This window comes from Gopherus flavomarginatus, chromosome 7, assembly GCF_025201925.1.
Source record: "Gopherus flavomarginatus isolate rGopFla2 chromosome 7, rGopFla2.mat.asm, whole genome shotgun sequence".
NCBI classification, from domain to species: Eukaryota; Metazoa; Chordata; order Testudines; family Testudinidae; genus Gopherus; species Gopherus flavomarginatus.
In genome coordinates, this window is record NC_066623.1 from 62,949,584 (window position 1) to 63,220,668 (window position 271,085).

Genomic DNA, 271,085 nt, shown 5'->3' on the forward strand with positions numbered 1-271,085 from the left:
TGTGACAGGACTGGGGCCGCAGTGGCTGTGAAAACCTGTATCTGAAGGCGTGTCTGTACTTTGCTGGTGTAGCTATACTGGCAGAACCCCATAGTAGGGAGATGTAGCATAAACTGATATGACAGGAGGAGTTCTGCTGGTACAGCTAAGCCACCAGAAAAACTCTTCTGGCTGCATACTTATATCTACATGGGGGGAGTTTCCTTTGGCACACCTACATTGGCTTTTAGGGGTTATGATTTTTCCCCCCTCAGTCTCCTAGCCGATACATAGTTATGCCACCAAAACTTTGTAGACTAAGCCTGAATCTAAAATTATTAACCTTGCTGTATGGAAGATCCTGTTTTAAACGCAGTATAAGACAGTTGTTCCTAGATCAGAACTAGTGAATGACAGAAGTTTTGGACCAAACTCTTCATTCTAACAGTTGGAAAAAGCCACACTAAAATGAACCTCATGATGTTATGGCTAAAGTAATATCATATATGTGTATTAAAAGGAATATAATATATGACTATTTATTAAATGTGTTTTTTCAACCTGTACCACAAGAGATGGTTTTATTAGTGAAAAGAACCTGTTTATGTACAAATTTAATCATTGACTTGTAAAAGGAATCTCACAGCAGGTTAAATTAGATAACTGCCAGCTAACTGACTAGAGTTCAGATGTATTGACTTAATCATCAAATAGTACCAGTGACAATTTAAATGCAGGATGAGTTAAATCCTGGTGAATTAATTCTTTGCCACTCAGTCCTCTCTCCCCAATAGCTTACCAGCTTTCTCCTTTATTACCAGCAGGTAATTGTTGTTTGTTTTGTTCAAAGTAGCTAATTCACTTGAAATATATAGCTATATAGCACTAAAGATAAAAAATCAAATAGCAAAGAGTTTAATTTAATTCCTGATCCACTTGCATTTAGGTCTTTGCTTTTAGGTAAAAGTTAAGTTTGCTACCTAAGGACATAATTGTACCTATTTAAAATATTCTGGCTTGCTTAAATTTAATACCACATTTTATAGTGCAACATTTTTGGTGTCTTACAGACTTGACCTATTGCTGAACTCTAACCAATCAAGCTGCAGCAGGCACGATGGCCCATTTCATACTTAGGTTATGCTCTAGCTACACTTACGGAAATGCTTAAGACTTCTGGCCCCATCGCTTATCCACTGTACTGGAAATTGCACTAGGAGTTTTGAATAAGGCTTTTCGAAGAGCTGGGGGTAGTCACAAAATGCCAGTGTTTAAAAGAAAGACAAGAACATAAAAGTCAATACCCTCTACAGTTTCTTTCTCCACTCTAATTGTAACTTGACCATATGTACTGTGATCAATTACAAGTTCTTCTGTGTAATTCTAAAACGTCTCCCACGCATTAAAATAACTGGCAACCCAAGCTTTCAAAACCAGTTCTGTAGATTGGTTTACATGAGTAGGGCTTAGTTGCAAATCTCAAATTAACACATTATTTACATTCAGCAGCAGTAAAGTTATCGTTGTAGCTGTCTTTCGTGAATGAGAGACTGCCTTCTGATTTATCATCTTCTGTGAACTCCATGTCTCCTGACGTGTCAGCTACAGCAGTGTGGACATTGTCTTCTGCCTGGGCATCTTCAGTGGACTGCAGAGGACCTTCTGCCTGCCCCCCAGTGTACGTGGGAGTGCTGTACTTCACAAGGATAGATTTAAACTGTGCCAAGGGTGCATTTGTGCGAACTCCCATGGGATCAAAATGGGTTCGGCTTACTCTATACCCAGCTTGGGACAGATACTGTAAGAACTTGTTTAACCTGAAAAAATTATAGACAAAGTTATTACTGGTTAGTTGGTTTCTACCCAGATTACACACTGATTTTGTTTGACGTCAGAAACTGGAACTTGATCCTTACTTTGGCATGTTCATTCCTTTGATACTGTGTCTATGGATATTATAGTAAAATGCAGGGTGCTCAGCATTGCTTTCGGACTTCTGTCTTTTTCCTATGTTTCTACTCATTTCATTACTTTTCCTTTTACCTGAAACACAGAAATGCTCATTAGGGGCAAGATCCAAAATGTAGTTCCTCAACCTCTGCCTAACTCTGTAGCCACCTAAAAAAACAATTACTGAGTTGATTCAGTCCAGGCAGCTGGGTGCCTCAAACTAAATATTCCCCTGCTTATCTGGCAGGTGCTCTCAGAAGCCAGCTACTGGATCAGGCCCCACAAAAAACATGGAAGACGATGGTGCCATCTTGGAACCACTGCTTTAACCCAATGTCTTGAGCCCTCATCTGGGATGTGGGAGACCTGGGTTTAATTCCTCCCCCCCCGTCTGATATGAAGAAGAGATTTGAACTCTGGTCTGTCTCCACCCTGGAGAGTGCCATAACCACTGTACTAGGGAGTGTTTTGCGGCAGATCTTTCTTCTGTTGAAACTGTTCCACTGTATATAATTAACAGGTATTGGGGCAGAGTAACCCACTAGGTACATGGGAGAACCATGTTACAGCGTCCTCCGGCTCCAGTACATATTTATTTATATATAGTGGAACAACTTCAGCAGGAGAAAACAGAAAGCCCGGTGGTTGGGGTACTATCCTTAGAGTGGGGAGACCACAGCTGAAGTCTCGATATCAGTGAGAGGTCTCCAGTAGGGTGGGTGAGTGCTCTTAGCACTCAGCTAATTTATATACATTTGACCAGAGCTCTTGTAGCACTTAGCAGTGATGCCACCCAGCACCCAGTGTGTGTGAGAGAAAGGTGCATAAACCCTTTCTTGCAGCCTTCAGGAGCGGGTTCATGGCTTTGAATCCCGAGTGGAAGGATGCACCTTCCAGCCCAAGAGTTAGGCACATAAGTCCCTCTGAGGAGCAGGACTCGCCCTTCTCCTGGGTATTTTGTAGTGGCTATCTTAGGCAGCTCAGTGAGCTGGATTTTGTGGATTCCTAACTCTCCCCCGCATTGTATATGGAGCCCAGCTCAGAGCTGTGGATTTCACTAAGCAGTAGAGTACCTAAGTGATAAGCGTTGCAATGCTTAATGTTTAAGACCCCTGTGTGAAACTCACCCTAGACCTCTATTGCTTTTCTGTAGGTAGCATTCCTGGCTTAGACTGATTGAACTAAAGCTACAACTATACCACTTCTGGGGGGAAAAAACCCTCATTCCTTAAAAGCTGAAGGGACCTGAAATCTTGTCTAGTTTAACAGATAATTTTAAAGGTTTCTATAACTCACTTCCATAGGAGCCAAGGGCTGCACAGATAAACTAGACTTGCAAAGGTACATAGTGCACTTCATGCAATAATGGCTTTTTGTCTTTTCCAGCAAATACTATTTTGGGTAAAGATAAAATATTTTTAAAGTTTCATTAATCTTCACTGGAGGTGAACCACTGAGCACATTTGTTTAAAACAAAAAAAAAAAACCCCAAAAAACCCACCCCACCCCTCCTTCACTGACTGGTTATCTGCTAGCACAAACCACAAGAGGTGTGATGGATGAACTACATACCTTGTACCACATAGTAGTCAGCAGCAGTATCTGGTGTTTTAATAAAGACACCACATTCTTCTAGAATACAAAAGTCAAAATTAAATCTGAAGTGTGACAAAACAATGTTTTAAATAGATTTTATTTTGCTGCCTTATAAAAGGATCCACAAAAATTTGAAAGGGGAAAACCCCAAACTTTCTAGACAAAGTAAAAGGTGTAAAAACGATAGCGGCAAAAGGATAGGTAATGGGTTATGGAAACTTTCACTAAACACTTATCAGTTTGAATCTGGCATAGGACAATATTCAAGTAAACTTACTATATGATTTATCTGAAGTGAGGTGGTAGCCTCTAGTCTGTTCTTATTAGAATAGAATCCCACTATAGACTGCCATCTCAATCACCCCTCCAATTGGCAGTCTCTGTAGAGAAGCCCAGGATTGACTGATCATGAAGAGCAGAGCCCCGTCTCACTAAGAGGGGAGGAACTTCCCCCCTTAGGGCTGTAGTACGAAGGCTAGTATATGGGAAGGTTCTGCTACTGCTGCCTGTTTTGTGAATAAATTGGACTACAGTACTGTCAGCATGGCACCTTGTATCAGCACTAGTTTCCTTAACATAGGATTTTTCCATACTGGTTGAAGTCTAGCACCCTGTCTCGAGCAGGCCTTAACAGCAGAGATTTAAAGAGTATGACAAAATCCCCATAACATGGCAAGACTATTTTCCCATGCTTTGTGAGAGGGAACATGTTCCTGACCTTCTTTTAACAGGCACTGCTACAGTTACTTTTGCTCAAGAAATTTTCAATTGGTTTTAGACATTTAAAAATCCCATGTGTTTTTTTGTAAGCAACTTGCCATTTTATCTCACCTTGTTTGTTCTGACTGGCAGGACCATGGATTGAAAACTGTTTTAGAGTTGTACACTCTGCTTCACAGATTAATGTCTTTACAAGTGGCTGAATCTCATCCAAGCCGTGCTGAACAGCTTCAAACAGCATTCTTCTGAGGAATCCAGTGTTAAAGAGGGACCCTGACCTGGACAGTGCAATAGAATACCAGTGAAAAACAAGGAGACTGGTGTATAACAAAGTATTTTGATTTACAGCAAAAGGCCTTTGCTCCTTTAGAAGTGGTTTCCACAAACTGAGTAGCTGGTGAACTATACTTATATTAACAGAGTACATAAATTGTGATACAATTAACATTATTTTTGTTTTAGGTAGTGGCAGTTCAGAGTCATGGCTTGAAAGCCAAGAGCTCATGAGTGTTAATCCCAGTTCTGCTATTGATTTAGTGTGTCAACTTGGGCAAAGTCACTTCATCTCATTTCCCCATGTGTAAAATGGGAATGATACCCATATCACAAGGATGCACTGTCAAAATCAGGGTGTGTCCTAATAGTATTTGGAAATAGTAAAAGCAGAGCTAGTGCTAAGGATTAGTTCTGTTTCTATACTCTAGTTCTGAAATGCTCACATTTTAAATTTCATTATTCTTTCAATCCAAAACTCAAGGATAAACACCACTGCTGATTACCATCAAACAGTTCAAGTTATTTAATAATACTGGAAGTGCATAGGTATTAAGATATTATGTAAGTTAGTTATCAGTTACAGTTCAATGTATACTAGTTCTCTGGTCCCAAAACATCAAGCTACTTAGCCAGATTCTCCTGTGCAGTGTAATTGTTTTAATATCTCCAAGATGTGAACTAGCTTTCAATTTCACCATTGTTTATTTAGTAAACTCACTGTTTGTTGTCTACCTGTTTGACTAGGAAAACTCATTTTCTTATTACTCAGCTCTCCATTAAATAACCAGGTGCCAAATCCATCTCAGTTGCTAGATATAAATTTACTGCTGTATGAACAAACAAGCTTTCACTTTTGTTACGCTGTGTGTTGTACATACCACAGAGGACCAAGCTCTACTGCTGTCTTCCCAGGCATACTGCCATGGCAGTCACAAGGTAGTTGCCGGTAAGGGTTTTCTGTAACAGAAAACAGAATTAAGTGATTTCAAAATACATTCTATAGAACTCACTTTAACAAACAAAATGAAAGATGTTTTAGATACTAGAAATGTTGCACCCAATAAGAAGTAATTCTGCCTAAGTAGAGGCATTTAATAGGACAAGCAACATCAGAACCCAAAATACACAAACAACTGTAAAAATGCCTGTGATGCCAACTTTTATTAATGTTGTCACAAGTTATTCCCTCTGGTGTCTGCTGGAATCTAATGAGGGGCATTGTAACTTTTTAGTTACTTTTTAATTAAAATAAAACAAAACCAGAGCTCCATATTACTTGGTATGTGTTTTAAATAACTCCTTCTAGCTACTGCATTAGAACTTTCCATTGCAAAAACAAATTTAAACTAAAAAAGCTTTTCAAGGAAAAGTGTATTATGCAAAAAATTGTTAAAAATTATGGCTGCATATGTGCACAACATTCAGTTGAATCGTAGGATTTTCATGACAGCCATAGCTCAGCTCCCTTGCACATACATAGTAGGTTGAAGGACTCTAAATGCTGTTAATTTGTGCATTTAAAATCTCAGCCATAACACTGTACCTATGCAGGTGACAATTTTATTTCTGTTAAGAAAATGTGATACTTATTGCAGTCTAATGCTCGTATAGCCAAGAAATGCATCATTGTCTTAAGGAGAAGTGTCAATACCTTAACAGCCCAAGGCATCGGGCACTTTAGTTACAATGAGAAATAAGATAGGATTAGAGATTCAAATAAGATACAGATAAACAACTCTGGAGCGTCACAAATCAATACATTCTCAAATTGCAGAATCATCTTGCATGCACTATCTGTAAACACCAAATTGTTCTTAAAAATATTTCAAATATGCTAAAGGCACTTGTCTTCATTAGGAACTAAATATTTGATTTATCTGAAGTTTGAGTAGTAAAGATCTTTGGAAAAATACTCAGTGAATTTTTTTTTTAACATGTCAAAACCATGGCAGAATTTTTGTTAACACCCATTTTTCCTAACCTTACATCTCCAACAAAACTACCAACCACCACCGGTGGGGCAGAGAAGCAGTATGAGAAATTTCAACAGAGTAATTTTCCAGAAAGTTTTAAGACAAATGCACATTTCGATTTTAGTCTAAATCATGACCGGTCTAAATGACCAAAGTACAATATTAATGTTCTATGTAGAAAAAGGATCCTTGACTAGAGGGAAGATATGAATTAGTCATTTTAGATATTTGACACAGTAGGATAGGAAAAACAAATGGCTTTGAATAGGTGGATGATATGCAAAACAACTGCTAAACATACTCTGATGGATAGACCCAATTGTTTCAAAAGACAGCAGATAGTAGGAATAGAAAACTCCAAGGGTTCAAAGTATCTCTGAATGGACTGTAATGAAAAATGCTTTCACTTCAGCTCTGTAAGTCAGTCCTGTGGAAACCTTTCTGCTCTGGATTAGAATGTCTTGTACTCCTTTGCTCCTTTCCTCAGCTTAGTCAGCTAATCTCCATGCTGTCAGAGGCAGAAACACTGGATCCAGAGACACAAGCCCCCGGGTCTGTAAAATGATGGCTTGGAAGTGGTAGAAGGGTATGGAGGGATAAGTGCATCAGAAGTTGGAGTACCAGAACTGATTTGCCCAGGCCATTATCAACTGGACCTTGTCCTTTGTCATCTTCCTGAGGACTCTGGGAAATAACAGGGATGGGGTTAAAGGAACCCTTTCTGATCAGCAATGCATCTTTCCAAGGAGCAAAAAAACAGCAGATTGTCATGAGGAGGGATGGGGTAGGCCATTGCTAAAGGAGGGGAGAACAGGGTACAGATCCTTGAAAATCAGTCCAAGACTCTTGATATCAGTATCAATCCTTCTCTCCTTAACCAGAAGAAGAATGTGCGCTTTCAGTAGATGGAGGGCATCTCTGCTTCTGGAAAGACAGACTCTTGGAAGAGTCTGGAGCCATCTGGTGGTATGAGTGAGACCAGGAAGGTCTCTGGCTCCAGAAGGGTAGAAGCCTTTCTTACTACTTGCTCAGAGCTGGGGTATAAAGTTCTAAGGATCAACTTGAAATAATTCAGAAAGGCTAATTTCTTGTTCATTGTTCAGTTTAAAACATCACGGCCCTCTTAGGTTGACCTACTGTAATCATAGCCCTGAACTCATCTCTGGAATCCAGGGGTAGCTGCTTGGCAAACTGAAAGATTGTATCCCACTGTATCACATTCTGCCAACAGAGCCTGGTAACTGACTATACAGAACTGTAGACTGGCTGAGTATATTTTTCTTCCAAAAAAGAGTTTTGATTCCTTATACCAGGGGTGGATTTCACAGTAAGATGCTGTTTAGATTTTTCATGAGCCACTGCCACTACCAATGATGCCAGGGCAGAGTGGAAAAATTAGTTGAACCCTTTAGGGGGAAAATGACTTCCTAGACGTGGCTGAAATGGAGGCTAGGGTCTACCAGAGATCCCTGATCAGTGCAAGAATGGCCTTATTAATGGGCATTGCTAAATGGCCCTAAGGGAACAGATGAAGAATATTGAATAACAGGGATGTTCCTGGGCTATTTCCAATGGAATCTCCAAAGTATTAGCCACTCTTTTAAGAGGTTCCTGCAAGTCCTTGAAGTCATCACTAGCGGAAGATGCTGATGGTGTAAAACTATTTCAGCTGGTGAAGATGAAATACACATGAAAAAAACTCATCCTCATACTTTTCCAGGAGATATGCATTATCATTCTGTGAGTCCTGGCTCAATTTGTGAAGACAACCCTTCTGTGGCAGGTATACCACCTGAGAAAGTTCTCCAAAAGAAGCCAACTTGTTCCTACATCTGGATCTCACATAAGGAAAAGAAAATGGGTTTTGAGATTTACAGGGAGCCAGTATGGCCAGGATTGCATTCCATAAGGAAAGGGTATATAATGCAACAGAGGTAGAATCCAAGAAGCTTATGGTCTTCAGAAGTACGTCTTCTGTGATTACAAGAACTTCTCCCAGTGTCCCTCTCAGGAACACATCTTGGAGAAGGAAAAGATAACCTAGGAGAAGGGCTTCTATGCCCCCAAGATGCTGATGATGATTATGCCAACAAGTAGCACTTCTCTACAGGAGGTGCAGATCTCTGGCTATGTCTACACTACGAGATAATTTTGAATTAACATAAATTGGTTTTATAAAACAGATAATATAAAGTCGATTGCACGCAGCCACACTAGGCACATTAATTTGGCGGTATGCGTCCATGGTCCGAGGCTAGCATCGATTTCCGGAGCGTTGCACTGTGGGTAGCTATTCCGTAGCTATCCCTTAGTTCCCGCAGTCTCCCCTGCCCCTTGGAATTCTGGGTTTAGATCCTAGTGCCTGATGGGGGAAAAATCATTGTCACGAGTGGTTCTGGGTACAGCCTCACCCCTCCCTTCGTGAAAGCAGCAGAAAACCATTTCGCGCCTTTTTTCCTGGGTGAACTGAGCAAACGCCTATAGCACAGCAAGCATGGACCCTGCTCAGATCAATAGCGCAATTGTGGACATTGTAAACACCTCACGCATTCTCGTGCTGTCTATGGTGAACCATGAACTGCAAAGGCAGGCAAGGAGGAGGCAGCTATGGCAGCGCGGCAACGAGAGTGATGAGGACATGGACAATAAATTCTCTCTAACCGCAGGCCCCTGCGCTTTGGAGCTCCTGCTGGTAATGGGGGAGGTTCTACCCATTGAACACCGATTTTGGGCCTGGGAAACAAGCAGAGACTGGTGGGACCGCATAGTTTTGCAGGTGTGGGACGATTCGCAGTGGCTGCGAAACTTTCGCATGCATAAGAGCACTTTCTTTGAACTTTGTGACTTGCTTTCCCCTGCCCTGAAATGCCAGAATACCAAGATGAGAGCAGCCTTCACAGTGGAGAAGCGAGTGGCAATAGCCCTCTGGAAGCTTGCAATGTCAGAGAGCTACCGGTCAGTCGGGAATCAATTTGGAGTGGGAAAATCTACTGTGGGGGTTGCTGTGATGCAAGTAGCCAAAGCAATCATTAAGCTGCTGCTATGAAAGGTTGTGACTCTGGGAAATGTGCAGGTCATAGTGGATGGCTTTGCTGCAACGGGATTCCCTAACTGTGGGGGGGCGATAGATGGAACCCATATCCCTATCTTGGCACCAGAGCACCAGGGCACCCAGTACATAAACCGCAAGGGGTACTTTTCAATGATGCTGCAAGCACTGGAGGATCACAAGGGACGTTTCACCAACATCCACGTGGGATGGCCAGGAAGGGTTCATGACACTCGCGTCTTCAGAAGCACTACTCTGTTTAAACAGCTGCAGCAAGGGACTTACTTCCCAGACCAGAAAATAACAGTTGGGGATGTTGAAATGCCTGTAGTTATCCTGGGTGACCCAGCCTGCCAGCCAGGACTGTCCACAGGGGTGGAGTGGGCGGGTGCACAAAGCCTTCCTCCACGCGTTCTTACACGTCTGGGTGAGGAAAATATGGAACATGGTGAGTACTGACGGTGGTTAAACATGGGCTGCAGCGGCACTCTGTGACCCCGCTGCTCTTCCTGAAGATCCACCAGACGTCGGAGGATATCAGTTTGATCACGCAGCAGCTCCAGCATTGCATCCCGCCACCGCTGATCTTCCTGCCTACACCTCTGACCTTCCTACCGCCACCTCTCATCTCGAGCGTCTCTCCTATCCTCACGTTCGTCCCTCCTATCCTCACGTTCACTGGCATCTTTCCTGTACTTTGCTACCACGTCCTTCCACTCCTTCAGATGAGCTCTTTCATTGCGGGTTACTTCCATGATTTCAGAGAACATTTCGTCTTGCGTCCTCTTCTTCCTCCACCTTATCTGAGCTAGCCTTTGGGATGGAGTAGGGAGGCTTGAAAAATGAGCAGCTGCATGAGGGAGGGAAAAAAGGGAGAGAACTATTTAAAAAGATACATTTTACAGAACAATGATTATACTCTTTCACAGTGAACAACACTATTCATCTTACATAGCACATGTGATTTCACTACAAGGTCGCATTTTGCATCTTTTAATATTGAGTGCCTGCGGCTCTGGTGTTACAGATCTCACAGACGCAGGTCCGGGCATCACAATTCAGCTTGCATGCGGCCATGGTAAGCCACTGTCTTTCAGCTTCTCCAGCCTTCATATACACAGTGCCCTCTGATGCTTCTTTCCTGTTAACAAGCAGCAGGAGACGCCAACCCTTCCCCTCCCCAATCCAATTCTCTAGGATTGCTTTACCCCTCCCCCCACCGCATGGCTGGTATCATGGCAGATCACTGCTAATCACCCCCCTTTTCCTCCCCCCACCGCGTGGCTACTAGCTGGGAAGATTCCTGCTGGCCAAACGCTAAAAAGCTCAGCGCTATCCTTCCTCCCCTCCCCCCACTTTGCTATGTGCAAGGAAGGATTTCTTGTAAGCAACAGCCCAGTAGGAAAATGTCCATCTCTGTCCCCTTAATTAAATTCCTTAATTTCAACCAGGTTACCATGAACGATATGCTGAGGATAACAGAGCGAGATAAAGAACGGATGTTTCTTGAATGCCAACAATCACCGGGACCATATGCAGCTATGCTTTGTCATGCAACGATACCCGATTACTTGCTACATGCATGGCGTGGTAAAGTGTCCTACCATGGTGGACGGAACAAGGCTGCCTTGCCCAGAAACCTTCTGCAAAGGCTTGTGGAGTACCTCCAGGAGCGCTTCATGGAGATGTCCCTGGAGGATTTCCACTCCATTCCCAGACATGTTAACAAACTTTTCCAGTAACTTTACTGGCTGTGAATGCATCCCAAGCCCTCATGGCAAATCAAACATTAAAAAATGCTTGCTTCTAAACCATGTTTTATATTTACAAAGGTACACTCACCAGAGGTCGCTTCCATGGCATCACTGTCTGGGCTAGTGGCTTGGGAGGGCTGGGAGGGTAATGCCGTCTGGGTCACAAAAAGTTCCTGGCTGTTGGGGCTAACGGAGTGCTGTGTGCTCGCTGCAAGGTTGTCCTCCTCTTCCTCCTCATCTTCCCCCTCTGCTGAATCCTCAGCCATGGTTGAGATTATAACCCCCACCTCAGAATTCACGGACAAGGGGGAGTAGTGGTGGCGCAGCCCCCTAAAATTGCATGCAGCTCAGCGTAGAAGTGGTATGTTTTTGGCCCTGACCCAGATCTTTCATTTGCTGCTTTGGTTTTCTGGTAGGCTTGTCTGAGCTCCTTAACTTTCACTCTGCACTGCACTGAGTCCCTGGTGTGGCCTTTGTCCATCATAGCCTTGGAAATTTTTTCAAATATTTTTTCATTTCGTCTTTTGGAATGGAGTTCTGTTAGCACTGAATCCTCTCCCTATATAGCGATAAGATCCAGTACCTCTCGTGCAGTCCATGCTGGTGCTCTTTTTCCATTCTCAGGAGACTGCATTGTTACCTGTGCTGATGAGCTCTGCGTGGTCACCTGTGCTGCTGAGAGCTCCACGCTGGCCAAACAGGAAATGCAATTCAAAAGTTCGCGGGGCTTTTCCTGTATACCTGGCCAGTGCCTCTGAGTTCTGAATCCTGTCCAGAGCGGTCACAGTGGTGCACTGTGGGATACCGCCCGGAGGCCAATAACATCGATTTGTGGCCACACTAATCCTAAACCGATATGTTAATATCGATTTTAGCGTTACTCCTCTCGTTGGAGTGGAGTACAGAAATCGATTTAAAGAGCCCTTTAAATCGATATAAAGTGCATTGTAGTGTGGACAGGTACAGCTTTAAATTGATTTAATGCTGTTAAAATCGGTTTAACTGCGTAGTGTAGACCAGGCCTCTGAGAGGTTAACACTGGCTGAGACGATCCAGCAATAACTCTGAGACCAAGATCGGTGTTGAGGAAGACAGATGAAGCAACATAGTCATAACTGATACTCTGGGTCCCGATACCTAGATAGACATAGATACTGTAGGTAACAGAGAAATATCCGGAAGTGTATGCTCTGGTTCTGGGATCATCACCAGGTCAGCAAGTGTTGTGAATGCAGCCAGAGTCAAGGACTTCTGTACTGATGAAGATGGTGCTGACCATACTGGTACCAAAAAAAATGCTTCAAGAGACTGAGGTTTTCTGCTAAGGCATGATACTAAAGAATCCAAATCTGTTGGTATCAATGACATCAGAGCTGATTTTGAGGCACTGGTTGCTGAAAACTGACTGGTGTCTTTTGCCTCTCATCTCTTGACTCTGGTAGCATATGAAGACTCCTAGTGCCAGTTGAGTTTCGCTGCAGCTGGTTTGGACAAGTCAGAAGAGTGGCTCTTAGATCTCTTCTTGGCCAGTACAGGAAATTATGATTGTTTGGTGAGCAGTGTCCAAAGATCTTTGCTGCTTCCTACCTTGGGCAGCAGAGGTAGTCACTGACTGACCTGAAAAAGACTAGTGTGAGGGTTCAGAGCAGGCAGACAAGCCCCTGGTGGTGTGGTGCGAGGGCATGCAGGGTGCCATGAGTAGCCCCAATGGGTACTGCTGGTCAAGAGATTCCAAACTTGTGCACACAAACCTACAGTGAGATCCATATAATAATTAGTCAAAGAACCCCTTTTAAACTAGAGGATTATAATGGAAATCCCTCTCCTTTATGTGCACGATCATTATCACAATTCTATATATGAAATATTTCCAGTGAAAGCAAGTATTTTTACATGTTGGAACTTACCACGTGCCTAACATAGGTACATACAATAAACATGCATGGATTATACCTTTAAAAGAAACCCAAGGAAAATCCGTTTACCTTCTACCATATTACCCTCCTGAAAAATCCTCTCCTCACACCACTGGCAGTGGATAAGATACCGAATTTTCTTGACTGAATCATCTGCAGGAGATGGTCCCCTCAAAACTCTCACCACTACTAGGACAAAGTGTTCTAGAGCTACTGCAAGCAAAACTTCAATGCCTTTATTACATCGAGCTGCAGCTCTACAAAAGCAAAAAGATAACATATTAATATAGGAATTCAGGAAAGACTAACTTTCCCAGATGTTCCGCCTTCTGCAATATATATATATTTACAATCATCCATTGTCTGAAAAAATCCTACACTGTCTATAAAGAGCCTCCACTTAGACTGTGGGCTCTGAAGGGCAGGGGTCCTCTTTTTGTTCTGTGTTTGTATAGTGCCTAGCATAATAGGGTGCTGGTCGATGACTGGGGTTCCTAGGTGTTGAGAAGACTTGGAGGGATAGACTTCAAAGGAAAGATTATAGAAAGTAAATAAATAGATCTGGATTAAATGAAAACTAAGGGCAGATAAATCATTAGCTAAGGATCTGAACTGGTACACAGAAAAGAGGAATCCTTTAGGGTACTCTGGAGGGGTGTAATTAGAAGCAAAGTGAAAATTAGCAAAGAAAATTTAACTTGACCCTCTGGAAAAGTTATTCCAATATGAGGTCTCAGCCTGTGGTGTGGTTTTACAGAGACAGATGAAACCCTTAGTGCTAGAATCATGTAAAAGTTAAATGAGATATAGCACTGGAGAACATGCCATAGAGAATAAGCTAGCATAGGCAGGGAGCTAGACAAGACAATCTAAACAGGTCCCATTTAATATAATTGACTATGGAGTCTGTAACAGGGTAGCTTGCTCTGTGGGCTGGAGAGCATGGGGCTAAACCAGTCTGATTACCAATTGAGTCCCACTTGAGGGGAATGAGGCTTAAGTGATAAAGCCCAGCTGGGGAAAGAACCAGCCAGAAAGCTCAGGCAGTAAGGAAAAGTTCTACAGGCATGAAGGCCTGGGAGAGACCCAGACCAAAAAGGGAAGAGTCTGGAAAAGCTCTCCCTGAAGAGAGGCCTGGGAGAGACCCTGCGTAAGCAGGGACAAAATGGACATACCCAAAGGAGAATTTGAGATTATGTAGGAAGTGGCCCATGGAAAACTGCAGCTCAGGTAAGGGAGAAGACCTATCTGTTCAGTACAGAACCCCTGGACCAGAACTCAGAGTAGAGGATGGGACTGGGTCCCCTACTGGTCCAAGGAAAGGGGCATATAAAGCCTTCCACAATGGTTACTGAGCCAGCAAGGGGGCTACAGGCTGTGTTGAAAACAGGGTGAGGAAGAACTCTACAGAGGGGGAAGAATTTTTGTGTCAAAAATATTTTAGGGACTCTTAGTTTGCATGACTGTGACCTAAGAAAGGATAGACTTAAGATGGTGACCCAGCAAGATGGCCAAGTTTCTGATAGAGAAACCACCACAGTTCTGGATCATGCTGGTATTCTACTCCTGGCCACCTAGCAGTGAGTGGATTCGTTTACAGAGCCTGAAGATCTTTCACGCCTAATCTCCCACTCACTCTTCCCTGAACTATTGTTCCATTGTCTTGATTTAGTGTCCAAATCCCCAACTTCCACTTCTGAAGTCACTGGGAATATCTGTAGGAGAAAGGACTAATAACGTTAACAGGGTTTGCAGGGCAAGCAGCACCATATCGTATTTGCTTTATAAGTAGATTTGCTTGTAAGTAGTAGATTTACAGCACCAGATCTTTTTTTTTTCCTTAACCATATTTAACCTGTGAAAAATTTAGCCACACTGTGTTTATTGTTTGTAAACACTTGAGGCTAGGGGGTCTAGATTTTGGGGTGAATATCTGTTTTCTCATTATGAAATATACTGTGAAAGTTGACACTAATGAGTTTATTTCCATTTAAAGCAAATCTAATTTAATGCTCTTTCCCACAGATAATTAATTGCTTTAATAGCTTCTGAAGTATTTATAAAGGCTTAGGCAGCATTAAATCACCACCAAATGAAAAAGGAACTTAAAATCTTCAGATATTCAAGTTTGCATTATATTACCTTTTCTTTCTGAAGATTAGTAATATACTCCATACCCATTTGCCATCTTGCCAGTCACTTCAGTTTAAAATACTTAAATTGTTCTATAGGAGTGAACTTGAAATCAAATACAAAATTGATATTTCAGTGCCTAACTTGTAGAGTTTAAGGAATTCTGAAAAGCAAAGACACACAACTTGCTTTAGCAATCACCAAAAGCGTGCATTAGCAATCCTCTGCTGCCAGAGCTTAGGAGCTGACTATGATTCACGTGTTGTAATAGTACCTTGCCACAGCAGCAACTACTATTCTAGCTGCCAGTTCCTTGTAGTACTCCGTTCTGACAACGTTACAGCCGTAGTGGCGCTGGGCCACATGCTGAGCTTTTGCATACAGAGAACTGATGTCTGTAGATGTCACTGATACTATTCCAAGATTTCTTACATTTCTGAATGCAGAATCCAGGTAGTTCACAGCTGTTCCAAATGGGTCCAGGTGTCTAAAACCAAAAAATACAGAGAAGCATCTCTGGTACATAACTACTTAGCTTTTAAGATATCTGAGAGAAAAAAACTGTTTAAAAAAATCCTCATCCATAACATCTGAAGTAAAATAAAAACAGAATTTGATTTTACAACACACCTTCCATACCTCCAACATGCCCAAATAATTTACAAAGCAACAAGTTAGAGGGGCAGGCAGTACATATTGAGTAACGCAATAATCATCACACACACAGCACAATCTCTCTTACATCCTAGCATGCTGGATAACTGAACTAAGAAGAATGCTGGCCAAGATACAGGTGTTTATTCTCCCATGCCTTTCAAAATATACAAATAAACTTCAATTCCCACTGAATTCAATTGGTTTGTGGATGCTCTGCAACTCTAAGAATCAGACCATTTAATTTGAGGTCTATATATAGATTTAGTGCCTGCATTAGGGCACTAAAATTTGAATATTTTGGCCTTAGATTCTAATTAGATCAGCCATGCTATTTAAGAATGGATTACAATAAGTGATCCATAAACATGCAGCCTTATTAAAAATTACATGCACAGATATGAATTTCAAATGGTCTAAAATTATAGAAAAAAGATTCTTGTATTTCATTTTTTCCCAAACAAAGTTATACCAAAAATCCATAAGTTTGGCCTAAAATGTTCATACACATTGTGAGGCAAACTTGCAGCCAAACCAGAGCCACTCACTCAGCTGCCGTGACTTCCCCCTCCAACAGAGCCTGCAGTAACTCATCACCACAGATCCTAGAGATCCCTTTGCCATGGAAAAACCCAGAATTTGTGTTTTTACAGTCTTTAGTTTTTACATTTTGTAAAAAATGAAAAACTGGGTTCTACTGTATACGTTATCTGAGCCCCCATTATCCAGCTCTTTGTATTAACTGAACCAGGGCTCACAGCCAGAGCCCTGGGTGGAGGGGCTTGCGTTGTCATCCCTAGGTGGCTGGGCTCCCTATTGTGATTAGGGAAATTAAAGTTCAGCATTTCATTATAATCATGGGAAAAACACTTGATTCTTTTTATGGTATTTATTGGAGATTTTTTTTTTTTTTTTTTTATCATGGGAAACTAGGATCCCTGCTCATTATTCAGGCATGCTGCAGCAACTCAATTGCAGGGGTTCATCCCACAATTAGAACCTCAGCACTAACGCATACTGCAGCAGCCTATTCCTGGCGAGAGGCTGGGTCAGATGATCTCCAGGCACAGGTATTTCACTAATCCTGCCTGAGCAGCAAGTTAGTCTGTACAACAGCATTACTTAGCCAGGAATCCTCCTGCTGGCTTGCAGTGTTAGTGTCATTAGGCTTCCAGCCTGCCCTTGATCTGGTCCCTGTTCCTGCCTCAGCCTTGTTCCAGCCCACTTCAGCCTTGCCCATGTCTTATTCTGACCTTGCTCCAGCCCCGCCCTTCCCTCTGGATCCTTAGACTGACTCTAACCCAGCTTCAACCTTTGGTCTGCATCCTGATTTGACTTGTCTATAGATTGACATCAGTTCTGACCCACAGCCTATCCCTGGACCCTGATTTCAGTGCTGTCCTGGTCCTGACTCTTCGGCTGGCTTCACTTTGGTACCTGTTCTCAACGATGGCTCCAACCAGGTCTGACCACAGCACCCAACACACATTACCCTGGTGCTTATTTTCCACGTTGGATGCCAGAAGGGTTTAAATGTTTTCCCAGTGATTATTTTTTAAAAAATTTAAAATTAAGTCTCTGTTTACACAGCACTTCAGATGCTACACAATTAAACTTTTTAATAAGCAAATAACCAGCCGCTGTTGGTTATCTCGTCCATTCAGACTTCTCTAAATAATCACTGGGGAAAAAATTAAATTACAGTCAAGATCAAAGCACCAAGTAAAAAGACAAACTTGTAGTAGCAAACACTCTTCACTTACATAAAATCGAAGGATCTCAAGTGCATTATGACATTGGCATCCATTTTTGTCACATCAATAATGCCTACATTTTCCTCTCCTTCTTCCATAGTTTCATCACAGTCATCCTCTTCCTTAGTGGTGTTCATCACCTTCATCTTGTTTAAATGGCAGTTCTCCTGAATCATTGTCACGGAATTTTCATTGAAATCATTAATTGTAACCTTCACAGAATTTCCAAGGTGCTTTGCCCACTGTAATCCCATTATACCTGAGGAGAAAGATAAGTGCATAATTTAAGGTTGGCTGCATGCAATAGAATAAAGGCCTGGTTTTTGATCCCCTTAACTTCAATAAATACACAATCAAACCCTAAATGTACATAATACAGAAATGTGATCCATACTCTGGCTTTCATCTGTTGGCAAACTCCAGCATTTGTGTGAAGACTCACTGAAGTCTATATGGGCACAGGGGTTTGCCTACTCAGTTCTCATTACAAGATAAGTGCCACAGATATAAAAATGCTCTGCGTACTGTGAAACAAATTGGACCTCAAATCTGTAGCAAGTCCCCTGGGCTTGTGCAACACTCTAATGCAGCAGACTGAAACTTCTGTGGCAGAGTAAGATGAAAAAAAAACCAAACCCTCAATTTAATTGAATGAAACAGGAAAACTAACATTTTAACTAATATAGCAATCCTCCTTAGTCTGATATTAAATTGTTTTTATGCTGCCCCTAAATCTTAAATTTTTGATGTGCTGCTGATATTTGTAACAACAATACGTGATTGTATTGTAAAAGTTGTTGGGGGGGAAACAGGAGGTTTTGATAGCTGGTTAGGAGGCTGTTAAGACTTCTGGTGTGGCTTGGAACTGTGCAATAAACATATTAGCAGGACATTAACTGCTGAGCATTTTAACTGTTGTCTTCAGGTTTTAGAACTAACACCTGTTTGAGATCACGGGGATAGTTCACTGTTTCACTGTCTACAGATTCAGGAAGATAACACCGCATTGGTTTACATTAATTTCATGGTCAGGATTCTTCTTTATAAATATAGAGACTGGAAACAATTTTTTAAACGAAAGTTTGGATTCAGTGGCACTGTTCTATGACTAGGGGTTGATTTTAAAACCAAACTCTACAGCTATGGAATCAGAATACATGGGATGTTGGACATAACTCATCAAGTTAAGATGCACGGTATTTCATGCGCTTTAAAATGTAAAAATTCTTCCTTTGAGCATCAATAACTTCAGCTCCAAGATAGTTATGGTCCATCTAGAGCCAAATTCTGATCTCCTTAACTTGGGGAAACACACGTGGAAGTCAAAAGGAGTCTGCCTAAGCAAGGACCCCATAATACTTAAATATACAATGTCAATTTCTCATGAGAGGGACCTGCTACAAATTGTAAAATAAAATTAGAAATTTAAAGAAAGTAAAATGAGATTCCAAAAGTTTCTTTATTTACCAGTGGCCCCAAATGCATCCAAACATTCTAACGGGTTCCGTTCTTCAGCCAAAACAGCTAATGCACAGAATATCAGTTGCCTAGAAGATTAAAAGGTGTATAATAAAGTTTAGAGTATGTATTTCACATATTTTTGTTTCTTCCATCTTAGGGTAATTTGTTCCAGTAACAAGTTTTGTAAAAACTGGGTTTAACAGCCACCAGAAGGTTTTCTAAACCTTTTGCTTCCTTAAACAGCATTTGTAGGTCTAAGAGTACCCAAATATCCTTAAGTTAATTCCAATGATAACTTTCTAGGAGTGCTGACTTTAACACTGATCCAGGGAGCACTGAGATATAAAACACCACTATATAACAGTTTCTATGATCAGTGAGTCCATGTAGCAGGACAAATTAGGTATGCAGGCAAATTGTTTGGTCATTTAAAGTACCAACTGCTGGCCTAAGGGCTTGTCTTCATGTACCACTGTAGTGCTTTAGTGAAGATACTATATGCCAACAAGAAAGTGTCTCTCGTCAACACAGCTACTGCCTCTCAGGGTGATGGATTAACTATGTCAACGTGAAAAGCTGACCCATTGACATAACAGTGTCTACATGAGAGGTTAGGTTGGTATAACTATGTCACTCAAGAGTGTGGATTTTTCACACCCCTGAGTGACGTAGTTACACCAATATAAGTTTGTAGCGTAGACCTGGACTAAGAGTTTGTAGTGGAATGGAATCCTTCACTGTATGGCAAAAAGGTAATATGAAAAATAAGGACTTGAGATTCCACTTGCCAGTTACACAACACTAACTGGGGTTCAAGAGTATATGCTGTTTGGGGTTTGCGCTGCTTTCTATAAGTAGTTAACGTCCTCTGTGAAAGAACAGACCAGAGACATTACTGGTGGTGTGTTTTTTTTTTTTTTTTAAACCATTCACTGCTAGTAATAACTGTCTGGAAATAACCAGCAATCTTCTTAGACTGTCCTGAGAAATTTTCCCTAGACTCAAAATTATCTTTGGCAGGGTTCCTTCTGGAAAAGGACCCTGGCAATGACTGAAGGGTAGTTCAACTTCCGTGTTTCAGGGAACAGGCATTGTTGTTGCAGCAATTGAGGGTATGGCTACACTTGCAGATGTACTGCGCTGTGAGTTAAACCTGCCTTCGTACAGCTAAGTAGGGAGAGCGCTGCAGTCTGTCCACACTGACAGCTACCAGCACACTGTCGTGGCCACATCTGCAGCAGCATTGGGAGCAGTGCATTATGAGCAGCTATCCCAGCATTCAAATGGCTGCAATGTACGTTTCAAATGGGGGTGGGGTGGAGTGTGACAGGGAGAGTTGGGGGTGAGAGAGTGGGTTTTTGGGATGCTGAGAGTGTGTCAGCATGCTGTCTTGTCCCCCACATCTCACTCACTCACTGAAAGCAAACAGCAGCTGTTTCCTTTTTTCTCACAGAAAAGATAAGCAGTCGCTCACCGAAATGGACCCCAACTCCGTCCTCCCCCCCGCCTCTCTTTTCAAGCAAACATTAGCTATCGGCACTAAAAACGGAGCCCCCCTGCCTGCCTCTCACTCATCCAAAGCAAATAGTAGCTGTGTTTTGTTTTTTTGACAAGCAGCCCCCAAAACGGAGCTTTGAAAGGGCACTTCTCCTCCGGAGTTCACAACAAAACAAGAGAGGATGCTTCAGTTAAAAGGATTATAGGGAGTTTCCAGAGGTCAATCAGTGCGTAATAACGTTACTCCCCATTTACACTGGAGCAGCAGTGTCTCAGCCAATATGCAACAGCTGTTATTCCTCTCAGGAAGGTGCAGTACCAGCAGCGCTGTAGCCGCGGAGACATAGCGCTGTATGTGCCTTGCCAGTGTGGACGGGGAGTGAGATACAGCACTCTGGAAGGCTTTATTGCACTGTAAGTCGCAAGTGTAACCAAGGCCTGGCTGACGTTATGACTTTTCTGAGGATGAAACAACTACACACTCCACTGACATTAAAAAGAATGATGTGAAGAGGAGCTAGAGGAAAGAATCTGCTCCAATAGAGTGGGACCTATAAAAAGGAGTTGTAGGATGTAAGACATGTATGCTCATGCTTCAGCTGTGCTGGAGGAGAGCACTTAGGTGGTGTCTAGTCCTGGGAGCTCACAAAAACTCACAGGAAAACATTTCATTGAATAGGTTTCCTCAAGTGTGGTTTGTGTGGTTTTTTGCCCCTTAAACTCCCACACTGCTGCATAAGCTAGCATCTTTATTTCCCTAGAAACTAGAACACCACATTTTCTTCTGAAGACAATTTCTGTTAATTTAGAAAAGTCTTTCCAGCAGTATATAAGGAAGATAGTTCAGTGAGCAAAATTAGAAAAGCATCAGAATGGAGCCTTCCTATATTGGGCACCTTATTTTATTGCTTGAAAAATGTTATTCCTCTAGACATTATAGTGGGCTGTTTACTGGGATAATTTTTTTAAGTGAGAGCATTTTCATTGCAACCTCTCCCCACTACCCCCCTCACCTGTTGAGTTTCATTTTGGGATTAAAATAGGAATCTGATTTCTGAGGTGTGGAGTAGTTAGGAAGAACTTGTACATCTGTGTCTGCCTCTTTCAGCACTTCATGAGAAGACTTAGGAGCAGGGGCTAAAAAATATTTTAGGGGAGGAAAGGAGACAGTTAATGATAATTTGTGAGTATATGTACATTTTATCTATAAAATTCAAAAAAGATCTCTCGGTGATTAGGGCCCCAATCCCACTGATACATAACAATGTTAACATATGGAAACCAGCCCATTACCATTTGGTGCCAGGAAAGGAGATCACAGCTAGTTAAATTCAGGACATTGGCAGACTTGGGGCCAAATTCTGCCCTGATTTACACCCTATAAAATGCCATAGTTTCATCATACCAAATTTCTTTCTTAGATTTACACCCCTTCAAGAACTCGTTCAAGTTGAATAGTATGAGATGCTGCAGGAAATACATTCGCTCATAACAAAAAATACCACTGAGCTTGTGATAGTACTCCAGTCACTTCTTGATAACTAAAAAGCCAGAAGGGCTCAAGTCAGTCCAGGATTTCAGAGACCTTCATTTTTACCTGAAAAATTCAGAATAGTTTCTGAAACTAACGATGACTCTCCTAGAGGCAGAGAATTGGTTACATACTCTGAACCTTGCAAATGTACCCTCTCTGGCAATATCACTGACGACAGGCTTTCTGTTCTGCATGCTTAAACATAGAATACTGCCATTCCACAGAATCATACTAACAGAGAATTATAGAGAGAATGTATCCATGTGCTGTATACTCCCTCTACTGCCTTGATCCAGTGGGGACAAGTGAGGCATCACACAAATAAGGTTTTTTTGTAGCTCTGTCTAGGTACTTATATATCATGGGGATGAGGACCATATAAATGCCTCCCACATATGTACTGCTTAGATATTTATATAATTCTCCCCAACCATCCATAAAATATCGGAATCAAATCTTTTATTTTTAATACAAATTGATTAGACTTTTATGGCATTTTAACCAACAGGACTACATTATAGAGAACAGAAAAGGGGAAAGGAGCAAAGAGGAAGTACTTCACAATTTATTCTGTGATTTCCATTTGTCAATGTCAAAATTACACAGATATGGAAGTATTATCTCCATTTTGTAGATGGGGAGAAAGTGATCATAAAACGATAATTAGTGAGAGGATTTGGGAATAAAACCCAGATTTCTTAATTCGCAATCCCATACTCAGTTGATTAGATCACCTTTTCCCCTAAATGAAGAAGTGTGTGTGAATGTGTGTGGTGGGGGAAATGACAGGTTCACTTTCTACAATGACCTGTTCATATGGCAGCAGTGGAATGGGAGCTACCTTTAATTTTATGTGCCCTTCACATAGCAATGGTAGAGAGGACAGAATAGAAGATGGATGAAGAGGACAGAGAGGAGCAGAACTGCATATCTAAACAATTAAAAGAGTAGTAACTGTTGTTCTTCAAGTAATGGTCCTCTATATGTATCCCAAATGCAGGTGCACATGCATGCCATGCATCGGAGCCAGAAGTTTTAGAGGAGCAGTGTCCATTGATCCACACAGCCACCTTACATCGCCACGTGCTCCATGTGAGGTTATAGGAGTTTGTGTGGGGTGACGCGCCCTCAGTTCCCTCTTACAACATGACTGGAGTCAGAATCCTCTCTTGGTGCCTGTGCACTCTTCGAGAATGACGGTCCACTGTAGGTAGGTAGTGAGTTCTGCTTCTTTCTTTCTATACTTCTGTAAATACATTAGTTTCGTTAGTTCATATAGTAGCCCCTTACAGGTCCTCTCCTGACCCATTTGGGGGAATATGCCCCATGTTCTGGGGTTCAAAAACTGCGCCTCTTGCCCTCACTCGTTCTCCGTGAGCAACAAGCACATGTGCTGCCTCTACTGCCTAGGCAAGACACACTTTGTCACCTGCTGCGATATCTGCAAATCCTTTCCATCAAGGACCTGCAACGCTTGTCTTCAGCGCCTCTGCAAGTTCTTCATGGTGGAAGCACTCCAGCCTCGTGCAGTGTCTGATTCCAGACCATTCGTGCTGGTGGTGCACTGCCTACCACTGGCGGTAAATGCCCTGCCCTCGACTTCACACCTGGATCCATCAGCACCACCGAAACACAAGAAGCCACACAAGGATAGTCACAAGTGCTGTCACAACCACTGCAGCAGGTCCCTGTCGCAGACTGCTGAGCCACACTGTTTTTCCTCCCCAAGATGGCTTTGGTCGGATGAGATGTCATGTGATGGCCCTGCAGGGCCACTCCTAAGCCGAGTGGGCAAAGAAAAGCAGAAGCGAGACCTGCCAGCTCCTGCAAGGACTAAGGTCCCACCAGCCTGCCCGTGCACGCTACTCAGCCATGGCAGCACTCTCCAGGCTGTGCTCTGCATACCCTGCTCAGCGTGGCAGAGGATGGGATGTGCCCTAGACACCAGGCCAGATGGATCCACTGGTCTCCTTGTCCCATCTTGAACTGCTGTACCTGCCCTCATTGCTTCTTTTGCCCTCCTGGCCACCTTCATCAGTGGCTGAGTCACTCCTCCTCAGCTGCGACACACCCCTGGCGATCGCGGTACCGCCCGCACTGCTGGAGGCTTCTTCGGACTCGGAGGGCTTCTCAGCGGAAGAGACGTCCTTCTTCCCAGTCTCTCGGCATAATGCGGACTCTCGGGCTCACATGCCTTTTCCAGCTCCCTATGCTCTGGGGCTCACTGGGTGGCACCGGTATCCATGGGGCCTGCAGTACCACTAAGACCTGACCTCATGGCATCACTGGCCCACATAGGATCCCTATCACTGCCTGTACTCCACCGTCGGTAGCCTCAGACCAGAAACAACTCAGCCCCTCCGCTGGCTCTAATGGTCTCAGACCCGGAAGACGACCCAATGCTTGATCCGGTACCGCCGGCCATGACAACAGCCGCCTTCTCTCCAGATGAGGCCCTGATTCCTCGACCTTCTTGCCTCCTGACGATCCCCACCAGTACCAGGAGCTGGTACAGAGCATGGCCTTTGATTTGGTATAGCGGGGCAGTAACCCCACTCCTGCCCTGAAGGGGTCAAAAGCCAGCCCTTGGAGAGGGCTGGGGCTGAGAGAGAAAACCCTAGGCTGACAGGAGAAACAGCCTCAGGTGGGCCACGCCCCAATCAGGCTGCAGCTGACCCTTATAAGAGGGCAGTGGACCGAGGAGCAGACAGTCTCTCTCTGCCTTCAGAGAGAGAGAGGCTGCTGGGAAGCTCAAGGTGCCTAGAGTGAGGCAGGACTGGGGAAAAGCCAGAGGGGCTGGGGAGTTCCAGGCTGGCAACTCCCCAGGCTGCAGGGGCTTGTCCAAGGCCCCATAGAGATATTGGGTTGCAGAGAAAGGCAGCAGGTCCAAACCCCCCTTGCCTGTGATGAATGGCTTATACTGCAGTCTGCCCCAGGGAGCAGGGGCTAGTTGGTGACTGGCAGTAGCCTACAACTGAGGTGAGGTGGGGATAGGGGGATGGGGGTTCCCTAGGAAGGGGAGACCCCAAGAGTTGGGGGGTTACTGCTGGGGGCAGCACCCCAGATAACGTAGCACCGGAGTCCAGGGAGTGACACGGGGGCCCAGAAGCAGTGGGACACCGGCCTGCAGAGGGTGCTCCAAGACTGGAAAATGAGCCAATTCCCAGGACACCAGCAGGAGGCGCCGCAGGGGTGAGTCCCACATTGCTACACTTGGGCATGGCCCTGGAAGAGGTCCAAGACCAACTGGACCAGTTGTTAGACATTCTCCAGCCCTGGGGCCTGACACACATGGCTCTGCCCATTCACAATGCTGTTCTACAACCTGCGCCCGCACACCCAAGAGGGCAGAAAGCAGATACTTCGTACCAGCTAAGGGGGGCAAAAGTTGTTTTCCCAGCCCCCTCTGGCCTCGCTGGTCATGCACATGGCCATGGAATGGGCACACCAGCACTCCAACTCTTTCTTACACACACACACACACACACACACACACACACACACACACACACACACACAGCAGTGAAACGCCCAGACCTCTTGGCTTGCAAACTCTACCCTGCAGCCCTTCAATTCCACCTTTCTAACTATCAAGCTCTGCTAGCGAAGTACACTTTCAATAATTATACTAAGCAAGTGGAGTTCTTGGAGGACATCATGGAGACCAAGGTCCAGTGATTCCAGACCTTGCTGGATGAGGGCTGCCTGGGGCCAAGTCAGCCTCCAGGCTGCGGAAGATGCGGCAGACATGTCCTCCTGCTCCCTGGCCACAGGGATGGCAATAAGGCATGCACGTGACCACCTCCTCCTCCCTGGTAGATGTATGCTAGCATGAGATCTGCCATGTGGCAACATGGTGCTCTGTCCACACCTTGACAGCCATTGACCATTGGGCGGCTGCTGACGCCACCATAGGCCGCGCCGTCCTGCAACACGCCTTACCAATCGTGTCCTTGCACCCACCTCCGGAGCTGATCACTGTTCTGTACTCACCCACATTTGGAATACATACAGGGACCATCACTCTAAGGAGAAGAGGAGGTTACTTACCTGTAACTGGAGGGTCTTTGAGATGTGCAGTTCCTATTTATATTCCAATACCTGCTCACCCTCCTCTCTGCTGCAGACTCTCTATGCTATGGTAAGAGCGAGACTGAGGGTGTGTCACCCCACAAGACCTTTTATAACCTTGCCTGGAACACGTGATAAGGCATAAGGCAGCCATATGGGTCAACAGGCATTGCTGCTGGAAAAATTTCCAGCTCTGGTGCATGGAGTGCCTGGGCACCCACATTTGGCATACAAATAGGGACCAGACATCTCAAAGAACCTCCAGTTACAGGTAAGTAACCTCTTCTTTTAATAACTTGCAAAAATAAAGTACCTGAAATCTTGTGCTAAATTATTTTTCTTTAAAATGAGTGAGTCCTTCCAATAATATAATTTGCTTTTACAGTTCAGCTCCTATCAGATCAAAAGATCAGTGCATATAATTTATGGGGATTTGCAACAGGATTCTGATTTACTGAATTAATTGAGCAACCTACCACCTACACTTTTATCAACATGCTGTAGAACTGAAGACAGTCAGCTGGTTTCAATATTCCATGTTTATGCACTTCAAACAAAAACAATTCAGCATTTTAGTATTCTATCTGAACTTGATTTATACTCAGGATTGATTTAAAAATAAATGGATGCTGTCAAAATAGGGAGGCATGAAATTTGCCATGCCAGTTTTGTTTTACAGGTACTGTCTCCCACTATCTGTGCCATTCTTTTGAAAAGATTGGGTATTGACATTTCCAAAATTATCAAGCTAATTGCAAAATAATGATGTTTTTTATTAGCAAAAAACTGCTGTTGCCTGATTTATTAATTGTATATTAATTATATCAATCACTTAAGAAGTCTTAATTAACACTGTGAGGTTTGGCAGGTTCTCGTTCCAAGATCAGGTCCAGTATTATTACAATTATTGTTTTGATGGGAACCCTGACGTGCACGGTTGCAACACTCTGAGTTAGGAAAAGATTTCTGAATTTGCAGTAGTTTTACCAACACAATTAGGGAAGTCAAACACCTCCAACTCAACAACATAGATAGAGATAATACAGAATGTGTCTGAGCAGCCATATACTCACACCATTCCTTGCAAAAGGACCTGAAGTGTTGTTGTCATCATCACCACCACCAGTGATGGTCATCCTAGTATCTCCCAAGAGTTACATTTCCCAGGGGACACAGGCCAGGATATAACTTTTATAACATGTTACATTGACACTACTATACCTAATGCATATTCAGTAAGTGCTTCTTCACTTTTGTGTTTCCTCACCCTACTAATGTTGGGTTGCCTTTCTCCCATAGGTTACTAGGCCTTTTACCTCAAGCTTATTAGCATATACATCAATTAGGTACCATGGCTCTCTTGTGTCAGATGTCTGCTGAAGTTCCTAACTTAAAATATCCCATCTAGCTGGTATAAACTAGCATCTTGTGGTTATCTGTCAGCAGCTGAGTCATTACAGTGTTCCATCTTGTGCTATCTTATGATCTAGGGCAGCAGTTCTCAGCCAGGAGTTCAGGAGGCCTTGAGCAGGTTTCATGGGGGCCTCCAAGGAGGGCCAGCATTAGACTTGCTGGGGCACAGGGCAGAAAGCCAAAGCTCCACTGCATGGGGCTGAAACCCAGGTGCCTGAGCTCCACCACCCGGGGCTGAAGCTGAAGCCTGAACAATGTAGCTTTATGGGGACCCCTGTGGCACACGGACCCCAGGCAACTGCCCTGCTTGCTATGCTCTAATACCAGCCCTAGCTTTTATAAGCAGAAAACTAGTTATTGTGGCACAGGTGAGCCATGCAGTTTTTATAGCATGTGGTGGATGGGGGATGGGGGTGGGAGAGAGACAGAAGTCTCATAAAGATTCAGAACCTCTGATCTAGGGTTACTCCTGGTTAACTGCATATGCTAAGGCTTTTGGGCCTTATGCCTTGTTCAGCTAAGCTATTATCTTTCAGGCCTGAGGCATGTAAGCTCATTGCTTTACTAGCTTTCTTATGCCTATGCCTTACCTAGCAAATACCTACATATATAGGCTACAAAGTGGGAGGGCAGAGCAGAGGGTAAACACTACAAACTCAGCACACCAGCCTTTTGGGATTATCCAAGCAAAAAGGTCAGATTAACAGTATGGCAACCTTTCTTATGAAGGACAGATTTCTCTTTTTTAAAATTTCCTCCTAACTCTTAGCAAACTTACTTTTAGCATAGGCTTACTTTTGACAGTCCCTCAAACACATAGCCCAGGTATAACACACAATGCACTGTGTAAAGGATCCATTTACAAATAAAGCAGGAACATTAAATCATTTACCTGCAATATACCTGGACTCGGTTTCTCCTTTGTTCACATGGCGCTTAATATGCCCTATCATGTCAGTTCTTCGTGTAATGGTTGCAGAACAGATGATGCAGTGATAATGGGCTCCCAGCTTCGTAGAGCTCTGTAAAAGAGTCAGTGTAGTTTTAAAATACAGTGAGACAAAGTGAGTGAAGTAACACCTGTGCAGCTTTGCTGCTGTAGTGCTTTAGTGAAGATTTTACCACATGTAAGTTTCTCCTGTGGGTGTAGTTAATCTACCTCCATGGGAAGTTGCAGCTGTCTACATTGGGGGTTAGGGCATGTCTACACTACGGGATTATTCCGATTTTACATAAACCGGTTTTGTAAAACAGATTGTATAAAGTCGAGTGCACGCGGCCACACTAAGCACATTAATTCGGCAGTGTGCGTCCATGTACTGAGGCTAGCATCGATTTCTGGAGCGTTGCACTGTGGGTAGCTATCCCATAGTTATCCCATAGTTCCTGCAGTCTCCATCGCCCATTGGAATTCTGGGTTGAGAGCCCAATGCATGATGGTGCAAAAACAGTGTCGCGGGTGATTCTGGGTAAATGTCGTCACTCAATCCTTCCTCCGTGAAAGCAATGGCAGACACTCATTTCGCGCCTTTTTTCCCCTGGATTGCCCTGGCAGACGCCAAAGCATGGCAACCATGGAGCCTGTTTTGCCTTTTGTCACTGTCACCGTATGTGTACTGGATGCTGCTGACAGAGGCAGTACTACAGTGCTACACAGCAGCATTCATTTGCCTTTGCAAGGTAGAAGAGATGGTTACCATTCCTATTGCACCGTCTGCCATTGTAAATTGGCAATGAGATGACAGTTATCAATCATTTTGTACCGTTTGCAATTGGAAATTGGCGATGACGGTTATCAATCATTTTGTACCGTCCGCTGCTGTCATGGGTGCTCCTGGCTGGCCTCGCTGAGGTTGGCCGGGGGCGCATAGACAAAAATGGGAATGACTCCCTGGGTCATTCCTATCTTTATGTTTTGTCTAAAAATAGAGTCAGTCCTGCTTAGAATATGGGGCAAGTCTACTAGAGAGCCAGAGAGCACAGCTGCTCCGGGTCAGAGCCCCCGAGATCCCGCGGAAATGATGAGCTGCATGCCATTCTAGAGGGTGACCCTGCAACAACCCCACCTGTTGCTTCCCTCCTCCTCCAACCCTCCTGGGCTACTGTTGCAATGTCCCCCCATTTGTGTGATGAAGTAATAAAGAATGCAGAAATAAGAAACACTTGACTTTTTAGCAAGATAAAATGAGGGGGAGGCAGCCTCCAGCTGCTATGATAGTCCAGGCAGGACATTAAACGGTGGGGGGGAGAGAAGCGCAGCCTCCCGCTGCTATGATAGTCCAGGGAGTACAGAATCTTTTCTTTAGACATGAAAAGGGAGGGGGGATGGGGCTGATGGAGCTCAGGCGCCAGCTGCTATGAGGAGGATGGTTACCAAGCATTTTGTGCCGTCTGCCAGGAATGACAGGGAGTCATTCCCATTTTTACCCAGGCGCCTCCAGCCAACCTCACTGAGGCCAGCCAGGAGCACTCACGGGATGATGACAGTTTTCCACCATTTTGTACCGTCTGCCATCAGGAAAGGAAGGGGAGGGGATGCTGCTGTTCAGCGCCATAGCACCGCGTCTACCAGCAGCATGCAGCAGACATACGGTGACATTGAAAAATGGCAAGAAATGATTTTTTTTCCCTTTTCTTTCATGGGGAAGTGTGGGGGGTGTGTAAATAGACAAGATATACCCTGAACCACCCCGGACAATGTTTTTGACCTACAGCCATTGGGAGCTCAGCCAAGAATGCAAATGCTTTTCAGAGACTGTGGGATAGCTGGAGTCCTCAGTCTCCCCTCCCTCCCTCCATGAGCATTCATTTGATTCTTTGGCTTTCCGTTACGCTTGTCACACAGCACTGTGCTGTGGACGCTGTATCATAGCCTGGAGATTTTTTCAAATGCTTTGTCATTTCGTCTTCTGTAATGGAGCTCTGACAGAACAGATTTATTTGTCTACCCATACAGCGATCAGATCCAGTATCTCCTGTATGGTCCATGCTGGAGCTCTTTTTGAATTTGGGACTGCATCGCCACCCATGCTGATCAGAGCTCCATGCTGGGCAAACAGGAAATGAAATTCGAAAGTTCACAGGGCTTTTCCTGTCTACCTGGCCAGTGCATCCAAGTTCAGATTGCTTTCCAGAGCGGTCACAATAGTGCACTGTGGGATACTGCCTGAAGGCCAATACCGTCGATTTGCGGCCACACTAACTCTAATCCGACATGGCAATATCGATTTCAGCGCTACTCCTCTCGTCGGGGAGGAGTACAGAAATTGGTTTAAAGAGCCCTTTATATCGATATAAAGGGCCTTGTTGTGTGGCCAGGTGCAGGGTTAAATCGTTTTAATGTTGCTAAATTCGGTTTAAACGCGTAGTGTAGACCAGGCCTTAGATTAGTATAACTATGTCACTCAGGGGTGTGGATTTTTCACACCCAAGTGATGTAATTATATCGATGTATGTTTGTAGTGTAGACCTGACCTGATGTCACAGCTAAATTCAAGGTGGAATGGATTGTTTAGCATAAATAGTTAACATACATTGTAAGACACCACTGAAGTTGAAGTGGTGAGTTAACACCTCTATAATCATAAGACAAAAAAGGGAGGTTAGGGGGTTACAGATTGTTGTAATAAACCATAAATTCAGTGTCCTTTATTCAGTCCATGATTTTTAGTGTCTAGCAAAGTTACGAATTTAAGCTTCCAGGCTCATTTTTTTGAAAGTGTTATACAAGTTTCCTTTGAGGATGAGGACTGAGAGTGACTGGATATGGAGTGATTACTTTGTGAAAAGTATTTACCCACAGTTGATAGTGTCTTTTTTCTCTTTTATCATTTTTCTGTGCTAGTTCATTGGAAGGCGTATAAATTGTCTTGCTTCACCCATATAGTTGTTGAGGCATTTAGTGTACTGGGTTTGGTACACTATGTAGTGACAGGCATGTGTAGGACCCATGGATTTTGCAGGGTATGTTGGGGGCAGGGAGTAAAGATTATCACAGCAGTGGAAATGCTTCTACAGGTTTTATATCTGTTGTTATGAAAGGGTCTTCCGATTTGAGTTGGTGTGTCCTGGTCTGTGGGGAGATTGCTTTGGATAGTGAAGTTGGGGGGTTGTTGGAAGGTCAGAAGAAGGGGTTCAGGACCTGTTTCTTTCAGGATGTGGTTCCAAATAGGTATGCATTGTAATTATTTATTGATATCCACAGGGGTTTGAGTGTGGCGTGGTATGTGACAACTAGGGGTGTGCAGTTGGAGGATTCTCCAAATCCCCCATATTGAAGCAAGATCTCTTGGGCAATTTGAGCGGCCCATTCAGTGATGTGATCTACTTCTCTAGTGGAGCATCCTTGCTTGGTGAAGGCTGTTTTAAATGTGCTAAAGTGTATATCCCAGACTTTCTCCTCCAAGCATATTCCGTGGTATCGGACGGCCTGGCTGTAGACAATAGATTTCTTGTTGTGTTTGGGGTGGTTACTGGATCTGTCAAGGCAAGTGTGATTATCCATGGGTTTCTTGTACATAGTGGTCTATAAATACTAAAAATCATGGACTTAATAGAGATGCTGGATGTATGGTTTACTACAACAATCTGTAATCCCCTGAGTCCTCTTTTTCCATCCTATGGCTGCAAAGGTGTTAATCGACCACTTTCCCTTGAATGGTCTTTTACAATATGTGTTGACTATTTAGGCTAAAGAATCTGTTCCACCTTGTATTTAGCTGTGACACTCTGAGTACGATTCTCAGACCAGAAGAAGAACTCTGAGGGCATGGCTACACTTGCAAGTTAAGAGCGCAGTAAAGGAGCCCTAGGTGTCCTAACTCCTGACCCGTCCACTCTGGCAAGGCACTCAGGGCATGGCTACACTGGCAGATGTAGAGTGCTTTGAGTTAAACCAGCCTTCGTAGAGCACAGTAGGGAAAGCGCTGCAGTATGTCCACACTGACAGCTGCCAGCGCATTGGCGTGGCCACATTAGCAGCTCTTGCAAGGGCCACAGAAAGCAGTGCATTGTGGTAGCTATCCCAGCATGCAAGTGACTGCAGCGTGCTTTTCAAATGGAGGGGTGGGATGGAATGTGACAGGGAGTGTGTTGTGTGTCTATGTGGAGGGAGAGAGAGTGGGTTTTTGGAGGCTGAGAGCATGTCAGCCGACACACTCTCAGCACCCCAAAAACCCACTCTCTCTCCCCCCACATACATAACACACTCCCTGTCACACTCCACCCCACCCCCCACATTTGAAAAGCACGTTACAGCCACTTGAACCCAGGGATAGCTACCACAATGCACTGCTCCTTGTGCCATTGCAAAAGCTGCTAATTTGGCCACGCGAGTGCACTTCCAGCTGAGAGTATTTAACTCCCAGTGCTCTACATCTGCAAGTGTAGCCATGCCCTAAGTAACCTTGAAAGATTTGTCTCTTCCACCAACAGAAACTGGTCCAATAAAAAATATTACCTCACCCACCTTGTGTCTCTAATATCCTGGGACCAACATGGCTAGAGCACTTTTAGAATACAGCAACAGACCTGAATTGGAATTGAACCTGAGATAAGATAGTCTTTAAAAAAAATAAAATAAAAAAAAAATAAGCTGCGTGTGGCCAAAGGGTTCTGGACTGGAGACTGCAGACAAAACTATGTCCACAGTAAAGGTGTAGCATGGGAAGTGACAGTACTGGCTTTCTCCATACTACTGCCCCTCTCTCAACCTGACCCAGAAAGATCACTTCTAGGGGTCAGAAAGGTACACTTATTTTGTGTGTCTACTAAGTATTCGGCCTCTCCTGTGACTGCAAACAAGGTTGCTGATTAGTCCAAAATGTGGTACTATTTTATCTGATGTGGACATCTGTTCATGGGGAACAGGCCTGAGACCACCAAATCCATTATACATACCATAGGGCATTCAACTAACATCAGAAAGGTTTAATTCTCACCACCTTAAAGGTCTTGGCTGAATTTGAATTGGGGACCATAAGGTTCTGCATCCCATTACAGAAAACAACATATGTTTGAAGACTACATTGAAACACTTTACAGAAGTTCTTCTTAGTTTCCCCTTTTTTACAGAGTAAATGAGCATATGTGATCTAGTATTTGTTACCTGATCTCCAATGAGGTTTGGCTTCACTGGGCGACAAGGTAAGTGACAGATGCACATTCTGTATCCTAGAAAACAAACTAGTTCTTGTCAACTTACAGTACTTATATATATCATAAGCAATTTGGGGGTAAGGATTATCTTATTTGTTGCTTGTCAGTACAATTGTAATGGGACCTTGATTAAGCACCTTAGGTGCTTCTACAATATAAATAAATAATAAGAGTAAATAATAGCATCTACTTATTCTGGTACATATAACCTATCAATGCAGAGAAGCTTCTGCTGTTAAACTTTAAAACAAAAAATATCACTGACAGACACTCAGGTCCCAGAACTGTACTGGGTAGTTGTTAGGACTTGAAACATCTATCTGACTAGTAACCTTTTCAAAAGTATCTAAACATCTAGGCTCCTAAGTTCTATTTTCAAAAGTGACTTTTAACCACTTAGGCTCCCAAGTCCCATAGATTTCAAATAAGACATAGGCTCCTTCATGTCTAAGGGTATGTCTATACTACCCACTGGATCAGCGGGCAGAGATTGATCCAGTGGGGGTTAATTTATCGCATCTAGTCTAGACGCGAGAAATCAACCCCCAAGTTCTCTCCTGTCGACTCCTGTACTCCACCAGGCTGAGAGGCGCAGGTGGAGTTGATGGGGGAGCGTCAGCAGTTGACTCATCACAGTGAAGACACCGCGGTGAATAGATCTAAGTATGTCAACTTCAGCTATGTTATTCATGTAGCTGAAGTTGCATAAGGGATTCTGCCCCGCAGTGTAGACCAGGCCTAAGTTATCCTTGAATCTGGGACTTAAGAGCTTTGGAAAATTTTACCCACAGCCTACTAATCAAATGAAAATACCTGTGTTGTGAACACCACAAAAGCCTTGACTGCAATTTAAACAAATAAAACACTCATGTACTGTATGCAAATATAATACTGCCAAACAACTTTCCATATAATAAACTTTAAAATGTAACCTACTGTGTATCCTTATTGGCACCTTGTTTCCACCCCTGCTGGCCCTGTCCTCTGTCGGAGCTGCTGCTGTGGCACACAGAGGGAGGACAGAGACGTAGCTCCATGGAAGGGCAGTGGTCAGGGCTGGGGGTTCTGTTCCTTTCCCCGCTGCGGTTCTCGGGACACTGCTGCCACGAAGTCTCTGGTGCAGCAGGAGGAGGACAGAGCTCCCCTTTCCTCCCCAGGTAACATGTAATGGATGTGGGGAGGGGATGGGGAGACCACGGGGGCCCTGGGCTGGACAGTGAGGAGTCACATGGAGGGCCACATGGGGTGATCACATGCTCCCCTTTGCTGGTCCTCCCCCCCCCCATAAGAAATGGATTTTTCTTGCACCACTGATTAGGTGTATAAACAAACTCACATTAAGGTGAAATATCCACAGATATTTCCAGACATTAATATTAAAAACTCATTTAACATATCCAAGTAACAATTTTAAAATTGGTTAGAAAAATAAAGAAATATGCAGACTTTGACTTTTGCTATAAACACCAAGTTTAAAGAGGAACATACCATTGGCTCTGATTTAGGGTCAGGATCTAGAAGTCTTTATGTGTGTGAAACTTCCACTGCTGTCAATAGGAATTTTAAATGCATGGGGAGACTACAGAATTGGACCCTACACTTCCACTTAATCGAATGCTGTACTTTGTTCCATAAAATATAAGCAATCTATTCAAGTATAAAAGACTTTACCTTCAAATTCAACAGAAACCTTCCAGTGCAAATTCTGAAGGTGGCGATGGAGCTTGTGACTATAGCAAGCTTTGAATTTCTCTTCAGGACACAGTGGGCAGGGTTTCCTTCCAGCTGAAAATTCATATAAGAACAAAATGAGGAGATATAAGCAGATTAGAATTGTATATGCCGCTATATATTGGTATAAATTTCCATACATATAACTAATGCATATTTGAGACAAAACATTATTTTCCTCCACATCTAGTACAGGTAGAATTGTTTTTGTTTTACAGATTCAACTCTGTAAATTCAGACATATTTAAGTTTATAATCCCAAAATGCCATTCATGCAGGTATCGTATGCTCCTTTAAAACATTTGACAACACTTTCTAATTTTTGTTTTATTCATGATGCTCTATCTACTTGTTGCCTCTTGTCTTATACGTAGATTGTTAGCTCCTTGGGGCAGGGGCCATCTTTTTGTTGTGTGTTTGCAGAGCAATTAGTACAGTGAGGATCCTGATCCATGACTGGGGCTTTCTAAGCACTACCACAATACAAATAAATAATAATTATTTCAATCCAATCCACTCTCAGTGAATTTCTCATCAAATAATATTTCAAAGTGTGGCTAATGTCATTTACGTAGTCATTTTTCCGATGTATTCTTATTCAACTGATCTTCTCTCTGTGTATTTGGACTCATATCTAGTTACTGACAAGCTAAGTTTTTGCTACTTTTTACTCCTGAGGCAGGTAAATACAGATTCAGGAGCATGAGTTAGATATTACTGGCGTAAACATCAATCAGAGAATTACACAGTTCTGACTATACAACTTTTGCTATTATTGATGCACAACGCAGAAAGAACCCAGTTTGACTTTCAGTTTCCAGGTTTAGTTTGCTGAGATGGGGGGAAATTTTACTTGTAAATTTCAACAGGAAGTCATTGCGACACAATACCTATGGAGCCTCACACAGTGCCATTTCCCTCGTTTCAGAGTAACTATACTTCAAACAAAATCTTTAAAAAAACACATTAATGACGTTTAGCGCTAGAGTCTGCTTTCTCTCTCTCTGCTGAATCTCCAAAACAAACTTTCAGACAAGATTCTTAAATCTCTTCTTTAGAATAAATCATTTTCTGTAGTCAACGTTAAAGTAACAATTCTAGAAACATCAAAGTCAGGGATGTGATAATCAATTTGTATAAGAATCCACTGGTATTGAAGGTATTCAGAATAATTCAAATGCCACCCTGAAATAAAATCCAGCTTTCAGAGTCATATTTTGCTCTGACATATGATTTATACATGCAAGTGTGCATGTCCTTGGTGCTGAGTTCTGTGACTGGATGCTGAATGATCAATCAGGCAGAATTTAGTAGCTTCCATTTCGACTTTGGACAGCACAGGATGAATAAGAAGTATCTTGTAGCATGAAAGGCTTTTAATAAAATATGTCTTATCATATTTGTTGTACATAGATGATGGAATTTAATGTTTAACATTGGTATCTGCCAAATCTAAAATAAGTGGATTTGCCACATTCCTTTTCAAAATATTATAAGTATAAAAGTCCTTAGAATTGAGAGATGCATAATCCTGCAATGAGCCCCATATGAGCGGACCTCTAGTCACCATGCAGAGCCATGCTTATTTCGGTGAGGCTTCACACAGGCCTGCAGCTCATTGCAGAGTCAGGGCCTTGTATAATAAATAAAGTTGTTATGAATCTACTATTGTCATATGCTCTGCAGTTCCTATACACCAACTATTGTGATATACAGTGTGGGCAGGGAGTTAATACAGATACAGTGTTAGGAATATTAATAGGAACACAGTAATTCTGTTCGATTAAGGATTAAATGCAACTAAGCATGCTTTTGTTTAACATCGCAGTTTATTAGACTTAAGCACACAGACATAATCACAGTTTATTAGATTTAAGCACCCACAGACAATAGGCTGAGAACATTTTAGATATTTACCTAACATTTGGAATGGTATTAGGTAATTAACAGCAGGTTCACAGTGGCTAGTTGCTTGCCCACCGTGGAGAAAAGGTATTAAGAAAAACATTTTTTAAGATGGCTTTAGAGGACTGTTTAAAAGTATATTTTATTAGCTAATTTTTTATACTTAATTTTTTTATAAAACATATAGATTATAGTGAGCCCTACTAAATTAATACTTTTAAAAATATTTAATAAACTTTTAATATTAGAAGTGACTACATTTAAGGTTTTTTTAATCCATTTTTTTGTTTTTTGTTTTTTAAATTTTGATTAGCAGAAACTGCCAAATAATTATGACCTTGCTTTTGGAAGCCTGTTTTTAAAATTAACCCTTAGCTATACAGGGTTTTGTTTTATTACTTTATAGTGGGTGAGTGTACATAATATGGTTGCAATTAGTTTGATCATATTCTGGGGTATACACAACCCTTAAATTCAGGACAATAGTTACGGTCCGGAAAAGAATACTGAGAATAACCCTCCAATGTTTTCTGGCCACGATGCTTCCTGGGGAGGAAACAGTTACAAGTAAAAATGCTTTGAGGCAAGCTGGACACTGAAATAACAGCTGCAAAGAGGTCAACTATTCAAATAATAATCCTATTCTCTTAATTTCAAACAATATATGTATTTACCAAGGAAAATATTGATCACCTCTCTGGCATGACACTAGAAAACAATGTTAGAGCATAACTTCTAGCTGTAGGCCAACAGGGTAACACAATTTCTTAGCTGTATATGTTCATTACAGTATTGATACTACTATTCTGAGAGAAAAATAAACAAAAATGGAGCCACTGGGGCCTTTCCTATTTCATTAAGAACGGGGTACATGGAGTGGAAACTGACGTTGCTAAAAGGTGAGGGGGAATAGTAAGCAATAGTTTTAAAAAAACTTCCAAACTTCGACTCAAACACTCGACTACAAAGAAAAATGACAATATTTAAAAAATACATTAAAAAGAAGAATGTAAATACCTGCAACATGTTGATCTGTGTTCTGGGATACAGCCGATGTAAACTCACCTTCACTCAGGTCAGCTAATTTCTCTAGATCAGCAAGCTGTCTTTGAATTGAAATATGTTTCTCTAAAAGTTAAAGAGATTTTTAAGTTAAACACGTCTACTTTCAAATTCCATTTTTCAGTTCATATTGTTCTTTTGTCAGCTACTTCAATTCTAATGCTAGCTGAGAGGGAGTCTTATGTCAGCTGGAATAATATTTTACATTCTTCATTTTTCAAACTTAAATCTGATGAAAGTGCTATAGACAGAATGGAATAACTTATCTGAATTCCTACAGGTTCCAGATTTATTTATTTTTGTTTTTTAAAGATATTCTAAAAGCTAAACTGAAGAATTTCATACAATGTTTACATCTTGTATTTGTGGATTCTTCACTGATGCCATTCCATAGATTGAGAGCACCATATTCACATAATGAAAAATGTGGTATGCAAATACAAAATTGTCCTATGAGGTGTTTGGCAAGACTAGCATATGACAGATATACCTTTTTATATTAGTACAATGTGCCATGGTTTATTAATACAACCATGGCACATTATACACCTCAAATCCCTCATACATTTCTGGGCTGTTTTTTGGCAGGGTTGAGATTAACTCCCTCTAAAATTGCTTTCAAATACTCACAACTTCTCTTGCTTTTACTAAATTCGGCACCATTCCTTACTGACAGATAACCAGTTTGGCTGTTGCCTTTACATACTATATTGCGCAGCTCTGACACAGGAGACGCAGATTCAGAATAATACTTGACTTTATAGTGGTTTTCCGCTTTTAAAACCTTTCAAAAACCTTAAATGTCACAGTACCTTATGAGGTAAGGAAACTGAAGCAGGGATTAAATTACGTGCCCAAGGCCAGGGAGCTCGTAAGTGTTGGAGCTGGGATTACAACCCAGAAATTTCTAGCTTCCAGTTCTATGCTCAGATACAATGCCTTTCTCTAGTCACTGTCATGTATCTGAACCAAGAGAATGAAAAAGGTGGCACTTTCAGTTACAATATGGATGCAGACCCCAGCTCTTTCAACAACATGACTTGTTTTATGCTCCTGTGTCAGTAAGCACCTTAGAAGAGATTTCTAGAAATGATACAGGGGAAAAAGCTAGCTCAGACGAAAAACATCTGAAATCCAGGTCATCAGGGGGAGTACAGCCTTTTCTGTGTATATGTATATATTTGTGGCTGAAACAGAACCTGGAGCACAACCTATACTAAGAATGACATTTGACATCCTTTCCCCCTCCCCTACTACAAAGATTCCTGAAGTTTGTTAGCAAACCTCTTGGAGAATCAGATGAGGCATCCAAAATAGTGCTATCAGTCTCCCTTATAGACTCTTGTTCACTTCTTTCCTCTTTGTTTTTCATTTCTGCTTCAGACATATACACATCTAGTTTGTTGTTATCCATTTTTCCAGACACAACCACACCATCTTTAAAAAAAAAAAAAAATCAGAAACCAATCAGTTTGTTCATATAACATTTGCATGATGTGTTAATTATGGTTTCAGTTTCCCATTCTTTCCTGCTACATATCATGCAAAAAGGATTGCAATGACTTTGGAGAGAGGAGCTGTTTAATCACCATGTCAGAGAATAATTCAGGATACCTACATCTCATTCTTGAAAAACAGCCAGGAAAATGTATTACCTCCAACAGAAAAGTCTACTCACCCACCCTAATCATGGACAGTCTGATGTTAATGAAATATTTATATTTCACTTGCTTGTCAAAAATTAAGTTACTTGTCCTGGGCAAGCAGAATTTTACAAGACTGATATAGGTTATTAAATGAAATTTGGATAATCAAAATCATTCCTTTGGACCGAGGACTCAGGGTATGTTTACACTGCAAGTAAAGATGTGATCATAGCATATGTAGGCATACCTGTGCTAGCATTTGTCTAAATAGCATGCGAAATAGCAGCAGCAATGATATAGCAGGACGGGCTTCAGCATGGTCTAGCAACCAGAGTACAAGTACCTTGGGGACCTGTGTCTGTACTCCGGTTGATAAGCTGTGCTGCTACGTCTACACTACTATTGTTACTCTCACTAGCTAGAGTCAAATAAGCATAGACATCCCTATCTGTGCTATAGTCACACCTTTATCTGCAGTGCAGACATATCCTCAAACTAGATGGTTCTAATCTAGGCAAAAATGTTGTAATGTGGTAACATAATTTCTCCTTCCTCCATTGCACTTTCTTTAAGATTGGAGCTACAAGACATTACAGAGATAGGAGAGACATCTGCCATAAATGGGGATTCCCTTTTAAACTGCTCTTTATTTTTCAAAACCATTTTTATAGTTTCTAGGATCCAAAAGAAGAAAACATTCCTTTGGAATTTAGGATCTGTGGCCAAAAGAGTACAGTGAAGCACTTGGAGAAAATACAGACGATGAAGTAAATTTTACTTTCTGGCAGATGGCAGAGCCTAAGATGTGTGCACAGGGAATGAAAACAAAGACAGAAAACCCCTGTCAGACCAGAAACACATAAAGCAGACAAAAATAAGGTATCCAAACTACAGGAATCTATTTTAAAATATAGCTAATACAAGTTTAGAACACTGGATATTTGGACAATTGGTCAGCAAAAAAAAAATCACAATTTAATTTTAGTACTTAGTACTTTAAAATAAGACGTAGAGGAATGAGAGGGGGCTGGAGATGGAGGCCAAGAAATGAATGTAGAGAGTCTGATGAGAGAGGCTCAGGGTCCAAACTCTCCGGGCTAGTCTAATAATGATAAACGATCATGAATGGCGGGTATAAAAGGCCAGAGAAGGCTATGATCACATCTTTACTTGCAGTCTAGACATGGCCCTGCCCCTTCTCCGAGCCCCCACTGTCTGCTGCTGCCTGCCTGCTGTTGCTTGCTGCATCCCTCCTCCTCAGCACCCTGGCCTGGTGTGGCTGGCACAGTGGCTTAGGGAGGGCAAGTGGCTCAGCCTGGCACTCGGTGGGCTCGGGGAACAGCTCGACCCTGCGTGGCCGTGGCTGGGGTGGGCAGACTGTGTGGCTCCTGCAGTCACAGAGGGAGCCCTCAGGGCTCCTCCTGTTATAGGGGTGGGGTCGGGGCTCTGGTCTGCGGGGGGGAAGGACCTCGAGCGTAAGGGGCGTAGCCAATAGGCTAGACTCCCTAAAGCGCCACCCATGTAAATAATAATTGTTTGCAAGCAGTAGAAGCCAGTTATTCATGAACAATTGGAATCTCTCTCAAAATCCTATTACTTAGCAGCCAGCTTTTGTAAGTGGAGAGTACGCAGGCAAAGGGAAAGATTCTAGCTACTTGTGGACAAATTCTTATATTGTTTATCAATTAAATAAACAGAGGGGCAATGGAGGAGAAATTCCATCAAATTTAAATGAGATCTGACTAAATGTGTTACGTGTGTTAAAACTGATTTAGTCTTCATGTCTAAATTGCTAAAAACCAAAATAATTAGGAACTGGTACAATTGTGTAGTCAGTTTGTGCAGCAGAAGCAGTATTTGAATGCTGGAACTGAACTGCAAAACTGAGAGGATGAATTGTTTGAGCTTTCAGGATAAAAGTACAGATTACTGCACTCAAAAAACTATACAATACGATACCCCAAAATAAATGATTAAGTAAGGCTTAATTAGCTTAGAAGTGGAGCATTTAATTTGTTGTAAACTGTTAGGAACTGTATTGTCAGACAGAGTTAAGACAACTATTGGAACTGGTGCAACTTCCTATCCAGAGTGAGGTCAAACTGGTTCAGACTGCATTGGATCTGCCAGAGTTGAGAGAAGACCATTGGTAGTCATTTACAACAACACAAAGCAAATGTAAAGTAAAGGTCTGTTCAGACTAATTTTTAGGCCTGATGTCAAGAGGGTCACAGCGTTTTTCAGACCTGTTTGTTCCCCCTGAATCTGACTCGCTGTTGCTGCTGCCGCCAGCCCATGGGCTCAGCGTGGTAGCAGTTGGTTGTGCCACTGCCAGTGGCTGCATTATCTGCTCCTGCCATCTGCTGCAGCAAAATGGTGGTAGCAGGCTGGAGTGGGGCATGCAGCTGCCACTGTGCTGATCCCTCGAGCATGAGGAGAGTCAACTAAACCCATCAGAGTCCAATTGTTTTCCCACCTGATCCGACACTTGCAGTTGGGTCCTATCCAGTTCAGGTCAAGTTGCATGGCTCTAGCATAAACCACTGACTCTGAAAAATAGGATTTTGCACTAACTTTGTGCTTATGTAAATGACTACATGCATATGTAAACTGATTTAGAGGGGAAGTGAAGGCAGATATAAATATATAAAGCAAATAGAAGAAATGGGAAGTTGATAGTAATTAATATAAATCAGAAGCTAGGAATTGTAGAAAATTAAAAAGAAAAGCGAAGGGACACATGGAGAAATCTGTGGCCCCCAGAGTTCAGGACAATAAGATGAGTTTTTGAGTTTATTAGGAACAAAAATAATCCTAAATTTTGTACTGGAAGTGTGCTCTGAGGTGGGGTGCTCTTAACTGCACAGCATTAGTGTGGAATGTAAATTCTTCAGGGAGGTGCTTCTCCCAGCTTGTGCTCCTGGGGCAGGGAGTTGGTATTTTGTTTGTGAACAGGGACAGGGTGATTAATATAAGAAAGGGCTGGTAATTAAATTAAAGATCTGGAAGTCATTAGATAAACCTGTAAAACAGGAATTCTACTGCAGGGAGTAGGGGTGCTGATGAAATCTGTTAGGGACTCAGAAGAAATACAGCCAAGCCCTCTAAGGCCATGGCTACACTGGCGCTTTACAGCGCTGCAACTTTCTCACTCAGGGGTGTGAAAAAAAACATCCCCCTGAGTGTGGCTCCTAGCGCTGCAAGCTAAACCCCATGAGGATGTGGAGTACGTGCAGCGCTGGGAGAGCTCTCTCCCAGCGCTGGCGCTGCGACAACACTCACACTTCAAAGCGCTGCCGCGGCAGCACTCCACGGCAGCGCTTTGAAGTTTGGAGTGTAGCCATACCCTAAGCCAAGTTTACATTCTTTAAAGAGAGAGATGTGAGGGATGTGGGTAAAAAGAAGGGACCAAAACCTAGGGATGGGATAGCTGTGGTATACAGAAGTTCCCACTCTACCTGTGGTACTTATGTGGCCACATCACCATAGTATCTTGAGCGTCTCACATCATAGCCCCTTGGTGAAGTAGAGCAGTGCTGTTATCCCCATTGTACAGATGGGACACTGAGGCACAGAGAGACTAAAGGCCAGATTTTCAAAGGTATTTAGGCACCTAGAGGGATTTTCAAAGCACTTAGAAGGTTAGATGCTTTGTACTCCCCACTAGATGCCTAGATGCATCTTTGGGTGCCTAAAAACCTATGAAACCCTGTCCCTAAGGTCAAACAGGAATCTATGGGTGGAGTAGAACTCAGGGCTAACTCCCTATCCACTGTACCAGTCTATCCCTCTGCTGCATGCTACAAAAAAAGAGGGCTCTGACAGATGGGAGAAAAACCAAGAAGGCCAGTTCTCGGAGACTCCAGCAGTTGGTCCCAGGTGATTGGGAAGGCTATCATGGTTGACAGTATGAAAAGCAGCATAGTGGTAAGAAAGAAAGAAAGAAAGAAAGAAAGAAGAGACTCAGATGAGAGGGATGGCAGGTTCTGCCCAAGCTGGGTTGCAGAGCAATGCCTGCTGTGCAATTTTAGATTTTAACTGAAATACCATTTTGTTTTGTCATTTTTAAATCAGTTAGAGAAATGGAAGGAATGAAAAAGTGTCGTTTGAGTATCAGATATGTTTATGCCTCAAATTCTTAGGGTTTCAGCTGTATTCAGGCGAATTGCAGAACAAATAAGAGAAACTGCATTCATAAAGTTGACGATTATTGTCATGATTTGTATAATTCACTGGGCACTATCTGTGTGTTTAGCACTGCTCAGACTATGCCAGAAAATGTAGTTCTTGAGCCAATGTGCGTAAGATGTATAACTCTGGATAAGATGGCTCAGATATTTAGGTATGAAGTGTATAGTTATTAACTAAATGTTATCACATGTTCACTGTGATTTTAATGTCTATGAATGGAGGCGCTGATGGCAATAGAAGTTTTACTTGATTAAAGGACTGGAAGATGGATCCTCCAATGTACTTTCAAGAGGAAGAGCTGCCAAGAGCTCCTGTGTCTGTTTATTTTCCTTTCCTGCCTGCAGCGGCCCTGAAATACCTTAAAAGTCTCAATTTTTTTCTCAACTTTAAAATGTGGAATTTTCTTGGTGTTTGGCCTTAAATATTCTCCTATGAAAACTACAACAGAATGACTGTAGTGTTGTGTTTAAGACCTTCTGGAAAGTAATTAGCCTTTAAACAAAAGTGAAAGCAGTGTTGCCAACTCTCATGATTTTGTCATGAGTGTCATGATAATTATTGTTTTCCTTAAAGTCCCAGCTCCTGGAGTTAAGTGAATATGTGATGATTTCAGCCTTCTTTCTTAAAGCAAAAACAAGTTTCCAGCCCTCGTGGCTGTGGAGAAAGCTTCAAAATGTTAACCTGGAGCACCCTCAAGACTCAAAAACAAAAACTAATAAAAAGAACACCAAATCTATTATTTTACATTATCTTATTATTTTAAAGCCAATCTCATGGTTTTTTGAGAACCTGACTCACGATTTTGGAACATTTGGGTTTGGCAATACTGTGAAAGTGATTTGGAGTGTGTTTAAAATCAGATTCTAGTCTATTATTTGTAGTGGGGGTAACGTCCCGAGGTGCAGTTTAAACTCAGTCTAAACTCCTTGCCCTAGTAGGATGATTCCAAAAGTTAAATGATCTATTCCAAGCTTGGTGAACTGCAAAAAGTGATAGAAGGTAATCTAGATTTTCTAGTATCAGAGGGGTAGCCGTGTTAATCTGGATCTGTAAAAAGCAACGAGTCCTGTAGCACCTTAAAGACTAACGCATGTATTGGAGCATAAGCTTTCATGGGGGAAACGTCAGATGCATGATTTTCTACAATTGTTTCAATTGTTGTATTCAAGAGTTAGTAACAAAGTAAGAATATACATTACAATTTTAAACCTAACCAGTGACCGTTAAGTGAATTGACATGAAGTTGAATCATAGAATAATTGAATATCAGGGTTGGAAGGGACCTCAGGAGGTCATCTAGTCCAACCTCCTGCTCAAAGCAGGACCAATCCCCAACTAAATCATCCCAGCTAGGATTTCGTCAAGCCTGACCTTAAAAACCTCTAAAGAAGAGATTCCACCACCTCCTTAGGTAACCCATTCCAGTGCTTCACCACCCTCCTAGTGAAAAAGTGTCGGAACATGTTAGTATTAGAGCTGATTGGATCTAATATATATATATTTTGTCTTAAGATGGGAATTAGATACAGTGCTCCTGTCAAATAATAATTTCTAAGTTATCATGTGCAAAAAAACAAGTGTTTTCAGGTGCCCAAGTAGCCTCTGGAATCACAGTTGAAGTTGACACCCCTCCAAAATCTGAAATGGTGTCCCTGTTAATTGTAAATAGTATAATTATTAATAATAACGAAGAAACAGAAGAAATGTTCAATAAATATTTCTGTTCTCTATTGGGTGGGGGAAGGGACACAAATGATCTAGTCAGATCAATTGTCATGATAACACTCTTGCCTTTCCACTAATATCTCAGGAGGATATTAAACAGCAGCAACTATAGTTAGACATTTTAAAATCATTGGGAATATGCTTATGAATGTATATATAACATGACTGAAATAAGTTTTATGCTACATATGCCATGTAACATATCTCTGTAAAGGTTATGAACTTCCGAATATATTCATCCTATTTGTATGCATGTATCATTTTTGTATTCAAAGTTATGAATATTGGCTGTGTACTTGTTTGAGTTTTGGCTCCCCACGACTGCGTTATATCGGGGTAGCAGTGTACATTGCATCCAAAAGTCTTAGAAGAGCTGGCTGAGAAGCATGCTGGATCATTAATCTGATATTCAATGGGTTCTGGAGCATTGGGGAAGTCCCAGAAGAATGGAAGAAAGCTAATGTTGTGCCAGTATTTTAAAAGGGTAAATGGGATGACCCAGGTAATGATGGGCCCGTCAGCCTGATCCCAGGCAAAATAATGGAGTGGCTGATTCAGGACATGATTACTAAAGAAATAAAAGAAGGTAATATAATTAATGCCTATCAACATGCGTTTATGGAAAATATATCCTGTCAAAATAACTTGATATCATTTTTCATGAGATTACAAGTTTGGCAGATAAAGGTAGTAATGTTGACATACTCACACTTCTGTAAAGTGTTTAACTAGGTACCACATGCCATTTTGATGAAAAAACTAGAACATAAAATTAATATGGCACATATTAAAAGGATTAAAAGCTGGCTCACTGATAAATCTAAAAATGTAACTGTTAATAAGAAGTCATCATTGAATGGGCAGTTTTCTTAGTGCAGTCCTGCAGGTATCAATTCTTGGCCTTAGACAATATAACATTTTTATTAGTGACCTGGAAGAAAATATAAAATCATAATTGATAAAGTTTGCAGTTGACACACAAATTGGGAGAGTAATAAATAATGGAGAGGATAAGTCACTGATTCACAGAGATCTGAATCACTTGGGAAACTGGGTACAAGCAAACAATATACGTTTTAATATGGCTAAATGTAAATTTATACATCTAGGAACAAAGAATCTAGGCCATGCTTACAAGATGGGGGATTATCCTGGAGAGAACTGACTCTGAATAAGATTTGGGTCATGGTGGATAATCACCTGAACATGAGCTCCTTGTATGATGCTGTGGCCAATGCAATGCAAGGATGCATAATACTGTGTCATGTTCTGGTGCCCTCAAGAAGGATGTTGATAAACTGAAGAGGGTTCAAAGAGGAGCCATGAGAACAATTAAAGATTAGAAAGTGCCTTTTAGTGAAAGATTCAAGAAACTCAACCTATTTAGCTTAACAAAGAGAAGGTTAAGAGATGAATTGATTACAGTCTATTAGTACCTACACGATGAATAAATATTTGGGCATGTCTACACTGGTAAAATTACAGCACTGGCAGTTACAGCGTTGCTCAGAGTGCGCTGAAAGGAAACTGCTGTTGTGTGTTCACATTGTCAGCTGCCTGTGCAATAGCGTGTACACACTTGCGGCACTTGCAGCAGTATTTGGAGTGGTGCACTCTAGGCAGCTATCCCACAGAGCATCTCTTTCTCTTCTGCTGCTAAGACTTGTGGGAAGGCGGAGAGAGTCATGGGGCATCCTGTGTCCTGTCCCAATGCCCTGTGATGCATTGCTTCACATCCCAGAAATCCCTGTGCTTCCATCCGCATTTGGCACCACCTTTCAACAGTTTGTGTACTGTGCGCCTCGCCTCTTCAGGCTGCAGGAATGGATCCCCAACTGTTGACCAGTATGCTGCTCGCTCTAACATGTCATGAGTGGCAGTGGAGTTATTCCTTAAACTACAAAGGCAAGAGGAGTGCAACACTGATCTCACCACGCATAGTAGCTATGACACGAGATTGCTTGTGGCATTCATGGAAGTGCTGACCACAGTGGAATGCCACTTTGGAGCTCAGGAAACAAGCACTGAGAGGTGGGATCACATTATCATGCATGTCTGGGATGATGAGCAGTGGATGCAGAACTTTTGGATGAGAAAAGCCACATTCATGGGACTGTGTGATGAGCTCGCCCCAGTCCTGCAGTGCAATGACACGAGAATGAGAGCTGCCTTGTCACTGGAGAAGCGTGTGGCAATTGCACTGTGGAAGCTGGCTACTCCAGATTGCTACTAATCGGCCGCTAACCAGTTTGAAGTGGGAAAGTTGACCATTGGACTCGTGTTGACGAGAGCGTGCCGGGCCATTAATTGAAAGACCGTGACTCTGGGCAACGTGTGTGACATTGTGGATGGCTTTGCACAAATGGGCTTCCCTAACTATGGAGAGGCGACAGATGGCATGCATATACCAATTCTGGCATCAGACAATCTAGCCACTGAGTACATTAATCACAAGGGGTATTTCTCTAGGGTTCTCCAGGTGCTTATGGATCACTGTGTTTCACAGATGTTAACGCAGACTGGTCTGGAAAGGTGCATGACACATACTTCTTTCGGAACACTGGCGTGTTCAGGAAGCTGCAAGCAAGGACTTCCTTCCTGGACCAGAAGATCACTGTAGGGGAAGTCAAAATGCCCATTGTGATCCTGGGAGACGCCGTCTACCTCTTAATGCCATGGCTTATGAAGCCGTACATAGGGCAACTTGACAGCAGCAAGGAATGGTTCAATAACAGGCTGAGCAAGTGCAGAATGACTGTTGAGTGTGCTTTTGGCCGTTTAAAAGCCTGCTGGCGCTGCCTCTATGAGAAGCTGGACCTGGCCGACGACAATATTCCTATGCTAATAGCTGGGTGCTGTACGCTCCATAATATTTGTAAAGAAAAGGGTGAAAGCTTCACTCAGGGCTGGACCGCAGAGGCACAGCGCCCGGAGGCTGAGTTTGAACAGCCAGAAACGAGGGCTATTAGAGGAGCACAGCATGGGACCATAAGGGTCAGGGATGCCTTGAGGCAGCAATTTGAAGCTGAAAGCCACTAATATTTGTTGCTGGGCTCCGGATTGCAGTGCTTGTAATGCTAGGAGGTGATTGATGCACATGATGCAATAAGGGGGTTTAACATAATTGTATGTTGCTTTGCAGTGCTCTTTTTGCTTTCAATTAATAGAATAAAGATTGCTTTCAAACCAACATTTTTTTTTATTAAAAGACAACAACTGGAGGAGAGAGTCAAACAAAAAAAACAAACAACAAAAAACATCGGCAGTGAGGGGGATGGAGGAAGGGAAGGTCACAGGAGGAGGAGGGGTCCCGGGACGGCTAAAGATTTGTGTATGTTCAGGGATCATATCCAACCTTCTCCTCTGGAGTACAATGCAGTGGGTACTGTACTGCAGGGCCAAACTGCAGAGGGATGGGTGTTGAGTGCTGTGGGTAGTGGGAGTCCACAGTGCTGGACTGTGAGGGGGGAGGAGTGGAATGCTGTGGGTATAGACTGGAGTCAGGAGGTTGATAACAGTGTGTTGGCGGTGTCTAGGGGGCACATGGGTAAATGTTTTGCGACAGCGGCTGAAGGGGGGGCAGGGGCGCAGCTGCTCGATTTGAAGTAGTAGTATCACATGGAGCTTGTCTGCTTGGCGCTCCATAACCTTTAAGAGCGGCTCCATGGCTTCATTCTGGCATGCCACGTTCTCCTTTCAGTCCCTCTTCTCACTATCCCACCACTCCTTCAATTCCTGTTTCTCAGCAACTGAGTATATTATAACATTGCGCAAAAAGTCCTCCTTAGTTCTTCTTGGCCGCTTTTTAATTCTGCACAGCTGTTCAGCCGCCGATAACAAAGAGGGAGGCTGGGCTCCCAAGGTCACCTCTATGAAGTTTAAACGCAACATTTTACAGAAGCAGTATGGTTTGCAATGCAGACAACATTGATTCAGTGATTTAAAACACAGACAGCACTCACACACCTGTCACTAACTGGATGACCCCTGGCAAGCACACATGAGCAACAAGACCCCCAAAATGGTGAGTAGCTGAACGGGCAGGGTGAATCACTCTTCCTGGACCCTGCTGGACACTGGTCACATGGCTCTTGGGTACAGCCAGCACTGTACAGGAGGCCTGATAATCATTCCTGTCCCCACATTTTCCACAGGATGTGATCATTATGGAAGATATCTTGCTGCTGAGGGTGAGCAGGAATCAAAGGAAGGTCTTCTCCAAGCCTGTGGCTTCCACCATGGCCCCTATGCGGCTTGCCTTTGTGCAGCAATGGTCCCCCCCTTGCCGTGATGGCACAGTGGGGCGGGAAAGTTACCATTAGTGGGGCAAGAAACAAAATAGCTTTGCCAAAGAACCTGCAGCAGGGGATCACCCAGTATCTCCACGAGAGTTTCGCTGAGATCTCTGAGAGAGATTCCTGTGAAGTGAGGGAGTCAATCAATAGCCTGTTCCGCTGCTCAGACTAGGCATGCGGTGGGAGACAAGCCTGCTTTCTGCAACTCTCCTGCTCCCCAACAACTCGCTTCAGAGATTCCCAAAATCAGATCCACTTACCAGGGTCCTCCTCTCCCGTTTGCACTTCTCCAATCTCCAACAGCTGTGACTGGCTAGCCTCCTCCGGGGTAGAAAAGAGTTCCTGGCTGTATGCATCTCTGGCCTCCAAGTCATCCTCTGCCTCTGGGTCTCCCTCCCGCTCCACATCCTCATCCAAGATTTCTTCCTCCTGGCTCAGTTCACTCTCAACTGGCACACGAGCCAACGAAGTATCCACAGTGGTCTTTGCAGTGAACATGAGGTTGCTGCTGAGTATCACGTCCAGCTCATTGTAGAACCGACAGCTCGTGGGTAGAGCCCTGGAGTGGCGGTTTGCCTCCTGCACCTTGTGGAAGGCGTTCTGCAGCTCCTTCACTTTGACCCTGCACTGTCATGCCTCTTGAAATCTATCTGTAGGTATCATAATTTCTACAGCTGGAGTGCAGCTGGGAAAGGACAGCCTCCTCTCCCAAGTGCAGCTTGGCATTGCTCCAAGAGGGGGATCACTTGGTGCGTGGAGCAGGCATGGCCACCTGGAAAGATGCACTGAGACCACTGCACGTATCACCAAGCAAACAGGAAGGGGACTTTCAAATTTCCAAAGGAATTTACGGGGTGGGGATGATGGTTGGTCACCTGAGGGCAGGGCAGTAGAGTTCAAACCAACGACCAGAGAGATGAGAACAGGCATTGTGGGATACCTCCCAGAGGCCAATCGCAGCGCTGTAATTGCCACAGTGTCTACACTGGCACTGCAGCACTGTAGCCTCGGCGCAGAAAGCTGTACGCCTCTCGTTGGGGTGATTTTTTTCAAGTGCTGCAACTGTGCAGTTACTGCGCACTAAGTGGCTTGACAGTATGTACACCTCAGGAGTTACAGCGCAGAAAGCTGCTTTACTGTGCAGAAACTTGCCATTGTAGACTGGGCCTTTGATAATGGGCTCTTCAGCATAGCAGAGAAAGGTGTATTATGATCCAGTGGCTGGAAGCAGAAGTTAGATAATTAAGATTGGACATAAGGTGTAAAATGTTAACGGTGAGGGCAATTAACCATTGGAACAATTTACAAAGGTCTTGGTGGATTTTCCATTACTGGCAATTTTTAAATGAAGATTGCATGATTTTCTAAGAGATCTGCTCTAGGACTTTGGGGAAGTCCAATAGCCAGTGTTGTACTGGAGGTCAGACTAGATGATCACACTGTTGGCCTTGGAACCAATGATTCAGGGCAATAGAAAGTTTGGCTTCTTGTCACACATGTTCCAACCAACTACCACCAGCAACTGGAAAGGTTAGTGCATGTAACAGCTATAAGGTAAACTGGTGTTGTAAACTCAAGGTGTTCCAGTTAGTTTCGATGCCTTTTTGAACAGTGTATAAAGATGAAGACCTCAAATACTCTGATGGATATTACCTCTCCACAAAGGACAGAGCTATTCTGAACGGCAGGGTCCATCAAACCTGTTCTCCAGAGCTTTATACTGTGTAAAACAGCAAGAGAATCCCTATCTGTTGGGAATATTCTGACACAGTATTCACAGAGGCACCATTTAAGGAGAGCAGGAGGGAGGTCTCCTGCCCCACCCCTGAGTTTTGTCTGCTCATAGTGCACATCCTAGCCCCGGGTGTAGCTCTTAACTGCAGCATAGCCTGAATGTGGAATGTGAATTCTGCAGAGGAGAGGTGCTGCTCCCAGTTTGTTCCCCTGGGGCAGGGAGTCAGTATTTTGTTTACAAACAGAGGCAGGGTAATTAAGATAAGAAAGAGGCTAGTAATTAAATTAAGGATCTGGAAGTCATTAGCTGAGCTTGTAAAACAGGACGGGGGGGCTGGAGGGGAGAAGAAGGGTGTTGAAGAAAGAACACAGGAGACTCAGAAGAAATACAGCCAAGTCCTCTGAGCCAAGGTTACATTCAGGCCACGTCCAGACTAGGGTATTAAAATCGATTTTAGATACGCAACTTCAGCTACGTGAATAACGTAGCTGAAGTCGAATTTCTAAAATCGAGGTACTCACCCGTCCAGAAGGCGCGGCATCGATGTCCGCGGCTCTCCATGTCGATTCCGGAACTCCGTTCGGGTTGATGGAGTTCCGGAATTGATGTAAGCGCGCTCGGGGATCGATACATCGCGTCCAGACTAGACGCGATATATCGATCCCCGAGCAATCGATTTTAACCCGCCGATGCCGTGGGTTAGCCTGGACGTGGGCTCAGAAAAGATGGAGATGTGAGGAAGATAGAAGAAAAGATAGGACAGAACCAAGGGAAGAGATAGCACTGATATGGAGAAGTTCCCACCCTACCTGTGATAATTATGTGGCCCCATCACCATAGGATCTGAGCATCTCGCAATGTCTAACCTATTTCTCCTCGCACACCCTCTGTGAGGTAGAGCAGTGCTGTTATCCCCATTGTATAGATGGGGCACTGAGGCACAAAGAGATTAAGGGCCAGATTTTCAAAGGTATTTAGGCACCTAGCAGTATTTTCAAAAGTGTTTAGAAGGTTAGGTGCTTTGTTAATAAGCAGTCTTGCCAACTTTTATGATTTTGTCCTTGTTTTCCGTAAAACCCCAGCTCCTGGAGTCAAGTGGATATGTGATTATTTCAGCTTTCATTCATAAAGAAAAAGTAAGTTTCCAGCCCTCATGGCTGTGGAGAAAGCTTCAAAATGTGACTTCAGTGCACCCTCAAGGGTCAAAAAGCCAAAGACTAACAATAAGAACACCAAATCTATTCTTTTTACATAATCTCAGATTTTTAAGCCAATCTCATGATTTTTGGTGAACCTGACTCATGAGTTTTGAACATTAGAGTTTGGCAATACTGTGAAAGAGACCTGAAAGTGTCAGTTTCACTCTTGTTTAAAGTAAGTTTCCAGTCTATTACTTATAGTATGGTAACACCCTTAGAGCCCTGGGGCAGTTGAAGTATAAACTCAGAGAGCCTTGCCCTAGTAGGATGTTTCCAAAAGTTAAATGACCTGTTCCAAGCTTGATGAACTGCAAAGAGTAAGAAGTGTAAATGACAGAAAAGAATTGAGATTTTTTCTACAACTCTTTCAACTGTTGTATTCAAGAGTTAGTAAAAAAGTAAGACTATTAACTAAACATTAGTATTTTAAACCTAAGCAGTGTCCCTTAAGTGACTTGGCACAAGATGTCAGAACATGTTACTATTACAGCTGAATGGATCTAATGTTTATTTAATTTTCCTTCTTTACATAGGTATTAGATACAGTGCTCCTGCCAGCTAATTTCTAAGTTATCTGCAAAACACCTATTGTTTTCAGGTGCTTAACTCACCCCTGGAATCCTGGTTAATCCCCCCGCACATCTGAAATGATGCCCCTGGACAGAACATCACACCCCTGAGATTGTGAGCAGGAAGCAGCCCCATCAATGGCCTGCACTGGTGTCCCAGAGCCAGGAGAGAACTGGCGGTGTAGGAATAACACGGCTTTTCCACCTACCGGGGCCAGTGAGGCGTTGCGTTTCCCTATCGCCATCCACTCAAGGCGTTTCACAGCCAGGAGCCGGCCCCTCTAGCAGGTGGCAGCATCCTCCCGGCAATCGAGGGAGGCAGCAAGACCCAGGAGTCCTGACTCCCATCCCCGGGCTTGGTGAGGATGCTGCTGCTACGGCACACACCGCTCCCAGCCCCCCGCAGCGGGTGAGCAGGGCCCAATCCCCCACCCGATCCCCTCAGCTCAGCCCCTATGGCCCGGGAGAGGGGGTCCCTTCTTCCACATGTCTGTCCCCAGATCGCAGGCTGCCCCCGCCACGCACCCACCCGCAGCCGCTCCCTTACTGATCTCTCCGGCCTCCTCCTGCTCCTCCTCCACCTCCCCCTGTTCGGGGGGCAGCCGCGCCAGCGCTGCCTCTACAGCCTCCTCAGCCGCCATCTTCCCCACACACAGCACGGAACTACGGGCTGGTGAGCAGCGCGGAAGTCCAAGCCGCAAACGCCTCTCCTGCCTGCGCTGGGGGTGGGGGAAGGGCGCTGTTCGCCGCTCACTTCCTCTCGCTGGGCAGACGCCGCGCCGACTCGCCGCAAGGGGGCGGGATGCAGTCGTTCGGGTCCCGCCAATAAAAACTACGGTTCCCGAGATGCGTATCTGAAAAAAACTACACTACCCAGAATACACCGGGATCACAGCACCCAACCGCTTTATACCCAAAGTAATAAAGTCTCCGGCGGCCAAAAGGCGCAATGAGAAAACTACACTACCCAGAATGCCAGTGCGATGAGGTCTCCGTTGGGCCTTGGCTAGACGGCGCCTGGGTGAGTAAGGCTGGGGGCTGTGTTTGCCGGGGTGGCTGTGTTCCCCGGTCTCTGCCCTGGGCTGGCTGGGGCCGGGCGCTGGGAGAGAGGGTCACTCACTTACTCGGGGAGCGAGTGGCTGGCTGCCCGTGGGGAGGAGGTGGGGGTCGCGGCCGTGTGGGTCTCTGGGGCTGGATGGGGCATTTCCAGGGAGGCTGCCCGCGGGGTCTGTGAGGTATCATGTCCCCGCTGCTGCTCTAAACGGGGTGCTATGGTGCTGGGGGACTGCAGGGGGAAGTCACCGCACTGTTCTCAGGGCTGGAGTTTTCTCTGCTTCCCCTTCTTTGGCGCGGGTGCCACGATCCGTGGGTGCACTAGGAACAAGGTACTGACCTGCGAGGTGCGAAGGGGCTTAGGTAAATTCGCAGTCTGCCCTCACAAGCGATTAGTGACCCTACGGAATAGCTCTTGGATAGCAGTTGCTGTCGGACCTGACCCACCCATTCCAGGTGGCGTTTCTTCTAAGGCCAGCCTCCATTGCCCATTTCTTCACTCTTAAAACAAACAGCTTTGTGCTTTATCCCGTGCTGAACTTCATGCTTGAGAGGAGCTGCCTGTAAACATCCATGTGCTCCTTCAAAGCCCTCCGTTAAACTTATTTGCTGTGATGCTTACAAAAAACCCAAACAAACACAACTTGACCAATATTGTGTCATTATTTACTTGTACTCTCCCATCTGTCTGTCTATATCAAGCTGTGACTAGAGCTCCTAGGCACTGTGGTGATAATAATAGTAAGAAGTCTGACAGGCTGGTTCTTGCCTATATGCTGGGGGTCTAACTGTGCACCATATGTGGGGCTGAGAAGGAATTTCCCCCCAGGTCAGATTAGCAGTAACTATGGGGTTGGGGTTGCCTTCTTCTGTAACATGCAGTGTAGGTTGCTTGCCAGGATTGTCTGGACTCATTACCCTGTCATCACAGGAGCCTTGGGCATTGGTGTACCTTGGTCCTCCAGTTCTTTGCTTTTGTGGCACACAGGGGCCTGGTCTGCTGAGAATTGTAATACTTTAGTGTAAATTTGGTTGCTGGGGATGTTAGTGGCCTGTGATATCCAGATGAGACTAGATGATCTAGTGATGCCTTCTGACCTTAAATTCTGTGATATGATGTTATTGGGCTTACTCACACATATTATTTCAGGCACACTTAAATCTACTCCTCTACTATAGTTACCACTCACTGTTCATAGAGTGGAAAGTGTAGCAAAGCTCATAACAAAATTGTGTGATATATCACATCTTCCGTTAATTAAAGATTTGTTTAATCCACCACATGATCATCTGCCCTCACAGCGCCAGTTGTGGATTAGTTTACTGGGTGAGGGGATTTATGGTTGAGGACACATGGCAAGCTTCATAGTCCGCAGACAGAGTGACAAATAATTATCGTGTCTCATATTCCACCAGCATCAGCCCATGTTTTATTTACCATGAAGGCAATGGAGCATTCTCAGCTATGTTTTGTACTGGACGTGGAATTTGTGCTGAAGCAGAATTTTGCTGGTGTTTTAGAGACAGTCCATTATGTCAGTGTGGGCAGCCACAAATCATGACGCACATTGTTGAGGTCTACAAAATGACTCCACTTTTTAATGGTCTTCGTGCCTTGAACATTGCTAATAAGAATGTTGTGACATGGCTTGGCTTGACCAGATTGCATATGCCAAATAAATAAATTGGATTAAACTAGGAATGGGCAAATTTTTGCCTGAAGGCCGCATCGGGTTTTGGAAACTATATCTAGGGTTGGTTAGGGGACTCCTGCCCCATCCAACACCCTCCACCCCCTGATGGTCTCCCTCCCTCCCCCCCGGAGCCGTGCCCCATCCAACTACCCCTTCTCCCTGTCCCCTAACTGCCTCTGGAGCCCCTGCCCCCTGCAGCCCCATCCAACCCCTCCTCTCATTCATGACTGTCCCTCTAGGACCCCTGCCCCCATTCAACCCACGCCCCCCATTCCCTGCCCTCTGACCACCCTGACCACCACCCCCTAACTTCCCTGCCCTCTATCCAAACCCTCCCCCCCCCGCGTTCCCTGCCCCCTTACTTTGCTGCCTGGAGCACTGGTGGCTGGCAGTGCTACAGCTGCGCTGTCCGGCTGGAGCCAGCCGCGCTGTCGCCACTGTGCAGCACAGAGCCCCAGAAGCTTGCAGCCCCGCTGCCCAGAGCATTGGGCCGCTGGTAAAGTGAGATGAGGCTATGGGGGAGGGGGAACAGCAAGGGAGGAGCTGGGGGTAGGCTCCTGGGCCAGGAGCTCAGGGGCAGGGCTGGCTTTAGGAAGTGCGGAGCCCAATTCGAACATTTTCGGCAGGGCCCCGGCAGGGAAGACTTAAAGGCTTTTTTTTAAACTTTTTTTTTTTTAATTTCTTAGCTGTGGGAGCCCTATAAAAAGTTCTGATTATAAGGAACTTGCCACAGTATGTATTTTTTTGTACCAATAGGGTTACCACTAATACATATTTTCCTCCCGGATGGCGATTTAAGAACCAAAAAGCCTGACATGTCTGGGAAAATACAGATGTATGTTAACCCTACCTAAAGTTCTTTTTTAAAAAGATGGGCCTGAACTAGAAATAAGCTCTGTTTCACATGTGTGGGTCCCCCCACACTCCCTGGGGGTGTGCTAGGGTGACCAGAAGTCCCAATTTTATAGGGACAGTCCCAATTTTTGGGTCTTTTTCTTATATAGGATCCCCGGACCCCCTGTCCCGATTTTTCACACTTGTTGCCTGGTCACCCTAGGGTGTGCACATGTGTGGTCCCAGCTGCTCCCTGCCCCCCTCACTGAAGCAGGTGTGCAGGGTTACTGCCCTGGGACATGCAGGCACCAGTGGACATGGGGATGGCTGCAGGCAGGGCAAGGGGTGTGGTCCTGGTTGGAGACAGGGGTGCGTGGGGTGGGCTGGCTGGCTTCAGGCAGGGCCGCAGGGGTGTGTGGCAGGGCTGGAGGCAGAAGAGTGCGGGACTGGCTGGCTTCAGGCATGGGGGTGTGGCAGGGGTTGGCTGGAGACAGGGCAGGGGGTGCAGGGCAGGTGCGGGCAGGGGATGCAGCAGCGGCTGGCTGCGGGCAGGGGGTGTGGGTACAGGAGGTACAGCCCACTCTGTACGATTAGTGCACCCTCCCCCCACCGGGGTAGCAGCAGCAGCAGGCCCGGGGCTCCCCTGCTTCCATTGCCCTGGCCCTGTAAATAGCCTCGGGAGCCCTGGGGAAGCATTGGGGCTCTGGTGGCTATTTAAGGGACCGGGGTAGCAGAGGCAGCTGGAGCCTCAGCACTTTAAATAGCCCTCGGAGCCCCTCACTACCCCTGGGCAATGGGGGCTATTTAAAGGGTCCCGGGCTCCCCTGCTTCTACCGCCCTGGTCTTTTAAATAGCTGTGGGAGCCCTGGGGAAGCAGCAGGGCTCCAGCGGCTATTTAAAGGGTTGGGGCAGTAGAAGCAATGGGAGCCTCAGACTTTTTAAATAGCCCCCAGAGCCATGCAGCCCTATTCCAGGGCTCCAACAGTGGGGCTCTGATGGCAATTTAAAGGGTCTGAGGCTCCAACCCCTGCTGGGAGCCCCAGGCCCTTTAAATTGCCCCCTGGAGAAGCCAGGCCACCCAGCTGCAGCGCACCGGCTCTTGACAGTACACCGAACAAGGGCTCGGGCGCGGGGTCCTCTTAGGGGTGAGGCCTGATTCAGGGGAATTGGTTGAATTGGCCTAAAGCCGGCCCTGCTCAGGGGCCAGGCAGGAGGGTCCCGCAGGCCGGATGTGGCCCACGGGCTTTAGTTTGCCCACCTCTGGGTTAGACTGTTCTTAAAAAACACATGATTATGTTTTTCTAACAATGCCTGAGCTTATCAGAATTAAAAATTGAATTTGCTTTTTCTGATTTAATTTCAGTTTGCATTTTTCTTTTAAGTTATATATGATGATGAAACTAACACAAAAATCAGTTGCATGTTTCAGTTCTTGGGCACTAAAGCTTTCTCTCATATTTGGTTCACTAATATTTTAGGGGCACTTTAAACCAGAATGTTTTATGGTCAGAAATTGTTTTAAAATTAATGAAAATGTTTTTATTAACATTTCAGACAACTGTTTCCTACCCATCCTGAAATCAAACTTTTTAGGTCTACCTTACCTGAAAATGTCCCTCTGCTTAATTTTTTTTTCTTTCAGTTGGGAGGGGTCTGAAAAATCCTTGATCTTTGAAACTAGTTCTATCACTATGCCAACTAAATGCCAGATTGTGCAGTTTGGGTTGCTGGGTGGATGGAGCTTCTACTTCCACTGTTTTTTGTTTTGTTTTTTTCATGCATTCTTCCCATACCTAGGATGGTAAACTTTTCTTCCCCCTTTCCTCCCCCTCCCCCCAATCTAACCCCCTGTATGCTTAGGGATGGGTTCCTAGTTCAAGGGTTTTTCTGGGCAACTTAGCCACCTCTCACAGCCCATGCTTCATGGTTGATCTTTTTGAATGCAGCAATCTTCTAGGATCAGTTGGTTCCTCTCTCTGTACATACTTCAGGGATGTAGCTTTAATGTAGTCCTACAAGATTCCACTGAAAGAGTGGAAAGGAGAAGAAATTAGGAGGGGAATGAAATAGTTATTTCACAGCTACCCAGCTTAACAATGATGATTTTCTTCTTTGCAATAAGTTCATAAGGCAGCAACAGATAAAAGGAGAGAGAAGAAAAGTGGAGGTCCAGCTCCGCAAACTTGTGAACAAGGTATTTCTGTAGTTGAAGACAGAGAAGCTCTTTATTACTTTTGTTATACCATGCTCATCACCATAGTAGCTGAGTGCCTTCCAATAATGCATTAATAATGTGTCTAACATCTCTCTATGGGGAGAGAGAGCAAGTGACATGAGAGAAGTATGTGCTGTGGAGTGCTTTGTTGTGGTAGGTGATTTTTTTTGTTTCTCTCTGTCCCTCCTCCCCAGCTCTGGGTTTCTCTAGTGTTTTTACAGTGAGATCTTAGTATCCAGCTACAGTAGATGTCTGCTTTTATTGTTCTGTTAAGTATAAATAGAAAAAAGAGAACTCATGAGGCTGAATTCAGGGGGAGGAAAGTTGAGTGTAAAATTATTTTTTTCCCCCAATCACATTTGATGCAGATGGTAATTAAATTACATGTATTTGGCAAGAAGTGGAAAGATAATTTTGAAATAATATTGATTTAACACTGATTTATTTAGGGATTTGAGATGTCCAAAAAGAAATCCAAGAAGTCTGTGCAAAAGGAGGGAAGTTCGGATGGCTTGGATAACAAAGTAAGAAAACTAATACTCTTTTGAAAATAACATACATTTAAAGCAGAGTTTCAGTTGCTTAGCAGATGCTTAATAGAGGAATGAATCAGTGGCTGAGAGGAAAGATAGGGTCATGAGGGCAGGAACAAGAGTGAATCAACAAGGTTCTTTTAAGTTTCACTCTGGTTTTCAGGAAGGCTGTGAGCAGTCTAGGTACAGAACTTGTCAGAAAAGCTTCATCTTGGTGTATGCATTTTCTTTCCTAAGAGAAATTGTCAGTCAGAAAGCAGTGTTGTTTATCTGCTAGATACAGCCCAAGGCAGAGTAGTGATCTTCCTCTTTGTTTTTTTTTTTGTTTTTGTTTTTTAAGATTAGGAGCCAGTGATGTGCTGCCAATATTTTAACAAGTGGCTCCCACAGAAATGTGTTTTCTTAACCTGTGAGATTTGATTTCACCAGTGACCAATATTATGAGTACAGGCATGTTACCATTACTAGGAATCTAATCAATGATTGATTTTAGATGTTTCTTTCAGCAAATCACTTAAGAAAATCCTAGTCCAACAAGCTAAATGTGGATTCTAATGGCTGCAACCCCTGTTTGGCCATGCTTGCACCTGCAGTCAGAATAATCTCCCAACCTGTGGATTTCATTTTATTTTATTGTTTCCTGGTCTTCTGGTAGCTGTGTGCTATGCTACTGACAAACCAGTAATTCAGGTTAGCAAGTTTTCTCACTGAGAATTTAGGTGGGATGAAGTGAGGGAGAGAGCCATCAAATGGTGTTATGTGTGCTCCTCAAAGTGGGAGTAGTTTGGAAAAGTGCAGAAATATGGCTGGCAGAGTTTATGGCATTCTCTGAAGGTGATTATAGGCGTGGTGGGGGAAGACTTTTGGAAAAAGTAATGTGTGTGAGGAGAAATGTACTTATATTCATCACTCTTGATTCTTGGCAAACAAGTTACTCAGACTTCAATTGCATAGCAAATATGTAATTAAAAATGAATACAGCATAAAATTATTATAATCACCTGATTTTTCCCCATTGTTTGCTTCTCAATTATATTCTTTCAGCCTTCTTGTTCTAAGACTACCAGTAATAAAACAAAGGCATCCAGCTTAGCAAGCTCAACACCTTCCTCAGAGAAAAGAAAATGGGTGAGTAGTGTCTAAAACTATTGGATATAATCATTTTATAAAATCTTTTCCCCCTTAACCCTTTGTCTATCTTTTTTCCAATATAAACTGATGCTGAGGACAGGACTGTCTCATAATCTGTTTGTATAATGACTAGCACAATGGCTCTTGGATCTAAGGAGGGTTCCCCAGGCACTACTGTAATATAATTAATAAATAATTATCTTGCATCCAGGTACAAATGAAACATAGTAGAAATGTCTCTCTAGGTGTCTTGGCTGTATTCAGCAGTACCCGTTATTGACCTCTCTTATCAGCAATAGATATTGGTTGTATGTTCTCATCACTCATGTGCAGGCATGCAACAGTAGAGCGTAGGGTTGCCAACTTTCTATTGGCGCAAAACCAAACACCCTAGCCTTGCCCCTGCCCGAGGCCTCGTTCTCCCGCTCACTACATTTTCCCCCTCATTTGGTGGCTCACTCTTCCCCCTCGCAAACCTCACTCACTTTCACTGGGCTGGGGCAGTGGGGTTGGGGTGTGGGAGAGGTTGAGGACTCTAAATGGGGGTGTGGGCTCTGGAGTGGGGCCAGAAATGAGGGGTTCAGGGTGCAGGAGGAGGCTCCAGGCTGGGCAGGGAGTTGGGGTGCAGGCAGCAGTGAGAGCTGGGGGTGGGGATGAGGGGTTTGGGGTACAAGAGGGGGCTCCAGGCTGGGTGGTGGGGCTGAGGGGTTCAGAATGTGGAAGGGGAATGCAGGTTGAGGCAGGGGGTTGGAGATGGGAGGGGTGAGGGCTCTGGGCCAGGGGTGCTGGCTCTGTGGTGGGGCCAGGGATGAGAGGTTTGGGATGCAGGAGGGGGCTCCAGGTTAGGGGGGTGGGGCTGAGGGATTTGGAATGCAGGAGGGGGATGCAGATTGAGACATGGGGTTGGGTTGCAGGAGGGGGTGAGGGCTCTGGGGTGGGGCCAGGGATGATGGGTTCAGGGTATGAGAGTGGGCTCTGGGCTGGGTCAGCGGGTTGAAGTGCAAGGAGGTGGGGGTGAGGGCTCTGGGCTGGGAGTGTGGGATCTGTGGTGCAGGAGGGGTCTCTAGGTTTTGGGGGGTTGGGGTGCAGGAGGGGGTATGGGCTCTGGGCTGGGGCTAACAGGAATGAGGGATTTGGGGTGCAGGAGGGGCCTCTGGATTTGAGTGGGGCTCAGGGCTGGGGCTTGAGGTTCGAGTGCAGACTTACCTTGGTGGCTCCCGGTCAGTGGTGCAGCGGGAGTTAAAAAGTTAGTGGTGCAGTGGGAGTGCTAAGGCTTCCTGCCTGTGCTCAGGCACCATGCTGCACCCGAAAGTGGCCAGCAGGCAGGAGGCTCCGTGGTGTGGGCTTCTCTTGCCTGCAGGCACTGCCACCCCCACCCCCCAGCTCCCATTGGCCAGGAGCCAGTGTGGGGCCGGGGCAGCACGCAGAGCCCTGTGGCCCCCCCACCTAGGAGCCGGACCTCCTGGCCGCTTCCAGGGCTCAGCATGGTGCCCCAGGATAGGTAGGAACTAGCCTGTCTTGGTGCTGCAGCACCACTCACCGGACTTTTTAATGTTTCAGTCGGACGCCTAGTTGTCCTAGTAGAGAAGTGTTGCCAACACTAGTGCAATTGTACTTGCTAGCCTTGTGCAATCTATCAGTTTTCTTAAAACTTCCCACTGTGACCCTATCACTGGTACTGACATGTTTTAACCATTGTGTTACTTAGACCTGTTCTGAAGGATATTAGAGAGCACTGTGATTAAAGCACTGCTCCACACAAATACTCCTATTGTAGAAGTGCGGGAGCTGTGCTATTTCTAGTGTAATGGTGGGAGACTTTCCAACAATTGCCAGTGTAGACACAACCTACTGTAGATAAAGAACCATGTTTTAACCAACTTAACATGACGATAGATGGTGATGGGTTGTGTTCTGTTCATACAGGCAAGGTTAAACCATGTTACACTATGATCTGATCATAATCGTATTTAAGCATGGCTGTTCTAGTGGTGCAGACAGGACCACAGGGAAAAGAATTGTAGGGAAAATTCTGCAACTTCTAGTCTTTGTTAGGTGTGAAATTGCTTGGTATACACTGCTGGTTGGAAATACGAATGAAGGGAAACTTGTTGCTGATACAAAACCAAAACAGAAAAAACAAAGCTCAAACTTGTTCCCACTTGTGCATGAAGATGTATATAGCAGCAAAGAGTCCTGTGGCACCTTATAGACTAACAGACGTTCTGGAGCATGAGCTTTCGTGGGTGAATACCCACTTCGTCAGATGCATGTATATAATTAGGGCACTTTGTTCTTTTTTTTATTTTATTTAATTTTTCCCAGGATTGTATTGGTGGTTATTACTACAACAATTAAACAGGTGAAAATCAGTGCAAAATATTTTTTCTGGGTAAATATTGTGGTTTATTTTGGTGGACGGAAGGATGGGGGTAAAAATATTCAGTAGATTGATGAACAGAATTCAAAGCATTAATGTGGTTTGCTGCAGAACTAAAACCAAACTCAATGCCATCTCCGAGTTTGAGGAAAACAATATATCTCTAATCCCTATTTTTTTTTCATTTGAATAAACAATTTACCATTGTAGACTTAGAACTACTAGCCTATAGATATTTATATTTAATAAATGGGCAATGTTAGGGGGCTTATTCCTTCACCCTCTTACTTCCCTGGTCCTTCTCGTGTGAACAGAGAGCAACAATACCCGAAGTCCAAAGGCGCAAACAATTCAATGTTGTTTATTGGCGTGAACTTCCAGCAAACACGATTCCAGTTTCCTTCCTTAGTGTCCCCCTTCCCAGCTCTGACACCACAGAGCCTTGCCTGTGTCCCTGTTCCCATCCCCTGTTCCCATTTCCCCGTTTAGCAAAACATGATCCCAATTCCCCCATCCCCAGTCCCTGTTCCCATTCCCCGCCCCCTTTCTGATTGACTGCAGACTATATAGTAAAACCTGAGTTTTTGCTTAGCTATTCCTTAACCAATCATTTTACTGAAATCTAACTAACCAATCCTACTGTATTGTAACATGGTTATTTAACCAATTATATTCCACCACCTTCATTGGTTTACACTCAGCAAAATTAATTATACAGCAGACAGAAACAATTACAGAACCAGACAGAGACCATGCAAATAAACATACAAAACAATACAGAAGTGAGGATTTCACAACTACATCTATACAGACATAAGGGTTTTCCAGCTATGTCTATTGATAAATAAGTTCTTGCCAGACAGGATGCTATCAAACTAAGTTTCCTTTTACCTCTTCTAGGCTTTTCCCTTTCTCTGGAGGTGATAGGAATATCAGGGCAGGACTGTATTCCTAATAGCCCAATAGCACTTTATTTCAATGTGACTGGTTTGGAATGTGAGGATGTGACCATACACTTCCCAACTTATGGCTGTCTAACTGCATCTTGGCTGAAGGCCTTAGCCTGTCACAGTAAGAGAAGGCCATTACACAGACAGTGATCTTTGATTTTTTTCTTTTATGCATCTATAACTAGCTAAGTGATAAATTCTTAAAGTACAGGCCTTTGCAGACAGGCCTGAATATCTATATTCTAATAGGCCACACCATTTGCAGTGCATACACTCAAATTCATCCTTTTCTCCTATTTTTGTTTTTTAAGCTTTTGAATACTTCCTTGTGTTCTGAAATGTATTCTGATACAGATTTTCGTTTTCCCATTTTTAGTGTGTCAAATCTTTAAACTGATATCTGCTAACAGCTTGAAATGTGTATTTGGGCATGAGATTTATCAATATGTTGAAATACCATGTACTTTAGAGCTTACGTGTGTGCCTGTTTTGTTGTGTGTATCTTCTAGACCAGGGTTGGGCAAACTTTTTTTTAATTTTTTTGGCCTGAGGGTCGCATCAGGTTTCAGAAACTGTATGGAGGGCCAGTTAGGGGAGACTGTGCCTCCTGAAACAGGCAGGCATGGCTTGTCTCCCCCCACCCCACTTCTCACCCCTGACAGCCCCCAGGATTCCTGCCCCATCCAACCACCCCTTCTCCCTGTCCCCTGACCACCCCTGAAACCCCCATCTCTAACTGCCCCCGGCTGCCCCATCCAGCCCCTCCTCTCCTTCCTGACTCTTTCTCTCCCCCACGCCCAAACCCGTGCCCCAATTCAACTGCTCCGACTCCTATCTACACCCCTGGCCTGTGACCACCCCCGGCCCCCGAACTCCCCTGCCCTCTAGCCAAACCCTGTTCCTTGCCCCCTTACTGTGCTGCCTGGAGCACCGGTGGCTGGCGGTGCGGCTGCACCAGGACAGGCAGCTGTGCTGCCCAGTTGGAGTCAGCCACACACTGCTCAGCACAGAGCACCGGGTCAGGCCGGGGTCTGCAGCTGTGCTGCCCCAGGAGCTTGCAGCCCCACCGCCCAGAGCACTGTGCTGGCGGCGCAGTGAGCTGAGGCTGCGGAGGAGAGAGAACAGCAGGGGAATGGCCAGGGGTAGCTTAGAGGCCGGGGAGAACGGTCCCATGGGCTGGATATGGCCACCTCTGTTCTAGACTAATACGTAGCCTTATTTCAACAGGCAGCTTCGCATACACATACAGACTAATGTATTATCAAATACATATATCTCATGCAATGTATTGTATTTTCCTAATCAAATAAGTTTGGTTTTTTTGTTTTGTTTAATACATTTGAATGACACAAAAGTAGCATAAAAATTCAGGTAAAAAACTAACACTTTTTGTAAAACTTGGGATTTTTTTCAGTTAAAACCCAATTTTTACTGAAAACAAAGGGGCTTATATATAATGTACTAAGGAAAATTGTTTAGTTTTAAGTACACTAGCTGCTTTTTTTTTTTTTTTTTTTTTTTTTTTTTTTTTTTTTTCAACCAAAGCAAACTCTTGGTCATCTTAAACTAATTTTTTTACAATTTTATTACACCAAATGCTAATTTTGCAGTTATAACTTAAAAATACACCCTGCAGAGCACTCCTTCAAAAAAAGGTGAGACTTTCTATATAATCAAAAATTAAGGGTTTGTGAGGGTAATATGGTATATTTTGTGATGCCTCTTATATTTAGAAGTAAACTTCTGCAACTTAGCAGGAAGGAGACAAATAATAACAGCCCTATGCTATGTAGGAACCCAAGACAACTGCATGCAGTTCTGGTTGCCTCATCTTAAGAGAGATGTATTAGAATTGGAAAAGGTTTAGAGAAGATCAACAAAAATAATCAGGGTAGGTTCCATACCCCTATCAGCAACCGCAGAACTTGTTGGTCTGCTGAGATTGGTAATGCTGACCACATCTTAGTCTCTGCAGACTTCCTTTTGTAGAATAAAAAGGTTACCAAAATTCTAATTATCTAACCTAAAAATCAATAGGATTTGAAACCACTGAAATCTTGAATTGGGTTGAGACCCTGCCAGAGTAGACTAACAGCAAGTCCACCTGGATGAACTTCAGAGCCCTGGTAACCTATGTCACTATGACTGTTGTTGGTCCCAAAAAAGAGCCAAGAAACTCTTGATCTCTGTTAATATCTTAACCAGCATTGAACAGTGTCATACAACTTGTCTGAGAGGTGATATGGTCACGTATCATAAGGTAAATGGTGCTTATAATAAAGTAATACACACTGATTGCAAAGTTTTTATGGAAGCCAAAGCTGGCATACTCAAGGAAGCTTCTGCCAGGAGCAATATTGCTTCCTTATATCAACACATGCATGACCTTATTGATGAGAGAGGTGGTTCACTTGGTGCAGTCTACTCCAGTTCTGGTTAGCTAATCAATACAGAAATGGAGTGCATGACATGCTGGAATGACTACTTCAGCCAGCTGTTAAATGCACCCCCCAGTTTCTTTGGACCCTGACATTAAGGCTGCTGCCAACTTGACCTATTCTGCATAAAATGATCTTTGCTAATGTACTGTTGTCAAAATCTACAGAAATAAGGCATCAGGAAACTGGAATTCCTGCAGAACTGTTTAAAAAGTGCTGGACCAGCTGTTTCCAAGAAATTAGACTCCATTCAGACGAAGCATATCTGAATGATTGAAAACCTCTGATGGTACAAATTTAAATTCAAATGAAGAGATCTGTTTTCTAACTAAACAGGTCCTGCTGTCGCAAATGGTCACCCAAAGCTCTCAAAGACGATTTGGTCATCTGCTCTGAATGCCTACCATCTTCCCTGCAAGAATCATCTTTGACTTTAAGCCAATGAAAGGAGAATGGAAAAGATGCCCAGGAAAACATAACACGATGGCTGGATGGCTTCAACAGAATCCTGTCCCTCACAGGAATCCTACTGCATATAGGGTTACCAGATGAGAGGAAGAAAATATGGGGACACATAGTGTGTGTGTGTCGGGGGGGCGGGCACCAGCAGCGCTCCCCTTCTCCCCCCCCCCCAAAAAAAAAAAAAAAAGCAGAGTGCCATGAAATATCAGGACAAATTGCATCCTGACTAAACATTGGTCGGGGTGCAGGACAAATGCCTAAATATCGGGACAGTCCCGACTTTATCGGGACGTCTGGTCACCCTAACTGCATAATATGCCAGATTTGCCACTGTTGTCCCAGTGACTGCATGAGAACTAACCTCAAAGGAGCCCTAGTCATGGGATGTTAATCAGAAAAATGTGAGTGATGATTAGGAATCATTTTAAGAACACCTTACTAAATGCCAAAAAAGCCACAATTGAGGAAGAAATCCATGCTGGTTTAAAACAACGATCTGGCTTGGAGGAGAAGTGAAGGCAGATACATAGTGCATTAAAAACAAATGGAGGAAAGAGGAAGTTGATAGTCATTAATATAAATTGCTTTCCTTATCAATTTTCTACCAAGAAACACAAGAAATCAATGGCCAGCAGAGCTAAGGAAAGAGCATGTTTAAATTAAAGAAATTAAAAATAAAAATGTAAGGACAGAAAAAGAATCCTGACAGTGGTATTGGACCATTATTAGATGGAAATGGTAGAATTATCAATAGTAAGGCAAAAGTATTCAATAAATATTTCTGTTCTGTATTTAAAGGAAAAAACTGATGTATAGTTTCAACATATAGATAACACTTTCCATTCCACTGATATCTCTGGAGGATGCTAAATAAAAGCCACTGAAGTTGGACACTTTAAAATCAGCAGGTCCAGAACCTGCATTTAAGTGAAAAGAGCTGACTGAGGAGCTTGCCAAACCATTAATTTTCATTTTTTTTCAATACATCTTGAAGCACTGGGAAAGTTCCAGAAGACTGGAAGAAAGTTAATGTTGTTCCAGTATTTAAAAAGTGTAATTGTCAGAAGCTGGGAATGGGCAACAGGGGATGGATCACTTGATGATTACCTGTTCTGTTCATTCCCTCTGGGGCACCTGGCATTGGCCACTGTCAAAAGACAGGATACTGAGCTAGATCACATTTGGTCTGATCCAGTATGACCGTTCTTAAATGGGATGACCAGGGTAATTGTAGACCTGTCAGCCTGACATTGATCCTTGGCCAGATAATAGAGCTGTTAATAGAGTGTAATATAATTAATGCCTATCAATGTGGGTTTATGGAAAATAGATAACTTGATTGTTTTTTGGATTACAAGTTTGGTTGATAATGACATACTGTTGTAATAGATTTAGGCTTCTCTAAGGCATTTGACTTGGTACTGCATGATATACATGATATTTTGATTTTTAATGTGGCACACGTTAAATGGATTAAAATCTGGCTGATAGGTTTCAAAATGTAACTATCAGTGGGGAATCCCCATCGAGTAGGTATGTTTCTAGTGGTGTACTACAGGGACTGGTTCTTGGCCCTGTACTATTTAACTTTCTGTTTTCTTCCAAGTCATTAATAATAATAAAAGTCACCACTGAAAATTTGCAGGTGACATAAATTGGTGGTAAATAACGAAGCAGACAGCTCATTGATTCAGAGCAATCTGGATTGTTTGGTAAAATAGGCGCAAGCAAACAATATCTGTTTTTTGATGCAGCTAAATGTATACATCTAGGAACAAAGAATGTACAGTAACTCCTCACTTAAAGTCGTCCCGGTTAATGTTGTTACGTTGCAGATCAGTTAGGGATCATGCTTGTTTAAAGTTGTGTAATGCTCCTTTTGTTTGGCAGCCGCCTGCTTTGTCTGCTGCTTGCAGGAAGAGCAGGCCCTTGCAGCTAGCTGGTGGGGGCTTGGAACCAGGGTGGACCGGCAGCCCTCTATCAGCTCCTTGCTCCCTTAAGTTCCCTGTGCAGCTGCTGCCTGCTGTTCAGCTGTGTCCTCCGCCCTCTGCCTTGGAGCTGCTCCCCGAGACTCCTGTTTGCTGTACTGGGGGGAATGAAGGGAGGGGGGGTCTAATGTCAGGGTGTCCCCCTCCCCCCTGATCCTGCACCCCGCTTACCCCATCTTCCATAGTGCAGGGCTCAGGACAGAGGGGGCTTGCAGCAGCTGCAGTCTCAGCAAGCTGATCTAATTAACAAGGCAGTGTACTTAAGGGAAATGCTTATATCTCCCTCCATTCCTGCTGCCTTGCAGAGTCAGAGTTAACCCTTGAGGGCTCAGCCAATTGCTAGTTCATCATCCTCTGACTCCTCCACCTCAACTAAGCTTCACAATCATCATCACTGTGTACCAGTATTAAATAGTTTGTTTAAAACTCATACTGTGTGTGTGTGTGTGTCTGTGTGTGTGTATAATATATAGTCTTTTGTCTGGTGAAACAAATTTCCCTGGAACCTAACCCCCTCATTTACCTTAATTCGTATGAGGAAATTGAATTCGCTTAACATTGTTTTGCTTAAAGTTGCATTTTTCAGGAACATAACTACAATGTTAAGTGAGGAGTTACTGTAATTGATACTTGCAGGATGGGGGACTCTATCCTGTGAAGCTGTGACTCTGAAAGAGATTTGGGGTTTTTTGATGGATAGCCCCAATGTGGTACTGTGACCAAAAGAGCTAATGTGATCCTGGGTTGCATAAACAGGAATCCTGAGTAGGAGCAGAGAGATTATTTTACCTCTATATTTGGCACTGCTGTGACCAATGCTGGAATACTTTGTCCAGTTCTGGAGCCCACAGTTTAAAAAGAATGTTGTTGGTAAATTGGAGGAGGAGGTTCAGAGAAAAGCCATGAGAATGGTTAAAGGACTAGAAAACATGCCTTTATAATGAGGAGCTCAATCTATTTAGCTTGAGAAAGATGAGGTTGAGAGGTAACTTGATTACAGCCTATAAGTATCTGCATAGGGAACAGGTACTCGATAATGGGCCCTTTGCTCTAGCAGGGAAAGGTGTAACTCAATCCAGTGGCTGAATCTAGACAAAATCAGACTGGAAATAAGATGTAAATTTTTGACAGCGAGGGTAATTATTGGAGCAGTTTGCCGTGGATCATATTGTATTCTCCATCGCAGACAATTATTTAAAATCAAGATTGCATGTTCTTCTAAAAGATATGTTCTAGGAATTATTCTAAGGACGTTCTGTGGTCTGTGTTATGCAAGAGGTCAGATGATCAAAATGGTCTCTTCTGGCATTGGAATCCTTGAATCTATGGACTAGGACTCCATTGTGCTAGGCTCTGTACAAACACAGAACAAAAAGGTGGCCCTAGCCACAAAGATCTTACTGTCTAAGCATAAAACAAGAGATGACAGCAGATGAGTATAAACCAATGATGTACAAGGACATAATGAAACAATATTGGTGAGCATGATAGTGGTCTCAGCACACCAGTGGCCTAACTATGGTCATCTTTTTGTAACTGTCATGGAAAGGAGAATTATAAGGCGGGATTTGAATGAGATAATTTTGCAACTGTTTATGGGATCCCCCTGAGCATGAGGGGCTGGATGTGAATAAACACAATGTGCTTGTTTCAAAATGTAACTAGTGGACAATGAAGGCTGGCTTCATGGTCTGATTGGAGGTAGGAGCTGACATCTTGCTAGTAAATGAAAAGTGATAAGTGGAGTAGAGAAGGACCTTTGAAAGTAAAGACAAAGAACTTTGTGTAATAGCGATGGGGAGAACCACTGAAGTGATGTGAAGAACGGTGATGTGGTCAAAGTGATGAAGAAAAGAAAATGATCTATACAGCAGCATTCTGAATGGCGCTGAGCAAGGCAGGGCCAAAGAAAAGGATGTTACAATAATCAAGATGATGAGAGCGTGGATAAGAGGTTTTTTTAAAAATCTGCATGGATGGATAGAAAAACCTGGATCTTACAGATGTTATGCAGAAAGAATTGGCAAGGTTTAGATGTAGTCTGGATATGAGGACTTAGAGACATCTCAGTCAAATATGATGTCTAAGTTACAGGCCTCGGTAAACGGCGGGATGGTTGCATTGTTCACAGAGTTTGAGAAGGGAGTTGAGGATTAAGAGCTAGCTCTATTTTAGTCATGTTGAACTTGATCTGATGACTAGATAGCTCTGTTGTAAACTTGGAGTAAATTCTAAGTGCATGTGTATCCTACGAGCATTACAGCGGCTGTTGTGCTGTACTACTGTAGTGTAGACTCTTACTACAGTGATGGAAGAGATTTTTCCATTGCTGTAGTAAATCCAAGAGGCAGTAGCTAGGTCGACAGAATATACAGTAGGATGTTAGGTTGACCTGATTGTGCACAGGGACCAGGTCTGATGCTCAGTTTGTATAAGGCCTCCACACTAGGGAAACTTTTCAGCTGTTGCTAACTTATTCAGACTCATTGAAGTTAGCAGTGTTGGAAGCCCCAGCCTGGATAGGGTGCTGTCTACCACCACAATGGTGGTGAGTTCTTGGAAAACTTCCTGCAATGTAGAGAAGACTTCAGAACTCTTACTCATTTCAGGAAACTGTTGAAACTCTGTTTTTATTAAAAAAAAAATAATAAAAAAAAAAAAAAGCAACTTTCTAATGCATCTTGGCTGGCTAATATGATTGTGACCAAACGTTGTCAAAACTCTGTTCTAGACTAGATAGAAGATTCTAGGAAACAATTTGGATAATGTGTATTCTTTATCTACTGGTTTCTTTGTAGAATATAGGATATGCATGTATTGAAAGATCTGTAATCAGTTATACTTCGTTTCTCTTTTGTAATTCAGGTCTGTTTGTATGCTGTTGCTCATTTGTTCCTTGTGTCTTCTTAAAATGTAGCAGAATACAGTGAAGCAAATACATTGTAATGGAGTAGATGGCCAATTTGTTTGAGTTTAGCTAGTCAAAATTTGAATGCATCTAGTGATAGATCATAGTAACACATTTTACTGGAATTTAGTGGTTCCTGTTAACTTTTCTTTTCTTTTCCTTTTTTCAGAAATCAGAAGAGACAGGAATCTGTAACATAAAAGGACAGCTAGAATTTCAAAGGTAAATGCTTACTTTGTCACTAAACATAACCATTTAAAAAAAAATCAACAAGATAATGCTTAGTATTTTAGCAAAATATTGGGTTTTTTACTTGTGCAGTGATGGAGAACTGGGCTGCCTTAATAGATAAAACATTTCCATTTGCGTCCATGAATGGACTCTGCCTAAGTCAGTCAGGTTGTGATGGCAATTAAGAGATGAGGTCCTTAAAATTTTATTTTTAAATTCACTATAAATTTGTGCTACTTACCATTGAACAAGAGAGGAATGGCACCCTTCCACTGCTCCCTGGAGACCAGGGACAGTGTTATCCTCCTCATTCTGAATAGTGGGCCTCGTAATAGGAATGTGTCTGTATTTGTATGTTATTCTGTAGATGTCAGCAGAAGTACTGGGCATGGAACGAAAGCAAAAAACAGTAGAGAGCCATAGTGTAATTTAGAGGAGGATTTTGCATTAAGTATAATATCTTTCATTTTCCATTTCTGTTGGCTCTAGGTAGCCCCAAATCAATCCAGTTGTCATAACGTATGGGGAGATGTTCAGCAAACAAGTAAAGTGCCTGAAGTCACTATTGCTTATTGCTAAAAGCAGCCAAGTCAGCAGGCTGTAAAGTGGCCATATAGCAAGCGCAACTTGACCAAGGCAGGAGGGGAGGGGATTTTGAGTGCTACAGAAAGGGCAGCTTTACCCCGCGTCCTTCCTGATAAGAATTGTGTTGAAGTTGCTGATACACGCATTTTTAGAAGAGAGAATGTGCCCTCAGGAATGTGTCTAACAGGGTCTCAAGGCCGCAAATTATGGGGGGGAAAAAGTCACACTTGGTTAATCAATAATAATCAGAAGAAGACCTCTTGCTTGACCATTGAAACTGCTAGCTTAACAAGTTTTCTTTAAGGGACATGTCACTGTGTTACTAATGTATAAAATAAGGGGGAAAAGTTTGAAGTAGCGGGACTCTCTGAGCCTGGACTCTCCCTCTGGATGCATCTTCTGTTCCCCACCAGCAGACGGACTGCCGCTGTGCCTCTCAAGAGCCACACTCTTACTTGTTTGAGCACTCCTTAATTGTCGAGGGTTGGGGTTTTTTTACTAACTTGTTGCAGACGTGTATAAGTGCTTGAGACTAAACTTTAGCTTTTTAAGTGAAAGCACTCTTGTGTTGTCCTGTTTGTGCCAGCCATCTATCGGTCGGATGGCCGTGTCTCCCAGATCTATTTCCTGACACCACCCAGGACCGGCTCTAGGTTTTTTGCTGCCCCAAGCAAAAAAATTTTTGGCTGCCCCCCTGTCCCAGCCCTGGGCTCCTCGCCACACCCCCCTGCTGCCCCGGTCCTGGGCGCTCTGCTTTCCCCCTCCCCCTCCCACCATTTGCCCCCACACACACATCCCCTGCCACCCCAGCCGTGGGCTCTCCCCCCTGCTGCCCCACCGTTCCCCCCCTCCCCCCCACCTCTTGCTGCCGCAGCCCTGGGTCACTTGTAACTTGCTCCCGGGGCAGGTCATTCAGCAGGAATTTTGGATGTGCACAGAACACAGACAGGATTGGTTCCCATATGGTTACAGAACTGCAGTAAAGTGGAACAATTTTCAGCTTGTATGATTGGAGGATATCTGGATGCATATTATAAGACTGTCCTCCATAAATGAGGAAAAGTTGAGGTGCTTTTCTTATTCTTTTGTTCTACTCTTTGTTTCTATGGGGAATTTGCCAGTGCAATATCACTGTCTTCCTTTTAAACTAACAAAAGGCAATGGCTGTTGAAAATAGCAATTCCAGTCCTAATAACCACTGGGAAGCATTTCTTGCCCAATTTTATCCTACTTTTCTACAGCCAGTTACAGTGGATCAGTATATTTGATTTGGGAGAAATGAAGTAACAGCTGCCCAAACTGAGTGGGGGGGCCGTGGCTCCGCAGGGGAGCATGGCAGCATGTCTGCAGCAATGTGTCTGGCGCTGCGCAGAGCCAAGCACGCTGGTCTGAGTGGCATGGTAAGGGGGCTGGGGGGTTGGAGAAGGGGTAGGGGGTTCTGAGGGGGCAGTCACGGGACAAGGAGCAGGGGTGGTAGATGGGTCAGGGGTTCGGGGGCGGCAGTCGGGGGACAAGCAGCGGTTGGATAGGCATGGGAGTCCCAGGGGTTTGTCAGGGGACAGGTAGGGGGTGGGGTTCTAGGGGGCAAGTTGGGGGGTGGTCTCAGGAGGGGGCAGTTGGAAACAAGGAAAAGGGAGGCTTAGATAGAGGGTGGGGTCCCGGGAGGGGGTGATCAGGGAGCGGGGGTTGGGTTGGATGGGTTGGGGTTTCTGTGGGAGGTAGTCAGAGGGAGTGGATGGTGACAGGGTGGGGCTACCCTCCCACCCCATGGAGTGTCCTGTTTTTTGAATGTTAAAATATGATATCCCTGCCCTTCACAGTGCTGCTCTCCATTCACAGCAAGTTGCAGCATGAGGCCTTAGCTACCTCACTCCCTCCCCCTTCCTTGCCTGTTGGTAGTGGCCAAGGAGATGCTGGGAAATGTAGTTCTTTCCCTGCTCCAGGGCTGGCTCTATAGGCAGGGAGCTAACCAAGGAACTGCAGCTCCCAGTGCCCCGTGTTGGTTCTGAGCTCCCATGCTGGATCCCTGCTGCCCCTGCAAATGGGCTGTCCCAAGCACTTGCTTGCTTTGCTGGTTCCTGGAGCTGCCCCTACATCACCTCGTACAGAGTAAAAGTTGCCAAGAGCTCTGGGTAGAAAGAACCCTGGGTAACAATAACAACTTGATGCTTCAAGTAATTTTCAAGGTTACAGGCGCTGAGAAATTATTCAAGTTGTGGAATGGCAAATGTGCTCTTTGGCTGACTTATGAATTCATATGTTAAGTGAATTTCTCAGTTATTGTTGACTAAATGTTTATACTTTTATGATATCTAATGGGCCTATTAGGATTTCTATTAGCTAGTTTTTCAGTGGTTTTTATTGGTCTCCAGTGGAACAATATTTGACTAAATTTTTGAACATGTTGAACTATAATCATTTTAGCATATCTTGGGGCTCATTTGCAAAGGGGGCATTCCCTCCCTCCCCCCATTTGTGCTAGACAGAACTCTGCTTTTGGCTACCCCTAGCATGACTGAAGCATGGTGGGTGACTGTGACTGAACACAGATGCAAAAAGTGTTATGGGCATAAATATTTGAAAACTATTACACACCCTACTGTTGCATTGTGTGGTTTTTAATAAAAATAAAAAGACTGCTATAGACATTTTGCCCTGATTAAGAATCTCTGTTCAGGGCTGAAACTGCAGTGCATGCAGTAGCTAGATTTGGGTCTCATCTATTTTATAAGTACGAACTGGTTACTACACTATTCCCCACAGTGCAGACAGATTCCCCACAGTGCAGACAGAACCTGAGTGCTATATCTTTGGATTTCAGCAAACTCAGCTCCGGAATATGAATAGCATTTTAACTAATCTTGCCTACGCTATAAGACTGAACAATGTCGTAACAATGTTGAGGTGACTGCTGTATTGTAGTAATTATACTAGGCTGGTACAATGTAGACAGTGACCTTACTGTCACCTTTTATTGTCAACATTTGGCAAATTAAGAAAATTATGCAAGATGTAAAAACAATGAGAGCAAAGCATGTCCATGAGCAGCAAAAATCTCCCCCCTCATCCCCCCCAAACTCTTTTAAAGGATCAACGTTAATGAAATTTCAAATACTTAGGATTGGTCTACATATGCATTTATACCGAATTTACCAGCTTTAAACCAAATTAACCCTGCACCCGTCCACACAACAAAGCCCTTTATTTCGGTATAAAGGGCTCTTAATATTGATATGTGTACTCCTCCCCGACGAGGGGAGTAGCGCTCAAATTGGTATTGCCATTTCGAATTAGGGTTAGTGTGGCCGCAATTCGATGTTGTTGGCCTTTGGGAGCTATCCCACAGTGCACCATTGTGACCGCTCTGGACAGCCATCTGAACTCGGATGCACTGGCTAGATAGACAGGAAAAGCCCCGCGAACTTTTGAATTTCATTTCCTGTTTGCCCAGCGTGGAGCGCTGATCAGCACAGGTGGCCATGCAGTCCCAAATCCAAAAAGAGCTCTAGCATGGACCATATGGGAGATACTGGATCTGATCGCTGTATGGGGAGACAAATCTGTTCTATCAGAGCTCCGTTCCAGAAAACGAAATGCCAAAGCATTTGAAAAAATCTCCAGGCTATGATAGACCGATGCCACAGCAGAGACTCAACACAGTACTGCATGACAAGCGTAACAGAAAGCCAAAGAATCAAATGGATGCTCATGGAGGGAGGGAGGGGGGACTGAGGACTTGAGCTATCCCACAGTTCCTGCAGTCTCTGAAAAGTATTTGCATTCTTGGCTGAGCTCCCAATGCCTGAAGGGTCAAAAACATTGTCGCCAGTGGTTCAGGGTATAGGTTGTCAATTTACCCCGTCCCCGCCCCCCTTAAAGAAAAGGGAAAAAAATCTTTTCTCTCCTCTTTTCAATGTCACCGTATGTCTACTGGATGCTGCTGGTAGATGGAGTGCTGCAGCACTAAACAGCAGCATCCCCTCCCCTCCCCGGTGGCAGATGGTACGGTATAATATGACTGATAGCCGTCCTCATCATAATCCTGTGAGTGCTCCTGGCTGGCCTTGGTGAGGTTGGCTGGCGGTGCCTGGACAAAAATGGGAATGACTCCCGGTCATTCCCTTCTTTAAGCTTTGTCTCCTGGAGATTCAGTCCTGGCAGACGGTGCAGTAGGGCTGGTAACCGTCCTCATCATAGCAGTTGGAGGCTGTGCTCTTCTTCTCACCCCCCCCCTTCACATCTAATGGAGATTCTGGACTGTCATAGCAGCGGGAGGCTGCGCTTCTCTCCCCCACACCGTTTAATGTCCTGCCTGGAATATCATAGCAGCTGGAGGCTGCCTCCCCCTCATTTTATCTCACTAAGAAGTCAGTGTTTCTTATTCCTGCATTCTTTATTACTTCATCACACAAATGAGGGGATAACTGCCATGGTAGCCCAGGAGCGGTGTGGGAGGAGGGAAGCAACGGGTGGGGTTGTTGCAGGGGCACCCTCTAGAATGGCATGCAGCTCATCACTTCTGCGGGATATCTGGGGCTCTGACTCGGAGCGGCTGTGCTCTTTGGTTCTCTAGTAGACTTGCTCCATATTTTAGGCAGGACTGACTCTATTTTTAGACAAAACATAACGAAGGGAATGACCTGGGGAGTCATTCTCATTTTTTGTCCATGCGCCCCCGGCCGACCTCAGCAAGGCCAGCCCGGAGCATCCATGACAGTAGCAGATGGTGCAATAGGGCTGGTAACCGTCTCTGCTACCTTGCAAAGGCAAATGAATGCAGTACCGCATCTGTCAGCAGCATCCAGTACACATACGGTGACAGTGAAAAAAGGCTAAACGGGCTCCATGATTGCCATGCTATGGGGTCTGCCAGGGCAATCCAGGGAAAAAGGGCGCGAAATGTTTGTCTGCTGTTGCTTTCATGGAGGAAGAATTGAGTGACATTTACCCAGATTCACCCGCGACACTGTTTTTGCCCTATCAAGCATTGTGATCTCAACCCAGAATTCCAATGGGCGGGGGAGACTGCGGGAACTATGGGATAGCTACTCACTGTGCAACGCTCCAGAAATTGATGCTAGCCTCGGTACATGGATGCACACCACTGAATTAATGTGCTTGGTGTGGCTGCGTGCACTCGACTTTATACAGTCTGTTTTAAAAAACCGGTTTCTGTAAAATTGGAATAATCCCATAGTGTAGACACCCTTAGCAGTAAGTAGCTGGGTGAAGAAGTACAGTAACAGTGTAGGGCAGGCTTCTCTTTGTTGATTTCAGTCATGTTAAGCTATATTGTGACTCTTCTTTTAATAATTTCCATTTGTGTAACATTTCTGCAGATTCAAAGTACATAAAGATGTTCAAGAGAAGAAACGAAAGCAAAGTTCCTATGTTCCACAAGGCACTATTGAAGGGTTCCAAGGAGAGTCTTCAAACGATAGCAAAACAATCAGTGCTGTTTTGATTCAAACTGAGAAGCGAAAAAGGATATCTATACAGTTTAAACATCATGATGTTAAACATGGAAGAGAGAAAAACCAAAGTGATTCTGGTGTGGTCCCTACTAGCAGGGAAATCTGTAAAAAAGACCACTATTTTGACAATGTTGGAACAGGAGGGAAAATGGTGCGGCATAGTTTTGCAATCCAGAAGGACTTGGTGAGGAAGAAGAAGAAAGAGAAAACTGAGCTCAGCAAACTAAAGGCTAGAGTTGAACAAACTATGCTGGAGAAGTTAAAGGTAGCTACCTTTCCTACAGACTTGCTGAGTAAGAAGTTGCATGGATCAAAAAAATTGAGTGATGATTTCAGAATTCTGAAAAAGTCCTCAGCCACCTTTCCAAAGACTGCAGGAGATGGCAATTTCTCCACTAATATATCACACACATCATTGAAGACTTGTAAGAATAAAGAACACCTAGAAAACTCCAAAGAACTATCTAACAAAAATCATCATGATACTAAACATATACCATTATTTTATTCAACTGCAACATCTAAGGAATGGCAGTATCTTAAAGAGAAAAAACAGCATTCTGATTCCAGCAAAACTGTTAGTTCAAGAACTGAAGGAAGGACTTTTGAAGTCATACCATTACATTTAAGACAGGTAAAGTAATAAAATGCTGAACAAATTAGTAGTGGACAAATAGGCTGTGTGGTGGATTTTTTGGTTTTGTTTTTTGTTTTGTGTTTTTGAAATGGTGGTTTCTAGATAACTGTTCATATCTTCTGCCTCTGCATATGGAGCTGTAGGCTTATGTTTGGCCACAACTAAGAAGAATTTGATCCCCACCTCATTCATACAAGACACTTGTCTACTTTTTTTTTTTTTAAGCATCTTAACATGTTTTTGTATCATTAGGGTTGTGCTAATTTAAATAGTACTCTCTGCTCTTTTCCATATGCACACTGCATTCTTAACTCTTTATAATACTACTGCAAAGGTAGTATTTGGATAGAACATTCATTTTATTGTCAGGTCACAAAGTTTGTCATGAGGTAGCAAGTGCTTGAATTCTTGTAAATGTCTTATTTCTGGCATTATTTCTCAACAGAGCTCTGAAGTCCCATGCCCTTCTGCCTCCCATCAAGCCATTCACATTACAGAGACAGACCAAGAGGTTTGTGCTATTTTAGTTTAAACAACTGTATCTTCAAACTGTGACATTCTGCACTGTTGCTATGCCACTTCCTTCCTAGTAGCCCTGGTATCTCTTAAGTACTAAAAAATCCACTTAGTTTGTTGTGCCTGTCAAGGGCTTTCTGAAACAAGTTTACGTGGTACAACCTAGTTTTAGACTTCTTGCTTCCATGTTGGAAAGTGAGGTCAGAATATTTGGTTGCAAATCCCATCAACTTTACTTTCCAGCGTCCCTTTACCTTTTTTTAGGAAAGAAATAGAGCAGTGACTCTCAACCTTTTCTGTACTACTGTTCCCCTTTGAGGAGTCTGATTTTGTCTTGAGTATCCCCAAGTTTCACCTCACTTAAAACTACTTGTTTACAAAATCAGACATACAAAGACAAGAGTGTCACAGCACACTCTTACTAAAAAATTGCTGATGTTCTCATTTTTAACATATAATTATAAAATCAATTGGGATATAAATATTATACTTACATTTCAGGGTATAGTGTATATAGAGCAAGTCATTGTCTGTCTGTATGAAATTTTAGTTTGTACTGACTTGGCTAGTGCTTTTTATGTAGCCTGTTGTAAAACTAGGGAAATATTTAGATGGGTAAATGTACCGCCCTAGAAGACCTCTGTGTACTCCCCCACGGTTTGTGTCCCCTTGGTTGAGAACCACTGATAAAGAGCAATGTTCCTAAAGAACTGTTGTTAGCAGAGCACTTTCGGCCTCTGTAGTAAGGAACAGATCAAGCCTGTTAACTATTGGTTATAAATGTGGTCACAAATGAAACTCTTAGGCCATACCTTGGACTTCCTGTATTTGGGTATAGGCTGCAGATGCTCATACTCTTAAATTTGCTGCACCAGTTAAAAATTAACTAATGCTAAGAATGGCATGAAAACATCAGCAATGATACTAAAGATGTTTGTTCCTATCAGACAACTTTTTTAAAGAGCTTACTCACCTCTTATTTTATGTATTCATATTTTGCCATAGATGCAAATAATAGAGGACTTGCATGCTGCTCGTATTGACAAAAAGATAGCTTTACCAGTCGTGCAGACTTGTGGAGAATTGACAAGTATGGAAATAGATCTTCCAGAAGAGAATGCAGATATTCCAGCTGGTATGTCATCTGTAAAGTTGTCAGGAGGTTTCTCTATCTGCTTCGACACTGACAACATTTAAAAGTAATAAGTGACCTAAGTAAGGAATGCAAAAGAATGAATTATGTGTTCTCTTCTACAGCAAGTGCTACTTCTGGTTCGAACCTCTTGATAGTGATTGACACCAACATAATGATTAGTCACCTTCAGTTTATCATGACTTTGAAAACTAGAGATATACCAGGTATGTGGATGCTTTTACAATCCCTATAGAAGAGGGGCAATCAGCAGGTTCATGTTTGTATAGTAAGCTCTTCAGGGTATGGGCTATACCATGCATGTGGACAATGCCTAACACACTGTACTGGAATGTGCATAATGGAAAAATAACTTCATACATATTGAGGCTAACTCTCAAACACTGGGCTCCTTAACGAGGTATCCAGATCCCACATTTGGACACTTAGATTTTCACATGTAAATACCTGTCCATGAGAGTCTAAATTCAGAGTGTAGGCTTCCTATTAAGGAAACTGACATCTGAAAGCAGAGCCTATTATGTACATATCTACTGTAATGAAAACTGAACTTCTTATTACAAATTTTAAACTCTTCTGCATACATAAGTTTCAGGAATCCTTGCTTTCTAAAAACCCCTAGGTCTGGTTCTACCTGATACTGGATGCTGTAAAAAGTCAGTAAGAGTTTACCTGAGGTAAGGGCAGAGTAGGGACTTAAGCGTTTGATCTATTATTAATAGTAAGTATCTTGCACTTCTATTGCACCTTAATATAAAGATCTCAAAGCACTTTGTTTAACCCTCATGACACAGCTGAGGATACAAGAACAGATTATCCTGTCTGTAAGATAAGTATTATCAAGGCAGGAAAAAAGTTGTCAGGGAAAAAAAATTGAGGTCAAAGCTGGAAATAATACACCTGGAGTTCTGACATCCAACCCCTTGCTTTCAGTACTGCCTCTAGTATGTTGCTGAATTCTAGATCTGTACTGCTAGAGGGACTAAGACTGCAGATACCAGCATGCACCCAGTGAAGTCCCTCAGGGTGCTTCTAACATTCTGAGCTAATGAACAGTGACTTATAATGCAAACCAATTGGAAACATACACCACATACATTATAGCGTAATGGGGCTATCTCTTTATAAGGTCTGATCATGTAAGTGCCAGAGATAAAGAATAGGGCCAATGTATATAGCATTGACAGAATAGTCATTCACTTTCCAATGTATTCATTGTGTGTCTGGTATATTCCAGTTTTAATACCAAAGCTTTTAGTACGTATTTTTAAAGAATTTTTTTTAACAAAGTTCATTGAAAATGTAGGCCAGTAAAACTTCTGTCCAGTGTCCATAGCGTTTATCACTGAGATGGTGTTATTGGATAATAGTCTTTGCAAACCATTGTTGCCTTTTATTAATTAGAATTTGGTTATATAATCATCATTTGTGAACATATCAGTATTCCCTTTTCCTCTACTGCTCAGTGACTTTTATTTTAGCATCAAGCATCACACAGTGTGGCATTCATTGTGTGGTAAACAGCATGACAGGATTACCACAACAATTATGTCAAAATATGGTACAGTAATGTGATAAAAATTGTTTACTCCTCAACTTTTGCATGTCGTCACTTTTAAGATAACCCACTGAATGAGTGTTTATATTGAATTTAACGTTAAGGAAGCTAACTTCTGATTTGAAATGGGTCTTGCCCAGTAATGCAGAAATCTGCTAATACACACGAACCTCGGGAACTATGTTCACGTTAAAATGGAACCTACTGTAGTTCAATTGGCAGATTTTTCTTTTTTAAATTTGTATTTTCTAGGCATTTGCAGACTTGCACTGATAATTCCCTGGGTGGTTCTACAAGAACTGGACAACTTGAAGAAAGGCAAAGTACTACAACATGTTCGGCACAAAGCTGTCCCTGCAGTTCAGTTCATCTACACTTGTCTCAAAAACCAAGATTCAAAGCTGTGGGGGCAATCCATGCAGCTTGCCTCTCAGAAAATATGTAAGCTATGTACATAGTTACATTTATTTCTTGGTTGAATGGTCCTCACAGCTTCACTAGTGTGAGCATTAGCATCTACTTCTGGGCTTAATATAATCTTCACTTTTACCTTTGCAATTTCCCTATTAAAATTGACTAACAACTTTCAGTGGCCATCAGACTATTATTCACTATGGACCTGATTCTCCACCCTGTCACACCAATTTTATACTGTTAATTAATGTCTGAGTTATGCTGGCATAAAACTGGTGTAATGGAGTGAAGAATCAGGCCCTATATATTTCTCAATCTTTTGTGATGGGTAGGTATCTTTCTGAAAAATATCACCTATATTTTTCAGCATGAACCTATCAAATACACCTTAATCAGTAGTAAAAGATTTTTTGAACAAATTTTAGTACATGCATAGTTTATAATAAAAAACTAGTACTTCACTCTCTACCATGTTACCGATAAATTTGTTTGTTACAGCGTTCTCAATTCCAGCTGTGTCTTCACTTTATAAACAGGCTGTGGGGAGTTACTTCATCCTACCAAGCTAGGTATGGATTGTGTGTTGTCTTCAGTTGCTGACTGCAACCTAGTTGATCACAGAGCTGTGTAAGCGACTTGCCTGAAGTTGCAAAGCAAGAAAGTAGTAGTTTCTAGTAGAACTCAGGAATTCCTGTATCTCAGATCTGTGCTTAGACCACACATCTCTCCATTGCTTGAACAAAGTGTTTGAATACAGTATCTTAATAAATATATTAAGATATTGCTCATGAAGCCTGATTATTTCTGAATATATTGCCATTGTGTTTGCTAAATTTGCAGATGGATTGAGTGATGAAAACAATGATGATCGTGTTTTACAATGCTGCTTGCAGTATCAGCGTCTTTTCCCTCAAGCTTTTGTCATACTGTGCACGTGAGTTACATCTGCATTTCATGTTTTTGTTTTCAAGATTGATGAATTCTGTATGTGGGGAGGAGACTACACACCATCACTTTTATATGTGATTGAAATAAGGGTTTTTTTGTTTGTTTTTGAGAAGCAAAATCACTCGATGTAACTCCTTTGTAGTATAAAGGAATAATTAAAAACACTTTTCTAACCGTAACACTTTAAGTAGAATTAATTCAAGTTCTTAATTTTCTTAAAACTGGAATTTGCTGGAAAACCGCTGCTAATATTACTGGTGCTGCATAAAGTAACTGAAGACTTAATAATCACATTTTGTGTGGGAACAGAGCAGAGATCTAGTTGTACATACATGGTGAAGGTGGTGGTAGTATGTATTACAGCGTGTGTGGATAGGGATTGACTTTGGTCTAATTCTCCTGCTGATTTTTGTGACTTGGTTCTAGCTTTGGCTACACTAGGAATTGAAATGTAATTTTCAGCAACTGATCTCCCTGAAGGGATCCTGAAAAGGTGGTTCAGATGAAGACTGGACAAAATCAATACCATTTCAGAAAGTGGAAATGAGTTCTCTAACGGGAACTAGTTTAATTTGTGCAAACTTAATGTGTGGGAGCCAGATTAGTGTTTGCAGTGGAAATCCAGACAAACATGAGTATGGGGAGACTGTCCATAATGATTCCATGTTAAGTTAGCACAATCTGAGTTAAGAGATGACTCTTACACTGTGTGGCTCTATTAAACTCAGGCTGTGATCTATACTCTAAAATTTTATCTATACTCTTTTTGACTTCTTACAGCCTCATGAGTAATAAAGATTCTCCAGCTGGAACTTGGATAATTTTTTGTTGTATTAGGCAGAACAGAATTCAGCTCAGTCCATCACATCTTCATTGGGTGCACAGCAGGGTGGATTGATCTTAAATCATTGGCTTAAGTCTTGTTTTTGCATTTGCGTTTCTTAATTCTTTTTTGGGTGCTTGCACATGTCCATTCCACTTAAGTGTGTGCCAGTGCACAGTGCACTGGAGCTAGGTAACATATTTTCCCATAGTGGTACCCAACTGGGCAACACATGTGCCCTCCATGCACCGGTGCTGCTTAGCGGGAGCATGAAAGGCAGAGATGCCCCAGTGCCCCTGTTTCTGCTTACCGCCTATGATTGGTGGTCAGAGCATGTGTGAGCTCTTCATGTTTTCTCTGTGTGTTAGTTAGTTAGTTAGTTAGCTGTACCCATTTTAGGTTTCCATTTACCTATTCTTTTGTCTTGGTGGTGGTGTTGAGCTTTGCTCTGTACTGTGAAATACTGAAGTCGGTTTTTTTTTTTTGTTTTGTTTTTCCTTTTAGAGGGCTAAATGGTCAGACTCCCTTAAGGATAAATCAAGTTCTGAGGTTAGAAGGTGAGGTTAGGAGGTGAACACTGTACAATGTTCCTGCAGTGTTGAGTGGTTGACTCCAGCATCTCAAGGGGCTCTGTCAAGACAGATTCCATTGCCTACTTCATCTGATTTCTGTTCCTTAGGCTGTTTTGTCAGTACCAACTAGGTGTTAGACATACGCAGTGACACAGGACCTCTTGTGCTTGTCAGTGCCTGCTTCACCTCTCAGGCAGGATAACTCCCAGGTACCAGATCCGACAGCTTTGGTACCAACCCATGTGATACCAACTGTGCAGGACAATGTAGAATTGCAAATTATCAGATGCTGCTTGCCAGATACGATTATTCAAATTGGAATGCAATGTCTGAGTCTCAAGACAAGTTACCAAACAATGTCAAAGAGGAATTTAAGGTGTTTATTAATTAATATAATTGTTTGGATGCCCAGTCTTCTCCACAAGCTTCAGTGGATGAAGCAGACTCAGCAGCTCCACTGATGGCAGCGGCCATTGCTATTCGTTGTGGTTTGTGGCTGCAAGCACTGGATATTCCGACTGAAGTGCAGCATACTATAGAAGGCTTGCCTTTGAGGGTTCAAGTCTGTTCTCTGGCAAAATAGCTGAGACTCTGCACTCTTTAAAAGATTCCTCGGCAATCCTGAAATCTTTGGGTATTTATACTCCTGCTATAAAAATTGAAAAAGATTGTGGCATAAGTGATCTTGCCTAGTGGTTACAGCTGGGCTGAGTTGTAAGCAGCAGCAACAGTAGTCACCAGACAGGATTTGGAGGAATTGCAAAAACCAAGTTCTGTAAGCAAGAGCCAGGGTCAGAATCAGGCTGGGATCAGAGATCAGAAGTAGTACAAGGCTGGAATCAGGAGGCAAGAGTCAGGGTCAGTCAGGCTGCAGTCAGAGGCTGGAGATCAGAGGCTGTAGCAGGCTAGAGTCAGGAATCAGGGTGAGAGTAAGGCTGGAGTTGGACACAGGAGATCAAGCAGAGTTTGGCATTGCAGCAGGCTGAAGTCTATGAGGTTGCCCAGGGCAACCCATGGGGTTAAATAGGGCACTTGGCCAATCTGAGAGGTGCAGGGTACCATCACTCTGGATCTCTTGTGCGGTATTTTCTGCAGTGTTTACTCTCCATAGTGTTCCCTGGCTGTGCCTCTGGTTGGTCTCCCAATGGCACTGTGAGACTTTATAGGCATCCCAGGCTCTGCAGACCTGGGTTTTAGTCCCTGTGTCCTTACAAAGAGAAGTTTCTGCATCAGAGCTATCCATCATATTACCTGGTGAGGGAGCCTAACACTTCTAAAAGACATACGTACATGACAAGTTCCAAAGGAGGAGACCTCCATCTCTGCCTCTACATCTGTGACAGTGAGACGGCTGTCAGTTTCCAAACAGTCTGACTCAGCCAAGAGCACCAAACCACTTAGAGAGTTCCCTTCCCTTTGGCTTCCAGCTGTACTACTTGGAATCATGTCAGACAGGTGGATTCTAAGCACGGTGCAAATGGGATATATTCTACAAATCACATCTATTCCACTCTCCCGTCCACCTTTTCTGTCTCTTTTTTCAGGGATCCCTCTCCTGAGACTGTACTAATTCAGGAAGGACAGTCTCTTCTATGGCCGCTACATCAAGAGAAGGAATTTTATTCCTGGTATTTTCTCATTCTGAAGTCCAAGGAAGGCCTCAGGCCCATTCTGGACCTGCAGAATCTCAATCAGTTCATAAAGAAAAAATTTCTAATCCTCTATTATTCCATTCCTATCTCTCAACGACTGGCTTGCTACCCTTGACTTAAAGGAGGTATGGTCCTTCACCAGAGTCACAGGAAGTTCCTAAGATTTGTTCTGGCAGATATCCATTATTAGTTCACATTTCTTCCATTTGGCTTGTCCTCTGCCCCTGTCCTGAGTTTTCACAATGTGCATGGTGGTGGTGGCAGCACATGTTCAAAGGGTGGGCATTTAGGTGTATCTGTACTTGAATAACTGGTTGCTCCCTGGACAGTCCAAGAACCAGGTGGAAGAAGGGGTGCAGAAGGTCTTGTCTCTTTCAAGTTTTAGGCCTGCTAATCAACAAAGACCAACTAGGTCTCACCCCTGCAAAGAAGATAAAATTTGCAGGGGCAGTTCTCGATTCAACCACAGTGAGGCATATTTGTTTCAAGCAGAATTCCGGGCACATCTCTGTGTAACAGTGAGGAATTGTAAGAGACTTTTAGGACACATGGCAGCTTGCACGTATGTGACCCAGCATGCCAGACTTCAACCACCTCTGCATGACCCTAAGGTGAAGTCAATTCACCATTGCTCCCGACATCCGCTGGGCATGCTGACTCATATGCCTGCAACTGTTCTCTTCTCCCTGAATTGGTGGATGGACTCAATCAATGTAAGCACCAGGGTTCCCTTTACTCCTGCTTGACCATCAGTGACTCTAGTCACAGATGCTTCATTCTTGGCTGGGGAGCACATCCTGTGAGCTTACAAACTCAGTGTCAGGGAGCTTTGGGCTGTATACTAGCCTATCAGATATTTCTCTCTCATATAGCTGGCTGCTCCTTGCAGGTTCTCAAAACAGTGCTGTGGTGATGTTTTACTTTTACAAATAGGGAGGGGCCACATCTGATGTCCAGTGCTTCTTGGTGAAGGGTCTTTGGAATTTCTGCATCAAGAATGGAAAATACCTGCAAGTATTTCATCTCCTGGGCTCTCAATTCACTAGTGGACTGACTCAGCCAGTCATTCAGCAGAGGCCATGACTGGCCCCACATACCTCATGTTGCAAAGTTAATTTTTCTGAATTGGAATTACCAGACTTCGACTTGTTTACCACCCATCAGAACAAGAAGTGTCACTAATTCTGTTCCAGGGGAGGCCTCTGCCCAGGGTCATTAACGGTTGCCTTTCTGATGTCGAAACAGAAGACTTCTTTATGCTTTTTCCCCCCCCATCCCAACAGTGCTGAAGGTAGTGCCAAACTCAGACAGGACCATGCCATCCTAATTTTGATAGTGCCTGCCTGGTCTGGTCAATGTTTGTTCTCAAACCTATTGAACATCTATTTTTTGGGATCCAATTCCCTCCATACATAATCTGATAGGATCATAGCCAGAATATGAATCCCCTTTGAGCCTGCATCTCACTGCCTGGATGCGCTCAGTGGTTAGATCATCAAAGGTTTCCCTGTTTTGGTGGCAGTTCAGACTGTGTGCATTTTGCATAATGGAAAGTCGTCTTCTACCAGATGTACATATTTCATGAAATAGAACAACTTTCTTTGGTCCTGGCACCTGATACAGAGGCGGATTAAGGTTTCGAGAGTCCTGGGCCAGAGCAAGTGTGTGGCGGGGGCGGGGGAGAGACACACCCCACCCTGTTTTGCCCATTCTTTCCCCCTTCCTCGCTGCAGTCCTGCAACCTATTTGCTCCTTTCTTTCCCCTCCCCCCCAAGACTGGAGAAGCTCTGTGTCTTCCCCTCCTCACACCCAGCCCCAGGGCTGCAGTGGGGAGAGCGAGAGCTCCCCCAGCCCTTGGTCCACGGCAGGGAACAAGAGCTTCTCCAGTCCTGGGGCCACAGCCAGGGTTTGGGCACAGGGGCTTCCCCTGCCCTGGCTGCCCGGCACTTCTGCCAGGGTGCGGGGGGGTCCCTCGCCCCACCTGGTGGCCAGAGCTCCACCACTGTCGACCCAGTAGCTAATCCGCCACTGAGAGTACCTCATGGTCCAGTACTCTTATTTAGGTGAATCTGGATTACCTCCTTCACCTAAAACAAATGAACCTGACAGCAGCAAAGTGTACTCTTAATTATCTCAATGACTAGCCCACCTTTAGGTGGCAGGTCTGTATTCTCCAACCCTATGATTTTATCAGTTTTTTTGAAAGGTTTGGGCAGACTGTCTTCCCTCCTGTGTAAGATCCAGTCCCTTCCCGGCATTTGAACTCAGTTCTTTCAGGTTTGATGGGACCTCCTTTTGAGCCCATGGCCACGTGATCATTGTCTCATCTCTTAATTAAAGTTGTGGGGTTTTTTTTTTGTTTTTGTTTTTATGAGCTCGACTGAGAGTTGCTGAGCTGTGAGCACTGATGACCGACCCTTCCCATTCGACTTTTTACAACAGAGTGGCCTTACATCATCGCCCCAAATTTCTTGCCAAGGTGGTTTTGGACTTTCATTTGAACCAGACTTTTTTTTGCTGACATTCTTTCCCATTCTCGTAAAGATGAAGAGCAGCTACAGACCTTGAAAGAACTTTTAGCTTTTTACTTTGTCAGAATTAAGGAGTTTTGGGCATCTCCTCAGCTGTTTGTTTCATTTACTATTATATGAAAGGGAAATCAATAACGTCCCAGACAATCTGCTCCTGGATTTCCACTTGCATTTGCTTATTACAATATTGCCCATGTATCTCTTCCTCACAAAATGTTAGCCCATTCTGCAAGGACTAAGGTGGCTTCAGCAGCTTTCCTGGGTCATGTTCCTATTACTGACACTTGCTAGGCTGCCATGTGGTCTTTGGTTTATATGATGACCCTTATGCCATCTCCCCTCCAGAGATGATACTAAGTTTGGGAGAATAGTGGTGCAGTCTGTGTTGAGGTAGACAGTGATACCCTCCTTCATCAGGATCTGCTTGAGAGTTACCCAATTAAAATGGACAAGTGCAAGCACTTGAAGGGAAAAAGATATATGCTTGTTCAGTAATTGTTGTTCAACATGTGTTACATGTGTCCATTTCATAACCTGCTCTTCTCCCCTTTACACTGGAGCCATTATGTATGGTGGCTTCTAGTATGAGAAGGAACTGAGGGGAGGAGGTTGTGATGGCTCTGCTCTTTAACCTGTCACCAAGCAGTACAAGTACCCAATGGGTACTGCTATGGGGGGAAAAAGTACTCTGGTGTACAGACAATGAAGTGAAGTGGACATGTGCAACTCATCTTGAACAACAGTTGCAGAGCAGGCATGTAACTATTTTTTATTCTTCCTAAGAGAGATTGATTCTCATTAACCTTAAAACACGTTGATTTGTAACTACATAGAGCCATCACACTAAATTTGGTGCTTCTTTTTGCCACTCTGGATGATACACTGAATCAATACACATTTAAGCAATTATATAGTTCAATATATATGTATTCAGATTTGTAGTTTTTTACATTTTTATGATCTTAGAAAATGGTGAATGATGCATTTCTTATTTGCTAGAGCATTAATTTTTTTTACTTGTGACTTATGTCAAGCTGCATTTGAATGGAAATTGAAATTCAATTAATGCACAAACAGCATTTTAAAATTGGTTTTATTTAATTAATAAAAATATATCTTTTACATGTGCTGGATGAATAAATATCAAATGTATTGCATTTAAAACAGATTTATTAAAGAAAGCATTATCTATAGTTACTGACTAGAAACAATCAGTGCCATTATGTCCTTCAGGTAGACTTGTTATCCTCTTCCAATCTGTGAATAAAAAACAAGCTTTCTTGCCTTTCTTTTTTTCTTTTTTTTTCTCCGATTCCCAAATGGTTTATCACCTTTTTGAATGAATTAGTCATTGACCTGAAATATTCTCTCAGAAGAGGCTTTTACTGTCAAAAGCTGATTTAGCATTTCAGCTTACTCTGGTTCCAGGTGCTTTAGCCAGTGACTTCTACCAGTTCAGTAGTTTGACTTTCATTAAAATTTTAGTAGCAAACATATCCTGCTTGAATATTTTTAATTGTAAATTATTTTAATAGATTAGAGTAAGTGTAGGTCTTAAAATAAATTATCAATTAAAATTTATTTTTAGTTTTTATTTTAAAAAGAAAAATTGTTTAATTTAAATTAAACTGATTTAAATTTTAAAAAATCCAATTTAATGTTAAGAGGTGTGGGCCTGGGTGGGGGGGAAAGTGTTTTTATTTTTGGCAGTAAGTAAGCAAATATGGTTTGATTTGTTGAGTTAGAAGATGGCAGTGTTTGCAGTTGCTTTTCCGGTGAAGTCTGGCCTAAAGTGTGGCTATAAAGTGTGTGGTGTGGTGGGTTGTTTTGTTTTTTGTGGTTTTTAATATATTTTGTGTTGCTTTTCAGAATACCTACGTCTTGATTTAGCTATCTCATCTGCTTTCTTACATGGGTACCTTTTTTTCTTTCGCAGGCAATATGTTGTTTATAGTGAAGCCTTTCAAGATTTATATGGGCTTACTGAAGACAAGTCTGTCAATGGGTTAGCTTTACGCTTTAGAATTGTAACTGTTGTTGAAAACTAATACAGTCAAAACAAAAGTAAATCTCTTTTCATAGGGATGATAAAAATTTATGCAGCAAAGCCCTAGTGAGTGATGTAAAGGCCCTATCCAAAGCAGATTTGGTTACTTCACTCCAGAACCTGAATGTAAACAGCCATCAGAACTGTGTTGGCCTACAACAATCAAAAACAGGTTAGTTTGTGTGTGCGCACATATTTATAGTGGCCGTGTGAGTCATGCGGAGCATAATTAAATTGGCAGAAAATTAAGTTTCTGTCTTCATTCACTCAGAACTTCTAGAACATTCACCTTGAGGGCTGACATTTTCCACCTTTGGTTTCTACCCAAAGATGACTTTTTTTGTGCGTGTGTGTGAAAGTTTTTGAGATCTTGAGTAAAACTGTTTCAGTTAATCAAATAATGAAAGTATTAAGTATGTTTCCCAGCTCTGTGTATGTGTGCATTAAAACAAAACTTCTAGCCACCTTTTAAAAAATACATTTTGAAATAGAGGTTAGCCCCAACACAACTCTCTAAGTCAAAAAGGTTTCATACTAAGTCATGAATCCACTATTAGTTGGATTCCTGAACTAACTTATAAATCTAAGGTCACTCAATAATACTGCTTAATATGAACAGCTATACTTGTAACCTGGGCAATGGGTTATAATAGTGTAACTTAGCCTTGAGTGGGCCAATTCTTACTGTTCAGGATTCAAGATAGCTGTTCGTATTAAACAGTATTATGGAGTTATCTTGTAATATAGCAGGTATAATTGTATTGAAGTCAGGGGAATTGTACTTACTTAGACCCTGGCTGTATTTGGCCCTTGGTATTCTATAGACAGCTGTTTCTTCGACACACAAGTAAGTTCATTTCTAAGTCACTTAAAAAATCAGGAATGTGGAGTAGAATCATGAATAAATATATTCTGAGAAATTAGGTCATCTTGGTTAGTGGTCTGTCACTTAAGACAAAGCATAATAAGTAGTACTGAGGAAAACCTAAGAAAAAGAAATTTAGGGCAAATATCCTGCTAGGAAGGGACTTAGTCTGATCTAGAAGACTGAAATACCCCATGTGCTTAGTAACAGCTTACTGTGGACACATCTTAGTGCTCTTTACACTTGCTGCCCTTTTAAATACAGAGTCCAGATCAAGGTTTCTGCCTAATATTAAGAGCCCTCTGCAGGACAGGCTCTAGGTACCAAAGAGATCACCTCTCCCTGTGTGATTGGACTTCCCATATTTGGTATGTTCCGAACAAAGAAACTTGGCTAGTAGGAGGAAATTCATGAAATGTGCGAGACTAAACTTTCAGAGGACCTGAACTGTCTGCTACGAGAAAAGAATGATGATGGATGTGCGTAATTCCAGAACTAATTCATTTATTTGCTAATCTTTCTCTCCAGGATCTTGATGGGACCAGTGCTGTTCAACATATACATTAATGATCTGGAAAAGGGAGTGAACAGTGATTAAAAAAATTATTCAAGATAAGAATGGCCATACTGGGTCAGACCAAAGGTCCCTCTAGCCTACTTTCCTGTCTTCCGACAGTGGCCAATGCCAGGTGCCCCAGCGAGAATGAACAGAATAGGTCACCTATTCCCAGCTTCCGCCAAACAGAGGCTAGGGACACCATCCCTGCCTGTCCTGGCTAATAGCCATTGATGGACCTATCCTCCATGAATTTATCTAGTTCTTTTTTGAACCCTGTTATAGTCTTGGCCTTCACAATATCCTCTGGCAAAGAGTTCCACAGGTTGACTGTGCATTCTGTGAAGAAATACTTCCTTAATCCTGCTTCCTATTAATTTAACTTGGTGACCTCTAATTCTTGCGTTATGAGAAGTAGTAAATAATACTTCCTTATTTACCTTCTCTACACCAGTCATGTTTTTATAGACCTCTGTCATATCCCCCTTAGTTGTCTCTTTTCCAAGCTGAAAAGTTCCAATTTCAATAATCTCTCCTCATCCCATACCCCAATCATTTTTGTTGCCCTTTCCTGAGCCTTTTCCAATTCCAATATATCTTTTTTTTTTTTTTTTTTTTTTTTAGATGAGGCGACCATTTTTGCACTAAGTATTCAAGATATTGGTGTATCATGGATTTATATAGAAGCAATATGACTTTTTCTGTCTGATCTATCCCTTTCTTAATGATTACCAACCTTGTTAGCTTTTTTGACTGTCACTGCACATTGAGTACATGTTTTCAGAGAACTATCCACAATGATGCCAAGATCTTTCTTGAGTGGTAACAGCTAATTTAGACCCCATCATTTTATATGTATAGTTGAGATTGTTTTCCAGTGTGCATTACTTTGTATTTATCAAGATCCCTTTGCAGCTCTTTGCAGTCTGCTTTGCACTGAGCTGTCTTGAGCAGTTTTGTATCATCTGCAAATTTTGCCACCTCAGTTTACACCTTTTTCCGCATCATTTATGAATTTGTTGAATAGTACTGGTCCCAGTACAGTCCCCTGAGGAACACCAATATTTACCTCTTTCTTTGAAAACTGTCCATTTATTCCTACCCTTTGTTTCCTGTCTTTTAACCAGATACTAGTCCATGAGAGGACTTAACCTCTTATCCCATAACTGCTTACTTTGCTTAAGAGCCTTTGGTGAGGACCTTGTCAAAGGCATTCTGAAAATCTCCATACACTATATCCACTGGATCCCCCTTGTCCACATGCTTGTTGACACCCCCCCCCCAAAAGAATTCTAGTAGATTGTCGAGGTATGATTTTCCCTTTACAGAAACCATATTGACTCTCTTTCCCAAAAATTGTTAAATCCCAAATTGATTGCAAAAAGAGAGAGGGGTTTCTCAGAAAAGTGGGTGACTGGACAACAAAATGGCAGATGAAATTCAACCTGATAAATGCAAAGTAGTGCAGATTGGAAAAAATAATCCCAACCATACATATAAAACGATGGGGTCTAAATTAGCTAATTAAAAGAGATCTTGGAGGCACCATGGATACTTCTCTGACAACTTGAGCTCAATTTGCCGCAGCAATCAAAAAGGCTAACAGAATGTTAGAAATGGTGAAGTATGGGATAGGAAATCAGACAAAATCTCCTAGTACCGCTCTGTAAGTCCCTGTTGTACCCATACCTTGAATACCATTCCCAGTTCTAGTCACCCCATCTCAAAAAGGATCTAGTGGAACTGGAAAAGATTCACGGAAGAGGAACAATGATCAAATGTGTGGATGAGCTTTCAGACGAGAAGAGACTAAAAAGTTTAGGGCTGTTGAGCTTTGAAGTAAGATGACTGAGCTAGATATGATAGAGATCTGTAAAATCTTGAATAGGATGGAAAAAGCGAGTAGAGAATTTTTTGTGGTGTTGGTTGGTTGGGTTTTTTACCCTTTCCCACAATACAAAAACCAAGAGTCTCCAATGAAATTAATAAGCAGGTTTAATACAAACCAAGAAGTAGTACTTTTTCACACAATGCACAGCTAACCTATGGAACTCATTGCCATGGGCTGTTGTGATGGCCAAAAGTATAACTGGGTTAAACAAAGATATGGATAAATTCATGGAGGTTAGTTCCATCAATGGCTATTAGCCAAGATGGTCAGGGTTGCAAGCCCATGCTCGCAATCCTAAACAGCTGAGTACCAGAAGCTGGGAGGAGATGATGGGTGGTTGATCTGTCAAATTGCCCTGTTCTGTATGCTCCTCCTGAAGCTCTGGTACTGGTTAGTGTCAGACAAGGTACAGGGTACGTTGGTCTGACCCAGTTTGGCAGTTCTTAAGTTCAGTAGGCTCTTCACACAACATGAACACCCTAGAGAAGAATCATGCTATTTCTCCTTCTGTTGGTGGTGGGTGGAGGAGGAGAGTGAGAAATATGGACACTGATTCTGTTTTAAAATACTTGGAAGGTGCTTGGATATTGTGGTAATGGAATAGTAGAAGTAACTACATAGAAGTAAAGTGATGGAATCCTCTGTTGCTGGAGATCTACAACTAGAGGACAAATATTACATATGTTGTAGTCAAGAATCCAGCACTCGCAAAGACTGGATTACAGAACCTAGCAACTTGTTTCTATAACTGTCTATGAATAATACACTAAAGAAAGCACTTACTGTAACTGTATTTACTTGGCAGATACTGGGTCCCAGAAAACCAAGAGGGAAGATCCCAGCCTTACTACTCCACTCCTAAGCATTGTTCCTGACCTTGAAAAAAGTTTAGGAGAAGCTTTATCCTCGATATTAGAAACTGAAATGAAAATTGCTTTTGGAAACTTGTGGATGGAGGTAGTTACTTGTGGTGGTTTGCTTGATATTTCAAATACTAAGTTAAAGGTTGCCTTGGAGTCCAAAGTTCACTGTGTGCTTTTTACGTTACAATGTTAATGACAAATAGGGCTGATACAGTACAATGATGTGGAAGATGTCTCAAACTACTTTACAGTTGTTGACCCTGAACTCATTTTCAGTTATATAACCTCTTATGAAAATTTAAACAGATTTTTTTTCTTTGAAAACTGCAAAACTGACCAGTTGTGCTGCCCTCTGTCATGATTCTTCAGGGACCCCACTTCTGGGCTTAAGAGAGTTTCAATGTTTGATTTTTTTTTTTTTTAATCTAAACTGTTCATGTTAAAATACACCAAGAGGAAAAAAGTTTGAGAAACATTCTCTAAAATTATACAGAATAAATTGTTAAGACTACAGTTCTGGTTAGGGATTCTAGTGTTATCTTAATCCATGAACATTTAATCTGTCAATTAACCCATTGTAGAATGCGTGTTTAATTGCAGGGTGCCAGTGTGACCATACTAACATTTTAGATAATTTTTTTTTAAATTAAAAAAAAAAATCTATAGGACAATCACATCACAGGCAACCTCTGCTGAAGCATTTCTCCCTCCCGTTTCCACCTCCTGCAACTGCTCAGCTAGTGTAGTTCAATCCTGCCTAGGGAAATTCAGTCTCCAAACTCATTCTGTACTTCACCTCTTTTGGGAGTTTGCCTTTTGGTGTTCTTGTGATGTGGACACCTCTCTAACATGTATTAGGCTAAGAGCCATAATTCACTTTACACAGGCCGTCTAATAACTTAGTCACTACTATCCTGAAGGGAATTTAAACAAGTGACCTAGAAGCCAAGAATTGTGCCTGCCATTTCCAATCCTGTGAGCCATCCACTGACATATATAATGAAATTTAACAATACTATTTGATATTGGAATGATTGTTTGACTAGTAACGTCTGTGCAACATTACATTTAATAGTAATTTTATGTGCTGTCTGGTTGTTCAAAAAGTTACTGTTAATAAAATATGCGTTCTGAAAATTCACATTGGACTTCTGTAACGTAGAATCTAAGACTGGAAGGGACCTCAAGAGGTCATGTAGTCCAGTATTCTGCACCCATAGTAGGACTAAGTATTATATAGACCATTCCTTACAGGTGTTTGTCTAACCTGCTCTTAAAAATCCCCAATGATAGAGATTCCACAGCCTCCCTAGGCAATTTATTCCAGTGCTTATCCACCCTGACAGGAAGTTTTTCCTAATGTCCAGCCTAAACCTCCCTTGCTGCAATTTAAACCCATTTCTTCTTGTCCTATCATCAGTGGTTAAGAAGAACAATTTTTCTCCCTCCTCCTTGTAACAACCTTTTATGTACTTGAAAACTGTAACATCCTTTCTCAGTTCTCTCTTTTTTCCAGACTAAACAAACCCAGTTTTTTTCAATCTTCCCTCATAGATCATGTTTCTAGACTTTTAATCATGTTTGTTGCTCTTCTCTGGACTTTCTCCAATTTGTCGACATCTTTCCTGAAATGTGGCACCCAGAACTGAACACAATACTCCAATTGAGGCCTAATCAGCATGGAGTAGAGAGGAAGAATTACTTCTCTTGTCTTGCTTACAACACTCCTGCTAATACGTCCCAGAATGTCTGTCTGCTTTTTTTGCAGCAGTGTCACACTGTTGATTCGTATTTGAGCTTGTGGTCCAGTATGACCCCCGGAGCCCTTTCTGCAGTACTCCTTCCTAGACAGTCATTTCCCATTTTGTATGTGTGGAACCAATTGTTCCTTCCTCAGTGGAGTACTTTGCATTTGTCCTTATTGAATTTCATCATATTTACTTCAGATTATTTCTCCAGTTTGTCCAGATCATTTTGAATTTTAATTCTATCCTCTAAAGCACTTGCAACCCCTTCCCGAGTGGTATCATCTGCAAACTTTGTAAGTGTACTCTCTATACCATTATCTAAATCATTGATGAAGATATTGAACAGAACTGGACCCACAACTGATCCCTGCAGGACCCCACTCGTTATGCCCTTCCAGCATGAGTGTGAGCCACTGATAACTACTCTCTGGGAATAATTTTCCAACCAGTTTTGAACCCACCTTATAATAGCTCCATTTAGGTTGCATTTCCCTAGTTTGTTTGAGACGGTCATGCGAGACAGTATCAAAAGCTTTACTAAAGTCAAGATATACCACATCTACTGCTTTCCCCCCATCCACAAAGCTTGTTATCCTGTCAAAGAAAGTATCCGGTTGGTTTGACACGATTTGTTCTTGACAAATCCATGCTGACAGTTACTTATCACCTTTTTGCTTAATTATTTGCTCCATTATCTTTCCAGGTACAGCAGTTAAGCTGGCCAGTCTGTAATTTCCCATGTTGTCCTTATTTTCCTTTTTATAGATGGGCACTATATTTGCCCTTTTCCAATCTTCTGGAATCTCCTGTATTCCATGACTTTTCAAAGATAATCGCTAATGGCTCAGATACCTCCTCAGTCAGTTCCTTGAGTATTCTAGGATGCATTTCATCAGGCCCTGGTGACTTGAAGACATCTAACTTGTCTAAGTAATTTTTAACTTGTTCTTTTCCTATTTCAGGCTGATCCTTTCTCATTTTCACTGACATTCACTATTTTAGATGTCCAATCACCAGCAACCTTCTTGGTGAAAACCAAAACAAAGAAGTCATTAAGCACCTCTGCCATTTCCACATTTTGTGTTATTGTTATTCAGTGAGGGGGAGAATAACAGGCCTACCCTGTCCTTGGTCATCATGTTGCTTCTCATATATTTGTAGAATGTTTTCTTGTTGCCCTTTATATCTCTAGCTAGTTTGATCTCATTGGCCTTTCTAATTTTGTCCCTACAGGCCTGTGTTATTTGTTTATATTAATCCTTTGTAATTTGACCTAGTTTGCACTTTTTGTAGGACTCTTTTTTTCATTATTATTAGATCATTGACAATCTCCTGGTTAAGCCAGGGTGATCTCTTGCCATACTTCCTATCTTTCCTACATATTGGGATAGTTTGCGCTTATGCCTTTAATTATGTCTCTCTTTGAAAAACTTCCAACTGTCTTCCATTGGTTTTCCCCCTTAGACTTCCTTCCTATGGGATCTTCCCTACCAACTCCCTGAGTTTGCTAAAGTATGCCTTCTTGAAATCTATTATCTTTATCCTTTCTATTCTTCCATTCCTAAGAATCATGAACTGTATCATTTCATGATCACTTTCACCCATGCTGCCTTCAGCTTTCAAATTCTCAACCAGTTCCTCCCTATTTGTCAAAATCAAATCTAGAACAGCCTCAACCCTAGTAACTGTCTCCACCTTCTGAAATAAAAAACTGTCTCCAATACATTTCAAGAACTTGTTGGATAATTTGTGCCTTGTTGTGGTGTTTTCCCAACAGATGTCTGAGTAGTTGAAGTCCCCCATCAGCACCAAGTCCTGTGCTTTGGATGATTTTGTTTAACTGTTTAAAAAAAGCCTCATCCACCTCTTCTTCCTGGTTATGTGGTCTGTAGTAGATCCTTACCATGACATCACCCATGGTTTTTTACCCCTTTTATCCTTACCCAGAGGCTTCCTACAAGTCTGTCTCCTATTTCCATCTCAACCTCAGTCCAAGTGTATACGTTTAATATATAAGGCAACACCTCCTCCCTTTTTGCCCTGCCTGTTCTTCTTGAGCAAGCTGTACCCATGTTCCATAGCATCCAAGAGCTCAAAGCACTTTACAAACATTGAGTTTCCCAAAACCTCAGGAGAAGGGGAAATAATACTGTCCTCCCTTTCAGGTGGGAAAACTGAGACACAAAGATTATCTATCTTGTCAAAGTTCACATAGGAAGTGTGTGACAGAGTTGGGGGTAGAACCAAAATATTCTGACTATAGCCAGAAGACTATCAGTCCAGTTATTTATCTCTGTGTGTCTTCCAATTAACATTTTCATCTAGCTGGAATGGTTAATTACTTTACTTTATACTCATCTGCACAAGATGAACTCTGAGAGCTATCGGGTAACTAGAACTAACATTTCTTGTTTGAGCTTGTATATCTTGAGTGTTGTACAAACTGAATATCCTTTACAGAAATACTTCATAAAAGTCTAAATAGTCTTAGTCACAGCAGTGCACATATGCTAATTGAAATGCTTTTAAGAAGGGTCTGTACCTGTGTAAGACACCTCCTGAGTAAAACTAAATTGAGCAAGGCTATGATTTGTCATGTAATGTACAATCACTTTACCAGGAAAAATCCACCTGATCTTTTATTTCTGAGAATGCTTTGGATGTTTACTTCAGCATGTACAATTGGTATTAAAGAACAGCACAATTGAGAAATGTACATTGATAAAGTTACATGGTTGTGAAGCTTTAAACTTTTCACTTTTAGGTACTGTATCTGAAGCCCCCATGGACCCTAGCAAGCTTATTGCAGTGTTTTAAAAAACACTGGTTCGCTGTATTTGGCTCTATTGTGCCAAGAAGCTTACTTGGAACCATTGAATGCCTGCACGAACATCTTTGTAAAGGTAAGAATCTTACATGACTCCTTTTTAGTAATAAACTTCTAAACATAAACCTTTCTCCATTGAGGTCAAGCCTTCTAATCACAGGAGTCTGAAGCGTGCATTATGAAAATATACATGTAGTACATATTTAAAGGGTTTATTTTTCTCCTTTTAATTCAAGAATAATAGGAGTTATGTGGGTTATTCAAGGGAGACTATACCCTGGAGAAATAGCCTTCCTTCTTGACTTTCACGCAAATGTGATGGTGGTTCCAGATGGGCAGCAAAAATCCCAGTTTGCTGCATGCAAGTTTTTTGTAACTTGAGCCCAAAGATCCATGATACAACACTTGTCCGTAAAGACAAAAAGAAAAACCTGCCTAACCCTCAAATCTGCCCAGACATGGGCCTTAAAATGGCACAAGGATTCACTGCCACTTATTGAAGAAGCTACAAAAAAGCTAACTGTCTCTGGAGACTGTTTTGGTAACCTTAATTAAATATTTTGATAGTCTGCTGCTCACTTCATGTTTGTTCAAATTTGTTTAAAAACAGGAACAGGCACTACTGAAATTAGTCACTTATAGGATTCGCTTCAAATATTACATCTTCATATGCATGCTACCAGGTATAGGTTTGATTACTAGAGTACTTAAGTACCTCCAAAGCATTTGTTGTTATTTATAATCTATCTTCCTTCCTAGTTTGTAAGATAGACATCTTAATTAGTTTACAGGCATTTGTATAGGTGTGCTGTGCTTCTGAAGAACTTTATTGATGGAAAGCAAAGTTGAAGACATGAGTCTTGCATTTAGTTATGAAGTGTCAGTGCTTTTATGAGTTGGCAGTAGTTTTCCATTCAGTACTTGTAACCATAGCTATGCTGGGATATGGTCCACCAGAATGTGTGTTAGGACAGGTAATGACCAGATTATCTGATGACATGTTGTCATAAACATATAGCTAAGGGTAGCATAAAATCCGTCTTTACCCTGTAAAGGGTTAATTCCTCTTTTACCTGTAAAGGGTTACGAAGCTTAGATAACCTGGGTGGCACCTGACCAAAAGGATCAATAAGGGGAGAAGATGTTTTTGTCTGTGTCTCCTGGAGTCAACAAGGAACTAGGGCAGGGAAAATGCATCTCCCTATGCCATATCTAAGCTAAGCATCTAATACTGCAAAAATAGTAAGTAATAGCAAAGAAAATGCATTAGGTTATTTTTTATTCTAGCTTGTGAATTTTCCCTGTGCTAAGAGAGAGGTTTATCCCTGTTTTTGTAATTTTAAAGTTTTGCCTCGAGGGGAAATCCTGTGTTTTTTAATCTTTTGTTATTCTGTTAAGTACTTACCATCCTGATTTTACAGAGGGGATTCTTTTACCTTTTCTTTAATTAAAATTCTTCTTTTAAGAACCTGATTGATTTTTCATTGTTCTTAAGATCCAGTGGTTTGGATCTCTGTTCAGCTGTACCAATTGGTGAGGATATTATTCTCAAGTCTTCCCCAGGAACGGAGGTGCAGGGCTTGGGGGAATATTTTTGGGGAATAGGACTCCAAGTGGTCCTTTCCCTGATTCTTTGACTAAATCACTTGGCTGTGGCAGCATACTGTTCAAGGCAAGGTGGAATTTGTGCCTTGGGAAAGTTTTTTTAACCTAAGCTGGTAAAAATAAGCTTAGGGGGTCTTTCATGCAGGTCCCCACATCTGTACCCCAAAGTTCAGAGTGGGGAAGGAACCCAACACGTCTAATGAGCCTATGCCAGATACTGAATGGAGGCTGATTTGATCCAAAAGTAAAAGTCTTGTTTTTACACACTGCTTATTGTAATGTTCTTCCTGAAACTGTTTGTTTAGCGCTCATGGTTTGTATCCAAGACATATTTCATATACTGGCTGAAATAAACAATATAGATGAGTCTTTAAATGTTTTTGTTTTTCATTAAAAAGCAGTGTTCTAGATTTTTATTCTTACATTTTAACATTTAACAGATCAACATTTGATGAGGATTATCTTCTCTCCCTCCATGCTCTCATTTTACCCACAAAAGCAAAATTGCTAGAATGTGTGACATAGCTTCCTGTTCCAGCCAGAGTTCTATATTTAGTGGAGCTTGGGACCACTTTACAATCTTTCAGCCCCTTGAATTGAGTAGAACACAAACTCTGATGCACTTTACAAACTCTAGAGAAGATTTTAAGTTTAGTGATGTGCTAGCACATTGAAACTATATATATATATATTTTTTTAGGCTTACTGTTGGACTTTGACTACAGGCATTAAACCCTCAGAAGACAATTGCACCTCATCTTATACCATTTATGTCAATATGATTTTCAGACCCTTTTTTTGTTTGATAATGATCTTACATAATAATACACACTTATTTTTATACGTATGGATAGCCTAGAATGCTTAATTCATACAATAATTGTAATACCTTTTTTGAAATGATAGAACTGGTGGTGATTATACTTGGTTTCAGTTTGGAACTGTTAGCTTTTTCCTTTACTTCTTGTGTGTTTTAACACCATACTAGCCTACTTCTCTCAAACTGATTTCCCATGTTTCTTCTTAATGTTTTGATATCAGGTAAGACAGTTGACCACATAACAGCAAACATCCTGCTCCAGGAATCTAAAAAGCTATTGCATGCTTTCAGCTCAAGGTCAGACTATGATGGTGTACTTCCGCAGGCTTTTGCTTATGTGACTAAACTGCTCCAGATGCTTGCAGAGGTAAGCTGCATTTCAATGTACATAGTTTTTTACACTAAAACTATGGCTTAACTGAAATTTTAGCGTCACCAATCATTGACACTACAAACTTACTAAGGGTTTTCTAGTTCTTTGTTATAATGACAGAAAACATTATTGTAAACAGTGCTAGGTGGAGGTTAACAGGATATTGTCATAAGTGGTGTGTCCCAGATTTAACTCTGCTCCCACAACAAAAGTGAAGGCTTTCTGTTTATAAAAGTATCCCTAATAGAAGCAAATTTCTATTAACTCTCAAAAAGAAAGTGAATAATTGAAAAGCAAGTGCATACTGCTGCTTTTTGATATTGAACTTCATATCAAATAAATACCTGTTATCCTACATTTCAACGTGATTTAATAAATTCCAATCTTTTTTTCCCTAATTTAAAATTACCTTGTAAGATTCACTTAGTTTGAATATGTCTGTGTATGTTGAGCTGCCCCCCTTCTCCTCCTGACAACCTGGTTTGTGATTCAGTTGTGAAGTTTCTCCTTTGTGCACTTCAGAAATCCTGTACGTCTAATTCCCCTTTCCTCTCACAAGAATAAAAAGTTGGTGAAAGAAAGCAGAAAGGTGACACATTATACTTGGTGGTTGTTGGACTGCCCAGTTAAAAGCTCTAGTAATTCTTATTCTGGTGCTAAGGATGAAAAATACTATATAGGCCACAGCTGAGGAATAGTGGTGTGTGTTTATTTTTAAAAAAAAACAACAACCAAAAAGCCGTATTATTATAGGGGAGTAGTAACTTTGAGCCACTTAGCCTAGCCAGGGTCCCAGGGAGATCAAAAAGAGGCTGTTCATTTTTTGTATACTTATTTTTACAACATGAGCTGTTTTTCCTTAGATCCCTATTTCTGTTTTGCTATTGGGTTATTAAGAGGTAGTCATCAAGTTATTCAATATTAAATGAGGAAAGGTAATCTAATTGATTGGAACAGGAATTGCTGTCTCCTACACTTCAGAATGGGAGTGACTAAGTATCTGCATGAGTTGTTTTTTATTTTCCCTATCAAATACATAATTGATTACTTAAGTTCTCTTCAGCAATGAGTTTTGCCTAAGCCTTTATCTAGTATCCTCCATATATGAATAAATTGTTGGACTCAGGTTAGGCATGACTGACATTATAGAAATTTAAAGCTCATTAAATTAGTAGAGGAAATAGTTTTTTCTGACCTTCTATCCTAGTAGTTTGCTCTTAGAGCAACTCCTTTTCGTTTATCGGTCTGAAAAATTATCCGACAGTCTTGCATGAATTATACAACCCAGTACCATGGATCACTTGAGTTTTGTTTTTGACCCCCCCCCCCATTCCCTCCCGCTAAATTTGTCATCTTTAGAGAAGGGCAATAAAAGTTAAAACTTACAGGGTTTTATTCCTAGGTTTGCCACTGGTTCAGTATGACTGTTAGTATATAGCAGGGGTAGGCAACCTGTGGCACGTTTGCCAAAGGCGGCACTCAAGCTGATTTTCAGTGGCACTCACACTGTCCGGATCCTGGCCACCGGTCCGGGGGGCTCTGCATTTTAATTTAATTTTAAATGAAGTTTCTTAAACATTTTGAAAGCCTTATTTACTTTACATACAACAATGGTTTAGTTATATATTATAGACTTATAGAAAGAGACCTTCTAAAAATGTTAAAATGTATTACTGGCACACAAAACCTTAAATTAGAGTGAATAAATGAAAACTCAGCACACTACTTCTGAAAGGTTGCCGACCCCAGGTATATAGGTTTGTTTATCAGCCTGAGATAGAATTTTGGGTTTGACTTTTTGATACACATATTAGTATAAGATATGAGTGAAGAACAATTAACAAAGACACTGTGTTGCATTTCCAACAACCACATGGGGCTTTTACTACAATGAGAAAAGATGAGGGATAGTGCTAAAGTGTTACAGGGTATGGTGGAAGTGTAATATGAGCATATACTGAAAGGCTGCCTGGCTCCTTTCTCAAGCCAAGGTCAAGCAACCAGTTAGAATGGGGGGCGGGGGGAGGGGGAAGGCTTAAGAAACACTGCATGCCAAAGAAAAGCCTGCCCTTGGCCAGAACACAGTCTCACTCCGTACCCCTCCCATGGGGTTCAAAAGAGGTGGGACGAAGATCCTAGAACACAACCCTCCCCCCAAAACTGAACATGACCATAAGTTGTAAGGGGTGAGACCGAGGGCATGCATTGCAGGTATATTTGGGCCTGCTAAGAAAGAGGAGGTGGGAATGGGGAACAAGGACACAGGCAAGGCTCTGCAGCATCAGAGCCGGGAAGGGGGACACTAGGAAACGGACTCTTCTGAGGTGTATATTAATATGCTTGCTTGGAACTAACACCAATAAACATTGCATTGCCTGCACTTTGGACTTCTGGTCTTCTACTTTCTGTCTGCATGACAAGAACCAGGGGAGAGGGTGAAGGGAAAGTGCTGTAACAATGACCTTATTGAAATCATTTTAGTAGTTCTTCTCAGTATCCCCATTTTTACAGACAAAGAAAATATTTGCACACACCACAGCCTGTTGTGGTGTTTTTAGTGTAGTAATACCCTCAAATCCTCACTTTGCAGAATAACTCTTGTCAAGTATATGTGGCATTAGTGTGAAAGAAATTCCTTGGTTTGTAACAAGTGTTGAAATCATTTTACTGTGAAAATCATGTGCTTTACATCTTTAAGTGACGATTAAACAGAATGGAACACTTCTGTAGTGCATTAATGAGCTATATGGAGGGGGGAAGGCGTGGGTTAAAATGTGCAAATTCAGCTTTGGAGTCTTCTGTGGATGGATAGTTCAGTGGTTAGGGCACTAACCTAGGAGTTGGGAGGCTGAGTTTAGTTTCCTGCTCCACCACAGACTTCCTGTGTGACTTTGGGCAAGTCACTTAGCCTCTCTGTGCTTCAGTGCTCCATTTGTAAAATAGGAATAAGATTCACCTGCCTCACAGGGACATTTTGAGTTGTTCCATTAAAGATTGTGAGGGTCTCAGATGCTATGGTGATGAAGGCCATATAAGTACCTTTAGATATGTTGATTATTTTCAAAAAAAGAAAGGGGAGGGGAAAAGGATCCCCATGTAGGTTTTTCTAAAGCTTTCCAACACCGTATGGTTGTCTGTTTCATGAGGTTCAGTCAGACAGTGGACAAAAATCATCAGAAGCCCTGACAGCTCTTTCAGAAAACACTGCAGGTTCAAAAATGGAAGATGTGCGGCTGCATCTGCAAACATGTGAGGAAGGCAAGTCATTGTCAAACACTCAGCTGTCCCAAGATAAAAGACATCAGGAAATCTGGTCTGTCCTTGAAAGCATTTGGAATACAATAAACCTGTACAGGTACAAAGTGCTGAAAGAGTTGGGGTGGGGGGGGATTTTGCATGCTATTGGTTGTTTCATGTGGTTCCCCCAAACACACACTATTTTTGGGAATTGTCTGCCTTTCCCTACAAGGCTGTCCTATTAGTGATGTACATGAGATGTGGGTTGGGGAAAAATCACATTCTAATTTTGAATGCCTTATTAAGGACATAGGAATTGTATTGAATCAGCCATGGTCCATCTAGCCGACCGTACTGTTTCTGATGTTATCCACCAGTAGATGCTTCAGAGTAAGATGCAAGAGCCTGACAATAGGTTTATGTTGGGTAGTCTGCTCTCCAGGAAGATGTCCTCCTAATCTCTAATAAAGATTGGCTTAAACTCAGACATGAGGGGGTTTTTGCCTTTCAATTTTTTTTATTTTTATTTTTTTTGGCTTAGGTAATCTAATTTATCTGTATAAATGACCAATCATTCTTCTTTAAATCTTACTAAGTTCTTGGTCTCTGCAGTTTATAAAGAAGTGTATTAATGGTTGAATTTTTAAACGATGTCTGAAAATCCACATCTGGAGTCTGTTGTTGCTCCAGTTGCACAAATCAAAAACGTGTGTGTCTGCACATTTTGGAGTTGCATTTTGAGACCCATGTGAAAATTTGACCCCAAGTTTATACAAGGGTATACTTATGAGGGCCCTACTAAGTTCACAGCTATGAAAAACGTGTCACGGACTGTGAAATCTGGTTTAGCACTATGAAATCTGGACCTACTTCTATGCTAAAATGTTTGATACTCTATCAGGAAAGATATCTGTTACAATTTTTCTAAAAATTAAAAATAAGGATTGTTTCATTTGTCAATTTTTTTTTTATTTATGGAAGGGTTTTTTTAGAGGTTTTTTCTCTTCTAATCCAACTGTACAAAATGTGCTAAAGACTAATTATTGACAATTAAGGTCTCATCCATAGAGTGATTGACTAATATTATAAATTAAATAGTGAGAGTAGCTTCTCGGTTAGAAAATGGGACTAGCACTTCAGTGAGCACTTTGTATAACCACTCCAGGGTCCTTTCCATACTCATAGGAATGTGCCACTTAATTATTCTGTAAAGTGTTTTGAAAGCCTCAGCTGGAACGTCCTATGTCAACATGACATTTGTTAAAGTAACAAGTGATCAGAAATCTACCTTTTTAACTTACAAAACAATTGAATTGGTGGCTTCTGTTACCTGTTTAAGCACCTTATCTAAAATGCACGCAAACAAAATGAAAACTTTGTACTCCTGTGTGCGTGTTTTGGACAACACTGATGTACCTGACATTTGTTTTTGACCTTGTGAGACAATGTGCGTGTGTTTGTCTATGGTAGTCAAAATATAGTATTTGTGATGTTGTGCATTTCTAGTTTTCCGTGATGCGAGGCAAAAAAGACTGTGTTTTTAATGGCCTCTTCTGATAGAATGTTTTCTCTTGTTTTTGCCCTCATATTAGTACTGAAATTTTCCAGAAGCTGGATCACAATATCACCACCCCCACCACTGCGAAGATATCGTCATTTGAAGAAGCTTTTTTAGGCCTACAGAAACTGATGGCAGCTGTGAATAATATTCTTACAGGGATTCGTAGGTGAGCATTTTAGCAGACCGGAGTGCATAACTTTTTTTTTAAACTGTGTACTGTGTGCTCAGATATCTCAGAATTAGTAAAGATGAGATATTACTACTTGTACTTACTTGAAAGAGGTTTCTTAGTCAGTAAAAAAAAGAATATGAAGTTGTTGTAGACATTTAAATGATTAGCCATTTGGATCTCTTGGAACAATTTCCCCCGTCCCCTATAAATTTGGGCCTTGTTTTCCAGCAATTGATGACCAGCCACTGATGTCCACATCAATGTAAACCCTAAGTGTGGACAAGGTAAGCTGAAATCTGCATTGGTGGAGCCCTGGTTTGAAACATGGATATGCTCTGGTGGCACAAATGATGTGGCTGTGCTTGTCTATCCTTTGGGTTTTCACTAATACAGCTTCATCTGTTACTGAAGTCAGGGCAGATTTCCAGTATAGACAAAGCCATAGAGAAACACATGAGGCATGATTGGCATCACAACTAGCAAGGGCTACTCTAGCAAACCTATAATGCAGCTGTAATAGTGGTGTCAAAAGCAGCTATGTTTGATCCTGATGCTAGTAAAATCAGTTGGACTTTATGGATTATTAATGGTGGCAAGATTGTGCCCTTTGTTTTTAAGACCACAGAATGACTAAAAACGCAGATTCAAAAATGTTATGCTTTGTCTGAGTATCGTCTTTACTTCCATAAGGTAATAAAGACTGTTCATCTATGAAAACAGCTAGAAAAATAATATTCTAAGGTAACTTTGGGTGTAATCATGTGATTGCTGAATTCCACCAGCAGCAGCGCATAAGTGAAGATGGCATGGTATGGTATTGCCACCCTTACTTCTGTGCTGCTGCTGGCAGGGCGCCTGGCCAACAGCTGTCGCACTCCAGTTGCCCAACTCTGAAGGCAGTGCAGAAAAAAGGGTGGCAATACTGTGATTTCCCCCTTAAAATAACCTTGCGACCCCCTCCCCCATTCCCTTTTGGGTCAGGACCCCCAATGTGAGAAACACTGGACTCCCCCTTGAGATCTGTATAGTATAGGGTAAAAGCACACAAAAGACCAGATTTCATGGTCTGTGATGCGATTTTCATGGCTGTGAATTTGGTACGGTCCTCTATGTAGGAGGTCAGATTAGATGATCTGCTGGTCCTTTCTGCCCATCAGACTCTGAGGTGGACAAGTTGCAGGGCAAGGCATACTCATTGTCTGACTTTTTTAATTAAGGAGTTTAATTGAATAGAATGTGGTTTTTTTTTATTTTGTTTGTTTTTTTGTTTTTTACAATAAAAATGGTGGTGGTAGTAGTAAATCCCGGCCAGAAATCGGGACGCAATTGTGCTGAGCAGTGTACAGCCATAACAAAAATAGAGTCTCTGACCAGACATGTTTGCAACAAACTAAGTAATGAAGTGGTGGTGATATTTATACAGGAAATTTAATAAATTGATACAGTAGTACCACATCTAACAGTGCTTGAATTTTAGAAATATTGAACTCCTTTAACTCCCATTGACTTCAGTTGGAGTAGTGGGTGCTTGCTACTCCTGAAAATCTTGCTTCTTTCTTTGGTGTAAAAATGGTAGCTGCAGTCTTTTGGAAATCTGACCCTTAGCGCACTCAGGACTGACTGGCTATGGGATATGAAACTTTTCATTTTCAGTTTGAGTTTGAATGTGGCCCAGATTTGTAAGAGATGAAAGTCCATTACTTCTTTAGTTCAGTGGCCTGCGGGAAATGCACGGTGGTGTCATTACTTTTGTTAATTTCTAAACATGTACAGCACAAAATCACTATTTTAATGAAAATGAATTGGAACTAGTGCTGTTTCCATTTCCATGTTAAACAGAGATAGTTGCTAAGGAAAGCATGGACTGTTCCAAGGCAGAACAGTTAGGTAAAATCAACCACTTGACATCAAATGTATCCCAATGCAAAAGGCCAGTTCTGTATCCATAAATACATGAAAATTGCTCATGCCAAAGAATGAGAATGGAATAGCTTTTTTTCACAGGGACAGTTCTATCTATCCATATTTTTAAATTGACTAAAGAAAACATTTTACTATGTTTATCTTCTAGAAGGTTTTAAACTCCTTAGGTTAATACTCTCAGCCAGATTGTAAAGCCAAGCAAATGTACTTAAACTTTCTTTTTTGCCAGCATTCAATGCTTCATCTGTTCCTTATGCTGAAGGTTATGAAAGATATTTTAAATTCAAGGACATCACTACACTTGTAGAGGTGCTGAGAAAATTCCATTGACTGAGGAGGAGGAACAGGGCTGATTGTTCTGTGGAAATCTAATAGCCTCTCTCTTAAGCATATTCTAAAGCCAATTTTTTATAATTTTGAAATACATGCTAAAGGGTTATTTCACAGATATTTGTTAAATTTTCAGAGTTGGCTTAGAGTTTTGCATGTATGAAGGTTTATTTTGGAGTCAAGTACTTGAATGTGCTAACGTAGGGCCTGATCTTGTAAATCTTTTCTCAGACTTCAAATTGTCCCACTAAAGTCAGTGGACGTATTCATACAATAAATGGTTTTCAGGATTGTGCCTCACTGAAGTCCATAGAAAGACTGCCTTCGGTTTCACGTGGAGTAAGATTGGGCTGTTTTATGATTTTTTTCGGGAGAAGAAAAGTATTGTGCTTAATAACAAAGAAGTAAATCATCTCTATGATCTGATCTCATAAGATGCCGCATACCTTGCAGGATTTGGATTTATGACAAACAATATGCTTGAACTGGAAGTAAAGTTACATTAGCACTTGCCTCTAGATATTTTGTACAGCTAGGAAGTGTTTGTCTTTCAGTAACTCCTCTTGTGCTGGATTAAAATATAGTCTTACTGTGTGAACTAAATTATTTGTATACTTTAGAGTGTCTTGCATTAGAATAGGACAGCAGTTCTCAAACTTTAGCACCCCGATCACCTCCCTTTTTTATTTAACATTTTTGGGGGGACCCCCAAGCTGCCCCACTCAGCCTTGCCCCACCTCTTCTGAGGCCCCACCCCTGCTCACTCCATCCCTCCTCCCTTGCTCACTCTTCCCCCATCCTCATTCACTTTCACTATGCTGGGGCAGGGGGTTGGGCTGCAGGAGAAGGTGTGGGATGTGGGCTGGGGGGGGAGTTTGGGTGTGGGAGGGGGTGAGGAGTGCAGCACTTACCTGAGGTGGCTCCCAAAAGCGATCGGCACATCCCCCAGACAGTGGCTCGTAGGCAGGGGGGTGGGGGCAGAGGCAGGGGATCTCTGTGCACCACCCGCACAGTTCCCATTGGCCGCAGTTCCCAGCCAATGGGAACTGCGGAATTGGCACTGGGAGGCGGAGGCAGCGTGTGAAGGATACCCTCCTCCTTCGCCCCTTAGGGGATGCAAGGATGTGCTGGAGCCAGGGCAAGTAGGAAGCCGGTTCTCTGGCATGTTGGGAGGGAGGGAGAGGAATTTTTCAGCAGGGCCCGTGGACCCCCTGGAGAGTCCTCAGTGACTCCCAGGGTGCAGGGACCCCAGTTTGAGAAATGCTGGAATAAGACATCAAAAGTCACGACTTTTTTTTGTTTTGTTTTCAGTTCTGACACTGATTTGCTGCGTGATCATGAGGAAACCACTAACTCTCCCTATCTTATTTACCTCACTGTAAATGTTGAGTGTTAGATTTAATGGTCCAAAATCATTTACTGGAGTTGCATCTACTTACATCAGCAGTGAATTTAGCCAAAAGTTGTAATAAACACTTTGAGATGCTATGATGAGAGACACTATATAAGTGCCAAATATTAATATCAATAGTAATAAAAACTATAGTTGGTCCAGACCAACTTAATCCTATGAAAGTTATTCTATTCTTAGTTGCTTTTTGTCTTCCAGTTACCATGCTGACTAAAAATGAATATATCAGCCATTCTTTAAAAAGCTTAAACCAGAGAAGCATTTAAGGTCCCTACAGGGGTTTATGCGAGCCAGCAGCTTCATCTGGCAAGTATAGCTAGTTTTTTAAAAGAAAAAAATGTCTTTATGCACAGTCCTGGCCCCTTGAGAATTTTTATGTGAGGAAACTATTATTGCCTGCATGTTTTCAGTACAATACACTCTCTCTCTCTCTCTCTCTCTCTCTCTCTCTCTCTCTCTCTAATTGGTTTATTTTTGTTCTTCACTATTTCAAACAAGGCTTTCACAGTAAATCTGTTAACTGATCATAATGTATTATGGAAAAAAAAATTCACATCGTCCTATATTAAACATCTAATCCTAAACAGTGCATTTGTGGAATGTAATTGAGTATGTTTGATTGCATTAAATGACCTGACTCAGTATGCTAGTAGCATCTAATGGAAAAGTGCTATCTTTGTTTTTAATGCTTTTGAGTTGTATCTAAAAAGTGCAGATCTAGAGATGGAAACATTAAAATAAATTGAAGTCTAGGATTGGAATTTCATTTCTTAAACACATGGCACCTGATTTTTCAGAGGTGTTGAGCACCTAGAATTTCCATTGACTTCAACTGGAACTGTGGGAACTTATCTGAAAATCAGGCACATAGTGTTAAAAATACACAATGGTTCTTAACTTTATTTTAATGCCTTAATGGAAGAAAAACAACTAAGTTGGCTGGTACAAAAAGTTACTCACTAGCAGATACAGAGTAAATACAATTTTGGAGAGCATTGTTCTTAGCACTATGTCCTTTCTTGAGTCATCTTGCAACCAAGGTTTCTTCATACCTTTAGAAGACTGTTGCTCTCAGTTTCCTTTGCTGTGGTATCAAAGTTCAGTACTAGTATATTCTGATTCTTTCTGGAGATAATTTGTTTGCTTGTTTTATAAATTTGTCATCTCAATACACTGAGGTCACAAGGAGGAGGTGAAAGTAAGCTTCTGCAAAAAATTTTTGTTTTTTCCGCCAAAATGGGGTGGGTGGGTGTGTCTATTTTATGTAATGTGTGTTCTTGTGCATAGACACATGTAAGGTTTAAGTCCACACCATTGTATCAATGTGTTTATTAATAAGTATGATTATGGTGGCTAACATGGACCTAATTTAGTAGCTAACGAGTTTTATTTAAAAATGGTCCAAACTGGAACATTGGATCCACCCTTTCCTCCACCAGACTGAGAAACTAACAACTAGGAAGCAGCTCCAACTGAGAACCAGTGAATTAGGCTTGTCTACACGTCAAGGGTTTGCCAATAAAGACATACAGCAAACCTCCTACTGTGGGCAGTTTATACTGGCAAAAAGTGCTGTTGCTAATATAGCTTATTTAGTTTGGGTAACTGGTATGTAAAAGTTTGGGATGCTTTCTAGTTCTTAAACAGGAATCCTGGATATATATATATTAATACTGGCCATTGATTATTCCTGGTCTGTTCCTCACTTTAAAGGTCTTTACTCCTGAGGGCATTCTGTGCCAAAAAATAAAAAATTCTGCACACAATATTTCAACATTCTGCAAGTTTTATTTGTCAATAAATAAATGCAAAGGCTCCAGCATGGCAGTGGGGAGCACATGCCACTGGCTTCACAAAGGTGGGAGATCACCCTGCAGTACCCCCACCCCTGGGAAACCGACTCTGTGGTGAGGCTGTACCTGACCCTGACACAGCCAAAGGCCTGGGCCTGGCCCAGAAACACCCTGGGGCCTGCACCTCTGTGCCAGGTGCACCAGGTGTGAGGCAGGCAGGCTCAACCAGGCAGTGTGAAGGGGCTCGGGGGCGGGGTCCAGGTTTGGGGTTAGAGGGTTTTGTGTGGAACAATCTGGGTGCAGGCAGATGAGTGGGGGGTCTATGTGGGGGATCTGGATGCACAGAAGCTCATTGGGGGGGTTCCAGGTGCAGGGGCAATGGGACTCTGCAGGTGCTTCCAGATGAAGGTGGTTGGGGCTCAGTGGAGGGGGTCAGTGTGGGAGTCTCTGTGGGGGAGTCTGGGTGCTGGGGAAGTGGGGCTTGCTGGGGTTGGGGTCTGGGTGCAACTAGTTAGCGGTCAGTGGTATGGGAGTCTGGATGTGGGTCTGAGGGTGGGGGTTTGAGTGCAGGGAGCTCTGGAGGGTGGTCTGGGTGCAGGGTCTGGAGGCAGGGGGTCTTGGTGCAGAGGGCTCCAGATGCAGGAGTTGAGGTTCAGTGGGGTTTGGAAATGGAGTGCTAGGGGGGTTCAGGATGTACAGGTGAGACTTGGTGGGGGTGTCTGGGTATGGGAGGCCTGGATGCATGGAGGATGAGTGGGTGGGGTGCAGCTCCCCATACAGTGATCCCTCCCCCTGCAGCTGAGGAGTGATGGGGGAAGGAAGCAGGGTAGGATGCTGAACTTCCTGCAGCTGTTGGAGGTTTCTGTGGGTGGATCTGACACTACCCCAGCCATTCTTTGCAGGGAAAGAGGAAGTCCTGTCCTTGTCTGCCTCCAGTCCAGCTGGGACTAGCTGCTGATCCCGGCTCAGGGTAGGAGCCACTGGTTGGTGAGTCCCTAGCCCTGTGGTGATTTACCTCTCCATCAGCTGCTCTGGGTGCCTGAAATGAGGTACCTGTGCTGCTACGGAGTGGTGCATGGCTGCTCTTGCAGTTTCCCTTTGCTTCCCTGTCAGTCATTTTTCATCAGGGAAGCAAAGAAATCTACTGGGGACATGAATTCTGCACAGGCACAGTAGCGTAGAATTCCCCAAAAGCAGTAGGTCTCGCTGCCTGTCTATTACCTACCTTTTTTCATTTCTTTCATTAGGTGTGGATAGACCTCAGGCCCTAGTGCATTTCAAGTGATTGCTTAACCCACCAGCACATGCAGGTTCACTAGAGAGCTTGCCTTGATTGCATGGAAGCTTTTTAACCCTCTGTCAATAAAAGGGAAGATAGTGGGGGGGTTTCTGTTGTTTGGTTTTTTTTTTTGTCCTCAGTTTGCAGCATGGAGCTGGTGAAGTTTCCTGCATGCATGTTTTAACAGGTGACTGAGGGCAGCTGGGGTGAGGTTCTTGTCCTCCATGCTTCCCCCACTGCAACATGTGGATGGTAGAAAACTAATTTGATTATTTAAAAATCAGCATGACCCAAGCTGCCAGAGACTCTCTCTGCTTTAGGATACCAAAAGAGAACTGTTGAGAAGTTGTTTTTGAGAATGTATTGCAGCTAAAGCCCTTGAAAGCTATGGAACAGCATTAAGAACGGCTTCATATGTTCAGGCTGTGCCTGTTTGTTATTTAGCTATTTTTTCTGTACCCAACAATAACCCATTTAAACTCCAGTGTATGTGTTTTGACTATAAAGTGGTTATTGTTCCGGATACCTGCATTTTGAGTGAGTGAGATAGGGCTTGCACAGGTTGCAGCATTTAAACTTTTGATAGTTTTGGTCCTGTTAGAAACATCTTAGCAGCATTATGCATTTCTTTAGCCAGGATTTGCAGGTCAGACATAAACAGGATTCTTCTGTTCTTTGGTTCTTTAAAATCACAAATGACCTTCAGTCGTTTAGTACCTTGCAAGATGCTAGACATTGACATGGTGTTTCTGAAAGACCGTCTGTAGTAGCTATGACTTTAACAAGATGCACATAAAAGGCCCATTTGTAATATATTAAAAAACCCTACCATAGAAACATTTATTTAAAACATAGGGGCTGAGGATAATCTGGTATTAGCAAACTCCTTATGAAAAATCTGAGATATTGAGCATGATCACTATCATGAAGCAGTTGTATTCTGCAACAGTTTGGACACTAACTATGATTTTTATCTAAACCTACTTGGAAATGGAGTGACTTAAAATCAGACTAGGAAGTATATTGATTTTCTTGAACCTTGGGCAATATTTTCTGAGTAAAACCAACATGTATACGTGAGAGGAAAAGATAAGTGTTTGACCAATCTGCCAAATCAATGCAAAGAATTTAGATGGATGGTAAAACTTATCCCCCTCAAAATGCATTGTTAATACACATGTACATGTTATTCCACTAGTAATGACTATCAAGTTGAATGCTGAGAAATTAACTCAATTGAAAATTTTCGGGGGCTTTTGCAGATGTACAAAAATTGGTTGCTAACTGAAATCAACAAGCAGAATCAACTGTTCAAAGAAAGAACCGTAATAAAAATAAATATTTATGTAATGTCAAACTTGTTCATAGTTAAGGCTACGGTTTAGTCATGGGTAATTTTAGTAAAAGTCATGGACGGGTCACAGGCAATAAACAAAGTCATGGCCCAGTAACCTGTCCATGACTTTTTTACTAAAAATACCTGTGACTAAATCTTACCTGCTGCAAGGGGACACTCCTGAAGATTACTGCTGCAGGAAGTGGGGCGGCCCAGGGCAACGCCGACGCTGATCCTGGACCGCTGCTCTAGGGCAACACTGGGGACTGGCTGTCAGAGCAGTGGCCGGTGTGGCTGGCCCCTGGACTTCCTCAGCTGCTGGAGTGGTCCTGGGGTCAGCCACACCAGCGCTGCAAAATTCACAGAAGTCAGCTCAGCCACCCAGATCTTAAGCCCAAGATGGGTAGAATTGGTTTTGTTACCTCTGGTCAAGTAGGGTTCTTAAATAATTTAAGTTCAAATTTATTGGTGATTAATCTCATGGATGTAGTGAATAGGTTAATGCTTCAAAATATAATAGGTTCTGTTTAGTATTTGATTTATCTGGTCTTTTAATTCTGTCTATAATAGATGCCACGCCATAAAGAATGGATCCCAGTTTTGGCCTCAGGCAGCCTATGTCTTTGTCTAGGACTGTGGCAGTGGCGAGCCAAATTCTTGGAAGCATAAACCCCTTATAGCTCTGGTAATGAGCTGCTGACTGTTAACCTGCTCTGTGCCCAGTTAGCCCACCTCTCTCTCAGCCTTTGTTTGTTGTTAGCCCAGGTGTGGTTCTGTTGTACATGCAGGCAAGCAACTAGATCAGATTTTTTTTTTTCTGTTTCTCTATCCAGTTACCCTATTATGCCCTCTGTACTGGTTGTCTTATGTGCCTTTGCACTCAGCAGCTGAATGGGTGAGTGTTATGGGAGTCTGGGAAAACCAAGTCACTGCTGAGGTAGGAACTGGATTGTGCCAGGCACATCTCGCTTCTGCATAGAGACTCTCAAAACCAGTTGCCAGCCCAGATGGAGCCAACCTAATGACTTTTTTGTTCTTTAACTTTCAATACATGTAAAAATTTTTGTATTTCCAGTTTGTAAATACGGAGTGAATGTTATGGGATGTGATTTCTGCTGTGTGAGGTTACTTGGGTAATATGTTCGTTGGTCTATCTTCCATAGTCTTTTGCTGGGGGGAAAAAACTCTGACTATTGTCTTGTTTGTAATACAGCTCTTCCCTGACTTGACTTGAATAGACACTTTTGGAGGAAATAGAAGCTAACTCTGGAAGTCTTGTTGCTACTCGTCCAGCCAAGGAAATCCTACAGCAATCTTAGATTCCTTGATCTCAGACTCAGACTTTAAGGTCAGAAGGGACCATTGTGATCATCTAGTCTGACCGCCTGCACATTGCAGACCACAGAACATCACCCACACATGAAATAGACTCCTAAGCTCCAGCTGAGTTACTAAAGTCCCCAAATCATGGTTTAAAGATTGTAGGTTACAGAGAATTCACTGTTTACATTAATTTAAACCTGCAAGTGACCCGTGCCCCATGCTGCAGAGGAAGCCAAAAAAAACCCAGGGTCTCTGCCAATCTGACCCAAGGGGAAATTGCCATATTTGGTGTTGGGAAGGAATCAGTTAGACCCTGGGAATGTGGGAAAGACCCACCATGCAGATACCTGGGAAATAATTCTCTGTAGTAAATCAGAATCCTTCCCAGCCAGTGTCCCATCTCCAGTAGTTGGGGATTTTTGCTACTGGCAGTTGCCAATGGGCCACGTGCCATTGTAGTCAGTAGCAGGAATCACACAAGACAGGAAGACAGAGATTTATATTTTGAATACAATGAACTATAAACAGCATTGTTGTACAAAAAGTTTAAATGCCTTTGGCTGTCATTGGAAGCTAGTAATTGACATGGAAACTGAAAGTAGGGATTTTGTGCAGAACACAAGATGCATGGTATAAATACAGTAGAACCTCACTTACGAATACCTTGGGAATGGAGATTGTTAATAACTCTGAAATGTTCATAACTTTGAACAAAATGTTATGGTGGTTTGAGTTTACAGCTCAACATTGACTTAATACTGCTTTGAAACTTTACTATGCAGAAGAAAAATGCTGCTTTTAATCATCTTCATTTAAATGAAAGAGGCACAGAAACAGTTTCCTTAACTTAAGTCTTTTTTTTTTAAACTTTCCTTTTTTTTTTTTTTTAGTAGTTTTTGTTGAACACAGTACTGTACTGTATTTACTTTTTTTTTTGTCTCTGCTGCTGCCTGATTGCGTGTTTCCGGTTCCAAATGAGGCGTGTGTGGTTGACTGGTCAGTTTGTAACTCTGGTGTTCATAACTCTGAGGTACTACTATACACACACCAGTGATGTTTTGAAGGCTGTATTTTTTGTTACATCTATTGGCACACAAGTGCGTAGTTATAATTATTTCAGTGAAAATTCTCTCAAACTAAGCAGGTCTAGCCAGAACAATGGTTGGATGAAAAACCTCCAGAGAAAATCCAGGTGGTGTAGGAAAACGTTGTCGTTCTTAAATTTACACTTACGTAATCAGTGCCTCAGCGCAGTGGTAGTTCAGCACATTGTGCTGTAGAGTTTCTGTATTTCATAGGATGTAAAACTGGAGGCCCTGGCCACTTATGGTCGTTTTTTAAAAAAAATCCTGTGGTGCTCTTTTTTGCAGTGCTGTTAAACCCAGTGTGTTGGCCAGATTTCAGTCTGTGCATAATATTATCAGCCAAAAAATCTCAGTTCTGTTTGGTATGATGTTCTTCACTTGTGCGCGACTCTTGAAGATGTAGCATTGCTATGTGCTGTTAAGGTTTCTATTTCACCCCAGAACAGGTTGTATGTCCGTATTGTTATATCCCGACTAGGAAAAAGTTAGTTAACAGTTAAAGGTTTTTCAGGTGCAAATCCTAAAATCTCTGAAAGGCAAGAAAGCTTCCGGTTCAATCAGCATTCCCATCTTCAACTTCTTTTCCCATACTTCCCCAGTCTGAACTTCTTCGGGAAGTTTGGAGCTGGATCTAAATTGTGCTGCATGTCCCCGTTTATTATTTGGTTGGACGTAACCCTTGTGTTTTCAGGATAGCTAAGTTTACAGTTGACACAATGGTTTTCCACACTTCACTTTTTTTGTGTGCTTATGTAATAACCTTAGTCCCAGTTTTGGACCTTAGCGTCCAAAATATGGGGGTTAGCATGAAAACCTCCAAGCTTAGCCACCAGCCTGGACCTGGTACCTGCTGCCACCACCCAAAAATTAGAGTGTTTTGGGGCACTCTGGTCCCTCTGAAAAACCTTCCCTGGGGACCCCAAGACCCAAATCCCTTGAGTCTCACAACAAAGGGAAATAATCCTTTTTCCCTTCCCCCCTCCAGGTGCTCCTGGAGAGATACACAGACACAAGCTCTGTGAACCCAAACAGAGTGAATCTCCCTCTCTGTTCCCAATCCTGGAAACGAAAAGTACTTTCCTATTCCCCCAGAGGGAATGCAAAATCAGGCTAGCGATCCAACACACAAATCTCCCCTTAATTTCTTCCTCCCACCAATTCCCTGGTGAGTACAGACTCAATTTCCCTGAAGTAAAGAAAACTCCAACAGGTCTTAAAAGAAAGCTTTATATAAAAAGAAAGAAAAATAAGTACAAATGTTCTCTCTGTATTAAGATGATACAACACAGGGTCAATTGCTTAAAAGAATATTGAATAAACAGCCTTATTCCAAAAGAATACAAATCAAAGCACTCCAGCACTTATATTCATGCAAATACCAAAGAAAAGAAACCATATAACTTACTATCTGATCTCTTTGTCCTTACACTTGGAAACAGAAGACTAGAAAAAAGAAACTACTTCTCCAAAGCTCAGAGAAAGCAGGCAGGCAGAAAACAAAGACTCAGATACAAACTTCCCTCCACCCAGAGTTGAAAAAATCCGGTTTCCTGATTGGTCCTCTGGTCAGGTGCTTCAGGTGAACGAGACATTAACCCTTAGCTATCTGTTTATGACACGCCCCCCAAATTGCAGACAGTGGGGAAGCTCACTGGCGGCGATTTTCTTCTAGAACTTGAAAATAAACAGATTAATACAACACATAGGCCTTTACATATACTCCTAAGTATATAACTAACAGACTTCTACATTTTAAGAACACTTTTTAACTACTGAATTCTGGGAAACTCTCACGGGAGAGTGCATCAGCTACTTTGTTAGAAGCTTCTGTGATGTGTTGAATTTCAAAATCAAAATCTTGGAGAGCTAAACTCCAACGAAGAAGTTTCTTGTTGTTCCCCTTGGCAGTATGAAGCCACTTTAGTGCAGCATGGTCAGTTTGTAGTTGGAACCGCCGTCCCCAAACATATGGGCGTAGCTTTTCCAGGGCGTACACAATGGCATAGCATTTCTTTTCACTGACTGACCAGTGACTTTCCCTCTCAGACAGTTTCTTGCTGAGAAACACGACAGGATGGAAGTTGTGATCTGTTGCTTCCTGCATGAGCACCGCTCCTATACCACGCTCAGATGCATCTGTGGTTACTAGGAATGGCTTGTCAAAATCCGGGGCCCTGAGCACGGGGTCAGACATGAGCATCGCCTTAAGCTGGGTAAAGGCCTTTTGACACTCATTAGTCCACTTAACGGCATTTGGCTGGGTCTTTTTGGTCAGGTCGGTTAATGGGGCAGCGATTTGGCTGTAGTGTGGTACAAATCGCCTGTAGTATTCGGCCAAGCCTAAGAAGGATTGGACCTGCTTCTTGGACCGTGGGACAGGCCACTTTTGGATAGCATCCACCTTGGCCTGTAGGGGGTTAATGGTTCCTCGACCCACCTGGTGCCCCAGGTAAGTTACTTTGTTTTGGCCTATTTGACACTTTTTGGCCTTAACAGTTAGTCCTGCCTGCCTGATGCGCTCAAAGACCTTTTTCAGGTGTAGTAGGTGTTCGGGCCAGGAGTTTGAAAAAATGGCCACATCATCGAGGTAGGCAACTGCAAATTTTCCCAGTCCAGCTAGTAGACCATCTACCAGCCTCTGGAAGGTGGCGGGTGCATTTCGAAGGCCGAAAGGAAGGACATTGAATTCATACACCCCCGCATGGGTGACGAATGCTGACCTCTTCTTGGCAGGTTCATTTAGCGGTACTTGCCAGTACCCCTTGGTTAAGTCTATTGTAGAGATGAACTGGGCACGTCCCAACTTTTCCAATAGCTCATCGGTACGTGGCATTGGATAGTTGTCCGGACGAGTTACAGCATTTAGCTTACGGTAGTCCACGCAAAAGCGTATTTTCCCATCTGGTTTGGGTACCAGAACCACTGGAGATGCCCATGCACTGGTAGATGAGCGGATTATACCCATCCGTAGCATGTTCTGGATCTCCCGTTCTATAGCAGCTTGGGCATGAGGAGACACTCGGTAGGGTGGGGTTCTGATTGGGTGAGCATTACCTGTATTAATGGAGTGGTATGCCCGTTCAGTCCGTCCTGGGGTGGCTGAGAACAATGGGGCGAAGCTAGTGCACAGCTCCTTGATTTGTTGCCGCTGCAGACGTTCCAGGGTGGTTGAGAGGTTCACCTCTTCCACGCCACTGTCTTTTTTCCCGTCGTAGTAGACACCGTCAGGCCACTCAGCATCATCTCCCTGGACTGTAAACTGACAAACCTGTAAATCTCTGGAATAGAAAGGCTTGAGAGAATTAACATGGTACACTTTAGGCTTTAGTGAGGAATTGGGAAATGCTATGAGGTAGTTTACAGCTCCCAGGCGCTCTTGGACCGTGAATGGCCCTTCCCATGATGCTTCCATCTTATGGGCCTGTTGCGCCTTCAAGACCATAACCTGGTCTCCTACCTTGAAGGAACGTTCTTTGGCATGTCTGTCATACCAGGCCTTTTGCTCTTCTTGAGCATCCTTTAGATTCTCTTTAGCAAGGGCTAAAGAGTGTCGGAAGGTGCTTTGTAGGTTGCTTACAAAGTCCAGAATGTTAGTTTCTGGAGAAGGCGTAAACCCCTCCCATTGCTGCTTCACCAACTGTAATGGCCCCTTAACCTCGTGACCATACACAAGTTCAAACGGTGAAAACCCTAAACTGGGATGTGGTACAGCCCTGTAGGCAAACAGCAACTGCTGCAACACTAGGTCCCAATTATTGGAGAATTTGTTGATGAATTTTCGTATCATGGCCCCCAAAGTTCCATTGAACCTTTCCACCAGGCCATTGGTTTGATGGTGGTACGGGGTGGCAACCAAGTGATTCACCCCATGAGTTTCCCACAGTTTTTCCATGGTCCCTGCCAGGAAATTAGACCCTGAATCTGTAAGGATGTCGCAGGGCCAACCTACCCTGGCAAAGATGTTTGTTAAGGCCAGGCAGACAGTGTTAGCCCTGGTGTTGCCTAGAGCTACTGCTTCTGGCCATCGGGTAGCAAAGTTTACTAAAGTCAGTACGTACTGCTTTCCTTTGGGCGTCTTTTTTGGGAAAGGACCCAGAATATCCACAGCTACTCGCTGAAATGGGACCTCAATTATGGGGAGTGGCTGGAGAGGGGCCTTGACCTGGTCTTGAGGCTTTCCCACTCTTTGGCATACCTCACAAGACCGGACATACTTGGCAACGTCCTTGCCCATCCCCTCCCAGTGGAAGGACTTCCCCAACCGGTCCTTGGTTTTGTTCATCCCAGCATGGCCACTGGGCTGATCATGGGCTAAGCTTAAGAGCTTCCCCCGGTACTTAGTTGGAACCACCAACTGTTTTTGCGGCTGCCATTCTTCCCGGTGTCCACCAGAAAGAATTTCCTTGTATAAAAGTCCTTGGTCTATAACAAACTGGGATCGATTAGAAGAGCTGAGAGGCGGTGGGGTGCTCCGTGCCGCCGCCCAAGCTTTCTGAAGTCTGTCATCCGCTTCCTGCTCAGTTTGGAACTGTTCCCTTGAGGCTGGGGTCACCAGTTCTTCCTCAGACTGTGGACTTGGGCTTGGTCCCTCTGGAAGCGATGTAGGTGATGGGGTTGTTTCCGTTGCTGGTGAACCGCTCTCCGCTGGTGCACCTGAGGGTATTTCAGGCTCTGGCTGAGCCTTTTGGGTATGGCTGTCTTGTGCTTCTGCCAGTTCTGGCTCGCTGGCGCCCTCTGGCGTTGAGTTTGAAGATGTGGTTGCACTTGCTGGTGCTGGTTGCTGTTCCAGTTCCGGGCCTGGGACTGGAGGTGCTGTGGCTGTTTCAGTGGTTGGCATGGAATCCGGGTCCACTACCTCTGTCTGGGTCTCTGGTAACACAGACGGGGCCTCTGTGGACGGTTCAGGAACAGGAATGGGTCTGGAAGCTTGCCTGGTTTGGCTACGTGTAACCATTCCCACTCTCTTGGCCCGCCTCACCTGGTTGGCCAAGTCTTCCCCCAGTAGCATGGGGATAGGATAATTGTCATAGACTGCAAAAGTCCACATTCCTGACCAGCCTTTGTACTGGACAGGCAGTTGAGCTGTAGGCAAGTCTACAGCTTGTGACATGAAGGGGTAAATTGTAACTTTGGCCTTTGGGTTGATGAATTTGGGGTCAACGAAGGATTGGTGGATAGCTGACACTTGTGCCCCCGTGTCTCTCCACGCAGTAACCTTCTTTCCGCCCACTCTCAAATTTTCCCTTCGCTCCAAGGGTATTTGAGAGGCATCCGGGCCTGGGGATCTTTGGTGTGATGGTGGTGTAATGAATTGCACTCGCATGGTGTTCTTGGGACACTTGGCCTTGATATGTCCCAGTTCATTACACTTAAAGCATCTTCCATCTGATGGGTCACTGGGCCGAGGTGAGTTACTGGAGACTGGTGAGGTTGAAGGGTAGGGTATCTGTGGCTTTACTTGGGTGGTATGTGGGGTCTTTGGCTGTCCTCGGTTGTAGGGTTTATGGTCTGTGTGCCCCCTGGGGTAATCGTTCCCCTTGACAGTAGCTTTCTTGCTTTCTGCCAGTTCCATCCATTTGGCTCCAATCTCCCCCGCCTCAGCGATATCTTTGGGATTTCCATCTTGTATGTACCGTGTGATGTTTTCAGGAACACCATCCAAGAACTGTTCCATTTGTATGAGGAGGTTCAGTTCTTCCAAGGTTTGAATGTTGTTTCCTGTTATCCAGGCCTCATAGTTTTTTGCAATGTAGTAGGCGTGTTTGGGAAATGACACCTCGGGTTTCCACTTTTGGGTTCTGAAGCGCCAACGGGCATGATCTGGGGTTATCCCCATCCTGTATCTGGCCTTGGTTTGAAAAAGTTTATAGTCATTCATTTGCTGCTTAGGCATTTCAGCTGCCACCTCTGCTAAAGGTCCACTGAGCTGTGACCTCAATTCTACCATGTACTGGTCTTCGGGAATGCTGTACCCAAGACAGGCTCTTTCAAAATTTTCCAAGAAGGCCTCGGTGTCATCACCTGCCTTGTAGGTGGGAAATTTCCTGTGCTGTGGAGCAATAATTTGCGCCGGGTTGTTAGGGTTGGCTGGCACAGGCAGCCCAGCTTTTGCCAACTCCAGTTCATGTTTTCTCTGTTTTTCCTTCTCTTCATTCTCTTTTTGTTGTTTTTCCATTTCTTTTTGTTGTTTTTCCATTTCTCGGCGGTGGGCCACCTCTTCTTCTTCTAGTTTTCTTTTGTGTGCTGCCTCTTGGGCTGCCTGTTCTCTTTGGAAGGCTGCCAGTTTCATGCTTTCTTCCTTTTCTTTCATCTCCATCTGTCGCCTGTGTTCAGCTTCTTTGATTTGTTCTTCGGCGTCAATTTTTGCCTTAGAAATCATGGTTCCTGTTTTCTTGTGTTGGGGTGCCCTCCGGTGTTTATCTTCTGAACTGCAGGTTCTCTGTTGCCTCCTGAAGTCTGCCTAGCAACAGTGCTTTTTTCCCTTTCTCTCTCTAGCTAATGTTCAATGAAGGGAAACCAGAAAAACCACTTTATTTGCATGCCTATAAGTGCTGGTACTTGCCTCCTAATGGGAGGGCTATTGCATGACAAAAGACCCTTAACATGCAAGCCACAAACTGCGAGAGAGAGCAGGAAAAAAAAAATTCTCTCTGGTTCCCTTTTAAAACCAACTGCTTCTCTCTCTGCTAAAAAGCCCTTAGCAGAGAAAAGAAAAATATAATATTCCTACTGGCTTCCGGATTCTGTCTATATCCCACCACTGCTACACCATGTAATAACCTTAGTCCCAGTTTTGGACCTTAGCGTCCAAAATATGGGGGTTAGCATGAAAACCTCCAAGCTTAGCCACCAGCCTGGACCTGGTACCTGCTGCCACCACCCAAAAAATTAGAGTGTTTTGGGGCACTCTGGTCCCTCTGAAAAACCTTCCCTGGGGACCCCAAGACCCAAATCCCTTGAGTCTCACAACAAAGGGAAATAATCCTTTTTCCCTTCCCCCCTCCAGGTGCTCCTGGAGAGATACACAGACACAAGCTCTGTGAACCCAAACAGAGTGAATCTCCCTCTCTGTTCCCAATCCTGGAAACGAAAAGTACTTTCCTATTCCCCCAGAGGGAATGCAAAATCAGGCTAGCGATCCAACACACAAATCTCCCCTTAATTTCTTCCTCCCACCAATTCCCTGGTGAGTACAGACTCAATTTCCCTGAAGTAAAGAAAACTCCAACAGGTCTTAAAAGAAAGCTTTATATAAAAAGAAAGAAAAATAAGTACAAATGTTCTCTCTGTATTAAGATGATACAACACAGGGTCAATTGCTTAAAAGAATATTGAATAAACAGCCTTATTCCAAAAGAATACAAATCAAAGCACTCCAGCACTTATATTCATGCAAATACCAAAGAAAAGAAACCATATAACTTACTATCTGATCTCTTTGTCCTTACACTTGGAAACAGAAGACTAGAAAAAAGAAACTACTTCTCCAAAGCTCAGAGAAAGCAGGCAGGCAGAAAACAAAGACTCAGATACAAACTTCCCTCCACCCAGAGTTGAAAAAATCCGGTTTCCTGATTGGTCCTCTGGTCAGGTGCTTCAGGTGAACGAGACATTAACCCTTAGCTATCTGTTTATGACAGCTTACCATCTAATGTTGGGAATAGAGATAAAGTAATTTAATATTACAGTTGGTCACACAACTAATGGTTCTAGTTCACAATAAGAATTTTGAATAGAAGAACTCATTCACTCAATGTCTTATGGGATTGTTGGAGGTTGCTTTTAGATACCTTTCCATGGCTGAGGAGAACTACTGAAAATAGAGATGAGCCTGAGCTACGAAGTTGAGAGAATAAAGTGATTTTGATATAAGAATTTAATCCAAATATTCCAGGTTTCAGATGGCTTTTGGATCTAAGAGTTTGATTAATGTACATCTCCTACTAAAACCAGGGCTGGCGCCAGCGTTTTTGGCACCCTAGGCGCACAGTCATTTCACCGCCCCGCGCACTGCTCCTGCCGCCCCGCGCGCTGCTCCCGTGGCTCCCATGGACCTGCCGCAGGCGTGCCTGTGAGAGGTCCACCAGAGCCGCGGGACTAGCAGATCCTCCGCAGGCACGCCTGCGGCAGGTCAACCAGAGCCGCCTGCTGCCCCCCCCCGCAAAATGCCCCCCCCACAATAATCCTGGCACCCTAGGTGATTGCCTAGGTCGCCTAAATGGAAGCACCGGCCCTCACTAAAACAGAAAATGTAATAATTAAAGAACAAAAGTGGTTGCAGGGAAGGGAAGAAATGGGGCATTTTTAAAAAAACAATAGATAGTTGATTATGTTCTTTTAATTGCCATTCTTTAAAATGACTGCCTTGTCCTAGAAACACATTTAGAATTTTTTTGCAAGAATTCTGGTCCAAGACCTTTTTTAATTTTAGTTGGAAACAGTAATAAGCACATTTAGGAAGAAGACTGACTTCTAAAGAATTCATGTGGGAGAAATTATTGTAAATATGTGTCTAGCATAACTTCTTAGTTCATGTAATGTTTCTTCAGTGAGTACAACCAGTTGCTTTAACTTGAAAATTCTGTACTGTCTTGAGCAGTTTATTCAGACTGACTGACTGTTTTATAGATTCATATTCCTAAATTAAGGCCTGAAGGGACTGTTGTGATCATCTAGTCTGACCTCCTGCATAACAGGCCATAGAGCTTCCTCAAATCAATTCCTGTTTAAACTGCAGTATGTCTGTTGGAAAACATCCAATCTGGATTTAACCTCCCCCTCCCCCTTTTTTAAATATATAACTACTTTTACTTCCCCCCTTTAAGCCAACTTGTTTTTTTAAGCAGTGTAGCCTTCTCTCTTGATGGTGAGATCATGGCTTTTTGTGCATTTTAGTAAAATCTAATAGTTCCCAGAGAGAGGTAGCCGTGTTAGTCTGGATCTGTAAAAGCAGCAAAGAATCCTGTGGCACCTTATAGACTAACAGACGTTTTGGAGCATGAGCTTTCGTGGGTGAATACCCACTTCGTCAGATGCATGTGACGAAGTGGGTATTCACCCGCAAAAGTTCACAGATGACAATTCCTAACTCCAATCCAATATGGGGAATTGTGTGTGTGTGTGTGTGTGTGTGTGTGTGTGTCTCTCTCTCTCTCTCTCTCTCTCTCTCTCTCATATGATGTGTTTGTTTCTCTCTCTCTCTCTCTCTCTCTCTCACACACACTTTCCCCATATTGGATTGGAGTTAGGAATTGTCATCTGTAACATTTGGGAATTCTGAATTTTTTTAGTGCTGGCAGCATGAGACCTCCAGAACGTCACTCAGTGCAGTTTTTTTCTCCTACTTAACCATATCCAGGTTTGGGGTGGGTGTTTTTTTTGGTTGTCTATGGCAGACACTAATTAGTACCCCCATTTTGTGCTTTATTTGTTAAGACCTTGATCCATAAGCACCCAAGATCACTTGTTTCTGAGTGGTCAGTGACTCAGAAAAAAGGTAAGGTAATTTTTGACATAGAGTGCTACTCCCTTTCCCCTTTTGCCCACTCAATCCCCCCTAAATAGCTTATAACCATTGATTTTTTTAACACTCCAATCATATCAATTTTCCTACCAGGTTTCAATAATGCCAACTTGGTGAAATTTAAGCTCATAAATGACCAATTTCAATTCTTCTCATTACCCAGGCTCCTGGCATTCATGTATAAGCAACTAAAGAATTTCTCTTCAGACCCCTTGATTAATTTTGTTCTCAATGTCTTGATTTTGTACTAAATGTGTTCATTTGTTCCCCCTTTTCACCTTGTCTTTTTGTTATTTTAATGCCACCCTAAGTAGTCTAACCAGCCTGTCCCCTAGAAAATAGGTTCCCCTTCTGCTGAGATGGAGGTCCTCCAAAGTGTATAGCCCAGCAATTCTCAAACATTCGCAACCCGAGGACCCCCATTTTGATTTTAAAATTTTCACGGATCCCCCAAGCCTGTTGCTGAGCTTCAGGCCTTGCCACCACTCCACCCCGTCACCCAAGCATGCCCCTTCCCTTCTCCTCCCCCTCTCTCCCAGCGTCTCTTGCATGCCACTGAACAGCTATTCCGTGGCATGCAGGAGGTACTGGGAGAGAGGGGGAGGCATTGATCAGTAGTGTTGATGACCCTGGACATGATTGTGGCCCCCCTGGAGTACCCTTGTGGACCCCCAGGGGTCCACGTACCCCAGTTTGAGAAACCCTGGTATAGCTCCTTCTCTCCATAAAAAAGGCCAGTGTTTCACAAAACCAAACCCTTTTATCTTATACCACTTATCTAGCAGCAGTTCGTTTCCAGAGATGTGTCAAAACAGCACTAAAGTGTTGGTTTATAGGCAGATCTCATAGCGCAGATCCCAGTATAGTTCTTGTAATATACGCAGGACATTCATTTGGCAGAAACTTTGTCAACAGAATATCGGTGGGGCAGGGTTAGGCCCAGCATGATTTTCCCCTTCCTCCTGAGGGCAGCAGATGTAAAACAGTCCCCATGACCGCTCCCCCAGCCACATGGGCTGAGGAAGGGTGAACAGCACTCCGAGCTGCAGTCAGTCCTACAGCCCTACCCAGACTCTCTGCTTTCAGTTTGAGCTACTGTATGGATGTTCTTTCTTTGTTCTCTGGCTGTTTAGTTCTGACTTCCCCTTCCATCTTCCCCCTACAGTCCCTTTGCTTCTAGCTTAATTCCTCCTGCCTTCCTTGCTTCTATCCATCCTTTCTTTTTTCCCTCCCTCCTCTTCAGTGTGTCTATCCGTTCCATCATTTTCATAGGCCAATCATAAATTGACACAGCTGCCTGGCTTCCAGCAGGGGGTGAGGGGCATTACCTGGGCTTCTCGCCATGGCTCCTGGCCAGGAAAGCGGGGGAGGCATTCTCCAGGAGAGTGAGGGGCAGCTGGTCTCTAATTCCCTAGCTTTCTTGTCAACTTCACAGCTCCTATCATGAAACTGACAAGGTAGTCAACAGACGATGTAAGGAACTGCAGTGTTTACACAGCCACTACGTCACCTTAACTACACCAACATAAGCCTTACGCTTCTGATGGAGCTGGAGTTATTATTCTGGTGTAGTAAGGCTCTTACATCGGTGGGAGGAAGGCTGGAATGTAGACACTGACATAATAAGGTCAACCTAAGCCGCTTTACTTCAATCTAACTGTGTAGTGTAGATCAGCCCTTAGAACTGATAAAGTACCTTTGTTGATCCTTCTGCTGAGATTGCCAAGGACTGAATGGTTATGGATAGACTGAACTACCAGTCTTGCTCCCACAGGTGATATCTCTGTTTGTGGTGTAAAATACATGAGTAGACTCTATGGGAAAACTTGAAGTGCTGTTGACAGTACTGTGTGTTCTGTGGATGAATAAAAGAATCAGTAACTTGAATGCCAGTCCCATTTCTCCTCTTCTTTCCACCCCCAAACCGCCCTAAACTAAAATACCCAATTCTCCATCCATAAATGGGAAGTATGCAGGAAAAATTCAAACTGTACCTAGTCCTTCCTTGTTTTGTTTTGAAGTATGGGAAAGTTTTGCATTGTATGTCAACTTTCTGTTGCCCTCTCTTGACACAAGAGAGGCTTTGCTAGTGAGAAACAAAAGTCTTTTAGTTATATGCTGTTCCTCCCCCGCCCCCTTTTAGGTAGTGAACTGGCTGATGTGAAAACTGCATTAGAATTTTTAATTGGGAAAAACCTTCTCTAGAACTTTCCCACTAAGAGAATAAACTCCTTTAGTTCTTTTAATTGGGGGGGGGGGAAATATCAGCAATCAGAAATAATTGTGAGTGTTCTTTTTTGTTTTGTTCTGGAACTAATTAGAATTTTTACACAGTGCGGCTTTTCTGTATCTTAGTAATGTAGATGTATATCATTCCAGGGTATTTTTGCTCTTCTACAAATCATCATCTTTTAAACTTTTTTTCTTTTTCTTTTTTAGAGTTTTGACTCCTAACAGTAGTTTTCAAGACATTTGGACACTCTATAACTTCCTAATCAGTAATGAGGTAAGAAATTTATCTTTTTTAAAATCTTTAATGGAAATGTATAATAAAGATGAATCATAGGACTGGAAGGGACCTCAAGAGGTCATCTAGTCCAGCCCCCTGCACTCAAGGCAGGACTGAGGGCTTGGCTACACTCGAAACTTCAAAGCGCTGCTGTGGGAGCGCTGCTGTGGCAGCGCTTTGAAGTGTGAGTGTGGTCGCAGCACCAGCACTGGGAGAGAGCTCTCCCAGTGCTGCACGTACTCCACCTCCTCATGGGGATTAGCTTGCAGCGCTGGGAGCACGGCTCCCAGCGCTGCGGCACTGTTTACACTGGCACTTTACAGCGCTGTATCTTGCAGCGCTTAGGAGGGTGTTTTTTTTCACACCCCTGAGCGAGAAAGTTGCAGCGCTGTAAAGCGCCAGTGTAGCCAAGGCCTAAGTATTATCTAGACCGTCCCTGACAAGTGTTTGTCTAACCTGCTCTTAAAAATCCCCAAATGTCATACTACAGGCAAATGTAGTGAGTAGCCTAACTGGTAAAGCTACCATTCATGTTCCAATTAAACTAGAATTGTGAAATCTGGTACTCTTAGACTTTGACCAATAATGGCCAAGGGGGAAAAATATGAACTTGTTTCTTTTGATCAGAGGTCATTGGACTTTCTAATGGGACTCCAACCATTCAGGTACCCTGTTTAAGCTGCAGCCTTGAAATTTAGGACACTGGTTTATTATAAACTCATTACAGGGAAGTCTATAAAATTAACAGTCATCACAAGTCTAATAATTTACAAAAATAATACTGACGTAGTCCATTAGGCAGTCATATGGGGCCTGAGGCCTTCGATTTAGAGAAATTAAGGTCATCTGAGATCACCAGTAGGACTTTAGATAAAATGTGTTTGAAAGTGAGTACCTGTGCTGATAGCCACTTCCACATAAGTGATGGCTTGCTGGCACTCGTTAACATAAATGACAGTGTTCCTAAAAACAGCATTAACACAACACACTATGAAATCAAACTATATCTTCTTAGAATATATGTGAATATCTACATTATGCAAGGAACAAAATATTTCAGAAACAAATTAAAAATTCCTGTAAAATAGGAAAGGATGTTGTGACTACAGCTGAGGATGCAGAATTGGGAGATCTGGGTTCTATTCCTGACTCTTCCATAGAAATGGGCTGTGTGACCCTGAGTGAGGCTCAACATGTGTGCTTATTTTCCCCATTAATAAAATTATAGTCCACTCCTATGTTCTTCATTTCAGTCACTTTCCTGGTAATGTATTGCATGTGTTACTTGTTTTGTTGTTGTCTAGGTTCCTAACTTCTAGATTTGTTGATTTTTAGATAACTTTTTTAATTCCTTATTTTGAAATTGGGTACATCACGTGTGGAAATATCAAAACTTAGGAATATATTTTCATACAGAGTACAAATAATTTATATAAGATTTGTAATGAAATTACTTAGTTACTTTGAAAAACTTAACTCTAGGGATGACATTCAATTCTAGCATTGGAATCACCAGTTATCTATCTTTTGGTTGTGTTGCTCATTCTAATAGAGCCAACATTCAGAATAAAATGAGTTATTTTTAAAGACTAAACTTGTCATAACAGCACCCAGTTGGCCACTAAGTTTAAGGAATCAATGTACATTAGCTGTTTTTTGCAGCTAGTTTTCCAGGGTTATACAATGAGTGATGCTATAGGTACATTTGTAAGCTCGTCAGGGCTACTGCCCTGTCTGTATGTTTTGTACAGTTCTTAGCACAATTGGGTTTCAGTCTTGCTTGGAACCTCTAAGACCTACTAGAATATAAATAAAAACCCTCACCACAACCACATGGATCAGCAGTTACAGAAAGATGACCCCTAAACGTCAACTCTGCCTATTGTAGCTAGGTCGCTCGTATCCATTATTTGAATTTTTTTCCCTTTAAAATTGTGGACCCAAAACAGCAATCTAAGGACCCAAACAGAAAAACAAGTATGTGGCGTTGGAGTGTTTGGAATATTTATATGAAACCTGAAATTCAGAACTGTGTTTATATTGGTCATTTATTTTATTTAAAAAAAAATCTGCCTCTAGGAGCCACTTCAACATCCTTAAAAATCCTGTTACAAAGCACAATGTCTCTCTCCTATCCTGCTAAACCTGTAAAATAGAAAATATTGTTCTGTTGATAACAGCTCAAGGACACTATAGGACACTTGAACTTGAAATAAAGGCCTAATGGCTCTGTATCAGTACGGGCATTCAAAAAATATATGTACCCCGCATACAGAATATAGGCATTTTGGTTACAGGATGCATTATTTTCATGTCCATTGTATATGCTTAGTATATTTGTTTATGAATGTCAGAGCTCCAAATTCTATAAATCTTTTGCTATGGAATTGTGGAGATGATTCTTTCTGTACTAGAGTTATCTGGAAGCTGCTATAAAAATGCTATTAAATAAAATCAAGATGATGCTTGCATTGTTAGCTCTAGATTGTTTTGCCCTATCATTCTGAATAGGGAATACTTGGTCCGTACTATATAGTCTGGCTTCAATTCTTTTCCCATTGTCTAGACTTGAGATCCTTCTAGTTAGGTGTGTAAACATTAGGTCCAATATATGTTATGTCAGCCATGTGGTTTTCATAAGTATGTGATCCTAAATAACTCTTTTTTTCTTTCATCTTAGATAAATGCCAGCATAAAATTTACTGCTGAGGAACTCTATGAGTGTGTTTCACAGGAAGTGTATAGGTAAGTCAGTTGTTGATTACCTCTACTGGATTTCCTGAAACAGTTGTAGCACTATATTTTGTTAAGCTTTATTTTATGGTACTTGGTTATTTTCTCTTAGAAAAATCTCCATTATTCCCTTACTATTACAAAGTAGTTCTTAAGACTTATTGAGGGAGTTGGTCTGTTATTTGCTTCCAATTTACTGTTTTCGATCCACTGTGTTTGAGTTTTCTCAAGGGTTTTTCTACATGGTGCATTAGTCTGCACTAGAGGGGGTATGTATTCCAGTTTGCGCTAGTGTGTCAGGCACTAACTGGCCCATATGGACACCACTGGCACACTCTAAATGTCTTCTAGTGCATATTAATGTAGGCCCTGGAAACTGGACACTACAGTACACCAAGTGACTTTGAGTGTGCCATCAGGGTCCATATAGGCCAGTTAGTGCATGACATGTTAGTGCGCACTAGAATTTCACATATTTTAGCACAGACTAAGGCACATGTAGACAAGCCCTAAGTCTGGAATAAACTCAGTCCGAAGAAGTAGGTTCTTAGAAGTAAACACACTTAGTATAGAAGCTTTTTTTTGTTTTGTTTTTAAAATTAAATTGAAAAAAAGAGGTTGAATTGTACAAACATTTGGGGATAACGGTCTAAAGCTTTACCTTCAGTTTAGCTAGTGTGTGTGGGAGGGGGAGGGGTGTTATCAAAGCTGTCAGAAAAGGGTAACTACAACTATTTGGTGGCTCAAACTAAAACAATCACTTTTTTTTCTACAAAAACGTTAATTAAAAGGCTTGTGATACAGAGCTGTTGATTTTATTTTAAATACCATAATTGAAAATACATTCTAACTTTTAAGGTTGTAAAAGGCTGATAGGGATTTCTTGGATGCTTCCATTATAAACTGGAACTAGAGGCAATTAACAGTAATAAAAAAAATAAGATGGCTTCCACCAAAAATGCATAACATGTTTGCAATACATTGTCCTGCTCAGCTAAAACCTTTCCAGTCCCTTAGTCTGTATATATGTGTGTGGTGATTAGTGATTCAGGATGTACTAAATTTTTATGACTGTCCTATCAAGAAGCTGACTCTAGTGTTAGAGAAAATATTTTGCAGTGTTGGCGAGGGGTTCAACTTGGAGTTCAATAGAGATGGGATATTTTGGATGATCCATTGGCTTTTGGTGGCACTAACCACTCATGCAGTTTTCAGCAGTATTTATGGAGCAGATTGTAGACATTTAAATAACTAACTTTGGAATAAAATCCACAGTACAGCCTGCTGTACTGTGTTAATACAGCGTGAAGATAATTATAACCTGAGGAATTTCTCAGTATTTAAAACTTGCCTCAACAAGCTCCAAAATTCTTTTATTTTCTGGAGGATCCCAAAATTAAATGGACCCTTTCTGGAATTCTGCTAATTGTGGCTTGACACTAGGTCACAGCTATTTGATTAGGATAAACCATTGAGAAGCTTGTCAAGCAGGCTGCTCTGTATCAGAACTTTGTTTTCTGTAATGAGCTACATGTCTTCACGTTGCCCCTTGGTGATGCTTATGTTGCATACAAGTAACCTCCTTTGGGAACATTTCAAGCAAAGTAGTTAGATAGTAGATCTTACATCTGCAAATTCAAGTTACGGGTAATGTTTCCAACTTCTATCTTTAATTGCGCTTCCTCTTTTATTATAGCAGTGAAGTTATTTTGTAGTACAGACATGAAATAAAACATGAACCTGTCCAATGAAATAAAAATAATAAATGCTGGTCTGAAAGCCCTCTTCATAAACATGGAAGCACAATAAGCCAAAGGAGAGGAAGAAGAATCCTTTATTTTTGAGGCAGGTGGATTATGTGGATGTTGGTAGAGACTGAATAGCCAAGGTATTGAGACTTGTAGTTGAAGTGGGATTAAAATCTTTGTCTTTGATTAATTTAATCTACAGATTAACACCTCAGAAGGTAACTGAACTTTCTATGATTTTTGTGACAAATATTTGTCAGCTTTTGAAGAGAAAACATTTTAAAATGGTTCCATTTTGAAATTTATTCCTGAAGTGTTTGACCATTTTGGCGGAGGAGAGAGGGACTCCCTATAACTAAACAACCACATCTTTCCATCTCTCACTACTGTAGCATCTCAGGGCTTGTCTACATCACAAAGTTGCAGCGCTGGTGAGGGGGTTACAGCGCTGCAACTTAGGAGGTGTACACATCTGCAGGGCATCACCAGCGCTGCAACTCCCTGTTTGCAGCGCTGGCCGTACTCCCGTTTTGTCTCGGGTGTAGAGGATCCAGCGCTGGTGATCTAGCGCTGGTAATCAAGTGTAGACACTTACCAGCGCTTTTCTTGACCTCCGTGGAATAAGCAGGTATCCCAGCATACCTGAGGAAGCCTCTGGTAATCAAACAGGTCTCCTTCCTCGGTTTGCTCTCGCGTTCCCCGAACCCCCGAGCAAGCAGGTCTCCTTCCCTGCGGTTTGCTCTCGCGTTCCCCGAACTCCCGAGCAAGCAGGTCTCCTTCCCTGCGGTTTGCAGGGGGGTTCGGGGAACGCGAGAGCAAACCGCGGCGAAGCTGGTCTCCTTCCCCGGTTTGCTCTCGCGTTCCCCGAACCCCCGTGCAAGCAGGTCTCCTTCCCTGCGGTTTGCAGGGGGGTTCGGGGAACGCGAGAGCAAACCGCGGCGAAGTTGGTCTCCTTCCCCGGTTTGCTCTCGCGTTCCCCGAACCCCCGAGCAAGCAGGTCTCCTTCCCTGCGGTTTGCAGCGTGGTTCGGGGAACGCGAGAGCAAACCGCGGCGAAGCTGGTCTCCTTCCCCGGTTTGCTCTCGCGTTCCCCGAACCCCCCTTGAAGCCGCCCAACAGCGCTGCAGTGTGGCCACATCTAACACCACTTGCAGCGCTGGTTGCTGTAAGTGTGGCCACTCTGCAGCGCTGGCCCTATACAGCTGTACTAATACAGCTGTAACAACCAGCGCTGCAAAATTGTAGATGTAGACATACCCTCATATATTGTAGTATCCTTATTGTGGGAGCACCTAGAGGTGGTGATCAGGGATAGAGATCCCATTCTGCTAGGTGTGCATGTGATATTTCCCTACCCTACAGTAAAAAGGACTTTTTTTTTTCCCTAAAGAGTAAATAGGACAAAATTAAACTGTCACACAGTTTAAATGAGAGAGGTTATGATGAATTACAAGAACAGTTGTCTGTCTTACAGCTGCAAAAGCCGGCAGGACTACTCAGATCCATCAGCTACTTTAGACTGTGCTGCACCTGCACAGGATGACTGGCAGCTTCCCATCCTCATGTAGCTCTACAGCCCACCTCTGCCTTTATATCCCATTCATGACCCCCTGTCCCACTAGCACCAACCTCCTAGTGACCTTCTAAAGTTTGCTTGTTGGAGTTCCAGTCTTACTGAACACATCATGATTTGTCTGATCAGAGCTTCTCTGGAACTTGGGATGTTAATCGGAGAAACTGCTTCAGGGCTTTTCTTGTCCAGGGCTCTTGTCTGCATATTTTCTCTTCTCATCTTCCACTCCTTGTCCTCTGTGTTAGAGGCTGGGATATGAGGATAAAGGAGACTGATGGGAAAGGGGTATATACCTAGTTCTACTATTTGGGCAGCTTTTCTAACACATTCCCCTTGATCATCATTGAATGTGTCAAGGTTAGAGGGCTGGAGAAAGCAGGAAAGCCAAGGGCTGAGAAGCAGTGCTCCCTGCTGTCTGATCAGCCTCTCTCCCAGTACAGTTTCTTGTCTGTCTGACCAAGTAAAGCTGACTGGTGGAGTCGGGACCTGATAAACCCATCCATAGTTAATCATAGTAGAGCTCCCTATCTGGTGAACTGTGGAAAGTGTTTCACACAGAGAAGCTGTCTCAGTAGAAGAGTGCAGCTTGTCAGGGAATTTGTCTGAAAGCTCCACCTCTTCCTGCCCTTTTCCCATTTTTCAGTCTGGAATATGTACCTTGAGGGCAATAGCATTGTTGGACTGCAAGTGTGTGTGGTAGAGAGGGTAGTATTGTGCAGTTGTGATGGTAGCTAATATTTGGAGAAGGGTATGGTATTGTATTGGGTGTTAATTTAGCATATCTTATTAGTTTTCAGTGTTGAGAGGAGATACTGTTTTTGTGAGGGGGGTTATATGGATTGACTAATTGACAATTTGGCGCAAACCCCAAGGAGGGAGGAAAAATTATTATTACATTAAAATTATTCGGCCCATGAGTCTTTGGCCCTGTCTAGACTAAGAGAATGTTAGCTTGGGGAGTATAGGCTTGACCACGACAATGGGGCTGGCAGTTCTTAAGATGTAATATTAGAGGCACAACAGCAAGCTATTCTGACACAGAGGTAAGATAAGAATAGCCCCAGGAGGCCAACGTGGCTGTGCAAGTTGCTTTTTAGCTATCTAAAAACCAAAAGGGATACATACAAGGAAATGGAAAGAGGGGCATGTCACAAAGGAAGTATACATGGGAATAGCATGCGTGTGTAGGGACAAAATCAGGAAAGCTAAGATAAAGAATGAGTTACAGCTGGCAGCAAATGTTAGAGACAACAAGAAGCAGTTCTTCAAATATGTCAGCCAAAAAAGAAAGATCAAGGATGGTCTGGGTCCATTGCTCAATGAAGAAGGTGAATTGGTAACTGAGGATGATAAGAAGGCGGAGTTGCTCGATGCCTATTTTGGTTCAGTCTTCGCTAGTTGTCCAGTCACATGTTGTTGGTTTTTTGTGAGAAGTTACCATAGACAATAAAGGGGAAGGGATGCAGATAGGGATAACTAAAGAACACATCAGAGATTTTCTGACCAATTTGAATGGGGCTTGATGCTGTTCACCTGAGGTTATGGAAGGAATTAGCTGAAGAAATCGTGGAGCCACTGGCAATATTATTTACAAACTCATGCATGACAGGAGAGGCAAAGACGCTTCTGAGTCAGGAATGGTGATCTTTAACCGGTACACCCAGAGCCTATTTTCAGTATCTTTTGTGCATCTCCTCTGTCCTGTCCCCATTTTTCACAAGTAGAAAAGGGATGTATTTGAGCTTCCTGACAGCAGCAGCAGCCGTGTTCTGAGCTGTGGTGACAAAACAACATGCTATAAAAATGCTAATTCTATCAGGCTCCCTCATGCAATAAGATGTAGAAACAATCCCTGTTGGCCTGTTGAGAATTGGATATAACTACTATAAATCAGTAGTCCCAGATGGAACTGATATCCTCTTGCACTACTTCTTTGTTAGTGTAAGAGAGCCTGGATGTTAAATCTTGCCTTTCATGTTCATCTTGTCTAGCTGCTAATCAATTGACACTACAATATCTTAGGCAGAATTTTAATTAAGTCGGAAGGAAATTAAATATTTGTTTTGAGCTGCAGATATTTTCCTGAGCTTGTTTCTAAGGAATATCTCATTAGACTGTTGTCAAAATCATTCTAATTGCTTTTGAAGTTCATAGTTTGTATTGGTATTGTTCACTAGTTAACTTTGTAAATAGACCTGCCCCATATCATTACTATGTTGTGTTACTGGCTAGATAAGTGGAGGAAAATGTCTATAGGGCTTTCTGCACTTACAGCATCATGCTGAGTACTACACTGTATCCCTCCCCCCCCCCCATGGTTTATAAATAGCAATGAAGACAGTGGCGCACTGCTTAGGTGAATAAAGACCTGCCAGAACTTTAGTGTGTGTGTGTTAGTTAATGCCCAGGCCATTCCTCCAACATCTACCCTGCTATTTTTAGCAGTGTAGCATCCTGCTGCAGTGAAAGGCTCCAGCAGCAGGGAAAGGCACTGGTGAGACAAGGCAGCCTGGAAAAGGTCTCGCAGCACCCTGCTACTGGAGCCTTTCTGTGCTTCAGTGAAATTCTCCTGCAGATCTCTACTGCCAGAGCCTTTCCCTGCTGAAGAAGTCATTCATTACCACGTGTAGCTATGTATTGAAGTGTGGATATAGCCATAGTGGAAAGTACACATGGAGCTACACTTATATTACCTGACACCACAAGTATATAGAAGGGTAGAGACATAACCAGGCAGTTTCTAAGGGTACGCCGGTAGTATTCGATGTATCAGGGATCAATTTATTGTGTCTCGTCTGGATGCGATAAATTGATCCGCTAATCGACACCCATACTCCACCTCGGCAGGAGGAGTAAGTGGAGTCAACGGGGGGGAGCCGCGGCAGTCAACTCACCGCTGTGAGGGCAGCCAGGTAAGTCGAACTAAGATACTTCAACTTCAGCTACGTGAATAGCGTATCTTAGTTCAAATGCCCGCCCCACCCCCACTAGTGTAGTCCAGGCATTATAACAATTGTGTTGCAAGTGGGTTGAAACACAACTGTAGTTGGTACTTAAAATGTCTTCATGCATTATGCTGTCACTGCTGTAAATTATTCCCAAAAGCCGTGTCATGCATTTGAATGATTTAGCTTTCATGAGTGGGATTTTCCTTTCCCCTAGTCCTTAGGCAGATGACCAAAGTTATTTTATTCGTTAGAACAAAAACTATAAAGTAAGAATGCATGGATTTCAGGTATGGGAACACTTTTTTTTTGCTTCAATTTGCTGGATTGTTAAAATAAAATTCTAACCTATTATGTGATCAATAAAGCAGAAAAAAAATAACAGAAAACCTAGCCAGTGGCTGTACTGACATATAATAATCACCCTGTTGAAGAGAAATAATGTGTATGTAAACTATGCAGCACCAGGTTTGAAGTGTTATTTAAGGGAACAGACCTGTAGTGTGCTCATGTGAGTAAACTGTTTAATGTCCCTAAGTCCTGTGTCATAAAATATTATAGTGAATCCATTTTCAAATGTTTCTTGGTTTAAAAAAAAAAGTTCAAAATGGCTTGGGAAGGCGGGCAAAGAAATTATTGAAATTGCATTTAACTAGCTTTAGATCCTTAATGTTAAGATTATTATTGCCTAACAAAACTCTAAATGCAAAATAAGTATAGTTGCAGATACAAGAAAAATGCCCCTTTGCCTAGAGCAAATAACTAAATTTCTATTAAATAATTTAGTCCTTCTGGTCTTACATCGGCAGCTGACTCAATTACTGTTTCCTCTGGCTGCATGAAAGCATTTAATTTAAACTTGCAGCTCAAAGTAAAGGCTTGATCCTACAACTCTTTCTTGTATTAGTAGTCATTACTTGTGCAAATTGTCCTATTTTAGTGGTTCTCAAACTTTTGTACGGGTGACTCCTTTCACATAGCAATCCTCTGCATGCGACCCCTCCCTCTTATAAAGTCAAAACACTTTTTTTATATATTTAACACTATTAGAAATGCTTAAGGCAAAGCGGGTTTGGGGTGGAGGCTGACAGCTCATGACCCTCTGAGGAGTCCCAACTTCCAGTTTGAAAACCCCTGTCCTATTTAGTTCCAGGCACACACTGATTCCAGTGAGTGTGACTGCTCATGTGAAGAAGGGTCACAGGACCAGGCTCTGTGCTCAATATCTGTGAGCCTAGGTGATCTTGACAGAGTTAGGCAAAAAATGTTTTCCCCTCGCAACACCCATCACTCATTAAAAAGCACAAGCAAGCATCAGCAATGTGGGTTGTGTTGGAGGAAACTTGTGCTGTAACTTTGTAGCTACAAAGTGGACAAAGTAAACTGGTGTGATACCACTGCTTAATTTAAAACTTGCTGTGAATGAAGCAGTTTAACAGAGAAAGAGCCAAAGGACCTAAAGGATCTGTCTCTTACTCTTTACCTAGGCAAATACCCACTGCATTAACTTAAACCTACTGTAATATTTGCATAGGATTTGCCTCATTTTTCCCTAAATGAATATTTATAACCTGTGTTTTAAAAGGGCTGAGATTAATGATCTCCAGTGTTTTTACATTGCTGCCTTGCACACACAATGCTTAATTCAAGCAGACGGATATTTTTGGTACTTGGCAAAGCCAGCATGCTCTGTTAATGCTTCCTGCTCTTACAGTGAAGTAGGGAAAAGTCCAGAGTCACTGGCATTTTCAGAACAGTGGTCAGGTGTAGATGTAAAATGGAAAAAGATATATTTCTGCTACGGAGCCTTTAATGTGCAGTGGTTATGTATTGGGTATTACAGAAGTGTGTGGGAATGATTGTGAAAGTGACTGTTTACAAAACAAAACTTTTACTACTGCTCTTCTCTGCTCTTCTGTCTTATCTGCTGATAAAATTGAGATTTATTATCTTGGATAATGCAGAGGTGACATAGCAGCCAAGTTTCTGCTTCTGGAATCTTTATTGTAATTATATGATATGAGGTAGAAATGTATTCTCCAGCACTGGAAAACTATACTGGTGATTTGAAAAGCAATTAGAACAGTCTTGTTTTGACTGATACTTTAGCAGATTTGGGCTTTGAATGTAAAACCCATAATCACTTAAATCCGTACTCACGCAGGTAGTTCCAATTAAATCAGTTGACCTACTCATGTGATTCTTTGTCCTGGACATGGACATCATTAACAAAATATAAATGTCATTATCGTTAACTTTTTCTACCAAACCATGCTTTTGCCCTTTGTACTTGGTTAATTGTTGCATGACTCTTACTGTTTCTATTTTATATCTAGTATTGTTGTTTGTTTTGTTTTATGGCTAGTAATTGGGGCCATTAACAAGAATCTTTCACGGTAGTGATATCCAGGCTTACAGTGATTCTATGTAATCAGTCTGATGTTGGCTGTGGAATTCCATAGTTTTGGCCATGTCCAGACCTCTGGCTAGGCAGACAGCTTGTAACAATTACTTATGCAATGAATGTGTGTTAAAGGTACGTTATAATAGCTTCCTTTGCACAGTAAAGTGAAATAAAATACATTCTTTAAAAAAAAAAAAAAAGAGGAGAGCAAAAACAACCACCCCCCCAAGATTCTCTTATGACAAAGTAATAGATGCTCAAGATATTTCGTTACTCAAGTACTGCATTGACTTAGTCCAGATACGTAAGTATTAGACAGACTGTCTCCAAAGGCTATTTGAAATGTATATACTACCATTATTACCAAACTGATTGCTCAGTTTATAAACCAGTGAGAACTTCATCCACTGACAGCAGTGGAGCCACTTCTGGCATGACACTAAGTGACCATTATTTAAATAGCTGTGAAATATCAATTCACAAAGAGATGAAAGGAATGTATTTCTGTAGCTAGAAAAAGCCTCAGTAGCTGAGCAAAATGTTGATATAAAACCCTAACGGTTCAAATACAGATGGTGTCTTGACTGAATTGTAGGACTAGCAATAGTTTTGGACCATCTCAGCATTACTTGTGGATCTTGTGAAAGTTTTGACTTTTTTGCCACTCTTTCCACTCTGCTTTTCAAAGGCATTACGTTATCTCTGTGTTAGAACCCCTTGGCATTATCAAGGACATACTGCTGAAATCCTTACTTGGGCATAATGCACACTAAATTCCTAGCAAGTGTTGCCTGGGTAGACAGTGGTATTGGGACTGTAATACCAATTGGTGTTCGGTTTTTAATGCTGCACATGATTGTAATGGATGTAGTTAGCACTGAATCTCATATCTACAGCAAACTTCATGATAAAACTCCTCTTGTAAATTGTTTTGTCAACCTATTATTACTTAATTTTTTTCCTCAACACTATGGCAAAGCCAGGGTAATAAGTCAAAATAGCTTCATGGACAACAGCCAGAGCGACTGAGACCTATTTGAAGACAGGGGTGGCAATTGAATGCTGTGTTAGGGCGGTTACCACAGGGATATTTATATATAATTTACATGTGGCCTTTGTATTTTAGAAGATTTATAGTAATCAATCTCTAGCTCTCTTTGTAGCCTAGTCTTTAAATTATGCATCTGCCATCTAGGTAATTGTAACTTTCTCTGCCTCTACACATTTTAAGACAAAACCTACATTGGACTTGCAAAAATTGGTTCCATTGTTGTCTGAGCATTGACGTTCCAAATTAGAAAGCATCAAGTAATTCATAAGGAATGCTGTTCAAGAAATATTTCTGTTCACATATTCTGTTGAGAAGTTACAAACTGTTCAAAATTATTTGCTGAGTTACTACTTCAAACAATGCTTGGTCTGTAATTCAGTTGTGGCAGTTTACCAGTATATAAGCTGTTGTGACTGGACACAAAGGACCTATAATGTGCTCCTGTTCCCCAACTGGCAGAGTATCTTAGCATCCCTTGCACAGGGAAAGTTCTCACTAGCATGAATTTGAAATCAGAATCAGTAATAGCTTGTTACTATCAGCTATTTCTGTGGATATTCCTGCTGGTAAACATGTTAAGATTAATATTTTAATTTGCTTTGAGTCTTAATTTTCTTCAATAGTGCAGCAAAGTACATTTTGAATATACTATAGGGTTTTTGTTTCCATATTTACCAGCTGTAATGGTGACTTGAAGCTAAAAATAGAATTTCTACCATTTAGCAGCCAACACAAGATCAAGTTAGAAAGAAAACTCAAGACATACAGATGTCAGATCTAGCAAGTTAGCTGCCTTAGGAAAGGTTTTAGCTGTTCAACTGGTAAAGTTTAAAAAGAGCATCTCTGTGGTTTTGTGAAACCCTGGGGGCAGAGGCTAGCTCAGTAAAAGCAAACTTCATTTTACAACCACACCAAATATGTATTCAGACTCTTTTAAAAAAATGGAAATTAGGCAATTTGGAAGGTGGCTTTTTTTATTTATTCTCTAAAAATTGCTTACCTTTCTCAGAGAAGGGGGATCTACTCATAGTTTGAAAGGCTTGTGTGAATCTGCAATGGATACTAGTTTAAATTAAAACTCAGCAGTTGCCACTCTGCATACTCAGTGTGTTTTAAAATAGAAGTTACTCTGATTACTGCAGGTACCTGGATAATGGTTAGGGTTTAATGATGCCCATTGGAACAGATCCTCAATTGCTGTAAACTGACAGAGCTCCACTGGAGTCAATGGAACATCTGCAGTTTACACCAGTTGACTATCTGCCCCACTGTATGTATTGCTTGTGTACTGTTAAGGAGGTATAACAGGGTCCTCTTTAATCTCCATGAGCAACAATTAAAATAATGAAAGTGAAACAAAATTTTGAACAACCAGTCCTCAGGATTCATGTTCAGAAACACAATGTAAGTCATACAGTACCTGTGCTCTGAATGAGCAGTATTAAGCCATGTCTGAACAACATAATGTAACGGTTGTACTAACAGAATCCCCTGGAAGTTAAATGCCTAATTTGAGAAAGTACACTCCACTTCTTATTTTCTAGACTGAAGGAGAGGGCAAAATAAGGTCACAGATTTGTCTGCAGCATCAGTGCCACAGGACGGCTTCTAGCTCCAGTAGCTCTAGTGCAGTTCTCAAACTGTGGGTTGGGACCCCAAAGTGGGTTGCAACCCTTTGAATGGGGTTGCCAGGGCTTAGACTTGCTGAGGCCTGGGGCTTCAGCCCTGCATAACAGGGCTCAGGTTACAGGGCCCCTGCCTGGGGATGAAGCCCTTGAGCTTGTTTTGGCCTCCAGTAGCAGAGGGGGTCAGATTTTGGCCCCCACCCAAGGCACTGAGGCTTGGGCAGGCTCAGGATTCAGTCCCCCCTTCTGGGGTCATGACATGGTGCAATGAAGTTTTTAGAACCCCTGCTCTAGTGGACAGGCAGCTACATTCCACTGTATGCTCTTTTGCTGCAGTTGAGCATTGGGCTATACAATGATCAACTTTCCAATTATCTCAAATGAGGTTACCAAAAAAACAGATGTTTACTGTAGGAAAACAGAAAATAGGCTCTAATTCAGGGAGGTACTGTGCGTAACTTTATGCATACAGGTAGTCTCATAGAAGTCAGAGTGCTCACATACATAAGCCCTTAATTTTAAATTCCTTGTGGAAATAGGGCTGTTATGAGGCAATCTTAGGAAAAATTGGGAAAAGAGAGACTCTAAAGGAAAAGGTGACTTTGGAATTTACATATTTTCATTCAAAAACCACTTCAGTGGAAAAAAGCTTTTAAAATCTGTAGTTTCAATTGCATATATTTGGTAACTTTATTCCATGTACATGACTGTCTAGGTAAACGTTAATTCCATAAATATGCTGATACTAATTTTTGCTGATGCAGCTGGGGATGGGAATAGTTGGCTTAATTTTAAACTAATATTACTACTTGAAAGATTACGGCAATGTGTAGATAAAGGATGACACTTTCGGCAGATGTCAGGTATCCTCCACTCACTGTTCAGAAAGATTGGGTGCACAGCCTCTCTGAAAATACCATGTTACATCTAAAAATTAAAACATTTTGAATATGCAAAGTAGGCATTTTATAAATTGACTGCCGACAGGTTGGTTTAACATACGTCTTTTCTTTTCCTTCTAGAGAGAGATTAACAGTTGGATGTTGCCAACTGGCACAGCTGGAATACACTATTACACAATGCAATGCATCTGTCCATATGGAGGCCAAAAATAGGGGCTGGTTATGATACTACAATCAACTTCAGGTTTTGATCTCCACTGTTCTCCCTTGAGCTTCCCCTGCCTTAAACTGTACTCATTTTTTAAAAATAAAATGGGGAACTTTGTCAGGACAGCAACCACAATCTAGTCATTTTTCTCAGTGCTGTTTAATTTACACTTGAATCTACTTCCTGAATTTTTTTTTTTCCCATTCAGCTAGCAACAGGAGTCCACCACCAGCATTAATTGTTGGCATTTGCATAATCTCTGGAAGACTAGATATAAACACAATTCTAGATGTTGCCACTAGGATACTTAACATAATCATCAATTTAAAAGTGGTCCAAACAGAAGTGCAAAAAATAAATAGCCAGTGTTTTTTGTATAGTATAGAAGACCATGCTGTAAACACCTCCCTTCTGTCACAACCAAAAAGCAAGAAAACTAAGTGTGATGTAAAACTTAAAGACAAAATCTACGAAAGCTATTGTTTTCAAACACCTTAAATTCAAGCCCGAGGAGGACTTTTTGGTCTGCCTAAAAGATGACAGGCGAAGAGAGGGAAAACCAGGTTTCACCAATTTAGAAAGTTTAAAAGTTCTCCTGCCCTCCTCCAGTTCAGTGATAAAGTTAACCCTTTCCTGTATGTACTAGTCTGAGTGGTACTGAGAATTTCCTGTCCTTAAGCAAAGATGGTGCAGGTGAGACCTTACTGTTTCTTATAAGGTATATGAGTTAAACAGCTACTAACAAGTAAAACTGCCTAAAAATTGCTTCATCTCTAAATTATCTGGTTTTATTTACCCATACGTGATTAGTAATTCTGTTTGTCCTGTCCCTTACAATAGAAATTTGGGTGGTTTTACCTAGAAGTCATTTTAAAAAAAAAAAAAAAGGGACAAAAACCCAAAACACACCTACCGTTTCAACCTACCTTTATATATAAAGGAACTTCTTTTCTAGTGCAGGGCACTGTCAAATGATTTCCCTTGCTGCTGTTCAAGTTGCACACTTTGCTGTTGGGATGTAATTATAACTTGTTTCCTAAAACTGAGTTCACAGCTATTCACAATACTTCTGACCTTTAACACTACCTATTTGCTTGTACAGAGACCAGAGACACTGGTAACATTGTATCATTGATTTTTTTTAATATATTTTGACTCTTTTTGTAAAAGCTTTATTAGAAGTATAACTAATTGAAGTTTAATTCCTTAATAAATTGTGCTATTTTGCACAGTTGTATCTTTACTACGTAGATGCAAATGTGTCTACTCGCTTATTATAGAAAAGAGCAGGATGAGATTTTATTCAAGTCTTGATAAAGTTTGGCAAGCAAATTCTCTCACACCTGAGGGGGAAGGGATATTTCTTTTGTTCATGTTCTTCTATGCCATTCTATGTACTGAATTTCCAAATGTCTCAGAAGCTGGTACAGTACAGGCTCTCAGTTGTGGAAAAAGAATTTTCTTTAAAATACCTTGCTGCCCCATTCTGAGTATTCTAATATGTACCTAAGATGCTTGGGGTAAAAAGAAAAGAAAAAAGCTTGTTCATGACATGCTGTTGTCCTCAAACACTCTGACAACTTCATTCTTCAAGGCAGCAGTAAAACTTGGTGACTTGTCAGGAATGCATCACAGTATATGTATGTAAAACACATGCCTTTTTTCCAGATCTACTAAAATTAAGATAGTTCTTTGGTCAGAAAATTACTGTTAATAAAACTAATTTAATATAGCTTAATGTCTGTCCTGAGCTAACAATGCCTAATCAACATTCAGCTCGTGGGCAATATGATTTCTGGGTCCACCTCTCAAATATTCCAGTTTAGTTAATTCCAGTGTTCTGTAGTTAAGATGAAATGTAGCAAACCCTGTCATTGCTATATAGAGTTGGAAAGGTGTAAGACTGACAAAAGCTGATGGTGCTCACTGTGAGAACACTGGACCTGAGCCTACACCAATTTTAGCTATACAGATCAGAACTTTAAAATGTAGTTAGAAAAACTTCAGTTACTATGCTTTAGAATAGTGCTAAATGAGCCATTTAAGTTCAGTATTAACCAACTGTAGAAAAACCTGGTCTGTTTTGCTGTGAGAAAAATATATAAATAAAAATAGTAAATGAAACAATGAACTCACTACTGTGGCTCTTTTGGGTACTGTTGATTGCTAATTTGGCTGCTGAGGTCTGAGTATCACTGCTCTAGCAAATCCTAAAATTTTGCTTTCAGTGGGCAGATTCAGTTCCATTTGTGTTGCAGGATCATTTATTTTTTAAATAAAGAGCTTCTTAGTGACCTGTGAACAAAGCCACAACTACAACTTTGATAGTAATCCTATTTCCTGAAAGGTACCTTTTTAATGTGTTTGCATCAGCAGCAAGCATTAAGTGCTAAGTCTGGCACCAAGGAAGTTAGATGTGCAGCACTACACATTAGACACCAAGTCATCCCAGCCAACATTACATATGAATAGAGAAAATGAATCAAAACATAATACCAAGCACTTATGGAACAAATTAAGTACAGTTCATATTCTAGCACATTTGTCAGCTTGCACTATTAGAAAAATAAATACCATTTTAAGAAATGTTTTCATCACCACTGGTAATATTCTAAACATGAATACATCATGTTTTACAAATATTAGCTCAACCTTGGTAACAAAACTGCGCTACAGGAAGCACCTCTGACAGGTGTCAAAATATTTGGAGCTAAAATGATTTTAAATAAGTCAGTTATGTTCAGAAACTCCATTCAAATTTAATGATCAGTGTTGCATACTAAAGTACAATAGTGTAGCAGAGGCAAAAGCTTAGATGCTTATGTACAGTGGTAAATTAAATATCCCACCCCATCTCTAGGAACACTAAGGTATTGTCTGCCTCAATAACTACTATCTGCCACTTTCAACAGGTACTATGCTGCTGAGTATATAAAAAGTTATAAAAAGGCAATCATAAAAGATTAAGTAGTGGCAGGCATGTCAACTTTAATAATAAAAAAAGCATTGTATGTGTTAAATAAGGCTTCTTGTTACAGACTGTTCCAGTTACTGGGGGGCCGAAAGAGAGCGTGAAAAACCAACTGCCTATAACCAAAAACCCTATTCTTCCTGCCCCAAACACACATTCTAAGGGGGAAAAAAATGTGCAAATTGGCAAAACAAACATTGGGGGAAGCTCTTGAAATGATATGCCCAAACAGTTCTTAGTTTCTCTTACAATATTATCAATTTCCAAAATCTAAGTAACAAAATCCCAAAATACACAAAACACCCTTCATCTTTCTTAAAAAAAGTATATACAGCACATTAATAGTATGCAATATGCAAAAGCTTTGTGTTGCTGTTGGCAACTTCTATACCCTCCCAACCCTGACACATACGTCTACTAAAAACACAATTACATCACTAAGCCTGTTAGTTTGCCTGGGGCACTTAAAGTGGTTAAAATTTGTAGGTTTTTGTATATGGGCTCCATTCATTTGACTCTGGGTTGTAGATTTCAACTGTATTCAGGAATTCATTGCCATCAAATCCTCCAACTGCATAAATGGTGTTTGCCACAGCTGCAATACCAGCATTGCTTCTTGGAGTAGTCATGTTTCCCATCATCTTCCATTCATTTTTAGCAGGGTCATACATCTCCACACAACTGACAGCACGAGAACCATCAAAGCCTCCACCAACAAAGAGTTTTCCTATTTAAAAGGGAATGATAAAAGTTTAACTGCTTACATTCCATAAGCTTCTCCTTCATGAACTACTTGTGTACATTTATGAAGAAATTACTAAACTAAGTCAACATGAAGGGAGGCTGAAATATAGGAAATGGGATTTGTGTATTCCCAGTACCAACAAACTACCTGTGCTCTCTTGGTTACCAAAACTGTTTTCTGTACTTATTTCAGAATTACTTCCATAACAATTTCCAATTAGTGTTCAAATGCTGTTTATCTAGATAGCGTAGGATGATATTTCACTAGATAACTTTCATTGTCTGAAGTCCTTTATGAAAATCAAGCCCAGGAAGTTTCTGAATTTTTTTTTTTCTGCCAATCCTTTGCTTAACTGGCTGAAAGACTAGAAACTTACCATCATGAACAGCCACTCCAGCTCCACGCCTAGCCACATTCATAGGTGCAATCAGAGTCCAGGTGTCATTCTCTGAATTGTAACGCTCTACACTGTTCAGACAATTCCAGGATTCTGCTCCTCCAATTATATACAAATATCCACTTAGCTCACATACTGCAGACTGATGTCTACCTACAAATCAGAAGCCATTAGTTATATTGAGACCCCCAAAAAAACCCCAAACCCACCACTCCTAAGATTTTAGCAATACAGACTTGCTGGTACATGGCAGCTGCTTTTATTATTAGAAATAAAATATGCACATAGGCAGCAACATTAAAAAAATCTGCTTTAAAAACAGCACAACAAACTTACGAATGTTAAGTGGAGCACAGCTTGTCCAAGATTTTGTGATAGGATCAAACACATCACAATTTTTCAATCCCTTCCGGCCATAAGGATCTGAGCCACCAACAACGTACAGCTTACCATTCAAAGCACATACTCCTGTTTGTATATAAATAAAAGTGATTTATCATCTAATAAATTTGTAAGGAACTAAATAGCCACAGCAGCAAAGAATCCTGTGGCACCTTATAGACTAAGACGTTTTGGAGCATGAGCTTTTGTGGGTGAATACCCACTTCCTCAGATGCATGTCTCTGCATGCATCTGAGGAAGTGGGTATTCACCCACGAAAGCTCATGCTCCAAAACGTCTGTTAGTCTATAAGGTGCCACAGGATTCTTTGCTGCTTTACAGATCCAGACTAACACGGCTACCCTCTGATACTAAATAGCCACAGTCAACAAAACAGCCATTACCTGCATTGCAACGACTGGTTCTCAGTTCTGGAACAGGAGTCCAGTCATCTATTTCTGGATCATACATTTCCCCACAACTCAAGTCATCGGAGTGACCATTTGACCCACCTACAACATACAGCTGTCCCTAAGTGGAAGAAAAAACAACCAGTGTTTCACATGTAAATACACATTAATTCTGTTCCACAGCAATTCACTGGTATTAATTACCATTACTCAACTGCTTGTAACAGAAATTGCAAGGAAAAGTCCTGCTGTACAAGAACAATTAAGTTATTAGTTAAATACAGTGTAGTTTACTGTGACCCTGTATGTTTCTTTTAAGGATTGATAAACCCAGTTTTTTCGAGATACAATCCCAGAGATGTAACCAGATATCAAACATGAAGGTGTATTGATTACTGAAGCTTAAGTTATATTTTAAGAAAAATGGTCTTTCTATATTGTCAGGGGTCTCTGCATCTGTAATTGAAAGATATCTTTATCATTATTGAACAACCTCCTCAAAGGCTGGAGCTACCGAGGACACTGCAAATGAAGAAAAATGTGAATGCTTGACAGAACTGTTTCCAGAAGTCTCTATGGTCAGCTCTTTTCAGCACAGCATGTTCTAAGGGACACAGATTAAGTCCCCTCTAATTATTAGTCAAACTGAGGCAGTATTTGACAATACTGTGCTTTCTTCACTAATTCCCATACAATCAAATAAAATCCCTCCTGGCAAACCTATAGAATTGGCTGCTTGTGAATACTGAGACACTAACTGTCCCACTTGGCAGATGGGGCATGAAATCACAATATCCTCTGTGTAGCTGCAATATTTCTTTTTTGAAACAGTATCCTAGAAATTCTGAATACCTTTGAGTGGATTTGTGCATATTTTAGATCTAAATCTGTTTGTCCCATCCTTCCTTTCTCTCACATAATCAAAATTATCTACTAGGGCATTTATACATCACAAGAAAGTGCTTTAATCTGCTCTTTACACAGCACATACCATTAGAACTGCCATCTGGAATCGGGCTCTTGGTGTTCTCATAGGTGCAATAAAAGTCCAGCGGTCCTTTCGTGGATCATAGCATTCTACCGTGCGCAGACATTCCTCTCTGTTATAGCCACCTAACAATAAACCAAAACAAATCACATGAAAGGAGTTTATTGGGAATCAAAGTAAGTCTTAAACATTGTTTAGTAGCTTCATTAAAGTTAGCACAGAATCTATGAACCTTGTTCAGTTCACTCGCTTATGGAAGGTACTGTATATTAGACATGGTTCAATCCAAACAAGTTTTTGCTTTAATTATTTTAATGGTATTTTTACCTGCAGCTATTAGCTTGCCATTAAGTTCTGCTGTTCCCAACCCAGATCGAGCATACTGCATTGGAGACAGGGGCTTTTCTATAAGGTTATCTGGTTGAATCTCAAAACTCCTGCTCTTCAGCAGTCGTGGAGTACTAGTTGGAGAGCTCTGAGGGCTGTTACGTCCATGAAGAAAAATCACACAGAACACACCATCCAAAACGGCAAGACACAGGTAGGTATTACCTGAAAAACAATTTTAAAAAACTTTTCTATATTTAAAATATTAACTAGTGGCTTCCAAGTTTTTTAACCCTTACAGGTCTGGAGATTCCTTAATACTAATACTGTTGAGATTTACAGACTCCAAACTTCACCCCAGTTATACAGAAACACTATACTGGACAACTCAATTAAGATTCTACCTAAAAAAAAAAACCCCTATAAATCAATCTGAAAACATTTTAGGAGGAAGTCCCCCTCCCCATGCACAAAATAACTTCCATGGTTCACCCATAAATAATGCACTTGTCCACCACCTTCCTCACAATTCACCAAAATTTTCCATCCTCGGCCTCAAAATATCTGGGTTTTGATCTCAACTATGCTACAGGCCTGAGTAACCATGGGCAATTCACTTTATCTGGTTCTCTACCTGTAAAATGGGGACAATTCTTCCCTATCCCATAAGGGTATTGAAGGAAATTCATTAATGTATGTGAGGTGCTCAGATGCTATGATTACGAGCAACAGGGAAAACCCCAACAAAAGAAGCCTAGACACTTACTTGAAGTCTTTTCAGAAGCAATGATTTTCCATTCATGTTTAGGACTCTGTACAGTAGCATTTGGAGAAGAAAGGCTTCCAGAGGAACTGCTACTTATCTGCTTGTGATCGTTCTCACGTGGTTGCTTTTTCTGCAAAATCAAAAGGCAGCTACAGAACCCTAGCCAGAGATCACACCTTGATCTACCTTTACTTCTCTCAATTAATCCACACAATTGAGGAAAATGCTTGATCTTTTCCACCTCTGCAAAGCATCATTTATAGCACACCTAAATTTTAAATAGAATTGCTTACGTAATTAAAACACCTCCGTCGATTTACTCCCACCTTAGTACTTACTTCACCTCATACCACTACCTGAGCCTCTATCACAGACTCAGCCTTAGAAATCATATGGCTCAACTCCTTTTTAGAAGTCAAGCATGCACTTTCACTGGACAAAGGGTTTTCAGACTTCCTGTATCTTCCAGATTTTTTTTTTTTAAATAATAAAAGTCTGGCAAAGAATGTGGGGTTAACAAAATGGAAGTATACATTTTCAAACTCTTGGAATTTGGGCTAAGCCCACAATGCCCATTTCTGATTGGTTTTTAATAGATTCCTATTCCTCAGATTAGAGGCCCTCTCACACAACACAGTCAACCTGTGGAACTCATTCCCTGGGGGACATTGTGATGGCCAAAACTATAATGAGGTTCAAAAAAGAATTAAATAAGCTAATGGAGGACAGGTTCATCAATGGTTATTAGCCAAGATGGTCAGGGACACAACCCCATGCTCTGGATGGCCTTAAGCCACTGACTGCTAGAAGCTGAGATTGAACGACAGGGATGGATTGCTCAATAACTGGCTTGTTCTGTTCACTCCCTCTGAAGCATCTGGCATTGGCCATTGTTGGAAGACAGGATACTGGACCCGGTGGACCATTGGTCTGACCCAATATGGCCATTCTTGTGTTCTCATCTAAAATAAGTCTCTGTGGTTTGGCTTCAAGTTGTCTTTGTGATCCTGTTTAGTTATTTCTCTGATCTTACTTTTCTTATGCTAACACTTTGCATGGAAGGGTTATTTTCTTGAGTCTCATCCCTAGTATAGTTTTATTCAGTATTTCATTTCATAAACTATTTATTGTGCAGACTTAACAGATACAAGGGAAAAACAACTTGTTTCAGATCACATCACTGACAATGTTTGGAGTAAAAGCCAGGTCAAGAGCAAAAGTCCAACATTTATCAATTCTATTAATCCTGTATAACCATGTTCTAAAACCCTGCAGCTGAAATTTACACCACCTGTGTGGACCCTTGAACTGTATCGTTTTTCTTATTACAGAAAAGGCAGCCAGATTTGTAAAATACTAACTCCCAATCTAAGCTTATCCATCAGTTTTTCCACCGAGAATTTCCCATACTCTGCACTGAAACATATATATCACATGGCAAGGCTCTGTCGTCTGCCAAAATTATTTTACAACTTAACAGATCAACTACCCAACAAGTTATATGTTTCTGAGGAGACAAAACAATGCGTTTATTTTTGTATCTCAACTAAAACTGGTGTGTCTTCTTTCCCCCCACCCCCACCAAGGTGAAACTATTTCAGTTTCAAGTATTAAATCCCACCCAGGCATTAATATAGCTTTTTGTATACATGGATGTCCCTTACATTATTTGAGGATTTTTAAAGACTGAATTAAATTCTCCAAGAAAGTGTATCTAAAAAAAAAAAATTTGATGGATACAATTTAAACATATTTGCTCTAGTTTCTTTCTGCAAATAAGAAAAAAATCTGAGTGAATTTTACTTTGGTCCTTGGCTTCCAAGTATGAGAACTGCCAATAAATATTTGATCGACTGAGTAGGAACAAAAATTAATCCAAAAGACTCATTAAATACCACTGATGCAAACAGGGTTTATTTACTCAACTCTTCTCTTTACAGATTTATTTTCATTTTTAAAATCCATGCTCTATGCAACTATAAAGGTATTTTTAAAATTTACTTTAAAAAAAAAAAAAAAACTACCAAAACCAGATTGCTTCTGCAACTCTCACTGCTATGACTTCAGAAAACAAAATAAAACTGCATTTAAACTCAACAGCAATTCAAATTTAGACACAGTAACTCATTTGGGTCCATCAACCCATCCATTTCTTTTTAAGTTCCTTTCTTGAACTCGTTAAAAAAAGTTTGGGGGGTGAGAAGATAGAAGTGGTAAGATTCATGAACTTGGCATTTATAAAATCAAGGACTAACCACAATAGCTGAAGACAAATGAACACACTTTCCTGCACAACTTTGCCAATGGATCTCTGCTCTGACTTTCAACCTAACTACTCCATACTTCTGCTTCTTGCTCAAACTAATAACTGTGCAAAGTTGTCTATTTTTTCAAAGACGTGAACAAAAAAGAACTAGAATTAAATCACCAAACTCAATTTAACTTGTGACTTATGCCCAAATTTAAAACCAGATGAAAGCTGAATATATTTTACATCATGATCCCCCCCTGCCAACCGATCCGGCCCTACAATCAAAAGAATGTATTGCCTCCTTTGCAAGCCCATGCTACACATTGTTAGATTTTGCACAGAGAAATTTCTCTGTAATTCCTTTAATGCCTAGCTCTTCTTACGTTCAGTCTGCATCCTCTTGTTTTTATGCCAATTACTTTTTCAGTCATGCTATCCACATTTTCTAATCTATATGAACTGTGTAAACTAGACACTCCCACACCCTTCTCAGACTATTTATATTCAATTTATTTTTTCTAATATTTCTATAACAGACTCCCTTGTACTGACCATTCTCTTCTGTATCTTTTCAGTTCTCTGATAACCTTGGTTTTGTTTTTAAAGACTCATGTTTAGCACTGAAATTAGTACTGTTAATAACAAGATGAAGCAAGTGAATTGTCAATACCAACACAGAAGCCATTTCTGCAAAATGTTTTCCCGTCTGCATTAATCATTAAGATACCGCTTCTTCCCTTTACTACAGTACACAAGATTTTAGGTGTGCTATAAATTGCTCTAACCACATTTTTACCTGATGTAACCTCAGACCATGTGCAATTTGTACCTGCACAAACTGAATGTGGTCATCATCACTGCCATACACCTCAGCCTGTCCATCTAGTAGATTTCCATCAAGCAGCTTGTGATCAGCTGAGTAGTACAACGTTTGAACCTGCAAAACAGGAACAGAATACCCATGTGGCTGCTGTCTCCATAGCTACTTAACTACAGGCAGATTTACACAAACTCCAGAAGGTCCTCTCCAGCATAGCTCGTCATCTCATCTCATCTCAATCTAGGAATGGCAAAATTAAAAGGAAGCAGACGTCATGGTGCAAGTCTTCAATGAAGGATCTTTGATTTCTCAGCTTGAAAGAAATCTTCGTTTTTCGAGGACTTCTATTATTTCGCAGTATAGTAACTAATATATATCACAAGTACAATGTACATTATCTTCAGAATAAATTATACAATCCATAATCTCATGCAAGCACTTGTTATTCCCTGCAAACAATTTTTCTGAATTGCAAATACAATACTTTCTGTGGGCCAAAAAAAAAAAGGGGGGGAGGGGAGTGAAGTCAAAGATTGGATTCTAAAAAGAAAAGGAATTGAAAGAGTGGAGCAAAAATGTAAGCTATGGAGGAAATGCTGCCCGTGACTTGTTACCAAATGCAATGCATTAATCAAGTGCATCTGAGTTGCAACTGGGAAAATCAGAGCATTTTAAAAATAACTATTGAAAGGGGAAACATACATGCAAGAGTATATTTGACAGTATAAACATGTACTTTCGCCTATACAAAAGTGTTCTGATTATCTACCGTGCCTGTAATAACAAACTGGTAAGATTTTATGATGAGCAACAGGTTTTGTGGACTCCATTTTTCCAAGCAAGTTAAAAATTTAGAATTCCACTATGATTTCCATCAAATGTAGATATTTTAAAAATTGCCCACAGTCTAAGTGTAGTAGTTGTTTTCATGAGTAAAGCCATTAAACAACACACAAAACATTAAAAATAAGATATCCTGTAAAGGAGTAAGTAAACACCATTAAATCATCATCATCGTTCTCTGCCCACAGCGGATTTTCTTAGGAGAACTGGGGCAGGACTGCTGCTTCATTACGTGTCAATACACTTGAGGTTTCTTCTTGGTTCTTCAGCCTTGGTATCCTAGTTTTGTTAATAAACCTATGGGGAGATAAATCAATGGGGAGGAACAACCATTAGAAGCTTTTACCTACTTCTCATTAACAAGCAAAAACCTGTGGAAGAAAACATTTTAAGAATCTACAGCAAGTTTCAGTGCCACCTCCCCATTTCCAACGCAAAGTTGAATGCACTTTGAAGTAGTTAAACAGCACACAGAAAACAAAAACAAAAAAGGAAAGCAAAAGACCAGACTGAACAGTTCATTCAGCTCACCTGGACACCCCCCCCGTTTCTCAGCTTATGGGTACCTATAGTAAAATTTAAATTCTTCAGGGTCATGGTTAAAAATAAAAGAAAAAAGGGATCATCCTTCATGTCACAGAAGTTTAATTTTTTTAAACTATTTAATCCCATTTTCTTAAAGACTAACCTCTTCCATTAGAGCTTCCAGACTGCCTCCATTTTCCCAGATGCTGCGCTGCACCCAGTTGATTACCTTTGTGTATAATTTGCCATTGCTAGGCAAGCCAACATTGTCTTCAAGCATTACTTCAAGCTTGAGTTAAAAATAAAAAGTAGTTAGCATCCAGCTTACACTACTGCATAAAAGTTATACATTTACAGCATGTCAGTACTTTACTGAAGTTAATTATTCCTAAAGAATTTAAAACAAGACAGAATTTTCTAGCTCTGCATACTGAAAATGAGTGAGTATACTACTCTACTGTTACACCAATGAAGAACAGCTCCTGGCTGTTTTCCTACACCCTGGCAACAGAAATGATGGTTTTGCATCCTTTAATTTTGACTTAATATCTAAAGTCGTCTCAGGATGGAAGACAGCATGCATCATGCACAGCCAAGTTTCATGGTATCAGTGAATATAATCTAATGAAGACGTCTAACAGAAAAAAGTTATATAAAATGCTAGCATACTGTGTTAAACAATTTGAAAACTACTCTGCAAACTCAGCATGTGTGAAATTTCCCCACCATTGAAAAAGAAACCAGTGATTTTTACTATTTACCTTACTATGGCTATTAGCCAAGACGTGCACGGATGGTGTCCCTAAGCCTGTTTCCCAGAAGCTAGGAATGAGCAACAGGGAATGGATCACTTGATGATTACCTGTTCTATTCATTCCGTCTGGGGCACCTGGCATTGGCCACTGTCAGAAGACAGGATACTGGGCTAGATGGACCTCTGGTCTCACCCAGTATGGCCATTCTTATGTTCTCTCTCTCATACCTTAAATTACCTAGGTTTATTTCATTAACAAGATTAAAGAAACAGTTTTAAATTGCTGCTGACCTTTAACCGTGGAAGCTTGAGAAATTCCTCTTGTTCTGAAATCTGCAACAAATGTTCCTGAATGTAACCATCAATCTTGTTCAACAAACGTGAGTCTCCCATACAACTTGCAAAGTTCCGATAAGAGATGCAGCTCTGAATGTCCATCTTAGAGAGCAAATAATCACCACAAACCTTTAAAAAAAAAAAAAATTGAGTAATATCCCAAATTTACTAATAGCATATTACACTTTTATACATACATTTCTTTTCCAACATATGGCAAACTCTCTTACTTTTCTACCAGTTTGAAAGATTTTACTTGCTCCACTGGTACTCCACACTGTGGGTGAAGAAAATCTCTCTGAAACAAGTAGAATCACCTTAAGTTTGATCACTGCATGCACTATTGTAGTGATAACGTTAGAACAGTAATGGCTAGTACCTTAATATGAAAGATACCACAGAAAGGGAGAACAGTATAGTTATGATACAGATTTTCTGGTCAACTCCTTCAGGAGGGCAACATTTCATTCTCTAGTGGTTTTGTTAAATAAAATCTACCTAAGTACTTATGGCCTCCACATCGTATTATCTAAGCATCTGTCAAGGTACATACTGTTTGTTCTTAAATGAATTTATAGCCTGTCTCCCTTACTGAACGTGTTGTTTACAAACAGACTGCCAGCAACCAGGGATTTGAGAGTCAATGTGGATTTTTCATATTTCCTGTATCAGTTACAGTTCTTCAGGCCAAATTATGCCTTCTCTGCGAGCCCAGTGCCTCCAGCGGGCTTGCACAGGTATAACTGACTGGAATTAAGTCAACAGTTCTAGTGATAACACACAAGTACAGAATCCGTCACTATAATCTTGGCTCTACAGTGCTAACGGGTGTGGAAGTGGTAAGTACCTTTCTGTCACTAAAAATCAGTACTTGTGATTTTGAGTACACAAGGAACAGATCTCTTGAGCGACAAGTAATTATTTTTAATCCCTTTTCTACAGCGTAATCTCACTTGAGTGTCCAGTTCACACTAAATATACCATGTTTTCTCTGCTCCTCAAAGGTTAATAACGAGACTGCTGTAGTAGCTGCAAATTATACCTGCTTGACTCTCTCCATCTTCAGCTTCTTTGCTGCTGAGTATACATCTTTTACTAGCTCTTTATCAGCTTTCAACCTATTGAAGAAATTCAGGTGTTATTCTAAAACAAATAATATTAATATTTATCTCATTGCTTATCAGGAAGTAATACTCACTGAGCAGTGTAGGCATAATTTAGTAAGACTTCAACAGCTTGTGGATTGAGATCATCAAATTTAACATGAGAAACTCCATGAGAATCACTATCACTGTTGAAGATTTCGAACAGGTAGGGACTGCAGCAAGCTAGGACTGCTCTATGTGCCAACGTCTCATGTCCACATACCTTTATTTTAAAAACATACATGAGGACAGTAAAAAATTAAGAATGTACATTACAAAAATGCAAAGTATTATGCAGTCTTGTTCAAAACTGAACAGATCAAAAAACTCAATGTATGTTAGAGAAATTACTTTATTAATACACATTTTCTCAATTTGCACCAGATTAAACTGCTACGTTTTCAGATATCAATATATGGTTTTTAACTATATTTTTCTGAATTTAGATCCTATGGAAAATCAGATTATAAAAGTCTTAAGATTCACTGAATCAATGTATGCAGACAACAAAGTGCACTGTTTAAATGTTGCACCCAGATGACATGTTACAGCTTACCTGAAGCCGAACATCACAGAACTGACCACTTTTACGCAAGGCATTTAATTTGGCAACAGATGACTCTATGAAGTTTTCATCTTCAAACATCAAATATCCATTAGGAATCATTTTGCTGTTGGTTTGGCTGTCCAAAAAAAGGTAAATGTCTTTCAATTTGTAAAGTTTACATACACAGCACCGAACTACTATTTCCTTATTACCAGCTCCCTCTTTCCAAATATATAGATAATTCATGCAATATGGATAAAATAAAGAGCAGTGACGCACTTAAAACTAGATTGGACAAAACGCACTGGCAATGGGATGGACTAAGTGATAGCAGATCTTTTCCATCTCTAATTTCTATGATTTTAATATATGTACTGTATGTTCATCTGAACTAATTTTTACTGGTTCTATGGACTCCATGCCATGCGTGGTTCATTAGGTCTGCACAATATAACCATTTCAGAGGTCAAAGAAAGCAAATTAATAGTTGAAAAGTGCTAGGATTTCAACCTTCTGTTTAAATGACTCTTAAGACCTAGTTTATACACATTTTTCAACTGTACAAAAATCTTAAACAGTTTAGCTTTATGTAATAACATTAGCAGAAATGAAACACCCTGAACAATTAACAAACATACATTTAAAGGATCACTATCAAGTTAAAAGCCTTTTCTACCTGCAGTTTTACCTATTTATAAATACCTACAGTCTGATCTACGTAGCACCACAGTGCAAACTAGAGGGGAGTAAATTAATTGTAGGTCTAACTGCCCCATGTAGACTCTTCTGACACAAACTAAAAGGCGTGTAGTGCATATTAATCTAGTCATATTAGCGCACAGCAGGTACCTTTTAGTTCGAGGCAGCAGGGTCTACACAAGCAGTTAATAATGCTCTACAGTTCACACTTCTCTAGTTCGCACTGCAGCATCATGCAGAGAAACCCTAAGATTATTATAACAGAGTAAAGAACAATTATTTTTTCAAAGTTTACTTTGTGCATTTGATAGCAATTTACATGTAGTCAGTTTCATAGTTCCCTGGGCTCAGTCAAATCAGTCATTTCTGTTTGTGTGGGTCATTCACATAGCTATGAGTGAATGAGAACCATTTTTAGAAATAGGAAAAGGGTGATAGCAAGAATGCCAAAAAATGACAGGGAAACTCAAGAGGTAGAATAGTACTTGAAGCAACAACTTCTTTGATGAGTTTGACAAGATTTCAAATTTAAAGAGGCCTGTAGGATTGACAAGGAAAATGAGAATATAACTTCAGAAGTGTCAACTGAAGGTGTCAGAAAGCTGTTTGAAAATCCCACGCTATAAAGTTACCCAAACAACTTTTTGGAAAAGAACATGAGATATGCTATTTCTAAATTATTATTTCACAACAATTTGCATTTTAGTTTAGTTTACAATTAAAGAAGTGTAATTAGCATAAGATTTAATGTTTTTAATATTTTAAGGTCAGACTGGGAAACTAGAGCAAAGTTTAGTACTAAGAAAGATAAGCCATATTAAAAAAAACCCTGTAAATCACTGACGTAAATTCAATTACCTGAGTAGTTTACTAGAGTAAATTACCACAAATAAACATACTAAATGATAAGTTTCACTTAATTATAAGCTTCTTCCTTTGCATATACTTTCATTTATAGTCAAATACTATGTTATGACTGCCTATTACAGTAACAGAACAAAAATTTGTTAACGACAATTATGTTTGATCTTTTACACATTTAATTAATAGCATTATCTTACTTGGTAAATATATTGCTGTAAATTTATAACTGAGAAAACTTAAATAATCCAAAGATAATGGGGTGTTAAATCAGAGCACGTCGCTTTCAATATCTTCTTATAGGAAGACAATTTGCTGAAGTGCAGGCAAACGGGTCGTGTCCTGTGAGCTGCAATGATGATTCCAAAACTAGCAGGCTTGAAAATGATGTAATCAAGTCCTTAAGAGCTATAGACACGAATTTCTTCTGTGATAATCATGCATCATAATCTGCAACAAGCAAACAAAAGTTAGTAATTAAACATAAAACAGTATTATTTCAGTATTTTATGTTTCAGATTTAGCAATTAATATCCCTTTCAAATCCAGGGCTAGAATGTTTAACTGTACAGTTAACTTTTCTCTATAATCTATCCTCACAAATTCTGTTCTAACTACTCACACAAATTCTTTAATGGCGACCTCAGTACATTCTCAGCTGGCAAAAACTAACGGTCATAGAGCTTAAGGTCAAAAGGGACCATTAGAGCATCTCATCTGACCCCCTGGATGTCACAGGCCGCCACACCAAGCACCCACACTCTAATCCCAACAACCAAAATTAGACCAAAGCATTACAGCCCACAGGAGAGTAACAATTATGTGCCACAAGATGGATGAGGTAATATCTTCTATTGGACCAATTTCTGTTGGTAAGAGACAAGTTTTCGAGCCTCGTGTCTCTAATATCCTGGGACTGACACAGCTAAAACTACACTGCATACAATTATGTGCCACAGGAAGAGAATAGGATGGACCCAGGTTCACCAGCCTCCAAGGTGCCCACAATAGCAGGGAAATGATTAAGTGAGATACACCTACCAGATAATGCTGGCATGTGAGCATAACCACATGCTGCAGAGGAAGGAACACCCCTGCCTCCAAGGTCACTGCCAATCTGACCTGGGGGAAAAATTCCCTCTCTACACCATGGAAAGTGATCAGTTATCCTTTCAGCATGCAAGAAAACCAGTCAGTCAAGCATCAGAGGAGGAATGCTTGGTGCCAACTCAGAGCCCTGGCCCTCCCTTTCAAGTTCCATCTTCAGCTGTAGCCACCCTGATGCTTCAGAGGGAGATTTAAAAAACAACAACAAAAAAATACTCCTACATTTGCGGGAGACGGAATAACTTCCTGACCCCTGCAGGCAGCTGGCTGAACCTTGAGACATGAGCTTTTAGGTACATAAAACATAAACCTGAAGTGAGCCCCAGAGCTGTTGAACCCTGCCCATTACCATCACAAGCAACTCCATCATAGAATTACACTCAAATTTGTCTCTCTCAAAACTAATTAAGTTGTTTGCTCCAAGCTTCCTGTTAGAAGACTGTTCAAGAACTTCATCCTTCTGATTGGTAGAGACCTTCTTTTAATTTCTATCCTTAATTTTGTATGCAGATCAATTTTGATACTCCAGGAGCCAGAAGTGTTGCCCAGCTAGGATTGTCAAGGTAATGTTTAAAGAAAAAAAAAAAACAACTGAGTAACATTTAAGACAGATCAGTCTAACTGTTTGCACTTTATTTCTGTATCATCTACTACTTGCTTACACAAGTCAGTAATTCCTTCAGGTAATGAAAGCTATTAAGTTTACCTACATATACTCTACCAAAACTTTGGGTGACCCCTGGTTCTTGTGTGATGTAAAGGGGTAAATAACACTTCCCTTTTACTGTCTCCATATTACTGATGATTTTATAGACCTCTGTCACACACACCCTTAGTCACCTCTTTTCTAAACTGAATAGTCCTAGTCTTTTTAATCTCTCCTCATATGTATGGATGATGTTCCATACCCTTAATCATTTTTGTTGCCTTTCCACCTGTATCTTTTCCAATTTTAATATATCTTTTTTAAGATGAGGCAAACAGAACTGCATGCAGTATTCATGGTGTGGGCATACTGTACATTTATTAAGTGCCACTGACGTTTTTTGTCTTATCTATTCTTTTCCTAATGGTTCCTAACATTCTGCAGATGTTTTCAGAGAACTAACCATTTATTCCTACCCTTTTGTTTCCTATCTTTTAACTAGTTACTGATCCTCTTTCCTCTTAAGCAAAGTAAGCAGTGATAGTATAAGAGCCTTTGGCGTGGGACCTTGTGAAAGGCATTCTTAGTCTGTATCAATTGGATGGATCACCCTTGTCCACATACTTGTTGACACCCTCAAAGATTGATAGATGAGGCATTATTTCCCTTTACAAAAGCCATGCTGACTTTCTCAACCTACTGTAATCATCTATGTGTCATCATAATTCTGTTCTTTACTATAGTTTCAACCGATTCAAATCAAGAGCAATATACTGATTTTCCCACAGCACCTGCAATGTGCTGTAGCAGTTATCTAGAAAATCTGCTTTTGCCACGGCAATTTTTTCTGTTCCTGAAAATACTGTGCTGCAAAGAGCAGCCAACACTAAGACAGGAAAGAACGAACATTCAACTATGTTTAACTCCTAAAGCATATATGTGTGTGTGAATGGAGGAAGTAATAAGATATATATTTGTTATAAAGCAACAAAAATGTCTACTAGAGAGGTATTTGGGGACCACAAATTAAACAAGGACCTTAATATCAGTATATTGTGTTATGATTTTCAAATGGAATCACATATTTCATTCAGCATTTGCTGAGCCTTCTTTTGGCTGTTTATGCCTCCCAAAAAATGGCTTCCTCCAAATGCATGAAAATAAGAGCTGAGCTAACGAAAATTCCCAAGAAGCCACATAAGCAACTTTAATTGTTTCTATGACTCTAGTCATATAAGTAAACCACCTTTATTTCGTTGTACGTTCACAAATGCATCATCTGGATATGATGTTTCAGTGACAGAACAGAGATTTATGCACCATCAAAAGACTTCTCTTATCTGGAAATCTTTAAATCCCCACTTTCTCCCCTTGCGGGCAACAAATACTATTTGCAATTTCCAAACAAAAACTATTTTGTTTCTCTTTGAAACAAAAAACAAGAAGTCTAACACAATCCCTCTTTTTGAAAAAAGTCTGCATATTTTTGAATAAAGAGGAGTTGAATCTCTGGAAAACTATCTTATAACTACACATCTGCATCATCCTTGCTGACTTAAAAGATGGATTACTAACCTCAGAGATTCCCCTCCACACACCTACCCTTGAAAGTCCGTATTCATTTGGTTCTTATTCTGGTCTATTCGTCTGATCAGATTTTTTGTTGTATTCTGCTACCTTAAAAGAATTTTACTATGTTCCAATAGTTAAAATTTGCCTGGTATTCTTATGATCTCCAAAAGCCAGCTGAGTAAATGCATCCAAAAGAATCTAGCATGAAACCTAACACACAAAGGAACTGAAAGCAATTCCTATAACAACTTCAATTCTGGACACTCTGTATGTGTATATCTAATAGTATTTTCTCAAGTCTATTTCCAAGTATTTGCTTGTATTAACCACGGGGCATTTCCTGTTATAAGTACTTAGTTATCAACTACTGGTCTATCTGCACATTTTATATTAATTGCTATATATATTAATTAAGACATGGTGGCTAACCTGAAGTATTTACAACTGAAGCTCTAACCCTACAACCAGATCCATGCATTCATCTGTGCCCACATGGATACCAAGCTGCAAGACAGTGGTGTAATATCAATATTTTTACTGTAAGAACTACATATATTTTGGTATCTATACTATTTTATAATTTCCTGAACATGCACCAGTATACAGGGCGTAATTATCTGCTACATCTATAGGAAGACAGAGGAAGAATCCTTGCCTGAAGTACTGTATATACTCGTTCATAAGCTGAATTTTTTTAGTAAAAAAGGGAAGCACCAGAGAAGGGAGTCGGGAGAAGTGGGACACAGCCCCTCCCCCCAACAGAGGGAGCAAGGAGAGGCAGCAGAGCCCCAGAAGGGAAGAGAGGTGGCCAGTCTCTCTCAGCTTCTGGCCACACTGCTCTCTCCCCCGCAGTCTCTGAAGCAGCTGCAGCTCCAGGGCTGGCAGACTCCAGCCCTGCTGCTTGGCCCCGCCCCTAAGAGCAGGCTGCAGCGGAGCCCACCAGAGCAGCTCCAGCTAGGCCAGAGACATCCTCCCCCAGTCCTCCCCAGATAAGGTGGGAAGGGATTGGGAAAGTGTGGGGGTCCTGGGCTAGGGGTGGGATCATGTGGGGGGTCATCCCCTGACACCCAGCTTCTCTCCCCCGGCCCCCTCCCAAAATTTCCCCATCAGTTGCTGTCCCGACCTGTCAGGGCAAGCAGCTGGCGCGCGGGGGCCCTGCCTGCAGACGCTTGAGGTAAACAAACCATCTCCGCCTACCAGTGGCTTATTCTGATGACCTGGGAGCCAAAGTTTGCTGACCCCTGAATTATAGGGTTGGCTTATGAATGGGTCACAAAAAATTTCCATTTTTACTTCCATCTTACGGGGGTGGGTGTCGGCTTATAAATGAACTGGCTTATGATTGAGTATATACTTTAGTTTGATTAACGCAAGATAAATCATGTATTCAGACCTACATACAAATAAATCAATTTGCCTGTATTTAGCAGAACCACTTTTATGCAAGAGATACAAAATTATCACTGCTAATTTAAACTATTATCTCCCAACATTAATTAAATTTTTACTTTTGTTTAAACTGAAAGATACAAAGGGCTTGCCAGAACAATCCATTACCTATTCCCCATTAGCTCCTCACGTAACTCTCATGTTTAATAGAGAAAATATTACTGAAAAATAAAAAGTTTGGGAGAAAATTTATTTACAGTTGTCTTTTTATCCTATCAGATATGAAAAAGCTCTGAAAATATTGCATGTTTTTCCTCTACAGGCTGTAAAGACGCTTCAGAATAATAAGTGAGAAGAAACCAAATAATCAAAAACCCCTTTACCTGTGTCCAAAACATGTTGTTACAAACTAAACAAAAAGCCACTTTCTGACAGACAAAAATGCTGAAGAATCAACTACAATGTGTCTTTTTAAGCTATACAGTTAAATAAAAAACTGAACTTTATTTAGAATCCTTTAACAATGAAACTGAAATTTAACAGATACAAGAGAAAATGTCTCAATTTGCAAGTCAACATTTCTCACATACATTGTATCATTTAAAAAGGTAGATTTTTGAATTTCCACAACCAAAAAAGTTCATTTAAATTTAATATTTAAAATGAGAAAATTTAAAGAAACACTCGACTGCTTTAAAAAAAACTATACTGAGATTATTTTGACACTGTTCTTAAAACAGTTACATCTGTTGGGCATAGAAAGGAATTTGGAGAAATAGATGTCTTAATAGATTAGTAATCTTAAGTAATAAAATGTAGTATTATGCTTCTAGGTCTGTGGTTCAAATCTTGCCTAATTCTATAGAAACTGGTCACTTACATGAAATAAATTTGAGTCTTAATGCAGTTTCTACTGAAAAGGAGTTCACTGCACATAAGTCACCATCATAAATGACATTAGTTGTAGAGGTGCCACAGACTGAATGGGTGAAGAAACATTACTTAGTTTGTCCTGTAGAAAAGCAATGAGATACACCAATAGAGTAATATGAATAAACCTAGACCGCTTTTGCCTGTCTGGGTTTGTTGTTGTTGTTTTTTTTCCATTTTATTTCTGGAATAAACTCTTCCAATCTTCACTGCTGTCAATCAGCTCTTTCCCTAAACACTACATTCCCTTAATATTGTGAAGAAAACAAAACATTGTTTTTTGTGCCAGGCCCACATACTTGTGTTTGTAGGGTTAAGACTTTACATCTTAAAATTTAATAAAATCCTGTATCAAAACATTTCATTTTATGATCAAATAAAAAGGAACTCAATTAGCCCAGTAAACCTTTTTAGTTGCAGCAGGCTTTTTTGCTTTTCGTTTTCTACTTCGCAAGAAATTTAGGTCACACTCATGTCTACTTGTAGTCTATTTATTATTTAGAAACTAGAATATAAAACCTGAAGTCTTCATGAATAGGTTTCCTTCTTGAGATAGCCTCAAATCTCACACCTTTTTTTTAAATTATAATGATCAATAAATGCCATCTTTGTATGTCTGGATTTGTATTTGAGATAAAGATATTTTAAAAATGGGACCAAATGTATTTAAGATATATCAACACACTCTATACCAGAGTATAGTCCTATGTATGCAGAGCAACTTACTAAACAGAGAGATCTTGGAATGGTCATTAAGGACTACAATGTCTTCAATAAAATGTAACAAGGTGACATAACCACATTATCTTTAGTTGTTGTACCAAATGAACAATGAGTCAGTGATTCGTTTTTTAAAACGATTTCCCCTATCCCATGACTAAAAAAGGCTTCACTGTGAACATAGTGGTTTGTAGGGAGAGAAATTTTAACAAGATAAAAATCATCACGTGCATTTCATTCTGTAAAGGAAATACGTTACCTAGCATTTCCTACTGAGACAGTACACGGTTCCCTCCAGTCTTTATGAATGCAAGCTTGAAGAGCTTACTAGATATACAAGCATTAAAAAACAAAAACACCCTATGTTGCTGCTTCCCCCCCAACCTCCATAATCCTTGCAATTTAGAGTAAGAGTTGAACATGTTTACTATAACATATTAGTTAACTGAAAATATGTCTCAAACTTCTATTTAATATGTTTTTTATTTTGTTTAACCTTTTCTTTCCTGAAATTATTTCAGTTTTTCTTCTTTCCCAGATTAGGTCATTATGTCCTCCTCCTTGATGCACTTGCTTTCGGCATGCTTCCTCTTTTCTCTCTCCACATTTACTCTTGGGAAAATTCTGCAAAACTGTGCATTGCAGAATTTATGTCCCCCACAGGCTTCTTTGCTTCCCCGCAGAAAAATGACTTTCTAAGGAGGAAGCAACGGGCAGCTACAAGAGCGGTCATACAACCCTTCCCAGCAGTATGTTTCGGGTGCCCAGGGCAGCAGGCAGAAAGGTAAATCTGAAAGGTAAATCACTGTGGGACAGGGAGCGGGACTGGGGAAGACCTGGATGGTGGCTCCTACCCTGCGCCTGGCTCAGCTGCCAGTCCTGGCTGGGCTGGGGAGGACAGGACTTTCTCTTCCCCTGCACACATCCAGACCCCCTCATACCCAGACCCTCCCACCGCACCCCACTCCCCACGCACACTCAGAATCCCCTGACAAAACCCACTCCTCCTGCACTTGGGAGCACCCCAATGACCTACCTGCACCCAGATCCCCATCCTGCCAATCCCCAACCAGCTGTACCTGCATCTCCACTCCACTGAGTCTCACTCCCCTAGCAGCTGGATCCTCCCCCAAGCTGTATCCTCCCCACACCCCCTCTGTTGAGCCCCAACTACATTCATCTGGACACCCCCCTGCAGAGTCTCATTACCACTGCACCCAATCCTGCAACAAGCCCCTGTGCATCCAGATCCTCCCCACACCCGGATCCCTCACTGAGCTGCCCACACCCAGATTGCCCTACACAGAACCTTTTCAACTCACACCTAGATCCTCCCACACTTGGATCCTGCCTTGCTGAGCCTGCCTGTCAATACCCAGTGCACCTGGCACGAAGGGGCAGGGTCCTGGAGCATTTCTGGGGCAGGCCTGATCCTTGCACTGTGTCAGGGTTGGGTGCAGCCTTACTGCCGAGTCCATGTCCCTGGGAAGGATGGGGTATGGGGGGGGGGGGAAGAGGAGCTGCACAGTGATCTCCCACCTCTGTGCAGCTAGTGGCCTGTGCTCTCCAATGCCACGGTGGAGCCTCCACATTTATTTGACAAATAAAATTTGTTGCATTTTAAAATACGGTGTGCAGAATCTTTAGGGGGGGGTTTGGCACAGAATGTCCTTAGGAGTACACATTAGATACCTTGTCATCTACACCTCTTCTATATTTTCTGCCTCGCCTACTTCTCTCATTAAAAAAAACCTCTCTCAGAATCCTGTTTTTTTAAAATGTATTTATTCCAATAATCACTCTCCCTTGACTTACCATACACCTGCTCCCTAATTCATACTCACTCCCTTTTTTCATATGTAAAATTTCCCGGAACACTAATAAGCTGAGGACTGGCCAGATAAAAAGCCAAGCCACACCCCCTTCCTCAAGCTGTTGGGAAAAGAAGCAGTCAAATTTGTCTTGCTTGCAGCAGCTCACCAATGCAATAATTTTCTACGGCGGATGCATACTGTGCTTCAAAATCTAAACTTATGACAGCTAATATAATCAACACAGTACTGTGTGCCTTGTGGCTTCATCTTTTGTAGCTCCCAGCTAGCATGTGTCTGACATCTGAAGCCCAACCCCACTGGTGGCTGCTAGAAAGAACTGTTTTCTCACACCACACTATCTCCCCCATCCACAAGCTTCCTGGCTACTGCAATTATGGAGGTAATGATGTGTCTCCACAAATCTACCATTGTACAGACTCCATTATGGGTCCTCCATTCTAGTGAATAACTCTAGTACTTGCCTCTGGAACCATTCAGCTTTTCCACACTGCATCAAATTATAATTAACCTGTTTCTTTTAAGTCTGCATTGCTACTTGACAAAACCGATCAGTTTTCACTTTACTGCACCTTGGGAAAATTATGAGAGGCAACTGAGACACTGGAACTTTGCAGACAATAGGTGAATATGCTTGTTTTTTTCTAAAGTTTCATTCCCTTCCTACTAATGAGGTAGCTCTGCTGATGGTAGCAACTGCAGAGAGCAAGAATGCAGACTAGCCACTGTTGTTTTATCTACCATATCTCAGAGCACATAGGGAGGACATGGAGGTTAAGATACAGCAATGTATCCTCTACACCAGCTTTGCAACCCCTTATAGGAAGTAAGAAATATTCAAATCCCTCCCCCATTTTTACTATAAACAAGTCAAAGTATCAAGCCTATATGATTAAGTTGGGTATGTGTGTTTGGGGAGGCTGACAAAATACTTGACCTGAAGAACAAGTATGTGCAGGGAGTAGGGGGATCGAGCTTTTCTTTGCTTTACACTGTAATTTAATCTTCAGTGTCTCATGAGCCTCTCTGGACACACCACCCTCCAGTAAGTCGTCATCCACCAACTGACACACTGGTTCACATTAGCCCTCTAACCACTGCTACCACCGGTAGAACTGAACTCTGGGAAATTTCAGACACATTAAATTAAAACCTAGTTTAGACAAAGTTTCATGAAGACAGCACTGTTCAGATTTTTAATAATACCACTGCAACCTTAAGTTGTTTTTTTCAAATGCAAAACCTAAGATTCTAGAGAACGGATGGTACTCAAAGAAAACTTTCTACTGCTCCAAGAAAGCCCTGCAGAAAGGGACAAAGAGATGGAAGAGTTGCAAGAAGGCATCACATTTTAAACAGTTGAATTTTTAGATGTGTGTCTTTTGATATGAAACCAGAAGATAGCCTACGGCATCTAAATCACTAGCCCCCTCCTACATCCACAAAAGAACTATAGCCCGGTCTCCCTGTTTAATATGCATTATGTATCCAGCTCTGGGTTGGCTGAAATGCCCACTCAGTCCCACGGGCTTGGCAAAAAGAGCCGGCAACGTGGAGACGGGAACAAAAGAAACACCAAGGGAGGGAGTAAAGGAAACGGAGACAATCCACGTCGCTCCGCCATACAGCAGAGGGGGTTGCGACACGACGTTCATTGCATCCCCCACAGCTAGCGTGGCTTTAGCCGCATTGTCGTCTTTGTCAACGAGAGCTGGGGAAAGGGTGGGAAGATGGTGAGGAAAGCATCGCCCAACCTCACAGTCACGATCCTCCTTTCTTCCTCGCTGGTGCCTACCCCACCGCAGAAACTGACCCGCTAGCACGCCAGAACTACGTGCCCGTCTCCCGGGGAGCGGCACTGACTCCACGAGGCTGGAGGGCGGCGGACGAGGCTCCCGCGCTAGGTCCCTGCTCTACGCGGCGGGATCTGTCGTTCGCGCGCGCGCCACATTACAGGTCAAGAAGGCGCCAGAGCGCCGCACCCTCCGCCAGCCGGGGCTGTGCAGCCCGCGCTACGACACGCGGTGCTCCCAACATGGCGCCGCGGGCGAGCGGGCGGCCCCGCCGCCAGACACACGCAGCCTTACGGGGCTTGAGAAAGACACCGCCAGCCCAGCCCCCGGCCCTCCTCCCTCGCCCCCCGCCTCTTCTGCCCCCGGCCCCGGAGCCCGGTACCTGGTGTCTCTCAGCGCAGACGACACCGTTCATATTGAGAGCTTCCAGGCTGTGGACGAAGTCGGTTCGGAGGCGCAGACCCAGCCCAGGGCGGAGGCGGAGATTTCCGCTGCGACGAGGGAAGTCGGAACGGGAGTGAGCGCGCGCACAGGCAGGGAAGGCGCTCAACGGCCACCACGAGCCAGCTCCAGACACTGCGACTGCCCTCGGCCGCGCTCCCAGACACACTCCGCCTATGGAAGCCGCGTAAGGGTTGAGATCATTCCGCCGAGAAACGAGTCCCGCCTGACAGCTCAGCGTTAAGTTCCCCCCTCCCTCGTGTTGCAAAGTAGGGCAGTGGAAGGTGACTGAGCTGAGGCGGAGGGGAGCTGCCGCTCGCTGCTACTGTCGCCGCCCAGAACTGGTTTCCTCCTGCTGTGGGCTGCATGTGACCTGCCCTTACTTGTTGCGCCGGCGCCGTTCCTGCTGCAGCCGGGCACCGTGCATTAGAACTACAGAGCCACGAGTATAAGCGTTAGCAAACATCACAGAGGTAATGGCAATAAACTTCCTGCTCCATTGCAAAAAGAAGCCCACTGGGTACATTACAGTTGCACTGGGGCTGGAGCCACCACAGCTATGCCCCATTGTGTAGCATGCATAGGTGCTGGAAACTATGCCGAAGTGGTTTCCATCATATACAGGGTTTACAGTTCCGTTCAAAGACTCTGAGCACCCCCCACTGTACAAATTATTCCAGCAGTACCCCTGGTAAAGTGCTAGCTAAACATTGACGCCTGTTAATAGGGAGACGTCATGATTCCCCCTCCCCCCGCCCTTTTCCTCATGATACATCAGTAAAATATACACCGTATGTCACCTCTGCTGAGTATGGGGCCTTTCTTATTGGGGTTGTTCAACCTTTACGTCTTGGAAAGCAAACCAGCAAGTCAGTATTAGAGCTGGGATTGGGAAAATATCTCACACATCTAAGAGTCTGAGGATTATCAGAGCAATTCACCAACTAAATACTTGCATACTGATCCTCTGAGGTGGAGGATAGTAGCCAGGTGGACAACTTGTACTTATAACAATAGTGTGTTGAAGGGAAAAGAGGTAGCTGGAGTGAAAATAATAATTATACTAAAACATTAAGTATTTCTATGTATTACTATAAAGGAGTCTGGCAGTTTTTTCCTAGTAAAAAAATAAAGCAGTGTCCCAATTCTGAAGAGTTTACTGTTCAAGGGATGGATCCTGCAATCAGTTCTGTCCAGATGGATGCAAACACAGCCCTATTAGCTTCAATGGGGTTTTGTGGACGGAGACACAAGGCGTTTATCTGCACAGATCTTATTGCAGTATCAGGGCAGATTTAATAACCTATATTTACACAGTAGTGTCTATCAGAAAATCCTACAATGCTCTGCAGTCTTTACAATTGGCTCCCTAATTCTGCAATTCTTGAGCTATGTATAAAATTAATATGACATTTTATAACATCTTTTTAGATTCCTCAGATGTATAATCCAGACTGTGCATTTAATGATGCATGACACAGTTATGCTTCTGACATAAAAGTGTTCAGAGAGCTGTGCATTATTAGATACTGTTTTACAGTCTTCATATTTACATTCAGTGGGGCTTCATGTGGAAGCAAGGGTCAGCCCACGTGGAACATTTTTCAGAATCAGGACATAAAGTTTGATATTTGAACTTAAAAAGACATTGTCAAACATATAAACTATAAAAATTAGCTCACCTTGTTAGGAGTCCCATCTGTTGTTTTATTTTGATTGCAGCAGTGCTCAAAATATGGTAGGTACTATCCAAACACAGAGGAAGACAATCCCATCCGGGAACATGTATCTAAAAAGACTGAAGGGAGGGATAAAGAGATATCACATAAGGCAAAGATGTCAGGATGATGATAGGCACATGTCTTGTTAGGCCCTTAGGATATTTTTTGTTTTGTTCTTATTTTTTTTTAAATAAAGAACTGCCCCTCAACTTTGCCATTATTTATTCTTGATCAATCCTTGAACCACAAACCCAAATTTCTTTAATAGTTTATTTTTTTTCAAAACCAGTAAAATGCTAGCTAAATTTTCCCCTAAATGTTGGTTCCCATGTATCACCCAAGTCTTTAAATCAAGATTGGATGTCTCTCTAAAAGATATGCTTCAGTTCAGCCAAAAATTATTGGGCTTGATGCAGGAATTACCTGCACAAATCTGTGGCCTGCACTGTGCAGGAGGTCAGACTATAGTCATGATGGTCCCCTCTTTGACCTTGAAATCTATGAACTGATCTAGTGAAGACAGCTTATCACTCTGAATAAGAAACTTCCCCATCTCTTTTGTAAATCCCAATTCCAAGTAGAAATAAGATATTTTTAAAATGCCGCTGCTGATTCTGAGGGACTCCTGAGTAGGAGCAGCAAAAGGTCCCTAAAAGTGGGGTGGGGCATCAGTGCCCAAACTGTGGCCCCTTTCCCGTGTCCCTTCCCCCGAGGCCCTGCCTTCATGCCACTTCGTCCTCTGAGGCCCCTCTCCCACACCGTCCCTTCTCCCCAAGCCCTCACACTACCACTTCTCCTGAGGCCTCACTTCTGTGCCACCTCTTTCCTCCTAGGATCCAGCCCCATGCTCGCTTCTTTCCATTCCCTTCTCCCCCTCCCCCTGTCGCTCACCCTATAGCTGGTGGAGGAGCCATGGCCGCTTGGCTCCCACTGTTCCGGCACTCCTGCTCCTGACATGCCATCTTTTTGTTCCTTGTTGGTACAATGGGGTTGTCATCCAGGACTGGGGCTCCTAGGTGCAACCACTACTCAAAAAAGAAATAAAATAATATTTGGAGACAGAATCAAGACTCCTCGTTTCTTTTCCTGATTTTGCCCCTAACTCATTGACTGCATCCTTGTCTAAGCTATTTGTTTGCCTGTGCTTTTCACTGTTGCTATAACTGATACAACTCTACTGGTGATAGCAATTGTGGGAAATTTTAGGGACAAAAGGCTAGGGTAGACTCAGGTGCTTGCTTCAGTTGTTCAGTCTGTACAATGGGGTTAATAAATACCTATCTGTCTAAAATGCTTTGAGATCTCCGGTAGGAAAGCATTATGTGGTTCTATCCTGCAAGGTAACCAGCAACACATGATCAGGCAACACAAGAACAATGTTTTATTAAATTAGTGATTTACTGTACTGAAAAAGAATTGTCTTGGCTAATCAGAGTGCAGTAGAGTTACTAACCCACAGTTATATGCTTATTTCTCAATTTCCAGCTTGCACACTTCCGTTTCTCCATAATTGTACAGTAACCAACCCCTGTTCTGTGATCGCTTCCTTCTTCAGAACACTGCATAATTATGCCTACAGCAAACATGGGTGCCTCAATTCCACGCCCTGCTCTTCTTAGCTTTTAAACTGCTAGCCACACCTCCTCAATCCCTCTATTTCACTTCCCTTTCCTCTGTTGGCCACCTACTCTTTGCTTTCCTTTTGACTGAAGACTCTCATTGAGCATATTAATCAAATGTCTCCAAGGCAAACAAAAGATAAGGTAAGTGTGATGGGTTCGATCACAGAGACCCCCTTGAAGCTGTCACCCGATGGTCTGGAATTATCTCTCAGCCTGTTTTCCACTGCCAGCGTGGGACTCCAGAACCCTGCCTTGTAGAGCCAGACATGCTAGTCTGCTGCAGCGCAGACCCAGGTCTGGTCCACACCCCCAAAGCTGCAGACTTTAACAAAAAACTGTTCAGCAAGTCACCTATCTCCAGCACCCAGCTCCCAGTGGGATCCAAACCTCAAATAAATCCGTTTTACTCTATATAAAGCTTATACAGGGTAAACTCATAAATCGTCTGCCTTCTATAACACTGACAGAGAGAAATGCACAGCTGTTTGCTTCCCCAGGTATTAATCATGTACTTTGGGTTAATTAATAAACAAAAGTGATTTTATTAAGTATAAAAAGTAGGAATTAAGTGGCTCCAAGTAATAACACACAGAAAAGCAAAACATGCAAGTCTAAGCCTAATACATTAAGAAATATTAAGAATACAGGTAAATCTCACCTTCATTGATGTTCCAATAAGCTTCTTTCACAGACTAGACTCCTTTCTAGTCTGGCCCCAATCCTTTCCCCTGGTACAGTTCTTGTTAGTTCTAGCACAGGTGGTAACTAGGGGATTTCTCATGACTGGCAGCCCCATTTGTTCTGTTCCACCCCCTTTTATATCTTTGGCACAAGGTGGGAATCCTTTTTCTCTTTCTGGGTTCCCACCCTTCCTTCTAAATGGAAAAGCACCAGGTTTAAGATGGATTCCAGTATCATGTGACATGTCCACATGTCCTGTGAGACTGCATTACCCAGTGGCTGGCGCACACAGGTATACAGGAAGGCTTACAAGTAAACAGAGCCATTTACCACCAATTGTCCTAGTTAATGGGAGCCATCAAGATTCCAAGTCACCATTAATGGCCCACACTTTGCATATTTACAATAGAACTTCAGAGTAATACTTCATATTTCTAATTTCAGATACAAGAATGATACATTCATACAAATAGGATGAACACACTCAGTAAATTCTAAGCTTTGTAATGATACCTTACAAGAGACCTTTTGCATAAAGCATATTCCAGTTACATTATATTTATACTCATAAGCATATTTCCATAAACGTATGGAGTACAACGTCACACTTCGGCCACCTATCCTTTGCTTTCCTTTTGACCGAAGACTCTCATTGAACATATTAAGCTGATGTCTCCAAGGCAAACAAAAGAATAGGTAAGGTTGCGAAAAACAGGAGACCAGGTGAAGAGAAAAGAATTGCTATCAGTTAACACACTTCCGAGGATGTTCCTTGATTAAAGAGAACTCTGCATTGTGCAAACCTTATTCCACCATTGTATTAGTTAGCAAAGAAGTTGTCTGTAGGCATCACCATGTTTGTGGATTGTTTTCTGGGAATCTGTTCACCGCTCATTTTCATTGTTAGCTGCTACTCTTGAGGTCAAAGAGCAGCTATAGCATCTTCCTCACAGCACAAACTTTAAAGGCTGCTCCAGAGTTGGGCTTTCTGAGTTTTCTAGTATATCCCCGTTGTAAACAGAACATTTATTTGCTTTGCAAACAATGGTTAACCCCAATTTTCTAGCCAAATCTTACTTTGTTTAGTTATGTACAGTAACTCCTCACTTAAAGTCATCCCTGTTAATGTTTTGTTGTTACGTTGTTGATCAATTAGAGAACATGCTCATTTAAAGTTGTGTGATGCTCCCTTGTAACGTTTTTTGGCAGCTGCCTGTTTTGTCCACTGCTTGCAGAAAGAGTAGCCTGTTGGAGCTAGCTGGTGGGGGCTTGGAACCAGGGTGGGCTGGCAGCCCCCCAGCAGCTTCCCTAAGGTCCCTGTGCTGCAGCCACCCAGCAGGCTATCAGTTGCTGGGCAGTTCAGCTGTCCCTCCCTCAACTGCCTTATGTTGCTCCTGCCCTCTGCCTTAGAGCTGCTCCCGGGAGCCTCTTGCTTGCTGTGCAGGGGTGGGGGGGGAAGAGGGGTGCTAATGCCAGAGTGTCCCCCTCCCTCCTGCTCCTGTTCCCCATCTTCACAGAGCAAGAGAGACAGGATAGGGCTCAGGATGGAGGGAGTTTGCTGGCAGCAGCTGCTGTCTCAACTTGCTGATCTACTTAAAAAGGCAATGTACTTAGAATGGGGTCAGCGTACTTAAAGGGGCAATGTGCATCTCACTGTCTCTCACACACGGTATGTGTCTCGGTCTCTCTCTGCCATGTTGTCTCCCCTCCCTCCATTCATGCTGCCTTGTAGAGTGTGTTAACCCTTGAGGGCTCAGCTGAGATCTAGTTCATCATTTAGCAGTAAGGCATTCCCTGGGAAATATTCCACCCTCTGACTCCACCACCTCAACCAAGCTTCACATCACTGCTGTGTACAATATTACATTGTTTGTTTAAAACTTATAGAGTGTGTGTGTGTGTAGTCTTTTGTCTGGCAAAAGAAATTTCCCTGGAATCAAACCCCCCCATTTACATTCATTCTTTTGGGGAAATTGGATTCATTTAACATCGTTTTGTTTAAGGTAGCATTTTTCAGGAACATAACTACATTAAGTGAGGAGTTACTGTACTTAAATTGACCCTGTAGTTTCAATTGGATAAAGGATTCTTCTTCACTTCATGCCCCCCTCGTAGTGTTGTTTTGCACCTTTGAACAGCTGCCCTGTTTTACCAGAGAAGTGGCTGCATTTTTGTGAGGGTGAAGTGATTCTTAATCATTGCAGATCAGTTTGTTTAAATTTGCCAAGCATTGTAGGATCCTTCAGGATGAAAGATATGATAAATGTAACATAATTGTTACTACTCTGACAAACGACTACTGTGAGTAGGAAATGAGCTCACTCTTCCCAAATGCTACTTTTGTTCTAGAAACAACAGGAAATCGCTACAAAGATGAGTTTTGATTTTCTCACTTCTTAATTTGTTTCATTCTTTTATACAAAACTGAGTACTTGTAGAATTAAAATTACCCATACCCATTTCTGCTTAAGCTGCCCCTTCAATCAAATTCAGCCCAGTTAGTCCCAGCCTGCAGAACCTCTTTCAAGGTAATTTTCCAAGGGAGATCATTCTATCAATCTTCTAAATGAGACACTTGGAAAAAAATGTTACATGATATGGTTAACTGAACTATCAAACCAACAGTTGCTAGAATTGGCAATCCAGAGCAGACAGATTACTGAAGATGTCAACGAATAGATGACAAAGTGTTGTAACAGCAGCTCTTCCGTGAGGTCTTCTGATACATGAAAAAGATTAACAAACAATGTACTGAAAGAATTAATGGAGTATAAACCATAGAAATGGAACTGTTTATGTAGGAGTGTCCTCAGGGTCAGTCATTATAACACAATTTCTATCACTTTTATAAGTTTTGGAAACATTTTATTGCTACAGAAATGTACTGTTTTGTTCTAATGCTTTTATATAGTACTGGTCTTGTGGCTCAAAGAAAGCATCTCAGTTAAAATCTAAAGCACCAAAATAATCACCAATGGAGTACTGTATTTACAGAAGCTATGCTGTTTTGGTTGCAGTTTTATCCAGCATGCTTTCTTGCACTGTGCTACGCCATTGCAGTTGCATTCCCCTCTGGGTACCTATCCCACAGGTTCACATCTAAAGGTGATTTCTAAAGGCCTTCTGGAAACCTTCACAGAGATGGGGATTGTAGGAGAATAGTTCAAACTCCCATTATTCCCTGAGCACCAGGACCATTTCCTAGTCCTTTCCTCAAAATGTAGGCCAAGATTAATGTTCAAGCTCTCACTTAAAGGTTTTTGTGGGAAGTTTGTAAAAAGCAGCTATGAGGAACCTGATTTTAGTTTTATATTACTCATATGTTAAAGGGTAATATTAATAATCCTGTTTTACAAATAATGAAACTGAGATATGGAGATTAAATGATTTGCCCAAGATCATACAGGAAGTCCATAGGAGGATCAGGTCACTAAAAGAAACCATCTCTTCTGCCTCCCAAACATGTGCCTTAACAAGCCCATCTGCTCATCTTGTACCTATTCAATATACAGAGAAATTTCTATCTAGCTTTTAAATTTCTATCTTATTTTCTCCATGCCTAAAATCTCTTCAGAGAGAGAGAATAAAACTTTGTTCAACTTTTCCCTATTATAGATGAGTAATTTCTTATAGAATATTTTACTTATATTGTACTGATTGTGATGATGTTCTTAATAAGGCACAATGAGTGCTTATTTTACAAGTAAATTGTTTTCATTTAAATATTACATAGCTAGCACAGACCCTGCCATAAGGTTCAGCCAGTTCTCCCTCTGCAGTCTAGAAGCCTGCCTTCCAGTATGGCGAATGATCTGTGGTCTCTTCAGCCATACCCTCATTCTTACACAAAGACATCTACAGTAGAACCTCAGAGTTATAAACACCTCAGGAATAGAGGTTGTTCGTAACTCTGAAATGTTTGTAACTCTGAACAAAATGTTATGATTCTTCTTTCAAAAGTTTACAACTAAACATTGACTTAATAAAGCTTTTAAACTTTACTATGCAGAAAAAAATGCTTTCCCTTTATTTTTTCAATAGTTTACATTTAAACACAGTACTGTACTGTATTTGCCTTTTGGGGGGATGGAGGGAGGGTCTCTGTTGCTGTCTGATTGTGTACTTCTAGTTCCAAATTAGGTGTGTGGTTGATTGGTCAGTCTGTACTCTGGTGTTTGTAATTCTGAGGTTCTACTGTATTCCACACAGCCTTCCATTTTCAGTAAAATAAAAAAATACAATTTAAACCTGGTTGTGAAGTTTCTGGCTGTTCCACATACCTGTTACCTGACATCTCTATGTTACTGCAACAATCACAACAAACAAAATAGTTAGAATCAGATACAATAATTTAAAATTAATAAAATGAAGGCCTGGCATGATGTTTAATTAAAGGCCTGGATTATGATAATCTTGAGTTTGATTCACCATTTTGCCTAGTAATTCTTTATATCTTATCCACTGTGTTGTCCACTAGCTTGTCTCCCTCATCAACAGAAGTTGATCCAGTAAAAGATATGACCTCACCCACCTTGTCTCTCTAATATCCTGGGACCAATCTGGCTACAACACTGCATACAATCAGTGTAAATAACATCATGTGGCCTCATGCATTGGTGAGCTGGAGCCGGTTCCCACCAGTTCCCAAGAACTGGTTGCTACAATTAGACCTCCGTGGAGAACCAGTTGTTAAAAGGCCAGGGGGTGGGCAAAGAACTCCGTTCTGCGGGCCAGACCATCCTGTTGCTCCCAGGACTCCCAGATGGGGAGGCTGAGGTTCCCCCGGCCCCTCCCCCGTTTCCCCCCAGCTAGGCAGTTCAGCTGAGCTCCTGAGTCATCCTGCTGCTTTGAGCTGCAGGCAAGGTAAGGGGAGGACTGCAAGCTCCAGGGCTGCTGGGGGGGGGCAATTTTCCCAAGGCCCTGCAGAGGTCCCCCATCCTGGCCCCTCCTCTGCTTCCCCCCACTTAAATCAGAACTTTTTGTAGGGAACCGGTTGTTAAGATTTTGGCAACTCATCACTGGCCCCATGTCTCCTTGTATTTTGCTATTTAACAAATACCAAGTGCAACAATACTTGGTGTGAGCTACAGTATATATATGCAAACTCTCTTTTTGACTCTTCCACTGCATGTTTTAATTTCAGAGGAGCAGTTAATGTGTTACTCTGTGTTTCTGTTTGCTGGGGCAAGGATGATAGACTGAGGTCATTGGCTGTGCTGGCAAATGAGAAGGGATTGTTAGAAGCTGTTCTCAGGTCCTTTGCTGAGCTGCAGAGAAGAATGGGTTATGATTAGGTGGTTATGAGCTCTCATTTCTATGCAGCATTCTTTTGTGACCTTCATTCTCCCTATTGCCTATACCTCTGGACAAAACTCATCTGTCATTTTTTCTTTGATTTTTTTTTTTTTTTTTTTTACCATTGTGAACAGATGTTCTCACTGCCATGATCCATTGGGTGGGATCAGGGACTCTATTACTTGTTTTTCTAATGTCTGTTTACCCTGGCTTTGGGTTTGTCAGATTCTGAGATGATTATGTGGCCAATAGTGATAATGTGTGTAGTTACAAGTTTGTCCACTGTTCCCTTGATCCTAGTTTGCATTTGTGATGTCCTGATTAATCCCTTTCTAGTCCTTAAACAGAGGTCGATTTTACAAATATGGGGCATCACAACAGCCTGATGTTGAACCTCATGTCACAATGCATGACACAAATGCTTCTTTCTCTAAGGCTTTGTCAGGCCGATTGCTACTTAACAGGAGTGGAAAAATTCATCTTACTAAATTTAGAACCCACTCAAAAATTGTTCAGGTTCCATTTGGCTGGAGCAAAATATGTATTTTGGACTGCTGCCTTTAAAAAAAAACAAAAAACATTATTCTCTGGGTGGCCTCAGAAGCAAGAGCAAGAACAAATTTCAGGAAGGCAACTTTACTGGTTATATGGCACAGGCTTAAATTTAATTAGAAATACATTGGACTATCCTCAGTTGGTGTAAATTGACATAAATCAATTTGTGACATCACCAGCTGACTATTTGGCCTAAGGCTTTTAAACTAAGTTACTCTTAAAAACCCCACAATGGATATATTGATGGAGAAAACATATTATGAAACTAGAAGAAGTTTAGGGAAACCTAGTTCAAAAACTGTTAAATAATTTTCATATAACTCAAAATACTACCAGGTTCCCACATCACTGCTATATGCACTAACCCTTTTTGAGAGAGCTGCTTGGTGCCACAGCTTTTCTTTGTTACATTTTAGAGTTGTTACTTTGGACTTTTAGTTGCAGACATTTTTCTGTGGAATGCTTTTTGTTGTTGTCTTGGGCTCCAGGATCCTTAGCAATGATGTGGCTTGGGTATAGGAGCTATATTGGAGGTTCTGATCTGTGCTAGGTTGTTTTCCATAAACTCTGGCGTGTATTTTGCCATCTGGCAGTCTGATAGTGAGTAATCCAAGAAGGGCAGTTTGCTTACTGTCTTCTATTCCTAGGCCCAATAAACTGTAGTTTTGAATGAATTCTGTTTAGCTCTTTACTTAAAAGACCAAAGATGGTAGGAAATATACATAATATAAAAGTACATTGAAAGGATCCAGTCTCATACTTTGTAATCCATTTGCTCTTTTATTTTAACAATTGCTTTTCTTTCCTCTTCTTTCCATGCAGTAACACACATTTTTTACTTAACTAAGCAGCATCTTTTCTTCCTGTTGTTCTGATTTTAACAGTTGCATCTTTAACACTTCAAAAGTAAGTATTCTATCAAATCACTATCCATCTTTTTCGAGAGAGGAGGAAGTCTGAGGAAATTCCTTTCAGCTTCAGCACACCATTGCTCTTCCTCCACTATGACTGCCTTCAACTGCAGGTGTCTTTAGATTGGACAGACAAGCCCCACGTACAGACATTTAACAGTGGAGCAAGGGAGCTTTCTATGGTCTTCCAGCATCTCTGATGTGGTTCCCCACTGTCTGAATTGGGGAATTCCTTTAGCTGCCATCCTTATCACTGTGGGCAGCAAAACCTTTTTCAATATTATGGTCCCATGTAGGGCCTGGTCCAATTCCCATTAAATATATAGGGGTCTCTCCCTTGACTTTAATTGAGTTGGATCTGGCCCATAGGTAGCAGATGAGAGATTCCATCTCCTAACCTCCACCTGATGTCATGGTACAGCCCTCATATGTATTGAGTATCAACCAGGAGAGTTCAATGGCTTGACCTCAAAATAAATGTTGTTAGTGGTGGAGCGCCATACAAGCTCCCACCAGGAGGTATCTCTTGCAGTGGGAACCCACTTTAAAAATATTGAAAAATTCTAAATCCTTCAAATCAGATTTTCACTAATCGGTTGCTATGGGCGCATCCATTTTGTACATGAAGATGCCACTCTTATTTTTCTTCTGAGTTTGCCTATCACATTAGACCCATGTACAGTACAGTTTTTAAAGCATGCATAAAATGGGTTATTGCTTGCACAGAGAGGCATTTTCCATTGTTCACTATGAATGTGCAAAGACATGTTTTGCATGCACAAAAGCAGACACCCCTGAAAGTTTACTGGGTGATATTAAGAAGTCCCACTCAAAATTTGGTCCTACATATTTTTCAGTTTGTTTTGTTTGGAAATAATCAGTTTCTTGCTTTGGGCTGTGGAGTCTCACAGACTTCCCGGGAGCCAGAGTGTGAGTCAGATTCCAAATTCTCTAATTTATGTCTTTCTTATGGAACTTGGAATTCTGTTGTTGTTTTTCTGCCCAGAACGGGGTAGAAAGCTACTACTTCCCTGGCGTCCATTTAGGGAATATTATTTCCAGTCTTAATTTACTAATGTGACTTAACTGAGCAGGTGAATGGGAATTCTGACACAGGAGGAAGGTTTCAGACTGAAAATGTTCCCATAGTCAACTGAAATATTCCATGCCTGTACACTTTCTGCTAACATTAATATACATTTCTGGATGGTGATGCTTGAAACTCTATTCCAAGGGCTAACTGAAAGCAGAATGCTTTGTCTCCTATGCTCTTAACCTTTCCCAGTTTGACAGGGAGAACTGGCTCCTTTAGCAGAATCATCATATGCAAAGTTTCACAATAAAAGGACATAAAACACCCTGCTCTTAATCTCTTTTCCTTTATGACCCTTAGGCTTCTTGCCAGCTTCTCAGGGTGAGTTTTGGACTCTTCATCTTGTCCTCAGTGCCACTGTAGTATTGCATTCACAGAATGTGCTTGTAGGCTATACTCTCATTGAACGTAAAGGGTTTTTTTCCTGTAACCACAATGCAACTTTCATGCATAGCCACGCAAGTGTGTATAAACCTCATGGATCCACTTTATACATAATATAGCCTCAAATAAAAAGAGCTGAGTGGCAGCACTGGAAATCTCTGGAGGAGGTTGCATCAAACTGCCTTCAACCAGAAGGAGTGCTACCTGAGTGCAGGGTCAATAAAGACAATGGTGGGGGAAACTAGAAATCCCACAGGATATCTGTTCACCAAAAAAAAAAAAAAGATCGGGACTGGTACAGGAAAGACGGCTTCTTGTCTAAAAGCTGTTACTTGCAGCATTATGCTGGCTTTTACATCTCTAATTCAATCTCTAATGGCACTAGCATGCAATTTTGGTAGCAGGCACAGTGCTACCCTAACAGGTAGGGCATGCATGCAAAGAGCCAAGAGCTCAATTAAGGGCTGAAACTTCAAAGTGATTGTATGGCTTGTGTTTCTGTTAGTACAGCTAAAAGAAATGTATCACCTCTGCTCCAGCTCAGAGTTGGATTAATATCTCACTTGGAGAAGACAGGCATTATTCCTTATGTCAATTCAACTGTGATTACATGTTACACCCACAATGGTTCTAACTTTAACTTCCAATTTGTATCTTTTAAAGAAAATCTACATAGAAATAGAGAAATGAAAGCTGAAATCATTTACAAAACTATGTTCACTCCAAGATCAGCAGGAGAGATGGGAAAGACAGAAGACTGAGGAGCTGAGCATTTGAGGTATTTAAGCACCTAATTTTCCATTCACATTATTGGGAATTAAGTACCTTAATACTGTACCTTTGAGAATCTAGGACAAAGTGCTTAAAAATTAGAAAAGCAGTATGGTAATAATTATAAAAAGGTGACTGTTTAATCCTATAGACAATATACAAATATTCAGTGGAAGTATCACCAATATTTACTCTTGGGGCTGGTATACACTAGGGAAATTTGCACTAGTGTAACTGGTACAAACCCCTGTGTAACAGGGTGTACAAACCCTGCACCTGGTGTGATCCAGGGACCCCTTGGAGCCATCTGGGTGCACAGGCTTTTACAGGGATCCACTGGGTTGGATATCTGATCAATAGTTCACCAAAGGGTGCCATGTGAGGTCTCTGCTGAAAGCCTTCTGGCCAGGGTAGCATCTGCAGTGCCTTGCTCCTGTTTTCCCCTTTTTCAAGGCTCTCCCGATAAATGCCACACAGTTTCTTTCAGTCACAACCCTTCTTAGTTCTCAAAATAGTCTTCCCTCCAGACTTAAGTTAGGCCCAGGCCCTCTCTCCTGAGGAACCATCCCTTTCTCTGGGGAAGCAGTCTGTGGGACCCTCTCTCTGCAGTTTCCTCACTGCAAAAGCCTCTTCCCTGCGGCTTTCTACTGCCATTTATCCTGGGAACTCCTGAGTTAAGCCAGGTATGGCTCATCCTGGAAACAGGGCTGTCTTAGCCCCAGCTTTCCAGTCCAAGAGTAAGCACTGTGTTACACGTATCCTATACAGAAAAATATGTTCTTACGGTCTTGGAGTTAATGCAGGTCACCAGGAGATGATATACCTCTGTAGTGTTCCTTTCAGGCAGGTGGTAACAGACATATCTTCCTGTCTGGCCAGTTGTATATTGTGTGTCTATTTGCATACTGAGCCACAGGCTAAATAAGAGACTGTGAAATCTACAAGAGAGGAAGTCTACAAGATGAAACAAACAGCAGGGGTTGTGCATTTATGAATACAAACAAAAAATGGGACTGGTATATGTTGGAGTGTAAGGAAACACACTGAATACTTCACCTAGGATGTAACCTGATAGGTGCCTGTCTCATGAAAGAAGGAGCACAGCCAAATTTGGCTGTAAAGTGCTGCACGGATTTTGGGTGAGCATTGCTCTACATGACATGAGAGTATCTAGTTATTAAGTCTAGCTTTAGAATGTGTTATAATTTTATTTTATATGTAACAGTTTGTTTCCAATACTTCTACTTGCTATCACTTATGGGAAATCATCATCGAGCAGGTATGTTTCAAGTGGGGTCCTGCAGGGACAGGTTCTTGTCCCTACACTGTTTAACATTTCTATTAATGACCTGGTAGACAACATAAAATCATCAATGATAAAGTTTGCAGCGGTAAAAAATGAAAATGACAGATCACTGTTTTAGAGTGATCTGGATTTCTTGATAAACTGGGCTCAAGCAAACAATATGGATTTTAATATGGCTAAATGTATACATTTAGGGGGGGAAATGTGGGCTAAGGGTAGGGCAAACTATGACTACCCCACCTAGCATGACCAGACAGCAAGTGTGAAAAATTGGGACGGGGGTGGGGGGTAATAAGAGCCTCTGTAAGAAAAAGACCCAAAAATTGGGGCTGTCCCTATAAAATCGGGACATCTGGTCACCCTAACCCCACCCAAGATGACTGCTGGAAACAACTAAGACTGAACAGGGGGAAAGAACTGGCCCAGGCTAGGAGGGCATCTGGCCTGTGAAAAAGCTTATTAGAACCACGTTTAGGGTGAGAGCTCACATGTAACCAATTTCTTTAGTGTATTAAACTTAATTTGAGTGTTCTGTTTTATTTTCTTAGTAATCTGCCTTGTTCTGTCACCTACCTCCTTAACTGTTTAAAATATATCTGTTATAGTTAATAAATTTTTCTGGTTTATAATACAACCCAGTTTATGTGATTTCTAATGGGGGAGGTTTGGTGCATGGATTGGTTCCTGAGCTAGAGTTACTATGGTGCGGTGTGCAGTTACTGGTGGGAATATGTTTCAGGTTGGCAGGTTGTCTGTGGGCGAGGACTGGCCTGCCACCCAAGGCCTGTGAAAGTGTGGGATATTAGGAATGGCAATATACAAAAACCTGTAGGAGAACACTTCAACCTCCCTGGCCACACTATAGCAGACCTTAAGGTGGCCATCCTGCAGCAGAAAAACTTCAGGACCAGACTTCAAAGAGAAACTGCTGAGCTTCAGTTCATCTGCAAATTTGACACCATCAGCTCAGGATTGAACAAAGACTGTGAATGGCTTGCCAACTACAAAACCAGTTTCTCCTCCCTTGGTTTTCACACCTCAACTGCTAGAACAGGGCCTCATCCTCCCTGATTGAACTAACTTCATTATCTCTAGCTTGCTTGCATATATATACCTGCCCCTGGAAATTTCCACTACATGCATCTGACGAAGTGGGTATTCACCCACGAAAGCTCATGCTCCTAAATGTCTGTTAGTCTATAAGGTGTCACAAGATTCTTTGCTGCTTTTACAGATCTAGACTAACACGGCTACCCCTCTGATCTTTTCCAAGAGTCACCTGCCTAAATTCTAGTTCAGATATTTATATTTCTGGCCACTCAATTCCCCCTGCAATTTCAGAAAAGCACCTGTTTCACAATCTGAAGCACCATAGATATAAACTGATCGTTTTTTCCTGGAAAAGACTATCATTAATATATTGGTTTTTCTAGCTCTTTAAAAGAGCAGAAATTACTGGTGCTCCTGAGAGGCATTATACCAAGAACTTTGGAGACTGAAGTCCACAAGATAGGTAACTGCAGTGCAAGTTTTGTCATACTGCCTCATCAACGGGTCTGAACTCTGACTGAGGAACCACTATTAGGAGTGCGAGGGGGCACTCTTTCTCTAATGCCATTTAGTCCTTTACCTATCAAATGAAGATACCAACAATTTGCCATGGTGTAGGTTTGTGATATGGAAACTGCTCTACGGAGGGGACCTACTCATTTCACATAGTTCGCTAATAGCAATCATGAAGAAGTGACTGTTAGGACTAACTTAGAACCTAATTAGACATGGAATGCACCATATCCAATTACTAAGCGACCAGCTCCACCCCATCCACATCTCACTTTATTGTTCTCTTTGAAATGACAAAGCAAGTTATTTAGAGACAGGCTGAATTATTATATTTTTAAAACTTAGATGGTATAGTTTGCATTGCTTTCCTGAAGAATTAACATCTTGGTCCAAATCCATCCCTGAAGTAACTGCATTGACTTTGATGGAGTTTTATCAGGAATAAATATAGCCCATTGTCATCACAAAGATTACAGCTTTTTCCAGCCTCATGAGTCAAGCACACAAGTTCTCTTTTTAAAATATATATTTTAAAAGAGCCAGTGGAAAGTTAAAGTATTTTTCCTGTTAAACACTAATGAGAGAAAAACAGAAATAGAAAGTTTGCCCAGGAAACTGCAATTGGCTCAGCTGAGTTTTCCAGACCCAAGAAGGATGTGTCAAATTGTTTTAAATTCCAAAACCTACTCTTTAATTGCTGAACAAAGAAAAAATATTAGGCCAAATGGAGGCATTAAAAGTGAATCATTGTCAAGTCTTCATGGTGAGCTGTAGTTTTGTTCTTGGTAGCACTAATTAAAAATTCTGTCATTCTGGAGGTAAGTTAAAGACTGCTAGGTTAAATTAATGGTGGTGTAACATCATTGACGTCAGTAGAGTTACACCAGGGCTGCATTTGACCCACTTGCCTTGTCTAGACTTGTTTTTTCCATTACAATATTCCTCTGGTGCACCTCCTATGGGTGCTAACAATGGTGGAATGATTAATTCTGACTGGCAGGTGATGTTATTGTAACAAATGTGCTGAGCGGAGTTAGGCAACAAAGTTGTTAAAATACTGGTGGCTAGTTTACTTCATGTTCTTACCATTACTAACACAAGTGGAACTAATGGTAGCAACGGTGTGGAAATCTCAGGAAAAGAAGTCTAGGCTCGACGCACTGAAGCAAGGGGGAAGGTGGGCAGGTAGTGTGAATACACAGGAGTGACTCTTGAAGAATGACAGTTACTGACATGGTCCTGGTGAAGAACCAAAGGATCCTGGATGAAAATAAGGTTTACCACTCTAAACTATTTGCAGGAAAATACTAAGCTAGTGGAAGGAAAAAGTCTAGCTTGAGGGTGGAAGAGGTAACTTCTGTTCAATCTTTGCAATGATGATGAAGGACCTGAGGCAGTTAGGGGTGTGCTTTCTTATAAAGAACAGAGCAATGATATCACCCTGTGTGAAATCTCATACACAGCTCACCAAACTGTGATTTTCAAGGCAGTTCCACAACTTGATACCAGGGGCACCTTATCCCACCAGTGGGAATGCACAAAGGCCTCCTAAAATGAACTGCAAGTTAACTTCAATGGAATTCACAGCTGCTGTGAAACTGAAAACAGAGTTTGAACTAAGGAGCCTGTTAGAGAAAGTGATGGAAGGGTGCAGTTAGTGAAGGAATAGCATCAGTATTATCTTTGCTCTACTCTGGTCTGAAACTACTGGGCTCAGATTCTGGCCCACATTGTGGCACCTATGCGCCAGTGCAAATTAGCCACAAAGCAGATTTAGCTGGCTACCTAAATTCTGTAGAGATTCCTCTGCCCCCTTTAATCTTTCAATTATAATCTGTGTTGTTAGTTATAACAATAACAGTAAAAGACATTCAGACAGAGGTATGATATTAAATGTTATGGTGTCCTTTTGTATTTGTGTAGTTAAATGTTCAGAAATTACACTTAAACATGTCAGAATCCCTGATAGCTAATAATATTGACTGAATTATGTTCTACATAAATTTCTGTGGCTAGCTATGTACTTTTAGGGCGCACCATCACCATATTGTCTGAATGTCTCCAAGTATTTATGGATTCATGGATTAAAGTGGTACATTTTACATATGAGGAGGCTGAGACTCCGAATAATTGTGATTTGCCTATGGTCACACAAGAAGTCTGTGGCAGAGCTGGGAAATTAATCCATTTCCTTAGTTACAGTTCAGAGCCTCAACTCCAAGGCTATTCTTCCTTTTGAGAGCCAAGAACTTCTGACATCTTCTCATAGAGCTAACTCTGTGGCTGCAGGAAAGTCACTATACTGCCTTGCATGCAGGGCCGGTGCAACCTATTAGGCGACTTCGGCAGTTGCCTAGGGCTCTAGGATTTGGGGGGAGGTATTTTCTTCAGCAACGACCGTGGCGGCCGGATCTATGGCTGCCCCGGTCGCCGCTGGCATTTAGGCGGAGGGAGCTGGGGCAGGGGGGCGTGGGGAGGGCCTCCTGCAGCAAGTAAGGGGGCGGGGGCGGTACGCAGAGGAACTCCCCGCTTCAGCTCACCCCTGCCCCGCCGCCTCTGTGAGCATGCCATTGCTGCTTCACTTCTCCTGCCTCTCAGGCTTGCGGCGCCTAAGCTGATTGGCGCTGCAAGCCTGGGAGGCGGAAGAAGTGAAGCGGCGACAGTGTGCTCGGGGTGGAGGCGGAGCAGGGGTGAGCTGGGGCGCAGGGGAGTGCCTCAGGGTGGAGGGGGGGGGTGGGGAGCTGCCGAATGGGGGGGGCACCTCAGGGCAGAGGGGGGGAACTGCTGCGGGGGGGCGCAAGGTGGAAGTTTCGCCTAGGGCGCGAAACATCCTTGCACCGGCCCTACTTGCATGGCTTCCCACATGCAGATTGGTCATACATGTACTAATCTACCTCAAAAGGGCATTGTGAGGATTAATTAGTAAAGGTTTATAAAGCACTTTGAAGATTAAAAACTTTATAAGTGCTAGGTATTGTATGGGAAAGGTGTTTCCATTGGTTCAATTTAGATTTGCATAATCACAGGACCTGGATAACTAAAATTAGTACACATATTTGTACTCATTGTCCGAAAGGCTTTCATTCTGCTTTATGATTTATGGAAACAGTATGGATACTTTTGGCTGTCATGTTCAAATTCAAGTGCAAAACAGCATGCAACTAATTTTGAATCTTTTAATGACTCAAACCTCCAAATCCTATTACAGATTCATGCATTTCACACACTTACATAAACTTCAATGAGCGAACAATATTTAATAAAGAGTTGTGACAGACACATGAAGACACAAAGGCTGAGGCACTCGCATACATGAAAAATCTCCCTATAAAATTTAATTCAAAGCTTTTCTCTTCTACATTTGAAGTCTGACAGAAAGCTAGTGAGAATGCTAGAAGAAACTGATACAATTTTTTTATGATGGTTTGTTCTAAAGGAGGGATCAGTGGATCTGATTCATACAGTCATCAAATTGTGTAATTATTCATTTCAGTTAGCATGACAGACTCTGGGCTTTCAGCCAAACTTATGGGACGAGTCTACCTATGCGCACACATATGGATAGGAGTTCACACATACAGAATCTCTCTCTCTCTCTTTCTATATATCTATATAGATAGCCACACCTCTCTCTCTCTCTCTCTCTCTTTATAGTTTGTTTGGCCCATGGGTCCAATCCTGCAAATAATCGCACGTGTAAGTCTTTACAGGATCAGACCCCATGTCTGCCTTTTAAAAGCAGTGCTGCTTAGCAACCTGTTTTTGTTTTGTTTTTGTTTTTGTTTTTTGCCTGCACAACTGGAAGCCTTGCAAGTTGTAAACAAATATTTTGATCTGTTAGGAGGTCTGAGTTAAATTAAGTGAGGTCTCCTACCCCAACAGTAAACATCCTTTTTTTTTCAATATGGTAAAAATTTCCATCCAGGGTTTGGGGGAGGAGAGGATGCAGGAATACAGGACACAGCATTTAAAATGGGAATCTCTCTCTCTTTAAATAAAGGAAGTAAACATTGACTCACAGGAAGATTTAAACCACCATGGAAAAAGACATCCTGAAAGGATAAAAATAATTTCATTTGAAATTTTTAAGATGATGTATACTGTTTTAAAGTGAAAATATTTTCATTTTATTCTAGGAAAAATGGTTACAGCACATATCCTTGCATTCCACACTGCTTTTCAAGGGGAAAAAATAGGATAGGGTAGGTAATGTGACATTCTAACTTGTAAAGATTTTTAATCATGTTCTGCTAGATATTTTCATGCAATCAAATTTCATTCATCTTTCCAGACTGGCTGCATAAGCTTGACAAAGGGAGGCGGTGTATCTAGTGATTTCAGCAAGGGCCTGAGACTCAGTACTCCTGGGTTCTATTATTGATTTGTCTATGGGCAAGTCCTTTAGAGCCAAATTTCCAAAGGTATTTTGGCACCTAATGATGTGGTAAGTACCTAGTGGGATTTTTCAAAAGTGGCTAAGCAGGTTAGGTGCCTAAATCCCATGGAATGTAGGCACTTGTAAAAAGCCCACTAAGCATTTATCAGCATCTTTAGATGCCCAAATACTTTTGAAAATCAGGCCCTTTAAAGTCCGTATGCCTCAGTTTTCTCTTCTCTAACATGGGAATAATAATCATACTGTTTGTTGCCCCTTTTCTCAAATGGAGAAAGCTTCCAGGCCCTTGCAGGTCAGTTCCAATTGCAAGAGAAATAAGTGATGCCACATCATGTAATTTCTTAGTGTTATTTACAAAATGTACACAAATTCTGATTACTTGAACAGAGTGGGTCAAACTGCACATGGATAACCCCCTCTTACAGAAACTTTGGCTAAGTCCCTGCATTTTCCCTCACGGTAAGTCTAGACTACAATTACAAGGAGAGTTTGCGGCTCGACTAGATGTTCCTGGAGCAGTAAAGCCACAGTAGCGGGTTCTTCAGCAGGGGGGTTGTACAAGTCCACCCTGAACCCTGGGAAATTATGCACAGGGCTAACCTGTGCTGAACCAGTCTCAGCTCAGTTTAAATTTAGCTAGCTTATTTCCTGGGAGTAGTGAAGCTTCAGCAGCACATGATCCAATACACGCAGGCGACCCTTGCACCTGCCGCCCTGTGGAGAGCCTTTGGAGGGTTTGTTCACATACATCAGAATGCAAGATTGACCCGACCTAGCAGCATTATCATATAGAGTTTATCTTTAGCCAGGCAACCTGGTGACTCCAGGACATAGCAAAGCAGACCCCTCCTGGGCCGCAGATGGAATGGGAGTTGGTCCATCCCCTCCCATTGGCAAGAATGCCACACCAGCCTCTTACCATTTTGTTTGTAAAATGTCTCTCTAATATTGTGTAGGACGGGGTGGGTGAGGTAATATCTTTTATTGGACCAACTTCTGTTGGTGGAAGAGACAAGCTTTTGAGCTTACACAGAGCTGCTGCTTCTACAATATTAGCTATCAGACAAATATAGGCTAATTTGGCTAAAAAATGAAATTCCTTTCTCACACATTGATGCTGCACTTTGGGGCAAGCAGTGCTCATTGGTTATATCATGGGAGAGCAGAGTTCCTCCAGAGAAAGAAACTTGGCACAGGGACTTGGCTTACCTGGCAGTTAGAGTGATTAATGTTTTTGGTGGGAAGGGACCTCAGACAAATTTGAAAAGACTTTTTATAAATCTTTGATTAATTTCTAGTGGATGGAGACAAAGATGTCACTCTCCTTTTCCCTCTCTGCCCCCCTTCCTTCCTTTCTTTCCTTCCCTTTCTATTCCTTTAGTTTTTTGTTATTTTTTCTCTCTTTATTTCTGGGGAAAATGTAAATACAAATATAAACTTAAAAACTGCAGGCTTGGGACCATAAGATACTAAGCAAAAGGTAGCTGCATTGGTTCTTGTGACATTGGTAACAGGAAAAAATAGAGGATGCTGTTTGTTAAATGAACGAGCAAAAGATGTCAGGGAAAGATTTTATGCTTGAGCAACTAAAATGGCTAAAACATATTAACAATTACTTTAAAATATGTAGTCAATGTTCCATTAAAACAAAAGATGGTTAAAAGTGTAAAGTTAAAGTGATCTTTTAATTTGTGTTAAGATTAAAGTGACACTTAGTATGTTTAATATTCTTTTGGTATGGGATTTTAAACCTCACACACTTAACATTTTGACACTCGAGGTTGCCTTTGTATAAGCTGATGTTGCCATGATCACTAATCCTAGAAGAGCTTGTGATAGGGAAATAATATTATTTGAACTGGAGAGGAAAAGTGGTATTTTATGTATTTACATTGGTTAGAGCCATGATAAATGTATTTTTTAACATAAGAAAATGTTATGATGTTTAGTGACTTTTTTTCTGGAAAAGATTTTAGATTGTGTATAAGAAATCTATCTTTCTGTTATGTAGTCTTAGTCACAAAATGACGTATTCAGCTTTAGTAATGTTACTTTGCAGCATTAGTGCTGATTATTTTTAAAAGGAATCAAGTCATTATTAAGATTACGTATTTGATGGGGTCTGATTAGAGATTGACAGCTACCATGGATTTGTAAGGGGCCAGGGAGAACATTAATGAAATTCATGGACCTCTTCAGTACAACTGTATCTAACAGAAGAATGAAGCAATAAATACAGAACATATTCAAAAATATTTTATAAGGTTGAATACTGCTAATGATTATTAGCTAAAATACCAAGCATCAGATCATGTCCCCTTAAAAATCCCACAGAAAGAGATGTTTAGAAATCTGTGTTTACTGGGCACTTTTGTCAGTGAGGCTGAGCCTAAGCAGCAGTGTCTGCAGCAGGGCTCTGTGAAGGCAGGGGGATGGATGGGGTCTCTTTGTAAACACCCCTCCCTTCATGCCCTTGAGGACTTTCCAGGACAAGATAATACTGCCTCTGGGCATGATTGGCAAGAGAAAATCTTTGGAGAATTAAAGGAGTTTGTCACAGTGAAACCTGTACTGAACTACTGTAACTGATCCATGTCATGTGACTGGGACCAAGCAATAAGTCAGTCTTTTTCAGTATTCCTGTGTGTCATAACTCTGTTGCAATGGATAGCTCAGTGTATTGTTTGTGCTTAAAGACAGCTCTGTAGGTTGAATATAATTAAGATATTAAAAGTCTATGAGCCAATTACAATCTGAAAGCAATCAGGCATGCCTCTTTTGTTCCAAACATAGAGAGATGTAAGATCTTCTGTCACTACTTTCTGATAATACACAGATGATGAGAAACAAGAAAATCGTATAAAGCTTTTTTTGTAAATCAGATTGGCAGGACTGCTATCTGCAGAGTGGATTACTGACAGGAACTGAGAACAGATGGCTGGGACAGCCAAACTCAGTGTGGTAGGAAAAAAATTGAAGGGAGACAATCTCCTTCATAAGAGTACATTATTCAGGAAAAAGGCTAAAAATCACATAGGCTTTTGTGCTGTTATTCCTTCTAGCACCAGCTTATCCTAGACCGGGGTGCCCAACCTTTGTCCCATGGGCCATACACGGCCCACCAGAGCATTTCATAAGGCCTGCGGCCTGCTTCAACACAATATACTAATCGCCGATTCATTAGTGTTTTGTCATCATGTTTACATCATTTTAGTTTACACAAGTATGTAAATAGACAATACTGTACATAGAAACAATCTATCTAAATACATACGAAACAAACTGAACTTAAAATATAAATCTGTTTGGCCCACACAAGGTTGTGCTTATGTAACACTGACAGACCCTGGTAATTGACGGGCAGGATCAAACTGGGGACCTCTGGAGTTTAGTGCATGAGCCTCTATTGCATGTAGAGGCTCATGCAACTAAAGTCAACTGACTTTTAGCTAAGTCTGTAGAGCAGACTCGTTTATCTCTCTCTCCAATGGGACAGAAAACCACACGCTGGCGGTATGTGGGTTACACTTAGATTTATGTGCCTCTCCTATGTAATTAAGTTGGATACCAGTGTCCTAGACAGTAGTACAGGCTTTGTTATTTAAGTTCTGGGCCAAATCCTGCTTATTTTACATAACTATCCCAGTGAAGTCAAGGGTACTGCTCCTGGTCTAGATTCTGATAACCTTTAAACTGAATGATTACACTACTATGCAAGTAATTCCAGTGAAATCAATGGGCCTATGAGGTGCTTTGCTAGATTGGGTCAGAATGCTCAGTACATTGTAGGATTGAGCCTATAGTGCCTTTTACCTGACATACCACAAAAAGAGCTTATGAGCCCTGCATCCCTTCTGAGAGCTAAATAAATATTATCAGTCTAATTTTATGGATGTTGAAGTGGAGGCACACGTTAAGTGACTTGGCAAGTCAGCCATTTCCAGAGCTGGGAAGAGAGAACCTAGTGAATTTTTACACCCAATCCCCTGCTCTAATCACTAGACCACACCTCCAACATAACATCATTTTATGTTTATTATGTATCTGCAAAATAAAAAACAAAAATAAACAATGAATTTTTTATTTTATTAAACACCAAGAATGTACAATTAGTTTCTTTGAATTGCAAAATGAACCCTGATCTTAGGTACAGCATATGCCAGAAGAGTAAATGTTCAAAACATTGTCCATTTCACAGAATCTCAGGGTTAGAAGGGACCTCAGGAGATTATCTAGTCCAACCCCCTGCTCAAACAGGACCAGTCCCCAGACAATTTGTAAGCCTATGTTTCTTGATGTCCAAAACGGTTGAACAATTGGAAAGAACCATGCTGTGTTGTCAGTGTCTCAATTGTATTGGCAAGATACTGTATATGCAGAGTCAATTACATATTTAAATGCCTCAAGGTTGGGTTGTTTTTGTTTTTTTGGCCATTTACTAGACTTCCATTGTGGAGCTACAGAAAGTGGAATTTGTTTAATTTTATTACCAAATATGTGGATAAAATTAACTTTTTATAGGATGACCAGACAGCAAGTGTGAAAAATTGGGACGGGGTGGAGGGTAATAGGAGCCGATATAAGAAAAAGACCCAAAAATCGGGAGTGGCCATATAAAATCGGGACATCTGGTCACCCTAACTTTATATTTTGGAGTGAGGTGCTGGAACGAAGCGCCCCTTGTTAAATTCTGCCTCCAAATGCATAAGTGTGCAATGGGAGTGAGGGGACTCAGAGCCTTCTCTCATACGTAATGTGAGAACAGTCACAACACAGCTTAGAGTTTGTGAAATGCTTGAAGATGAAAGGCACTGTAAAAATGTCATTATTCCTCTATGATAATGGGCTCTGGTTGTACATTCCTCAAGAGGATAACATACTCCCTTGCTCGCATTCCTTTCATTTCCATACAAATGTTTTTCATTTCTTTACAGTCCATCATTGAGGGTAGCAATTTAATTGTTTCTTCTCTGGTGAGTTAATTTTGTTTGACATTAACATCTTTTCTCTAGGTGTGTGAGTGGGGAAGAGGGATTTAGTTCAGTAATATCTGAGAACTAAATTTTTATTTTTTTGAAAATGGGTGGCACAGACAGAATGATGCGAAGTAGGAATATAACATTTTAATTCTTATGAGTAATGTCCTGTGGAAAGGAATACCTCACTTATTTGATTATTTAAAACAACAGGCAATTAAATTGCCGACAATGGGATTTGATCAATTCTGTTGTTGTTTAGACAGTTACTAGTTTTTTGTCTGAAAGACTTTCATTGGAATAGGTTTAGAAACAGTAGATACAATCACTTTTATAAACTGCAGTGATCACCTTCCTGTCACAGAATTTTCAGTCAACAAAGTTTATGAAATGGGAGGGCCTGAGCCCTGGAGTGGAAGATAGGATTAGAATATGAGATTTCCAAACTCTGACATTGTCTCCCATTGTGGTCTTTTGCAAATTATTTAGGGCCTCATCCCCTAGTCTACTGACAGCATTAAGTGGCTAGAGCTAGCTGGTGGAGAGTTCCTGTTGCAGAGAGGCACACCAGGGCTTTGTGCCAGATGCACCTGATCCCAGCATAAAGGGAAGAAGTGTAGCATAGGTGGAGCAAAACACTGCCCCCACCCCCCCACAAATTACAGCAGACTCCATGCTGCTCTAGCATTTGCTGGGACCAGGCTTCCAAGGATCAGGGAGCCATAACTAGCTCCTTGCTGCTGCCACTCTCCACTACATGCAACATATACTAAGATGTAGCAGATCATTAGGGCCTTAGCACTATTTCTCAACTGTCTCATGTACAAAATGGGGTAATGATATTTTTACTAGGGTTGCCATGGAGCATAACTGTATAGTACTTTGAAAATGAGGAACACTTTATACTGTAAGAGCTCAAACCAAAGCCTGTGATGTCAGTGGAATGACTCTGACTTCATTGGGCTATATAAATCAGGCCTTAAATACTTAGTTTTACTGAGATTGAGAATTCTGTGAAAATTATTATCTGCTTCACTGCTGCTCAATATGCTAGATATGTTGGGCAAATTGCATCTGTTTTGGCCCAGGTATCAAGTGTGTCATGATATTTCGTATTGGGATTTAAAGAAAAAGTTAGAACAAATATGTTTACTCAGTGTAGCTCAAATCGCAAGGTAATGTTTCTTTCTTTCTTTTCTTTCTCTTTTACTTAATAGTCCTGAGGAATTGCTCGGCAGTGCAGTGGGTGGCCAATACACTTTTTCCACTTGCAGAGGCTGGTCAAATTTAGTCACCAATAAATCTTACAGTAAGCCTTATAACCTAACTGTTGATTTGGCAACTTCATGTTCTTTCCTGGTAGCTAACACTCAGATGTTCCTATTTTTAAACGTGATTTCCCCAAAACTCCAGATTTCTGAATAAATCGACTGCTCTCTTATGTGTGCATATGAGGGTACTTTAAGCTTTAACAGACTCCACTTCAGGAGTTCACTGATCATGATTATTAGTCACATTTTAAGCCATAGCCTACAGTAAAGTCATAATTGAGTAAGTGAACATGGTTACAGTGTAGTTGTCCCATTTGCAATGGGGACCATCGCCTAACTGTGTCTCCATTACTGGGTTATTACCCTTGACAAGGAATTGACATAGAAATTTGAGACAAGTATGCCAGTTTTGTTGGTGGTTTTTGGGATGGGGAATTGGAGTGAGATAATACTCATTTCGTGTGCACCAAATGTAACAACTTCACTCTGGCCTGCACTGTATGTAGACTGGCAGCCTGGATGATTTCATAGCTCATTACTGATAGCCTGAAGTATCCAGTCACATAATGACAGACAGAATGGTCCAAGATTCTCAGCTGATGCACTGTACTCCTCCATGGAGGCTTCAGAGAACCAGTGGGAGTGGAAAGCAGGCACCACTCTCTTCTCCAGTGCACTGTATCCAGGCCACAAAAAAAGGGCTTATGGATCTCTGTGGAAGTTGCTAGGGTTTCTCAGGGAACTCTATATTTCTAGGTGCCATAGTGTTTATAGACCTTCAAGGCTATAGCACTTCCATTAAACAGGCCATCTTCATATGTTAATGGTTGATTGTGCATTGGACAAGGTTAAAAATATGCTCTCACTCATATGCATAGTAGCTTAAAGAGTTCCACCAGGAACATCCTTATGCAAAGAATGTATCAGGTTCACAGGTAAGGAAGGTGCTAAGAAAACAAAGTTAAAGGAATGGCACAACTGAAATAAAAGATTTAAAAAATGCAAATAAGAAGGAAGAACATGAGAAATATTAAACTAAACTCAGGAAGTTGTTTACAAATGCAATAAAATCCCTGTTATCCAAGTCAAGCACACAAAGCAAAAGAGCTAACATATTACCTGAATTAGGTAATGTCCATCATGGATATATATCACTTAAATAAAAATCTCAGGCCTGATTCTGAGAACACTTACGTTGTTGTAAAATTTATGCAACTCCCCTGACTTCAACAGAGTTACTTCTGATTTATACCTGATTGTCTTCTAAAATTTGAACCCCTGTTTATCTAAAGAAATTCCATGTCCTCTGTTCCCCCAGTCCTCAACCAGGGGTTTGGGGCCCCCTGTGGGGGTGTGTTCGAGCAGGTTTCAGGGCATCTGCCAACCAGAGCTCGTGTTAGACTTGCTGGAGCCCAGGTCAGAAAGCTGAAGCCTGCAGCCCCGAACCCTGCCATCCAGGACTAAAACCGAAGCCTGAGTAACTTAACTTCACGGAGGTGTGGGGCTCTGGACAGTTGCCCTGCTTGTTACCCCCTAATGCTAGCTCTGGCTTTTTTATGCAGAAAAACAGTTGTGGCATAGGTGGGCCATGGAGTGAATGCCCCACCCACTGGTTAAGGCTCAGCCAATTACCAAAGGCTTCTAGCTTTCAAACCTTCCTGGTAGCTCCGCCTCCAACTACCAGCTACAGCACACGGTCCTTCAAACAAACAAACAAACAACCAAACAGACTGACAAACACAAGCTCAGCACACAGCAAGTAACCCCCAAACGCAAACACAAACACTGCAGACAGTCACTTACTCCACAGATGCTCAAGACTTTACAAACAGCTCTTTAAGATCAATAGGAAGTGTTATCTTGTAAATTGCAAGTGAATATTTTCTAAATGCACTTGCATTAGATAATTCAAGTTCTAACACGCATATCTACTTGGTATCCTGGGTGACTTCAGAATCAGTGAAGCAAAAATAATTAATTGGAGAAGCTCAAAAGCAAGGAAGTTAAGGTTTATCCAAGTTTTAAAGGAAAACTTGGTAGATTCTGCATTACTATAAGGGGGTGATGACAATTATTCAGGACGCTAAGGGTATGTCTACACTACGAAATTAGGTCGATTTTATAGAAGTCAATCTTTAGAAATCGATTTTATACAATTGATTGTGTATGTCCCCACTAAGCGCATTAAGTCGGTAGAGTGCGTCCTCAGTACCATGGCTAGCATCGACTCTTGGAGTGGTGCACTGTGGGCAGTTATCCCATAGTTCCCGCAGTCTCTGCTGTCCATTGGAATTCTGGGTTACGCTTCCAATGCCTGATGGGGCAAAAACATTGTCGCGGGTGGTTTTGGGTATGTGTTGTCAGTCTCCTCTCCCTCCCTCTTCCCTCCTTGAAAGCAACTGCAGACCATCATTTTGCGCCTTTTTTCCTGGGTTACCCATGCAGATGCCATAGCACAGCAAGCATGGAGCCTGCTCAGGTCACTGCTGTTGTTGTGAGCATTGTAAACACCTTGCACGTTATACTGCAGTATGTGCAGAACCTGGCTAAGAGACGGTAGCACAAGGATGATTGTGAGGAGGACATGGACACAGACGTTCCTGAAAGCACAGGATTTGGCAATTGGGTCATAATGGTGGCAGTGGTGCTGGCTGATACAGTGAAACACTGATTCTGATTGCAAACAAGCAGAGCCTGGTGGGACCGCATAGTGTTGCAGGTAAAGATGATTCCAAATTGCTGCAAAACTTTCACATGCGTAAGGCCATTTTCCTGGAACTCTGTGAGTTGCTTTCCCCCACCCTGAAATGCAGGAATACCAAGATGAGAGCTGCCCTGACAGTTGAGAAGTGAGTGGTGATAGCCCTGTGGAAGCTTGCAATGCCTGACTGCTACCAGTCAGTTGGGAATCAATTTGGAGTGGGCAAATCTACTGTGGGGACTGCTGTGATTCAAGTAGCCAATGCAGTCACTGACGTTCTGCTATCAAGGGTAGTGACCCTGGGAAGTGTGCAGGTCCTAGTGGATGGCCTTGCTGCAATGGGTTTCCCTAACTGTGGTGCGGCAATAGGCATATGCCTTCTGTCTATCTTGGTACTGGACCACCTTGCCAACGAGTATGTAAACCACAAGGAGTACTTCTCAATGGTGCTGCAAGCACTGGTGGATCACAAGAGACGTTTCACTGACATCAGCATGGGATGGCCGGGAAAGGTGCATGACATTCGCATCTTTAGGAACTTGGGGCTGTTTGAACAGCTGCAAGAAGGGACTTACTTCCTATACCAGAAAATTACTGTGAGGAATGTTGAAATGCCAACAGTTATCCTTGGAGACCCAGCCTACCCCTTGCTCATGAAGCTGTACATAGGCAACCTGGACAGTAGTAAGGAGCAGTTCAACAATAGGCTGAGCAAGTGCAGAATGGTGGTAGAATGTGCCTTTGGACATTTAAAAGCTCACTGGCCCTGTTTGCTGACTAGGTTAGACCTCAGCGCAACCAATATTTCCATTGTTATTGCTGCTTGCTGTGTGCGCCATAATATCTGTGAGAGTCAGGGGGAGATGTTTATGCCGGGATGGGAGGTTGAGGCAAATCACCTGGCGACTCTTTCACAGTGAATCAAGCAATTCATAGCAGACAGCACATGTGTTTTAGGTACAAGGTCACATTTTGCCTTTTATATTGAGCTCCTGCCTGTATGGTAACACATCACACACGGCTGGGCAACAGAATTTGGTTTCCAGGCAGCCATGGTAAGCCAAAGGATACACGGGGTTGGCTTCTGACGCCTTCATAACATGTGGGAATGGTTTCAAACTGCAGCGCCCTTCTTTCCCATAGTAAGCAATGCCAGTTGGGTTTGCCATTTAAAAGAAGGAGCTGTGGTTTTCGGGTGGATGTGCAGCACACCCCTCCCCCTACCGCACCACATGGCTATTCTCTGGGATGATCCCTTTTAGCCAAGCGCAAACAGCACAGCATGACCGGGGTCCTTTTACAGTTCCTTTACAAAAATTCCCCTATTTCAACCAAGTGACCATGAATGAGATCACTCTCCTGAGGCTAACACAGAAAGATATAGACCGAACGTTGCTTGAATGCGACCAAAATCCAGGACCATTTGCTGCCATACTATGTGCTGCAATGATTCCAGACTACTTGCTACTGGCTTGGCATGGGAAAGTGTCCTACCGTGGAGGACCAAATAAGGCAACCCTCCCCACAAACCTTTTGCAAAGGATTTCAGAGTACCTCCAGAAGAGCTTCATGGAGATGTCCCTGGTGGATTCCCGCTCCATCCCCAGACACATTAACAGATTTTTCCAGTAGTTGTACTGGCCACGAATGCATCCCAAGTCTTCAGGGCAAATCAAACATTAAACACTATTGCTTTTAAACCATGTACTGTAGGTACAAATGAGCACTCACCAGAGGTACCTTCTCTGCCTTCAGGGTCTGGGAACCCACCTTGGGAGGGTATTGGCTCCAGGGTGATGAAAAGGTCCTGGCTGCTGGGTAGAACGGATTCACTGCTTGCCTGCTGTGCATTCTCCTCCTCCTCCTCTTCTCCCTCCACAAAATCCTCCTCCCTGTTGTGTGAGACTTCCCCCCCCTTTAGGTGTCCACGGACAGTGGTGGGGTACTGTTAGGGTCCCCCCTCTAGAATGCCATGCAGCTATCATAGAAGCGGCATATATGGGGCTCTGACCCAGAGTGACCATTTGCCTCCTTTGTTTTTTGGTAGGCTTGCCTGAGCTGTTTAACTTTCACACGGCACTGCTGTGTGTCCCTGTTGTAGCCTCTGTCCATCATGCCCTGTGTGATTTTGGCATATATATTAGCATTTCTTCTTTTTGTTCAGAGGTCTGCCTGCACAGATTCTTGTCCCCATACAGCAGTCAGATCCAGTGTCTCCTGTTTCCTCCATGCTGGAGCTTGTTTGCGATTCTGGGTGTACTGCATGGTCACCTGTGCTTCTAAGCTCACCATGCTAACCAAACAGGAAATGAAATTCAAAATTTCCTGGGGTTTTTCCTGTGTACCTGGCTAGTGCATCAAAGTTGAAATTGCTGTTCAGAGCAGTCACATTGGAGCCTCTGGGATAGCTTCCGGAAGCCAATAACGTCAAATTGTGTCTGCACTACCCCAAATTCGACCCAGCAAGGTCGATTTTAGCACTACTCCCCTTGCCGGGGAGGAGTACAGAAATTGATTTTAAGACCCCTTTAGATCGACGGAATTGGGTTGGTTGTGTAGACGCATTCATTACAAAATTGACCTAACCTGGCTAAATTTGACCTAACCCCCTAGTGTAGACCAGGGCTTAGTTTAAAAATGTTTGTTTCCAAGGAACTAACAGTATGTAAACATTTAAAAGTACCACTAGCCTCCTGGGACCAACCTATTAATTACAAACTGCAAATTTAACTAGTGCATAGGTATGAAAAATTAGAAGAGTGAATACACAGAAATATTTTCTGAAAGAAGATGCCTAGCTCAAAAGGATTTTTTAAAGAGATTGTAACTGACCCAAATCCCCATCTGAAATAAATCATAGTAGCTCTATTGACTTCAATGAAGTGATGTAGACTGACCCTTGCTGAGGATCTCACCCTTTTACTAGAGGGCAGTTCTTCAATCTGAATTATGGAATGAGGTCTCACAGGGTGGTCTGTACTCGTTTTAGGCCAGACCTGCTTTTCATCTATAGATATATTTTATTGTGACAGAGTTTTACTGGGATATAAAGTGAAATAACCAACATAGAGATAGAGCAGCATTTGGATCTTCACAGTAAATAGGTTGACATGTAGCACGTGACATTTCTGGTTCATTAATACAGAATAATAAAGGGTTATAAAATATTTAGCACACTTCACACAAAAAACAATTGGAGGAAGACCTGAAAGGGCCAGATGCCAGAATGGATATTGGATTATAACCTAGAGTGGAGATTACAGAGGTTAAGGCCCAATATTTTAGCCATGCTGAAGCTACTTTACACTGGTAGACCAGTGTGCACCTGGTGGATCCAGGTAGCAAAATATCCTCCCTGCCTTGCTACAGCCTGATTGACCTACCTCATCCCTCCAATTTAGGCGACATGACCATAGAGTCTTTACTCCCCAGCTGCCCCAAATGGCCATGTGAGGCAGCTGGCATTGTGGAGCAAACCTGATGCTGCTCTACCTTTTCAGCAAGGATTGGACTAGCGTCTGGATGGTCCCAGGACAGCAGGGAAATAAAGGTAGCTTAAATCAACCTTTGCCTCCTGCTTCCATCTCTGCACTGAGCTGCACAGAGTACTTCTTGAACAAAGCCAAAGATCCTGTGCTATATTTTTAAATGAAAAAATAACAAGGCAAGATGTGCAGTATATATTTGATGCAAAAAAAAATTCATTTATGCAACGTAAAGGTTCAGATTTTAAACAAAGAGGCCAGATAACACTGTGTTCTATATCCTTGCAGTTTGGAATTTTCATTCCTGGGGCTTTTTGTTATAAGATCACACATACTAACTGGACAATGAGTCAAATTTTTGGCAGATATGGGTTTACTATGTATGGTAGTATACCTGAAGAGAAACATTTTAACTTGGAAAGGAGCAGTGAGTCATTATCTAGAAACAGAACTTTCTCAAATGTTTAAGAAATGATGTAGATGATACAGCAGAGCAAAAGGATCCAGAAAAAGTTTAAAAGAGAGAAATATTGGTAAATGGTATATAGTCACAGGATACATAAGTCCTGAAGTAAAGCCTAGCGATTTATTTTCAGGTATTGATCCTGTGATAGTGTTTTATGAAGATGGCTTCATTCCATTTATACTAAATGACTGTAGATGTAATCTTTTTATCTGGTGGATTTTGGTGTATTGGGAAGACTTATTCCCCCTGATAAATATACTCTATTTGCATTTCTGTAGGTATATATTTGTTCAGTCTGTGTTACTATATTTTACATGATTAATTCCAGTTAAGTGTTCTGTGTCCCCTCTCATCCATGAACTTATAATTCTTGTCATCTCACCAGGGCCACTTTTTGGAGGTATTTCTGTATTCTGATATTAAAAATGCCACCGCATGTTATCCTGGTTTAACCAAGTCTGGGTTATCACAGTTGACAATTCAGAAATCTGATTAGCCAACAATTATTCTATTTTATATAGCCATGATCAAAACTAAATAGAAAATGTTATTACCAGAAATATAAAATAAACTAAATCGGAAAAGGGTTTTCCAGAGTTTTGTCTGTGCAGTTGCAACCAGTATCACAAAACAATTTTGCATGACTGTTTGGGTTTATAGGGAAACAAGATGTAATTGGGATAACCCAAATTTGGTTAAACTAGGATACTATGGTCTGGAATTTACATCATCACAGGACACAGAAGGGAGCATTAAAAAACAAGATAGATTAAGCAGATTGGCTTTATGGATGAAGGGCCATGCTATTTCTAAAGAAAGAGGAAAGAAAAAAAAAAAACAGCAGACTTAGAGTCCATCACATAAAATACAGCAAATCAGTTTGAACAGTGTTGATGCAGACAAAAGCCCTAAGGAAATGTAAAAGCAGAGTTTATGGAAGTCTTCCATTACTTTGACCGGCAAAGCAGTGCTTAATTATCAAGGATGGGATTTCTGCCTTGAAGTCAGATACCAGGTTAAGTATTTTTAACCTGAAATATCTGTGGGCACGCATTTGCAAAAGGCAATACTATGGATTTATTCAACAATAAAATCAAATAGCGGTGACTGTTTGGTTCAAGGGATCGATTCTTTTTGTCCATTATTTTCTCCACAGGTCACCAGTTCATATCTGACTCAGGTTTGCAATTGCTAGAAACTGTTACAATCTGAAGGCTGTTTGGTGGCCTGCATTGTGAATAGGTGGTCTAAGTCCAGCTCCTGATGGGCTGATGGCCATAGCAATAGTGTAACTGGCACCCTTGTTAACAGTCTCAGCAATGAGGTCAAGGACTGAATGGGTTTGAAGACACAATTCTTCCCCCTTAAAAGAGGCCCATTCTCATCAATGTTGAGGCAAACCGACAGGTTCATGTAGTGAAGCTTACTTGGTTGCTGCCTGTGCTATCTCTCTTTTGTGTATAAAAAGAGAATATTTCAGTTTACAGGGCTATTAATCTGATACCATTAAGAAACACAAACCTTTAAAAAATAAAAACAAGAGAAAGTGGAAAAGGGTTAAAGAAGAATTAAGATGTGGAAAATATATTGTAGGCGGCATTTTAGGAACTTGAAAAGACACAAATTATATGTATCATTATAAATCATAACACCCACTACTGTGGCTTGGCAAAAGCATATGCAAACATGCCATCGAAAATAAACAAAGTAAAAAAGAATAAAACAGTAAGAAAATCTGTCTGAATAATGAAGGGATTAGATTAATGTAGATATATGATCTAACAAGAACACTGTGTGGCTCCAAAAAGAGATTTAAAAACAGACTCTCTGCCCTCCTCCCCTTTCTTATATGCAGAGAGTGAATTTGCAAGTGGTAATGAAGAATGCAGACCACATTGCAAGGCCTGTTGTTCATTTTTATTCCACTGACATGTTTTCAGGGAAGGGAACATCTTGCACTTCCCTGGTTGGCTCTAGTTCAGCATCTGTGACATGTTTTAAGGTGCCCTTCTTATAACAACCAGAGATCATAGTGGTTTGAAAGTTAAATTACTAAAATGAATGTCTGTAATATTTTAGAGTCGGAAAACTACCACTGGAAAATACAGGCTATGTTCCGTTCCAGGGAAAGATTACTGTTCTGTAATCTGGGCATTCTTTTAACAGTTAATTTTATAGGTGGTACTCACTGTACTAAAGTAAGTAGCAAAATACACCAGCAGCAGAAGTAAAAAGTAGTAGTTGAACAGCAAAATATTATATGAAGTAAGAGTCATTTTACATACTTAGTACACAAATGCTAAAGGAAAGTTCAAGTGTGGCTGCATCAGCCCTGACATTCATTAACTTCAAGATCCAATTTAGCACAGCCATCCGTGGGCCAAATTCTGTGTTGTTTTACTTCCTTTGCAACTCTGTTGATTTCAGTATACGGTACGAGAGTCAGTACAGCTGTCTACAAAGGTGAGATGTAATGATTTCAGGCTTTAGAGTGATGTTGAGGAAACAGAAGAAAAAATAAATTGCAAATGCAGAAAGAAAGAATAGCCTTAAAAATTGTTAAGGTTAGAGACACAATGGATCTCAGTTCTTGGGTCTGCTTTGATTGCTTTAACAAAAGCTACCTTCGCTCATGCTCCAGTTCTATGCTGAGCATAGCTCAGCCAGCCAAGAGTATCTTGGCCAATATATACTATTTAGCAATATAACCTGAGATAAGAGATACTTTTCTGATAGTTTTAAAAGCAAGAGTCCCACATTCAGAGTATGTACTTCTTAATTTAGCCTCCTCGGGGGAAAATAGAATTACTCAACAAAATAATTTTAGGACCTATGATGTTGTATTACTAGACGAATGTAAATCTGAAAGAGGTAAAGTATGAGGCAAAAACATAAGGAGACCGACGGGACTGCATGATTCAGATGACTGATAATAGGATATGTAAATCCCACACGACAAGGAGTTAACAGGAGCCCTAGATCTCAATTAGTTCAGTGTGCATAATTAACTTTGTGCACCTTGAGAGCTGTCACACTCAATTCCTTATCAGACTCAGCTAGAGAGGAGTTGGGGCTTCATAAAGGAAGAAGAGACCTAGCAGAAAAGGTGTCTAGAGTTCCTGCTGTCTGGCAGGATAATAATAGGGACACCAGAGGAGTAGCACTATCCCTGTGTGGGCACTAAGGTAGGGCCTAGGCCCCAAGCAGGTAGCCTTGTGAGTGAATGTTCTGGAAGAGGAACTGGGGGGAACCCAGAGGAACTATAAATTCAAGCCTGGAATAGACAGAAGTGACTTAAGTTGTTTTTTGTTTGGGGTTTTTTTTGGGGGGAGGGAGGTTCTGCAGAGGGAAACCATGGAGGGACCTGGGAACCTGCTCTTCTGAAGTAAGAGTGAGATTGAAGAGGTGCCCAGGAGGCATGGAAGATGTGGTAGTGATCAGTATTGTGTTTGACACATTAATATCTCAGAAGGGAAGGGGTGAGACTACGGTGACCTGGCTGGAGGTCTGAGTCACTAGAAGAGCTAGATCATAATCACACCTGAATAGCTGCCAGAAGGAGATGACTGGGATGAAGGTCTTCCAATGCTATGTCCAAATATGAGCTATGTCAACGGGGGAGTCACTCTTCTACAAGAATACAGAGTCGTTCAGCAATAGATCACTGATTTAAATCCACGCCATGTTGTAGTGACCCAGAATTGTTACTGTTTGTGAGGCTAGTGATTGATTTGGCCTAAGCATTTTTAAATAGAAATTCTATAAATTTAAATATAATTAATATTGGGGTTGCTATAGTACTATAGACATTAATTTCAATTGTTCAATTCACTGACTGAGCTGAAATGAATTAACATGATTAAATCAGTCTCTAGATAGTAATATCAATTTAAGAAACTGATATTTAAGTTAGAACACATGAAAATTTTTTATGTATTTCTAATTTTATCTTGTTTTCATAACCAGATTGTTTTTAACTAAGTGGAGTAGTTGCTATATTTCTAATAAAAATCGTTAGATACAATGTGGAGAGATCATCTTAGTGCTATTGTTTTCCTAGTAAGGGGAAAAGGCTTATTGATTTGTGGTATGGTGACTAGTCATATGGAGTGACAATACTGTAATAGCATTCTGGGAGAAGAGCAGGCCATGAAATGTAGGCCATTTCAGCCCATTCATCCATTAAGGAGACATAACATTCTGCTTTGTCAACTGTTTTACTGTACATCCAAGAAGACTCAAAGAATGCCCAGGAAAAGCGTTTTGATCTATGACCTCTTTGAAGTTCAATGTGTGTGCAACCCAAGGCTTCTCAGGAAAAAGGAGACTCAGAAGCAGGAAGTGAAATTAAAAAAAAAAAATCACATTTCTTTTGAAACCAGTGTCTCCTTGTTTTTCTTGGAAAAGTAAACGATATTCTTTTGTGCTATAGTAATGTAGGAGATACATTCTGAAGTCTAGCATGGTTAGACTACACCAGTGATTCTCAGACTTTTTTACTGGTGACCCCTTTCACATAGCAAGTCTCTGAGTGGGACCCCCCCCTTATAAATTAAAAACACCTTTTTTATATATTTAACATCATTATAAATGTTGGATGCAAAGTGGGGTTCTTCGAGTGGTTGTTCAAGTCCATTCAAAATAGGTGTGTGCGCGTTGTGTGCATGCTAGCCAGAAGATTTTCCTCTGGCAGCACCCATAAGGTCGGCCCTGGTGCCCCCCTGGAGTGGCGCCACTACGGCGCCCTGTAAAGGGGCCTGCCGACCCTCTACCCCCTCAGTTGCTTCTTACCGCCGGTGACGGCTAGCTGGAACTTCGCTTGCGATAGCAAGTTTAGCAATGTCCATAAACCTCGTGTATATAGTTAGTCTATCTAGATTAGTTGTACATAGTTCTTTGCTGTGGGGGGGTGGAACCCCCAACCTACTCGTCACCCCGCTGGGGCATGCCCGGGTCTCCCGGGTTTAAACTCTGCAAGGACTGCGAAAAGTTCATGCCAAAGAGTGACCCGCACTCTGCTTGTCTGCGGTGCCTCGGGGAGAGCCACCAAAGGGACCGGTGCACTATTTGCAGGGGCTTCCGTCCGAGAACTCTCAAAGACAGAGCACAAAGACTTAGAGTTCTTCTGATGGAGGCTGCCTTGCGACCACCTTCGGATCTGGAGTCAGCTGACACAGTGCCCAGCACATCATCGTCAGTGCGGAGCGCCCCGGCACTGGCATCAGGACTTAGGGCCCAGCCGAAATCCTCTAAAACCCGGCACCGGAGGAAGTCGGCTTATAAGAAGTCGGCCTGAGTGCAGCACTGCTCGCCCTCCCTGGTGGCCGCTAAGAAGAAGAGGTCGGTGAGGGAGCGATTGGCCCGCCAGGACCTCCACAGGCCGATGCCGTCCACTGGTACAAGTGGACAAGCTGGGCTACAGCCCCCGGCTGCTCCGTCGACTCCCGCACCGGAGAGAGGGCGGTCGAGTCCGGAGCGACTATCATCCCCGGGCCTTAGCGGAGACGTGCGTCCCCCCTCGACGCCGGAGGCATTCGAGGCGGCCTCAGACCTGCTGAGACTCTCGGTACCGGCCTCCCTGCATCGTGGCAGGGAGTTGCCAATCATAGCTCATCCCCCAGTACAGTCTAGTGGCAAGCTGGCCATGCTGTCTCCTCCCTCTCCGTCCCGCGCCACCCGGGCGGCACTGGACCAGAGAGACAGCTCCCCCCCCCCCCCCGCGCCGCTCCCCAGCGACGACAGGTGCCACTCCCCTCAGGTCCTCTTATTCAGAGACCTCAGACTTAGAGGTGGACTTCTATCGCTCCAGCTGGTCGCGGAGCAGGAGGTCGACTTCGGGCGTGAGCCACCAGCGTACCCACCACAGTGGCAGCAGCAATAGCTACTGCCCTCCTAGTGGCTGTTTTGGACCCTCTGAGCCTACCACCAGTTGGTGGGCCAGGCATTTGGTCCTCGCTCCAGGTTGGCCTCGGTCTCCTCGGCATCGATGGCCCCGGCGCAGTTGCCTTCTCCACTGGCACCGTCGCCGGGCTGGGGTGTGCCACATCTAGGTTCAGCACCCCCTAGCCGGGCATCGGCACCGGCGGCGACCACGGTTTGGGTTCAGCAGGTGCCGCCAGACATGCCAAGCCGTTCATTGGTGACCCCGGTACCGGCCGCGGTGCCGCATTTGGAACTGGCACCGGCCCTGCAACCTCGGTATTGTGTGCTACTGGACCCCGAAGGGCTGGAAGCGCCAGAGGACAGGCTGATCCAAGTGATTTCCTCCTCCTCTTCCCCAGATGAGGCGATCGTGGGCACAGCCACGGCACTGGCCCTGGAAGACACTAGGATCCTTCAGCAACTGCTCAGGTGAGCGGCTCAGAGCCTCACAATCCAGGCTGAGGAAATTGAGGTGGACATAGATCTGGTAGTGGACATCCTGGCTCCATCGGGACCATCCAGGGTGGCCCTACCATTGATCAAGTCCATAGAGGACATGTCCTGCGCCTTATGGCAAATGCCAGGCTCATTGGCCCCTACTGCCAAGAAAACAGAGGTGTTATTTTGTGCCCTCTAAGGGGCATGAGCATTTGTACACCCACCTTTCCCCGGACTTCTTGGTGGAAGACGCGGCCAACCAAAGGGAGCGTCAGGGGTTTCAAGGGTCGACGCCAAAGAACAGGGATGCCAAAAGGCTCGACCTCTTTGGTAGAAAGGTGTACTCTACAGCAGGTCTTCAACTACGAATAGCCAACCAATAGGCTGTTGTAAGCCGATATAGTCATAACACATGTTCGGCCATGTCGAAGTTTACCGAGCTCCTTCCTCAAGATTCGAGGGCAGAGTTTTTGGCCTCGGTGGAAAAGAGTAAGCTCACCTCCCGAGCCTCCCTTCAGGCTGCCCTAGATGCAGCGGACTCGGCCTCACGCTCCATGGCAACAGGCCTGGTCATGAGATGGGGAGCCTAGCTCCAGGTCTCCGGCCTCCCCTATGAGGTCCAGCAGACTATGCAGGACCTCCCCTTCGAAGGGCAGACGCTGTTTTCAGACAAAACGGATAAGCGTCTGCATAGTCTAAAGGACTCGAGGGCTACACTTCGCTCGCTGGGCCTGCATATCCCGCAACCCAACGTAGGCAGTTTAGACCGCAAGCGGCCCCGCATCCTTACCAGCCTCAGAATCGTCCAGAGGTTGGGGGCAGATGGGGCGGGAATGGCTGGAGGCGCCACCAATGCCACCCCGCCGGCCACGCATCCGGCCAACCAAGACTGTTGTCGGTCCTAGGCCCCCTATTTGATGGTACGGTCAAGGATGGCCTACTGATCAGGACTCTGGATCCTTCTTTCCCTACCTTTGGGTCAGGTCTGTCCCCATGCCTGGTCCCGAATCACATCGGACAGTTGGGTGCTTCGCACGGTAGAGAGGGGATATTCTATCCACTTCTCCTCGCTCCCACCCCACCAGCCCCCTTCCCCATCCCTCTTCAGGGACCCCTCTCACGAGCAACTTCTAATTCAGGAAGTGCAGTCCCTACTCACAGAAGGGGCGGTGGAGGAAGTTCCTCAGGAGCTCAGGAGCAGAGGCTTCTACTTCTGGTATTTTCTAATACCAAAGGCAAAAGGGGGCCTCAGATCCATCCTGGACTTGCAGTGGTTGAACAAGTTTGTGAAAAAGCTCAGGTTCTGCATGGTCTCCCTGTCTTCGATCATTCACTCTTTGGATCTACGAGATTGGTATGCCGCCCTCCACTTAAAGAACGCATATTTCCATATTGCCATAATCCCCTGACACCATCGGTAGCTCAGGTTTGTTGTGGCCAATGCCCATCTGCAGTTCACAGTGCTCCCGTTTGGCCTATCGGCGGCACCAAGGGTCTTCACGAAGTGCATGGCAGTCGTGGCGGCCTTTCTGTGCAAGTGGGATATTCAGGAATTCCCCTACTTGGACGATTGGCTTATAAAGGGCCACTCCAAGGAGCAGGTGGAAGCTCAGGTGCTTTTCATCGAGCTCGGCCTCCTCTTCAATGAGGCCAAGTCCACCCTGTCTCCTACCCAAAGGACAGAATTTATAGGGGCGGTTCTGGACTCAACACATGCCAGAGCATATCTTCCGGAGTCCAGGTTCTGGTCCATGTCCGAAATCATTCTCGGTCTGCAACGCTCCCTAACCACCATGACAAGAAACTGCCTCAAGCTGTTGGGTCACATGGTGGCATGCACCTATGTGGTGAGCCATGCCAGACTCCGGCTTTGCCCACTACAATCCTGACTGGCGACGGTATACTGCCCGGCCAGAGATCCCCTGGACTCAGTGGTGACTCTTCCCCAGATGGTGCTGAGCTCTCTCCAATGGTGGCTTGACCCATTGAAGGTGTGATTGGGTGTTTCCTTCGCTGCCCCTCAACCCTCTCTCTCCCTGGTGATGGATGTCTCGAATTGGGGATGGGGAGCGCACTTGGGGGAGCTCAGGACACAGGGCTTGTGGTCACAGGAGGACCTCAAGTTACATATCAACGTCAGGGAGCTGAGAGCTGTTCGCCTGGCTTGTCTTACCTTCCAATCCCACCTGGCCGGTAGATGTGTCTCAGTCCTCATGGACAACACATCAGCGGTCTTCTATATCAACAAACGGGGGTTGTACGCTCGTCTCCTCTGTGCAGGGAAGCCCTCACACTGTGGGACTTTTACGTTCAGAATGCTACCCACCTGACGGCGTTCTACCTCCCGGGGGAACAGAACGGCCTGGCGGACGCTCTCAGTTGCTCTTTCCGGGGCTACGAGTGGTCCCTTCATCGGGACGTAGTGCACTCCATCTTCCGGCTCTGGGGTCATCCCCAGTTAGACCTGTTTGCTTCAAAGGAAAATAGGAAGTGTTGGCGATTTTGCTCCCTCCGGGGCCACAGCCCGGGGTCTCTGTCAGACGGCTTCCTCCTGTCATGGAAGGAAGGGCTGCTCTACGCCTTTCCTCCAATTACCTTGATACACAGGGTAATTCTCAAGATCTGCAGGGATCACGCCCATGTAATCCTGATAGCACTGGCGTGGCCAGGCCAACATTGGTACATGTCGCTCCTGCACATGTCCACCCAAGCGCCCCTGACGCTGCCCCTGCTGCTGGACCTGATCACACAGGACCAGGGTTGCCTCCGCCACCCGAACTTGCATCATTCCACCTCACAGCCTGGTTGCTCCATGGTTAAACCTGGTGGAGATGCAGTGCTCCCAAAAGGTCAGGCAAGTGCTGCTCAGTAGCAGAAAACCTTCGACCGGGGCCACCTACATGGCCAAATGGAAACGCTTCTCCATCTGGTCCGGTCAGCAAGGGCAGGAACCGTTGCAGGCCCTGATTCCCGTTATCTTAGACTATCTGCTCGACCTGAGACAGTTGGACCTTTCCCTCTCCCCGGTTTGAGTTCACTTAGCGGTCATCTTGGCTTTCCACCCGGGAGAAGGGGGCACCTCGTTGTTCACAAACCCACTGGTTGGTCGTCTCCTTAAGGACATGGACAGGCTGTTTCCGCATGTCCGTCAACCAGCTCCTACCTGGGACCTCAACCTGGTCCTCTCCCCCTCATGGGACCTCCCTTTGGGCCCCTGGCTTCATGCTCTCTGCTGTACCTGTCATACAAGGTCACTTTTCTTGTAGCAATCATCTCAGCAAGGAGGGTATCAGAGCTAACGGCACTGACATCCGAACCCCCGTACACTGTCTTTTATAAGGACAAGATCCAACTTAGACCTCACCTGGCTTTCCTCCCCAAGGTCATCTCCCAATTCCACATGGGACAAGATATCTTCCTACCGGTGTTTTATCCAAAGCCACACACTTCTGGTAAGGAGTGGAGGCTGCATTCCCTGGATGTCCGCAGGGCCCTAGCCTTTTATGTTGAATGGACAAAGCTGTTTAGATGGTCGACCCAGCTCTTCATCGCGGTGGCAGATAGAATGAAGGGGTTCCTGGTCTCCTCTCAGAGGATCTCTTCGTGGATCGCGGCCTGCATACGAGAATGCTATTGTATTAGAGCCCCTATCCCTCTGATTACGGCCCACTCTACCAGAACGCAGGCCTCCTCCGCTGCGTTCCTGGCTCAGGAGATTTGTAGAGCTACCACATGGTCCTCCATCCACACGTTCACGTCCCACTATGCCATCATGCACCAGGCTAGGGATGCCGCCGCCTTCAGTCGCGCAGTGCTTCAGTTGGCAATGACCTCCGACCCCACCTCCTACGGTTAGGCTTGTGAGTCACCTACTTTGAATGGACATGAACAACCACTCGAAGAAGAAAAAACGGTTACCCACCTTTTAGTAACTGTTATTCTTCGAGATGTGTTGTTCATGTCCATTCCAATACCCACCCTCCTGCCCCTCTGTCGGAGTGCCGGCAAGAAGGAACTGAGGGGGGTGGAGGGTCGGCGGGCCCCTTTATAGGGTGCTGTAGTGGCCTTATGGGTGCTGCTAGGGGAAAATCTGCTAGGCTGTTTGTGCAATTTTCTATTTCAGCCTCTTTTGGGTAACTAGAGTCAGAACAGTTATGCTTTTGGGTTTACATAGAACTTCTTGTCAGAGGACCTCCAAGTTCTACACTATAGTGGGCTAGAAAGTTATCTCAATTTTACCTTGAGGAGCTTATCAATTTACCCAACAGCAAAGAAATGTCAGAGCTGGGAATATTTAGATACACATTAAAAAAAGAGGGTAATTCAATATGTCAGGCAAACACATTATTCACTTTTCCTAATTACCCCAAATGCTGTGCTTACTCAGATATGAAGGGTAAGTATTCATACCCTAAAAGGTGTCTATGATTTCTGCTTGCTAATACATTATTGTATGACTTTACATGTACCAAAGTTAATGACTAAGCAGCCCTGCTAGAAAGACTGTGGATACCTGTAATACACAAACTCCTTTTCCACTCCATGACTAGCCCAACAATGCCCTGGTTTCCATATTCTGTGAGAACTGTTCTCCAATCTACAACTGGCTTCTTTAACTTTGAGACTATTCCTATCAGGAACTCTTGGGGCTGCAATCTCTAAGCCCAGCTAGCTGCTTTGTTGAGATCTTCACATTTTGGGGCAAGCCTGGTCATAGTTATTCCTGTATATGCTGTGCATATCCAACCACAGGGAGATCTCTGAAGCTTTTGAGACTGAAATAGAATAACCAAACTAGGAAAGAGGTTGACAGATCTGCTGAACTTGTGAGGAACATGTTCTTAAAAGGAGACATGGTAGGCTCTGTAGGGAAGGGTCATACATTTGAGAGAGAGGCTTAGGATCAAAAGTGAGAACTTTTTCCTTTATCTGACCAACAAATCCTCTCCTGACCCCCTAATAAAGTTATTATTTGAACTGACTGAAAACTTCAACATTTGGATTCAGCTTGAGAAGAAGGTTGATATTTAGGATCTGTTCCAAACTAGTTTGTTCATTGGAACGGAAGAAGAGAAGCAAGTTTTCATCATTAAACTAACATGGAAGTTGAGGAAGTGCTTAGAGAACTACTGCAGGGTGAATGGAAATATATCCAACAACACATTTGCCTTTGTGGCCAGGCCCTGGTTTCAGTACTCTGCAAGTCAGTGAAGCCTTAGTCAAAGAAACTGAAAACCCTCTTCAAGAGTCTTTCCTAGTTCGATCCTCTCTCTGGGAAGGCTCAGCTTAAAGGGATTCACTAGCACCCAGTCAGGAGGAGAAAGGGACAATCCTCACCACCACTGAAATACGTATCTACCTCCTTTTCTCTGCAGGAAGTTCTGTCCCTATGCTGGTTTCCCTTCCTCCCAAAGGGAGGGCAGTGTGGTAAGGTTGCTGTCTTCAGCTCTCCATCCCAATCACTACACAAGGAGACCCTGCACTTCACTTTTTCTTTCCTAGCCAGAATCCAGGGGAAAAGAGAATAGTCCTTGCAAGATCCCTCTCCCTCACTCCTCCTAGCACAGTGTCTGAACAGAGTGGTGGCTGGCAGAACAAGGAATGTTCCATTCATTTTGCAGGCATAAGTAATCACAGAGAAGTTTGGCTGCCTCTGGGGACATGGACTCCTTGCAGATAAATTTATTCCCTTGTCCCTGTTCTCTTCACTATGCCATATCTGATCACCCAGTGATGCAACTTCAGCTCATCAACACTCATGACTACATATAAGCAGTAGTAGGATGAGCTGCCCCTCCTATTTGAACTACTTTAACCACTGCCTGTGAATGCAATAGAAAAACTAAACAGATATAATAGTTCAAGCCAACATGCTGTGAAGTGTAGTGATAAAAATAGCTTACTGCCAGGATTATGAATCTCAAACATATGCAGTGCTATTTGATCTGTTTCTTTGGATTACCTGTCGCTTTGCTTAATATAGAATACATCTGGATCTAACTTGAATTAGAAATCGTAACCATACTACTACCAAATGTATACTTTAGTAGCTATATTCAATTAAAAATTGAATAAAAGAGAATTAGACCCTTATCCAGGTGGACCAGCCCAGCTTCCTTGAAATACTGTTAACTGTGGGAGACAGGTTGATAAAAGATGTTGTCTTGAGTCATAGTACAAGTGATTGTGATAGCTTGTGGAATATTATAGTGTTAATATGCAGGTTTTTATGGGTTATCTTCAAGGGATAAGAACCATGCTCATGACTTTAAAGGTGTCTACAGGTTAATATACCATACCAACAGTTCTTTAAAAAAAAATAGAAATCTAGTAATAAAGGAGAGATCAACTAAGATGGCTTTTATTGCCGTTAGTGAAAAATCCAATCCTATCACCATCTCCAGTTGTTCTGGTCCAATGTCTGACTTGTTAAATACACTTGATACCACTAAGAACTAAAATTGCCGGTCTATCAGCACAGACCTGTGGTGTGTCCTGCAAGTATCATATCAAATATGTTCCAGAACAGTGAATTCTCAGGTTTATTCACAACACCTTGGCTAGTGTTTGGTTTGCAGTGTGGGGAAAACTTGCTCTGTCAGTCCCTATGCTGTACCTGGTCTGTGTGCTGTACAGGTCTGTGGCTGTACAGTCTCTCAGGCAAAGATGAAACTTTTCATCGATTGCAGAAGGTGGGTGAGGCAATAGTTTTTATTGGACCAACTTCTATTGGTAAAAGAGACAAACTACACTGAGATCTTCTTCAGGTCTGGGGTACCTTTCATTAGCACATAACACACACCAAAAAATGTAATGGAAAACATAGTATTAATGAAAACCAAACTAACAGATGAAGCTTGCTGTATACGTATTCTCTTCTGAATGCCAGTATGAATTGCATAAAATCTCTCAAAAATAGAGTCCTGCAAATGTTTCCACAGGGCTTTCCCCTTAGTGTCTGGGAATGACGCATTATGCATTATGTATTCAAATAGTAAGCAAATACATACAAAATAAGGACCTCAGAATTCTTCTTTTTGCCTAATAAAGACTGGAATCTGTGCTGTAGGCTAAGACATGGATGGGCTGTTGTCATGAAAATAATGGTAAGTAGGGGGAAACCAAAATATTGGAACAGAAAATAATCAAACATAATCTAGCATTCAGTTGTATCCCCTACTCTTCTCCCAGTGGGAATATGTGTCTGTTTAAAGTTTGAACTAAAAATACAGTGTGTGGTTTTTTTAAGATGGAGAGAAGGTTTAAAATAGACAGTGCTAGCGATATGAAACTTTTGCCATAACTAGTAGAATTAATGTCTATGGGGAACTTTACCCCACCCTGCCCTCACAACAAAAATAGTAATTGCATTATTTCCACAAACCAAAAAATACGCCAACACAATACATACTGAGACACTTGTTCAAAAAGTCCATATGAAATAAGATGAATGGTATTTTGGCAGTAACACTAAATTGGGGGCCCCCTTGGGCTGCTGGGGGACCTAACCAATTGTTTAGCCTGTTCCTGCCTAGCACCACTATTGCCAATCCCCCTTTCTCCCTCATGAAAAATGGGAGGAACCTCCATGTTGCTCCCTCTGGCTCTTCTGCATTTCCCTACCTGGGAAGGAGAAGAAGAAGAGACCTACTGCAGTTGTTCTTCAGTGTGTGAAGGGGTGAAAAACCCCTAGACCTGCCCCCCTCAAGCCTGTGTGTGTGTGTGTGTGTGTGTGTGTGTGTGTGTGTGTGTGTTTTGGGAAGGAACATTTACAGCTGCAGGAGGAGTTGCAGTGTGCTAGGGGGCAAGAAACAGATAGGTGAGGATGGGGGACAGCACTGATGGGTGTCTGGTAGTAAAATTGATGTGGGGCTGGGGCTATTGTGAGGGAGGGAGACAACTTATTGATGAAGGGACACCCAACTTATGTGGGGCTGTGGAGTGCCTAATTAACTGACAGGTTGGGAGATGGGCAGATATGGGTCAGGGCAGCAACGCATTAATGAATGAGACTGTTTGAACGTTGGGAGAAGTTGAGTGTTCCCTGCACTATCAGCAGCATGTTATGCAAATTTGAGTAAATTGATTGGCCTGGGTCTTGTAACAAGAGCTACTGCAGTACAGGCTAAAATCACATTTACTATAGATTTGTGAACATTGATAACACTGTAATTGTCACACACACACACTAGGGTATGCATAGGGAGTTAAAAAAAAATCAGAAGGCAGACCAGAAAACAAACTGTAACCCTTTTAAGGAGTTCTGACTCATGATTTTAACTATTGAGGTTGCAGTACTACTCCTGAAGCTGGGCCCAGCCCAGGTTTGTCCTTAACAGGATGTTTCAACCTGTGACAACATGCTTAACTCTAAGCATGTGAATAATCACATTGACATAATTGGAACTATTTGGATAATTAAAATTAGTCATGCTAAACTGAAGCAGGGCCTAGGTAAGTACACTACATGCTTGTTCTTATTAACACCCGGCTCTTGAACCGCGATGTTAAAAGAGAGGATAGTTGATTCCTGAATTTATGTAATCTTTATTTTGTGTTGGAAAGCCTCAAAGGGTGTGTGATAGAGTGGCTGCAGGACTTGGAGATTTTGCAGTTATGATCTGATCCAAAGCCTATTGAAGTTAATGAAATGACTCCCATTGACTTCAGTTGGCTAGTTACTCCAGAGGGAATTCAGCGCCAAAAAATTTAAAAATTCTGCACATGCTATTTTAAAATTCTGAATATTTTATTTGTCAAAACAACACAATATAATCACACCAGTTTCAATTATTTTGGTAATTTATTTCAACATACATATTAGCAAGTATGTCTGTAGCAATACAGATAAAAAAGATTCAGGAAATGTTTTTGACAAATAGATTCCTTACTAGGCATATTAAATACATAACTTTGGGTAATAATTCATTTAAACTACAGTATAGGAACTTATTTCCTGCACCCCTCAGAAGCAGTGCAAAGGCTTGTGGTAGTCATGGATAGCGGAGGAGTTGAGAGAGAGAGAGTAAAATAATCCTGAGAGTGAACCTGGAAGCTTGTCTGTGTGTGGGTGGGAGAAGTATGGAACAGGTGTTTGTTTTTTTGCTTTTGGGGGAGGATTGTTAGGGAGTTGGGGAGCCTCTCCCTGGCTGACTCTTAGCTTCTCCTGTTAAGTCAGGCATCCCCCATTCATGTCCCCATGTAGCCCTGCATCCCTCTTCACCCTGTCCCCATGTAGCCCTGCATCCCTCTTCACCCTGTCCCCATGTGGCCCTTTCCCCACCCCTAGCCCTTCTTAACTTCAGTCTATGTAACCCCCCAGCAGTCCAATGTCCCCCTCACTCTGTCTGTCCCCCTACATATCCTATGCCTTCTCACCTGTCCCTGTGAGTAGGGCTGTATGAGGAATGCAGCCTCTCCCCTTCCCTATTAGCTATGGCTGGCTGAGCTGCCTGCCCTCTGTTCTGACAGCACAGCAGCCCCTGGTAGGCAAAAGACATGACTGCAGTGCCTCTCTTGCAGAATGTATTTTCTGCAGAAGAAAAAAATCTGTGAGGGTCATGAATTCTGCACATGCACAGTGGTGCAGAATTCCCTCGGGAGTAACTTTAGGATGGGAACTTTAGAGCATTTGGACTAGTGTTTGACAGAAGTGCAGGGAAAAAACAGAGAGTGAACACAGAGCACATAACCAACTTTTTGGTGCTATAAAAGTTGTTCTAGAGCATGTTCAAGAATCTCTACATACAAATAAATAAGACTGGGCTAGAATATTGTGTCAGTTTCTCTCTCCACAAGGATATAATTCACTTTTCAAGTTCAAATCTTCACTGACACTTCAGCGCACAGGAAAAAAAAATGGCTGAGCTATAGGGTATGTCTACATTGCAGTTAAAAACCTGTGGCTGGCCCATGTCAGCTGGCTCAGAGTCATGGGGCTTGGGCTGCAGGGCTGTTTAACTACAGGGTAGACTTCTGGGCTTGGGCTGGAGCCTAGGCTCTAGGACCCTGCAAGGTGGGTGGGTCCCAGAACTGGGGCTGCAGCCCAAACCCAAAAGTCTACACTGCAATTAAACAGTCTTGCAGCCTGAGTCAGCTGGCACAGGTTAGCCATGGGTTTTTAATTGCAGTGTAGATGTATTCTGTGAGATCATGTGGGAAAGAGTGAGCAGTGAGACCTTTACAATTCTAAAGGATTATAGAAACTATAAAACTTTTATACTATGGGTTGGCCAACCTACAGCACAATTGCTGAACAGTTTTCATTAAACCTTTTGTAAATTCTTTGTCTCCCTTTCATACCCCTCCTGCTTCTTCCCCGCTTTCCCCATGACTACATCCCTTCATATTTTCTCTGACAGGCCCAGGGCTACTGCTGTTTAGTTGCTGTGGGCAGTTTACATAAGGGAGATTACATGTTTCTCATCAAAATATTCAGTATAATATGCCAAACAAAATTGCTTTAACATTGTGATCAGGAGAGGGAAAAAAATGTGCTTCTCTTTCTGTTACAAAGATATAACTGTCACAATATAAACAGCACTGAAGCTGGTTAGCCAAATCCTGCAGAAAATAATCTCAGACCAAACAATGGTCCAGATCATTCCTTTGATTTCTATGTTGAAGGGACTCTTAGGGTGTGTTGATCTTCCTCTTTTCACATGGAGAGAGGAAGAGCCACAGAATCATCCTGGCTCCATGCAGAGCCTACTGCTGCAGCACCATCCTGACTCCATGTAGAAACTCCCAGATTGTTCTCTTTATAATGGAAACGATGCACTTTGCAGAATGGACCAAAGCATTTTTGGAGACAAGGCTAGTCACAGAGGGGAACAGGCAATGACAACCAGACTCCTGCTGTATGATATTTCAGAGCTGTAATATTTGCTCGTAGTCAAGGAGAGGGGCTGAGTTTCATACTCTTCCAATGGTAGAAAGGCAGATTGATAAATGCCCACTGTGTGATTGCACTCATACTTACTAATATAAAATTGGAGTGGGATTATCATATTGGAAGTATTCTGCTTCCCTTTTGAGCTGTGTTCCTGTTGAAGTGAAAGATTCTGACATTTGTGGTAATGAAGCAAATCGGGTAAAAAAGCATTAGAATGTTAAATGAATTGCAAATAAAATGTATGAAAATCCTATGTAAAATGAGCATATAAATTGAGTTCACAGTTAGATTGCCAGGGATTAGAGGTATTCTAACATCCCTAATTCTAAGGGTTAATTTTAGTATATGCAGAGATTTTACAGGAATATTAGATTTTGTTTTTCTTCAGCACGCAGTGATAAATATATATAGGCTCAAGAAGGGAGAGAGAGGTTTGGGTTTTTTAAGAGAGTCTCGTAAATTTAATACAAAGCTTCAAAGAAATTATATATTGAAAAGAGAGGGGTGGAAGAACAGGATGAGCATAAAAGAGAAAGCAACACAGAGTCAGAAAGATCCAAGCATAGGAAGCTGAACACAGAACAGCAAAATATTTACATGCATCAGATTCCACTGCGTACAGTCATTTTAATTTCGGGTTCATCCTATGGTATGGAAAGAGCTTTCCCAGTCATTTGTATTTATCCTTTAAAAATACTTAGCTGTGTCATGCAGCTAGAAGACTGTTGTTTAATTGGTGTGATGGGCTGAACCCCCTGGGGTGTCACCTGGTGTGCTGGGATGCCACTGAGTCAGACTGTTCTGCCAGCCTGGGTCCCCTTTACCTCGCCTTGCTGGGTTAGGCTCCCCAGCCAAGCACACAGGCAGGGCCACATCCACCAGCACAGAGAGACAGAGATCCACTTTGGGAAGGCTCAGCTTAAGGGACTTGCCATGGCACCTAGATGTCCACCCCCTCTTGTAGTACAAACCAAAATTACATGAAATTTACCTTTTCCCTCAATGTGGAGGAGAATGTGCACAGCTTCTCGCCCCCGCCCCTCCCCTCCAGTTAGAAATCACATAAACTGGGTTATATTGTAAACCAGAAATAAATGTATTAACTATAACAGGTGTATTTTAAGTAGTTAAGGAGGTAGACAAAACAAGGCAGATTACTATGGAAATAAAACAGAGCATGCAAACTAAGCTGAATACACTAAAGAAACTGGTTACAGGAGAGTTCTCACCCTAAATGTGGTTCTAATAATCCTCTTCACAGGCCAGACATCCTTCAAGTCTGGGTTCAGTTCTTTCCCCCAGTTCAGTCTTAGTTGTTTCCAGCAGTCATCTTGGCTGGGGTAGCCAGGAGAACTGATGACCAAGATAACCTCACTTCCCACCCTTAAATAGGATTTGCATAAGCCTGGAGGAAGTCCTTTGTTTCCCCAATTTGAGCCCCTTTCCCTTACAGTGGAAAGTTACAAGAAGTCCCAGTTAATGTTTTAGTATCAGGTGACAAGACCACCTGACTCTGTAGGATTACAGCGTCCATGAGTCAGGGGCAGTCTGGAGCATCCAGAGGAAGGCCAAGGTTTTCACAGTGCATTGTTCTTGTTGTTGGGCCATCTGCCCTGTCTGGCTTTTCCATTGTTGTACTTGAAGTGTTAGCAGTGGGCATCACCCAAAGTAGCATAGTTGAGATACAGATACATAGTCAATATTCCTAATTTCCAATACAGAAACGATACATGCATACAAATAAAATAATCACATTCAGTAAATCATAACCTTTCCGATGATATCTCACATGAGCCAGCTTGCTTAAAGTACAGTATATCTCAGTTTTGTCATATTCATATCATAAACATATTTTCATAAAGAATATGGAATGACACGTCACAATTGGGTCCAGTCAGTTCTCTACTTTCTACCAAGAAAAAGATTATAAATGTAAAACTAAACAAAAAAGCATGGGGTGCAGGGAAGGGATGGGGAAAGAAGGGGAGGAACAGGAAAAAATCCCACAGGATTTGATCAGTGTCAGACTGTTAACACTTAGTTGATGACAACTCTAGGGATTAATCCCTAATCCAGTTAAATTGTTTTTAGCCAGAATAAAAAACTAGCAAACCATCTGGTGGAAAGAACAGTATATGACTAAAAGGAAATACTGTCTGAGTAATACAGGGAAATATAAACCTATTTGCAGTAATTTGGGTATCTGCGCAGTTTCCTAAATCTCCAGCCCCTGTAAGGTGCAATATAATAGAAATGGAATATTTATCTCACAATTGTTTAACTAATTGCTATGGTAAAACATTATATATCTGGCCTGGAGTTGGTGAGTGACTATATTCCTGCACTGTGCATTTCTTATAATTCTAACACATTGTAGACATAACCAAATAATTAAAAAGAATATGCCCTATAGAAGGGAACAATTCTGCACTGGCAGGGAGATGGACTATATGGTTTAACAGGTTAGTGTCATTTTCAAATGATATAATTCTATTACTTTAGGATTGGTGGCAGTTTCAGACTGGTGGCAGTTTCAGATTTGTTCTGCTCTAAATTTTCTCCATTTCCAAATTCCTTTGTCTGGGAGAATCACTGTTCATCTCCATGAACACTTTTACTCTTTGATAGATGCAGAGCTGTGCTGAGCATGTGTAATCACAAAAAGCAAAATACAACCGATCACAACCCATGGGTTGGTGGCTTACAAATGCAAGATGATTGACTAGCCTCACAAGCTACTCTCCTGGAAGTGGAATGTCTGTCTGTGGAGAAGAGTAGACCACTGTTATTGGATCATTCCCAACTTGATGTGTATATTTGAGAATAAGGCTGTGTCCATCCTGGAGTGTTTTGCCACTGGGATAGCTACACTGATGTGGTTTGCTGTGCTGGTGCAAGTCACAGCTGACACTGGTGCCTCATGACTATATTAGGACATTGCATCAGTGTACCTAAGCCAGTGTAACTACACTACTGCAAAATGTCCCAGTGCAGATGACCCTGAGATATACTCTAGTGCTGGCAGTGGGCAATATCAGAGCATGTTAGAAAATTATTTAAAAGCAATTAAAAATATGGGACCATAATTATATGTTTGGTTTTGTGCAGGTGGACTGGAAATGGTGAGAGAGGTTGCAATGAGTCTTTTCCTACCTCGACCCACCAGGGCCAGAGGCAGGCAGAATTCTGCCATTTATGCTCCCTATGCACATGGTAGAGCCAGGATAGGATGTCTGGCAGTACTCATTAGTCTCAAGGGGACATAGCTGACTGAGTTAGGACTATTTGACCATCCACTTGATCGTCCTGCAAATGCAAAGAAAAATCTCAGTAGGCCCCTGTGAGAATTGAACACACAGCCCCTGGTTTACAAGATGCGTGCTTTAACCTCTGAACTTAGCAACCATTATAATTTTCTAACTCTGTCTCTTCAAAAGTATTGGTGGTGACTGTTCATACAGTCCATCAAGGAAGAAGGTTCTAACTACTGGCACTATATATACATATTTATTCCCTTCTATCCCAGTCTCTCTTTCCCTTTTTAAAACTAGAACCTCTCACTTTTTTATGACTGATATTTTATTATGTTTTGTGATATTGTTTATGTTTCTAACAGGGTAGCTGGTTCATTCAATAAAACTGGGCTCAGCAGTCCTGTTCCACTCCAGGTGCTCACAGTTGGGCCAATTAAGGGGGCAGGGTAGCACCTGTGGGAGTCAGAAGTCAGAGTAGACTGAGTTGGGAGAAGCCAGGAGATGAGAGCTGTTAGAGACAGTGGTTTCTGGGGAAGGCAGAAAGCAGCAAGAGGGAGTTTCTGGCTGGCATCCCCAAACCAGAGGGCTGGAGACAGAAGGAGCAGTGAAGGGGTATTCCTGTTGGCTCTAAACTAGAGCAAAGGGCTAGAGAGAGATGAAATAAGGAGGAGCACTGGAGGGGACTACCTGCTGATGTCTCTTTGTTGGAGAGCTGGACCCTGAAGAACAGTAAGAGGGCCAGGAGGAATGATGGATGCTCCCAAGAGAAAGGCTATGGGAATTCCCACTGGGAAGAGCAGGTTTGTACCCCAGAAGGGAAGGCTGGGCTGGCTGCTCTGACTGAGCAACAAAAGTGGACAAAGAGTGTCTGGGTATGGTAGAAGATGCTGGAATGTGTTATGTCAGGGCCCAAAATCATGTGTAACTTTTAAGGACTACTTGCATGGAGGTGATATGCACTATATTCTGGGATTTTTGTTATGGACTACTTTCACTATTTAAATAGACAAGAGGATAAGGTGGCATGGAGTTACTGGTTTCCCAAGAGGGAAAATGAGGTGAGGGGCCACTTGCAGGGTAGCCCCAAGGCTATGAGGGGTCACCAAGGGTATGAGGGGGGAAGCTATGCATTCACAAGGTTGCTGTTCTGTTACACAGTAATACTAGCTTTATGATTATGACTATGAACATTCTTTTATATACTCAAACTTTCACCTTAGTGATTCTCAAATGTAGCAAAATAAGGACTTTACAAATGTAGCAAATAGATGTATATAATTTGTAAAGCAATTTGCTATGATGGTCTATACAAGTACCTTGTTAGATGTTGCCCTATTGCTATATCCTGTCACTACATGATGAAACTTTCACATCCCCTTTTCTCTGAATGTGCAAAAAATTCTTTGGAAAGTCTCTCAGGGCCAAATCATATTATAAATTATAGTGGGAGAGTTCTCTGTCCTTTATGTCTTGCCTATTAGTAGCATTGAACCTGCTCAGAGCAGGGTTAGGTGGCACAGTGGTAAAAACTCCTGCCTTACAGACCTGAACCAATGGTAGTGTAATGGGTCAGAGACTTCCTGAAAAATGCTGGTGTAGACACAGCTTTATACCTGCACAATTGGCTTCTGAATATTGTCTTCTATGAATAAATAGACCTGAGCTGCAAAGTTTGGCCCCAGTTACAAACTTTCTCAAAGTTCAAGTGGACTAGTTATCAGCCAGAGATTTGGGCAAGTCCTTTATGGAAATAAGGGTAAATCATGATGTTTGCATGCAGATCTGAGCTTTCTGACAGTTTGGAAATGGGGACATCCAGCTCTCCTATCACTGGAAAGGTGTAGAGGTAGGCTGGCAGGCAGTCTGTTTTACAATGGGTAATACATTATCTTCTTCTTCCTCAGAGATAGCAAGGCAGTGAGTGAGTACTTGTATTATAGAAAAGCTGTAGAATATTCAATACTAAATTAAAATTGTCTGATAAAGGCTTCCTAAATGATCAGAGTCACTAAAAAATATTTTCTCCCTAAATTTAGCTATATTTTCACCACTGTCTTAATGTTCAAAACACTTTTTTCTTGAAAGAAAGATGTTGAAACTAAGGTAGGTTGAAACCTGCAATTTCTTCCACATTGGTTTGAACAGGATTACAGTGATGTGTCAGTCTGAGGACATGCTATGCCTAATAAATCATCCTGGCAGAAAAGCTGTGGTCTGAGTGTGCAGAATGAGTAATAAGGATGAATCATCACATTTACACCTACAGTGAGTCCAGAAAGAAGAAAAAAATACTGGAAAACTGAATGACGAGAAAGCACAATAATGGTTATCACATGGTAAATAATAGCCTACAGAGAGATCCACAATAATAGTAAAAAATGATCATTCATAAATTGTCATGCTTCAAGCACCTCAGCAAGATGTGGAAGAGTACAGTAACTTCTCAGGCCACGTCCACACTACAGAGTAAAATCGGAATTAATAAAATCAATTTTATAAAACAGGTTTTATAAAATCGATTTTACGCGTCCACACTAGGGCACATTTCTTCGGTGGTGTGCGTCCATGGTCCCAGGCTACCATCGATTTCCAGAGCGGTGCACTCTGGGTAGCTCAGTAAAAGAATGGGACCAATAACTTCGATTTCCGTCCACACTAACCCTAAATCGATATAATAATATCGATTTTAGGGTTACTCCTCTCGTTGAGCAGGAGTACAGAAATCGATTTTAAGACCCCTTCAAATCGATTTTAAGTGCCTTGTAGTGTGGACGGGTACAGCATTAAATCGATTTAACGCTGTTTAAATCAATTTAACGCTGTAGTGTGGACCAGGCCTTAGTTAAAGTTGTCCTAGTTAACATTGTTAAACTGCTGATCAATTTAAAGTTGCACAATGCTCCCTTATAACTTTGTTTGGCAGCTGCCTGCTTTGTCGACTGCTTGCAGAAAGAGCAGCCCATTGGAGCTGATTGGTGGTGGCTTGGAACCAGGATGGACCGGCAGCCCCCATATCAGCTCCCCGCTCCCGTAAGTTCCCTGTTCGTCAGCAGCCCAGCAGGCTGTCAATTGCCGGGCAGTTCAGCTGTCCCTCCCCCACCGCTGCCATATACTGTTCCTGCCCTCTGCCTTGGAGCTGCTCCCAGGAGCCTCCTGCTTTCTGTGCAAGGGGGAGAGGTGGAAGAGGGTGCTAATGTCAGAGTGTCCCCCCTGCTCCTGCCCCCCACTCATTCACCCCATCTCCGCACAGCAGGGTGAGTACATGACAGGGCTCAGGACGGAGGGAACTTGCTGGCAGCAGCTGCTGTCTCAACTTGCTGATCTACTTAAAAAGGGCAGTGGACTTAGAGTGGGATCAGCGTACTTAAAGGGGCAATGCGCAGCGCGCTGTCTTTCTCTCTCTCTCACACACACACACTGTGTGTCTGTCTCTCCCTGCCATGCTGCCTCTACTCCCTCCATTCATGTTGCCTTGTAGAGTGTGAGGCTACATTAACAGCAGTGTGTTAACCCTTGAGGGCTCAGCCGAGTGCTAGTTCATCATTTAGCAGTAAGGCATTCCCTGGGAAATATCCCACCCTCTTCCACCCTCTGACTTCACCACCTCAACCAAGCTTCACAATCATCATTGCTGTGTACAGTATTAAATTGTTTGTTTAAAATTTGTACTCTATGTGTGTCTGTGTATAGTTTTCCTTCTGTTCATATGTGATATATACATGGTACTGTAAAGCCAGGATGCCCTTTGTTATTTAGCAGCTGGGTATTTTCTGTTAAATCCAATGACAATATAGGCTTTTGTCTGGCAAAAAAAATTTGCCTGGAACCTAAGTGCACCTCCCCCACAATTTACATTAATTCTTATGGAGAAATTGAATTTGCTTAACATTGTTTCACTTGAAGTAGCATTTTTCAGGAACATAACTACAATGTTAACCGAGGAGTTACCGTAGATATAAATAAAATGTTGCTGACTATTGTGTGGAAATGCTTGAATGGACTTTAACATTATTGCACATTACTAGATTTGAAGCTGTCCATTATCTTGTATCTGTTAAGTACTCTTAAGAGTTTATTCTAAAGCTAAAGACCAGTCTGTACTAGTTGTTTTTTTTTAATTTAAACCCCGATCCTGCATACATATGGTAAGCTCAGCACATGCATGAATAGTCCCATTGATACAAATCAGTGTATTTAGGTGCATAAATACCTCTACAAATCTGGCCCAGAACTACAGCCTTAAGTTTGTTCTTGTTATTTGGGGTCATCCTAACAATATTATATCTATATCTAATCTGCAAATGTGCATGCTTTTTAATAGGATACTTCTTAAAAAGTTAATGAAAATGAGGTCATGTGGATGTGATCATGGAACTTAAACCACCTAATATAACTTGTCTTTTCTATTCATCTGCCAATGCGGGATTGATCCCAACGTCATAGGTTTCCTCCCCCTCCTTGGACAAACATAAACCCAGTCTTGCAAAATTTATGCATGTGTTGTGCTTAGTTTACACATTGAGTTAATGGAAGTACATGTGCTTATTGTGAGTAATCCCATGGTGCCTGATCCTGAAAGGTGCTGCAAAATTAAGCATATGCATAAATCTTTGGAGACATGAAGCCATAGTGTGATCCATTGGGAAGGGCAGTAAAGTTATAGTTGGGCAACCTGGGTTTTTTCTTAGCTCTGCCAGTGGTTCATTAGTTTTTCTGCAGTTTTGTCTACTTCCTCCTTTACATCACTGCTCCTTCATTTATTTCAAATAGCGCTATCCCTTTATTCCTTGTAGTTTTCCTTCTGTTCATATGTGATATATGCATGGTACTGTAAAGCCAGGATGCCCTTTGTTATTTAGCAGCTGGGTATTTTCTGTTTAAACCCAATGACAAGACTTCTTGAGATGCTGGCAGGAAATTAGGACAAGCTAATTCAAATTAATTTCACTGTCTGGAGTTCAGAGTTCCTAAAAACATAAACAATCCAGAGCTAGAAAAATCTTTGAAAATATCATGTATAGCTTGTCAGTCTTAATTAAGACAGACTTGTGGAAAAGTCCCCTAGAATTCAATAGGGATGAAACAATAGAAATCCATAGAAATTAATCTAAATGCATAGAAGACACTATACTTTCTCCTGGGGTTTTGAATCACTTCTTATACTTCTGTAACATGAATATAATTCTCTATAGGATGGCTTAAACTGATAGAACATTTTAATTTTCTATCAGGTCTGCACAGTCCTGCAAAGACTTATGCACATAGTTAGTTTTAAACATGCAAATTGTCCCACTGAAATCGGTGGGTGCAGGGGTCTATGGCAGATATAATCTAAAAGGCAGAAGTAAGAAATGCTGTAGAAATCAGTGTGCACTCCAGAAACAGAGTACTTGCAATATTGGACCCATTTACTAAACCTCCAAATTAGATCATCCAAAGACTTGTGCACATCCTGAACTCACTAGGACCTTTCCTTATTGTGATTCTACTTATCCTTGAAAGCAGAGAGTATAATCACAAAAATCCATACTTGTGGTGGTTTTGGTTTGGGGTCCTAACTCCAGAACAGCATTTAACATGTTGTTTTACTTTAGAGCCTTACTTTTCTGGGCATGAGTCAAATTATAACACCTTTGTGGTCCTATGAGCATGTCTAGTTGTAATTGCCTACAGACCATGTAAGCACAGAGCCCCTAAAATTCCCAGGGACCTCAGAATAGAAATAGGATTAAAACAGAAAGATGTTGCCCCTATATTGACACTTGCAGTAGGCTCTTATGCCAGCCTGAAATATATGCTGAACAACTGAATAACAGCTGTCGTTTCACAGAATGCTACATGTAAGATTGTCCCATGAGAAGAGCTGGAAGTTAAGGTCCATCAGCAGAGCAGGGTGGGGGGAGTCTGCACAGGGGCTTCCTGCTTAGGCTGGTGATTAGCATTTCACTGTGATTAGTACTGAATCTTTCTTGCCCGGCTGTCCCGCACTTTTCTGTTGTGGCATCTTGTTTTTTTCCCTCTGACCCTCTGCAAAACTGGGCACAAGGGATTCTGTTACCATGATTGCTTATGTACAATAAAACAAAGATGGTGAGAAAAGAGAAGAAAGCGGTTTTATTTCCCATTGGCCATGTGGTCTGGTAATTTGAGTAAAAGACTGGAAGCTAGAAACTAAGGTCTAATCCGAGCTCTGATATTGAATTGCTGTGTGACTGCATTTATTGGCAGCATCATTTAAAACAGATTCTCTCTATACTGCAATATTGAGCCATATCAAAGTTCCCTCTATACAGTAGCTACTATAATATAGGTGGGCCTGGACTCTAGTTGCCTTAAATATCCCTGTAACGGGATGAGACTCACCCCTGCAGCACCTCGTGCTGGTTTCTCAGGGAATTAGTATCCAGCCTCTAGAGCGCCCTCAGTCAGCTGATATCTCATTACCGCTGAGCCTCCATGTCCCTCCTGGACACTGGGGTGCTGCCCCGTGGCAGTAACCCCACAATCTCTGGGTCTCCCCCTTCCAGGTGAACCCCCACCTCCCCATTACCACCTCACCTCAGTAAATGGCTACTGCCCAGTCCCTATCTAGCCCCCATTCACTGGGGCAGACTGCAGTATATAAGCCACTCATCACAGACAAGGGGGGTTTGGATCTGCTGCCTCTGGCTACCCTTGGACTTCCCCCTGCAACCCCAGTACCTATTCGGCCTTATACTAGGCTGCAGCCTGGGGAGTTTCCAGGCTAGAGCTCCCCGGCTCCTCTGGGCTGCACCTCAAGTACTCAGGTACGCTCCCCAGCATCCAGGCCCCTCCCTCTCAAAGGTGAGAGAGAGAGAGTGTCTGTCTGCACCTAGCCCACTGCCCTCTTATAAGGGCCAGCTGGGCCCTGAGTAGGGCATGGCCACAGCTGAGTCTGCTTCCCCAATCAGCCTGGGCTGCTTGCTTCCAGTCACAGCCCTACTTTTACGGACCACTACTACCACTTGCCAGTTAAACAAACAGGAGACTGACACTCACTCATCCTGTTTTCTAGCTGCATTTTGAATGATATATTACACCTTAAACAACAAGGTTCAGCTAGACATGGCAAGTGTCCAGAGCTATGAAACTCATCTGATTTGATCACTATTATTGCTGGTGTAAGCAGCCTGAAACCTGTGTGAGTGAGTTTGGGATGCAGATTAATTTAAAATTCTGGAGAACAGATAACATCTCTCAAAGTTGTTTCAGACTAACACATGGTTAAAATGAACATAAATGTGCCTTAGACCAATGCTTCTCAAAGTTGGGCTGCCGCTTGTTCAGGGAAAGTCCCTGGCAGTCCAGGCTGGTTTGTTTACCTGCTGCATCCACAGGTTCAGCCAATCATGGCTCCCACTGGCCGTGGTTTGCCACTCCAGGTCAATTGGGGCTGGGGGAAGCAGCACGGGCCGATGGATGTATTGGCCTGGAGCGGCGAACCGCGGCCAATGGGAGCTGCTACTGGCCAAACCTGCAGACATGGCAGGTGAACAAACTGGCCTGGACCGCCAGGGGCTTTCCCTGAACAAGCAGCGGACCGGCTTGGAGAAGCACTACCTTAGACTCTAGTATGTGCTTTGTATACTTTGAAGTGAAGACTATAGAGCACACTTATAATACGGTCTGCATCTGTCATAGTTTCTTCCCAATATATACCCGCAAGCTGCTGTCCAGTGGCCAAATTAGCTCTTGCAGCAAATATAGCTGTTTGCCTTGTCTTTGATGGCATAAGCGATCTGTGTAGGGGTAGAAATGGGAAGTTGTGATTGGTTGTATATTAATCAAGGGGCTGGACTTTTTGTCAAACTTCAAGAAAAAAGTCAAAGCAATAATGAAAACAACACTACAAATTGTAAAAACAACAAGGAGTCCTTGTGTCACCTTAGAGACTAACACATTTATTTGGGCATAAGCTTTTGTGGGCTAAAACCCACTTCATCAGATGCAAAAACATGTTTTCTGGGAACAACTGCAGAACCAGGACTCTGAATATGCCTATGTATGTAAGTTGTTTTTGGGGTACTTCATTTGCTCTTGGTTACAATACTTCTCTTTTATCTCTTGTATAAGCCTCATTGTTGGCCCAGCTTTTTTAGTCTCCTTTATCAGCACTACACACAGCCCCTGGTTTTAAGTTTAGGGCACCCTGTTACTTTTTCTGCATTGAATTTTACTATATTGCTGCAGTAGTGTAGTTCTTGCCCCTTCCAGCTGTCTGCTTCAGACTATATAAGTACACTAAGGATGTGTCTGGTAGTGTTGGATCTCTTGTTGATTGGATAAGTTACACTTCAGGTGCAAGTGGTATAGTGCACGTTCTGTGGCTGATTTGGCATTAGTGGGTAAATAAAATGAGCATGCTTTCCAGAATATCATCCCTCTTGGCAAACCAGGGCAAGTGCCACCACTGTAACAGCTACACATGCAATCTATATGACCACGTAACTTGGCCCAGAGGGTGCTACAGAGTTGCACTCATTCACTCCAGGTGAATTTGGCACAGAATATTTCTTGTTGTTTAGTTGTCGATGACTTGAGTTAAGTGCTCTGATAAATGACTGAGTTCTAAGAGCATATTTCTAAAGCTCTTGTGCTGGAAAGCATTCAGAGTTGATGATGTAGGTCACAACTTCTGGCTGTAGTGAGCAGACTCTTACTTCCAAACTATTATTCAGGGCTTGTCTACACTGGCACTTTACAGCGCTGCAACTTTCTCGCTTGGGGGTGTGCCATTGTAGACAGTGCACCAGCACTGGGAGCTGTGCTCCCAGTACTGATAGCTATGCCCCTCATGGGGATGGATTTTTTTTTTTAAGAGTGCTGGGAGAGCTCTCTCCCAGTGCTCTGCCATGACTACACAAGCCACGTTAAAGCCCTGCCGATTTAATGTTGCCAATGTAGACTAGCCCTAACAAAGAACTGGGATAACCACATGCTTCTGCCTGCACCACAATATGATGTAGCTGGCTGGATCCCATTGCCAGAAGCGGAAAAAAGACATGTGAATTGATTCCTCTGCAGCGAGAGGAGAGTTTGTTTTCCTCTTCCCTCCTTCAGCACTGGAAGGTTTGCTGGGCGGTAAGCAGAGTGGAGCCTTTTTTGAAGGCAGTGGAACTGTACCTACTTAAGTGGGATGGGAAAGAATACTTCACACAGCAGGTAAACTTGTTATTAACTAAATAATTAAAGTTCAAGATAAAACTAATCATATAGATTTTAGGGCACTTAAGAGCTGACCTTGAAACAAAGTGCTGCTAAACCTTAACTGTAGCAGAGCTACAAATACAATACAAGTAGAGTACACACCCGGCAGATCCACACAGCTGAGGTAAATGCGTGGGATCTTCCCAAAATAACGTCTAGAAAAGGAGAATCCATAATCCTCTGTCTAGATCTGAAAGGGGTAAAACATTGCTCCCCTCTGAAAGTTTTGCCTCTCTAACAAATGGACACAGAGGTGAAGGCTAATAATGTACTCGGGCTCCACAAGCCAATCACAAATTAACTTCTGCACAAATCAAAAATTGGATGGATTTTCCACCCAAACAAATAACCACCCAGCCACTGTGCTTCTCTCTCATGATCTAGACTGTTTTGTGAATTTCTGCTCTGTGGTAGCTTTAGGTGATTTAAATAGGACTTCAGGCTGTAATTTACTTGCATGGCTGATCAAACTAATTGTATGGCAATTATTGTATTCTTGCTAATTTCGTTACCAGTGGATGGATAATGTGCAGCTATGTTGCAGCTCATTGAATGTGCTTTTCATTCAGTATGTATTTCAATCATCCTATCTAGCTTCATCAACACACTGGCTTAGAGTTGATTGCTTTGCTATAGCTGATGGTTTTTATTATAGCGCTTACTCCTTGGAGCACTCACTGACTCTTAACTTTAATTGTTGGCCTAGGTGTTTAGCATTTATTTTGAATAGCAATTCAAATCTCAGCTCTCTCTCTAGTAACTTTCCTCAGCTCTTTGCTCTTGCCTTTTTAGTGGTGGTAGGCTGCATTAATATCTTAATAACAACTTATCATGCTTGACATGTGCGTGTTAATTATTGAACATTCCATCACAGATCATGTGATCTGATGTTCTTGGTATCAAGGTCACCACCACAGTTTGATTTGTTCTTTCTAATAGTCCAACATATATAGCCCCTTCTGTTATCAGCCATTATGGTTTATTTGAGCTTTTTGTTTCCCCTTCTATTTTGATGTTTCCTTCCAAACTCTCTTTATGTATGCATAGAACAGTCGTGTCCCATCTCCCCAACACTCCCCCCACCTTAGTTTGCTGTTTGGTCACCTTCTTTTCAAACAGGTTCCTATTCTTTAAACACACTCTTTCTTTGAAGCTTTTCATGAGTCTTCTACTGGGAAAACATCTCTTATCCACAGTATAGGACCACTTTTTAATAATATTTCAAAAATTGCTCAGCTCTATGACTGGACTGTCATCTGATCACTTGGTGTATTTTGTTTGTATTATTTCTGGGTGTTGTAAGTATTGAGGTCTGTTTCTGAAGTCTGCTCAGTGTTGTGTAGATTATAAGCGCTTAAATAACCCTGATCCTGCACTCAGATCCATGAGAACACTTTCTTCCCTGCGCCAATGTGGAATCTCACTCAAGTCAATAAGACTTGGTGACCCAAAAGGGTTCATAAGCATACAGGGATGTTCATACACACATCTGACTTTGTGGAGCTGGTTGCGATTTGAGGCCAATAAAGATCATGTCCAGTGAACCTTGTGCTTTTGTTTGTTTCACTTCTGATTTGGTCCATATTCTTACATCAGACATGTTACATCCATTTTTAGTAGTAAACAGTCGAGTCTGTCCACTAATTCATCTAAAATCAATAGCAGTCTCTTGGTATTATAGTAGGATAGTCCCACTAAATGTCAGTTGCTGTCTCTTACAAACCTTATTTGGCCAATTCAGTTCATATTTGAAGATTAAGTTTCAGCCAAATATTTGTGTGGCATAACTATTGGAAAATCCCCATTACATTTAAACAGCCTAGTTAAATAATCAAAGTCTAGTATGGATCTCCAGATGTCACAAGGTGGGTGGGTGGGAGGTTCAACAACTTCTGCTTAACCTCAAGCAAAGGTACTGGAACAATTCTTAAGAGAGTGGTGGTGCTGAGAGACATTGAACCAAACTGTAAACCCTGTAGATGATGGAAACCACTTCAACCTATGGGGTGTGGCAGCACCCCTAGTTCCAGCACCTATGATCTGAAGAGTAGAGAGTCTCTGCTTTAATTTTCCCCAAGTGTTAGGTTGAAGGTAACATGCAAGTAGCAAAAACTCAGCCATCCATTTACAGGTTTACTCCCCACAAAACAGGGATATTATACTACAAATAGTCAACTTTACTAAGAAAATGCTTAAATTCAGAATGGTCAGAGCTGTCCCATCCATAAAACAGACTGAGGCAACTGCCCTGTGCTTTGTGGGGGCCTGCGCTTTGGAATGCGGGGTCCAGGGAGACCTGGGGAGCTAGAAGTGGGGCCTGGTTCTGGCAGCAGTGAGTGACCTGGCCCCAGCCCACCCTGTTCCGCTAGCTCCTGGCATTGCTTGGGGGAGGGGGCAGAAGCTGGAAAGGAGCGGGGTTTTGGGGTAAGGGGTGGAATGGGGGCAGGGCCTGGACCAGAGGGGGGTAGTTTTCCTGGGCCACACACCCCACCCTAGGCACAGCCCTGAGAATGGTGAAATAGTTTTATATACCTTGAGCCTCCTGAACTAAAACATTGCTTTGTTTAAAGCCTATATTTTGCAAGAACTTAGTCTTAATGTCTATGTGTAATGATGAATTGCAACAATCCATATATCATAGTTCCTACAGAGTTATATTCAGTGCTTAATTTTGTGTCAGGGCTTGCCAGGGCTGAGCCCCAACATCTCTAGGTTTTGGGATTCATAGCCCTGGCAGCTCTGGGCTTGCTGCATCAAGGATGAAAGTAAAAAAATGCTTGTGCCCCGGCACCTCTTTCATTACAAATTAAGCACTGGTTATATTGTAACAAACCTGTGATGAAGTCTTTGGGACAGTTGTTACCGCAGTGCAAGTTTTGAACTAACTCCATTGTCTCAAATGCAGTTAGAGACTCTAGAGTAGATAAATACAGATTCGGATCTCATTTACACTAGTGTAAATTCAAAGAAACTCCATTGACTTTAATGGAATTCCTTTAAATTTGCATCTGTATGAATGGGATCAGAATCTATATTTGTCTACCTCTAGAGTCTACCATCTTTTGTTTGACATCTAGGTGTAAGTATACTCCAGAGGCTAATTAAGTCACTAAATGGGCCAGTGATTCTGCAACTAGGCCTCATGGAAAAGTGTCTTTTGGCCTAGATTATAAACTTAGTTTCAAGTTAGTGCCTGTAATGCTTAATGAGCTGATCACTCTTCAGCTGCTTCTCTTTTAGGTGGTAATGGTACAACTGTTTGTTCAAACAAAGCTGACACTTGCAAGATACCACACAGCTTCTCTTGCAAAAATATGGCATCAATAACCTCTCTAAATTGCCAGACTTGAATTCTTGAAATTTTTATGTGTAAATCGATCTTTTCCTATTCAAAATGCATAGTCTTTCTGGGAGTAAATATTTCAGACATGAATAACATGGAAGAATCATGTCAATAGCACACATTTGATATAAAATGTTTTTGAGGCAAGCTCTGAACCTGATAGGAACATAACTCTTGTAAATGTGTTTTCAACACAGCATAAATATATAAGGGAAAGGAAATGTATTATTGCCTGACTGGAAAAGCTGATCTTTTTGCCCATGTTTCCAGGGCAACATAGATATGGAGGTAGCAATTTTCTACATTAAAATGTAGGTTTCAGAAAATGTATGGGAAAACTGCTCTGGCAAAGTAAAGAGAGATGCTGAATATTTTAAATACCATTAGAGCTACCCATGTGAAAAACTACTACTACTTAGCATATTTTCAATGTGCCTAAGGTGGCACGTGACCAGGATTCATCACCAAATTTGATCTGCTGGTTTGATCATTAGCTTCCCTGGCCCAGGCTGGGTACGAACAAGGAATGCAATGTGAACGCTGATCCATGCCACCTAAGAAATACTCATTGTAAGCAAACTAAAGCTCATAATGCATTAGTTCTATCAATTGAATTTATCCTTTTAACGTATTGGAAGGCCTACTAAAAAAAAATACATACTTGTTTGCTTGCTTGTTACCTGTATTGTTAATATATTGTGGGACTAAATTAGAGTAGACCTCATTGTAAAGCTAGAGAAATAGATTTGTTTTCATTAAACTATAGTACAGTCTTCAACTCCTAAAAGTGTCAGAAAAGTTACAGGTATATAGCAGTGCAAAAAGGCACTAATCAATATTGTGTGGCCCATTTTTCTGTGACACATACTAGTACACACAGAATCTAGCCAACTCTTTTTGTACACTGCTAATCTCCAAAATACATAACAATGTATTGTGATGTTGCACTCCATATGATTCTATGAAAATATGCTAATGTGTGAATATAATGTAACTGGAATATGCTTCATGCAAAAGGTCTCGTAAGGTATCATTACAAAGCTTATCTACTGAATGTGGTCATCCTATTTGTATAAATGTATCATTCTTGTATCTGAAACTAGAAATATGAAATATAACTTTGCATAATTACAATAGGACCTCAAAGTATGGGCTATTAATGGTGGTTTGGAATCTTGATGGCTCCCATCAACTAGGACAATTGGTTGTAAATAGATCTGTTTACTTGCAAGCCTTCCTGTGAGTCAGACCAGAAAGAATGAAGGCTTGGGGTCTCCCGGGACATGTGACCATGTCACCTGGTACTGGAATGCATCTTAAACCTGGTGCTTTTCCAGTTAGAAGGAAGGGTAGGGAACCAGAGAGACACAAGATTCCCACCTTGTGCCAAAGCTATGTAAGGGGGTGGAACAGAACAAAGGGGCTGCAGTTATGAGAAATCCCCTAGCTACCACCTGAGCTGGATCAAAGACTGTACCAAAAGAAAGGATTGGGCCAAGATTAAGGAGGAGTCTAGTCTGAGAAAGAAGCTTATTGGAACATCTCTGAGAGGTGAGATTTTATCTGTAATCAGTTTCTTAATGTATTAGGCTTAGACTTGCATGTTTTTGTTTTATTTTGCTTGGTAACTTACTTTGTTCTGTCTGTTATTACTTGGAACCACTTAAATATAAAAAGTAGGATTTAATAAAATCACTTTCACTTATAAATTAACCCAGAGTAAGTAATTCCTGGCGGAGAAAACAGCTGTGCAGATCTCTCTATCAGTGTTATACAGGGCAGACAATTTATAAGTTGACCCTGTATAAGCTTTCTACAGAGTAAAACGAATTTGTTTGGGTCCCAATGGAAGCTGGGTATCTGGGTGCTGGAGACAAGAGCACTTCTTTAGCTGTTTTCTGTTAGGTCTGTACTTTGGGAGATGTGGTTCAGACCTGGGTCTGTGTTTGTTTGCAGCAGACTGGCATGTCTGGCTCAACAAGGCAGGGTTCTGAAATCCCGAGCTGGCAGGGAAAATGGGCTCAGAGGTAGTTTCATCACATCAGGTGGCAGTCCCAAGGGGGTCTCTGACTGAACCCATCACATGTATTTATTAAATTTTCCTTGTACTACAATCTGCTGTGTACCTTTAAGCTTAATTTAGTTCGTTTTCTTCTCAAATACTTCCATACTGTTTCTCTGGAAATTTAATAAGAGAACTTGAGGCTGAAAGACATGGGATTAATACTTATGGAGAATAGAATTCCACCCACCCTGTTTGTAGAATAAGTAAAAGATGGACAGTAACAAGTCAGGCTTCCCCACAATATCCTGCTAATGCACCTCAATGTCATAAAGAAATGCAAACCCAAATAACAAACAAAATCCCCAAGACCAACATTGGTTCCCTCAGCTGAGATTGCCATTAATGATGCCAAATGTAGTGGTTACTTTCTCTTATAAAGACAATATATCTACTAAGGACTGGATTGAAAGCATCAGTTCACTTCACCATGAGTGCACATTTAAGGGAAGGTAAGGGTGGCACTGGTGGGGGAGGAGGGAGATACCACTCCCAATTTCTAATCTGGGGCAACATAGGTGTCTCTCAGCTCCCCCTTAGAAGGGAAGGAGCAGTCTGAGGTTGCTGCTTAGTGCAACTCAACCCCTTCCCCTTGCATGTTGCATTTTCACTGATTAGCTGGAAGGAGGGAGGCAGCAGCTGGTGCCTCCTGTCACTAAGGACTGCTCTGTACCCCCTGCTGAGCATCAGGAGGCTGCTGTCTAGAGCCACAGCTACCTGTCCTGCCACAGGGGAAGCCTAATCAGTCAGGGGCTAAATCTGTACCAGCAGGGCCGGCTTTAGGCCGATTCGCCCGATTCCCAGGAATCGGGCCCCACACCTTAGACTTTTTTTTTTTTTTTTTTAAACTTACCCCAGATCCCTGGCTGCGATCTGCTCAGGGGTCTTCCGTGGTCCCACTCCCTTGAGTGAAGCGCAGGCGGGAGCACGGCAAGCCCCGCTCTCCCGGCTGGAGCCCTGGCCGGAGCGCGGCAAGCCCCGAGGCCCTGGTCTCCCGGCTGGAGCGCCGGGCCTTTAAATAGCCTCCAGAGCCCTGGGGTAGTGAGGGGCTCTGGGGACTATTTAAAGGATTAGGGCTCCGGCTGCCTGCCTCTGCCACCCCGGTCCTTTAAATAGCCGCCAGAGCCCTGTCACCCCTATGCATTCCCCAGGGCTCCCGCGGCTTTTTAAAAGGTCCAGGGCAGGGTAGAAGCTGGGGAGCCCCGGGCCCTTTAAATAGCCCCCAAAGCCCTGGGATAGAAGGGAGCTTGGGGGCTATTTAAAGGGCTGGGGCTCCAGCTGCCTCTGCTGCACCCTCTGCCTTGCCCACACCAGCCCCGCTCCCCCTGCCTGCAGCCAGCTCTGCACCCCGCGCCCACAGCCAGTTCCTGGCAAACCCCCTGCCGTGTCTCCAGTCAACCCCTGCCACACACCCGTGGCCCTGTCCAAAGCCAGCCAGCCCCACACACACTTCTGCCCACACCAGCCCTGCACACCCTGCCCTGTCTCCAGCCTACCCCTGCTGCACCCCCCTGCCTGAAGCCAGCCAGTCTCTGCCTCTGTCTCCAGCCCTGCCAACCCCTGCTGCATCCCCCCGTGGCCCTGCCTGAAGCCACCCTGCCCCACATACCCGCTATCTCCAACCCCGCACCCCTTGCCCTGCCTCCAGCCAGCCCCATGTCCACTGCTGCCCTGCAGTTCCAGGACAGTAACCCTGCCCACCTGCTTCAATGAGGTGGGCAGGGAACAGCAGCTGGGACCCGCACATGTGAAATAGCAGTCATTAATAACCAATCAACAGCATATATGATGCAATGTACATAATTTATAATTTTATTATTTATATAGTTATGGAAAGTAAATAATACATGAAAGAAATGAGAGGCTATTTTTTCCACTTCTTTTTTTTTAAAGTCATCCCTGCCAGGGCCCCGCCGAAAATGTTCGAATTGGGCCCCGCACTTCCTAAAGCTGGCCCTGTGTACTAGAGGACACAATGTTCCCTGACTCCTACCCAGCAGTGGCTCAGGTTCCCCTTCACCGTGCCCTCCCCCTGCTCCAGTGAAGGAGGCTCAGGTATGGGGTGGGAGCTGGAACTGGTAAAGGGATCCAGGGTTGGGGCAGACCTCATAGGCTGCAAGATGGGGACCTTGGGAAGTCTGAAGGAAAACAGGCCACAGTGGAGGCCTTGGGGTGGGGTGGTGAATGAGACACCACTTCAGGAAGCTCTTTGGCAGAGGGATTGTGCTCAGGGAGGAAGGGTCAGTGAGCCATTGGGACCAGAGAATGAGAGGTGTGTGTTAGAGGGAGGAGGTGTCTGGGAACTATAAAGGAGGGAATGTTTGGGGCTAATTATACTTTTGTGGAGCAGGGAGGCTTGCAGCACTGAACTGTGTGTTTCATCACTGCCCTGACTTTGCTGGTACTTTTACTCTGCTGCACTTTACACAGGCCACCACCCAACCTGTACATGGTAAATTGTCACTATTAACTTGTGTTTGAACAGCCATCTTACAGGAGGCAGCTTTTCTCCTAGAGTGACCTATTAACATTTTTGTTTTACCCCCATCTGGAAATAGTAGCTTTCATGTTTTCGGTCTCTTGTTTCTTTCACTCAGTTTCAGATCAGATATTTAATACCTTTTACACATGGATGGTAACTTCAGAAAATTCCCACCAGGTCTGCCACCAATTCTGTATATTTAACTATCAAAGTGGTGAAAATGCCAGAAGCTACAATGGGCTTGTCTATGCTTTGCTATCACCACCAGCAACAGTGGTACCCAAAGAGGTTGTGGGGGTTTTTTTTTTGTTTTTTTTTCCTAAAATTCCCTGGACCAGAATCTACTGTTCTGTTTTTTTTAAGGCAAGTTAATTTGGTTTGACCATCCTAGACTGTAAGATTTTGGATTTTCCCTCAATAAATACCCTTTCCTTCTGCCCTAGTCTGGACCAGAATCTCATCTCAATTACTTCTTTGTAAATCTTGTAATCCAAAATAACTCCATAAAAATCAACAAAGGCAGAATCTGGCAACTAAAGATGTAAAGGGGATTGAGAGAGAGAATTATGATAAAACTAATCAAATTACAACTTTTTATCCTCCTCTCTCTCCTTTCAGGACCTGCCCTCTGAGCAAATGCCACTGATTGGTTTTTTTTTTTTTTTGGGAAAACTCAATTTTTGATCTGTGTACTGGATCTTTTTAAAATAATCTTTGTTTAAATAATCTGTGGATTTAAATTGCAGCAAGGAAGGTTTAGGTTGGACATTAGGAAAAACTTCCTGTCAGGGTAGTTAAGCATGGAAGCAAATTGCCTAGGGAGATTGTGGAATCTCTAAGAAGAGGTTAAACGAACACTTGTCAGGAATAGTCCAATTATTATGTAGTCCTGCCTTGAGTGCAGGGGACTGGGCTAGATGACTGACTGAGGTCCCTTCCAGTCCTACACTTCTATGATTCTATGTTTGCTGTATAGTCTTTAACAAGATAACCGATTTGAACAACAAGGAAAGTTTTTTTATACAGCCACATATGGCACATTTAACAAGAGGCATTCAAGCACAAGAAATATAAAAAGCACTAGTGACACGGGCGGTGGGTGAACAAGCTGTTGGGATAGGCTAGCCCTTGCCTCTCTCCCTCTGCCCAAGGCCTTGTCCCCAGAGAGGCTAGCCCCCTTCTACCATCTCTCCTTCACTGGAGCCCAGAGTACACAGCTCTGGAGCACCGGGCGGTCAGAGCGACCTGAGCACCAGGTGGGTAGGACAGCTCCATCCTGCCTGCCCCAGCGTCTCAGCCATGGAAGAGCACTGGGAAGGGGACTGGAAGGAGGCAGGAGAGAGTCTGGAGGTAGAGTGTGGGCTGGGCTACGCCAGGCTGTTTTGGGAGGCACAGCATTCCCCAGCTTATGTTACCCGCCACCTATGACCAGTGAAGTTTGTCTGTATGAAATTTTAGCTTATACTATGACTTGTTTATACTCTTGTATATACCATGCACTGAAATATTTATATTCCAATTGATTTTATGGTAAAAATGAGAACGTAAGCAATTTTTTAGTAATAGTGTGTTGTGACACTTCTGTTTTTATCTGATTTTGTAAGCAAGTTTTTTAAGTGAGGTGAAACTTGGGGGTACACAAGACCAATCAGACTCCTGAAAGGGGCACAGTAGTATGGAACGGTTAAGAGCCACTGACCTAGATCAGTGTTCTCAACTAGGGTCTGGAGCCCCCTGCGGGGCCAGCAAGCAGGGCAGGCATTAGACTTCCTGGGGCCAAGAACAGAAAGCCAAAGCCCCATTGCACGGGGCTGAAGTCCAGGGCCGGATGACTTGCCACTCCTCACTGGAGCCTGAGCAACTTAGCTTCATGGGGTCCGGGCAGTTGCTCTGCTTCCTACCCCCCAATGATAGCTCTGGCTTTTATATGTAGAGAAATAGTTTTTGTGGCACAAGTGGACTGTGGAATTTTTATAGCATGTTGAGGGGGCTCAGAAGGAAAAAGGTTGAGAACACCTGACCTAGAAGATCTTATTGTACTTGGTGGCAAAAAAGAAGATGGGGGTGGCAAATAAATGTAAACATCTTTTAGATGTTGAAACAAGTTCTCATTTGATTCAAGTTACTGTCTTTGATTTTCATCTTGAAATTTTCATTGTTTTGGTCATGGCATTTTCCTGGGGATGGTTTTTTGCAAACTCTCACTCTTCAGTGGGAAAACTTTGACCAGCTTCCTTAGAGACTGATTTAGGCCACAATGGCTTGCGGGCTGTCATACTGAGAGCTTTGCATTTTTCTCTAGATCTTAAATTTCACAGACTGGATGGAGTTCAGATGAAGATACATTTTGGGGATTGGCTGGGTGAAAGGATTGATAATACAGTAAAGAATCTCTCTCCTCCTTATATCTAGCTATGTCATTTAACAGTAATAATTATTGCCTAAGTATTGTTTGGAGACCTGTGTGAAATAAGCTAGAGCTCTCAGTCCAATTCCTGATGAACTGCTCTCAATGTTCCAAAAAAGCCTCTTTATAATTAACACTCTATTTAGTATTCTCAAATTATCAGCATTGAAGAATTGAATGAGCAAGGAGACTGAATTGCTCACTTACCCTTAAAACTGGGTAAGGTTTGAGGCATGTTAGCAGGGCAGTGTGGGAAAGCTTGTAGTGGTTCTAAACATGCCATTCTTCATCTCTAGATAATTAGAAGAATTCAGTCTATATCAGGGGTCGGCAACCTTTCAGAACTGGTGTGCCGAGTCTTCATTTATTCATTATAATTTAAGGTTTTGCGTGCCAGTAATACATTTTAATGTTTTAGAAGGTCTTTTTCTATAAGTCTATAATATATAACTAAACATATATAACATATTGTTGTATGTAAAGTAAATAAGGTTTTAAAAATGTTTAAGAAGATTCATTAAAAATTAAATTAAAATGCAGAAGCCCCGACCGGTGGCCAGGACCAGGGCAGTGAATGCCACAGAAAATCAGCTCGCGTGCTGCCTTTGGCATATGTGCCATAGGTTGCCTACCCCTGGTCTGTATGGTCAGTCTGGCCCCTTTCATAAATACTCCTTAATGCAAGGGTCGGCAACCTTTGAGATGTGGCCTGCCAAGTCTTCAGTAATTTAAGGTTTTGCATGCCAGTAATAAATTTACATTTTACAGGGGCCCCCGACAGAACCCCAGACTGGCCGTGGACTGAGTGGAGCTGGTGGCTGGGACCTCGGTTGGCAGGGGATGGCGGACAGAACCCCAGTTCTGTCTGGCCCCTGCCAGCCAGGGTCCTAGCCACCGGTCCCCACTCAGCCCGCTACCAGCTCGGGGTTCCGTCCATCCAGGCCAGCAGTGGGCTGAATGGGGCCGAGACCCTGGCTGGCAAGGGGCCAGCAGTCGGAACCCCAGACCGGCAGCTGGCTGAGCGAGGTCAGCGGACATAACCCCAGACCGGTGGTGGGCTGAGCAGCTCAGACAGCTGATGATCTGGAGTTCCGGTCGCCGTCTCCTGCTAGCTGGGGTCCTGGCCATCTGCCCTGCTCAGCTCGCTGCCGGTCTAGGATTCCGTCCACCCAGGCAGGTAGCTGGCTGAGTAGGGCTGGCGGCTGGGACCCTGGCTGGCCGCAGTGTTCCAGTAAAAATCGGCTTGCATGCTGCCTTTGGTAGGTTGCCAACCCCTGCCTTAATGTGATGTGATGTATATTTAATCTCACCAGGAATGACTATAGGTGGTGGTCTGATATGTTGGGGTTTAAGCCCTAATAGAATGGGATCTACAACTGATTTTAAAGCATTTACTTTGTGATGTGTCTGAAAACAGGTGGCATTTTTTCTGTGGCTCATGGTTCATAAGGCAGAATAATGGAGCGTTTAATGTGCTGACTTTTATTATTGACCATACAAAGTTGCACTTGGTAAGATGTCTGTAAAGAACTGGGAAATATTTTGTACTAATATTTGAATACTGTGTATGCTTCTGTGTGTTTGTTATTTCTATGGAGTTAGATCAAATGGTCAGTTAGGGCAATGCTTTTCAAACTTTTTTTTTTCTGCTGACCCAGTTCAAGAAAATTGTTGATGCCCATGATCCAATGGGGCTGTGGGAGCGGATCAGGGCTGGGATGTGGGGGTGAGGGCAGCAGGGCGGAGCCTGGAATGAGTGGCTCAGGGTGTGGGAGGAGGCTCTGGGTTGGGGCAGGGGGTTGGGGTGCAGGAAGGGATTATGGGTTGGGGGGCTCATGGCTGGGGGTGCACGCTCTGGGGTATGGGAGGTGGTCAGGGCTCTGGGCTGGGGGTGCAGGCTCTGGGGTGGGGCTGGGAATGAGAGGATTGGAGTGCAGGAAGGGTCTCTGGGTTTTAGGTGGAGCTCAGGGCTGGGGAAGGGGATTGTAGCATGGCGTTGAGGCCTGGGCTTACCACCGGCAGCTCCCAGTCAGCAGTGCAGTTTGGGTGCAGATGCAGACTTCCCACCTGTCCTGGCACCATGGACCGCACTGTACCCTGGAAGTGGCCAACAGCAGGTCTGGCTGCTAGGCTGAGGTGTGCAAGCAGCTCCATGTGGCTCTCACCCGCAGGCCCCACCCCACCCCAGCTCCCATTGGCTGGGAACCAATGCTCAGGTCTAGGGCAGCACACAGAGCCCCGTGGCCCCCCTGCCTAGGAGATGGCCCTGCTGCTGGCTGCTTCCAGGATGCAGTGCACTGTTGAAACAACGTAGGGACTAGCCTGCCTTAGCTGGGCAGCACCACCGACAGGATTTTTAATTGCCCGGTTGGTGGTGTTGACCAGTGCTGTCGTGACATAGTGCCTTCCGGGTCACAACCCATAATCTGAAAACCACCATGTTAGGGGAACCAAGCTGGAAAGGCAATACAGTGGCCTAGATAAGGAGCATCTCCACAAACACACACAATAGCTAGATTAATAACTCTGAAGAGGCAACTCAATGGCCCCAACCAGGTGTCATAGCTGCCTTGCCAAGGCTGAGAAACTAGAGATCAAAAATAAAAAACACTGATAGCTAAAGCTTTCTGAGATGCAGAAAAGGGGAAAGTTTTCAGCTGCTCAGGATCAACAGCAGGCAGGCTGTATCCTGGCCCTTAAGAACAGAGGTCACCTAGGTTGTCACATCTTGAGGGGAATGCCAAGTATAACAGTAGGCATTTAGGTCTCTGTCTTTTAATTTATCTGAATGTTGTGCACCTTTTGGAAGACAAATCATACTTTGAATTGAAGAAGCTGCTTCTGTGTCACTGCAGAACACTACTGTCCATGATCCTCAAAGGGAAACTCTCTTGCAGATGCCAAGTCCATTGGCCCTGTTAGGTATCCTGACAACCAAGGAGACATACTTCAGAGAGTAGTTGGATGCAGGGTCCCTTCTCAAAGAAGTGGAGGCATGGGCTGCCATTCCAATAAGGTGCACACTGAGGACAGGAAGAGGACCTCAGAAGCACAGCTTACCCGAGGACTGTGACAGTGCCATAGACTTGTTTAAGGAGTCATTTCTAAACTGGGAAATTGTCATAGTGATGTAACTTGCTCAACAGTCCACAGACCAAACTCTTTACTAGCAGTGGTTCTGCTGAATTAAACAGCATGTACCTCTGCAAGGAGCAATATCTTTTAGTTTTTGTACAGGGTAGTGGAGAGGCCCACTCTGCTGATCTATGTAAATGATCTGGTGGTCTTAGTCCACTTGGAATTGTTTTGAGATTGGGTGACAATATCAACTGAGTGGTCAGAAACTGTGTGAAAATGGAAGCAGAATGGCACACTCAGATCTGAGGCACATTAATGAGGCACAGCAGCAGAAATTTTGCTATTGCCCAAGCTCTGCCTGTACTGTGGATCAATATAAGGCTTTAACAGCTCTGGAAACTGATCCGGCATCTTTCAGAAATGCTATGTACTCCAACTGAAAACAAAATGTGCCTGGCCAAATGTAACATGCAGTTCTACAATGGATCCTGTAACCACCTTCATCTTCTAATATGGAAGGGTGACCCATGGAGACTACCGTCTCTACCTGCATTGCTCCAGCTTGCCACAAGCAGCCAGGCCACCTGCAGGACCTGTTTTCATACTTCATTAATGAAAGTGGGGGGTGCAGATGCAACCCTCACCCTTTGGAAGTCTGTCAAGGTGGCCTTAGATGGAGTGAAACATAGATGTTCCTGCCTTTGAACTCACTATATCCACATTTCTCAGTACTTTGTGCAGCTGCATATGATTGATTTCAGGATGTGGGTCATTAAAACAAATATATTTAAGGTAACAAAAACACCAACACAATGTTAGTACACGGTGTTGTAAGTTCACTGACCGCTGTATACAGTCTTGAGAATTTCATCAGCTGTAACAGAACTAGATTTTTCCCATAACTACTCCTGGAAACTGTTTGTACTATTTCTCCATTGTATACAAAACAAGTGGTGGTAGGTAAGCTGTTCAACTAGTTTTGAACTAGATCCAACTTGATATCTCTTGGGGTGTGGTTTGTTTGTTTTTTTTTTTGTCATCCATCAGATGTTTGCAAAGCATGCTAAACAGCCAGCAATAAACCAACTAAAGAAATGGAAGCACAAGACTTGTTTGCATCTCACTTGAGTCATAGTGTAAGGACAGAAGCACTGCATGCCACCAACACCACCCAGCACCCACACGCTAAACTCAACAGCTAGAATTAGCCCAAATTATTACAGCACCCAGGAAACTAGACTATTATGTGCCACAGGCACAATATAGGAGGGATTGAGGTGCAACAGTGCCCAAGGCCCCCACATGGGCTGGGAAATTAAGTGAGAGATATGCAAATAATCCTGGCAAGTGACCTGTACCTGCATGTTACACAGGAAGGTGAAAACACCCAAACATCACTGCCAATTTGACCTGGGGAAAAATTCCTTCCCAACCCCACATATGGTGATCTGTTAGACCCCAAGCATTGGACCAAGACCCAGCCAGCCAAGTACCCGAGAGTGAGAGGATGTTCAATGTCACCTCAGAGCCCTGGCTCACCCCACCCAATGTACCATCTTCAGCCATGACCATCCCTGATGCTTCAGAGGAAGGAGATAAACCCAGACTCCATTTAGGGTGGAGGAAGGGAAGTTCTTCTTGACCCCTACAAGTGACCGGCTGAAACCCTGAAGCATGAGCCTTTAGGAACATAGGACATAACTGGAACTGAGTTCCAGGGCTGCTGAGCCCTGCCTGTTACCATCACAAGCAATCCTGTCAAGCAATTCCATGTTACCAATATACAGTGTTGTTGTTCTGCAAAGCATGGCAAAAACACACCATACTTAGGTTGGACAGAATCTTCATCTAGCTGAGCAAAACCTATCACTGCTTATTTTGCATATAAGAGCAAAATGCTACAAACTGAGGCGTTACTGTAGGATTCTTTGCTATGTCTGTAACTGCTGTGGAAAGTTTCAAGGATGTTCTGAAATACACTCCCCAAAGTAACATTAACACACAATTCTGTGTTTTTTTTCTGCATATGTATATGTACCTCTGTCCCCCCCCTTTTTTTTTTACTAATTTCTATAGCACATCTCACAATGACATGTAGATGCTTTAATTAGTTCTTATCATGGGTGTGTTATTGTCAATCCCTTCCACTCCAAAAAATAAGTGATAGAATTAATGTTTTTGTGTTCTTAAAGTCAGTCTCAGAGGCTGCCAAGGAGAGCAAGTTCCAAATGCCATAGAGCACCCAGTTGTCGGATTAGCTTGTATACCACGTTACAGCCCAGCTTGTGAGTCATCTCTGCATGCTTGTCTTGGGCAAGACTTGTACTGTATCCGGTGTTGCCAGCTCTTGTGATTTCCCCTCCCCCCAATCTTCCTGCTGGAGCTGGAGTCAGAGCCAGAGCCAGACTCTGAGAAGCTCCCACCCTCTCATGACTACTTGCTCTTTCTGGGGAAAACCTCTTTTTGATCGGTGTTTTCCCCACTGCCAGATCTCTTGGAGTAGAGCAGTCAATCAGAGTTGCTGCAGGAAGCAGGCAGAGCTCTCTTCCTTTCCTCTCAGGAGCCAACACAATTCCTGTAGCAGGGAAGGTAGCAGTAACAGCTTGATGGCTCCACTCTCCTTCCCCCTTTCCTACTGTGACTAACCAGATGGCTGCTCTCCTCCTCCCCTCTCCATCCCAGCAATACCTGGCCTGGGAAGGAGCTGAGAAAGAGATGAAGAACTCTTGGAGCTACCCCTACAGCCTGGAAGTGGGAGGAGGAGACCTTGTTACATGCCCCTCCATCCCCTGAGCCTGGGAGGTGGTGGGGGGCTGGGCCATCTGAGGGCAGAATTACTCACTGGGGGATGGAGCTGGACAGATGTGGGGATGAGCTCCTGTAGCAGGGGCCAAAATCAATTTGATAAACTTGGAAGTGTAACACCACTAATTGTCACATGCTGGTGGGAGGGCAGGGGAGTTTAAAAATCAAGACAGACCAAAACCACAGTACAATCTTTGACCGAGAAACACTTACAAAGAAAACAATAAAATAACCTCATGACTTTTTGGGTAGGCAGTTCGGTGTAGTCCAGACAGCTACCCTCACCAGGAAAGGTGCTTGAAACCTACTTAAATGACTATCCCAGAGTAATTCTCTCAGTTGCTGGCTCAACTCATGGAATAATGGATTTTCTACACAGAGGAGTGTGCCAGCCTGGCTGGTGGATCAGCAGCTTCTCTGCTTGGGCATATGGCTAAAAGGGAGAAAGATATTTAAGGGGAGGATGTTTTTCTGAGGTGGAGTGCGGGAGGAAGGCATCCACCACCACATGCAACAAGTTGTGGCTGGGGAGAGAGAAAAGGCAGGAGGGACTCTACCTAGCTTGAAACACTGACATGACTTTGGACTTGCAGAAGAGGTGAGATCAAGCTAAAGGGTGGATTGATTTTTTCCAAAGATCTGTAATTCTCTAGTGCTTTTTAAGAGTAAAGTGACCAGGGCCGGTGCAACCCATTAGGCAACCTAGGCAGTCGCCTAGGGTGCTAACATCTGGGGGTTAGGCATTTCGGGTCCTTCGGTGGGCGGCGGCCTGATCTTCGTCCGCCCCAGTCATTGTCAGCATTTAGGTGGAGGGACCTGGGGCTGGGGTGTGTGGGAGGGCCGCCTGCAGCAAATAAGGGGGAGGGGTGCGGCATGCAGGGGAACCGCTCCCCTCCCCAGCTCACCTCTACTCCGCCTCCTCCCCTGAGCATGCTGCCTCGCTCTGCTTCTCTCTCTCCCAGGCTTCCAATCAGCTGTTTGGCGTGCAAGCCTGGGAGGCGGGAGAAGTGGAGCAGCGACAGCATGCTCAGGGAGGAGGCGGAACAGAGGTGAGCTGAGGTGGGGAGCTGCTGCACAGCTCCCCGGGCCGGGGGAAGCTGCCATTGGGGGAGGACACCTCAGGTCAGAGGTAGGAGGTGGGGAACTGCTGCGGGGGGGGTGCCTTAGGGTATGGGGGGGTGGAAAGCTGCCACAGGGCTAGGGGTGGGGGGCCCAAGGTGGAAGTTTCACCTAGGGTGTGAAACATCCTTGCACCTGCCCTGAAAGTGACTGTTTTAAAAGTTCCTTTGCTAAGCCTGTGCCTTGCTTTCCAGCCACCTTGTCCCTGAAGGAGTTAAACTAGAAGCCAGAGTGCCCACAAGTAGGTTGGACTCTGGGGGCATATGTATAAGCAACTGGAGAGAATCAAGAGGTCAGATTTGTTCCAGCGTGCTTGTTGCTGAGGCACTGGGAGTACCTTTCCCATACCTCAACAGTAGCTCTGTGTGGCTCAAAAGCTCATCTCTCTCTCCAACAGAAATTGGTCTAATAAAGATATTACCTCCACCCACCCTGTCTACCTACACTTTCACAGTAAAGATGCTTTAGAATCTGATCAGGTGTTGGCAGCAGTGCTGCATCCCACATTGTCCAGTATTGCATCAGATACTTCCATGATTCATTGATCTTGTGCTGAAGTGACCTACCACTATCTAAACCAAGCTGTGATTGTACTTTGAACACTAGAAAGGAGGTCACCAAAAAGCAGTTGATAAGTGTGCTTTTGTTATATTGCATAATACATTATATGGGCCACATGTGCAAGCCAGATAAGACATAAAGATCAATTACACAAGGCTTGGGGAAACTTATCAGTACTTAAGACTAAAGAAAAAAATAAACCCTATGAGCTGAAGGGAACTAACAAAAATACAAAAGAAATTAGGCAGCTAAAGATACCATTATCTTGAGTAATAAAAACAAATCTAAAACCGTAAACTGCAGATTATTGTAAAGACCTTTTTAATGTGATTGTGGAGTTGAATAGCTTGGTATAAGCTTCTCTTGCAAGCTGCTGCAATTAACTAAAGACACTGGTTAAATATTAGTGTAACCCACACACCTCCTGCGTGTGGTGTTCTGTCCCACCTAGTGGCACCGAGACCACTTAAAGAGAGAGATAAAATGAGTCTGCTCTACAGCCTTAGCTCAAAGCTAGTTGGCTTTTAGCTTATGCCAGGGGTCCCCAACATGGTGCCCGGGGGTGCCATGGCGCCTGCAGGGGCATCTTAGTGCGCCCACATCTTGGCCCCATGGAGAACACCCACCAAAATGCCGCTGTGGCATTTCGGCAGGGATGCCTCTCGATAATGACGCTTGTCGCCAACAAGTGACGTCATCGAGAGGCGTTGCTCCTGAATTTCGGCAGGGACGTCTCTCGATGACGTTGCTTGGTGATGGCAAGCGATGTCATCGAGAGGCGTTGCGGCTGAAATGCCGCCGAAATTCGGCGGCATTTCGGTGGGTGCTCCACTGCCGCAGTGGTCCTTCAGCTGGCTCCCGCCAGCCGAAAAAGTTGGGGCCCACTGGCTTATGTAGTAGAGGCTCAGGCACTAAGATCCAGAGGTCCCCGATTTGATCCTGCCTGTTGACAACCAGGGTCTGTCAGCATTACAAGTAGGGGCTCATCCAGGATTTCAATGGGGAAGACTCTGAAGCTCGGGACTGAGGTCCTCAGTTCAATCCTGCCTGTCAATGATCAGGGTCTGTCAGTGTTACAAGTAGGGGCTAGTCTGGGATGTCAGCTGGGAAGACTCTCAAGCTCAGGATGCACTTCCTCAAGTAGGGGATGTATGCAACCCACACACACCTCCTAGGTGTGGTGTTCTGGCCCATCTAGTGGCACCAAGACCGTTTAAAGAGAAAGATAAAATGAGTCTGCTGTACAGGCTTAGCTAACAGCTAGTTGGCTTTTGGCTCACACACTAAGCTCCAGAGGTCCTTGGTTCAATCCTGCCTGTTGACGACCAGGGTCTGTTGTTACATTAGCACCAGTTTTGAAAGGTGCTCCACACTGTTTACCCTCCTTCAAATACACTCTGGTAAAAGAGTAAAAAAAAAAAAAATATTTTGAATGGACAGTAAATTCCTGATATCTAATATTTCAAACAAAGTAAAACAAACAAAAGCCCAATCCCTGTATTTATTTCTAACTGATATGAAAAGCATGATGCTGATGAACTGCATACAAAAATCAGATTTGAACTGAGCTACTTGTTCTCTACCTAAAACTGTCTCAGGCTGAGCACCCAAATCAGTGGTCATTGGTGAACATATGGGTCTTGCAAAATAGAGATAATAGCTCAGATCCTCCAAGGCATTAAGGTGCTATGAGAGTTAAGTTTCTAAACACCTTTTGAGGATCTGAGCACACATGAAATATATCTCACCAGAGTTTTATGAGGAATAATTGGCTAAAGCTCATTGTAGCTGTAAAGCAACAGATGAACCTAAAAGTAGAAAGTGCTGTTTTGTTTTGTTTTTTTCATGAGGTAAAGAGCATCCACAACTCTCGCTGGCTTTCATAGGAATTGAAAGCACTTGTCTTGGTAAAGCAAGCTCTATAAGCTTTTATTTATTCTGATTCTAACTAGGACAAGAACTATCAATATCAAAACATCTCCTGCAAGGCTATTCTTATGGTCCAACTAGGACCAGGAACTGCTGGAAATCTCACAGAGAGCCTTTTTTTAATGATATCTGGACTAAAGAGACTTAGATAAATTCTGGGGACCTTCTTGTGCTCCCATTAAAATTGTCAAAACTCCCATTAACCTCAATGACAACAGGGTTTGGAAGCTTATCTGCATTTCTTGGTAATCAGAAAAAGGCCTAAACCAAAACCTGCAACTGACGCCACTGAAATTTGGGAGTGTATGGGTCTGGATTTGTACTTAGTAGCTTGGACCCATCCCTGCTTACAATGGGGGAAAATACAAAGGAACAGCTGTGCGTAGCAAGAAGCTTTTGTTGCTTTAGTGTCCTTGGCGAAGGAACAAATAGTCTGAGTTCACATGATGTTAAATGTTTTTGTAGATTTATATAAGTGACCTAAATAAAACCAGGATTTCAAACATCAAGCACTAAGTTATGTTCATAGTGCAGTGAAGGCTTTTCTCCAAGTAAATGTTTCCTTTGTTGTATTGATTCAAATGAGCATGTGTTGTTCCCAGAGAAAAATATTTTTAGATGTTGTTGCTTTCCTTTTGGAATAGAGTAGCTAATTCTCTCCTGGGCTTCACTGTTTGCTGATAAACCACACAGTGCTTTGAAGGAATTCATAACACTGCATCTGAGCCACAAGTACAGGAAAACATGCTACAAATAGTCCTTTGGACCACCTTTAAAAAAAGTTAAACCTGTTTTTAAAGGGCATTACTTTGGGGGTGGCAGGAGGAAGTGTGTGTGTGTGTGAGTGAAATTAATTGGTAGAAAGTTAGTCAATATTCAAATAAACTATATAAAACTCTGCATGAACTGGGCTCTGCCTTCCTGAGAGACCACCTCTTTCCCTGTATAATACTGCTGCATTTGCTGTTAGTGGAGGTGTTCAGGTCGAAGCCCCCTTGCTTTAAAAGACACTGGTCTGATGGTAGGGATATTTTCTGAGAGAGACTTGGACTTGGAACTTGTTCTCCCCATGCTCTGAAATAGCCCAAATTGGTTGACTTTCAGGCCAAGACACAAAGCCCACCTATGTGACTGGAGGTTTAGGGAAAGCTGAGTTTTTTTTTTTTTAGGGACCTGAGGGACCTCATTGCTCTGCCTGTAGCCTGAGTCATTATGAACACTAAAGGTTGTTCTGGGATTCAGAATGTGGGAATTATTTTTCTTGAACTGTTTTGTGTAATGACGTAACAAAGTCGAGCCCAAGGGTTCAGGCACAAACCTGCCATAACCAGACTCAGTGGTTCAGGGGATAAATCCTCACCGGGGGAACTGAGTCAGTGGTGAGTATGTCTGTGGCACAGTTAAAAGGTGTTGTGGCCTAAAATCTGCTGGAGGGTGGTGGGACACTGGCACAGCTAGGAAATAGCTATCAGCCAGTACTCTGCTGAGAGCAGGAAAGACTGCTGAATGGTGAGACTCTAGCACAGCTAGGAAAGCGGTGGGCCAGAATTCCACTGAGAGAAGGGAAACTGAGGTAGAGTTAGAATGTGCTGGATGCTGTTAGTGATTAGTAGAGCTAGCCAAATAGCTGTGGGCCAGTACTCTGCTGAAAGCAGGACAGATTTCTGGGAGCAGGAAAGATTCAGAGTGGTAAGATATGGTTTCACACCTTTGGGGTTGACCGAACCCTTTACTGGTCTGGGAATGGAGAAATGGAGGCACAGCTAGAAGGAGGTTTTGTTCTGGAAACTGCTAAGAGTGGTAACACCCTGTGTTAGAGTCCTGGGCTACAGCAGTTGTACCTGCACTCTGATAACTGAATCACCAATTAGATTGTTCTGGAGTAAACCTGAGTGTCAAAGCTGTGACCAACTGATAGATTGGGGATAGGCTGGAGAGGGTTATAAGGCTAATTTACCCAAGAAAGTAGAAAAGATGAAGGAAAGAAGGAAGAAAGTGTGGAGGAGATTGGTAGGCTTTTAAGAGAGAGCTCAAGGGGAAAATATCTTCTCTCTCCCCCATTTTTGGCTGTGTGAACTAAAGACTATGCCTTGGTCTACACTACGAGGTTAGGTCAAATTTAGCTGCATTAGGTCAATTTTTATAAGCAATGCGGCTACACAACCAACCCCGTTCCATCGACCTAAAGGGTTCTTAAAATTAACTGCTGTACTCCTCCCCAACGAGGGGAGTAGCACTAAAGTTGACCCTCTTGGGTCAAATTTGGGGTTGTGCAGATGCAGCGTTGTGCAATTTGACGGTACTGGCCTCCAGGAGCTATCCCAGAGTGCTCCAATGTGATTGCTCTAGACAGCACTTTCAACTCTGATGTACTAGCCAGGTACATGGGAAAAGCGCCAGGAACTTTTGAATTTCATTTCCTGTTTGATCAGGTGAGCTCAGCAGCACAGGTGACCATGCAGTCCCAGAATCGCAAACGAGTTCCAAGATGGAGCGAACTGGAGACACTGGATCTGATTGCTGTATGGGGAGAAGACTCTGTGCAGGCAAACCTCTGAGCAAAAGAAGAAATGCTAATATATATGCCAAAATCGCACAGGGCATGGTGGAGAGAGGCTACACCTGGGGGACACAGCAGTACTGCATGAAAGTTAAGGAACTCAGGCAAGCCTACTACAAGACAAAGGAGGCAAATGGTCACTCTGGGTCAGAGCCCCACACATGCCACTTCAATGATCAGTTACATGGCATTGTAGGGGGGGACCCTACCAGTACCCCAACACTGTCTGTGGACACCTACAAGGGGAGAATCTCATGCAACACGGAGGAGGATTTTGTGGATGATGATGATGAGGACGAGAATGCCTAGCTGGCAATGGAGACTCCATTCCCCCTGGCAGCCAGGACCTTTTCATCACCCTGGAGACAATACCCTTCCAAGGTGGGTTCCGGGACCCTGAAGGCGGAGAAGGCACTTCTGGTGAGTGCACATTTGTAACTACAATACCGGGGTTAAAAGCAATTGTGTTTTAATGTTTGATTTGCCCTGAAGACTTTGGGATGTATTCATGACCAGTACAGCTACTGGAAAAGTCTGTTAACATGTCTGGGGATAGAGTGGGAATCCTCCAGGGACATCTCCATGAAGCTCTCCTGGAGGTACTCAGAAAGCCTTTGCAGAAGGCTTCTTGGGAGGGCTGCCTTATTTCATCCTCCACAGTAGGATACTTTACCACGCCAAGCCAGTAGCAAGTAGTCTGGAATCATTGCAGCACAAAGCATGGTAGCGAATGGTCCTGGTTTTTGGTCGCATTCATGCAACATTCGGTCTTTATCTTTCTGTGTCAGTCTCAGGAGAGTGATATCATTCATGGTTACCTGGTTGAAATAGGGGAATTTTTGTAAGGAAACTGTAAAAGGACTGGTTCATGCTGGGCTGTTTGTGCTTGGCTAAAAGAGATCATCCCTGAGAATAGCCACGCGGTGTGGGGAGCGCTGTGCTGCACATCCAACCCAAAACCGGAGCCCCTCCTTTTAAATGGAAAATCCAACCAGCATTGCCTGCTATGGGAAAGGAGGGTTCTGCAGTTTGAAACTATTCCCATATGTCATGAAAGCAGAAGAAGCCAACCCCACGTACCTTTTGGCTTACCAAGGCTGCCAGAAAACCTAATTCTGTTGCCCAGCCGTGTGTGATGTGTCACCATATTGGCAGGTGCTCCATATAAAAGGCAAAATGCGACTTTGTACCTAAAACACATGTGCTGTCTGCTGTGAATTACTTGATTCACTGTGAAAGTCTCTCCCTTTTGCTCTCAGAAATGTATCATCTTAAATTTTACTCTCCCTTTTTATCCTCCCTACAGGTGCAAATGTTTCTATGCTCCCCCTATCATCTACATCCCTGAAGTTATTGCAGGTTAGAAGGAGGAAAAAACACACTCGTGATGACATGTTTTCAGAGCTCATGCAGTCCTCCCGCACAGATAGGGCACAACAGAATGCATGGAGGCATTTGGTGGCAGAGGCCAGGAAAGCACTCGGTGAGCATGATCAGAACACATAGGAGAAGATGCTGAGGCTAATGAGGGAGCAAACGGACAGGATCAGGCATCTGGTGGAGCTGCAGGAAACACAAGAGCACAGACTGCCGCTGCATCCATTGCATAACTGCCTGCCCTCCTCGCCAAGTTCCATATCCTCCTCACCCAGACACCCAAGAATGCGGGGAGGGGAGACAGCTCCGGACACCCAGCCACTCCACTCCAGAGGATGGCCCAAGCAACAGAAGGCTGTCATTCATAGAATCATAGAATATCAGGGTTGGAAGGACAAACAGCTTTGATTTATAGTGTGGCTACAATAAGCCATGTGGCCTTGTCCTTCCTGCCTCCCCCACCCCACCCGGGTTACCTTGTCAGTGATCTCACTTTTTTTTTAAATAAAGAATGCATGGATCCAAAACAATAGGGACTTTATTTCCTTTGCCAACTGTGGTCAAAGTGGGGACGGGGATTGGCTTACAGGGAAGTAAATTCAACAAAGGGGATGGTTTCGCATCAAGGAGAAACGCACACAACTGTCACACTGTAGCCTGGCCAGTCATGAAACTGTTTTTCTCTGATGCACAGCACGCCTAGCTGTGCTCTTCTAATCGCCCTGGTGTCTGGATGTTCAAAATCAGCCACCAGGTGATTTGCCTCAACCTCTCACCCCTCCATAAACGTCTCCCCTTTACTCTCACAGATATTATGGAGCACACAGCAAGCAGCAATAACAATAGGAATATTGGTTGCGCTGAGGTATAACCTAGTCAGCAAACAGCACCAGTGGACTTTTAAATGTCCAAAGGCACATTCTACCACCATTCTGCACTTGCTCAGCCTATAGTTGAACTACTCCTTACTACTGTCCAGGCTACCTGTGTATGGCTTTATGAGCCCTAGGAGCAAGGGGTAGTCTGGGTCCCTAGGGATAAGTATTCGCATTTCAACATCCCCAATGGTAATTTTCTAGTCTGGGAAGTAAGTCCCTTCTTGCAGCTTTTCGAACAGCCGGGAGTTCCTAAAGATGCAAGTGTCATGCACCTTTCCCAACCATCCCACATTGATGTCTAGGAAAAGTCCCTTGTGATCCACCAGTGCTTGCAGCACTATTGAGAAGTATCTCTTGTGGTTTATGTACTGGTTGGCAAGGTGGTCCAGTGCCAAGATAGGGATATGCGTTCCGTCTATTGCTCCGCCACAGTTAGGGAGCCCCATTGCAGCAAAGCCATCCACTATGACCTGCACATTTCATAGAGTCACCAACCTTCTTAGCAGAAGGTCACTGATTGTCTTGGCTACTTGGATCATAGTAGCCCCCACAGTATATTTGCCCACTCTGAATTGATTCCTTACTGACCGGTAGCAGTCGGGCTTCACAAGCTTCCACAGGGCTATTGCCACTCACTTCTCAACTGTCAGGGCAGCTCTCATCTTGGTATTCCTGCACTTCAGGGTAGGGGAAAGCAACTCACAAAGTTCCATGAAAGTGGCCTTACACACGCAAAAGGTTTCGCAGCCACTGGGAATCATCCCATACCTGCAACATTATGTGGTCCCATCAATCTGTGCTTGTTTGCCAGGCCCAGAATTTGCGTTCCACTATATCAACCAGCCCCACTGTCACCATGATGTCCCAATTGCCACATCCTGTGCTTTCAGGAACATCTGTGTCCATGTCTTCCTCACAATCGTCCTTGTGCTGAAGGCTTCTAGCCAGGTTCCGCACATACTGCAAGATAATGAGCGAGGTGCTTACAGTGTTCACAACAGCAGCACCGAGCAGAGCAGGCTCCATGCTTGCCGTGCTATGGCATCTGCACGGGTAACCCAGGAAAAAAGGCGCAGAACGATTGTTTGCCATTGCTTTCAAGGTGGGAGGGAGGGAGGGAGCGAGGGGAGATTGATGACATGTACCCCAAACCACCCGCAACAGCGTTTTTGCCCCATCAGGCATTGGGAACTTAACCCAGAATTCCAATGGGCAGCATGGGCTGTGGGATAGCTACCCACAGTGCACCTCTCTGTGAGTCGATGCCATGGTATTGAGGATGGACTCCGCCGACCTACTGTGCTTAATGGGGGCATACACGATGGACTGTATAAAATCACTTTCTAAAGATCGACTTCTATAAAATTGACCTAATTTTGTAGTGTCGACATACCCTATGTTATTGTAAATACTGAACTGCACAATTTGTAAGGGTGATTGGAAGAATGCCTTAAATAAACTGCATAAGGTGTTTGACCAGAAGGTGGTCACTGAGCAGTTTGTGGCTAGAAAAAGAGACAGGAGCAGCATGATGCCACATCGCATCTTGGTACAGTTTGAGAATGCTGTGTGCTAGGATTCCACTGTGAGCAAGGAGAACTCAGGGTGGTAAGAGATCTGATTTCATGCTTTTGGAGGTATATTTTAGATGTAATTAAGCATTGAGGAACTGGAAACCAAGGGGATGCAATCCTATGCTCTGGGTGTCCCTAAACCTCCAACTGCCAGAAGTTGGGACTGGACAACAGTGGCTGGAGCACTCAAAATTGCCCTGTTCTGTTCATTCCCACTGAAGCATCTGGTGCTGGCCACTGTTGGAAGACAGGATACTGGGCTAGATGGACCATTGGTCTGACCCAGTATGACCCTTCTTATTTGCTGACTGTTTTTATGATGAATAGAACCTTACTGCTTTGGTACTGGTTTTATTCTGCATTGTGGTTTAATAATTAGCCAGGTTGCTTGGAGGTGGCTTTTAAAAATACATTAAAAGAAATAAGGACAACAAGCTTTGATATATCAGGTCATTGGTACATTGGTTTTCATCCTCTGGCAATGATCAGTAATCATGCCTCAGACCTGTACAAAAATATGAACAATCCGCCCATGATACATTTAGACAATTGTATGATGTAGTACCACAGCAGTGTGTATATATGGATTCCTGAAGATGTTTGTTGAGACTCTTAATTCCTTCCTGGTGCCCCCAAGATATCATTTTATTCATGGAATGTGTTTGATTCCTTTTATCATAGCTGTTGTATGTGTTTCATTAATCATCATTTGACCAAGGATGGTACTTTGCCATGTATGCTAGTGAATAAATGAATTGCAGATTTGCATACTTTTGTCCCTAGATAGCATTAGTTGCCATCTTGGCAGAATGATAGTTTTTAACACTTGAGAAAAATGACGTTATCCTTGCCAAAGCTGCCATTCATTTTTGTAGAAAACAGTAAAGATCCAATATTGAATGTACTGGCAGATAGGACTCTTGGATTCTGTGCTTGATTCTGCCGCAGTCACTTCACAGACCATGTTAATTCCAGGGTACATCCTAGTTTTTGCCAGTGTAGACCGTGCCAAAGGATCCTGGCGGTGAAGTCTGCCACTTGAGAAGACTGTAGTGGATGAAAGTGACCATCCTTTCTCCACTACACCAGGGAGCTTGCAGGGTGTAGTGAGTAGTAGAGGGTGTGTAGAGTAGTGTTGGCTAGGGAGTAGGCATGGCGGGGGGTGCACTGAAACAGTATACGTTCTTTTAATAACCTTCCCCAGAGGGGCTGTAGCTCCTACCTTTAAATCTGCTTCTCTTCTCACCCTATGGAAAACTCCAAGTGAGTATGGTTGACACCCATGCTTACTCTCTCTCTGGATGAATGCATTCTTATCCTAGAGTTCCAGGCTCCTTGAATCAGTTACAGTGAACCTGGTCTAACTATTGTGGGCCTAATTAATGATTACTTCACAGTTAAGTGTCAGTTGATCAGTTTTCTTGCTGACACTTGCTATGTAAATGTGGTGGATATTTTCTCCAAACCAACAAAAATCTGTTTTGTCAGCTAAGTTGTTAGTACCCTTTTTTGCACAGTACTTCTAGAGGGTGCTGTCTCCTTACAGGAATGTTCATTTCAGATTTAATATCAAACCCTGCCTCTGACCATACCCCAAACTTTGGTGCCTAGGGCAGAGGAGTTTTGAAATCCAGATGCTGATCTGTATTTAGCAAGTGATTCTCTTACCTTTATGATGATCCAAACCAAAGCCTCTGATCCAAACAACCCTGAAATTTATGGTGTTTGGTATCTAGTTATGGATTCATGTTTTACAACTTGATCCCACCTTTAGTTTATTCAGCTGTCAAAACCTCTGTATCTAAAGGATTGGGAGGTAGGAGAGCTTTAGGAAGGTGCACTGTCAGTGTCTGAATTGCGCAAATGGGGTTATCCAGTACACTCACTTGCGATAAACACCCAGCTGCCTTCTTTTACAGAGAAGTCAGTGAGTTTAACTAAAGGTGCAAGGCCAGGTTGCATTTTTTCCACTGTTAAGTAGAACCAATATTTACAGTGTTTGTTATTTTACACAGTAATTATCTTTTAAATGTTACTACTGAAGGTTATACTACCCTAGGTCCATGTGACTCAAGAGCAGTGCGTGACCCTGAAAATACAGGAAGAAAATCTTTCAGTTAATGCAGGAAAGATTCTTAATCCTACAAAGTGTTTATCTCTAAGCAGTGCTGGGACTGAGCCTCAGAACTGTAGTAACTAAGCTTTTTATAACTTGGAAGCTCACTTCAGCAGTATCAAGGATTCTGTACAATCGGAATTGCTGCCAACTAGGCCTTATTCAAAAGCTATTTTTAATGCCATGCTATATCCCATCCCTCCCAAGTATAGAGCCAGATTGTGTGCCTGTCTCTCAGCCTAGCAAATAGGATTCCATGTATGACATAGACCCAAAATGAGGGACAGAAATGATTCATGCAGGACATTTAAAAGGCTGTTGGATTAGTTCCTTTAGTTTAAATAACTTTCTATGATGATCATTTCCTGATTTATAATCAGAAAAAACAATCAATCTTCAACAATAAAAGTGAAGGGATCCAAAACTTGTGTGGGACATAGATAAACAATAGGACTAAAATGAATGATCTCCCTTGAAATGAGGAATAAGTGAGAGGTCTGACCCCATGATCTGTACATTGGCCTCCATTTTCCATAAGGATAATAATATGCTTTCCTTGTGAGATTGGCACCTTTTCTTCCTCAACTCTTGGGGATAAGTTTCAGTCGTAGGGTCTCTAAAAGGAAGCAGTCCATCAAACGCAGTTGTAGTTGGCTCTTGGCTAGAGGGGAAAGGGTTCCAGGAAAGATTTCTTGTACCTTTTCCCACTGCATGCACCTGCCAAAAAGTCAGGCATAACCTGTCTCTAAAGTAGGTTCCAGAATTCCATGAGAGTGAAGAGTTCCTTGTACCTTGAAGGATTGGGCCTTCTGAGAGTCCACAATGTTAGTGGCACTTTCTCTTGCTACTGTGGTCAACTAACTCTTTTGGGGAAACGTTTAGCCAAAGAGCACTGAATGATGTTGATGCTAAATTCCAGCTGGGGAAAACAAATGGTAATGCTAGTATTCTACTATTTTAAGGGTCTGCTACTTTTCCCTGCTTATTCTCGGTTGATTGTACAAGTGAGAAATGGGCCAAATCTAAAACCCTGGATCCAAGCTTGATACCTTTATAATAGGTAGAACTAAAATTCTGCATATGAATCTTCCTCAAATTGGAGATTCATAAATAAATCTGTACCTGAACTTTTCCCAGGTGTGGGGGTGGTGTGTGTGTTGAGAAATAATGTTAGGGTTGGGATCATAATAGAGACCATTTCCAAACTGCATATTTAGATCCAAATCTAGATCTGTGGATTTGGTCTGAGCCCATCTCTAGCACAAGTTTTAAAAAATACTAGGAACTACAGTCACTGTGAAATGTAGAAGCAACAAAAGTTGTAGGGCATTTCATCTGAATTTAATCAACACAATGTTCTGTTCTTCATATCTATACAGTAGAAATCTGACAAGTGACTCATCCTCTGGTATTTCTTACAATCTTTCTCTTTCTGTCAGGTTAAAGAAAATAGCCAAAAAAGCCTGGCGAATTATGCTTTTTGTAGGACACAGTATTTGTCAATTGCCTTATTTAGAATGGATTGGGGGAGATCCATTAAAGCAGAGGTTTTCAAGCCTTTTCATAATATGGACCACTCTTTCAAACTTCTCCCATTCATTGTCACTAGGACAATCTTCCTTCCTGTTTGTGATCAAATAACATCCCTGTGGCAATTACAGCAATTACTGTACATGAAAATTAATATTAGGAGTCCATGTCATCACCAGGAATTCCTGGCTCCCACTCCTGTGCTCAAACCACTACTTCATCTTGCCTCTCTGAGGTAAAGTTACAAATGAAAATGAATACAGTGCACTTCTTTCCTTAGTACATTTAGGGCCATTTTGTGAATTCAGTTACTGAGGCAAATAGTTCAATAAGGTTCTAAAAAGAATAGACATTTGATTTTAAACATTTAATCTATAGTAGCTATAAAATTTTAAAAGGCTTCTCAATCCTCATGCTGCAGAGCATAAGCTAATCACTGGCTCCAGTCAGGAAAAATATCCTCACTCAGTTTTATAGTATTGCACAGTTTAAGTGCATTAAGAGTTGTGGGGGGTCTTAAAGCTTTCTGGTGCTGGTCACTATCAGACTGGAATGTAGACTGAGTAGATCACTGAGTTGCATAAGGATGTTCCCTTCTGGTGGCTCTTTCTCTTTTCCTCTTCCTCTATTTAACAATATGAGAGTTTGTATACTATGTTTTATCACAAGCAGAAGGACACTTATCTGTAAGCAAACTTGCTTTGATTGAGGTTTCCCACATAACATGACTTATTTGCTCTCTGGCAAGCGTTCACTTTGTGTTGCCAGACACAGACTGTAGTGATGGGGAAACAATGAATAGTATTTTCAGTAAATTTGAGTATGGTTACATTTTCAGGATGATCGGAAAATGAAGTCAGGGAACTGAGCCATATTCTGAAGTTCTTACTCAGCAGTGGCACTTACTTTGACAAAACTCCCACTGAATTCTCTGGGAGTTGTGCACAAATAACAAGAAAGGTAAGAACTTCAAAATCTAGTCAAAAGGACCTGGCTCAATATTAGATCCAAATACTTACTAAACAAACCAAAACCCTGCAAACAAACTATTAAAAATAATGGGTTTCCTCTCCAAGCAGAGGTTTGGGAAGCAGCAGCAAAGGTACCCTAGAGCTGCCCAAGAGCTAGAGAAGGTAGTGAGAAGGAAGTGCAAAATCAGAGGAGTTCCATATAAATGGTTCACATTAGAAGGAACCTCTTAGGTTACAAATTCATAGAGTTTCCAATTCTCAGTGTTGGTATAGGTGAACATGAAGCCCCAACATTTTAATATGGTTTGTAGTTTTATGTGGCGATGTTATGAGCAACGTGAAACATGTATATGTTTTCAAAAATCTGTAAACTGCTAAAATGCTATTTTGATGGGTGCCTAATGTATAACTAAGGAATATTATACATCCTGTACTATATGTGGTAAGAGAAATGTGATAATACTATTGAGCTAACGTTGTTCTACTAGTCGTGTTAAAATATATATATACCAGTATACACTGCTATACAGTTAATAGGAATAAGCACAAGATTGGCTCAAGTCTAAAAATCAATAGAGGAAAGCATATTATGACATTTGCATGACTCATTTAAGTAATGTACAGTTACTATGTCCTGTCACTTTTGTACTGTTAGAGCAGTATGATTGAAGTGCTATGGGGAAAGGAGATTTTCTTCCTATGTTAATCCCTCATATCTTAAAAGCTTTATATCCTTTAGCTGTCTTCTTCAAGCTAGATTTATGCATTAATGATGGAAGATCATGGTATCAAATTATTATATCAAATGCTTTAAGGGAAATAGGGATGTGCTGCCTTTGTTCTAATACAGCAGGAAGCTCTAGCTATAGGCTCTGGGATTTCATTATGGTTATACAAAATCATTGTGTGTGTGTGAGAGAGAGAGAGAGAACTATTTTAAAAAACATTTGGTTTTATATTGGAATTATTTAATATCATCCCAACAATAGGATTACTGTACAATAGAGAATGTTACCTCAAATCACTGTATGCATCACTATGACTAGAGGGGGCGGGTAAAATGGGGGGAGAGCTGTAAAACAGTGAGAATCCAGAGAGGAGGGATGACTTGCAATTTCTGAAGAATGAGTCATTTATAGATTGGATAATAATTAGGATAGACTTGGAGACATGAGAACTTTCTGGAATACGTTTGGACCTAATCCTGCAAAGCCTTAGTCACATGAGTAATCTTTCCTCACCTAAAGTGTTCAATTGACGTCAATGGAACTACTTGCAGGATAAAGGATTACTCTCCTAACTAATTATTTGTAGGGTGTGCCCTTAATCGATCCTTTTTACCTCACAGGAAACTTCTCCAGTTTTCCTTTCTCATCCCCTTTTCTTTCCAAACAGAAGGTGAAAGATAGAATTACAATATATTTTATAGCGTAAGTGGATATGTTTAATTATATGTAATTACACCTATGTACAAAATTACATTTTTACACATACACACACAGAGTGAGTGGAGTGAGAGACTTGGCTTTACACAGTATCCTGGATGCATAAATGTTTGGGTTTTTTTGTTGTTTAGTTGATCAATTTTTGTAATAAAAATTAATTGTGGTTCACATAGATAAAGTTGAGAACTGAAATATAAATAAACTAAATGAGAATCAGTTTCACATTAATATATAAGATCTAATAAAATACTGAAGATACAGAACTATATTTATGGACCAAATTAAAAAGAAATCTAGCATCTCAATCAACATAACAAACATTTATACATCTCACTTGGGCAAAACTGATTTGTCTCTTGCTTTCTTCCCTGTGTGTGTACATATAATTGTATGTGTACATGTTCAATGATGTGTGCTTAAACATACCTATTTTCACTAGTTCCTGATTCAGTTTTTCAGAAGTAACCTCTTTAAAATATCTTGCCTAAACAGTATTTCTTTGTATAACATTATTAGGCTGACTGAGGGGGAGTGGCTCAGAGGTAAATTTACCCTTTCCTGAAGTCTGATTTGCAACACTGTACTGTAGCTAAATCTCATAACTAGCTTTGATAAATTCTGCTTATTAACTCACCTGTCTACCTGATAATTTAGAGAGACAAGGTGCGTGAGGTAATGATCTTGTTTGGACCAACTTCTGTTGGTGAAAGAGATAAGCTCTTCTGGATTGGGCACAGAGTTGGACACTTAACACCTACTGACCAGTTGGTAACATTTAGTATGTACAGCATATAGCCACACTTAAACAGCACTTTGCTTCACAAGAGCAAAGTGAAAGTGGTATGTATCCTTAATATATCAGCCACCTATGTCCCCCTCCCCAATTAATTGTAAGGTATTACTTATTCAAATAGATGTGGGAAGTTACATATAAATACAGAATCAGGTGATTTGAAATTTTCTTTGCTAGCTGGCGAATACTTCAGCCTTCTACCACATTCACGGTAAGGAAAGTTTTGTTTCAAGAATCACATTAGTATGGTATATAGCAACTTCCTGTGTGACTTACATAGCTGAGCCTTAAGTTATATATGTCTATTTTACTGTAAATCATTACAATACAGTGGTTTGAGTCTTGGGATGCTGCTGAACAAACACTATTTTTGCCAAGTTTTGTGATGCAAGTTACTTTCCGCAATGAGTCATTTCTGGAGCTGGGCAAAAACTTTGGAGTTTCACTTTAAGTCCTGTGAGAAAAGTTTCAGTGTGACTTAATCTGTTTTAACAAGCAAAATCTCCTTCTGCCTTTTCATTAAAACGTCCTTCTTGCTTGAAACTACTGACCTAGGCCTATTTAAAGGAAAACAAAGCTAAAGAGGAAGTCAGCCCCAGGAGGAGGTCTGGTCTGACCTTGCTTAGTTTACTTCATGGTAAAACCACAGTGTCTTGTCCTGGCTGTGTCTTTTTTTTTTTTTTTTTTTTAAATCCACAGTATAGCTCACGTGCCTTAGATACTCAGAGGTAAAACTATGCCACTTTTAGCAGAGAATACAAGACTAGGCACACTTGTAATGGAAATTACCTCTCTCCCATTCCTGCCTCTTCCTCGGTATTCTGTTCCTTCATTTATATCCTAGGGTACCCTGCTAGTCCCTACTCTTGTGCCGACTTCTGTGGTGGTACACCACTAGGGTAAAATATTGTTGTCCTGGCCATTGCCTTAGCCTTACATAGCTGAGCCTTAAGTTATATATGTCTTATAGGCACTGGCTTATGGTTTGGTATCAAGTTGCATGGCCTCTGAGAGTTTTGGGAGGAATTGTGTCTCAGGGAGTGAGTTCCCTTTGAGTTCCCTGGCCTGCAGAAGTGTTCCTGCACTGCAGCACCCTTCCCCTTACATGCACAGCAAGCAATGTTAGCCAATGCATGGTGGGTGGCAGCAGTGCGAAGCCATGGCCAAACCACTGTACAGAGAGAGAAGGTCATGCAGTCATCTTGCACCTCGGGAGCAGCTGAACACAGCCTGGCCCTTAGGTTTAAACTCTTCAGGGCAGAGAACAGGTCTGAATTGATGTTTATTAACTGCAATGTAAATTTCTCATTATTAGTGATTGTCTTAGTTATTAATTCACTTATTAAAGATAAACAGAATTGTCAAGTTATTTTCTTAGGCCAAAAGAGAAAAGGAAATAAAGCAGAGTCCAAGCAGTTTATGTTGTTGGTATGTTAACATATTGATGTTAAAATTACAGCTGTGACTTATTTTTAACCAGTATCTCCCACTTCTCTGAAATAGTTCTATTATTCCAGAACAGGCAGTGAGTTGTTCCATTTTTGTTTTAAATCCTTGTTAATATCATAGCAATAGAGGTTATTTATTTTTATAACCAAAGTAACAAAATATACATATTTATTGTACTCATCATGATCCTGAACTTCAGCTGAAATACATCTGGACATTTTTCTAATACCATGGTAACAGGCATATGGGAAAGTGTGGTTGCCATTCCCCTAACCTCAGTGTTACTTATCTCCTCATTTGAAAGTCTACTGGGATAAGGCTGTTCCCTGAAGATATGAAGGTGGTTCTCTATATCATGGCACTCTCTTCAGCATTTTACTGTAATTTTTTTTCAGTTTTGTATGACAGGCATGCAAAAATATTTAATAAGGTTAATAATATTGTGAAGTTAAGCTGTGTTAAATAGAGCCATTCCTTCTGTCTTTCAAAGTGAAGGCTGTAGGTTTTTTAGAGGAAAGTCATATTTTCTGTCCCAATACCACATGAATATAACATTGCAGAATACCACTCTCTGTGTGTACATATAAATATAAGATTTGGGGGAAATATTTCAAAAATATTTCCAGGATTTTTATAATTTGGTTCAGTGGTGTTTTCCAATGCTTTGTCTGCTTTACATAGTCTAGGTCTAACAAGTTACTGCTTTATGTGGTGGAGGTTGCTATTGGCTTTGTTTTTATGGTTGCTTGTATTTTTAATTTAATTGTCAAGGGCACCTAGAGGCTGGGATAGGTGCTGGTTATTTGTGTTGTTGTAAAACCAAATAAACATTAGTATGGTTTATGCTGCTAAAACTCTTTGCTTGTAGAGAGGTAATTTATTAGGTTATGCTCTTTAATGCTCTTGGATGGTTAACTAGTTTCAGAAAGCAAATGTAAAGTTATATCAGAAACCTTTTCATAAGAATTACAAGCAGGGAACAAGAAACCATTATGAACAATAATAATTAATGAATAATTTAAATTTTGAATTTCAAATAGCAGGCCACAGAGTAAATGAAACTTACAAAAAATTCTGAACAACTTCCAATGATTAATTCAGGAAACTATCTGTGTATCTGCAAACATGGTGCAAGTAGAGAGAAGTGAAACTTGCTGAATAAATTATGTTGCAGCTCATTCACACAGCTGTATGTATAATGTAATATATGCACAGTGCATAACTGTTGGACTGTATTCCAATGCATCCCAGATGGCCTATATTGAGTTTGAGGATGAGGTATCATATGCCTTAACTGGCTAGCCCCTTATAGTGTACTGATTTATGTATGTGTGCCATTCACTGCCTTCTACTGGATAAGCTTGTAGTGGCTGAGCTAGTGGAGCTGACTATGTACCTTTTTGGGAGAGTCAGAACTCATGAGTTCTAATCTTAATGTTGTATATGTGCATTTAATTGGTGACTGTGCCATTCTCAATAGACTCATGGTCTTCTGAGCCATATGCCATCTTTTTAAGTAAATAGCACAAAACATATTTAAACACCTCTGGACTTCAAATAATTAAGCCCTAAGAAGGCAGCAAAGGCC

General features: G+C 42.4%; 3 protein-coding genes and 1 long non-coding RNA gene across 10 annotated transcripts; 2 read left to right on the forward strand and 2 right to left on the reverse strand.

The window, feature by feature from the left end:
* Positions 1–492: 492 nt before the first annotated feature.
* TRMT1L (tRNA methyltransferase 1 like) lies at positions 493–54,668 on the reverse strand. 5 transcript variants are annotated; one of them, XM_050961417.1, is made up of 16 exons: positions 54,492–54,668; positions 39,869–40,021; positions 38,540–38,650; positions 35,558–35,671; positions 33,837–33,901; positions 28,623–28,752; positions 21,726–21,849; positions 19,222–19,301; positions 17,764–18,013; positions 15,621–15,833; positions 13,283–13,470; positions 5,400–5,478; positions 4,357–4,523; positions 3,502–3,561; positions 1,896–2,022; positions 493–1,796 (listed from the first exon to the last, which is right to left on the reverse strand). In XM_050961417.1, the coding sequence occupies exons 1-16, from the start codon at positions 54,583–54,585 to the stop codon at positions 1,472–1,474; spliced, it is 2,280 nt and encodes a 759-aa protein (XP_050817374.1). In that variant the 5' UTR covers positions 54,586–54,668; the 3' UTR covers positions 493–1,471. The 5 variants fall into 5 exon arrangements, with proteins under 5 accessions (XP_050817374.1, XP_050817375.1, XP_050817373.1 ...); XM_050961418.1 differs by having other exon boundaries at positions 38,588–38,650; positions 54,474–54,668; XM_050961416.1 differs by having other exon boundaries at positions 54,474–54,668.
* Positions 54,669–54,893: 225 nt separating this feature from the next.
* On the forward strand, positions 54,894–147,408 carry SWT1 (SWT1 RNA endoribonuclease homolog). 3 transcript variants are annotated; one of them, XM_050961388.1, is made up of 20 exons: positions 54,894–54,965; positions 59,648–59,719; positions 60,190–60,264; positions 61,318–61,401; positions 72,700–72,752; positions 78,686–79,454; positions 79,903–79,968; positions 80,979–81,108; positions 81,231–81,332; positions 82,937–83,125; positions 83,939–84,032; positions 91,707–91,843; positions 95,789–95,940; positions 100,359–100,497; positions 103,068–103,213; positions 106,366–106,574; positions 108,049–108,183; positions 130,632–130,698; positions 133,382–133,446; positions 145,802–147,408. In XM_050961388.1, the coding sequence occupies exons 1-20, from the start codon at positions 54,894–54,896 to the stop codon at positions 145,905–145,907; spliced, it is 2,862 nt and encodes a 953-aa protein (XP_050817345.1). In that variant the 3' UTR covers positions 145,908–147,408. The 3 variants fall into 3 exon arrangements, with proteins under 3 accessions (XP_050817345.1, XP_050817346.1, XP_050817347.1); XM_050961389.1 differs by having other exon boundaries at positions 106,372–106,574; XM_050961390.1 differs by lacking the exon at positions 59,648–59,719.
* Positions 147,409–148,220: 812 nt separating this feature from the next.
* Positions 148,221–160,215, reverse strand: IVNS1ABP (influenza virus NS1A binding protein). Its single transcript, XM_050961437.1, has 13 exons — positions 160,105–160,215; positions 159,602–159,771; positions 159,446–159,521; positions 158,359–158,532; positions 157,477–157,602; positions 155,955–156,062; positions 152,875–153,004; positions 152,109–152,333; positions 151,785–151,906; positions 150,788–150,914; positions 150,339–150,470; positions 149,982–150,155; positions 148,221–149,587 (listed from the first exon to the last, which is right to left on the reverse strand). The coding sequence occupies exons 1-13, from the start codon at positions 160,213–160,215 to the stop codon at positions 149,334–149,336; spliced, it is 1,929 nt and encodes a 642-aa protein (XP_050817394.1). The 3' UTR covers positions 148,221–149,333.
* On the forward strand, positions 160,147–167,508 carry LOC127054998 (uncharacterized). The gene is made up of 2 exons (XR_007775381.1): positions 160,147–160,245; positions 166,692–167,508. It is a non-coding gene; the product is annotated as an uncharacterized LOC127054998 (long non-coding RNA).
* Positions 167,509–271,085: the final 103,577 nt, after the last annotated feature.

Excerpts from the sequence above, each read along its gene's own strand:
- TRMT1L (XM_050961416.1), bottom strand. The coding sequence starts at position 54,585 with ATGGCGGCTGAGGAGGCTGTAGAGGCAGCGCTGGCGCGGCTGCCCCCC. Across the intron at positions 40,022-54,473 it reads CAGTAAGGGAGCGGCTGCGG|ATGGTGTGGTTGTGTCTGGA; the intron begins GTGGGTGCGTGG and ends TTTTTTTTAAAG. Across the intron at positions 35,672-38,539 it reads CACAGATCAACATGTTGCAG|CTGGAAGGAAACCCTGCCCA; the intron begins GTATTTACATTC and ends ATGAATTTTCAG.
- SWT1 (XM_050961388.1), top strand. The coding sequence starts at position 54,894 with ATGAGAAAACTACACTACCCAGAATGCCAGTGCGATGAGGTCTCCGTT. Across the intron at positions 59,720-60,189 it reads TCCGCAAACTTGTGAACAAG|GGATTTGAGATGTCCAAAAA; the intron begins GTATTTCTGTAG and ends TGATTTATTTAG. Across the intron at positions 79,455-79,902 it reads TACCATTACATTTAAGACAG|AGCTCTGAAGTCCCATGCCC; the intron begins GTAAAGTAATAA and ends ATTTCTCAACAG.
- IVNS1ABP (XM_050961437.1), bottom strand. The coding sequence starts at position 160,215 with ATGATTCCTAATGGATATTTGATGTTTGAAGATGAAAACTTCATAGAG. Across the intron at positions 153,005-155,954 it reads ACCACATTCAGTTTGTGCAG|AAAAAGCAACCACGTGAGAA; the intron begins GTACAAATTGCA and ends TTGATTTTGCAG. Across the intron at positions 150,915-151,784 it reads TCCAGATGGCAGTTCTAATG|GGACAGCTGTATGTTGTAGG; the intron begins GTATGTGCTGTG and ends TCTTCCACTTAG.